Source organism: Scyliorhinus canicula, chromosome 18 (genome assembly GCF_902713615.1).
Source record: "Scyliorhinus canicula chromosome 18, sScyCan1.1, whole genome shotgun sequence".
Lineage (NCBI taxonomy): Eukaryota > Metazoa > Chordata > Chondrichthyes > Carcharhiniformes > Scyliorhinidae > Scyliorhinus > Scyliorhinus canicula.
The window spans coordinates 102,039,959-102,328,316 of NC_052163.1; the positions used below are offsets into that span (position 1 = coordinate 102,039,959).

General features: G+C 47.5%; 2 protein-coding genes across 3 annotated transcripts; both read left to right on the forward strand.

Annotated features, from left to right (window-relative positions):
• Positions 1 to 3,487: 3,487 nt before the first annotated feature.
• On the forward strand, positions 3,488 to 135,316 carry LOC119953658 (tyrosine-protein kinase ZAP-70). Of its 2 annotated transcripts, XM_038778142.1 has the most exons (13): positions 3,488 to 3,692; positions 44,153 to 44,616; positions 95,712 to 95,872; positions 102,109 to 102,247; positions 104,562 to 104,643; positions 111,035 to 111,066; positions 111,387 to 111,447; positions 121,150 to 121,321; positions 122,061 to 122,267; positions 123,632 to 123,824; positions 126,463 to 126,603; positions 127,594 to 127,706; positions 134,789 to 135,316. In XM_038778142.1, the coding sequence occupies exons 2-13, from the start codon at positions 44,215 to 44,217 to the stop codon at positions 134,895 to 134,897; spliced, it is 1,812 nt and encodes a 603-aa protein (XP_038634070.1). In that variant the 5' UTR covers positions 3,488 to 3,692; positions 44,153 to 44,214; the 3' UTR covers positions 134,898 to 135,316. The 2 variants fall into 2 exon arrangements, with proteins under 2 accessions (XP_038634070.1, XP_038634071.1); XM_038778143.1 differs by lacking the exon at positions 3,488 to 3,692 and having other exon boundaries at positions 44,435 to 44,616; positions 95,713 to 95,872.
• A 123,731-nt stretch (positions 135,317 to 259,047) lies between these two features.
• On the forward strand, positions 259,048 to 262,304 carry LOC119952832. Its single transcript, XM_038776346.1, has 2 exons — positions 259,048 to 259,078; positions 260,609 to 262,304. Exon 2 carries the CDS (start codon positions 260,846 to 260,848, stop codon positions 261,854 to 261,856), a length of 1,011 nt encoding a protein of 336 aa, XP_038632274.1. The 5' UTR covers positions 259,048 to 259,078; positions 260,609 to 260,845; the 3' UTR covers positions 261,857 to 262,304.
• Positions 262,305 to 288,358: the final 26,054 nt, after the last annotated feature.

Sequence of the window (288,358 nt, forward strand, 5' to 3'; positions counted from 1 at the left end):
ATATAGAAAATATAGAATATAGATATAGAACAGTACAGCACAGAACAGGCCCTTCGGCCCTCGATGTTGTGCCGAGCAATGATCACCCTACTCAAACCCATGTATCCACCCTATACCTGTAACCCAACAACCCCCCCACACCCTTAACCTTACTTTTAAGGACACTACGGGCAATTTAGCATGGCCAATTCACCTAACCCGCACATCTTTGGACTGTGGGAGGAAATCGGAGCACCCGGGGGAAACCCACGCACACACGGGGAGGACGTGCAGACTCCACACAGACAGTGACCCAGCCGGGAACCGAACCTGGGACCCTGGAGCTGTGAAGCATTTATGCTAACCACAATGCTACCGTGCTGCCCTAATGAGAAGGGTATGAGAAGGAACATCTTACCATTTTGGAACTGCAAGGTTTTCTGACTAAACAGGTACCCCTATAGCACCTTTCCGTATCCTGTAGCCCATATTCTTTTCAACTTAGGTATTTTGGAGATTGATAGTTGCCACATCTCATCGAGGGTTTCTTGATCTGTTGGAGGGGTAAAGGCTCAACAGGTATGTGCTCAGAAAACAATGGCAAGAGATAGTGGAAGAATGGAAGAAGTTGATGGCTGGAGTATAGCTCCAAGAACCTTGGTGCAGTGCAGGAGGAGGTTTAATGATGCCACATGAATGCATTTTCAAATGCCCTATTGTACCAAGCTCACCGCTAGCTTCACATATTACTCAAATGATCGCACCCACAGCACTCAACTACCAAGCGTCTCTGTCAATCAGGACTCATACCTCGCATTCTTAGCTTCACCTTGCCTTCACATGCCTGTTAGTATTACTGCTTAGTATTAAGGCTCAACTCAATAACTCACAGCTTGAACATTCTGGTAGCTATTCAACCATGACAGGCACATCACTCAGCCAGATTGCACCACACTCACTGAAACACTTGCCCCTCTCTTTCAGAACAAGGTGATGCAAAACCAGAGGCAACAGGAACTAATAGGAAGGGAAGATGCAAGTTTACATGTTCTAAACTCCATTCTAAGTGCCGGGAATTATGGGAAAGGAAGGAAAGCAAAATACTGCGGATGCTGGAAATCTGAAATAAAAACAAAAAATGCTGCAAATGTCTCAGCAGGTCTGGCAGCATCTGTGGGGAGAGTATACAGGCTTGAAATGTCTGTTTCTTTCTCCACACAGATTCTGCCCGACCTGCTGAGTTTTTCAGGCACTTTATGTTTTTATTATGGGAACGGACATTACTGAGGCTGTAGTCACTGAAGGGTCCGAAGCCACCGAAGGTGAGGATGCCCACATTCCCAATCCTCCTTCTCTCATCCCACATCTCCATCATCCCACAATCACTTTTAACAGAGAAACTGCTGACAGCATAAGCACACACTTATTACTTTCCCCTCTTTCCTCTCACCACAAACCAACCATTGCCCATTTTTCCTTCCATGTATCCAAGGACTGCAACCTGTCCAGGCAGTGGAGAAAGAACAAGAGGACAGTGAAGATGAAGACTTAGTTCCGCACTGGCATCCACTATCTCAGATATAGGCACTGCATTAATTTAATGGATGTCACGTCCTTGCGGAGCTCATTCTGAATGAGAATCAGATGCCGAGCCTCTATTCAAGGTTATCCCGAAGCTGATGCTAGGCCATGGCCGTGAGATTCAAGAGGGGAAGTCAGTGACATTTCCAGTGAGTGCATAGCCGATTGGAGGAGTCCCAAAGGCTGCGGACGCAGGAGATGAGGCCGACAATGGCGCGGCACCGAGGGCAATGCTGCTAGAGTAGCGACGACAATGAAAATCCTGGAGCATGAGGTCAGCGTCTTGAGTGTTGGTGTCCAAGGCATGGCTCAGCCCGTGATGACATTGGCTGAGGGCCTCGACATAATTTCCCAGTTGATGAGGGACATACCCTAATGCACGTTGGCATTGCCGAGGCACTGCAGATTGTGTCCCAGACACAAGTGTGTTGTAATGATCTATTACAGAACATCTAGTTGTTCAACAAACACATGGAAAGATAACTCTGGTCCGTCCACAAGCAGGACCCAGACCTTCCTGTCGCATGCTATTTCAACTCACCGTCCTGCTGTCACATCCACATGTCCGTCTTGGCCTGCTGCAATGTTCCAGTGAAGCCCAGCACAAACTGGAGGAACAGCACCTCATCTTCCGACTTAACATTGAGTTCAGCAACTTCAGATTATGAACTCTCTCCACCCCATTTTTATTTCTATCAATTTATTTTTATTTTCATTTCTTCCATTGATCTATTTTCCCTCACCATTGTTGCCCCCCCCAACGCCCACTCCACTTGGGTCAACACTTCCTAGTTGCCCTTTAACATACTGATCACCTTAGTTCTGGCATTCACACATGTTAATCTCTTTATGTGCCACTATCAGCACCCTTTTGAGCCTTAATCACTCCCACTTTCATTCCTTTTGTCTTCTGTCCTTGACATTTAAAATTTTTTTTAGAGAACCCAATTCATTTTTTCCAATTAAGGGGCAATTTAGCGTGGCCAATCCACCTACCCTGCACATCTTTGGGTTGTGGGGGGAAAACCCACACAAACACGGGGACAATGTGCCAACTCCACACAGTGACCCAGAGCCGAGATCGAACCTGGAACCTCGGTGCCGTGAGACAGCAGTGCTAACCACTGTGCCACCGTGCTGCCTTGTCCATGACATCTTTGTCTACCTCCACCTGTTGCTGGCCCCCTATCCAGCCCACAGCTCCACACTCCCTCAAATGACCCCATTTCCAGTGCTCACTAGCTCTGATAAAGAGTCACCTGGACTCAAAACATTAGCCACCCTTCTCTCTCCACAAATGCTATCAGACCTGCTGAAATTGTCCAGGGTTATGTGTTTTTGTTTGTGTTAATAACAGCTCTAGTTGCCTCAGTTATGGGTATCCACAAGAATCAAAGATGGTTTGAAAGCCTCACAGATAAAAAAGCCCCTCACTGCCCATCCCACCAGTGAGATTGAAATGAATGCAAATTGGGGTTAATGATATGCTTACCATATTTGGCCAAGATCTGGAACTTGCCGGTTAGATGGCAAACTGAATCGCGCCAGGCACAAATCTCGATTTTGGCGATTCCCACTATTTAACTGGCCCCCAGATCTGTGCCTGGCGCAACATGATGGTTAAATCGCACCCTTAGATTTCACTCCATTCCACTTTGAAGTTAGGTTTTAACATGTTTTACAGTAATGGTGCAAAGCTGAAGTCTCTTTGCACTGATGCTAAATTTCAGTGTAAATGTACTAAAATCTGAGAAAAGTGCTTAATGTTGATAATATGCAAACAAAATTGTGATATTTTGACAATGTGAATAATAAATAAAATGCTCAGCACACTTGGCAGAACTGCAGTAAGGAAGTAGGTCACGGTTCCGAGAAATTGATACTCCTTGAATCTGCCTACAAGTTCCGCCATGTAATCTCTACGCTTGCATATTACAAAAGATTTTACTGATTATGTCAGAATAAAACTACTTTAGTCATTAACTGCTCTTTCTCGCCACAGCTGAAGGAATATTTTTCGCAATATTTATCAGTTTTGGAAAAATTATCGTTCCTTTGCTTAAGAAAGTGGGCAACATTCGGAGAAAATACTTTGACTTTATAAATGACGTAGAATCTAAACGATACAGGAGGTAAGCTTTATTGTATGTTTATAAATAACGTGCATTGATATCTCCAACATTTGTGATGATAAAAAAGCTACTTATATCATTTTAAAGAACCCTGTTATATTGTGTTGTGCAATGGCAGGAAACATAGTGTATGCCATTTGTGAAAATACGATTTTCATATAGTTTTAACTGATGCAGGTAAACAATTTTAAAGCACAGTGTGAGGTTGTTGCATCAATCAACTTCTTTGAACATGCAAATGTTTTCAGACATAAATAGGACACAGCTAGAGAAAATCTATAACATAAGATTGAGAATGATTTAACTGTGTAAATTAAAATTAGTTTGATTTTAAAGTTGTAAGTATAGCAAATGCCATGATGGAATCAAATGCAAGATCTGAAAACCTTTGAAAAGATCAATTTTAGTATTTTGCTTGATAAAAAAATCAAGGTTTGTGTAAGGGATGACCACACATCACACATTATTAAATATTTTTACATATCAGATCCATTTGTTCACCTTACAACATATCTCAGAGAGTGCTTCACCTACCATCTGAGTCAGTTTGGTTTGTTCTAGCTTTATCCCACTGAAATTCTAAAACTGCAAATCACCATTTTGGAAGCACGTTTACTAGATTTCAAAGATAATACTGCATAATTTTATCAGTTAAACTAACAGGACGAATACTCAGATGAGTACAAAGGATCCCTTTTTTGAAAGGAGGGTGACATTTTAACTGATAAATTAACAAGGCCGCAAATGCAACAAACTGGAAAGGAAATGTAACACATTTTGTTTAAAACTCAAGTGTAATTTCAAGTAGCCCTTTCTTGGAGTGTTTAATGTGAAATCAAGGGCACAAATGGATTTGCAAAGAGCAACAAGCAGCACGACTTGAATAGTATAAAGCCTCACACCATAGGCTTTATGCTTTTTGAATTGTAAGAACAGTCTTACTGATGTATGGCCAACATGAATATAAGAACAAAAGAAATGGCAATCGCTGAGTATTAATTTACTTTCTCTTGAGCATGCTGATGACGAAAGGTATCTCACTTCCCACAGTAATTAATGCGACACCATTTGGAATTTGAGCTGCGATGGTAAAACTCCAGTCTAGTGTGAAACTCATTTTTAAAAAGTGACAAAATAGTTTCAAGAATTTCCTGGCAAATGGGTGTTGTGTGTCTTCTCAATGTCAGAAGCAAGGTACATTTTGCCGCTTGGCCCTCTCAAAACATTTAACAATGAACGGTTCTGGACTGGCAGAAGGAAAGAACAGTTCGGACCAATGTTCTTGGCTTCCCAATTTTACTGGTGTTCCATTTTAATGTATACATGACCAGTTGAGACCGGTATTCTTAGTTCCCTGCTTTACTGTTCTTTTTTCCTCATGGGAGGGCTTCACGTAAGTCCTTGTAATTGACAATATAATTTGTGCTCTGGCTCTGCATCACTTCATTCAGATTCCCGTATCCATGACAGAGTTTGTTGGTCCTGAAGTTTTATTCAAGTTGTCCCGATTTCCTCATGTAACTTTGGTGGGGGATCAGCTGAGGCCCTGGAGAAACAGCAGAAACAACCCTTTCAACTGTCGACACTAGTTTTCCGGGGATTCTATTGATGCAGTACCAAAGTTACAGTGAAAACCTGTGAGATACCCTACGGCATTTAATTGCAATTACTTCTTTGTAATGAGTTGCATCGGTTGTTTACCTCTGAAGCCTGGCTTTTTAATGCTGTTATGTATAATCCTGCACTTAAGGGGCAGCAGGGTAGCATGGTGGTTAGCATAAATGCTTCACAGCTCCAGAGTCCCAGGTTTGATTCCCGGCTGGGTCACTGTCTGTGTGGAGTCTGCATGTCCTCCCCCTGTGTGCGTGGGTTTCCTCCGGGTGCTCCGGTTTCCTCCCACAGTCCAAAGATGTGCGGGTTAGGTGGATTGGCCTTGCTAAATTGCCCGTAGTGTCCTAATAAAAGTAAGGTTAAGGAGGGGGGTTGTTGGGTTATGGGTATAGGGTGGATACGTGGGTTTGAGTCGGGTGATCATGGCTCGGCACAACATTGAGGGCCGAAGGGCCTATTCTGTGCTGTACTGTTCTATGTTCTATGAAGTCTGAGAAAATAAAATCTGAAATAAAGAGAGCAAATGCTAGAAATACTCAGCAGTTCCGGAAACATCTGTGGGGAGAGATTTGAATTTAAAATTAAACTAATTTCAATTTATAGGTTAGGGTTAATTTGCCTACGATTAAACAATCCTTACAAGCATCCACAGTATTTTGCTGCTGTTAAACTATAATCTGACAGGCAGCTGACTAGTGTCAACAGTTTGAAAAGATTTGCTAAATTTGTCTGAAACTAATTTTAAATATGCATGAGGCATAATTTATGAATACATAAATAGATACTGACTGAATGTACTGTCACTTGTGGAGAGTATCATTTGAATCAGCAAAGCAAAAAAGTATCCATGTTAGAAACAGAAAGAATTGGTGATGCAGCTACTTTCCCTGCTTCAGGATATCCCAATGTTGTTCAGAGCCAATGACCTAATTTTGAAGTGTAGCCACTGATGTTTGTGGGCACAACTGTCATTCGCAGCAAATCTCCATCCGGCAAATTAAATAAATGACCACTTAATCTTTTTTTTTAGCACTGGCTGAGAGCTAAATGTTGGTCAGGATTCTGGGAGAAATCTTATTTTAATGGTGCCATGGAATCCATGTGAGAAGGTGACCTGAGCATGACCTGATTTCAGAAGCTAGCACTCCCTCAGTAGTGCCGTGAAGTATTAGCCTAGATTATGGACCTATGTCGGAATTTTCCAGCCATTCCCTGGTGGCGGGATTCTCCGGTCCTGCCGGCAGTGCAACCCCGCTTGCGGGTTTCCTGACAGCATGGGGTGGCTCTAATGGGAAATCCCGTTGACAAGCGGCGGGAGGAAAGAATCTAGCTGCCAGCAAACGGCGTACCAAATTCTCTGTCCTTGCTAGCAGCGGTAGCAGGGCAGAGTCGCAACCAGGAATCATGGCCCTGATTTTAATTCTAGAAATTAATGGGTTGAGTGAGCTCAGATTTCGCCCAATGTGTTCATGCGTTATCAGGATAAAAATTAATTTTTATTATTAACTAAACCAGATTAACATAGACATTTCAATAATTTTCTTGTTATCTTCTTGGATGGTAATCAATTCCTCTTCCTAAATCTTAATTAATCCAGAAAGCCTTATTAATCCATTGCCGTTTCACTCACTGTCACAGAGTTTGTAGATGATAAAGGGAGCCAAGAAAAAAATGAGATACTTTTGTGAACATTAAGGAAGGCTGAGAAATAATATTCGCTATAGTCTGCTACCCTTATAAACTTGCACAGGGAGATTTTGAACTGTGTCCATTTATGGGCTTGATATTTTCGTCCATCACTCTCTCCTCCACCTTCATTTATTTTTATTTTTTTCATTGACCATTTTTCTCATTCCCTGCACTCCACTTGGGCCAGTTAACTGTTCTTAGTTGCCCTTTGACTCACTGCTCACGTTAGTTCTGCCATTCACACATTCTAATATCTTTATGTGCCACTATCAACACCCTTCTTAGTCTTAATCACCCCCATTTGCATCCTTTTGTCTTCTGTCCTCGACACCTTTGTCGATCTTGACCTATCGCAGGCCCCTTATCCAGCCCCACCGCTCCACACCCTCCCAGTACAGTATAAATCTGACCACATTTCCAGTTCTCTCTTTGCTTTGACAAAGAGTCATCCAGACTCAAAACGTTAGCTGCCTTCTCTCTCCACAGATGCTGTCAGACCTGCTGAGATTGTCCAGTATTGTTTGCTTTTGTTTCAGATTCCAGCATCCACCGTAATTTGCTTTTATCTGAGATATATCCTCGGCTGCTGTGTGGGACAAGAGAGGCAGGGGTTCTGCTGTTAATTTTCTAATCCACTCGGACCATAGGTGAGATTGCAGAGGACTGCAGCTAATATGGTCCCATTATTCAATAAGGGAAGTAGGGAAGGACAAGGTAATTACAGGCCAGTGAGTCTCACATCAGTGGGAGATAATCATTGAAAAACGTTCTGAGGGACTGAATTAATCTCCACTTGGAGAGACAAAGATTTATCAAGTATAATCAAATGGCTTTGTCAAGGGGAGATCATATCTAATAAATTTAATTGAATTTCACAAGGAGGTGACCAGGTGTCTAGATGAGGGCAGTGCAGCTGATGTAGCCGACATGGACTTCAGTAAGGCTTCTGACACGGTACTGCTTGGGAGTCTGATCAAGAGGATAAGAGCCCATGGGATCCAGGGCAATTTGGCAAATTGGATCCAAAATTGGTTTTGTGGCAGGAGGCAGAGGGTGTTGATCAAAAGTTGTTTTTGTGACTGACAGCCTGTTTCCAGTGCAGGAATCTTTGCTGGGTCCCTTGCTGTTTGTAGTGTACATAATGATCTAGACGGGAATGTGGGTGACATGAGGGAAATAGGGATAACCCTGGGAATTACAGGCCAGTTAGTCTTACTTTGGTGGTAGGCAAAGTAATGGAAAGGGCACTGAGGGATAGGATTTCTGAGCATCTGGAAAAACACTGCTTAACTAGGGATAGTCAGCACGGATTTGTGAGGGATAGGTCTTGCCTTACAAGTCTTATTGAATTATTTGAGGAGGTGACCAAGCATGTGGATGAAGGTAAAGGAGTGGATGTAGTGTACATGGAGTAAGGCATTTGAGAAGGTTCCCCATGGTAGGCTTAAGCAGAAAGTAAGGAGGCATGGAATAGTCAGAAATTTGGCCAGTTGAATAACGAACTGGCTAACCAATAGAAGTCAGAGAATGGTGGTGAATGGCAAATATTCAGCCTGAAGCCCAGTTGCCAGTGGCGTACCGCAGTTCTGGGTCCTCTGCTGTTTGTGATTTTCATCAATGACTTGGATGAGGGAGTTGAAGAGTGGGTCAGTAAATTTGCAGATGATACGAAGATTGGTGGAGTTGTGGATAGTGAGGAGGGCTGTTGTCGGCTGCAAAGAGACATAGATGGGATGCAGAGCTGGGCTGAGAAGTGGCAGATGGAGTTTAACCCTGACAAGTGTGAGGTTGTCCATTTTGGAAGGACAAATATGAATGCGGAATACAGGGTTAACGGTAGGGTTCTTGGCAATGTGGAGGAGCAGAGAGATCTTGGGTTCTATGTTCATAGATCTTTGAAAGTTGCCACTCAAGTGGATAGAGCTGTGAAGAAGGCCTATGGTGTGCTAGCGTTCATTAGCAGAGGGATTGAATTTAAGAGCCGTGAGGTGATGATGCAGCTGTACAAAAACTTGGTAAGGCCACATTTGGAGTACTGTGTGCAGTTCTGGTCACCTCATTTTAGGAAGGATGTGGAAGCTTTGGAAAAGGTGCAAAGGAGATTTACCAGGATGTTGCCTGGAATGGAGAGTAGGTCTTTCGAGGAAAGGTTGAAAATGAAAATGAAATGAAAATCGCTTATTGTCACGAGTAGGCTTCAATGAAGTTACTGTGAAAAGCCCCTAGTCGCCACATTCCGGCGCCTGTCCGGGGAGGCTGGTACGGGTTGAGGGTGCTAGGCTTTTTCTCATTAGAACGGAGAAGGATGAGGGGCGACTTGATAGAGGTTTATAAGATGATCAGGGGAATAGATAGAGTAGACAGAGACTTTTTCCCCGGGTGGAACAAACCATTACAAGGGGATATAAATTTAAGGTGAATGGTGGAAGATATAGGGGGGATGTCAGAGGTAGGTTCTTTACCCAGAGAGTAGTGGGGGCACGGAATGCACTGCCTGTGGAAGTAGTTGAGTCAGAAACATTAGGCACCTTCAAGCGGCTATTGGATAGGTACATGGATTATGGTAGAATAATGGAGTGTAGATTAATTTGTTCTTAAGGGCAGCACGGTAGCATTGTGGTTAGCGCAATTGCTTCACAGCTCCAGGGTCCCAGGTTCTATTCTGGCTTGGGTCACTGTGCGGAGTCTGCACATCCTCCCCGTGTGTGCGTGGGTTTCCTCCGGGTGCTCCGGTTTCCTCCCACAGTCCAAAGATGTGCAGGTTAGGAGGATTGGCCATGATAAATTGCCCTTAGTGTCCAAAATTGCCGTTAGTGTTGGGTGGGGTTACTGGGTTATGGGGATAGGGTGGAGGTGTTGTCCTCGGGTAGGATGCTCTTTCTAAGAGCCGGTGCAGACTCGATGGGCCGAGTGGCCTCCTTCTGCACTGTAAATTCTATGATAATCTATGATTAATCTAGGACAAAGGTTCGGCACAACATCGTGGGTTGAAGGGCCTGTTCTGTGCTGTATTTTTCTATGTTCTATGTTCAATGTTCTATGACTAGGAAGTTTGCAAATGACACAAAAATTGGTGATGCGGTAAATAGCGAGGAGGAAATCCTTCGATTATAGGGTGATATAGATGGGTTGGTCAGATTGACAGAACAGTGGCAAATGGAATTTAACCCTGAAAAGTTTGAGGTGATGCATTTTGGGAGGACTAACAAGGCAAAGGAAACACAATATACTGGGAAATATAGAGGATGAGAGGGACATTGGGGTGCATGCCCATAGATCCCTGAAAGCAGCAGGACAGGTAGATAAGGTGGTTAAGAAGGCATATGGGATACTTGCCTTTACTAGCCAAGGTATAGAATATAAGATCAGGAAGGTTATGAAGGAGCTATATAAAATACTCGGGAAGCCACAAGTAGAGTACGATGTGCAGTTCTGGTCACCACACTATAGGAATTGCACTGGAAAGGGTGCAAAGGACATTTTCCAGGATGTTGCTGGGGATGCAAGACCATACACGCAGTAGCCAACATCTGAACACACAAGGGATGAGACACAGCTCCGGGGACATGTCCACAGCTGGAGTGTGGGTGAGTGCCACGGGGAGGTGGGGGGATGCCTGGAGAGATGGGCAAAGGGTTCAAAGGTCAGCCTGCATTGCGGATGAAAGTGACGGAGGCATCATATTGGTTGTGCAAAAGGTGTTTTACAATTCCCCACTCCCAATGGTGCCATACCCCACCTTCCCAAACCCCCACATGAATGAAATGAAAATCGCTTATTGTCACAAGTAGGCTTCAATGAAGTTACTGTGAAAAGCCCCTAGTCACCACATTCTGGCGCCTGTTCGGGGAACATCCCCGACCTACTCCTCCCTCCCCCAACCCTCCATCTCCCCTGGTGCCATCAGTTATCCTCAATGTGCTTGGCCCTCCTACCACTATGTCGCGGTGTTTAGCCAGGATGCACATGGAAGCGTGGGGTCAGGCAGCTGCTTACCTCATCCCGTGGGCTTTGATGCCCCTGGCGGGGGTCCTCTGGGGGCTATGAGGCCAGTGGCGGCACATGCACAGCCACCTCTCCATGGGACGAGTCTGGGTTTGCATTTGGAGCCCCCTCCTCCCACTAGGTGCCCATAGGGGTTCCCCTTGGGACGGAGGAGCAGCTGGTTGCCACTGCATCATCTGGTTCTACCAGTCCTGGCAGCTCCCCATAGACGGCACCATCGTGTTCACGCCCTCAGTGATGCTCCTCAGTGACTGGGACATGCTCTGCAGCACCTCGGCCATGTCCATCTGAGAGCAGGTCATGTCCCGCAGAACCTCACCAAGATCGACCTGGTACTGGGTGACATCCCCCAGCAAGTCGGACATTCTGCCGAGACCTTCAGCCATGACTGCACTGACTGCACAACGCCTTGGACACATTCACTAATGGTGCTGACACTGTCATCAGGCTCTCCACTACCGTCGCCACCCTAGCGCTTCGGTGCCACGCAATGCCGGCGCCAGCTCCTGCACCCGTAGTCTCTGGTACTTCTTCAATCGGCTATGGATCTGCTGGAGTGACACTGACATCGCACCCTGAATGTCCTGGCTGCTCCCTATCATCTCCATCAGCTCCGAGTACCTCTTTACAGGCTCAGCATCAGGCGCAGTCGCTGCAGTGCCGGTCGGAGGCTGTTGAAAGCGGCCCCCACGGCGATTCTCCGCACTCGACGGGCAGAGTGCCCGCTGAGTTCCCGCCGAGTCCCGCCGGCGTGGTTCACATATGGTCCCACTCGGCGGTACCTCGCTGTTCTGGCTGTGGGGGCTGTCCTGGTGGGGGTGCGGGGGGGGATCCGACTCTGGGGTGGGGAGGCCTTCACGGTGGCCAGGCCCGCGATCATGGGCTATCGATCGGTGGGCGCGCACATTCCGGGGGGGGCTATGTTCCTCTGCGTCAGGCCCCTGTAGGGCTCCACCGTGTTGCGCGGGGGCCGGCGTGGAGACGGCAACCATGCGCAAGTGCTGGCCGTCGTTCACATGCGCGGACCCGCGCCGGCCGTGTAGGGCTGGCTTTCGGTGCTGGAGCATTCGCACAGCACTTCGGCGCCATTCTAGCCCCCTGAAATCCGGAGAATAATTGGGCCAGGAGGCCCATTGACGCTGGTGTACACCACTCCGGTGTTTACTCCGGCATCAACACTTGGCCGGGATTTTGGAGAATCCTGGCCTATGACTCTATAAAGATCACCATTGTATCAGGCAGGTGGCAGATGAAGGGGCGGGATTCTCCTGTACCCAGTGGGATGGGGGCTCCCGGCGGGAGGGAGTAGCTTGAACCACTCCGGCGTCTCCGAAAGGAAACCTCTGCATCTTTCGGGGCTAGGCCCGCCCCAGAGTGGTTGCCGCCCCGCCAGCTGGCATGGAACGCCTTTGGCGCCACGCCATCCGGGGCCGAAAGGACTCCGCCGGCCGCCGTGCGTCCGTGCATGCGCAGGAGCGTTAGCTGCTGCTGACGTCATTCCCGCGCATGCGCGGGTGGGGGGGGGGAGCTCACCTGCGCGTCGGCCATGGCGGAGGCTGATATGTCCGGCGCGTAGGAAAAGAGTGCCCCCATGGCACATGCCCGCCCGCGGATCGGTGGGCCCCGATCGAGGGCCAGGCCACAGTGGGGGCACCCCCCCCCCCCCCCCCCCCCCCCCCCGGGCCAGATCGCCTCGCTCCCCCCCAGGACCCCGGAGCCCACCCGCGCCACAGGTCCCGCCGGTAAGGGACCTAGTCCAATGTACACCGGCGGGACTGGCATAGAATCAGCAGGACTTCGGCCCATCGTGGGCTGGAGAATCACCAGGGAGGAGCCCACCGACCAGCACCGTGCGATTCCCGCCCCCACTGAATCTTCGGTGCTGGAGAATTCGACAGCCGGTGGGGGCGGGATTCACGCCGCCCCCGGCGATTCTCCGGCCAGGCAGGGGTCAGAGAATCCCGCCCAAGATGTGCACAGTTTAGAATCAGATCATTATCAGACAACAGAAGATAAGGCTGTCGAATTATGCTAGTTGCTCAAGTAATATTACTCCAAAAAAGGACAGTGGTCATAGAAACGTAGAAAATAGAAGCAGGAGGAGGCCATTCGGCGCTTCGAGTATGGTCTGCCGGTCATTATGATCATGGCTTATCATCAAGTTCAATACACTGATCCCATATTCCCCCCAATCTCCCTTGATCCCTTTAGCCCAAGTGCTATATCAAATTCCTTCTTGAAATTTCACAATTTGATAAATAAAAGAAAGGCAATATAAGTAACATTAGTTTGTACTCAAGTTTTATCTTTGCTTTTAAAAAATAATGATCTGAATATTGCCTACCCTTGAAAGTGGGAGGCGAGCGACCTATAATTTTCCGACTGTGTTGCTGGAAATCTGAAGTGAGAACAGAAAGTGCTCGAAATACTCAGCAGGTCTGACAGCATCTGTGGAACATTTATATCATTCAATGCAAAATCTGAGAATATGCTACCATATTTGGTTTCGAAATTATTATCTGTGGGCTCATGGAGTACCACCTCGGAGTAAATCCAGGAGAAATCAAATCCGGCCAATTACTGCTTCATCAGCCGAATTGCATTTGTCAGCAAAGTGATAGCAGGTGTCATCGACAATGTTATTGAATGGCACTTATTCAGCAATAACCTTCTTGCTGATGGGTTCTGCGAGGATCACTCAGGCTGGACCTCATCACGGCCTTGGTCCAAATATGGACAAAAGAGCTGAATTCCAGAGGTGAGATGAGACTGACTGCCCACGACATCGAGGCAGCATTTGGCTGGATGTGGTTTCAAGGTAATCCCAGGAAAATTGACGTCAATGTAAACCAGTGACAAAAGTTTCCATTGGTCGGAGTCATGCCTCGCCCAAAGGAAGGTGGTTATGATTATGGGAAGCCAATCATCTCAGCTCTAGGACCTTGCTGCAGGAGTAGTGTCTTAGGCCCAACAAATTTTACCTTGAGGTCAAAGTAGGGATGTTCTATGATGATTACTCCGAGTTCGGTACCATTCAGTATTGTTCACAACACCACAGATGCTGAAGCAGTCTGAGCTGGCATTCAGCAAGAGTTGGTCAATATGGGCTAATAAGGGATAAATAACATTCACGTCACACAACTATCAGGCCATAACCATCTCCAACAAGGGAGAATCTAACATGACCCCTTGACGTTCAATGGCATTACGATCGCTGAATCTCCGACCATGGGGATTGCCAGTGATCAGAAACTGAACAGGAACAATCATATACTGGACCGGATTTTCCAGGCGACCCGCTCTGCGTTTCGCAGTAGTGGAGGAGACATTCTGCTCCCACTGCTGTCAACGGAGGTTCCCATAGTCTGCACCCCACGCCACCGGGAAACCCGCTGTGGGGATTCACCATCAGAGGGACCGGAAGGGAACAGATGGAAAATTCCAGCCAATGGCTACAGAGCTGATCAGAGGCAGGGAATTCTGTGACGAGTAACTTGGCTTCTGACTCCCCAAAGCCTGTCCACCATTTATAAGGCACAAGTCAGGAGTGTGATGGAACACTCTGCATTCCTGAATGCGTGCAGCGCCAGTCAACACTCGAGAAGCTGGACCCTGTCCAGGAAAAAGCAGCCTGCTGCATTAGCTCCCGATCCACTGGCTTAAACTTTCACTCCCTCCACCACTGTCACACAGAGGCAGCAGTCTGTACCTAACCAACTTTCCAAGACTTCTTCACCATCACCTTCCAATCTCGCGACCACTCCCACCTGATGTGACCATCAATTCACTAGACACGTGATAGGAAGTAAACTGTGGTTTTAATAGTCTTACAACTAAGCCAGCCTGCGACCAGAGGAACTGAACGGAGGCTTACGACTGCAGTGCTTTATACTTCCGGTTAGTGGGAGGGGCCATGGGCGGAGCCATGGGCGGAGCCAAGGGTGGAGCCCAGTACAAACTCCTCATCTCCCCCTATGGGCAGAGCCGCGCAACGGCTCACATACAGAGCCCACAAGGACACAATACATGCAAGGCAATACAGTGTGAATTATGATGGCATATAATTCACCACACCATCGAGCAGAACAAGAACAACAGACGCATGGGAACACTCCATCTGCAAGTTCCCTTTCAAGTCTGGGCATGGGGCTGTTTAGCACAGGGCTAAATCATTGGCTTTGAAAGCAGACCAAGGCAAGACCAAGTTAGACTGCCCGAGTTGCCGGTGCCTTGAGCCGGCCCTGCCTATTTGTGACAATAAGAGATTTTCATTTTGTTTCAAGTCATACCCAATCCTGAGTTATATTGCCATGCCTTCTGTCACTGAGTGAAAATCCTGGAACTCACTCACTAACAGCACTGTGGGAGAAACTAGAGATGAATGATTTTGCAAGGTGCAGCAGTCTCCCGACATTGCTAATTATGCATTGTACATTTTTCATGCAGTGTACCCAAGTAAATGCAGTCGACCACAACTACTTTTCAGTCAGGCCTCGGAACGCTACCTAATTATTTTTAAACCGTAAATTGAAAAACACAGCAATGCTGACTATTCTCAGCTCACCAGAAAAGTCAAAATATAGTTCTGAAACACTGAATATTGTGTACGCTGCAGGGAAAGCAGCCACAGAAAGCATCAACATTCGTTGCTATGATTAAATTGAAGATATCCATTCAAAATGTTTGAAAAATAAAAGTGCAGAACAACTGATCTCAAAACATGCTATATTATTAGCATATTATATGTTACCATTGTTCGTGATCATTTTCATGCCACAGAAATATCAGGACTCATGTTTTGAATTTCCATCAATTTGATAGGTCAACTGAGCATTCTGATAGCAATGATCATGACCTTGATATCTTTCCCTTTTGAAATTTAATTTTTTGTCATAAAAATCTGTTAGTTTTACAAAACAATTACAAGCTAACCTTTTTTTGTTTGAAATGTCTCAACACTTAATCACCGTGTGGTCTTCTGGTCCCACCGCTGTTAATGGAATTTCCCATTGAATCCCGCCACGCCCCCCCCCCCCCCCCCACCCCCCCAACCGCCGGGGCACCTGCGGCAGGGGTTCATCGTCGGCGGGAGCGGAATATCCCACTGGCGCGTACGGCAGGAAAATCCACCCATCATAATTCAAGCATGAAGTTAAATAAATGGTGAAGGACTTGCATTTTATTCCCTCATAATGTTCAAAATCGTTTGAGAGATCACTTTTACATAAATGTTAATAACTTTAATTTCCATCCATGCTTACCACCTATTTCTCATTTTAAATAGGGAGTGAGTAGCATGTCAAATTAATTTTGCTGTACTTTATGATATACTTCTTAAATGCTTGAACAAAGTTTCAGCCTTAAACAGGTGCCATGCCTTCAACTATCACTATTACGATTGTGGAAAAACATTTTCCATTCAGTAACATCCTATTTGTGACCACAAAATATCATAAGTATATACTGCGAAGTATAGCCTCAAGAGTTGTGATGTTTGCCTCCAATTACGCAATTTCATATCATTTATTCTGCATGTGATTGTCAGACCTTATTTTCGGTATTTAGGTCATCACATTAACCAGTACAATATATTTCTTGATGTCTCATTATTGCACAAAGGCTAGTCCTACTCCACTTAATCCTCGTAACTCTAGCCATCTCCATTTCCCTCTCCAGTAATTGTCTAAAATTATTCGGAGAAAACAATCATTTAAGGTTAACTGGTTTGAACAAAACATTTCAACATTTACGGGCAGGTTTCTTCAACTGCTCTTCTCTTCCTTCTCTTTTTCATCTCCCAATATTTCTCTGAGTCAGCAAGCGGGTATTCACAAAACGAGCCTGATAGTGACTTTCATGTTGATTTTCTTTCCTTTGCGCAATGGCACAAAGTTAATGTCTTCTGTAAAGTTAGTGAACTTTCAGTAGGAAATTGTCACTCAGCGTTATTGGGAGAGGTTATGATTGAGTGGGCACTCAAAGTATAAATGTTCCGATATGGGGTGATTAAAGTAATCACAGTCTTCGAACATGATGTTCAAAACTTCCCTCAAAAAAAATTAAATAGCATTCAAATGTGTCCTTAAAGACAGCCCCCTTACAGTTAAGCCCACTTACAATTAATCTACTCACCAGACTGTGTACGCTCTTGTTGGTAAGAGAAGCTGATTTCAGATTGTATCGAGGGCCGGAACAGAGGTAGATGAGGCCTAAAAATACCAATGACAACCAGCTTGCTGGTTTCTTGACCCTTTTGGTCGAGGTGGACTTGGATTTGGAAAAAAATTAGATTTGTTTACGAGCCTTGTTGAGAACCCTGAATGGAGGCCAACTGGGATTTTACAGTCAGCCCCCACTTTTACAAGCTGGCAGAGTTTAACTGTCTGAGACTAGGCATCCAGCGTCAAGCCGAATGTCCAGTGATGCAGGCAGGGCAGAGATCACCACTGCCTGCTTAGGGCATTGGTGTAAGATTGGATTGGTTGCCTGGCCACTGTTGCTGCTTTTTATTTAAACTTTTAATAAAAGTTGCTATGAGGCCACTGTGGTAATTAACATTGTTGTATATATTAGGAGATGTGTGGTAAGACCCTGTACTACAGGTACGGGGGTAGTCCCTGCCGGCTGTCTCCACCCAGTAGGCAGGGTATAAATATGCATGCTCCCCATTAGCAGCCATTTCGCCAGCTGCTGTAGGAGGCCACACATCTTAGTGTAATAAAGCCTCAGTTGTATTCAACTCCTGTCTTTGTGCAATTGATCATGCATCAATTTATTACACTAAGATTTTCAGAAGATGGACCTCCGCATCAAGCCGGATCGCCTGCAGCTGGATCCGCAATCAAGCGACTCCAAAAAGGACTTTCAGCATTAGCTTGTTTCGAAGCTTACATCAGGTCTGCACCAGACCCAATTCCGGAAGCTCAGAAGATCCAGATACTCAACTCACGGCTGAGCTCCAACGTCTTTCCTCTTATCCAGGACGCGCCGACTACGATGCAGCCATGGTGCGACTGAAAGAGAATTCTGCCCAGCAGACGAACAAGCTCTTCGCCAGACACGTACTCTCTACTTGTCGTCAACTCCCTCGTGAGTCCGTAGAAGATTTCTGGCGTGCCTTAATTCCCCTGGCCAGAGACTGCAACTGTCAGGCCGTCACGGCCACAGACCATTCGAACCCCCTCATGAGGGATGCTTTCGTTACGGGGATAGGGTCAGACCACATACACAGGCTTTTAGAGGGGGCCACACCTCGCAGAAACCAAAAAGCTGGCGCTTTTGATGATGGTCGCCTCGTGCAATATTCAGGCCTACACCTCCAGCGGCGAGGCCCACCCCTCCTACGCATCGTGGACTCCACAGATGGCTGCCTCACTGGGGGCCTCACCCAGCCAATCCTACGCCTGTTCCACGTGCCAGCCAGCCAATCACGGGAGCCCCCGATGTTGCTTCTGCGGGCAATACAAACACCCTCGCCAATGCTTCCCGGCCCGCAGGGCACTTTGGAAGGCCTGCGGCAAAAAGGGGCACTTTGCAGCAGTGTGCCAGGCCAGCGCATCAGACGCTATTGCCCCAACCCCCCTCGCATACGGACAGTGGGCGCCGCCATCTTCCCCTCCTTAGACCATGTGCGGCCAGTGGGCGCCGCCATCTTCCCTTCCTCGGACCACGTGCGGCCAGTGGGCGCCGCCACCATCCCCTCCTCGGACCACGTGCGGCCCATGGGCGCCGCCATCTTTGTCAACCCCTGACACATGTGGCCCATGGACGCTGCCATCTTATCCACCCCAAGATCATCAGGCACCCCTATATTGTCTCCACCATGGCACATGGGCGCCACCGTCATTCCAGAACCCGTGCCCCCTGGGCACCCCATCGTTCGACACCAGCGAAGACAAGCCGTGACTTGGTTCGGTCACGATTGACCAGTCTCGCCCACATAATCTAGCCACTGCCTCGACAAGCGTGAAGATCGATGGGCACGAGACTTCTTGTCTGCTGGACTCTGGGAGCACTGAAAGCTTCATCCATCCAGATACGGTAAGGCCCTGCTCCCTCGCGGTACACCCCGCCAATCAGAGAATCTCCCTGGCCTCCGTGTCCCACTCCGTGACGATCTGGGGGTACTGTATAGCCACGCTCACGGTCCAGGGCGTAGAATTCAGCGGCTCCCGCCTCTACATCCTCCCCAACCTCTGCGCTGCCCTGCTACTCGGTCTGGACTTCCAGTGTAACCTCCAAAGCCTAACACTAAAATTCGGAAACTCGGCGGGCCCCTATCACCCCTTACTGTGTGCGGCCTCGTGACCCTAAAGGTCACCCCACCTTCCCTATTTGCAAATTTAACTCCGGATTGCAAACCCGTCGCCACCAGGAGCACACTGTGCAGCGCCCAGGACAGGACCTTCATCAGTTCCAAAGTCCAGCGACTGCTTCGGGAAGGCATTATCGAGGCCAGCAACAGCCCCTGGAGAGCCCAAGTGATAGTGGTGAAAACTGGGGAGAAAAACAGAATGGTCATGGACTACAGCCAGACCATCAATCGGTACACTCAGCTCGACGCGAACCCCCTCCCATGCATATCTGGTATGGTCAATCAGATTGCACAGTACTGGGTCTTCTCAACTGTGGACCTGAAATCCGCCTACCACCAGCTCCCCATCCGTAAGGCGGACCGCCCATACACTGCCTTCAAGGCAGATGGCCACCTCTACCACTTTCTCAGGGTTCCCTTCGGCATCACCAACGGGGTCTCGGTCTTCCAAAGGGAGATGGACTGAATGGTCGACCGGTACGGGCTGCGGGCCACTTTCCCGCACCTAGATAATGTCACCATCTGTGGCCACGATCAGCAGGACAACGATGCCAACCCTGCCAAATTTCTCCACACCGCCTCTCTCCTAAACCTCACCTATAACAAGAAGAAGTGCGTATTTAGTACGAACCGCTTAGCCATCCTCGGCTATGTGGTCCAGAACGGAGTTCTGGGGCTTGACCCTGACCGCATGCGCCCCCTCATGGAGCTCCCCCTTCCCCACTACCCCAAGGCCTTCAAGCGCTGCCTGGGGTTCTTTTGTTACTACGCCCAGTGGGTCCCAAACTATGCGGACATGGCCCGCCCACTCATCCAGTCCACCCTTTTTCCCCTGACGGCCGAGGTTCAACAGGCCTTCAACCATATTAGAGCCGACATCGCCAAGGCTGCAATGCACGCAGTCGACGAGAAATTGCCCTTTCAAGTGGAAAGCGGCGCATCAGACGTCTCTCTAGCTGCCATGTTCAATCAGGCAGGCAGGCATGTGGCATTCTTTTCCCGCACCCTTCATGCCCCTGAAATTCGGCACTCCTCCGTTGAGAAGGAGGCCCAAGCCATTGTTAAAGCTGTGCGGCATTGGAGGCATTACCTGGCAGGCAGGAGATTCACTCTCCTCACTGACTAACAGTCGGTAGTCTTTATGTTGAACAACACACAACGGGGCAAGATCAAGAACGGTAAATTCTTGAGGTGGAGGATCGAGCTCTCCACCTACAACTACGAGATTTTGTATCACCCCAGTAAGCTCAACAAGCCCCCTGATGCCCTATCCCGAGGTACATGTGCCAACGCACAAGTACACCGTCTCTGGACCCTGCACGACAACCTTTGTCACCCGGGAGTCACACGGTTGTACCACTTCATCAAGGCCCGCAATCTGCCCTACTCCATCGAGGAAGTCAGGACAATCACCAGGGACTGCCAGGTCTGTGCGGAATACAAACTGCACTTCTACCAACCGGAACATGCGCGCCTGGTGATGGCCACCCGCCCCTTTGAGCGCCTCAGCATGGACTTCAAAGGACCCTTCCCCTGCACCGACCATAACATGTATTTCCTCAGTGTGGTCGATGAGTACTCCAGATTCCCCTTCGCCATCCTGTGCTCCGACATGACGTCTGCCACTGTCATCAAAACCCTCAACACAATCTTCGCTCTGTTCAGCTTCCCCACCTACATCCTCAGTGACAGGGGATTCTCATTCATGAGCGATGAGCTGCGTCAGCTCCTGCTCAGCAGGGGTATTGCCTCCAGCAGGATGACCAGCTACAACCCCCGGGGAAATGGGCAGGTGGAGAGGGAGAACGGGACGGCGTGGAGGGCCGTCCAGCTGGCCCTAGGTCCAGAAATCTCCCGGCCGCTCGCTGGCAGGAGGTCCTCCCCGATGCACTGCACTCCATTCGGTCTCTCCTATGCACTGCGACTAACGACACACCCCATGAACATCTCTTTGTCTTCCCCAGGAAGTCCACATCCGGGGTGTCGTTCCCGACTTGTCTCGCAGCTCCAGGACACGTACTCCTCCGTAAGCACGTACGACTCCACAAGGCAGACCAGTTAGTGAAAAAGGTGCAGTTACTCCACGCTACCCCCCCCCCAGTATGCCTATGTAGCGTACCCCGACGGCTGCCAGGATACTGTCTCCCTCAGGGACCTGGCACCAGCAGGTTCCACACACACACACACACACCCCTCCGGCCCGGCGCCACCTTCCCCTCCCCCCGCGCACCCAGCAGCAGCCCCCCCAGGACCATCCATCCTTCCCCTGCCCACGCCCGAGGATGAAGAGGATTTCGGCATGCTCCCGGAGTCACTGAGGATCAGACTATCACCGGAATCGCCGCCACCACTGTGTCGCTCCCAACGTCACATCAAGGCCCTGGACTGGCTAAACCTGTAATTGGTTTGGGACGGTTAAAGCACCTTGTACTGGACTTCAAAAAAAATTTCTGCCTCTGTACATTAAACTTGCTCTGTCTATAGTTCTCCGCCAGACTCAATTTTAACAGGGGGTGAATGTGGTAATTACCACTTTAGAATTTAGAATTTAGAACAATACAGCACAGAACAGGCCCTTCGGCCCTTGATGTTGTGCCGAGCAATGATCACCCCACTCAAACCCACATATTCACCCCATGCCCTTAACCCAACAACCCCCCCCCCATTCTTTAGGACACTAAGGGCAATTTATCATGGCCAATCCACCTCACCCGCACATCTTTGGACTGTGGGAGGAAACCGGAGCACCCGGAGGAAACCCACGCACACACGGGGAGGACGTGCAGACTCCACACAGACAGTGACCCAGCCGGGAATCGAACCTGGGACCCTGGAGCTGTGAAGCATTTATGCTAACCACCATGCTACCGTGCTGCCCCTGTTGTATATATTAGGAGATGTGTGGTAAGACCGTGTACTACAGGTACGGGGTTAGTCCCTGCCTGCTGGCTCTGCCCGGTGGGCGGAGTATAAATATGTGTGCTCCCCATACAGCAGCCATTTCGCCAGCTGCTGTGGGAGGCCACACATCTTAGTGTAATAAAGCCTCAGTTGTATTCAACTCTCGTCTTTGTGCAATTGATCAAGCATCAGCCGCCTTCATGTTGACTCAGTTACTTACCTTCCACTGCATGCTATTGCTCCTCAAAAACTGGAAGGCCCCTGATAGGCCCTGCAGCTTTGCAAACCTGCCCGGCATCTTTAATTGGACTGCAACATGTCTCCATCCTAATTAAGGAGATTGTCTGGTCAAACTCTGAAGCTTCTCCCTGGACGTGTACTCAGGATCTGGAAACAGTCACCACCACCCCCATATACCACCGCCCCCCGCCCCCCCCCCCACCCCGTCCGATGAGAAATGTAGTCCAGATAATTCTAATTGTAATACAAAATTATTATCTACCTTAGAAGCAAAAAAGACAACATTCCATGTGAAATCTAGTTGTTAATCTAAAGGATATAACTGACTGCCATAATATTCTCACTAGAATTAATGCTGCCTAATTCAGTATGGAGCACATATAAGAACGAATAGGATATTCTAGAGTTTTTGTATTGTTAGTAGAATTGAACCAAAATTACTCAGATCCATTAACTTATCATAGAATCCCTACAGTACAGAAGGATCCTATTCAGCCCATCAAATATGCACCTGCACAACAGTACCCTACCAGGGGCTGGTTTAGCACAGTGGGCTAAATAGCTGGATTGTAATGCAGAACAAGGCAGCAGTGCGGGTTCAATTCCCGTACCGGCCTCCCGAACAGGCGCCGGAATGTGGCGACGAGAGGCTTTTCCCAGTAACTTCACTGAGGCCTACTTGTGACAATACGCGATTATTATTACCATCCAGAAATGCCTATTTAAATGAGCCATTAGGCTCATCTTAATACTCGCCCGTCGAATTTGGCTAGAACTAAATAGCAATGGATTTTGTACCCATGCAATGGGACTGGGCATACATAATGAAACAAAATGCTCCTCATGTTCTACTGAGAAACTTTGGAGGAAATCCTGCTTCTGTGTGTGAACGTTGTTCCTATTCAATTTTGGATGAAGTTAGAGTGGCGGAGCTGGAGAATTCCTGAATTCCTGAAAACGTTGAGAGCCAGGTGTAAATTCCATAACAGAGCTGCCGCAGGTGCTGACAGCACCAAAGACCATTATAGCTTTAAGGGAAACTGGATAAGCGTGTGAAGCCAAATGAGGTAAAGAGTTAAGATTTTAAAAAGACAAGGCACTGGGATTAGGTTTGGGTTCAAGCAAATACCTGTACCGATGTAAGAGGCCATTAAGGTCAATTAATAAAAACAGAAAATGCTGGATAAACTCAGCTTGAGTTTACTCTGGAGAAATAAAGGCTTGCGAACAGAAGCCGGTAAAACCACCACTTGGAACATGGGGTGGGATTCTCTGATCCTGAGGCTAAGTGTTGACGCCATTGTAAACGACATTGCGTTTTACGATGGTGTCAACAGGCCCCCAGGAGCAGCGATGCTGCATCCTACAGGGGGCCAGCATGGCACTGGAGCGACTGACGCAGATCCAGCTGCCGATACCATGTCAAACAGGCACCGCGGATCTGCGCTTGCGCGCTGCAACAGGCGCGAACTCGCGCATGCGCGCTAGTTGCCTTCTCCGTGCTGGCCCCGACGCAACATGGCGTAGAGCTATAGGGCCCTGGCACGGAGAAGCCCCCCACCAGGAGAAGCCGCAATGGCGATCGGTAGACCCTGACGCGGGCCAGGTGGAGGCCCCTCGTGGTTGGACCCCCCCTACCCCTCACCAGGCCGCCCTCCCCTGCAGGATGGACGCTGAGGTCCCCCCAGGTAGGACGCGTGTGAACCCCGCCCCCCCCGGCAATTCCCGGACCGGGGTCATGGAAATCCGCCCATGGTGTTAGGAGTGTGCAGCTGAAACTGAATGTTTTAGCCAGTCAGTTGCTGCAAGGAACTGCAGAGAATAATTAAAACTTCAGTCAGTACACTGCTTGGAAGGAACATCAAGCTAAACAAGCTAAAGAGTCTTTCATGACTCATGACATCTCAGACAGACCATCGATGAAGGTTGGTGTAGACCTCTTCACACTTTGGAGAAATGCCTTATCGCTTGCCATAGTCATGCGACCCTTGATGTCAGTCGTGTTTAAAGGCTTGAGTGAAGAAGCTATTTTAAATACCACTTGGAACACAGGCCATAAGTGACTTCCAGCAAAGTTAGAGGGAAAGGGTCTTGCAAGTGCCACACAGTCCCCAAGAGGGTGAGGTTACACAAGAGTTCTTCTGCGGAAGACTTGAATCAACACTCTGATGGAGTATTGTGCAGAAAAAGGCAGATGGGCATACGTAATAATAATGCTTGGTGCAATAAAGATCTCCCCATCCAGTCTCTAAACTTCTATGCTTCTGTAATGCTCAACCATGACATGTTTTGGATATAAAATAGGTACGAATACTTTTCTTCCTGTCACCAATATTAACTGTGCGACTTGTTCAGCTTTAGTATTTGTCCACACCCAATTCAAATGAATGTGAATTTGCCATTGGCATCCAGCAAATCTGGATTGAAGATTTTGAACTTTTCTGTCCTGACCTTTAATTGGAAAGTTTGCAGAATAAAGCACACAATTGAGTTGAACATTTATTTTGGGAATGTGCAATGTTTAAATAAACTAGCACATGGAATTCTCTAGAACATTTGAGCAGATATATTGCAAATGTTTAGCAACAGACTGATGTTCAGGCAGAAATTGTAAAGAATCAAATTTCAGCTCATCAAAAACTGGCCACACTGAATTCTCATAGTTGAGAAATAGTAGAGTGGTGTGGTCTATTAATATCATTGTAACCAAGCATTTCCAATAGTGAAACTGAAAATTCTAGATTGTAATAGTGCGCAGAAAATTCAGATGAGGGAAACCATTTTGGTCTAATTTAGCTTGTCTATTGGGGGAAGAAAACACAATTAATGTCACACCTCATCTTCCACCTATATCTGGCATATTGGGTTGGTTCCCAGCTACCCAATCCAGGACTAAGATTAAATTGATGAATGAATAATTCATAATGGATGTCAGGAAGAATGTCTACACATCAAAAGAGAGCAACACTTCTACATACTGACTGCTGAATATGTCCTCCACATCAGTTTCAAATTGTCCTTTCAATAGTTTTGGTCTATTGCTTCTTATTCCATTGCATCGAAGTAGCCCCCTACCTCGCAATCTGTGGAATTGCATCCATTGGGATCTTTTTAACAATGCTAATATGAAGAATTTAAAGTGTGTATCTAGCTCATGAAGTGCACATGACAAAATGAAATTGTTGAAACTCAATATTCGGCACATAGTTGTGTTCCATTTTTCTTATTGGGTTGGATTGTGTCTCTGCCTCTCTGCCTTTCTTTTAATCTTCAGAAATCTTCTCAAAGTATATCCGTTCAACCAGACATTCAGCCCCCCCCCCCCCCCCCCCCCCCCCCCGGCCCCGCAAACCCACAAACACTCACTTAACCATATTCCTTCTGGACTTGATGCCTGTTTAACTACACCTGATCAAGAAGCACCTTGGGGCATTATTCCATCTTAAGATGTGTGATGTAAATGCAAGTTGTTACTTTTAGCAACTAAGATCTATTGCCCGAGCTATTTCAAGACTGCAATTGAATCTTATCATAAGCAAAGCAGCATTCAAAGAGATTGAGGAATATAATGAGAAGGTGATGTTGATTCTTGAATAAAGGGCACACTTGCTGGCCGTGTTTCCTACTGGTGTGCTCATGAAGTACTATATTAAACTTTATAAGTATTTAAACGTACTGCTTTGGAAAAGATAATAGTTTGCTAAGCACATGTAAAGAAAAAAAAGTAATGCACTTAAAAGGATTTGTCTTTAATATTGTTTGTTCTCTTAGCAGAGGAATCATAAAACAGAGATAGGGCCCACGTCTCATCATGTCCTGCTCGTTCCTTGTTATTTCCATATTTAATCTCACTACTTTGATCTTTTCCTATAGCCTTGTATCTTTGAAGAATTTTAATATTAATTTTTCCTTAACAGATGCAGTTTAAATCCAGGTCTTCCTCCACATACTTCAGCATATTTCCATTGATTTACACTACTTAAGGCCAATTTTGACTCAAAGAATTTGGTGTTAATGGAGGGCAGGGAGAGACTTCATGGCCTTAAAGTAGGGTCAGTAGACTCAAACCACTCTATTGGCGCTAATGCTGGAGTTCTTGTGGCTCCGTAGATAGTGTCCAATCCTCTGAGCCGGAGGTGCTGTGTTCAGGTCCTAGCCCAGGAATTGGCCATGGAAGAAGTGTTCATGACAAGATTCAGCAGGTTGATAATCAGCCAACTAATACTTCTCTACCATTCCCAAAAGGGACTAAGTGTGTGGAGATATGTAGCAAATACCAATACTCCAGCAACCATCATTTTCAAAGGGATCTCTCATGGAGTGCCCACTTGTTTCTGGTGGTGGGGTGGAAATTGGCATAGTTAGGACCCTAATTGCAATTTTAATGAATGGAGCATGCACCACACATTCTCTGCACATGTGTTTACATTGAACAACCCCAACATCACTGCTTGCTCTAAGACTTCTTATAAGTTAAATATTTATGGAGCCAGAAGTAGCAGAATGATCTGCACCTACACTATGGAATTCATCCATAAACCTAGCTGACTTGTTAAATACTTAACCTGCATTCCATGGTCTTGAGAGCTATCTCTTTAATGATACCCTTCACCAGTATCCCAACACTTTCTTCTTATTTCTGCTCAGGTTTAAGACATCGATTCACCTCCATCTATTGCTGGAATGGGTGGCAAACTGGTTGGCAGGACAATAGAGCAACTGAAACTGAACCGATTCTCTTTTGCCTGAGTTATTAAAGACAAAATCAGACACATAATTATGCTAGATTTAGTGCACATCTATATTAACATATTCTGGTAAGATTAAAGCATTGATATTTTAAGCATTGGGTGGCCTGGTGGCACAGTGGTTAGCATTGCTACCTCTCAGTGCCAGAGACTCGGGTTTGATTTCAACCATGGGTGACTGTGTGGAGTTTGCACTTTCTCCCCATGGGTTTCCTCCGGGTGCTCCAGTTTCCTCCAACATTTCAAAGATGTGCTGGTTAGGTGGATTGATCATGATCTATGCGCAGGGTTATAGGGATAGGGTGGGGGATGGGCCTAGGTAGTGTGCTCTTTCGGAGGCTCGGTGCAGACTTGATGGTTCAAATATCCTTCTTCTGCCCTGTAAGGATTGTATGGATATATGTTTAGCTAATCCCAAGTGTATCTTCTATCTGTGGTATTGGTCACAACTGAGAAATTTTGCTGTTTAATAACAGTGGGAGTTTTGTGTCATGTGGAACAAAACATTAGGTTTACTGATTTACTGTGAAGGCATGTCAAATAACATTTTTATTAAGTAACATTTTGCTGTTTCCTGGTGCTTCGGGAATACAATCAGTTTTTTTCCTTTTCCATTCTTAAAGCTGAGAATAGATAACAAAATGATATGCAATTTGCACCAATTGGAGATATGGGTTAAAATGATAAAGGGCTCACCAGTGTAAATGTGTCAGAACAGACTCTACAACCTGCAAAGTTTACACTTCCATTTCTGCCTTGAATTGATTGCTCAGTTGAACTTGGCTGTTTCTGCTTGCTCTGCCCCACTACGTTTTTCTGACCTGGCTTGACTCTCACTGTATAATTGTCTCTGTTTGCTGTGTAGAAGGATACAAGGCCCTAGTTCTGCTCTTGGCCTGAACTGTGCTTGGCTGAACCGAATGAAGGCAAGAGCTTGCGTTCATGCACAAAGGGACAAAAGATGACCTTTTTATATCTTAAATCTCATAGAGATGATGTTCCTTTCTGGATTTAATGAGTATCAAGAAAGATTAATTGTGTGATGAGAATCCTTTTCAAAGTGACCATCAATTTTAATGAGCATTAGCCAGAAAATATGGATGTTGAATTATGACTTGTTCTGAGAGATGTTCACCTCTTCGTATTTCAATACATTTAAATGTAACTAAAACGATCCTTGCCTTTCATATTTTTCCAATAGCTATTTCTGCTGGTTGCTTAATCAAGGCCCAAACAGTAAACTTCTAGGCAATGATAAGGTATAGACAATTCTTTAATAAGTAAGGTAACAATTTCCCAGCTGAGTGGTTAGTGTTGAACGTTCTTGCCCTCTGGCTTTTTCGTGCGATTGCTCATCTCAAAAATCATTGTTCACCATTCAGGTTTCCCATAGTTAAATACTATGGTCAGGGTGTGCACAAGACTGTAATACCCCCCCCCCCCCCCCCCCCCCCCCCCCGCACCCCGTTCCTCCTCACCTTTCAAAGCTTTGTGAAACCCATCTTGAAACAAAACCAATGGTTACCATTCAAACCCCTGCATGGCTGTGCCCATATTCTTCTGCCCTTTTCCCATTTGCAAAGCATCTTGTATTTTTATACCAAAGGCCCGCTATTAATGCAAGTTATCAAAACCTTGAATATACCTCATTTGACCGTGACAGAAGGAACATTTTTGCCAATGTATTAATATATTTAATTATGGCACTGTGGCTTTGTTATAACTCCCACGAGGATATCCCCTTGGGGCTCATAGAATACAAACTCCCCCGCTGAAGAGTGGAGGCCCAACAGCGGGGCTCATTAATTCCCTAATTAAAAAACGGCCCAGGGAGGCGCTGACATCTCAGGATGGTCCCGGCTGGGACTGGGACTGTTGCTTAGTTGCTGCATTTCCCAACTGTGAGTAGGAAATAAAGTACTTTTGACTTATCTTTTCAGGACTCCTCATTGACTACAATAGGCTTTAAAACAATTTTTTAATTAGATGAAGCCAGGCTCTCAGAATATTTTCAGAATCTGGTTTCAAATAGTGGCAATAACAACTGCACAGCATCTTCTCACTTTACAAAAATATTTTATTCTTCATTCATTGTTTTTCATGGGGTCTTTATCGTGTTTCAAGTGCACACAATTTTGGTAGCACTGAATTCACTCAGTAGGAGTAAGTAAGGATTGCTTGGCCACCCATCCTTCAGGTGAATAAGCCTGGAATGTATGTCCTTTGCCTTTTGTACAAGTCTTAATAGATTTGAATTTCAACAAGGACTGAGGTAGAATCTTTGTTCCTTAAACCTGAAAAATAGCAGGATTAGTATTTTTTAAATTCATTTTTTACGGGATGTGGGCTTCGCTGGTGAGGCCAGCATTTATTGCTCAGCCCTAATTGTCTGTGAAAGCGTGGTGGTGAGCAGCCTTCTTGAACTGCTGCAGGACATGTGATACAGGTACACCCACTGAGTTACTAGGAAGGGAGTTCCAGAATTTTGACCCAGCAACAGTGAAGGAACGACAATATATTTCCAAGTCAGGATGGTGAGTGACTTAAAGGGAACCTCCGGGTGGCGGTGTTCACATGTATCTGCTGCCCTTGTCCTTGATGGTAGTGATCGTGGGGTTGGAAGGTGCTGCCTAAGGAGACTTGCAGTGCACCTTGTAGATGGTACACGGCTGTCACTGTGCGTCGGTTGTGGAAAAATAATGATTATAATAAGGTTGTCAGTGATTCAAACACCCTTTATATGTATTTACCTGTCTTCAGCACTTCCAAAAATGTGCAATCCTGAAATAGCTCTGTTCCTTAAAACAGGAAACAGCACCTGACAATTCCAAGTTTTAAATTACTTTGCTGTTTTTTGCAACATGTCTTTTGTTTCTAGTTACTGTGAAATATAGAATAAAATGAAATTTTAAAAGTTGTCCTGAAGCCAAGCAATTCTACGCAGCTGACTGCGTTGATGTCAATTATAACTTGCATCAATCAGGTAAAACTAAGATTTGACTTGCAGCCTGGCATAAAGTAAAGGACGGGTGCTGGAGTTTGTTGTTGTGAATGTGTGATTTGATGGACAAAATCTGAAATATTCTTTCATGAGCTTGTTAGGGTCTAAGTTATTTTATTCCCTTTCTGTGGGCCTCACATGCCACACAGCATGTGGCAGAATAGATAGACAGTTGGCCTACTTTCAGCCTTCGTTGGTGTATCTGTGAACCGCCTATTAGGAGCTGTGAAAAATAATTCTCTTTCATGTTTCTGACTGCTTGGTACATAGAAAATTGTCGGCACACCCGTTCTTGCTCCATGATGCCTTGGAGCAAATTACCATGTTGATATAGCTTTTAGCTTTAGATCATCCACAGAAAGTTTTAAAGAAAGAAAAGAATTACAGCGCACTGACTGTGGCTTAACAATTCCTGGGGTTAGAGACGATGAACAGGCAGATTTGCCCATGATAAGGCAGGGATATAGGTATGGTAATTGTTCCTCTCTGGGATTGGTTACTTTAACCTGGTAACAGTTTGGAGCCTTCCTGAATGTCTAAAAGACACTCAAATCTGTTGCAAATTGGTGCGGGTTCCGTTCATGTCTACTAAGGGCACAAAGAATAGAATTCCCTTGGGAGATCCGGAAATTCCCTTGGCACAGCAGCTTGATATAAAATATGGGTGTAATATCTATCTATAATCCATGCCCCCACTGAAATTCAAAGGGTCCAAGTGGGCTCCATGAAAGAGAAAGTCAGCTTTCCTGTCCACTTCAGCATCAGGAATTTCACAAATAGTGGCCGGAATTCTCCGGCCTTTGTGATTCTCTCGGTGTGATTTAACAACGAGTCCCCTTTTGGGTGTGTTTAGCAGGGTGTTTCCCAGGGCCTGCAACACTGAGAACAACCCCACTATTAAATAGGGCTCTGGTTTTGTTTTTGGCCCACACTTACATTAATTTCCTACACTGTGGGGCAGCATGGTAGCATTGTGGATAGCACAATCGCTTCACAGCTCCAGGGTCCCAGGTTCAATTCCGACTTGGGTCACTGTCTGTGCGGAGTCTGCACATCCTCCCTGTGTGTGCGTGGGTTTCCTCCGGGTGCTCCGGTTTCCTCCCACAGTCCAAAGATGTGCAGGTTAGGTGGATTGGCCATGTTAAATTGCCCTTAGTGTCCAAAATTGCCCTTAGTGTTGGGTGGGGTTACTGGGTTATGGGGATAGGGTGGAGGTGTTGACCTTGGGTAGGGTGCTCTTTCCAAGAGCTGGTTCAGACTCGATGGGCTGAATGGCCTCCTTCTGCACTGTAAAAATTCTATGAAATCTATAATTGATTGTCACATGTACCAAAGTAGAGTGAAAAGTATTTTTCTGCAGCCAAGGGAACATACACAGAACGTATATAGTAGATCAAAAGAATAATCGACAGAGTACATTGATAAATGGTATATCAACATAGAGTGATTGGTTACAGTGTGGAACAAGAGCCAAACAAAGCAAATACATGAGCAAGAGCAGCACAGGACATCAAGAATTGTGTTCTTACAGGGCACAGATCAAACCAAGGGGCGTCGTTGAGGAGTCTGGTAGCTGTGAGGAAGCTGTTCCTATGTCTGGATGTGCGGGTCTTCAGAATTCTGTACCTTCTGCCTGGTGGAAGGGTCTGGAAGAGAGCAAAGCCTGGGTGGACGGGGTCTCTGATAATGCTGTCTACCTTCCTGAGGCAGCGGGAGGTGTATACAGAATCAATGTGAGGATGGCAAGCTTGTGTGATGCATTGGACTGCGTTCACCACACTGTAGTTTCTTGCGATCTTGGGCTGAGCAGTTGCCATACCAGGTTGTAATGCAGTCAGATAGGATGCTCTCTATGGCACATCTGTAGAAGTTTCTGAGAGTTGATGCAGACATGCCGAAATTCTTTAGCTTCCGTAGGAAGTAGAGACGTTGTTGGGCTCTCTTGACTGATGCATCAACGTGAGTGGACCAGGGCAGACTGTTGGTGATGGTGACCCACAGGAACATAAAGCTATTGACCATCTCCACTTCAGAGCCATTGATATAGATGGGGGGGGGGGAACGGGGGAGGGGGGGGTGGTTGGGTTATGCTTCCTGAAGTCGATCGTACAAATGCAGCCCCCATTGTGGGCAGCATCCAGGTTGCAACATCTAATGAGATCTCGCAAGGCATCTCGAGTGTTGCAAATCTCGCGAGAGGCCTCTCGGAGATTTGCCGGCCTGGTCGCATCATCTAGTCGGGTGCGAAGAGGTTGTACGATCGCGGCCTCTGTTCCCGGAGGCAGCGCACCCCAGCCCGCAGATTTCTCAACGGTGTGGGGTGGTTTCAATGGGAAATACCATTGACAAGAGATGGGACAAGAGAACCCACCACACCAGCGAATGGCACCACCGCTGCTGAGAAAGATGCGGCTGGGGTACGGACAAATCCAGACCAGTGCCTCCACTGCTCTTTCTTAAGAAGAACTTGGAACTCAAACAAGCACAAGGTTGAAATCCAAGTTGCAATTAATAAAAGTTGGAGTTGTTCTCCAATAGTATTAAAAAACATTTTCCAATAAGTGTGCCTGATTAACTGAGGGCATATAAATTGACCACAATGATTCTGCCAAAAAATCCATTAACTACCATATATGCCCCTTTGTATCTCATTATGAATGGAAAAGATTTATTGATTTTTAAGGGTTGATTTCCCTAAATTGAACAGAGGGTAGGTAATGTGTTATAATATATTCAAAAACTTTAATTTGGGTGATTAGATGAGTACTTAAGCCGTAACTTGAACTTAAGTTCAAGAATGCTTTGACATCCAGAGGCAGCATGTAGGGAGAGGTCAAGGGTACTTGCTTTTTGGCCCTTTTTTGCCCGGTTCCTGGGGTGTTTTGGTGGATAAGCTCCATCCATCCGAAGGTGGCTCCTCAGTAGAGAAGATGGTGGCGGCGACTCCGGTGGCTCTGATCGCAGTAAACATGCTAAGTGGGGTACTGGCAACGGAGTTTGATAAGCATTTTGAGAGGCGGTGGAGAGGGATGTCAGAAACCCTTCGAAATTCGATCGAGGAGGCGCTGGGCCCTGTCCGAGAAAATCTTCGGCGACACTAAAGGAGCATGGCGAGATGTCGAAGGGTCTGGAAGCAAATTGCCTCACTGGAGCCTGAGATCTCATTAGTGGCAGAGAAAAATAAGAGTCTGAAGGCGAAGGTGGGCAACCTTGAGAATCAGTTGAGGAGACAAAATCTCAGGGTCGGAGAATCGTCCGGGGGCGCCGATATTCCCACTCCCGCCATGTTCAGAATTCTCCCACCCGCCATAAAACGGCGTTCTTCAAATCCCGCCGCCCGCCTCGGAGAACGGCTGGCGCCGGCGGGATGCCATTGTTTTTTTAGGCTTAATTATTCTCTGGCCCGGATGGGCCGAAGTCCCGCCGACGTGGCCACGGGTCACGTCGGCGAAAATAAAAGTTGGTTTATAACGGCGTCAACCATTGATGATGGTTGACGCCGTTCAGTTACCTACATCAAGTGCCGGGGGGGGGGGGGGGTTGTGAAGAGAGAGTGAAATCACTTACATCGCGTGCCGGGGGTAGGGGGGGCTGTTGGGGGTGGGGGGGTGTGGTGGGGGTAGGGGGTAGGGGTAGGGGGTAGGGGGGGTGGGGGGGTGGGGGTAGGGGGTAGGGGGGTAGGGGGGGTGGGGTAGGGGGGTAGGGGTGGTAGGGATAGGGGGGCTAGGGGTAGGGGTGGGGGGGGTTGTTGGGGGTGGGGGGGGGGTTGCAAAGAGAGAGAGATAAATCACTTACCTCGAGTGCCGGTGGGTTGGGGGGGTGGGGGTGGGGGGTGGTGGGGGTAGGGGGATAGGGGTAGGGGGGTAGGGGGGTGGGGGGGTGGGGGTGTGGGGGTAGGGATAGGGGTAGGGGGTAGGGGTGGGGGGGTAGGGGTGGTTGGGGTAGGGGGGCTAGGGGTAGGGGTAGGGGGGTTGTTGGGGGTGGGGGGGTGTTGGAAAGAGAGAGAGATAAATCACTTACCTCGAGTGCCGGTGGGTTGGGGGGGGGGGTTTGTGAAGAGAGAGTGAAATCACTTACATCGCGTGCCGGGGGTAGGGGGGGCTGTTGGGGGTGGGGGAGTGTGGTGGGGGTAGGGGTAGGGGTAGGGGGGTAGGGGGGTAGGGGGGTGGGGGTGTGGGGGTAGGGGGTAGGGGGGTAGGGGTAGGGGGGGTAGGGGTGGTAGGGATAGGGGGGCTAGGGGTAGGGGTGGGGGGGGTTGTTGGGGGTGGGGGGGGTTGCAAAGAGAGAGAGATAAATCACTTACCTCGAGTGCCGGTGGGTTGGGGGGGGGGTGGGGGTGGGGGGTGGTGGGGGTAGGGGGATAGGGGTAGTGGGGTAGGGGGGTAGGGGGGTGGGGGGGTGGGGGTGTGGGGGTAGGGGTAGGGGTAGGGGGGTAGGGTGGGGGGGTAGGGGTGGTAGGGGTAGGGGGGCTAGGGGTAGGTGTAGGGGGGTTGTTGGGGTGGGGGGGTGTTGGAAAGAGAGAGAGATAATCACTTACCTCGAGTGCCGGTGGGTTGGGGGGGGGGGGGGGGGGTTTGTGAAGAGAGAGAGTGAAATCACTACATCGCGTGCCGGGGGGTCGGGGTAGGGGTGGGTGGTCGGGGTAGGGGTGGGGGTGGGGGGTAGGGGTGGGGGGTCGGGGTAGGGGTGGGTGGTCGGGGTAGGGGTGGGGTGTGGGGGTAGGGGTGGGTGGTCGGGGTAGGGGTGGGGGGTGGGGGGTAGGGTGTGGGGGTAGGGGTAGGGGTGGGGGGTAGGGGTAGGGGTGGGGGGTAGGGGTGGGGGGTGGGGAACTCAAGGTTCTGCAAGATGGCATAATTAAGTTCAAACATTTGGAGTAATAAATAATGAGGATCACCAAGAGTGCAGCAATTTTTTTTCTCTCTCTCAGATAGGCACGTAGCACAATATACTCGCCATTTAAAAAAAAATAAGGCATTCACATCTATTCCAGCCGTGTTGGTTGCGGACTCTGCCACCCCTACCCCCCTACCCCCTACCCCCCAACACCCCCCCGACCCCCCACCCCTCCAACCCCTACCCCCCCCCCCCCCCCCACCCCTACCCCCCCTACCCCCCCCCCAACGCCGGGCGGCGTGATGATGTTGCCCGACGTCAACCGACGCGCCACTTCCGCAGCGGGTGAAACTGACGTGTACAGCGTCACTCCGCTGCTGGCCCTTTCGGGACGGGAGATTTCGGGCTGATAAGCGGGCCCCGACGCCTGAGTCACCAGCGCCGTTTTTGCCCGCCGGTCCAGGGCGTCACGATGGACTTCGGTGAATTTCACCCAAGGTGTGGAGGGCACAAATCCTACTGCCTATTTCTCACAGATGTTTGGTGTTTGTGTACACCCTAAGGATAGTAAGAAGTCTTACAACACCAGGTTAAAGTCCAACAGGTTTGATTCAGACACGAGCTTTCGGAGAGCAGCTCCTGAGGAAGGAGTAGTGCTCCGAAAGCTCGTGTTTGAATCAAACCTGTTGGACTTTAACCTGGTGTTGTAAGACTTCTTACTGTGCTCACCCCAGTCCAACGCCGGCATCTCCACATCATGGCACCCTAAGGATAGGGAGCCAATTCGGGCAGCACTTTAAGCTTGGATACATATTGAGGATGGCCTCTATTTGTGCTTATCGCTTATTTGATCCATCCGCTTTTTGTGATGTTGGCTTTGTGATAAAATCTATTGTAAATGGAAAATCTTTATGAAAAATATTTCAGACAAAGTTCAAAAAAGTTTCTGGTTCACTTCTTGAATGTATAACTAAAGGTAGAATTGCTCAAATTATTGGATTGCGTGAAAAGAAAATCTCAAGTGCATTTTGTAGTGGAGCATGCGATCTCAGACAAACAACCAGCCTTTTAGCAATCTGCAGGAAACCAAAACACAGGAAGTAACTAGAGGCTTCCCTGTTTAATTCAAATGTGGTTGATTCAACATGCTTTGCGAGACGCAGGTGCAGTACAAATAGTTAGGGTTTTAACAGAAATCTTTCACTTCTTAGAAAATGTTCACATATTGTACTAAAACACTGAAATTAGTTTTAAGGAAAGTTTTGATGTTCTAATATTTGTCAAGAAACAAAGGGGATAACATTTCAATTACCTTTGAAATCGGGTGCAAGAATCACAATGTGTGACTAACCCATGCCCATTCAAAAGGAACTTCATGCAGTCTGCTAATTATAATGATAGGGGTGTACAGCCCAGCAGCGGATGGGCTGATCCATGACTACGTGTCTTAACCCGGGGCCCAGGTTTGTGTGAGACTAGCACCAATTAAAACTAGCTTGTACAGTACTATATAAAGTCAGCTTGCACTTCTTAAAGGGCATGTGGCTGTGGGAGGGATGAAAGAAGAGATAATGCACAGGAAGAACCTTTAAGAATGGCACAAAGGTCAGAGACTATCTTCAAGCTTCTCCGATTAGCACTGGAGGCCTTAGTGAGGAACATGCTCAGGAGAAGAGAGGACCTGTTACCTCACGGGACCAGAAAGCCTTCCAGACAGACACTGAGAAGGCATTGACTGCTGGTAGCCCTCACGGTCAGTGCCAGCAGTCTAACCACAAGGATCTAGGTAAGAAGTCTGACAACACCAGGTTAAAGTCCAACAGGTTAGTTTTGAATCACTAGCTTTCGGAGCACTGCTCCTTCCTCAGGTGAATCCTGAGGAAGGAGCTGTGCTCAGTACGCTAGTGAGCCGAAACAAACTGTTGGACTTTAACCTGGTGTTGTCAGACTTCTTACTGTGCTCACCCCGGTCCAACACCAGCATCTCCACATTACAAAGATCTAGATGCAGAGCTGAAAGAACCTCAATGCTTTAATAATAATCTTTATTCGTGTCACAAGTAGTCATACATTAACACTGTAAGAAGTTACTGTGAAAATTCCCTAGTCTCCACATTCCGGCGCCTGTTCGGATACACAGAGGGAGAATTCAGAATGTCCAATTCACCTAAAAGCACGTCTTTCGAGACTTGTGGGAGGAAATCGGAGCACACGGAGGAAACCCACGCAGACACTGGGAGAACGTGCAGACTGCACACAGACAGTGACCCAAGGTGGGAATCGAACTTGGGTCCCTGGCCCTGCAAAGCAACAATGCTAACCACTGTGCTTCCGTGCCGATTTCAGTCAATGTACCTTCAGATTCTGCACCACTAGTCTCACAAATCACCATACACCATTCAGCCACCTACCTACATCTCTGTTAACCATCACTCATACTTTACATTTATAACCTCACCTCACCCACACACACTTAGCACGATTCTGTGCTGGGCACTCACACATCACAGCTTGCACTCTGCCAGATAAACCATCCAAGCATATAGAATCCCACTCACTGACACCATGCCCTCTCTCAAGTCGGACATGGTAACTTGGGGCAGCAGCGCCAAGCTGGCAGGGCCAAGTGTGGCTGCATATCCTCATTTGCAAGGAGGCACCGCTGGCAGTCACTGTTAAGGCCACAACTAAGGCCTTGCCTCTCGGCAGGGCTGAAACCATTGGAAATGGTTTCTTTTTGCATCCCAACTTCACCCTCTTTCCGCAATTTATTATGATTTACAAGCTGTAGAAGCTGTGACTATGCACTTTTTTCTTCTTTCACATTCCTTCACCTCAACACTACCCTTTTACCCTAGTGCTTTCAGTTACCCAAGAATTGTAAAGAAGTGGTGTGGGAGGCTCAAGTACGAGAGGAACACGAGGCTGATGAATAAGAGTCACAGTCAGTGGATCAGATGCTTGCAGCCATCAGCTCAGAAATTGTGTGAACATAGAGTGTAGCTGGATCTTTACCTGTTGAGTCACCAGGCATGGAGGGCTGTGACCAGGAAGGAGGAAAGGATACGTAGGTTCCAGCTCTCCAGAGTGTGAGGTTGCGCACAGCTTTTGCTGCAGAGGACTCAGATGAAGACTTTGATTGAGTGACCTGCAGAAAAAGGCTGATGGACACGCACGTAGAAATGCTTGGCACATTGGGAGATGTGCCAGAAAGCCTGTTGTCACTTTCAAGTGGTCTGAAAGAGCACAACTCCAATTTGACACATAGATCGCTGCAGAGATTCAAGTCCAACTATTTGAGCACGGAGGTGGTGGCCAACCCCACGAGAGTAACTGTGGATCCAACCATGATCCAACCATGATGCAACACCATATGGCCAACATCTCAGCTTCATGCACAACAAGCATAAGTCACTCAATGTCTGAATGCTGCAGTGGAAGTTTAGACTGAGGTCATGAAATCTAAGCTTGACACCATGTAGATTCACACTGCTGCCAACAAATACCAGTGCTCAAAGGGGCTTTCAGTGTCTCACAGCAGTCCAGCATTCTGTCTGCAAGCAAATTGCTAGGATTGCTAAAGGCAGGAGGGGCTGGCAGTGACTCATCGAGTGTGAACCTGCTGTCCTCTCATAGAATGACAGCATTTGTCCTGGCACCATTTCCATTCTGCCAGTTTCCTTGCTCTTGTCTGGCAGCAAGTCTTGTCTCCCAGTCCAGACTACTGCCACCAATGCCAAGGTGGTGCAGTCCGAAGATAGACCATCCACCCCCAGACCTGCTCAAGGGCATCATACAAGTTTATCCGCAGTCTCGTCTCCCTCACTGAAAATCATCAGCCTTCCACAGTCATGCTACAGTGCCTGTGGTGGAGCAATAGGCCAGGCAGAGGCACCCATAAGACAGACACCAAAGACATGCAGAAGGGTGATTAGTTGAGTTTTGTAAGGGACGTAGGATGTTCAACTGGATGAAGTTTGTACATTTATGCCACCTCCTCGACCTTACAATTTGACATGTCCTCTCTCTTCCCATCATGTCAATCGCAGGTAAACCCATCTCTGATCACTTCCGTGTATCCTTCTACACTCATTTCCCCCTTTCACTTCCCAACCTTACTTTCTTCTGTACTGCCCTGGAAATAATTTTCCATCAGATCACTTGCGATGGTATCTCCATGTTGAAGTTCTCTCTCTCACTTACCGCCCACTCTCCTTATTTGTTGTTACAACCTGGCTCCATGCCAATTAAGGGGGCATCCTGATAAAAACAAAATGGATAGAACAGTAGCACTGTTGCTTCACTGCGCCAGGGACCCGGGTTCGATTCCCGGCTTGGGTCACTGCTTGTATGGAGGAAGCAGTCTGAGTCCATCAGTAATATTAAAATTTGGGAATCTTCCCCTCGACCTGAATAGTCCAGGGAGGTCAGCAGCAGGACTGGTGGGGGTGATGCTATCATGCTGGTTAGGTGGGTGGGTGGGGGAGGAGGGGAGGTGATGCTGGTTTGTTCCATCAAGCTGAACATAGCAGTGGTTGTGATCCAAGGACATGGATGATTTTTACACTGCAAGCTTTTTCATTTGCGCAAAGTAATGCCAATACATTTTAAACAAAATCACACCAGGAAAATCTAACGACCGTGAAATCATTTATAAATTAATTTTGAAACTTATTCCTCTCACTGCTTTCAAAATTTTGAGATGATAAGGTCCCAATGTGTTCAAATATATACCTAATTGGCAGGTTTTGCTGAATAAACATTTTTATTGCGTTCTCAATGACAGGCATTCCCAATTTATTGTGTCATTATACATATAGGTATACATTACGGCAAAGTATTTCAAACTTTTTTGCCCTGGACTCATTTTTACCAACCGACCATCGCTCGAAGCCCACGTAGGTCGACCTTCGCGACACACGCTGGCTGACCTTCGCGACCCACGCTGGCCGACCTTCGCGACCCATACCGGCTGAGCTTCGCGACCCACGTTGCCTGACCTTTGTGACCCAAGCTAGTTGACCTTTGCGACCCACACCGGCTGACATTCGCAGCCCAGGCCAGCCGACCTTTGTGACCCACGCTGGCTGACCTTCGCGACCCATACCAGCCGAGGTTCGTGACCCACGCTGTCCGACCTTCGCGTCCCATGCTGCTCAAACTTTGCGACCTACACCGCCCAAACCTCATGGCCCACCATTTTCATTTACCTTTAATATGACAGGTGAGCCTGTTTGATCCTCATGATCTCACTTGCTTTGTCATTCAATAATACATTTCTGCTAAGGACTTCAGCTGATGATTTAAGTTTCCACTGCATCCGTTGAAAAACAGTCAAGAGGTTTGTCCTCGAACTCGCCATGTTTAGTCTTCAAATCCCTTTGAGGTTTTGCAAAGAACAAAGAACAAAGAAAAGTACAGCACAGGAACAGGCCCTTCAGCCCACCAAGCTGTGCCGACCATGCTGCCCATCTAAACTAAAATCTATTACACTTCCTGGGTCCGTATCCCTCTATTCCCATCCTATTCATGTATTTGTCAAGATGTCCCTTGAACGTCACTATCGTCCCTGCTTCCACCACCTCCTCCGGCAGCGAGTTCCAGGCACCCACTACCCTCTGTGTAAAAAGCTTGCCTCGTACATCTCCTCTAAACCTTGCCCCTTGCACCTTAAACATATGCCCCTTATTAATTGACCCCTCTACCTATCCACTCTGTCTATGCGCCTCATAATTTTGTAGACCTCTATCAGGTCGCCCCTCAACCTCCTTCGTTTCAGTGAGAACAAACCAAGTTTATTCAACCTCTCTTCATAGCTAATCTTTTTTTTTCTCCGTAAATTTAGAGTACCCAATTCTTTTTTTCCAATTAAGGGGCAAATTAGCGTCGCCAATTCACCTACCCTGCACATCTTTTAGGGTTGTGGGGGTGAGACCCACGCAGACATGGGGACAGTGACCCAGGGGTGGGATCGAACCTGGGTCCTCAACACCATGAGGCAGCAGTGCTAACCACTGCGTCACCAAGCTACCCAAGTGTTTTAACCTTTCATTTATTCATACTTCCCTGCATATAACACATTTGGACTTTGGATCCTGATTTGCGTTGGCACAATTAATAAACCAATCCCTCAAGAAATCACTTTTATACTGCTTTCTTCTTGATTTCAGCTTCTTCTTCATGGGTTGTTCACCAGAGGCCCCGTAGCTCACTGATGGCAGCTCCAAAATGATGGAATCTGACTTGCGCCCAGAGCACATGATGTCAGTGTGCGAGGAGTGTGACATGCTCTTTGCCGCCGCTTCTGGAGAGAAAACTCCATTGATTTTTTAAAAGAATCTGCTCCTGGGTCAGCGCGCTGACGTCAGGCGGAGGCAGTCTGCCTCAGTGGGCTTTGGGTCTGCGCACTGCTGAGGGGGCATGCGGGTGTGGGACGGCTAGCTGTCTGTTCCCTCGATCGGGATTGCTGTGACCCAGCGACCCTTCCGACATCAGCCCGCGACCCCCCCCGGCAAGTTGCGACCCTTGGTTTGAAAATGACTGCATGATGGCACAGTAGTGGCACTGTGGCACAGTGGTTATCATTGCTACCTCACAGTGCCATGGACCCAGGTTCAATTCCAGCCTTGGGTGACTGTGTGGAGTTTGCACTTTCTCCCCGTGTCTGCCTGGGTTTCCTCTGGGTGCTCCAGTTTCCTCCCACTGTGCAAAAATGTGCAGGTTAGGTGGATTGGCCATGCTAAAATTACCTCTCAGTGTCCAAACATGTGGTGGGGGAGTGGGCCTAGGTGGGGTGCTCTTTCAGAGGATCAGTGCAGGCTCGATGGGCTGAGTGGCCTCCCTCAGCACTGTAGGGATTCAATGGTTACTGTATATTTATCCGAAGGGTACAATCCAAAATATCGTTTTGAGCTCATTGTACAATTAGTTGTATAACTGTAGATATTTTCTGGGTTCACATTGTTGTGCATTGCTCATGAACCTGACCCTAACCATAACCCTCAGCATCCTGATTCTGTGGTAGCTGTGGGAGTAACCTTTCACCCCAGAGAGACATAATGAGGATTTTCTTTGCTGGTGCTTCATCTTTAAAGTGTACCGGGGAGTGCCCTCCAAGTTTAGCACTTCTCCCAAGGCCATCAAGAGAAACAGAATAAATAAGAAATAAACTCATGTAGATTTGGGTTTTTGTGTCAGTCGCAGAGGAATGTGGAACAGGAATAGGCCACTCAGCTCGCTGAGTATGTTGTCTGGTTCAAAAAGACCTCAACTGTTTTGTACCACATCTCCATTTACCCTTGGATATCTCTCAATACCCTTATTGAATAATCGACATCAGTTCAATCTTGAAAATTTTAAGTGACCTAGTATTCACGGCATTTTGGTGAAATTAACTCTATCTTTTCACTGGCATTTGTGTGAAAAAGTGCTTGCTTTTGCTATAAAATGGTTTAGCTCGAATTTTAAGATGTTGCCCTCCTGTCCAGATCTCCCACCAGAGAAAATAGTTTCTCTGGCCAGAATCTTCCCAAAAACACACAGAACGTTGGCTCAGGTGAGAGAGCCAGTGTGAAGCTCGCGGGCTGCAGAGCTGATTTTCCTCGCCTTACTGATCAGCACTCTGTGCAATGTCAGAGGGGAAGTGAGAATCATACAGCGAGCTGGAGGGGTGGGGCCTAAGAAAGCCAGCAACACCAGGAATCCCAAGATTGGGGCACCCTTTTTAAAGGCTGCCCCAGTCTCTGATTTAAATAAAAGGCAGCCACTCCCCCACAGTTACCGAAACTGCCTTACGGACACAGGGAAGACCCTGCCCCCCCCCCCCCCCAATATGTTCCTGCCGACATAGGGTTGATTCAATGAGAAATCTCATTGACAATGGCGGGACAAGAAGTTCCCAACACCAGCAAATTGCGGGCTGCCTCACGCCACCAAGAAACACACCGCGGAGAAGCCAGAGAATCTCACATAAGGGCCTAAAGCTTTAAATTATAAGGATCGGTTGCTGAAAGTTGGTTTGTATCCTCTGAAGACATGTGAGGGGATGATTTAATAAACATAGACCAAAATTTCCCCCTGTGGGGCAAAATAGAATTAGAAGTAATGCATATAGGTTGAGAGGCGGTAGATTTAGAACTGAGATGAGGAGGAACTACTTCTCGCAGAGGGTGGTGAATCTGTGAAACTTGCTGCCCCATAGTGCAGTAGAATCTGAGTCATTAAATGGTTTCAAGAAGGAGATATATATATTTCTGATAAAAGTGAGTGAAAGGGATATGAACAACAGGTGGGAGGTGGATTTGAGACGAGGAACAAATCAGCCATGGTCTGATCGAATGGCAGAGCAGAAATCTAAAACAAGTTAGCTCTGGTGCAGTTTGATTACGAAGTTGATGTTCGGCCATGAGCCCACATCTGCTGAGTTTTGAACATCGGAGTAGAGCAGGTAGCAAGTTCACTGCTGTTCTGAAAAAGCTTGGCTTATTATTTTTCCAGATCCTCCATCGATTTTAGTGGGACTGGAGTTGACATCATTAGTGGCCTTCAGTTGGATTTCTGTCTCTGATTCTGGGCGCCTTTGGGGAATGTTGAGCCAATGGTGATAGCCTGAACCCAATAAGATAGGCAGATTTAGGCCATGCCAAGTGCAGCTTACTTTAGAAACTCTGGCTGACAAACAATAGGCAAAAAGGGAAGCAGGAATGGATGAGAAAAAAAATAGTCTTTTAATTATATTAAATATAAGCTGACAGTAGCATAGCATACTGGGCTAAATCGCTGGCTTTGAAAGCAGACCAAGGCAGGCCAGCAGCACGGTTCAATTCCCGTAGCAGCCTCCCCGAACAGGCGCCAGAATGTGGCGACTAAGGGCTTTTCACAGTAACTTCATTTGAAGCCTACTCGTGACAATAAGCGATTTTCATTTTCATTTCATTTCAATAACCACTTATGACATTTTCTGTGCCTACTTTTGCTTCTTAATTACCTGAAAATTATTCTCGCTGGTCCTCTGGTATGGGGTGATACTGTGATAAGATGTCAAAAGGTATCTACTGGAAATCCTACTTGTGTTACGCTAGACACTTACTCATAATATGCATCCTTCTGTTTTTCTTAGATACCAGAAGGCCATAAGCAAGTACGAAGTGCTGATCGAAAACAAGAAAACCTCAAGCGACCATGCGTGATGTTGCTTACAACCTGCCATTTTTTTATGGCAGTATATCTCGTTCTGAAGCTGATGAATACCTGAAGCTGGGAGGATTGTCAAACGGCCTCTTCCTGCTGCGCCTATGTCTGCGTAACCTCGGGGGTTACGTTCTATCAGTTGTCCTTGATCTCAAGCCCTATCATTATCCAATTGAACGTCAGCTAAATGGAACTTTTGCCATAGCCGGTGGCAAGTCTCACTGTGGACCCGAAGAGCTGTGTGCATATTACTCTAGAGATGCAGATGGACTTTGCTGCGTACTTCTGAAACCCTGCCTTCGACCTGCTGGCATCGAACCCAAGCCTGGAGTGTTTGACAGTATTCGGGAACACATGTTACGAGAGTATGCTCGCCAGACATGGAGCCTTGAGGTAATTATTGAAGTAAAGTAATTATGGATCACTGCAAAGAGTAATTAAGTCAATCCAGCCTCAATTAGATTTGAACTGTTCTTAATTTCAGGCTATGGTTCAGATTAACACTGAGCCGTGCTAATAAATACTCTGAAACTGAGCACCAAAGAAAATAAAATGAGTACGCGAAAATTCACAAATTAATCAAAATGATCACCAGTTTCTGGAAGTGGACTTCAGCTGGGATTGAGAATGAAATATTCGATAAAACATTCAGAGCATTTCTGAATTTAAAAAAATAGGAATTAAAACAATTATTGGTAACCCAGTTTTCATCCCCCATTTTACCAGTGTATGAATGCAACAAGGAAGGTGGTGGGACTAGCATTGAATTCACACAACTGCATGGCGGGATTACAATATCCCAGGACGGATTCCCGCCAGGAGGAATTGACATGAGGGTCAGTTGGCAAATGGGAGCTGGAGTTTCCAGCAGTCAGACTCATAAGGGACAGGGTGAGGGTCTGCAGTTCATTGTAGTTTAAGAGGGGAGCGGTAGGGGGGCGGGGGGGGAGTCCAATATTTGCTAACGGTGTCTCAAGATTTGTCTACTGCTCCAGGTTAAGAAGTAAACCGTAGAAAATGCAATTTTAAAAATCTTCCCATCCTTACTTCTGTTTCCCCTCCGACAGGGTGCAGGTTACCCTGGTAAGACCAACATGGCTGCATGAGTTTTGCATTTCAGTAGGTTTCTTGTCTCCAAGGGCCTCGTACACTGGCCAAAATTCTCCTTCAAAAATGGTGAATAGCATGCAGTTCAAATGGATCGGGTGATATTATAATACTCCAATCTAAATCCCTGTATTCCCTGTTCCTCCCCGATGGTGGTTGTTAAAATCAGGCCTTTAGTGATTTTTACACCCCTAAAATTTATTAGCCACACTTTATAAACATTCATCGGTGGTTGGTTTATTTTGCCATCGTTATCCATTTGCTCAGCCTGTGCAAAGAACAATGTGAAATACCACAAATTCCTTTTTTCACAGTATAATGTTTAATTTGTAAGCTGAGATGCGCAGTGTTGCATCGTGTTTAACTTTTTGCATGATTGCAACAACTGCAAACGTGTGCAGCATCTGTCAAGTATTGTGTGCTTAATGCACAACCTTTTACTTCAAGTGAAAATGGAAGACACTTCATGGTGGGCTGAGGTGAGAGTATTGTCCTTTCAACCCCTCATCGCAGGGTTGGCCTCGCAGCTGTCACACACTCAGTTTCATCCTAGTGAAACTGGATGGCCTTCAGGATTCAGCTATTTATTTTAGTTATTGAATGATTGCCAGCCAGAATCAGTGTGTATTTTAAATGGGGGGAAGGGGGAGGAGGGTGAAGAGGGAAGCAGCACTCTGCTGTGAAGATAAAAGGAAAGGAAACCTCGTGAGGGTTACAACATCCCTCCGCCCCTCCCCCAAGTCTGACTGTTCCCCCTCAATGTCCTGCTATGGGATCTTCTTCGCTGCTTCACATCTTTCCGTGTGTCTGCCGCGCGGTGGTGTCAGGCCTGGGGGTGTAACTGTTGGAAATCGCCTCTTCCAGACAGAGTGTCAAAAGGGCCACTGCTGGGAGCTCCTTTTTGACTGCGACATCCCCTGGGAGTTCTGTCACCTCTGAGCCCATATCAGAGACCAAGTCTAATCGTCCTGTGGTTTGGAGGTTGATCCCTGGTGGGCTGTAGAATGGCATGAAGGATGATGAGGGTACCGATTCACCTGGTGCGTTTCCTCTAAGGGGGACTCCCTGAGCCTGAGGTGGTCCACATGTTTTCGGATGGTATTTTCCCTGATCCTGACCTTGTATGAGACTGGTCCCGTTTTCGCCACCACAACCCCTGGGATCCATTGAGAGCTGTCCCCAAAATTATGGACACATACGACATCTGGCCTAAAAGCTGTCTTGCATCCAGTGCTCGTGATGTTTTTTTATATGTCTTGTTTTGCCTCCACTTTCCCGTTGAGATTTGGAAACGTTAAGCTCAGTGAGTCCTGAGGTGTCAGCCCATGAGTAGTTCCATGAGCGCCACCCCAGTTGTTGTGTGCAGTATTTTCCCACTCAGCAAAACCGTTCGAGGACAGATGGTATGGGGCTATATGGATGTGTTTTACCCCATTGGTACCCATGAATGCCTGGAACACCTCATCGATAAATGGGGACCTCTGGTATTCCGTGGGTACTGAATGACTGGTGCAGTTTTTCCACTATGACTCTTGAGGTAGTGGAGGCCATCCAGTGCACGTCCAACCATTTCAAATGGGCATCTATGAGGATGAGGAACCCCATGAGCGATCCAGCAAAATCAGCATGTACCGCACCAGGCCATTCTGGCCATACCCAGGGGTGGGGCGAGGCCAGCAGCGGGGGTTTTTGGTTCTCTTGGAAAGCCAATCACTGTTTGACCATGTGCTCGATGTCCCCATGTCACTGGGCATAGCTCCTCGCAAGCATTTTCATTTTTGAGATGCCAGGATGTCCGTTATGTAGTCCCTGCAATGTCATACGTTGGCCTGATAATGGAACGGCCACTTGTGTTCCCCATGGAATTATACAATCTTCCACGCTGAGCTCCTGTCTCTTCACAAGGGAGGGCTGTAAGTCTCCCATGTGGGCTCCCTGTAACCTGCCGCTCAGGACGATGTGGCATAATTTCACCAGTGCAGGGTCATTTTGTGTCCATGTGTGGATTTGTTGGGCTGTCATGAGTAGGATATCCATAAAGTTTAAGATCATCACAACTTTGTCTGTTAATGGTGGCGGGGAGCTTGCGACTGCGGTCGCCGACTTAGGGCATCTGCATTCTCTATCTGTGCTCCTCAACAATGCTCGAATGTATACTCATAGGCTGCTAATAGCAGCGGCCAGTGTTGGATCTGGGCCAAGACTGTTGGGGCAGTTGCCTTATCCTCCCTGAAGATGCCCAATGCGGGTTTATGGTCCGTGATAATGGTGAAATGGCGTCCATAGATGTATTCATTGAACGTCTTCACTACATATATAACAGCCAATCCCTCTTTCTTGATGTGGGAGTATCATCTCTCTGTTCCAGCGAGACTCCTTGATGTATACACTGTTGGTCATTCAGTGCCATCGATCCACCAACGGACTGATACTGCTCCAATTCCATAAGACGAGGCTTTGCAGATGAGGATGAACGGTCTTGAGGGTTCATAGAGTGCGAGTATTTAGACAACAGCAATTGCCTTTTTTCTCTGGTGAATGCTTCCTCCTATGGTGTATGCCAAGACTACTTTTGGTCCTTCTTTCACAGTGTGTGTAAGGGTACTAGCAGGGTAACTCGAATTGGTAAGAATTTCCCGTAGTAACTTACAAGTCCCAGAAATGTCTTTAGTTCTGTTGTGTTTTCTGGCGTTGGGGCTACTTTTATGGCCTGTTCTTTTCCTTCTACCGGGTGCAGGCCATCCTTATCAATGTGATATCCGAGGTATGTGACTTCCTTTGCCTGAAACACACACTTGCCTCTCTTTCGGCGGGCGCCTGCATTGGAGAATCTTGTCTGTCCTGCCAAACTCTTCCAGGACAGAGCCACACTGAAGCTTCTCTCCTGAAAGTAAATTTCACCCCATTGACTGTGAGCAGCCTCTAGCTTCACAGCTGAAGTATATTTGAAATGAAATGAAAATTGCTTATTGTCACGAGTAGGCTTCAATGAAGTTACTGTGAAAAGCCCCTAGTCGCCACATTCCGGCGCCTGTCCAGGGAGGCTGGTACGGGAATCGAACCGTGCTGCTGGCCTGCTTGGTCTGCTTTAAAAGCCAGCGATTTAGCCTTGTGAGCTAAACCAGCCCCTTTCAAATGAGCAATTAGCCTTGTTAGTTGTGGGAGCACTTCACACTCATCGACTCTCATGTGCCATCTCGAAGGCAAAGAGGGTCATTAGTGCATGACATGTCCTGCAACCTTTGATGCCTCAACAGTGTACTCTAGGAGTGTTAGAACCATAGAGACAGCTGCCAACAATTAAACACTAAAGAGCAGGGTTTCACCTGCTCAGTGTGTATATGAGCAGAGGGCAGCTAACCTCCATAATGTTCCTGGCAGAGGTCTGGGGTCTAGGGGCTCCTAATGTGGTGTGGCGAGCGTGTACAGCAAAGTTTGCCAACACAATTGACTCGCTGGATGGCACTCTGAGAGAAGGCAGGGCAGTCATGGTAAGGGTGGGGTAGGCTTGGGGGATTTGAGGGCCCCAGGATGGAAGCCCTAACTGATTGTTGGTCTCTATCCTTATCCAATCCCTTCCAGATAAAAATATGTTTGCTGGTATGGATCCCGTGGAAGCTCCCATCGCTGTGCTTATGGCAGCCAAGGCGGGCAGACACAGTAGAAGGCAGCAGCGACAACACAGCCTAGTGGCGGCACCCTGTGTGTCGGTGAACCACTGCACACCCTGAAGACCTGGCCGCCCATCAGGGGAGGCCAGCAAGGGCCCAAGGTGTACAGGAGTCGTTGGTCAATCCATGAGCTTACGGAGCACCATATGCCGCAGAAGACTCCATCTCAGCAGAGAGACAGTGCAGCACCTGTGCCACGTCCTCGCTGAAATGGCACCCCGTGGAAGTGGAGGACACCCGCTCCCGGTGGCCGTGAAGGTCACCACAGCCCTCAACTTCTATGCCACAGGGTCATTCGAGGGCTCGAGCGGGGTCCTGGGTGGCATATCACAATTTCTGCTGACATGTTTTCACTACATCTTCTTTCCTTTGAAGGAATAAATCAATACATTCTCATCAGTTTTTTTTACATGTGATATAATTAGCCTGTGAGTCTACCAGTATTAATTTTTTTCTTTAAAATTTTATAAACTGGTTTATATATATAACAGCAAGCATAGTTTGTACAAATAGTCCAAATCTACAAATTGAGTCAATCAGGCTTCCTTCTGACTCTGGTTGATCTTCTCAAAGTTTGACCTTGCTGCTCAAAACTTATAGATTCTTCTTTTTTATAATAAATTTACAGTACCCAATTATTATTTTTTTTCTAATTAAGGGGCAATTTAGGGTGGCCAATCCACCTAACCAGCACATCTTTGGGTTGTGGGGGTGAAACCCATGCAGCCATGGGGAGAATGTCCAAACTTCACACAGACAGTAACCCAGGGATTCAAACCCAGGTCCTCAGCGCCGCAGTCCCAGTGCTAACCATTGCGCCACATGCCACCCTAGAACTTGTAGATTTAATATTCTCCATGACATTCTCATGCTCAGGGACTGCTGAACTATCTGACACTGCAGCTGACATTGATTTTGACGTAGATTTGTCATCCATCATGTTCTTGTGAAAATCTCTGATTTTCAAGAGCGTGCAATGATTTCTTCTTAAAACCAACCCTTCCTCTGTCTGTACATTTTAGGTATGAGGTGCTACTTCTTCAAGTACAATGACTTTTCTGGACCAATTGCCTGAATCTTCTATTCTCACAATGTCATCAGTACTCAGAGGTGGTAAAGTTCTTGCCACTCTATCATAGAACTGCTTTTGTTTTGCTTTAATGTTTTGCATTTCCTGCTGTACTACTGCATTCTCCTCCTTTTCCAAGTATGGAGCTGTGGTACGCAACCGTCTATTCCTGAGTAATTCTGCTGACGATATATCATTTGACAATGGTAATGCTTTGTAACGTGATTTTGTGAGATATGGATCGGTTTGGCTGGCCATTTCTTTCTGTAATGATTGTTTTACAATATCTACACTTTTTTCATTGAGGTCTTTGGCATCCATGTCTATATGAGCATCACCTTTTTTTGTTTCACATATCCCACGGAATTTACCCCCTTGGTAGGTTCTTCTATCTTCTCGATAACTTATGTTTGTGTATCTTAAATGGCTGGTAGGGTAGAAATGCGATTGGCATGCAGATCTACATCTTCAGCAATATCACTACTGATAGTTTATATCGGTGCTTTAGTTAATATATCTTTTTAAAATTGTATCTCATTGGTGAATGGTTGTGCACTAAAATCAGTTAACACATCGCTGAATTTGTTGATAATGTTCTCAAAATCATTGGCGTGTTGATCCAAAGCTTTGTGGATGCTATGTACCAACTGCACTAGACTTAATTCTTCCCAGGACTGATCATCTAATAATGAATCCAAGCCTTTGGATACAATACAGAATGGAACAGAATAAACTGTGTTCTTCACCACTACATTCAGGTCACAAGCAGCATAACATTTAATGCTTGAAACCTTACAACCTCTCAGATATTTTGTGATTTCTTCTAATCGGCTGAATCTTTAAATTTTTAAAATTAATCTTGTTGATTAAATTGGCTTTGGCACCAGTGTCAAACTTCAATTGGACCACTGTACCGTTCACTCCAAGTGGTAGCAACAATTTGTCCTCATCAACCGCATTTATTTTAAATGGAGCATCAGTTTGCATTCTTTTTAAGTGCTGGAGAATTTATTGATGTCTCTATTACTCTTCCCTGTTATTACGCCAACAAACAATGATGTTTCATCACTGGAGACTGCATTTTCCACTACGTTGACTGGTCTGGGGTTGAGCTTAGAGTAACAATTCTGAGCAAAGTGATTGTTTCCTTTGCATTTGGTACAAATCTTGCCAAACACTTGACACTGCCTTAATTTGTCTTTGACCACATCTTTTACACAGAATTACGTTGTCCTGATCTTTAACTTGTTTGTTGGTGTGCGGGGAGCTGCAGGAACTTTCCATCTTTTTTTGGAAGTTTCCCGCTTTTTGGAAAAAGGGCGGCAACTGGAGTGCTTTCCACCAAGAAGATGCCGCCATTACTGAGAAACATTTTAGAATGCTGTGCTACTAGCTCGTGAGCCTGACAAATCTTAACTGCTTGTTCCAAGAACAGCTCCAATTCCCTCAGCAACCGTTCCCTCAGCTCAGTTTTATTCACACCAAATACAATTTGGTCCCGAATCATGGAAGATTCCACCGCAGAGAAATTACCAGTTTTAACCTTTAACTTTAAATCAGTGATGAAACGGTCTATGGACTCTTCTGTCTTCTGTAACCGTGATCTAAACACATAGCGTTCATAAATTTCACTCCTTTCGGTGGTGCAATATTCATCAAATTCTCAAACTACTTTGTTAAAATTTGTGCTATCTTCATTGCTGGCAAATTGAAACGTAGTAAACACAACAATTGCTTCAGGTCCTGCCGCTGTTCGGAGCATCGCTACCTTACACAAATCTGATTGATCTCCTAAATATGCAGCAGTAAGAGACTGATTAAATTGTTGTTTAAACACACGCCAGTTGCTGTCCATATTACCATGAAATATGAGACTCATTGGTGGTGTCAATGACTCCATATAGTTCATTTATGCAGTCTGAAAAACCTTCAAATCGATGTGGACCTCGTGGCAGGCTTGTTTTTTCTCAGCGTTTAATACCATCTAATTCTGGTACCATGTAATGTTCTTGTTGGATGGCCTGATTTATATTACAAGAACATTTGTCGCTAAAGCTATAAATGATTTGTTAACTTTAACTGTGGGTCAAATATATACAAAACAACAGATGAATAACAGTATGATCATGCACAAGCAACCTCTCTCTTCCAGCTTCCTAATCAGTCTGAGGTCACCTGATTCTAACATTCACTTATATACTAATGAGACTCCTAGTAGTCAGTCGGTGAATTACAACACAACCATGATATCACTATAGCCGACGTGGAGGCCTGAGATCTCAGTGGAGACCCAGTAGAATAAGGTCCACATTGCCAACCATGCTGTTGTTGAGCGGTGCATTGGGCTGCTGAAAATGCGGTTCCAATGCCTTGACCACTTTGTTGGTGCCCTGCAGTACACCCCCCAGAACATCTCCCCTTTTGTGGTAGTCTGCTGCGCCCTCCACAATGTGGCACAGCAGAGGGGTGACACACTGGAAGCAGAGGAGGTGGAGGGACATGCGGCTTCGCCTGAGGGGGAGGAATAGGATTAGAAGTGTCTGGAGGATGGTTTAGAGCTGGAGGATCAAGGACAGGCTGCGGCAAGGGTCCAACCTGCGAGGAGCACCAGAGCGGCCCTCACTGTCTCCAGATTCTCCGAGGACGGGGTTATGTCTGTCAGCTCAACATGCCCTGACCCCCATTTCTTCCCCCCGCCAATCTCCCTCCTCTCCTCCAATCTCCCTCCGCACCTTCACCTGACCCCACCCCCTCCCCGACCACCCGAGTCCCCTCTCCAAAGGTCTGTGTAACATCACTGCAGGGTGTTGGCACTGTCAGAGGGTCAATATACAAGGCAGGAGAGTGATGATCACTCGCTGTGAGGAAAGCTCTGGTGCTCCACAGTTTCTGCAGAAGTCTGATTTATGTCTTTCTGCTGACAGCGCGTTCACACCCATCTTCTAAATGGGGTCTGCATTGGGAGCTTTTGATCTTAGACCACTGTGCCCAGGGGTGAGGGGGAGTCAAGGGCAACAGGGTGTGGAGTGTGGACAGGCCTGCTGTGAAGGTTAACAAGACAAAGGCTTCACATGTATGAGGTGTGACATGTTTTAATAGTGAACATTTCACTGTGACAGTTTTCCATTCCCGCTAGCTACAGTTAGTAACCCCGCCAATGCCCATTCAGTGCTGCTCAATCTTCTTGATCTTTTGTGGTCAAGTGCTATGTCGAGGTGTGTCCCCAGGATGCATATCAGACGTGGAGGAAGTCTGCTGCTTTCCGTGCTCTGTGGCCTTTTATGCCCTTGGTGGACGTCTTCTGGAGCCAGTGTGCACCCCCCCCGGGCGACTTACCGGTGTCATTGGCGTCATCTTGCCACTCTGTTCTGTTCTGCCTGCTTCCCTTCCGATGCGCCTCTGTCATGAGGGGGGAGTCAGAAGAACTGTAGACCGCCATAGTCTCCTTGGTGGCAGGCCCTCGGTTGGCCTCCAGTGCTTCCTCCTTCCTGACTGTGCCCATAGAGCCCTGAGGTCTCCATGGGATGAGGGACAGCTGGAGTGAGTTCCAGAAGTCTCTCAGTTATCTGGCGCTGTCAGCCCTGGAAGTCCCCATTTTCTGCACCTATTACTGTATCTCCAAGGACCTCGTGTGGGTTATCACAGTCAGAAACACTGGGAGGGATTCCCCCTCATGATGGTGTGTTCTGCAGTGGTGGAAGGCGGCTTGCCAGTGGCAGGTGGTGGGATCTTTTCATCCCACTGTTGTCAATGAGGTTTCCCATTGAACACACCCCTCACCTCTTTGAACACCGCGGTTGTTGTGAGCTGTTGGCTGGACCGCAAGATCCCACCAGCGTGAATGGCCATAAAATGCCACCCTCTGTTTTTTGTAATGTTAAGTGATGAATTAATATTGACTAGGAGGCCAGAGATAACTCCCCGACCCTTCTTCAAAATAGCAGCATGAATTCTGTTACATCTAGCAGATGGGCCTCAGTTTACCATCCCCTCTTAAAGACAGCATTGCTGACAGTGCAGTGCTGTCTCAATACTGCACGGGAATGTCAACCTTGACTTTTATGCTCAAGTCCTGAAATGGGACTTAAGCCCAGAAGTTTGTGATTCGGAGCAGGGGTGCTACCCACTAAACCATGGCTGACAAAAATATTAAGTAAAGGCTTTGAATCCCTGTAACAATGGGAATTTAGGCCTTAGCTACTGCCAGAAGTAGAGGTCTTGCAATGCATCGCACAAGGCAGTCCTGATGCAGAGAAGAATAGCAAAATATACTTACTTAACCTGGCATTTCACGTTCCTCCCCCTCCAAAAAATTGGCTTTTAAAATAAAATTTAATTGGCCAAAGTAAAAATATTATAATCCAACCTTAATCATTATCCAGGTTCCAACAGGGGCTGGTTTAGCTCATAGGGGCTGGTTTAGCTCACTCAGCTAAATCGCTGGCTTTTAAAGCAGACCAAGCAGGCCAGCAGCACGGTTCGATTCCCGTACCAGCCTCCCCGGACAGGCGCCGGAATGTGGCGACTAGGGGCTTTTCACAGTAACTTCATTGAAGCCTACTCGTGACAATAAGCGATTTTCAACATGACACTGGAATATTAGTGTACATGGTTATCTGACATTACTTTCTATGCTGTTTGCCCTGTCGAAATTGAATGGATTGAAATAACAGAAGAAGTCAATTCTGATGAATGTTGACACTTTTCTAAATTACAATGCCACATTAGGATAATTACAGATTATTCTTGGCAAGCTCACAATCTAGTGATTTAGTAAAACAAATGTGGTAAGCCAGTCAATCAGTACCAGGGCTCCTTGCGAAGGGTGCAACCTTGCCCTTTTTCCTTAACCCCCAGAAATGCATTTCCAGCATTTATATTTTTTATTTCAGATCTCCAGCATCTGCTGGTCTTAACTATAGTGAGGCAATGACAGGCAATGTTTGAGTCTAATTTTACATCAATGAAAGCTTTCTTGACATCAAATTCAAGTGATTGATTGAGGGCGGTGCTTAAGATGGCAGATACTGTTGGACAAAGCTTTGACATGGTGACAAAGCTGTTTAATATCAATAGAATATTTGAATTGAGTTCCTCCATGTTGACAGCAGTGAAGTGGAACTTTAACCTGTTGTGCACAAGGTAAGATTGAATCAGGGACATTCAGGGAGACTTTCAACTCATGGTTATCTGAAGTTGAGCGGACAGCATCTAAAAACCTCAGCCATTGGAATGGTATCCAGGGCTCATTTGATGTATATTTACTGTTGCCAATAATATGCTCGCTCTTATTGATGCAGACTAGCATCTTCTTGTACATTCATTCGCACTCTCGGCCTCAATGCTTTCTTTTCCCCTTCAAAGGAATTCACCCTGGCATTGAATTTGTCGACACTGAAAAAAAGAGTTTAATTCAGCGTGCTCATTTTGATTGACAGGCCACCATACCAAAGCTCGTTTAAGAACTCCTTTATCTCTCTGTCACTGTTCATTCTGTGCTTCTCAACTCACTAATTATTCCTGAGTACAGCAATGTTTTGTCGACTGACGTAGCCATTAAGATATACCATCTTATATTTACCTTACATCATGGCGCCCCCTGGAGAATTATCCTTGCAACAATTTAGATCTCAGAAGAAAGAGACCATTGTGATAGAATCAAAGCTTAGTTGTCGACTCTTAGCTTTGTGATAGCTGCATTAACAGTTATGGTGCTGTTCTCCAAAGCTTGAGGAAGGAGCCAAGCCACATTCAAATAACTAGACTGAATTATTTGCCCAGCAAGTCTTGGGCTTGGTGGTACTTTTGAACCAGAGACTTACTTTTTCAAATTTGACAGGCTGTGGAGGAAATAGTTAAGGTATATTTAAATGGGTTCAATTGTTCAAATCTTCAGTTTAATTTAAGATGGGTAAATGGAATCTTCAGATGATTAAATGTCATAGACGAGTTAGCTCCAATTGGTGGTAAAAGTAAAGTCGCCTTAGTCCCAGATGACCATTGGTTGCTTTCCCCTTTGAGAGGGAGAGCTGACTGGTGGTGATTTAACCCGAGGATCACCGCAAACTCACTGCTCGACCCAAACATAGCAATGGCGCTGCTACTTTGTCATCCATCAGTAAACTTCGCAACACTTTGTGTTGATCATGCTGAAACTCAAATTTCTTTTCACCTCATCGCCAAAATGATGTGGTAACTTGACCAAAAAAGGTATTCAAAATGGGTTGTGAAAGTTAATCTTCTTTAAAATACAGTATGGACTCAAAAACGGCAGTGGCTACTAAAATGTCAAAATAACAGTAACAGAAAAGAATCAGAACTAATGGAAGTTAAATAGGAGTATACACAGATAACAGCAACAACAGTTAATGACGTTACAGCACTTACTGATGACATCAGCAATGAACTTAAACAAGATGTATAATAATAACACTCTACAACACGTTTATAGTTCAACAAGAAGGGGCATTTAGCAAAGAAGTGTTGGGGTGCTCAGGGAATGTCAAAGGCCGAGCAGGGAACTTCAAATGCAAGGAAGCTCAGACCAGGCTGAGGAGCACTTTAGCGGCATGTGTAATCTGAGTGAGGGGCATGCAGAGCCTATTTATTCTACAGTGGAGGTCTTTGGAAGGAAAGTTAAGATGGAGGTGGACAGGAGTCTCTGCATTGGTAGTCAGTGAGGAGACCGTCAGGAAGATTTGAGGTTCGAAGCAGGCACCAGCCCTTGCTCATGAAGGAACCAACCTTTGGATGTACGGCGGCAAGACTATGCCATTGCTTGGAGCGTTAGAGGTAGATATTGCATGTAACTGCCAAGTAGGAAGAGCATGGCTCCTGGTAGTAAAGGGCATGGGCCTAGTCCACTAGGGTGCAACTAGCTTCGGAAACGTTGGTTGAATTGGGGTGAGATAAAATACACAAAAGTGACAGATGATGTCATTCAGAAATATCCTGAGGTTTTCAAAGTTGAACTGGGTGCATTGCCGAGCACTGCCGGGCAGCATGGTAGCACAGTGGCTAGCACAGTTGTTTCACAGCTCCAGGGTCCCACGTTCGATTCCTGGCTTTGGTCATGTTTGTGCAGAGTCTGCGTGTTCTCCCCGTGTGTGCGTGGGTTTCCTCCTGGTGCTTCGGTTTCCTCCCACAATCCAAAGATGTGCAGGTTAGGTGGATTGGCCATGCTAAATTTCCCTCAGTGTTGAAAAAGGTTAAGTGAGGTTGCAGGGATAGGGTGGAGGCGTAGGCTTGAATAGGTTTCTCTTTCCAAGGGGCGGTGCAGACTCGATGGGCCGAATGGTCTCTTTCTGCACTGTAAATTCTATGAGTCTATAATAGCACTATTACAGTTAGTATGCAGGAACAGTAAGTGAATAGGAAAGCAAGTGGAATGTTGCAGTTTATTGCAAGGGGAATGGAATATAAAAGCAGAGGTATCTTACTGCAACTGCACAGGGCATTGGTGAGACCACATCTGGAGTACTGGGCATTTTATTTGTGGGTTATTCGTTCAGAGTCACCACATACCAAAGCCTTCAGTAATTGTACAACATTTCAAATTCCATCATCATTTTTGTAAGGCCAGACAGTCTGTAGCTAACTTGGTTGTTGAATACTGCCAGCTCTCTGAACATTGCGGGCTTGGGGCAGATTTGGAAGACATGCTTTGGGACAGACTAGGTTGTGGCATTAATGAGGGTAGCATTCAGCGGTGTTTGTTGGGAGAAGCCACAATTAATTTTAGGAAAGCTCTAGAAATTTCCCTGTTTTCATACCCTTATAATGAACTTTATTGAGGTTTAAAACATTAGTTGTAGACCCACACTTCACCCCTTTAAACTGTACATGAAATTCCATCATGTTATGATAACTGTCACCAAAAGGCTCCTTTACCATGAGATTATTGATTCACCCTGTTCATTACTAAGTCTAGAATAACCTGCTCCCTGGTTTATCTGTAGCATGTACTGCTCTGATAAATTGTCCCGCCTACACTCTATGAATTCATTTTCCAAGCTACTGTTGCCATCCAATCTACATGTACATTAACGTCACCCATGATTATTGCAATATGCTTCTCGCACGTCCCATTTATTTCATCCTGCATATTCTGCCCTCAGTGTAACTACTGTTACAGGGTCTACTAGCTACTCTCCCAAATCGCTTCTGGCCTTTCCAATTTGTTATCGCTACCCAAACTGATTCTATGGGACCGATTTAACCAAATGGGAACTATGTCCCATAGCGAACGCGTTTAGCTGCGTGTTTCCCAGCGCTTGCAGCCCCAAGAAGCACAATGCTGTCCAATGTGATTCTGGTTAGATACAGGGCCTCAGGGTGAAAGTCTGGCCGAGGTCGTACTTCATCCTGTTTCCTGCACCGAGGAGACCCCGCTCGCCATACTCCTCAGTACAGGGAGAGATTGGGTCCCAATCATTTTAAACTCCAGCACGACCCCAGAACCTCTGCCCCCCCAACAAAAGTCGCAACTCATTGTTAGGGGGTCCACGGGCCCCCTCACCCTCCCACAGATCTCGCAGGGCACCCCCCCCCCACCTGATCACCACGGCGCAAAAAAGGCCATCTTGGCATGTTGGCAGTGCCAGGCTGCCCAGTGATGTGTTCTGTGATTGGGTCGTTGTAATGAGATACACAGAACATCTAGTTGTTTAACTAGAAAGATAATTTATTGACAAACACGTGGAAAGATAACTAACAGATAACTATATAGACAATAACTTCTAAACGAAGTTGGTGAATTCTACTGGAACTACTCGAAGTACAACTATCCTTTCATACGTCGTACTACTTACGGGCGGGTATCTCAAGTCACATGAAGGATGTCTAGCGCCACCAACTGGTTAGAGGTCGCATCACCAACTATCTACAAAACTGTGCACAGGCATGTCACCACACCCAGGTGGCACCACCCTGCCTAGAATGTAGGCACCTCGGGGCTGGTTTAGCACACTGGGCTAAATAGCTGGCTTTTAAAACAGACCAAGGCAGGCCAGCAGCATGGTTCAATTCCCATACCAGCCTCCCCGAACAGGCGCCGGAATGTGGCGACTAGGGGCTTTTCATAGTAACTTCATTGAAGCCTACTCGTGACAAGCCATTTTAATTTCATTTTCATTTCATTTTTCAATCCCCTGGGAGACCCCCCACGAGTCCCGTTCTGTCTGGTCCCCGTTTGTGGAGACCAGTACTGAACGATGCTCACCTGAGGTCTCCAAGGCAAATGGGATAGATCCCAACACCTTGGTTACCTCAAAGAACTGCATATTAGAGTGAGACTAGCTGTATTGCTCTAAAATGCAGAACTACCAAAATGTAATCCCGCCGACAATGGATGGCTTCACATCGCGACGTCTCGCGAGATCGCATTAGATCTCATCATTTACCGGCCACATTGTGCCACACCATGCTGCTTTTCAGGCACAGCGTGGCCGGTAGATCGCGCCTTACATCAGACTCTTTTGCTCACCATTGTACGAATGTCATTCTTAATTAACAGACCTTAATACATGTACCACCTGTCATTATATGCAGACATGCAGATAATGATATACAGACAGGCAGTTAATGAACACAGAGAACAGCACATGACCAATGAACAGGCAGGACACTCAGGGGTGGTATCTCACTATAAAAGGCACGAGGCACTCACACTCCGCCTCTTTCCACTGATGAACATTCACAGAGTGAGTCAGGGTGTATGTACAGTATCTCACCTCCAGCACATGGCTAAGAGCTAGTCTGGTTCAGTCAGAATGAGTAACCACACTTAGGTTAGCAGAGAGTCGAACTCATAGAGAACTGTGCTAACTGTGCTACTGGTTCAATAAATCAGATTGAACTAACTTCAAGGTTTGGAGTATCTTTTGGTTAAAGCTGCATTCAGTTGCAGCCTGTGTTATCCCAGAGTACATAACACGACATGCTACCAGGAGACTGCTTAACGTAGGTGGTTTACCTCAGTCCGTTCCATGACGACCAGCGAATGTATCCCGGCACCATGGAAAAGATTCAGGCACCTCACCAGCTCAGGACCTCCGGCAATCTCAGTGCTAACTGGCGGACATTCAAGCAAAAGTTTCTGCTGTACATCGAAGCTTCAGACATCGTGGGTGCGTCTGATGCAAGGAAGATCATGCTTCTCCTCTTAACAGCGGGTGATGAAGCCATCAAACTCTTCAACTCTTTTCACTTCACCGAAGGCCAGGACAAGACAAAGTTTTAGACCATCCTGGACAAGTTTGACAGTCACTGTGAAGTGAACACCAATGAAATCTTTGAGTGCTACATATTCAAACAGCGTCTACAAGGTAAAGATGAATCTTTCAACTCCTTCTTAACTAACCTCCGCCTGTTAATGCTGTCCTGCAACTTTGGTGATATTGCTGACTCCATGATCAGAGACCAAATCATTTTTGGAGTTCACTATGATCCTCTGAGAGAGCAGTTACTGAAAACCAAGCATATGACCCTGCCAGTCACGATTGAAACATGCACAGTGCATGAGCACGCCAAACATCGCTATGCCCAGTACAAATGGGCTGAAAATGAGAAACTTGCCTCCCATGAGGCAGAGAGTGTGCAGGCCATCTCCCGGATGCAGTGCCTCAGCATTGATGAAAGCAGACATTTTGACAGCTTTTCCCAGTGCCCCACGCATGCGCGATGTGAATGGGATAACAAAGTGGCCGACACCCGCACTGTGCATGTGCGACGACGCGCGGAGCATCAGGACGCCGACATCATGATGTGCTCAAACTGGGCAATGCCCACTTAAAGAAACACTGCTCTGCAAGAGGCAGGCGATGTTTAAACTGCGGGAAGCCTGGACATTACGCAGCCTTGTGCAGGTCTGCACCACCAGTCAGGGGCCAGCGCTCCCAATTCCGACGACGGCATGTTCAGAGTGTGCAACAACGATTACAGGATTTTGATCCTGGCAGCACAACGGATCCAGATGAAGACTGCCTGGACTCCGCCTACTGTGTGGGCATCATTACCAAATGTGAATATGCCACATCCAACTCATCACAAATTCAAATTCAAATTCAATCCATCCTCGCTGTGGATTCTGCGGACGAATGGCATGTGGTGATGCAGGTCAAAGTTTAAGCTGGACACAGGTGCTTCTGCCAACCTCCTCTCACAGGCAGATTTCAAACGCATCAAGAAGCCCCCCCAAGGTCCTTCCAGCAACCTGCAGGCTCCTGGACTACAACAGAAATGCCATCACGGCATTGGGATTCTGCCATCTACTCGTCTCCAACCAGAGCACCATGCATGGTTACGTTTTGAAATTGTCAAGCTGGACAGGTCATCCCTACTTGGCGCGCATGCCTTCAAGCAGCTGAACCTCTTGCAGAGGGTTTACCCAATGACATCCTCCAATGTGGATCTTCAGGCCAGCATTGACGACATCCTCGCTCAGTATCCGGATGTGTTTGACGGGATGGGCACGCTGTCATGTCGATACACGATTCTGCTACAGCCTGATGCCAAACCAGTGGTCCACGCAGCACGCTGGGTCCCGGCTCCGCTGAGGGAGTGCCTGAAGGCACAGCTCAAGGATCTTCAGCAACAGGGCATCATTTCCAAGGTAACCGAACCGACTGACTGGGTCAGCTCGATGGTATGTGTTAGAAAGCCTTCGGGAGACCTGCGCATCTGCATTGATCCCAAGGATCTCAATAAGAATATAATGCGTGAACACTACTCCATCCCAAAGCGGGAGGAACTCACCAGTGAGATGGCACACACACGTTTTTTCACCAAGTTAAATGCATCATATGGATTTCGGCAAATCCAGCTGGATGAGTCCAGCAGAAGGCTCTGCACCTTCAACACACCGTTTGGCAGATACTGCTATAACCGCATGCCGTTTGCCATTGTCTCGGTATCGGAGATCTTCCATCGCATCATGGAACAGATGATGGAGGGCATTGAATGGGTTTGTGTGTACGTGGACGACATCATCATATGGTCTATGCCCCTGAAGAGCATGTTTCCTGTCTCCAGCAGGTATTCCACCGTGTCCATGCCAATGGCCTGAAGCTGAACAGGTCCAAATGTTGCTTTGGCATGACGACACTCAAGTTCCCAGATGATCAGATCTCTCAGCAGGGCTTGCGCCCGGACACAGACAAGGTCAAGGCCATCAAAGCCATGAAGGTCCCTGAAGACAAGAAGGTGGTGTTGCGCTTCCTGGGCAATTTTCTGGGTAAGTTCATCCCAAACCTGGCCACACACACAACGGCCCTACGAAACCTGGTGAAATAATCCACTGCCTTTGAGTGGAAGGCAGCTCATCAGGCAGAGTGGTTGGAGCTAAAAGCCAAGCTCACCACTGCACCCATCTTGGCATTTTTCGACCCAGACAGGGAGACAAAGATCTCGACAAATGCGAGCCAGGATGGCATCAGTGCGGTGCTGAGTCAACGCGATGACACTTCATCCTGGGCACCAGTAGCCTACACATCGAGGGCCATGATGCCCACTGAAACAAGGTATGTGAAAATAGAGAAGGAATGCCTGGGTCTTCTCACTGGCATTCGCAAGTTTCACGACTATGTCTGCGGCCTGCCGACATTCACTGCCAAGACGGATCATAGGCCTCTGGTCCACATTATCCACAAGGACCTGAACGACATGACGCCTCGGTTGGAGCGCATCCTCTCAAACTCAGAAGGTATGACTTTGACTTAGTGTACACGCCTGGAAAGGAGCTCATCATAGCTGATGCATCACATTGCCTAGTGAACCGCTGGAAATCATCCGGCAGATTGAATCACAGGTGCAGCTGTGTGCTAGCACCCTCCCGGCGTCTGATGAAAAGGCGGTCCGTATCCGCGAGGAGACAACCAAAGACCCCCTCTTGCAGCGTGTCATGCACCACCGCGCCAATGGTTGGCAGAAAGGGAAGTGCCCTCAATTTTACAATGCAAAGGACGACCTGACGGTGATTGGTGGTATCCTCCTCAAGCTGGACCAGATTGTCATTCCACTCAGTCTCCAGAGCTTGGTGCTCTGCCAAATCCATGAGGGACACCTGGGCGTCGAGAAGAGCAGACGCAGAGCCCGGCAGGCTGTCTACTGGCCCGGTATTAGCCGGGACATCTCGAACATGGTCCTCAACTGTGCGACCTGTCTACGCTTCCAGCCAATGCAGAGCAAGGAGACGCACCAGCAGCATGAAATCGAGACCTCCCCATGGTCTAAGGTTGGCATCGTGCAAATGGTCGTGACTACGTGTTGATTATTGACTATTTCTCCAATTACACTGAAGTCGTGAAGCTCTCAGACCTCATATCCCGGACCGTCACCAAGGCCTGTAAGGAGACATTCTCCAGGCATGGTATCTCACTCACTGTCATGAGTGACAATGGCCCGTGCTTCAACAGCTACGAGTGGTCTATGTTTGCCAAGTCATACCATTTCAAACATGTCACTTCCAGCCCACACGATCCGCAGTCCAATGGGAAGGTTGAAAAAGGGGTGCACATTGTGAAACAGTTCATCTGCAAGGCCGCGGATTCTGCTTCTGATATCTACCTTGTGCTGCTTGCGTACAGGGTGACCCCACTGTCCACTGGCATGTCACCGGCTCAACTCCTGATGAACAGGGACCTGCAGACGACACATCCAGCCATACATTTGCCCAACCCTGGATCACCTCTCGGTGCTGCAGAAGTTGCAGCAGCTCTGAAACCAGCAAAAGCAGGGCTATGATGCTCATGCCACAAATTTGCCCGTGTTATCCCCATCAGACACTGTCAGGAAACAGATACCGGATGGTGGCTGGTCTGCTCCAGCTGTTGTTGTTTGACAGGCTGCGCCCCGCTCGTATGTTGTACGTATGGCTGATGGTTCCGTTGTGCGAGGAAACAGATGGGCACTGCGCGAAGTTGCCTGCCCGCAACCGCTTTCTTCTCCGTTTCCGTCCGTTGTTTTGCCACCTCCTGATACCTCGAACTATGAGGTCACCAGTCAGGCTTCCATCCCACCTGTCAAGGCGCCGTCATCCCCACCACCACCTCTCCGGCAGTCGACAAGGATCAGATGCAAGCCCCAGAGACTGGACTTGTGAACATTTATTTTGTTTGCTATGTTCTGTTTTCTCACATTAGACAGCTGTCTTCACATGTAAATATGTTCACATATGCCACCGCTTGTAAATATGTTAATGTATGCCACCACATGTAAGTACATGTAAGTGCGAGGTAGATGCCAACAAAACATAAAAAAGGGGAGATGTCAGGATATGCAGACATGCAGATAATGATATACAGACAGGCAGCTAATGAACACAGAGGACAGGACATGACGAATGAGCAGGCAGGACACTCAGGGGTGGTTTCTCACTGTGAAAGGCACAAGGCGCTCATACTCCGCCTCTTTCCATTGATGAACATCTACAGAGTGAGTCAGGGTATATTTACAGTATCACACCTCCAGCACGTGGCTAAGAGCTAGTCTGGTTCAGTCAGACAGAGTAACCACACTTAGGTTAGCAGAGAGTCGAACTCTTAGAGAACTGTGCTAACTGTGCTACTGGTTCAATAAATCAGATTGAACTAACTTCGAGAACTGGAGTATCTTTTGGTTAAAGCTGCATCCAGCTGCAGCCTGTGTTATCCCAGAGTACATAACACGACACCACCTTTTCCGAGCTTCCTATCTTTTTGAAATGTCTTCATTATTCAAGTCCTACTCTTGGTCACACTGTAACACTGGGCGGGATTCTGCGACCCCGCGCTGGGTCAGAGAATCACTGGGGGGAGGGGCGGGGATTCACGTGACGCCGCTCTGACGCCGCTCTGCCAATTCTCCGGTGACCTCGGCATTCATGTTGCACAGGTCGGCCTGGTGGGGAGGAGGGGGGTTCTGACCCCGGTGGGTCGCCTCCACGGTGGCCTGGCCCCACGATCGGGGCCTACCAATCAGCGGGCGGGCTTATCCTGGGAGGGGCCTATGTTCCTCCGCGCCGAGCCCCTGTCGCTCTCCGCCATGTTGCGCGGGGCAACAGCCCACGCACATGCACTAACTTGCGCCGGCCGTAGCGCGCATGCGCGCACCCACAGCGCCCGTTCTGACACCCATATTGGCAGCGAGAGCAGCGTGAGGCTCTCCAGTGCCTTGCTGGCCCCCTGTGTGGCGCAGCATTGCTGATCCTAGGGGCCAGATGATGCCGTCGTAAACCGCTCTGGTGTTTACGACGGTGTCAACACTTAGCCCCAGGATCCGTGAATCCAGCTCCTTGTCTCTACAATAACTATCAAGTCATATATATTTATTTTTATCTGTGATAACAATTCATCCATTTTGGTATGAATGCTGCATGTACTCTGATAGAGCTTTTAACTCTGGCTGGGATTCTCCCGTACCCGGCGGGGCGGGGGGACCCGGCGTGTTGGAGTGGTGTGAACCACTCCGGCGTCGGGCCGCCCCAAAGGTCTTTGGCACCACGCCAGCCGGGGCTGAATGGACTTCGCTGGCCGGCGTAAGTCCGCACACGCTGATGTCATTCCGGCGCATGTGCAGGGGAGGGGGTCTCTTCCGACTCCACCATGGTGAAGACCATGGCGAAGGCTGAAGAAAAAGAGTGCCCCCACGGCACAGGCCCGCCCGCCGATCGGTGGGCCCCGATCGCGGGCCAGGACACCGTGGGGGCACCCCCAAGGGTCAGATCGCCCCACGCACCCCCCCCCCCCCCCCCCCTCAGGACCCCGGGGCCTGCCCGCACCGCCAGTCCCGCCGGTAAGCTAGGTGGTTTAATATTTGCCGGCGGGAGAGGCTTGTCAGCGGCGGGACTTCCCATCGCGGGCCGAAGAATCGCCGCGGGGGGCCCGCCGACTGGCGCGGCGCGATTCCCGCCCCCGCTGAATCTCTGGTGGCGGAGAATTCGGGACACGGCGGGGGTGGAATTGACGCCGGCCCCGGGCGATTCTCCGACCCGGCGGGGGTCATAGAATCCCACCCCGTGTTTTTTTCCCACTTTTTCAATCTCTGGCCTTATCTGCTGGGGCACTCTCAAGTTTGTACTTTGCCCCTTCCTGTCACCCTCTAGGTATTTACTCAAATTGCTTTCCTGTTTTAGTAACTCATTGTTCCCCCTTGATTTACTTCATCTCATCTCAGAAGACCCTTTTCCCTGCTATTTAGTTTAAAGTCCTCTCTACAACCCTAGTTACATGATTCGCCAGAAAACCAGTCCCATTACAGTTCAGGTGAAGACTGTCCCAACGCATAGCTCCCACTTTCCCCAGTACTGGCACCAGTGCCCCATGAATCGAAATCCATTTCGCCCACACCAATCTTTGAACCACACATTCATCTCTCTAATGCTATTTACCCATTACCTTTGAGGTTCTGCTTTTTAATTTAGCCCCTTGCTGCTCATAATCTTTAAGCAGAAACTCTAGTCCTACTATGTCAGTTGTATCAATGTGACTGCAGCAACTGGTTTCTCATCCTTGTGTTGCAACTTTCTCTCCAGGCAGATGACCTGAACCCTATCACCGGGTGGGAAACACAGCTGTCTGGACTCACACTCCCGGTTGCAGAGATCGCTGTCAATCCTCCTGATTGTACTGTCCCCTACTATCACCGCATTCCTATTAACTCACCCACTTGAATAACTTCCTGTAACATCGTGCATGTTCAGTTCGCTCACCCAGATCCACCCTGCAGGCTCCACTTTTGTCTCCATAAGCTGCAAGAATCTCAAACCTGTGAGAACATTACAAGGGCTGAGGCTCCTTCATTTTTACCTTCTTGATTCCCATATCTTTTTAAAAATAAATTTAGAGTACCCGATTCATTCTTTCCAATTAAGGGGCAATTTAGCATGACGAATCCACCTACCCTGCACATCTTTGGGTTGTGGGGGGCGAATCCCACGCAAACACAGGAGAATGTGCAAACTCCACATGGACAGTGAGCCAGAGCCGGGATTGAACCTGGGACCTCGGCACCGTGAGGCAGTAATGCTAACCACTGCACCACCGTGCCGCTTTCAATTCTCATATTGACTAGCTCGCAGTTATTGCTTCCTGCTCCTGACCACTGACAAAATCAGAAGAGTCTAACCGAAGGGGTGTGACAGTCTCCAGGAATAAAGTGTCCAGGCAATTCTCCCCCTCCCTGATGCATAGCAGTGCCTGTAGCTCGTGCTCTAGCTGAATGACTCTGAGCCAAAGATCCTCCCAGAGTTCTTTGAACTGTGGGAGGAAACCAGAGGACCCGGAATAAACCCATGCAGACATGAAGAGAACGTGCAAACTCCAAACAGACAGTCACCCAAGGCTGGAATTGAACCTGTATCCTTGGCGCTGTGACGCAGTAGTGCTAATCACTGTGCCACCATGCCACCTAGTACTCTCCTGATTCAAGTATTATTTAACTTGGGAGACTTGTATCTAGATTTCTCTCACTCTCTTTTCTCAGCTTGGCCAGCCCAGAAGTACAACTCACTGTTAAAAGTCGGGAAAAATGAATTGGGTACTCTAAATTGAAAAAAAAGTCCTTCAAGAAGTGTTCACTCTTTTAGCCAGGCCACACGGCATTTCATCTGAACTCCGCTTGAAAGACATATTCCTTCTAGCCATTTGTTCTAAACTAAAAAATAACTTAAATCCCCGCTTGATAACAGAGCCACACCCGCAATCTATAATTAACTTCTTGTTGACCTTTTGCTATTCTACTGTTTATCTCCCAGGGGCTGGTTTAGCACACTGGGCTAAATCGCTGGCTTTGAAAGCAGACCAAGGCAGGCCAGCCACATGGTTCAATTCCCGTAACAGCCTCCCCGAACAGGTGCCGGAATGTGGCGACTAGGGGCTTTTCACAGTAACTTCATTTGAAGTCTACTTGTGACAATAAGTGATTTTCATGGTCATATGATCAGTTACTGGGAGCGAGCTGATTTACCAGAAATCTTCTCCAAGAGAAAGCTGGTTCTTAAAGGGATCTTTACACCAACATAAGATATGGTATTTCTAACCTCCATCAATAGCACATGGACCATCACAACATGTTTAGGTCATGGACCAGGGAGCTACTCATTGCCAAGATTAACTAAGGGTCGCCTTAATGGGAGATAGGAGAGAAAGATACAAGTTCAGCATGTGCGCTTGAGGGCGGGTGTTTGTTGATGTAGGGAGTCTTACAGCATCAATACTCACTGGTTTCCATGAGGGATTCACTCTGTAGCAGACTGAAATTACCTGGAGGATCTATAACAGACAGAGTGGGTACTTCAGGCAATTCTCTGTCTCATAGTTTTGTCTTATTTTGGACCGCAAATTTAAAGTATTGAAGCTAGAAAATCAGGAGGAACAGGAATGGCGATCTTGTTTTTCCAAGCATTGTCAACTCCCCCAGCTAATAAATTTATTGCCCCCAGATATTGACACTAATGAATATTTTTCCAACTGTTTCCCTACTGATGCCCCAAACAAATGTTGAAAACTGTCTCTGCCATTTCCAATAAATGAACACATTCACACATGCAGCTGTCATTTCCAGATGCATTTTCTCCTGTTAAAAAAATTAAACAAACTTACCCTAGAATGCTGAGGTAATGTTACTTTAATTGGATGAATAGAAAATACATTTTTCTTTGGCTGAGCAGTCAGTAACAATACTTCATAGATTAAAAATTGTCACAAAGGCACTAAGTGAGGTTCGGCAATTTTATTTTTGTTAAGAGTATGGAATTTTAGCGACATGGACCAACTGAGGTAGAGGCCATTAAGATATACTCTTGAAGCTGAGGAAGATACAGAACTCTGAGGCGAGTGTGTGGCAGTGGATTAGACTTACAACGGGTACACTTACAATGGGCTGCATTAGTTCTTTCTAGACGATAATTGCATCACCTTAGCCATCTCGATTTCCAACCATGAGAGGGAGCCATTGTTTTCTCTGAGAATCTGCAGGAAGTCACATTCAACGAGGTTCAGCTTTTATTATTTCTTCACTGAACCCCATGAGGGAGTCGTCAATCCAGCAAGAAAGACATCCTGAAAGAAAAATGAAAAAAAAACAATGTTCATATTGAACCACAAATCTCAAAATAGTAGTGGTAAATGTTGATGAGTAATTTTCCTGTTCGACGGTAGTGACTGTAGGAACAAATGGACATTTGTGTTCAAATATATTTCTGTCACACTCTACTCCCCATCTTGATTTATTATAATTGTTCTCAAAATGTTTGCATAAGTATTCAGAGATTCCCCAGTATCATAGAATCATAGAATTTACAGTGCAGAAGGAGGCCATTCAGCCCATCGAGTCTGCATCGGCCCTTGGAAAGAGCGCCCTACTTAAGCCCCACACCTTCACCCTTTATCCCCGTAACCCCACCTAATCTTTTTGGACACTAAGGCAATTTAGAATGGCCAATCCACCCAACCTGCACATCTTTGGACTGTGGGAGGAAACCGGAGCACCCGCAGGAAACCCACGCATACATGGGGAGAACGAGCAGATTCCACACAGACAGTGACCCAAGCCGTGAATCGAACTTGGGACCCTGGAGCTGTGAAGAAACTGTGCTAACCACTATGCTACCGTGCTGCCCGTGGAGAAGATTTGCAATGGTAATGATAGAATCAGAGAAACCTTTGGCTCTCTGTGGAATGTCAATGAACACACTTGTTCTCGACAGGTTATGGTACCCAGTGTGAGGTTATCCTGTGCGCACCAGTTCCCTCTTGAAAATGAAATGAAAATCGCTTATTGTCACGAGTAGGCTTCAATGAAGTTACTGTGAAAAGCCCCTAGTCGCCACATTCCGGTGCCTGTTTGGGGAGGCTGGTACGGGAATCGAACCGTGCTGCTGGCCTGCTTGGTCTGCCTTAAAAGCCAGCGATTTAGCTCAGTGAGCTAAACCAGCCCCTTGACGTGAAGAGAAAAAATGAACAAATCTTCCGTACTTTCAGTCCCACATCTTGAAGTCAGCCTTGTAATTTGTATGTTTCCTAGTCCCTGGAAGAACTAGGAAATAACTTACCCACCGTCTAAGCTTACCACACATGTCCAGGTCTATTTGGCATTTGGGCAACTGAGTGACAGAACGTGCTGGCTGGCTGCCTATTTCAGTGATAGCAGCCCCCATGATTTTGAAGCCCCAGCCTCACTTAAATCTGTCCTGTGGGGCTGCAGGAGGAACAAAATAGGCCTGCTGGACCAGCTTCTTAAGTTTGGGTTGGTGAGATCACCCAGGGGGGAGGTTGTGGGGCCCACCACTACCAATGTATGCCTGTTACTACCCTGCCTACACCTGATGAAGTCAATCAAAATCAGCCCCGCACGGCTTATTCTTTCCGGGTTGGCAGGGATTTTCCGCACGGGAAAATAAAAGAAAATGTGTGAGACGATGAGTTTGCAGTAAATCAAAACAACTGAGGTGACTTGTCAGCTGTCAACCTGCAACCTTTCCAACAATTCATCCTTCAATGTGTTAAAGATATAGCAGAACAGATTTGACAACAGCAGGATTCCGGCTGCCACTTGAATTAAAGAAATGGGGAATCATTGGTGTTTTGTTCAAAAAAATTCAAGGTAATCTAATCGGAATCATCTAATTTTGCGAAGGTGGATAGCTTTCTGTAAATCAAGATCTACAGTAAATCCTGAAAGCAGAAGCAAATTAGGTTATTCTGTGGTCAGATGGAAATTTTCCATTATCGTTTTCAATAATGTCAATTTTTGAATTTCCACTTCTAGTTGCACCATGCGGTTGGATCCCATACTTGTTACAGACCTCAGTTCCACCAAATTGCATATTTGCCTAAATTAGTTCTGAGGTAAATAGTCAATTGTTTTGAAATATCTCGCCAGGGCTTGAAATTCGCAGTGATGAGGAGAGATTGGATGGGCTGGGGTTGTTTTTCTTGGAACAGACGAGGTCAAGGGGTGACCTAATTGAGGTGTACAAAACTATGAGTTGTCGAGATAGGGTAGATATGAAAGACTTGTTTTCCCTAACTGAGGGGTCAATTACTGAAGAGGTCGTGTGTGTGTGTGTGTGTGTGTGGGGGGGGGGTTAAGGTGATTGGTAATAGGATTAGAGGGGGCATTGGAAAATCTTTTTCACCCAGAAAATGGTGGGCACTTGGAATTCACTGCCTAAGTTTGTGGTTGGGGCTGAAACACTCAAAAGGCACTCTGAAGTGCTGTAACCTAACCAGGTGCTGGAAAATGGGATTAAGATGAGTGGATAGATTCTTTGTCTGGCCGGCACAGACACAATGGGCTGAATGGCCTCTTTCTGCACCATCATCTTTCAATGGATCAAAAAAAAAGGCAATTCAAGCAGAATTAATCCCTCCTGTCTGTTTGCTGCCTGGTGAAGTGGAGAGGAGAGGATGGTGGTGTCCCTGTCCACGCTAGTCGCACAGTGGGCTGAGACAGCTGGCTTGTAATGCAGAACAAGACCAGCAGCGCGGGTTCAATTCCTGTACCGGCCTCCCCGAACAGGCGACTAGGAGCTTTTCACTGTAACTTCATTGAAGCCTATTTGTGACAATAAGCGATTATTACTATTATTATTAATCCTGTGGACCACATTGATTACAGGAGAAGATACAGCACAGGTTCGCGGGTAAGATACCAGGGTTCAAAGCTTAGAGTTCAGTTATGAGCGGCATTAACACAAAAGCAAAATACTGTGGCTGCTGGAAATCTGAAGTATAAACAGAAAATGCTGGAAATGCTCAGGCAGATGCTGCCTGTCCTGCTGGGTATTTCCAATGTTTTCTATTTATACTTCAGTTAAATTATGAGGACAGGTTATAGACGTTGCTTGCATTTCCCTTGAATTTGGAGCACTCTGGGCTGATCTAATTGAGGTATTTAGGGCGATCCGGGGATCCAAAAGGGGAGGTTCAGTTCCTCTGCTGGGGGGAACCCAGGGCAAGAAGACGTGAGGTGGGGGATTTTCCATGGCCTCCCGCGGCGTGTTTCTTGGCAGTCCACCATTCTCCGGTGGCGGGATCTTCTGATCCCACTGCTGTCAGTGGGATTTCCCATTGAATCCATCCCCCCACCAGCAGGAAATGCACAGCTGGTATATGCTGTAAGTGGGACTGGAAGTTCCTTCTGATGAGACCAGCCAAACCCCCCCCACCCCCATCCCCCATAATCTAAAAGTAAGGCTTGAGTATTTAGGAGTGAAATCAGGAAATATATTTTCACATAAAGTGTAGTGGAAACATGAAACTCCCTCCCTCAAAAGGCGAAACTTTCAAGACAGATCAATGTATTTTTGTTACAACTCACAGGCTCTCTCTGCCTACACAAATGCCAGTCCGCAAAGGAACTTTGTCCTTCTGCTTGTATTTGCAGGAGCACTCTCTCCCCTACTCCTCACAATGCACAGAAACTTTCTCCAACTCAGTTGAGAGCTATTTTTCTGCTTCACCCCCCCAGTTTAGAGGCGCCATCCCTCATCGAAACTTCTCCTTCTCCAATTCACAGTAACAATGAACTTTCTTAGTGACCTTTTCACTGCTTAATCCCAGCTTCAGCTTCAACCCAACACTGGATGTGGCCTTCGGGGGGTGTGGGGGGGGGGGGGGGGGGGTGGGTTTGCAGGTTCAGGATCTAGCAAGAGATCTAGGAATTGCAGCATGAAGCTTGTCCCCGTTCCATCTTTGAGACACTCTGGTGCAGGTAATGACATAATGTCAGGGATCAGAGTGTTGACAATCTCCCAGTCACATCCCTCACTCCAGCTACAAACCTGGAATTAAAAGTCTAATGGTGATCATGAAACCATTGTCAATTGTTTGAAACCCCCATCTGGTTCACTTATGTCCCTTAGGGAAGGAAATCTGCCGTCCTTATCTGGTCTGGCCTGTGGTGATCACAAGTTAACCAGATGCAACACAACTGAGCGACCACTAGAGGGAGCACGGGAGAGCCATATAAATACATCAGGACAGGAAGTGAGGACACTCTTCACAGCAGGCGGGCTGGTAAGCACACACAGCAAGCATAGCTGGTAGTTAGCACTGGAAGGTAGTTCTAGGTCGAGCTCTGGAAACTGAACGAACCCACAATAAAGCATCTTCTCCACACTTGAGACTGCGAGCTTTATTAAGATACGAAGAACAACACATGGTACCTAGGAGTGATTTCAGACGCTTACGACAGGACAACTCAGCTGCAGATACAGAAAGCACAAAATGGCATGGAAATCTCAACCAAGAATGGCATGGAAATCTCCTACTGGACATTTGACTGGGGAAGACATCGCTAATTCGAGGATGTGGCATGGATACCCACCTCAGCTGGACACGACTGGTAATGTAATAAATGTCTGGAAAAGGTTCAAACAAATGTTCGATTTTTATCTCATAGCTAATGATGTAGCAGACGCCTCAGACAAAATTAAAATAGCAATTCTCATCGAAGGGCCTGTCAATAAGAAAGTGTATAATGGATTTAAACACTCAAAAGGTGAAGACAGGAACAGCTTACAAACGTTACTAAACAAATTTGAAGAGTACTGTGAGAAATTTGAACAGCAAGGCATGCTCACAGTCCAACCTGCACAGAGACTGAGTGATGCAAGACTTAAAAAAAATCACAAAAAGATCAGGAAATCGCGAATGCACAGTACAGATCAAAAAGAAGAAATAACATGAATTTTTCACAAAGCCAAAACGCTGAAATCCAGTCCAGATCGGAAAGAAAAGGTAACTTACAACTTTTAGAAAAAAAAAACGCTGAAATCCGCGATAAAATGGCGTCGGAGCACATTTTGCAGTCTCTGGTAAGCAAAGAACTACAAATCGCGTCTGCGCATGCGCCGGAACCGGAAGTTGCGCATGCGCCGGAACCGGAAGTCGCACATGCGCCGGAACCGGAAGTCGCGCATGCGCAGTTTACAAAATATCGCGGTGCCGATCGTTATGCGCATGCGCAAGCCGCGCATGCGCAGTCAAAAAAAGTTTTCGTCGCGGACCGTCATGCGCATGCGCAAGCCGCGCATGCGCAATGGACACCGAACCGCACAAGGAAAGAAAGCCGATTTGCGCATGTGCAAGTCGTTCCTACGCGTGACGTCATGACGTCTGAGAATCCTGACCACGCCCACTTAAAAGGGAAATGCCCGAAAATTGAAAACAAGACACTTAAAGTGGTAAAACCAAATTTTCTTGCCTCAGAACACAAAAAAACGCCTGAACTTAAACCAACAGTGAAAAACAACTTGCACAAAACCTTGGAAAAAGCTGCCTTCACCACACACAGTGAAGCAAACAAAAAGAATTCCGAAACAACAAAAGATGATTTGTTTTTCGACGATTACCTCTCAGACCTGACTGGGTCAGTCGGATATGCTTATCACAGCATCAGCGACACGGTCGCAAAGCACAACACGAATCAACTCGTGGTAGAAGAATCCAACCAGGATGATTTGGTTTTCGGAGAATACTACTCAGACACAGCTGAGTCAGTCGGATATGCTTATCACAGCATCAGCGACACGGTCGCAAAGTTCAACACGAATCAACTCGTGGTAGAAGAATCCAACCAGGATGATTTGGTTTTCGGAGAATACTACTCAGACACAGCTGAGTCAGTCGGATATGCTTATCACAGCATCAGCGACACGGTCGCAAAGTTCAACACGAATCAACTCGTGGTAGAAGAAGCCAACGAAGATGAAATGGGTTTCAAAGAACACTACTCAGACATGGAGGAGTTATTTGGACATGCTGATCACAGCATCAGCGACACCGTTGCAAAGCTCAACACGACTCTACTCATGGTGGATGAATCCAACACCATGGTGCCATGGCAGCTCGTCGATACATTGGATGACAGCAATACCCAAGACGAAGACGACGCCACACAGAGAGCACAGGAAGACTCCACGGAGCGAGCGATGACAGGCTCCACAGTGCGAGTGATGAAAGACGCCAACAGGGATGCAAGCAAACACTCCCGGGCGGACACCAAGCATGAACAAGACCATGAAGGTAAACCCGCTGTACCTGAGCAACCGCAAGCAGACTATGAAAGCCTACCAAGCTCACAGGAACAAGAAGAAAGAGCGGACTATGAAAGTCCAACACGCTCACAGGAACAAGAAGAAAGAGCCGACTATGAAAGTCCAACACGCTCACAGGAACAAGAAGAAAGAGCGGACTATGAAAGGCCAACACGCTCACAGGAACAAGAAGAAGACAATGCACCTCTGCCCACTGCATGCGAAGACAGTGACAAGGTGATCACACTCAACGTACAGGATCACAGTGAGACTGACAGTTCTCAGCTTGTCTGTACCGAAGCACAGAGCGAAAACAGTGACAAGGTGCTCGCACTCGACGTACAGGATCACAGTGAGACTGACAGTTCTCAGCTTGTCTGTACCGAAGCACAGAGCGAAAACAGTGACAAGGTGCTCGCACTCGACGTACAGGATCACAGTGAGACTGACAGTTCTCAGCTTGTCTGTACAGAAGCACAGAGTCGGGCCACCCAACAGTCCAGAGAGACGATGCCGAAAGAAAACATGCAGATTTTGACTCCAGAAGAGGAGCTCCTGGAGTCCACAGAGACAATGCCGAAAGAAACTATGCAGATTCTGACTCCAGAAGAGGAGCACCTGGAGTCCAGAGACATCACACAGAAAGAAAACATGCAGATTTTGACTCCAGAAGAGGAGCACCTGGAGTCCAGTGAGATAACATCAACAGAAATCATGAAGATTTTAACTCCAGAAGCGGAGCACCAAGAGTCTAGAGAAACCACGTCAACTGAAATCATGCAGATTTGGACTCCAGAAGAGGAGCGCCGAGAGTCCACAGACACCGCGTCAAATGTAATCGAGAAGACTTTGACTCCGGAAGACGAGCACCAAGAAAGCAAAGATGCGGAATCCAATTCTCCACAACTGATTGATGTCACCTGCACCTGCACATCAGATCATTCGCACCACTCGCGAGACGGAATGCTCAATGACTCAAATTATCCACTCGGGACACTCATAGAGTATAACAAGAAAAACAAAAGTCAAAAGAAACACAGCAAGAACAAAAACAACATGAAGCGCGACAAGACCAACAACAATAGCAAGAAGCACAGCAGAAACGAGAACGACAACAGCAAGAAGAAAAGCAACATGAAGCGCGACAAGACCAACAACAATAGCAAGAAGCACAGCAGAAACGAGAACGACAACAGCAAGAAGAAAAGCAACATGAAGCGCGACAAGACAAACAACAATAGCAAGAAGCACAGCAGAAACGAGAACGACAACAGCAAGAATAAAAGCAACATGAAGCGCAACAAGACAAACAACAACGTCAGGCACAAAGATAGCGACAACGACAGAGGCAGAAACAACAAGAATGGCAACAAACACAACAAAGTCAGGAACAAAGATAGCGACAACGACAGAGACAGAAACAACAAGAATGGCAACAAACACAACAAAGTCAGGAGCAAAGATAGCGACAACAACAAAGACGGAAACGACAAAAACAGCGACAAGTACGGCAACGGAAACAACAAAAACAGGAACGACAGAAACAACAGCAATGAAACAACGACTTGTACACAATGGCAAAGCACACCAGCATCCAAGGCGGATGAGACAATAAATCAACACCACAAGCACAGAAAAAAGTCCATGCCAGTCAACATCAGTGATGTGACCATGCAAACACCTCGGGATGACGCATTGGGTACTTAAGATAACAAGGAACACCAACAACATTCACAGCGGACTTGCAATATCAATCTCACCACGTCATCAACAACAAACAGAAAAAAAAAAGCTCTGAACAAATTCATCAAGTTTGGACTCATAAATGTGTTTATTAAGTTTGGACATATAAATACATTGGCTTTGTTAACTAAGGCAATAGCATCATCACTTGTATAGATACGCATATCATAAGTTACTGTTTTGTATAATTTTCCTTAATGATGTACAGAAACTATGTAATGAGAAAGAGGGGGATGTGGTGATCGTAGATTGACCAGATACAAAAAAACAACAGAGCAAACACGAGCGGGAGAGCTATAAATACACTGGGACAGGATATACAATTTTCTTTAACGATGTTCAGAAAATATGTTAAGAGAAAAAGGGGGATGTGGTGATCACAAGTTAACCAGATGCAACACAACTGAGCGACCACTAGAGGGAGCACGGGAGAGCCATATAAATACATCAGGACAGGAAGTGAGGACACTCTTCACAGCAGGCGGGCTGGTAAGCACACACAGCAAGCATAGCTGGTAGTTAGCACTGGAAGGTAGTTCTAGGTCGAGCTCTGGAAACTGAACGAACCCACAATAAAGCATCTTCTCCACACTTGAGACTGCGAGCTTTATTAAGATACGAAGAACAACACATGGCCGACATGTGAATCCAGACCTAGAGCAATGTGGCTGACTCTTAACTGCCCTCTAAAATGGCAAGGACAATTAGGGATGGGCAACAAATACCGGCCTTGCCAGCGATGCCCACATCCGATGAAAGAATTTTTAAAAAGCAATTCAAAGATGACTGACTACACTTCTGATCCTGGACACATTATTCCTGGACAAGGTTTCCAAAACTTACAGAGAGTTTAATAAGGTCACGGGGAGTCCACACTGAGTAAAATAAAGGGGCGGGATTCTCCGTTCCGCCAGCCTCATTTTCTGGTGGGGCGCACGCCCACCAGCAGTGAGATCCTCCGTTCCAGCAGCGGGCCAATGATTGTGGCCATCCCACGCCATCGGGAAACCCACGGGCGTGGGTATGCTGCCGGCGAAGTGGAGGATCCCGCCGACGGAGAGTCCTGCAGAAGAACTTTAATTTATTTACAATTGTGGTATATACAGTTCCTGGTACATCCTATCCGGTCTCTTTCAGGTTGGTACCTTACTGGGCGATCCTTTTATACAGCTAAGTGGTGTTCTCCACCTCACAACGGGGGAGCTCGCATTCTGCTAGAACCATGGGGAAGCCGAGCATTCCCACCCCGTAGAGCCAGGAATACCATCCAATTCACATTGCCTAAAAGGTAGGAGCCCAACAGAGCTCTAAAATTGAATTTTGGTTAAATTTAATAAATTAAGGAGCCCTCAGTTCATTAGTAATTTCCTTTCGGGCCTGTTCCAACGAGGATGAGTTTTCAATTTTAAGTTGATGTACAGGCAGATTTCAGTGCGGAAATATTTACTGGCTGCCAGAGCAGCCTACAGTTGTTCCATTGGTCTCTCATTCTAACTCCATGAGGTGCCCATCTTAAAGCTCGGGCCGTATGTCAGGTCCTTAATCTGACTTGGGAATTCGTACTTGGAAACAGCCTGGGTGTTTGTCGGTGGCCTATATTGATATATTTTAAGTTTCAGCATCAGCTCCATGACACAGGAGTCTAATGGGGCTATAAATAATTGTAAAGGGTATTCTCCAACCAACAGTTGGCAGGCTGTGGAGTTTAATGCAGTGTGGGACTGGTGGATGTCCAAATGTGCCAGCCTGCATCATGTACATTCCCTTCCCCTCTCCCTGTCTGGCAGTCACAATAATGACCTACTACTGGGATTGACCCATGAACTTTCAGTTCACAGATGTTTTGCGGTGAACTTGGGCGGGATTCTCTGATCCCGCACCGGATCGGAGAATCGCTGGGGGGGGCGGGTGCGAATTACGCGACGCCGTTCTAATGCCGGTCCGCTGATTCTCCAGCACGTTTGGTGCTCCGCTGGTCGGGGGAAGCTCAATGCGGCCCCCCACCCTCCCCCAGTGATTCTCCCCGAGTTCGGCCAAGTCCCGTCAGCGTCGTTCTCGTGTGGTCCTACTCGGTGAGACCTCGGCGTTCATGCTGCGGGGGCGGTCTGGTGGGGGGAAGGGGGGGATCCGACCCTGGGAGGGGGCCTGCACGGTGGCCTGGCCCGCGATTGGACCCCTATCGGCAGCTGGAGGCTCTCCAGTGGCGTGCTGGCCCCCTGTGCTGCGCAGGATCGCTGCTCCTTAGGGGCCAGATGACGCCATCGTAAAAAGATCCGGCGTTTACAACGGCGTCAACACTTAGCCCTAGGATCGGAGAATCCCACCCCTTATTTTTGGCTTCATGAAAGAACCATGGGTGGGGTTTCCCCCTACCTGGCGAGGTGGGCGGTCCCGGCGCGGAGGAGTAGCATGAACCATCCGGCGTCGGGCTGCCCAGAAGGTGCGGAATCCTCTGCACCTTCAGGGACTAGGCCGGCGCCGACGGGATTGGTGCTGCGCCAACTGGCGCCGAAGGGCCTCCGCCAGCTGGCGCAAGTTTGCGCAAGCGTGGGAGTTCCAGCACGTGCTGGCAGCACCCCAGCGCATGCGAGGGGGGGGGAGGTTCTTCTCCGCACCGGCCATGGCGGAGGTCCACAGCAGCCGGTGTGGAGGGAAAGAGTGCCCTCACGGCACAGGCCCGCCCGCAGATCAGTTGGCCCCAATCGCGGACCAGGCCACTGTGGGGGCACCCCCGGGGCCAGATCCCCCCGCACCCCTTTGAGGACCCTGGAGCCTGCCCACAGGGCCGGTAAGTACCAGGTCTAATTTACGACGTTGGGACCGGCTTAAAACGGGCTGCAGCCCGGCACATTGCGGGCCGGAGAATCACCGGGGGGCCCGCTGCCAGCGGCCGCAGACTGGTCGGGCGTGATTCCCGCCCCCACCAAAACCCCGGCACCGGAGAATTCGGCAGCCAGCGGGGGCGGGAGTCACGGCAATTCGCCAACCCGATGGGGGGTCGGAGAATCCCGCCCCATGTATCGTTCACAACCAAACGCAGAGATTTTCCAGTATTCTGCACTGTGGTAACGCTCAAAAACCCCATTGACAATGAAATTGGTTTCAATGATTTTAATAAAGGAAGTGGGGCTAATCGTTTTATTCAGCACAAAGTTGACGTTACCTGCGGCTGTTTAATCCTACCAATGGCTCCCCATTTTGTTTGGTGGGTTTTGATGTCCATGTAAAACTCACCTCTGCAGCATGAAGGAAGCCAGGTTTTTTGTAAATTCCTGGGCCTTATTTAAATGTCACCGCAGTCAACTGCCCACCAGTTCAGTGCAAGGAGCCAGTCGGTAGTGATGCAGATTGACATGACCCCAAGGCCACCCATTAAGAGCAGGTAAGTCAGACTCCAGAAGGAAATTTTTAAAAATGAATGAACTTACCTTTTGGGGAAAAAAGCAAAATACTGTGGGTGCTGGAAATCTGGGGCGGTATTCTCCAACCACCCACAGGGTCGGAGAATCGCCCGGGGCCTGCGTAGATCCCGCCCCCGCCGTGGCCGGAATTCTCCGTCACCCGGAAATCAGCGGGGGCGGTCCTGCCCACCGGTCGGCGTGCCCCCTGCGGCGATTCTCCAGCCCGCGATTGGCTGAAGTCCCGCCACTGACAGGCCTCTCCCGCCAGCGTGAATTGGAGCACCTCTGGTGCCGGTGGGAGTAGGCGGCGCGAGCAGGCCCCGGGGTCCTGGGGGGGCGCGGGGCGATAGGACCTCGGGGGGTGCCCCCACTGTGGCCTGGCCCGTGATCGGGGCCCAGCGATCGGCGGGCGGGCCTGTGCTGTGGGTGCACTCTTTTTCTTCCGCCGCCGCCACGGCCTCCACCATGGCAGAGGCAGAAGAGACCCCCCTACCGCGCATGCGCCGGGATGACGTCAGCGGCCGCTGACGCTCCGGCGCATGCGCGGCCTCACGCCGGCCGGCAAATGCCTTTCAGCCAGCCTTTCGCGCCGGCTGGTGGGGAGCCAAAGACCGCTCGCGCTGGTCGGCTGGGCGCCAACCCCTCCGGCGCGGGCCTAGCTCCTAAAGGTGCGGAGGATTCCGCATCTTTGGGGAGGCCTGATGCCGGAGTGGCTGGCGACACTCCAGTACGCCGGGACCCCCTGCCCCGCCGGGTAGGGGAGAATACCGCCCCTGAAATTAAAAATATAAAGTACTGGAAAAACCCGGCTGGTTTGGCAACATCTGTGGAGAGACAAACAAGAGTTGGTGTTTTGCGGCTGTATGACTCTCTTTAGAGTTAAAGCAAAGGAGAAATGTGACTGTTTAAACGGGATGGAGCAGGTGGAGGAAAGTGGAAGGTCTCGGTGATCAATGAGTGATTTGAAAAGGTGATTAGGGCGCAAGACATAGGAAATATTATGGCAGTGTTAAGGACTAAAGAAGGTGTGATAGTGGCACAAAGGTAAAATAGCAGAATGTGTTAACAGCAGAACAAAGGCCAACACTCTGTGAAACAAAACATAAGGACAAGTGACAATGGGGGACATCATTTCAAGCCCCATTCTGGTTTCCGTGTGGATGGATCTGGCAGGAAACTCAGTTGTTATTTTCCCATTCAGGGCTGCGAGCATGAAATGGCAATATCATCTTCAGAAACCAACATGCATAGCCCCCCAGTGGGTCCAGGGCAAGTCTGCGAACTGGCGGATTTTAATTGCCCAATACCATCAAGGAGTTAAAAACTTCTGCAATAGATTAATTCTAAAGTAGAAGTCAATCATAATTGTGATCTACGACTGATCAAATATGAGGCTTTCATGTGTCATTGCGCCTCGTTTCTTATCTATACTCAATTCTGCCACTACTTATCTTAAAACTAATCACACTGATGTGTAAATCACCCCCCGAAAGAACTGTCATAAAGAACAAGCACGTGGCTTATACAACAGATTTTTTAGTATTATCATTGAATTCTTGATCTTATATTTAACAAAAAACTCATTCTTTGATATTGGAACATGCTTTCACTTCTTGTGTACATTCTCTCACTGGTAGAGTTAATACTCCGGACGTAAACTTAAAATCAGGGAGGACTAAAATCGGAGCTGATGACTTTCTAGTTAAAGCATGCTTGGGGTTTGATTCTGTCTGCCTGATGCAAGAGCCTGGATTTTAGCCCAGAGGTGAGTTTGGGCCTGAGTTATGGGTGGAGAGTGGTGGCCATTACGAGGTTGGGAAACCAGGAAAAATACATTCTTCAAATGCCCTGCAGTTTTTAAAAAATAAATTTAAAGTACCCAATTATTTATTTTTTTCCCAATTAAGGAGAGGCCAATCCACCTACCCTGCACATCTTTTTGGGTTGTGGGGGTGAGACCCACGCAGGCATGGGGAGAATGTGCAAACTCCACAAGGGCAGTGACTGGGATCGGGATTGAATGCCAACCGCTGTGCCACCGTGCTGCCCCTGTTGTGCAGCTATTAACTGAAGAGGTCCTTTAAATGTTTTCTACCAGTTTCTCAATCACAGGCAACCTGATTGATGGACTGGAGACCGCACATGCGAAAGGCATGTTTAACAAGGGGGTAGCCCACAAGAGATGTTAAGCGTAATGCTGAAACCAGACTAAAAGGATTTCCCAATTTCCCAATAATAGTTGGATGGAGTGGAGGTTCATGGTTCTTGGGCGTTGCTCGCAAGGCAGCATTTGCTTCCCATCCCAAATTGCTCTTGAACTGAATGACTGGTCAGGCCATTTCAGAAGAACGTTCAGAGTCAACCATATTTCTGTGGGCCTGGAGTCACATGTAGGCCAGGCCAGGTAAGGATGGTAGATTTCCTTCCCTAAAGGACACTACTGAACCAGATGGGTTTTTATGACAATTGATTTATGGTCACCATTACTAAGACTAGTTTTCAATTCTAGATTTCGCCCCCCTACCCCACACTTTTTATTAATTAATTTTATTCAGGAGATCTTTGGACCTGTGCCCCCAGACATTAGCCTAGGACTCAGGATTACTTTTCCAGCCATAACATTACCACTTCGCCACCGTCTCCCACTCACGAGGGGAATGTGGGTGGAGATAGGAGGAGGAGGATTGCCCTGATGAGAAGAAGATAGAGTCGCGATTGCATAAGGGGCTAGTCCCAACGGTGGTGGGTTGATCAGATTCTGGCGGCAAGGGTACATTAATGATCAGGGTCTTCCGATTTTGAGGGGAAGGGGTTATTCTGATAGTGAGCTGATGGAGAAAAGATGGAGATCAGGGAGGGTTGGCTCAATGGAGGACAGGAAGGGCGGCATGTATTAGATGTTGCTTGAGGGTTTCAGTGGTAGTCATGGAGATTTACTCGGCAGCCTGCTGAGAGTGGAGGACCAGTCCACCTTCTGACCCACAAGCAGTGCTATAATGGCACAATCACATGGATTCAGCCCCTCTTACCTGGTTTCTTGTGCAGCATTTTGCAACACCTGGTCGACATGAAGTTAAAGTAGAAGTACCATTAAAATGAAGGCTGGCTGTCTTATTATAACATTTAGATGATCAATCAATTCCCAGGAGCAGGTTAAGCACCCAGCTCTTGCTCTATCTCCATTAAAAGTGTAAATTGGCAGGCTTTGGGGTTGGGCAGATTGGGCTCCTGTTTAAGATTGAAACCTCTGGCATATCCGAGGCCGCTCTTTTTGGGAGTTCCAATTCTGCCTGAGAACTTTATGTGTGCCTGTCTTACTGTCCTCCTCATCAGGACCTCTGTGTTAATTCCTGCAGCCTTTGCCTTCTTCTTGCATAATTAGGTTTGGCCATTATTCCTTAACTTTTAATTCTTGATTTGTTTCCTCTTCAGTCCTATTCTTTCCCTCTATAGTTGCACTTTAATGGTCTGGGGCCTAGTCCTTTATCCATGTTTCTTAAAGAGGTGGGGGCGAAGGGAATGTAATTTTTTACTTTAAGTGATCATATGCAAGATTCTCCATTTCATAGAACCATAGAATCCCTACAGGGCAGAAGGAGGCCATTCAGCCTATCGTGGCCGCACTGACCCTTCAAAGGAACACTCTACCCATGTCCACTCCCCCGTCCAGCTTGCCCTATCCCTGTAATCCCATACCCTTGATGCACTATCAATTACGACGAGACGAGAGTAGAATGTAATCGAGGCTTTATTACACGCAGCTGACGAAATGGCTGCTGTACGGAGAGCACACGCATTTATACTCTGCCTACTGGGTGGAGCCAGCAGGCAGGGATCTACTCCCTTACCTGTAGTACAGGGGCCTTACCGTAAAACCCATATATACAATATTATATAACAGTGGTGACTACCACATTCACTCCCTGTTAAAAATGAGTCCAGCAGGGGTGGTGGAAAGGTGCCAGGTCCCTGAGGGAGACTGTGTCTTGGTGGCCGTCGGGGTACGCTACGTAAGCGTGGAGTAGCTGTACCCTCTCAACCAACGGGTCCGCCTTGTGGAGTCGCACGTGTTTACGGAGGAGAACGGGTCCTGGAGCTGCCAACCATGTTGGGAGCGAAACCCCAGAGGTGGACTTCCTGGGGAAGGCAAAGAGACGTTCATGGGGGGTTTCGTTAGTCATGGTGCACAAGAGCGACCGAATGGAGTGAATTACGTCTGGGAGGACCTCCTGCCAGCGGGAAGCTGGGAGAATTCTGGACCGTAGGGCCAGCTGGACGGCCCTCTAGACCGTCCCATTCTCCCGTTCTACCTGCCCGTTTCCCCTGGGGTTGTAGCTGGTCGTCCTGCTCGAGGTAATGCCCCTGTTGAGCAGTGAATGGCGCAGCTCATCGCTCATAAATGAGGATCCCCGGTCGGTGTGGACGTAGGCGGGGAAACCGAACAGAGCGAAGATGGTGTTGAGGGCTTTGATGACAGTGGCAGACGTCATTTCAGGGCATGGGACGGCAAAGGGGAATCAGGAATATTCGTCGGCCACACTGAGAAAGTACGTGTTTCGGTCGGTGGAGGGGAGGGGCCCTTTGAAGTCCACACTGAGGCGCTCATGGTCTGGCCGGTAGAAGTGAGGTTTACACTCCGCGCTTACCTGGCAGTCTCTGGTGATAGCCCTGTCTTCCTCGATGGAGTAGGGCAGGTTGCGGGCCTTAATGAAGTAGTAAAAACGGGTGACTCCTGGGTGATAGAGATTGTCATGCAGGATCCGTAGTCGGTCCACTTGTGCGCTGGCACATGTCCCTCGGGACAGAGCATCGGGACAGGCTGGTTGAGCTTACCGGGGTGATACAAAATCTCGTAATTGTAGGTGGAGAGCTCAATCCTCCACCTCAAGATTTTATCATTTTTGATCTTGCCCGCTGTGTGTTGTTAAACATGAAGGCAACAGACCGTTGGTCAGTGAGGAGAGTGAATCTCCTGCCGGCCATGTAATGCCTCCAATGTCGCACAGCTTCAACGATAGCTTGGGCCTCCTTTTCAATGGAAGAGTGCTGAATTTCGGAGGCATGGAGGGTGTGGGATAAGAATGCCACAGGCCTGCCTGCCTGGTTGAGGGTGGCGGCCAGAGCGACGTCTGATGCATCACTCTCGACTTGGGAGGGGAGTGTCTCGTCGACCGCGTGCATCGCGGCCTTGGCGATGTCGGCCTTGATACGGTTGAAGGCCTGATGAGCCTTTGCTGTCAGTCGGAAAGCGGTGGATTGTATGAGTGGGCGGGCCTCGTCCGCATAGTTTGGGACCCACTGGGCGTAATACGAAAAGAATCCCAGGCATCGTTTGAGAGCCTTGGGACAGTGGGGGAGGGGGAGTTCCATGAGGGGGCGCATGCGGTCGGGGTCGGGCCCTAGAACTCCGTCCTGAACCATATAGCCGAGGATGGCTAATCGGTTCGTACTGAACACACATTTCGCCTTGTTGTAAGTTAGGTTGAGGAGAGTGGCGGTGTGGAGAATTTGGAACAGTTAGCGTCGTGGTCCTGCTGGTCGTGGCCGCAGATGGTGATGTTGTCCAGGTACGGGAAAGTGGCGGCAGTCCGTACCGGTCAACCATTTGGTCCATCTCCCGTTAGAAGACCGAGATCCCGTTGGTGACGCCGAAGGGAACCCTAAGGAAATGGCAAAGGCGGCCGTCTGTTTCGAACGCAGAGTTTGGGCTGTCCACCTTACGGATCGAGTCCAGAAGGCAGGATATCTCGTGCCTGTCGACCTTCATCTTTGTCGAAGCGGTCGCGAGGTTGTGCGGTCGAACCTGATCAATCGCGACCAAGGCGAGACGTGGCTGCTCGGCGGCGGTTGATGAGGTGCCCGATGGGCAGTGGTCCGGAGGTGGGTAAGATGGCGGCGCCCACGGGCCACCCGTGTCCTGGGGCAGGCAAGATAGCGGCGCCCTCGGGCCGCATGTGTGGCAAAATGGCGGCGCCCATTGGTTCTGAGGCAGGCAAGATGACAGCGCCCACGGGCCGAACATGTTGTGAGTAGAGAAAGATGGCGGCGCCCACGGGCCACACGTTGTCTGAGGAGAGGAAGATGGCGGCGCCCACTGGCCGCCCGCACATAGCGGGTGCCAGGACAATAGCGGCGATTGAGTGGGCCTGACACACTGCAGCAAAATGTCCCTTCTTGCCACAGACCTTGCAGAGCGCGCTCCGCGCCGGGCAGCGCTGCCGGGGGTGTTTTGTCTGTCTACAGAAGTAGCATTTGGGTCCCCCGGGGTTGGTGGGCTGCCGCACGGCGCAGGCATGGGGTTGGCTGGGGGCGGTCGCTGATGGGGTCCACGATGGGGTGGCCGCCAGCAGGGTTCATGATGCACAGGCGGGGGGGTGCTGTGCGGTCGGGGGCATAAGTCTGTACGTTGCGTGAGGCAACCGTAAGCGAGAGCGCTGGTTTCTTGGTCGCCGCGAGGTCAAGCGTGGCCCCTTCTAAGAGGCGCTGGCAGATGTAGTCAGACCCTATGTCCGTAACGAACGCGCCTCTCATCAGCAGGTTCGAATGTTCAGTGGCCGAAACGGCCTGGCAGCCACAGTCTCTCACCAGGGCGAGCAGGGCACACCAGAAATCTTCCACAGACTCACCGGGAAGTTGGTGCCGCGTGGACAGGAGGTGCCTGGCGTAGATCTTGTTGGTCCACTGAACGTAATTCTCCTTCAGTAGCGCCGTGGCCTCTGTGTAGGTAGGCACCTCCTGGACGAGGGGAAAAATGTTAGAGCTCAGCCGCGTGTACAGAATCTGGAGCTTCTGTGCTTCTGGGATTGGGTCTGGTGCAGATCCGATGTACGCTTCAAAGCAGGCTAGCCAATGTTCAAAGTCTTTTTTGGCGTTGTCTGCTTGAGGATGCAGCTGCAGGCGATTCGGCTTGATGCTGAGGTCCATCTCTGAAAAATCTCTGTGTAATATATTGATGCACTATCAATTACGACGAGACGAGAGTAGAATGTAATCGAGGCTTTATTACACAGAGATGTGTGGCCTCCTACAGCAGCTGGTGAAATGGCTGCTGTACGGGGAGCCCACATATTTATACTCTGCCTACTGGGCGGAGCCAGCAGGCAGGGATCTACTCCCTTACCTGTAGTTCAGGGGCCTTACCGTAAAACCCATATATACAATATTATACAACAGTGGTGATTACCACAACCCTAACCTGCAGATCCATGGATACTAAGAGGCAATTTAACATGGCCATTCCACCGAACCCATATATCTTTGGTCTGTGGGAGGAAACTGGAGCACTCGGAGCAAACCAATGCCGACGTGGGGAGAATGTGCAAACTCTACACAGTCGCCAGAATTGATGCCTGGCACTGAGGCAGCAGTGCGAACCACGAACCACTGAGCCACCCCAACATATTTGGTAGTTTGAGAGACTATGGCCGGGATTCTCCCCTAACTGGCGAGGCGGGCCGTACCAGCGCCGAGGAGTGGCGTGAACCACTCCAACGCCAGACCGCCCGGAAGGTGCGGAATCCACTGCACCTTTAGGGGCTAGGCCGGCGCTGGTGGGGTTGGCGCCACGCCAACCGGCACCGAAGGGCCTCCGCCGGTCGGCACGAGTTCTTCTCTGCGCCGGCCATGGCGGACCGTTACAGCGGATGGCGCAGAGGGAAAGTATGCCGCCATGGCACAGGCCAGCCCGCGGATCGGTAGGCCCCGATCACGGGCCAGGCCACAGTGGGGGCACCCCCCGAGGTCCTATCGCCCCGCGCCCCCCCAGGACCCCGGGGCCTGATCCCCCCCCCCCCCCCGAGGACTCCGTAGGCCACCCGCAAAGCCAGGTCCCGCCGGTCAGGACATTTTTTGGGTTTACGCCGGCGGGATTGTCCGAAAACGGGCGGCCACTTGGTCCATCGTGGATCGGAGGATTGCCGGAGGGCCACTGCCAACGGCCGCTGACCGACGCGACGTGATTCCTGTTCCCGCCGAGAATCCAGCAGCCGGCCTTGGGGTGGCGGGGCAGGATTCACGCCACCCCCCCCCCCCCCCCCCCCCGGCGATTCTCCGAACCGGCATGGGGTCGGAGAATCCTGCCCTATGTTCTCCAGGCTGAATTGGATCTGATTTCGAGGATTGCGAGTAATTCCCAAGGAAATCCCACTATCGGGTCGCCATTTGAGCGGGCGGCCTGAGAGCAGGCCCCGCGGCTGGGACCCCCTCCCTGCATTACAATTCAGCCCTCCCCGCCCTTGGGACTTTCAGGGTCACCACCCTCCAATTCAGCCCCCCCTCCGCAAGATTTTCTGGGTCACCACCACCATCCCCTCCCCCACCCAAGTATGGGATTGACCCAGGCCCCCCCATCAGAAACCCCCTAAATAAAGAGACCCCCCACAGAGGGCAGCAGGGTAGCATGGTGGTTAGCATAAATGCTTCACAGCTCCAGGGTCCCAGGTTCGATTCCCGGCTGGGTCACTGTCTGTGTGGAGTCTGCACGTCCTCCCCCTGTGTGCGTGGGTTTTCTCCGGGTGCTCCGGTTTCCTCCCACAGTCCAAAGATGTGCGGGTTAGGTGGATTGGCCATGCTAAATTGCCCGTAGTGGCCTAATAAAAAAGTAAGGTTAAGGGGGGGTTTTTGGGTTACGGGTATAGGGTGGATACGTGGGTTTGAGTAGGGTGATCATGACTCGGCACAACATTGAGGGCCGAAGGGCCTGTTCTGTGCTGTACTGTTCTATGTTCTAGAGGCCCCCTAAATTAAGAGACCCCTCCACAGACCCCTAAAAAAGAGACTAAAACAAATTAAATTAGCTCGACCACCCAATAAACACTGGTTCCAATTTTAATTCTCAGTAGAAATGGAAATCAGAACAGGTGGCTAATGTGTGACTGAGCCATAATTATATGTTTTATAGTATCACCAAAGGTATATTCTTTAAATTTAGGCAGTGAATAACAGGCCTCAATGAAAAATCCCAGTGTGCTCTATTGGAGAAGATTGACTGATTCTGTTTTCTGATGACGTTTTATTTGCTTGCCTCATCACTTTCACTTTGCACAGTGCCAAGTGAAAAACATTCCTCCCTGAGTCAAAATTGAAGTTTAGTATTGAGAGAATTTAGTTTCAGAATGCTTCTCTGCTTCTGCGGAAAACTGCATATTCTTCCAAATCTGATGATACTCCCACTTACTTTGCATTCATTTGGGACAGGGGCGTGTGGGTGAGGAAATTACAGGTGTAACAAGGCTGTACGAGCTACTATCTGGAGTGTAAGTATAAAGCTTAATAATAGAAAAGCTTTGATAAAAATTTCGGAGGGAATTTCAATATGTCAAGGTGGGTGAGAATCTGTGGGGGGAGGAGGGGCAGATTAAAATGGCTGAAACTGAGAGCGTGTTGGGAAACGGGCAGTATGCATCGGCCAGGGTTTCCAGAACGATAGTTGTTTGTTGCATCTTGCACAACAGTTATCATGAAGCTCTGCCCTTTATTTTTGAAAACATGACTTTACAACTTTGAACCGACTGGAAATTTTACAGTTTGCATGAGACAGAAGGCAATCTTCCAAGGTGAAGGTGAAAGAAGCAAACGATGCATCCTCAGTGGAAAGAGAGAGATATTTCCTTTAATTCAAGGATCCATCAAAACCCGTCACTGTCCAAGGAAGAGGCATCAAAATGCAACCTGCTGGATATTGACTGCCACAGACAGAACCACTCAATACCGCTTGGAAATACACAATGGGTGAAGTATAACAGGCCAGGCTGCAACCACTGCAAGAAGATTGCAAGTGACACAGGAAGTGTCAGGAAAATGTTCAGCAGAGGAAGCAATTGGACAAGCTCTACTCTCTCCTTCTCTATCTTTTGGAACAAATGTATTAACTGGTTCTGTAGTCAATTTTATGAGAAATCCACCAGCACGGTAGCACAGTGGTTAGCACAGTTGCTTCACAGCTCCAGGGTCTGTGGTTTGATTCCCAGCTTGGGTCACTGACAGTGCAGAATCTGCACGTTCTCCCCGTGTGTGCGTGGGTTTCCTCCGGGTGCTGCGGTTTCCTCTCACAGTCCAAAGATGTGCAGGTTAGGTGGATTGGCCATGATAAATTGTCTTTAGTGTCCAAAAAAGGTTGGTGGGGTTACCATTGGGGTTGGGATAGGCTTCAATGGGGTGCTCTTTCCAAGTGCCGGTGTAGACCCGATGGGCCAAAGGGCCTCCTTCTGCACTGTAAATTCGACAAAACTGAGATCTCATTCAATTCCCGGCTTGGGTCACTGTCTGTTCGGAGTCTGTACTTTCTGCCTGTGTCGGCGGGTATTTCCTCCAGGTGCTCCGGTTTCCCTCCATAAGTCCAGAAAGACGTGCTTGTTAGGTGAATTGGGCATTCTAAATTCTCCCATCCCGCGGCAGAGTGGCCACGCCATTGTAAATGCCTTCGCGTTTTACGACGGCATGAACAGGCCGCTGCCATGACTACTTCTGGCCCCTACAGGGGGCCAGCAGGGCGCTGGAGTGGTTCCCGCTGCTCCAGCTGCCAATCCCGGCATGAACTGGGCGCCGTGGGATCCGCACATGCGCAGTGGCACCAGTGCAAACACACGCATGCACAGTGGCCTCCTTCAATGCGCCGGCCCCAACGCAACGTAGCGCAGGACTACAGGGGCTGGCGCGTAGGAAAGGAGGCCCCCAGCCAGAGAGGCCGGCCCGCCGATCGGTGGGCCCCGATCATGGGCCAGGCTGCATCGGAGGCCCCCCCTGGGGTCGGCGCCCCCCTCCCGCCCCACAGGCCACCACCCGACCCTTCCACGCTGAGATCCCGCCGGCTGAGAGCAGGTTAGAATGGTGCCGGCGGGACTCAGCGTTTCCACGACAGCCACTCGGCCCATCCTGGCCCGAGAATCATTGGGCCAGCCGTGTAGAGTGGCCCGCGACGCGCCAAACACACCGGCGCCAATGGCTCTGCGAAGAACCGCGTGCTGGCATCGGGGCCGCGTGGCTCGGTCACAGGGATTCTCCGGCCCGACTCCGGGCTGAGAGAATCCCGCCTCTGACCTCATCCACGAAACCAACCAATCCAAATCAGCTGCAGCATTGAAAATCTGCCCCTCAAGAACAATCAAAGGACACTTACTTTTTTTTAATTGGCTCTAACGCCCCTCATTTCTGATAGCTGTGGTGTGTGACATTTGTGTTTTTCTTATTTTATCTTGGTTGAGGTTTAATTAATTTGCTCCTTCTTTAACTCAAGAAAGATTGGCTCCTTAATGCTCACTGCATAAATTGTGAAATAAATTCTGATTTGGAAAAGGCACACCCTTGTGAAAAAACCCAGAAACCTTTGTAGTTCCGAGGACATTGAATAAAGGGGAGCCAGTTCACTCTTTCTCATCTGGTAATGACACATTGCACAGGAGCGACGACTGGTGCTCCAGAAGGAGGAATCTGCTGAGTGCTCTGCATCTTCGGAGGAGAAGAAGAACAACAGGAGGGGTTGGGGGGTGAGGAGGAAGAAGAGTGTGATATGGAAATAACACCAGCCACTTAGCCGCCAGGGATGCCCAAGACAATCCTGATTCAGGTATGCTTCAGGAATACTGAGGTAGGGCAGCTGATTGACATGCAGGACCAGGAACCACTGTGCCTCAACCACAGCCACCACGTCCCCGCACAGTCATCAGGCCATCCTTTTCACAGAAACCCATCTTCAACTGGGGTCTGGATTATGCATGGAGGGCAGTCTCTGTCCACTCCATGAGTCATTGGGCTCATTTAAATATGTCTACGCCGGATTCTACCGAGGCCTGGGAGCTAAAGGCCTCACCTGGGAGACAGCGCCAGGGCATTGTTTAACACTGGTCCAAACAAACATGGACCAGTGTAACAGCATCTGGGAGGGGGTCTCCCAGGCCATTGGAGGCCACCGGGTGGTTGGGCTCTGGGCAGGGTGGTAACTTGGGACCTCCACTGGTACCCAGGTACCTTGACACTATCAGCTTGGCACCTTAGCTCTGCCACATTGACACTGCCACCTAGGCACCCTGGCAATGCCGTCCTGGTTTCATGTCAGCCAAGAATCCAGAATCGAAAGCCCAATGATGTATTCCTTCAGAGGTTATTTGGCTGAACCTGTTACAGGGTGATCCGTCTTTCCAGAAACGAGGACCTCACTGATGGAAGAAGGCACACAGAGATTAATTAGCCTGGTAGGCATCAATTCAAGCGTTCTGGTTCCAATATTACACAGTGTGGATGAGGGCCAGGCAATTTACCTGGACAGAGCTCTCTGCTGCTACCTGTTGGCAGGTAAAATGATTGTCTGCCTGAGGTCAGTTCCACATGGCAATACGACAAGTTCTAGCAACTTCGAGGAGGAATGTAACATACAACCCACCTCTTCTCCTGGGTGTTGGACAAAGGATGTATTTTGGCAGGTCTGGAATCTTAAGAGATTTAATAGAGCAGTCAGGGTCTCTTTTTTTAACCTTGCAGACATACCACCATCTCTGTTGGCCAGAGCTCTGCCGTAGAAATGTAAAGGATGTTGGTGCGTTTCTGTGGAATTTGATTTTCTGCACTCAGGGGACATTAGCGCTTCTTTAAAGATAACAAGGTCTTGCTGCTTCCTGGAGGCCAGAAAGTCTTCTGCTATGAGTCATGACTAGTCAGCATGTCAGGGTAAAGCCCTTGTCCATTTTGAAATGAATGAATAATTTTAGAAAGTAGCTAGGTTGATGTAGAAATATATTTTCCTTTCTGTCCACTTGGCAGACAGACAACATTGGGTTAGAGGCGACAATGTGAAATAAATTTGATGATGGATAAACATGAATCACAAATGTGACAATACAACACTGCTAAACACTCCTTGTACAATTATAAATTCTTCCTTGATCCACCTGTCCCATGTGGTGCTTCAGCACAGTTGGAAGCAGGCTCCTCAAATTCCTCCTCTGACTGCTCAAAATGCTCATGGCCGATGTCCTCTGTGTATTGGAGACTGGAAAGTCTATTCCATTTGCACTTGAGGAGTTTAACTATCAGGGGGTGGAGCATGCAAGGAGTTGAAGCGTTTCCAGCAAATTTGCCAATTCCATGTTCCCTTTCTCTCTGGCTCAACAGCTCGTCTTTACTCACTAAGTGCTGGAGATCAGTCTGCTGCACTTCAGTGAGGCTCGGAACAGCTGAGGAGAGGTTTTCCTCACTGAGGTGGCATTCTGAGGCATGCTGAAGACCAACATGCACTCAGTTTGCTGCCACATCTGATTCTCCATGCAGCTGACCATTCTTTCCATGGAGGTAGACATTAGCGGGGTTGACACATGTGCCTCTAATCTCCCTCCTTAATCATACACAATGGATAGGATAACAGAACCTCACACATTTTCTGCTGCTGCTCCTGAATGGCCTCTTCCTCGACAACCGTTGACTCTCAGTATCTGCGTCCAACTGAACAGAGCTTTGAGGATCCAGCATCCTCTACCAGTAACCCTTCCTGTTCCACTTGTCTCCAAACTGGTCCCTGTTCACACATGGGTCTGAATTATGCATGAAGGGCAGGCTACACACACTCCAGCATAAATTGTGGGACTGGGGAGGGGGGGAGCCTGTCGCCACTTAGCCGGCTTTCCTTGCTTTAATATTTTTGGGCGGCAGCCCTTTAATTAGCATGACATGGAATTTCTGGCCACATCTAGGAGGCCGGTGAATCAGAGGCCGGTGCTCTGTACACCAGCAGCTCCAAGTAGGAGCGGTGGCTGCTGCTGGTACTGCAGGTAAGCCGAGGAGGCCGTGTTCAGTTATGGGCCCGGACATTCAGACATAGAACATAGAACATAGAACAGTACAGCACAGAACAGGCCCTTCAGCCCTCGATGTTGTGGCGAGCAATGATCACCCTACTCAAACCCACGTATCCACCCTATACCCGTAACCCAACAACCCCCCCCCCCCCCCCCCCCCCCAACCTTACTTTTTTAGGACACTACGGGCAATTTAGCATGGCCAATCCACCTAACCTGCACATAACATGTCTGAGATTTAGTGGGCGCCAGGCTGACAGGCCCCAGCAATGGAGGGGGTGTTGGGGGGTGGGGTGGGGGGGGAGGGGGGGAGGGGGGGGGGGAGGGGGGGTAGTCATGTTGGACAGTGTAGAGGGTAAGAATTATGGGGGTGAGGGAGTGCGTATGATTGATACAGAGGATGTGGGAAGGAGGTACCCCCCATTTCACTGACCAGAGGTCTACAGGATGAAACCTGCTAGGCTACAAGTTGAGCAGAGGCCTCTCCTGCCATATGTTAAATCGGAGTAACAGCTGGATGAGGCCGCTAAATGAGCATCAATTGCCGCTTAGGGGCCTCAATTGGTCCACTGGTGGACGATCCACGCATTTCCTTCCCTGCCACCTGTAAATTTGTGGCAGCATGGGGTGGGAGGACTGGTAATGGGTATGTCACTGATCGCACCACGTCTCAACTTACAGGTCCACCTACTTGTTTTCCTGCCTGCAGGTGGCCTGTAAAATCCAGCCCATTGTGTATGATTTGCGAAGTTGACAAACCAACTACCTGTCTCGGCAGCCCCTGTGAGATGTGTGCACATGAGCTGCTGGAGTCTTGTGATGATGCTGTCTCAGAGACAGTGACCTCCTCTGTGGAGTTGCTGCCCTCCTCCAGCATACAATCATGTAGGAGCAAGCAGAGGCCATTTGGCAACCTGAGCTTGCTTCGCCGTTCAACAGGACCATGTTTGATCAGACTGTAACCTCCCACCTACCACTGATAACCTTTCACCCCCTTGCTTATCAAGAATTTATCTACCTCTGACTTTAAAATATTCAAATATTCTGGTTCAATCACCTTTTGAGGAAGAGAGTTCCAAAGACTCAGAACCTTCTGAAAGAGAACATATCTCCTCATCTCTGTCTTAAAGGAATGGCCCCTTATTTTAAACAGTGGCTCCTCGCTCTATATTCTCCCACAAGAGGCATCCTCTCCATATCTATCCTGTCAAGATCCCTCAGCGTCTTAACGGTTTCAATCAAGTTGCCTCTTACTCATCAAAAATCTACAAACTGCCCGAAATTTCCTCAAAAGACAAGTCGCCAATTCCTGTATTCGTCTAGGAGTATCACATCCTGAAGGCCACTTGTGGAACCAATGGGAGATGATAGATGTGAATCGGAACTGATGGAGTGAGAGGTCTCAGTCTCCAAGTCCTCATTTTGGAAGTAATAATTTCTTATTGTCTGCTCACATCAAATCAACATGAGTGAATGTTTTCTGCCATGTTACTACATGATACTTAATTCTCTCGTCAGGTAGCTGGGAGGCTGTCATCTTTCCATTTTCAAAGGCCAGGCATGCCAAGAGCCATCTTATTTCCAACGCCTGTTCCCAATGGGTTTAACAAGCTTTATCCACGAATTAACATTTTTAAGTGTTTGTTTATGTGGGATTGAATTTTAATGCAGTTGAATTTTTTTTTCTCCCCTTTTCAGGGCGATGCACTGGAACAAGCAATTATCAGTCAAGCTCCACAGTTACAGAAGTTGATTGCAAGCACTGCACATGAGAAGATGGCCTGGTACCATGGTCTCATACAGCGTGAGGAAGCGGAGCGTCGACTGTACTCTGGTGCACAGCCGGATGGGAAATATCTGTAAGCTTGGGCTTTTTCTCCTCATGAGAAATGTATATCTGCTTTAAATGGTGTCAGTAGATATTCAGGGGTACGGGGGTGGGGGGTGGGGGTGCTTGGTGAGGGCAGTGCTATATCTCTGCTGCTGCTATATCTCAGGACCCCTTTACCCCACCTCAAACATCAGAATGGAGAAAGCATATTCTTCCATCAAAGCCTCATCAACCATAGAATTGGCAGGCTGATCAGAACTGAACTTCTGGGGGTGGATTCTCTGCCACGGGCCGGCGGTAGCACTGTTCATATCTGGCGGAGAATTGAGTGTCGGGCAAATAACAGGATCAGTGTCGGATGCCAATCCATATCCAATGTTCTAGTCACCCACTGGTGGGAAGATGCAAATGGATCATTTGCACGCATTTCCACCTGATCAAAAGGCTGGAAGTCCAACTCTCCAGACCCCATGATGCGCTAGGCCTCTCCGCTGGGATTGATTTGGGTGTGGATTGATGCAGGTGTTTTCAAACGTGGCCCTGGCACGGTAAATGCCGTGGTGGGCCAAGGGGTTCAGTGCGTAACAGAGGTTCCCGCAAAGTTCATCGGAGGGGCCTCCTCCCACAATGCAAATCCAGGCACCATGCCTGGCTGCTTCCCCCAGCCTCCCCCCATCAAGTCCCCTCACCAGACCCCCCCATCAGACCCCCAACAAAGACCCCAACAGAGACTCCATCAGACCCCCCAAAAGAAACCCCCTACAGAACCCCTATCAGAACCCCCAACAGACACCCAGTCCCTACATCAGATGCCCTCAATCAGACCCCCAACAGAGACCCCTATCAGAGACTCCAACAGAGACCCATCAAACCCCTCCCAACAGACACCCCATCAGATCCCACCCAGTCCCCACATCAGATGCCTTCAATCTGGCCCCAACAGAGCCTCCCCCATCAGAGATCCCAACAGAGACCCCATCAGACACTCCCCAGCAGACACCCCCTCAGAACGCACCCAGCCCCCACATCAGACTCCGCCCATCAGAGACCCCTGCCTGAAAGCTGAAGAGCAGTCCAGACAGTACAAAGAACAAAGAACAAAGAAAATTACAGCACAGGAACAGGCCGTTCGGCCCTCCCAGCCTGCTCCGATCCAGATCCTTTATCTAAACCTGTCTCCTATTTTCCAAGGTCTACTTCCCTCTGTTCCCGCCCGTTCATATACCTGTCTAAATGCCTCTTAAATGATGCTATCGTGCCCGCCTAAGTTGAAATATCTCTGCATTTTCACTTACCCTTTCCTAACATCTGCTGCCTCAGACAGAAGTGTTCAAAGCAGATATCAGAGGCTTCTTCGAAAGCTCTGTAGAATTCAAATGGCTTGAATTCCCTTGACAGCCTTTGAAATGCAGATTTTCCATTCAATTTTACACAGCAATAGATTGCATTAGCCAGTGATTGACAGTTTTATTACTCCAGTGACAGCTGCTTGGTGGACTGTTTATTTATCTTTCCCTTCACGTTTGAACGCATCTCCATTACTCTGCCTGTGCTAACGGCAATGTTTATAAACACTCTTGACAGATTCCCGCCACATCAAAAGCAGCTAAGTGCTTTGACTTCCTCTCTTTCACAGCAGTCTGATGGGCAGCACGGTAGCATTGTGGATAGCACAAATGCTTCACAGCTCCAGGGTCCCAGGTTCGAATCCCGGCTTGGGTCACTGTCTGTATGGAGTTTGCACGTTCTCCCCGTGTGAGCGTGGGTTTCCTCCGGGTGCTCCGGTTTCCTCTCACAGTCCAAAGACATGCAGGTTAGGTGGATTGGCCATGCTAAATTGCCCTTAGGGTCCAAATTGCCCTTAATGTTGGGTGGGGTTACTGGGTTATTGGGTAGGGTGGAGGTATGGGCTTGGTTAGGGTGCTCTTTCCAAGAGCCGGTGCAGACTCGATGCGCTGAATGGCCTCCTTCTGCACTGTAAGGTCCTGAGGGAGGTCTTTTGGGTCTTAATGGGGGATGGGGAAGGCTGAGAGGGTCACCCTCATGCATTTGTGCTGTGGGGGAGGGTGACCTGCAATTCCTGTGCTCGTGGGGGTTGGGTCAGGGAAGGATGCCCCTACTCGTTAGGGGGGGGGGAGGGTAACCTGTAATTCCTGTGGGGGTTGGGTCGGGGAAGGATGCCTGTGGGGAGTTGGGGCGTGGGGCGGGGGGGGGGGGGGGGGGGGGGGGGGGGGAGCTGCTGGACTTTGGTATCGCGCTGCCCAATACTGGAATTATGTTGAAATCCCCTCCATGCATAGATTTGCATGGAAAAGAGTGGGAATCACTCCTGAGCATCACTCCTAGAGCCAGCAGAGACCAAGAGCGAATCTACTCCAGTGAGAGCACTTAATCTCCAGAATGGAGGATCCAGCCTCTGAAGTCTGGGCATCAGCATAGCATACAGGGCTCCAGACCAAGTGGTGGAAAATGGGATTCGAATAAATAAGTGCTTGGTGGCCGGTGCAGACACGATGGGCCAAAGGGCCTCTTTTCTGTGCTGTAAAACTCTGTGACTCCACGGACATAATGGATGGAATTGCGATCTCGCAACATATCAGAGTCTCTTGCATCATTGCCATGTGCTACATGTTGGAACTACATCAGCAAGAGTCCACAGATGACAAAACGGAGGAGTGCCAAGAAAAGCCAAAGAGATGGCACGACCGCCACATGTTGCAAGTTGCCTAATACTGTCAATGTACCTTGACATTGGGGCTGTTTAGCACAGGGCTAAATCGCTGGCTTTGAAAGCAGACCAAGCAGGCCAGCAGCACGGTTCGATTCCCGTAACAACCTCCCCGAATAGGCACCGGAATGTGGCGACTAGGGGCTTTTCACAGTAACTTAATTTTTAGAGGCTGTTTAGCACGGGGCTAAATCGCTGGCTTTGAAAGCAGACCAAGCAGGCCAGTAGCACGGTTCGATTCCCGTAACAGCCTCCCCGAACAGGCGCCGTAATGTGGCGACTAGGGGCTTTTCACAGTAACTTCATTTGAAGCCTACTCGTGACAATAAGTGATTTTCATTTTCATTTTTCACATTGCTACAAAATCCTTTAAACTTTAAGATTCCTTAACAGGTCATTATAGAGTTAGATATAGAGAAATACAGCACAGAACAGGCCCTTCGGCCCACGATGTTGCGCCAAACTTTTGTCCTAGGTTAATCATAGAATTTTGGACAATTTTTCATGGCCAATCCACCCAACCTCATTGGTCCTTAACACCAGCATACGTGAGTCTCTTTTCTCCTCAAAGAGGTTCTGTATCCAGGAGAAGGCACAGATCATGCTGAGTTCACAGCCCCTGTGTTGAAATGTGGTTGCAAATGAAAAACGGACGCTGACAGGCACTTCTGGTATATGGCTTGCCATTAGTGCGTGGATTCTAACATGCAGAATATTGGGGCCACTATTTACAAACCTTGTCAGGTCAGATGGCAAAATAAGAAGAAAACCAGGAGGGAACTTAGTGACATTTAGCTTAAAGAATGGGGAAGATTGCAGTAAATATTCCAACATTCTTCCTCATTCACTGAATTTCCAATAATAGAACTATACTGAAATCTAAAAATTGCCAGTAAGGTTGTCAGCTTTGGTTTATGATGGTGAATCAACACAAAGTCAGCAGAGATGCAATGACAGGACGCTCCAGGAGAAGCTTTGAGATGGTGTAGTTTTTCAAAGAGCAGTGTTGCCAGCAAGGGAAAAGCTGCGAGAAAAGTCCCCTGAATGTGTTCGACATGGTAATGGAGAATTTACTGCTGTCTTTGTCTAATAATCCAATAATAATCTTTATTGTCACAAATAGGCTTACATTAACACTGCAATGAAGTTACTGTGAAAAGCCCCTAGTCGCCACACTCCGGAACCTGTTAGGGAGAATTCAGAATGTCCAATTCACCTAACAGCACGTCTTTTGGGACTTGTGGGAGGAAACCGGAGTACCCGCAGAAAACCCACGCAGACACGGGGAGAACGTGCAGACTCTGCACAGACAGCGACCCAAGTAGGGAATCAAACCTGGGACCCTGGAGCTGTGAAGCAACAGTGCTAACCACTATGGTACCGTGCCATGTGGAGCGTGTGTCAACAAAAATGGAAAAATGAAAAGGGGAAAGAAGTTAGAAAGGGGGGTGGGGGGGTCAGCAGAAAAAAGGAAGTTGAGAAAACTGCCCTACTCCATAGGAGGAAAGATTCCAAGCTAGGAATATCTGAAGAGCAGATTCTAAGGGCGCGATTCTCCACCCCCCACGAAGGGTCGGAGAATAGTGGGAGGGCCTTCCCGACATTTTTCCCGCCCTCCCGCTATTCTCCCCCCCCCCCTCCCCCACCCCCCCGCCCAACTCCCGACACGAATCGCTGCCGCCGTTTTTTTACGGCCGGCAGCGATTCACAGCTGATAGATGGGCCGAAGTCCCAGCCCTTTACGCTGTTTTTACGAACGGCAAACACACCTGGTCTGGCCGTTCGTAAAAACGGCGGGAACAACTTGCTTTTTATAACCATGGCACCGATTGGCACGGCAGTACCACGGCCGTGCCAAGGGTGCCATGGGCCCGCGATCGCTGGGCACCGATCGCGGGCAGCGGGCCCGATGCCCGCGCACTATTTCTCCTTCCGCCGCCCCGCAGTATCCATTCGCGGGGCGGCTGAGGGGCATCCCGGCCCGCGCATGCGCGGGTTTCGTGCAAATACGCGATGACATCATCCGCCCATGCGCAGGTTGGAGTCTTCCAATCCGCGCATGCGCGGCTGACGTCATATGACGCGTCAGCTGGCGCTAACTCCGGCAAGCGGGCTTAATGAAATTCGTTAAGCCCGTGATGCCGGAGTTTACGGCGTCGGGCTGCTAGCCCCGACTGGGGACCAGAATCGGTTCCCGGTCGGGAAGGGGTGCGCTGGAGTCAAACCCGCCCTTGTTTGACGCCAGCCTTACGATTTCTCCCGTTTTGGGAGAATCGCGCCCTAAATGTTTGAGAGAAGAAATTCAAGTTTAAAACCAAAGCATTGAGAATTTAAATGAGATTAGTATGCTGTTACCCAGATATTGAAGGATCCTGGCCTGATTGATGTAACTCAGTGTACGCTCTTTTATACTTTTGCACATCATCTGGACACAAGGCTGATAGCTAGCATCCTAGAAAGTTTGAGACAAGTCAGAGAAAAAACAGTCGCGATTCTGAGCGTAATTTCTGAATCATTTTCAGGACAGAAATTGGTCGGAATTCTCCGACCGTTGCAATTCACTTTTCCCGCCGGCAGAGCAACTCCGGCCCGCAGATTTCCCGGCAGCGTGGAGTAGTTTCAGCAGGAAAACCCATTGACAAGCGACTGGAAGATTGAATGCTGCTCCCAGCGAATGGTGTGCCGGAGAGAAACACACGGCTGGGGAAACGGAGAATCCAGCCCATTGTCTTTTAAGACAAGCGTGTTTCTAATGCAGCAGCTTTGCTCAAAATATAAGCAAGTGCTTAGAGTCCAGTGAGCCTCACTTCAGTTTCTAGAAGCTGTGATATGAGTTAAAAACTTCCATAGACAGAGACCAGTAAAGGACAGCCAACAAGAATTTGTAAAAGGTGAACAAATTCAGCAGTTATTCGGGGAGTAATGAAGTTCATAGGGAAAATAAATTGTGTGGGAATTGACTGTACAGATTTTCATTAAGTATTGAATAAAGTTATGCATCTAAGATTTTCTAATAAAATTAAGACGATGAATAGCCCCCATCTCCAAACAATCAGCCTGACCAACATTAGTCCAGGTTAAAGACAAGGGAAATTTAAGGAGTGACCGAATATTAAGGCCTCCTGATGCTTGTTAGGAAACAGAGTTAAGACTCACCTTATTTTTCACTAGTGGTCACAGATCAGTTGATCATTCAGGGATTGAGCACCTTCCCATTATAAAACATGACTAGTTTTTGAAGGGAATAATATAAGGATACGTTTGTGCAGTCAGTTACACATATGGAAATCCAACGATATAGAAAACTCTGGGTACTCTCTCTCCTCACGGGCAGCAGCTTGTATTGAGGAGGGCATGTAATTCAGAAGGTCAGGTATGATTTAGAGCCCTTTAAGTTCCAACACGAGATTCAGCAACCAGACTTCTAATGCCCAATTATATCATTGGCCAGTTTTTCTGGTCTGTTTTGGTCCTTTGTAATAACTGTGTTTTAAATAATTGCTTTCTGATTCTGATGTTTTCTTTTTATGTTTTAGGCTCAGACAGCGCAAAGAAGTAGGAGCATACGCTCTCTCGATGCTCTATGGAAAATCAGCCTTCCATTACAGAATAGACTTGGACAAATCTGGAAAGTTCTCCATTCCTGATGGATCAAAGTTTGATACACTTTGGCAGGTGCATTAATTGCTCTGAATTCATTGGCCGTGAAATTCCCTTGCATAGCATGGTGTCCTTGAGGTGCCCTGTATCACTGGCGACTTCCTGCTTGGCCCCACAGTGCCCCCTGTATGCGCCAGAAAGCTTTGAATCAATGCTATCCTCAAGTCACACCGCCCAACTGACTATATAGGTCCAGGCAGTGAAACCGTAGGGCATGCAACAAGCATTGTGTTGCTAGATGCACATTGCACTGGCTCGATTTAAAGGACCAGGCAACCAAGTTGCAGTTAAGATAATTTCAAGAACTTCTGCTGTTGCAATGTGTCACTGTGTTCCCTGGAGTGTTTTTGAAGGTGCCATGGTGTTTTTTTTAGATCTGCAGGAGTGTTGGTGCATTCGTACAGGGAGGGAAGAGAAGGGGTGCCCTGTCCACACCTATACTGTGACCTGAAGAAGGAGCCGTGCTCCGAAAGCTCGTGTTTGAAACAAACCTGTTGGACTTTAACCTGGTGTTGTAAGACTTCTTACTGTGCACACCTATACTGGAATCGCTATGGTAGCAACAGTGGCAGGGCCTCTGGGTAAGCTACACAGTGGAGCAGAGGCTGCAGAGAGGCCAAGTTCTGCATAGTGCCCTCTACCAACCTGGAGTCGGACTCGTCCTTACTCCAGCAATGAAGATCTCGATGTGTCTGCCCATCGGAGCTCTCCTGTAAGCTACCCCATTGAGTTCCTTATCTGAGTCCTCTGAGTTCACAGGTGAACGCCTGTGTCCTCACTTTCCAGTGGGCTGGCAAATGAACTGTTTGTTTACCCTGCCCATTTGCAGCCACTCAAGCCCACTTTACTTTTAATGTGCTGATCCCAACTCTCTACTTGCCACCAAAGTATGTGCAGTGCCAACTATCTGAGCTGGTGGTTACGAGTGTCAGATCAAGTGGAGGAGTCTTTTCATGAGTGCTGCGCTGTCTTCTCTCTCTTCCTCTTGGGGTTGCTGTGAGTGGACAAGAGGCAACTCCTGAGTTTTTGACTGCAGGAATCCAGAAGGGGGACATTAGGTTAAGAGGAGGGGAAAATTGCCCAGCTACATCCTGCCCACCAAAAGCCAGCAAATCTAACCTGGCCAAGAACCATCCCAGACCGCGTGTGGCATTCAGGAGTCCCAGCAAAAGTGGGTCAAAAGGAATCAGGATGAAAACTCTCCACTTGGAGCCATACCTCGCACAACGGATGTTGGTTATGGCTGTTGGAGATTAATCGTCTTAGATTTAGTACATCACTGAAGTTGTTCCTTGGGGCAAAAGGCTGAACCACCTTCAGCTGCTTCATCAAATGGCCTTCCCTTCACCATAAGGCCAAAATTGGCACTATTCCCTGATGATTGCACAATGTTCAGCACAATTCATGACTATTTGGATACTGTAGCAGTCTGTGCCCATACACAGCAAGATCTGGACAATATTCAGGTTCGGACTGATGAGTGTCAAATAACATTTGTGCCACACAAGCGCCAGGCATTGACCATCCCCAACAAGGGAGATTCTAACCATCTCTCCTTGACAATAAATGGCATTGCCATCACTGAGTCTCTCACTAATAGTATCCTGGGAGGGGTTAACATTGACCAGAAACTGAACTGGACCAGCCATATAAATGATGTGGTCAGAGCAGGTCAGATGTTGAGAATTCTGCAGCACGTAACGTACCTCCTGACTCCCCAAAGCCTGTCCACTATTCACAAGATGCAAGTTTGGAGTTTGATGGAACATTCTCCACTTTCCTGGATGAATTGAGCTCTAACAACACTCGAGAAGCTCAACACCATCCAAGAAAATGCAGCCCACCACCGCTCCAACATGTATTCCTTCCACCACTGATGCACAGTGGCAGCAGTGTGTATCAACTGCAAGACACACTGCAGCTACTGTCAAGGTTCCTTCGACAGCACCTTCCAAACCCAACACCACTACCACCTAGAAGGCCAAGGGCAGCAGACGCATTGGAGAATCACCAGCTACAAATTCTCCTCCAAGCCATCACCATCCTGACTTGGATCTATATCGCTGTTCCTTCACTGTCTCTGGGTTAAAATCCTGGAACCTCCTTCCTGAAAGGTCCCTGGATGTACCCACATCACATTGTGTAGCAGCTCAAGAAGGCACACACCACCAACTTCTCAAGGGCAGCTAAGGATGGGCACCAAATGCTGGCCCAGGAAGTGATGCCCACATCATGTGAATGAATACATTCGAAAAATATCAATTTGTAACTTTGATTTACTTGTGCATACTTGTTCAAAGCCATCCTGATGTGCATATCTATTTTTAAGCTGGTTGAATATTTAAAGTTGAAGTCTGATGGGGTGATACATATACTACGCGAAGTCTGCAATAATCCTAGCCAACCTGCTGGTAAGTGAACTTTAGCATTACATATTATAGTAAGTGTGTGCTGAGCAAGCAACCTCACTTCTCCTCTACTGAATAGAATTCCTACTAAGTAAATTAGGTAGCACTGTAGCAAAGGTGACCCAAAACCAAGAACAACATCTGTTTTTATTCAGAGCCATAGAGGAAAAGAAAGGCCTCAGGTCTGATCCTTGTTCATTGCTGAGGTAACTCGGCTGAGCGGGGACAGTGATTGTTTGACTCAATTGGTTCCAGAATCTCTGTCATAGAAGGAAGAACATTTGTGATGGAATGAGGGGGATGAATATTGGTGTAATATATAGAGGGAAGCGGTCTGCTACCCCTGCATATTCTCTTGTCTTTTACTATTTGAAAGACTTTCTTAGATGAAATAACTGGAGACTTGCACAATAATATATTACTCTTTGCGTTCAATTTGATTATTTTACATAAGCTGTGGAATGTTAAGTGTATTTATCTCGGGCGGAATTCTCCAGTCCCTCAGCCGTGTATCTCTCAGTGGCGCGCCGTTTGCTGGTGGCGGAATTCCCTCTTCCCGCCGCTTGTCAATGGGATTTCCCATTGAAGCTGTCCCATACCAATGGGAAACCCATGGGCGGGGGTGCGCTGTCGGCAGGAAAAGAGAATCCCAACGGCTGAAGAATTCCAGCCCTTTTCTTTACAAATGTTGGGGTTTTTTGTATTAAAGCAGGATAATTAAATTATAACATTCTTATTGTTCTTCAGCTTTATGACAATAATATAGTATGTGGAAACTGTGGTGTACGGTCAGAGTTATGAGGATAACAGTAATTAACATGTAATATTCCAGTAGTTTATTCTTTAAATACTCGGGATAAATTGTGACTTCTTGGGTGGTAATGCGGCAAATTAGAACTCATCAGTTTTCACTCTGTTGGAAAAATATGTAGCAATCAACAGTAAACTTAGTCCATAATTTCCACAGTCCTTAATAATTGGAAAGTAAAAATGCAGTGGAGGGTCATAAAGATGAATGTCATGTGCTGTTAAACCAACCTAACAGGCTGGACTTTCTTATGAATACTGAAATATTTTTTGTCAGACAGTTCAATATAATAGAACATAGAACAGTACAACACAGAACAGGCCCTTCGGCCCTCGATGTTGTGCCGAGCCATGATCACCCTACTCAAACCCACGTATCCACCCTATACCCGTAACCCAACAACCCCCCCCCCAACCTTACTTTTTAGGACACTACGGGCAATTTAGCATGGCCAATCCACCTAACCCGCACATCTTTGGACTGTGGGAGGAAACCGGAGCACCCGGAGGAAACCCACGCATACACGGGGAGGACGTGCAGACTCCGCACAGACAGTGACCCAGCCGGGAATCGAACCTGGGACCCTGGAGCTGTGAAGCATTTATGCTAACCACCATGCTACCATGCTGCCCACTAATGCACTCTTTGAAATTGTAACTTCCTCCTGTGACCCTTTCTGAATTGGCAAGGTCATTAAACATCTTCCTGTGCTGAATGACTATGCTTAGAATGGTTCAGTTGATACCCTACTGCATTGAACATCTTCAATGAGTTCAGGGCTTCTCACCTTCTCATCTAAAGAAAGCCTTCCTCCACACGAAGGAGCACTTCCGTATTAAAATCTGCAAAGTGGGAGGATAGCAAGCCTTTTCTACAAACTTACAGGGAAAAATTGTGCCAGTGTATCTGAAAATACCTACCTCATGTACATTTTTGCGGGTTCTGAGGTATCAAATCCTCCTTATTAAAATCTACAAGTTCCAAATTCTTAATTTATGACAATGTGGTCCTCAGTTTCACTTGACCTAACAAGGCACGGACAACTAGTATTTTCGAATTAAGTAAAATTAATTATGTAAGATGTTAGATACACCAAACAAAAAGTAGAATAGACAGTGAAGATGTTTCTTATCCTTCATGGGCCTAGAATTTCTTTTTTTTTTTATAAATTTAGATTACCCAATTTTTTTTCCAATTAAGGGGCAATTTAGCGTGGCCAATCCACCTACTCTGCACATTTTTGGGTTGTGGGGGCGAAACCCACGCAGACATGGGGAGAATGTGCAAACTCCACACAGACAGTGACCCAGAGCCGGGATCGAACCTGGGACCTCAGCGCCGTGAGGCGGTTGTGCTAACCACTAGGCCACCGTGCTGCCCGGCCTAGAATTTCTTAAGTGTTGACAACGCAGTCGAAGTTCATATTCTTTCGCCTCGGAACTGATGTCAAACTCTGTCTCAGAAGAATTAGAGCACAAAATCAATGGTGAGACTGTGTCATGGAAGACTCCAAGTTTTCAACGTTTATTCCTAATTCTGACTGTTCCTTGTCCCTTATTTGGAAATAGTCCGAGTTAACATTTTTCATTGGCTATGGGTGGGGTTCATCTGGTGTTACACCACCTTTGTAGCGTTGCCTTGTGGGTTGTACGTTGAGACAAGTGTGTATTTCTTAGTTCCTATACCCCCCCCCCCCCCCCAGAGGTTTATATTCCGTAGAGAACAAGTGAAATATTCAGGATGCAGGTATACAAACAGCTTACATCTTCTATACAATAATACAAGTTGTCTTAAACAATGAACGTGCTAACCTATTCCCTTGAATACTGAGGCAATTAAAAGCAGATGCTAATAATAGTTCCTAGCATAATGCTTTTTAAAATATAGGTATTCTGTCCTACAGCTATTGTTCATAGATAAAAACTGTTAGTAAGCTAAAGCCTAATTCAAATACATGTTTGTTTGAAGGGTATGGGTGGAATTTAGCTTTTTTTCTATTAGGTGGTGGCTCAGGCGAATAAGTTGCATGCAGCTTGCTGGCTGCACAGCCATACTGTCCAGTACTGAAGAAGAAAGAAAACCTGGAGGTGTGGGTTGAGAGTGGGGGTGGAAGTTCCCGATGCGAGAGTCAGCAGTGAAGCTTGCTAATGAGCTGGAAATACACTTAAATAAAGTTTCCAACCTTCCTGTGTAGAAAGCTTGTCACGTCAAAGGCGGCGCAGCGGGAACAATCACTTCCCGAGATCTCGCCAGCGAGATTCTACGTTTTGGCCTGGGATTTTGCGCCCACGCCGTCATTTGCCCCGTGGCGAACATGGCAGAAAATCGCAGCCAAAGTGAGATGAAATGAAATGAAATGAAAATTGCTTATTGTCACAAGTAGGCTTCAAATTAAATTACTGTGAAAAGCCCCTTGTCACCACATTCCGGCACCTGTTCGGGGAGGCTGTTACGGGAATTGAACCGTGCTGCTGGCCTGCCTTGGTCTGCTTTCAAAGACAGCGATTTAGCCCTGTGCTAAACAGCTCCTGCTGTGTCATGCTCAGTCCAATCTGCTGAGTTCAAACCTTCTGCTTGTTTTTTTTTCTAAATTTAGATTAGCCAATTATTTTTTTCCGATTAAGGGGCAATTTAGCGTGGCCAATCCACCTACTTTGCACATTTTTGGGTTGTGGGGGCGAAACCCACGCAGACACGGGGAGAATGTGCAAACTCCACACGGACAGTGACCCAGAGCCGGGATCGAACCTGGGACCTCAGCGCCGTGAGGCGGTTGTGCTAACCACTAGGCCACCGTGCTGCCCCTGCTTGTTTCTTTAAAGTTGACCAAGAGGCCCTCTATTGAGCGGAGTGCAATTGACAAATACAACTGCTTGAACCCAGGATTCTTGGCTCTCTTAAAGTTATTTAGTTCATCAAGTGCAGTCTCTCGCAGGTAGCCGGCTTCCTGTTTCCAGACTGCCTTAGCTGTTAATTGTCTCACTAGCAGACGTTAAAATTGATCTATTTGAAAGGTGGGTAAGATAAAATTAAATACATGTGAGCTCAAACCAATACAAAAACGGCAAAATATTTAATATTACCAAAATCCTATACTCATTAGCACCTGTAGCAACTTAAACCCTGCAGCATCATTTTCCACTAATTTCGACCCCAAGCTGGCACACTAACAGTGAGAACCATTCGGAACTACAGGAGATCAAACCAGTGTGCAGCTGCAGCTGATATGGAAATTAAATGTATCGGGTAACGCTTGACATTGAGTAGGTGGAAGACTTGTTCCGTCACACCTTCAATGCAATTGCACCACTGATAAAACTGCTGGGTGAGAAATCCTAGCCCCTGGTGCTAACTAACCATGGTCATTGTTATTCAGAAATGACAGGTAATATATCACCTTCCAATCATTTTTCAAATGGGGGGCAAAAACCAATGTCTATAACAACCAGAGAAGAAAAATTGAAACCAAAAATCTCTAGGCCTGTTGTTCCATAGGGTTGATCTGAGGTAAATGTGACAAGAATTTTTTCCTCCCTTCTCAGGGTGATAATCTTCTTTGGCAATCTTCTGAGGCCATCAACTTGAATAAATCATCGGGCTGTCTGCCATTTTGACATTGCTCTCTTGTTATTGGTTTCAAAAGCATTATCACAACCCATTTGCTTCAGACTAATATTCCTGGAAGCATCTTTTCCACTTGGTGGCTTAAACATTTGCTTCAACACGAGGTTGACAACCCCATTTCTACAAACAAACATGTCAAATAAATTTACAACAATTTATATTGTTCCTTTATTCCACCAACCCCCCTCCCTCCTACCCCCCAGCACCAGTAAACCTGTGATGGAAGGTGTAGACAATAGGGAACCCCGTTGACAGTGGTGGGAGTGGAAGATTTTGCCGCCAGCCAATGGCAGGCTACCTCCACCATCGTGAAATATCACGGGGATGGGTGGGGATGGAAAATAATGCCCATTAGTTCACTGCCCCTTCTATTCCAGGAATAAGTACTCCCAGTGATGAATGTTATCAGTAGCTGCTGTAACGGTACCTTACCTTTAATGCATTGGCCCTTTAAGACCGGGCTTGGAACCCTGGGGGACTCCGCCTCTGGCTCCGCTCCCAGGAAACGTTATATAAGATGAGGCTCACTCGGCAGCATGTGATGAGCACACTTCTCGGCTGCTGTTCAGTTCTCAGATGATTAAAGCCTTTGAATTACCTGTCTTCTCTCCTGTGTCGTAATTGAGGGTATCTTACTCCTCTTGTCTCCAATCGGATTTCCATTTGTCTCTTTTATCATGCAAGCTTTCATTGCTTTCCATTTTCCTCCTGCTGTTTCACAACAGCCAATTTTATGTATTCCATTGCCAATTTTCCAAAAGAGAAGTAACCCAGTTCTAAACTTTCTTATTTCGGATTGTTTTCTTGAAGCCACCTCTGCATATACCTGAGATAAAAGCAAATTACTGCTAGAATCTGAAAGATATACCTTATTTGGCTTGCCTCAAAGAGGATACCGACTAGTCGTTGTTGACTAACGTACTTCTCCACAATATAATCATGTTCCAGGCAAATAACCCTGGTACTTGTCCCTGGAGGCCAGATAACGCCATCACACAGCTGACATCTTCAGTCACAGAGGTTTCTCACTGCTATGTGAAGTGCATGTACCTTCATTGCGATGCAGGACAGTTAATGATCTATATCAGGCGTCCATGTTGGAAAGTGCTCTATGCACAGTCAAAAAGTTAAAGCAGCAACTCTAGCTTACAAAAGATTCATATTAAAGAGGATTTGTAGAACATCCTTGATGACTTGGCTATGTGTCCAATCGAGTGAAATAACCTATTCACACAGCTGTCAAGGGTCAGTTGTGAACAGCAGTCACATGACTGAGGCTTCAGAGAATTCCTTACAATTATACTCCATTAAGGGGTTGTCGTTTTTTAAAGAGGAGTGTGTGTGTGTGTGTGTGTGGAGGGGGGGGGGCATTCGGCCCATCAGGTCTGCTTCGCCATTCGATCATGTTTCTCATCCCCATTCTCCTGTCTTTTCCCCATAACTTCTGATCCCCTTATTAATCAAGAATCTATCTATTTCTGTCTTAATGACACTCAGTGATTTGGCCGCCACAGCCTTCTGCGGCAAAGAGTTCACAGATTCATCACCCTCTGGCTGAAGAAATTCCTTCTCATCTCAGTTTTAAAGGATCGTTACTTCAGTCTGAGCCTGTGCCCTCGGGTTCTTGTTTCTCTCCTAGTGGAAACATCCTCTCCATGTCCATTCTTTCTAGGTCTCTCAGCATCCTGTAAGTTTCAATAAGTTCCCCCTCATCCTTCTAAACTCCAACGAATACAGACCCAGAGTCCTCAACCGCACCTCATATGACAGGCTCTTTATTCCAGGGATCATTCTTGTGAACCTCCTCTGCACCTTTTCCAAGGTCTGCACATCCTTCCTTAGATATGGGTCCCAAACTGCACACAATACTCCAAATGGGATCTGACCAGAGCCTTATGCAGCCTCAGAATGACACATAGAACATCAGAAGTCAGATTTATTCATTTCAATTTTATTTCACAGAACCAGCAAGACCACCTTCACTTCCTCCCAACGTAAGTATGTCTTTCATATTATAGTTCCATGTTTAGCTTTACTGTGTTTTGAAACCATAAAACTCGATAGACCTGATGACTCATTGCATGACTGTTGATTCTCTGAAAGGAACGCTTCATAGATAATCTGTACTCCAGACAACCTGTGCAAAAGACCACAGGAGCTCTCCTAGACCTTCATAAGTAGTAATGATACCTTTGTGTCCTTCACTGGAAAATAAATTATGTGGGAATAACCAATATGTAAGCACTAAGCTTTGCCTATATTGTTTGTATATTGTTGGTTAAACTTGTTGATAATATCAGTCTTTGATTTTCAGAGACTAAGTGCTATCAGTCTTGTCTGCAATCCTGATGGATATACGCCAGAACCAATAGGAGGTGAGTTTTTAGTAGCAGAGTGTTAAACTTGACGATGAAATTAAATGACAGGGAGCATGGTTGGCAAATTTTTGATAGCGCTGTTTGTGGTCACACCCAGGACATGAGCAATGAAAGGATGGGTGATGGGTTTAGCTCAGTTGGCTGGACAGCTGCTTTGTGATGCAGGGAAAGGCCAACAGCGTGGGTTCAATTCCCGTACCAGCTCAGGTTATTCATGAAGGCAACCTTGACCCTCGCCTGAGGTGTGATGATCCTCAGGTTAAATCGCCACCAGTCAGCTCTCCACCTCAAAGGGGTAAAGCAGTCTATTGTCATCTGGGACTATGGTGACGTTACCTGCCCTGCATGAATGAGTAGTCTTAGAAAACTAGCCCCTTTGCACAAGCAAGGAGCTTTCAGTATTTGGTGGGAAATGATTTGTGCATCTGTGCACATTTTTACCAGGATTAATTAGTAACCATAATGGATATAGAAACAATTAAGGATGAAATGGTGTGGCAAGATGCTGATTCATTTTGTCACGTTTTTTATACATCAATTTTTTTTTGTCAATTATCTTCCCATGGTTCCTCTTATTGTTCTGTTGGTTCTTATTTCCCTGGGGAATGGTTCCTGGTCTGTACGGATCAAACCTAGAGTATGCTAGCTAACAGTCCACAGCAGAACTGAGTCCAATTTTGCACTCAACCAACACTTAATTAGTAACCAGATGAAAGAGGAAGAATGCCTGCAGAAACTAGCAAAGTGAAATGAAATTTAAATTTAGAAAGAAAACCTTTCCTTGAGCCTGTCCAGAAGCTTTCCTAGAAAACTGATCAGCATAAAGAAATCTGGGAAAGTTGGACGGCATGGTAGCATAGTGGTTGCGTCACAGCTCCAGGGTCCCAGGTTTGATTCCCAGCTTGGGTCACTGTCTGTGTGGAGTCTGCACGTTCTCCCCTAGCCTGCATGGGTTTTCTCCAGGTGCTCCGGTTTCCTCCCACAGTCCAAAGATGTGCAGGTTAGGTGGATTGGCCATGATAAATTGCCCTCAGTATCCAAAAAGGTTAGGTTGGGTTATGGGGATAGGGTGGAGGTGTCGGTTTGGGTGGGCTGCTCTTTCCAAGGGCCAGTGCAAACTCAATGAACCGATTCTGCACTGTAGATTCTAGAACACTATGAGTTATACATATGAGGTATTAGCTCGTTGATCTTTCACCTCAGACACTTAAGCCTGGCTTTGGCCCCAGAATGCTTTCTTTATCTTGTAGCTGGAAGGCGATGATTTTCAAGTTGGAGACGCAAGATTCATCAGTTTTCTGTCTCTTAGCCTTTAGCTTTCTGAATTTTCTCAGAATACTTTTTTACTTGCTATCTGTAAATACATGAAAAAAGGGAACAATCTTTCTTTTCAGTTTGGTATCTGACATTATCTTTCAGAAGTCCTTAAGTGTTTGTCAATACTTGCAGGCGGTCTTTGGAGCGAGATCAAATGAAATAGGGTCAAGTGTGCGCCATTCAGCCCATCGAGCCTGTTCTACAATTCTAAAAGATCATGGCTGATCTGTTTGTGGTTTTTACCCCACTCTTCTGCCTGCCCTCTGCAACCCTTCATTCCTTTGTGAACCCATTTGCTAAACAGCCTTTGAAAAAAGACCGTGCCTCCACTTCTCTCCGTGGAAGAAAATTCCAAAGACTAATAACCTTTGAGAGAAGAGGTTCCTCCTCAACTCCATCTTAAATGGGACACCCGTTCTGCTGGATTCTCCAGTTTGGGGCTAAGTCCCCACGTCGTCGGGAAAACCCTTGGGCGGATTTTGTGGGAATTGGCAGGGTGCGGCAACTCCGGTGCCGAGGAGAGGCGTGAACCACTCCAGCGTTGGGCCGGCCCGAAGGTGCGGAATCCTCTGCACCTTCAGGGGCTAGGCTGGTGCCGGGGTGGTTTTCTCCATGCCGGCTGGCGGGGAAGGGGCTTGGCGCCATACCAACCGATGCCGAAGGGCCTCCGCCGGCCGGCGCGAGTTGGTGCATGCGCGGGAGCGCCAGCATGTGCTAGCATCATCCCAGCGCATGCGCAGGGGGGGTTCTTCTCCACATCGGCCATAGCAGAAGACCACAGCGGCCGACGCGGAAGAATAGAGTGCCACCACGCACAGGCACGCCCGCGGAACTGTGGGCCCCGATCGCTGGCCAGGCCATGTGGGGGCATCTCCCGGGACCAGACTCCCCTGCGCCTCCCCGAGAACCCCGGAGGCCACCCGCGCAGCCAGGTCTCGCCGGAAAGTACCTACTCTAATTCACGCCGGTAGGACCGGCCGAAAATGGGCGGTCACGCGGCCCATCGCAGGCTGGAGAATCGCCCATAGGGGCTGCTGCCAGCGGCCGCCGACTGGCGGGGCGCGATTCCCACCCCCGCCAAATCCCCAGCTCCGGAGAATTCAGCAGCCAGCGGGGGCGGGATTCACGCCACCCCCCACCCCTCCCCCCCACCCCCGGCAATTCTCCGACCCAGTGGGGGGGGTCAGAGAATCCCGCCTCGTCTTTTACGCCAGTAAAACTGCTGACAAAAGGCCACCGATTCCCTGTTTTGCTGGGGACTAGCAGGCAGCCGTTGTAGAGCTCGCAACTCTAGCTGCTCTACGGCCCTCAACTTCCAGATCAGAGGCCGCGCATGCGCACGGCGTTGGCCTCCTGCGCCCACGCCGTGCTGCATGGCGGACTCAGCCCGCAGACCTGGACCGGCAAAATAGTGCGCTGCATCGGCCACTCACGCGTCCCGGTCCACCCGCACACATTGCACCCAGCCCCGAATGAAGCCCCCACCCTCCCTACCAGCCAATCGGCCCTCCCCTGACTGTGGCGGCCCCGGACTGAGTCCGCAGCCACCATGCGAGGATCACCGCCGTTGCGACCATGAGAGGTTCACGCTGCCGGGAATCTGACCAGTTGGGGCTGGAGCATCATGGGGCGGGCCTCAGGCAATGGCCTGAGGTGGTGGATACTCGGCGCGACATACTCCACGAGTATGCCGATTTTCGGGGAGGCGGAGAATTGAAGAACCACTGCCGCTTCCGATTTTGTATGGCAAAACGGATTCTACGCCCCATCGCCGAATGCGATTTGAGTATGGGGAGCGGACAATCCAACCCCTTATTTTTAGACTGGCTTCCGGTTACAGATTCTCCCATCCTCTTAGCATCTACCCTGTCAAGCCCCCTCAGAGCTTTACTACTTCAATAAGATCACCTTACATTCTTCTAAACGCTAATGAAGGTAAGCACAACCTGCTCAACGTTTTCTCATAAGACAACTATTTCATCCCGGAGTAAACCTTCTGCAATCTCGCCATAAGAACATAAGAACCAGGAGCAGGAGTAGGCCATCTGGCTCCTCGAGCCTGCTCCGCCATTCAATTAGATCATGGCTGATCTTTTGTGGACTCAGCTCCACTTTCCGGCCCGAACACCATAACCGTTAATCCCTTTATTCTTCAAAAAACTATCTATCTTTACCTTAAAAACATGTAATGAAGGAGCCTCAACTGCTTCACTGGGCAAGGAATTCCATAGATTCACAACCCTTTGGGTGAAGAAGTTCCTCCTAAACTCAGTCCTAAATCTACTTCCCCTTATTTTGAGGCTATGTCCCCTAGTTCTGCTGTCACCCGCCAGTGGAAACAACCTGCCCGCATCTATCCTATCTATTCCCTTCATAATTTTAAATGTTTCTATAAGATCCCCCCTCATCCTTCTAAATTCCAACGAGTACAGTCCCAGTCTACTCAACCTCTCCTCATAATCCAACCCCTTCAGCTCTGGGATTAACCTAGTGAATCTCCTCTACACACCCTCCAGCGCCAGTACGTCCTTTCTCAAGTAAGGAGACCAAAACTGAACACAATACTCCAGGTGTGGCCGCACTAACACCTTATACAATTGCAACATAACCTCCCTAGTCTTAAACTCCATCCCTCTAGCAATGAAGGACAAAATTCCATTTGCCTTCTTAATCACCTGTTGCACTTGTAAACCAACCTTCTGTGACTCATGCACTAGCACACCCAAGTCTCTCTGAACAGCGGCATGCTTTAATATTTGATCGTTTAAATAATAATCCCGTTTGCTGTTATTCCTACCAAAATGGATAACCTCACATTTGTCAACATTGTATTCCATCTGCCAGACCCGAGCCCATTCACTTAACCTATCCAAATCCCTCTGCAGACTTCCAGTATCCTCTGCACTTTTCGCTTTACCACTCACCTTAGTGTCATCTGCAAACTTGGACACATTGCCCTTGGTCCCCAACTCCAAATCATCTATGTAAATTGTGAACAATTGTGGGCCCAACACGGATCCCTGAGGGACACCACTAGCTACTGATTGCCAACCAGAGAAACACCCATTTATCCCAACTCTTTGCTTTCTATTAATTAACCAATCCTCTATCCATGCTACTACTTTACCCTTAATGCCATGCATCTTTACCTTATGCAGCAACCTTTTGTGTGGCATCTTGTCAAAGGCTTTCTGGAAATCCAGATATACCACATCCATCAGCTCCCCGTTATCTACTGCACTGGTAATGACCTCAAAAAATTCCACTAAATTAGTTAGGCATGACCTGCCTTTTACGAACCCATGCTGCGTCTGCCCAATGGGACAATTTGTATCCAGATGCCTCGCAAATTCTTCCTTGATGATAGATTCCAGCATCTTCCCTACTACCGAAGTTAAGCTCATTGGCCTATAATTTCCTCCTTTCTGCCTACCTCCTTTTTTAAACAGTGGCGTCACGTTTGCTAATTTCCAATCCACCGGGACCACCCCAGAGTCTAGTGAATTTCGGTAAATTATCACTAGTGCATCTGCAATTTCCCTAGCCATCTCTTTTAGCACTCTGGGATGCATTCCATCAGGGCCAGGAGACTTGTCTACCTTTAGCCCCATTAGCTTGCCCATCACTCCCTCCTTAGTGATAACAATCCTCTCAAGGTCCTCACCTGTCATAGCCTCATTTCTATCAGTCGCTGGCATGTTATTTGTGTCTTCCACTGTGAAGACCGACCCAAAAAACCTGTTCAATTCCTCAGCCATTTCCTCATTTCCCATTATTAAAACTCCCTTCTCATCCTCTAAAGGACCAATATTTACCTTAGTCACTCTTTTTTGTCTTATATATTTGTAAAAACTTTTACTGTCTGTTTTTATATTCTGAGCAAGTTTACTCTCATACTCTATCTTACTCTTCTTTATAGCTTTTTTAGTAGCTTTCTGTTGCCTCCTAAAGATTTCCCAGTCCTCTAATCTCCCAGCAATCTTTGCCACTTTATATGCTTTTTCCTTCAATTTGATACTCTCCCTTATTTCCTTAGATATCCACGGTCGATTTTCCCTCTTTCTTCCGTCCTTCCTTTTTGTTGGTATAAACCTTTGCTGAGCACTGTGAAAAATCGCTTGGAAGGTTCTCCACTGTTCCTCAACTGTTCCACCATAAAGTCGTAGCTCCCAGTCTACCTTAGCTAGTTCTTCTCTCATCCCCTTGTAATCTCCTTTGTTTAAACACAAAACACTAGTATTTGATTTTACTTTCTCACCCTCCATCTGTATTTTAAATTCCACCATATTGTGATCGCTCCTTCCGAGAGGATCCCTAACTATGAGATCATGAATCAATCCTGTCTCATTACACAGGACAAGATCTAGGACCGTTTGTTCCCTCGTAGGTTCCATTACATACTGTTCTAGGAAACTATCGCGGATACATTCTATAAACTCCTCCTCAAGGTTGCCTTGACTGACCTGGTTAAACCAATCGACATGTAGATTAAAATCCCCCATGATAACTGCTGTACCATTTCTACATGCATCAGTTATTTCTTTGTTTATTGCCTGCCCCACCATATCATTACTATTTGGTGGCCGATAGACTACTCCTATCAGTGACTTTTTCGCCTTACTATTCCTGATTTCCACCCAAATGGATTCAACCTTATCCTCCATAACACCGATGTCATCCCTTACTATTGCCCGGATGTCATCCTTAAATAACAGAGCAACACCACCTCCCTTACCATCCACTCTGTCCTTCCGAATAGTTTGATACCCTCGGATATTTAACTCCCAGTCGTGACCATCCTTTAACCATGTTTCAGTAATGGCCAATAAATCATAGTCATTTACGATGATTTGTGCCATCAACTCATTTACTTTATTCCGAATACTACGAGCATTCAGGTAAACTACACTTATGTTGGTTTTTTTACCTCTGTTTTGAATCTTAACATCTCCAGTTTTATTCCTTTTGTTATTACTGGGCCTATTCACTGTGCTCCCCTCAGTCACTGTACCTTGTACTGTCGCCCTTTTTAGATTTTTGACATATTTAAGTAATACAGGACTGTTTTTCTATTCTTCCTCACAAATTAGCAAGAAAAAGCAATAGACCTGAGGATGGGAACAGTTTAAAATTCAGCATAGGCAGACCAAGAGATTGATTGAGAAGGGGAAAATACAATTTGAAAATAAACTAGCGGGGAACATAAAAAGTAACTGTAACATTTGAGATATGTATAGTATGAGAAAAAGATTAATAAAAATTAATGTAGGCCTGACAGTCAGAAACGGGGGAATTCATAACAGGGAACAAAGAAATGGCTGAGGAACTAAATTTGTTCTTTGCTTCTGTCTTCAAAAAGGAAGGCATGAATAATGTATCGGACGTTCTGAGAAGCACCAGTTTTAGTGAGGAGCTGAAGAAAATTAGTATGAGTAAAGAAATGGTTTTGGGGAAATTAATGGATTTGAAGGTGGACAAATCTTCATCTCAGAGTACTTAAGGAAGTGGCCCTCAAAATAGTAGATCCATTGGTGGCCATTTTCCGAAATTCTTTGCACTCTGAAATGGTTCCTACAGATTGGAGGGTAGCGAATGTAACCCCACTATTCAAAAAGGGAGATAGAGAGAAAAACAAGGAACTATAAACCAGTGAGCCTAACGTCAGTAGTAGGGAAGTTGCTGGAGTCAATTATCAAGGATTTCAGAACACAGCATTTGGAAAGCAGTGGTGTAATCAGACAAAGTCAGCATGGATTTACAAAAGGAAAACCATGCTTGACAAATCTACTGGAATTCTTTGAAGATGTAACTAGTAAAGTTGACCAGGGAGAACCGGTGGATGTGGTTTATTTAGACTTTCAGAAGGTTTTCGACAAGGTCTCACATAGTAGATTAATATGTAAAGTTAAAGCGCATGGGATTACAGGCAGTGTCTTGAGAGGGATAGAAAGCTGGTTAGCAGACAGGAAGCAAAAAGTTGGAACAAATGGGTCTTTCTCTGATTGGCAGGCAGTGACTAGTGAGGTACCGCAGGGATCTGTGCTTGGACATGAATTGTTCACATTATATATTAATGATTTGGACGAGGGAACTAAATGTATTATCTCCAAATTTGCAGATGATACAAAGTTGGGTGGGAGGGTGAGCTTTGAGGAGGATGCAGATATTCTTCAGCGGGATTTGGACAGGCTGAGTGAGTGGACTCATGCATGGCAGATGCTGTATAATGTGGATAAATGTAAGGTTATCTGCTTCGGTAGCAAAAATAGGAAGGCGGATTATTATTTGAATGGGTGTAAATTGAGAGAGGTGGATACTCAACGAGCCCTTGGATACTCCAGGCATCAGGTGCTGAAGGTAAGCATGCAGGTATAGCAGGCAGTAAAGAAGGAAAATGGTATGTTGGCCTTCACAGCGAGAGGATTTGAGTATAGGACTAGAGATGCTTTCCTGCAATTGAATAGGGCATTGGTGAGGCCACACCTGGAGTATTGTGTTCAGTTTTGGTACCTTTATCTGAGAAGGGGCCTGGAGAATTGCTGGGGGGATCGTTGCCAACGGCCCCGACCGACGTGGCATGATTCCCACCCCCGCCTACAAATCGGCACCAGAGAATAAGACAGCTGGCGTCGGGATGGTGGGGCAGGATGCCCCCTGCCGATTCTCCGACCCGGCGGAGCGTCAGAGAATCATGCCCCAGGGTCATAGTTTGAGGATAATTTCTTCAATCAGAGAGTGGTGAATCCGTGAAATTCACTCCCACAAAAAGTAGCTGAGGCCAAAACATTGTGTAATTTCAAGAAGGGATTAGATATAGCTCTTGGGACTAAAGGGATCAAGGGATATGGGGGTAAGGCGGGATTGTCTTGTTATGCTCTAGGCGTAGCATAAGCGGCTTCCTTGTGGTGCACTTGACAAAGGAAGGTTCAGACATGGAGATAACTTCAACACGTTTATTAGACTATTTACACTTCTCCTACTCGGGTTCACCACTACTGTTAATCCTTCTATAGCTACTCAGACTGACTAACCAGTCTGCTACAATCCACGTGGTGGGAGTGATATTGAATCAACCCTGTGTCTCTACTCACTGACTGTCTCCACTGGAAAGAGGAAGATCATGTGTGTTGTGTTCTTTATATATAGGTTGGTGTAATGCCCTCCAGTGGTCGTGTCACCTCTATGTGTATAGTGAATGCCCATTGGTCGTGTCCTATCTAACTGTTCTATTGGTTGAGTGTCTGTGTGTCATGTCTCTGGTGCTCCCTCTAGTGTCTAGCTAGTCTACATGTATTTAAATTAACCCCTTGTGTATTTACAGTGATGCATATCACCACACAGGGTATTGAACTGGATGATCAGCCATGATCATAATGAATGGCGGAGCAGACTCGAAGGGCCAAATGGCCTCCTCCTGCTTCTATTTCCCATGTTTCTGTTTCTAACATTAAATTCCATCTGCAATTATTTTGCCCACTCACTGAACTGACCTCTAACCCTTTACTGATGCTTTTTATCCTTCTCACTACTTGCTTTCCTACATGTCTTCGACCGTGTCGCACCCGATCAGGCTTCTCCCGGGATTTACCCGGTTTGCCACATCTCGCAACGTCGGATAGGATTTCGCAAGATGTCACGATCCGTATTTGGCAAATCTGCACATTAAAGTGAGCTGCTCGTCTCACTTTAATATGCATTTGCCTGATCTACCCAAGGCAGTGGGATCAAATCCCTTTGCCTTGGAGAGTCCAGCCGAGCGCAGGTAAGTACTGGTTTCCACACATGGGGACCAAGTGCACTGGCACAAGGTTCTCCCAAGGGATCAGGTTCACCTTGGCAGGGCCCAATGCCAATTGGACACTCTGCCACTGCCACCTGGGCATTCTGGCAGTGCCACCTGGGCTGCTGTTAGTGCCACCTGGGTGCTAACCTGGAATTTCAGGGTCCCCGGGTGGCACTGGCAGGGGCTGGGTGGCCATTTTGCCCATGCTGGGGATAAGGCCTGGGGTGCCCTTTCTTTATTAGGTGGGGTATGGGGGGGCTCGATGACCCCCTTATAGGTGAGTTGGGGCATTGGGGCTTCGGGGGCTTGGTTGGGGACGTCTCGAGATCAGGGCGCCATTTAAAAATGATACCCAAATCTCTCTTGCAGTGAGCTCGTCAGTCCAGGAAACAAGTGCGACCTCGGCGGGTCGTTCCCCGCTGAGGACCTGAAACCATTAGATAGTCGGGTCTTTCTCGCTGCTACCAATGCTCGACACAGGACTCTGTTTCATCTCTGTTACATCACGCCCCATGTCTCTCTTTTCAGCAATAGTCAAGTTCTGTACTACCAAGCGACTGTTCACGTATTTAATTAATCTGGAAACTCTTCATGTGTAGGACGTCGGATTCTTCCTATGGATGCAGAATCATATGTAAGCCCCTACAGTGATCCTGAAGAGTTAAAGGACAAGACATTATACCTGAAGCGCGAATGCCTGCTAATAGATGAAGTGGAGCTAGGATCTGGCAACTTTGGATGTGTGAAGAAAGGGGTGTACAGGATGAGAAAGTAAGTAACTCAAATGCAGATTTATCACATTTCATAATATCATTCTGGAAAAGTACCCTGTGAGTGTGGCCATTGACAGCATGGCCTTCAAGACAGATGGGAGCACTCAGCAGAAAAATAAATTATCAAAGAGGTGAAAGACCGTATACTAAACAACAGAGCAGCAGATCAGAGTAGACTTGAAGTAAATTATGAAAGAGAAATGTGAAAGTGGAATGATATTTGAACATGGTAGAAATTCGGTTGACCAATAGAAAATGAAACAACAATCTTATTAGGATAGACAAATTGCGAAAGTCAATACAAGGCGACCTGGTGGCACAGTGGTTAGCACTGCTACCTCACAGCACCAGGGACCCAGGTTCAATTCCAGCCTTGGCTGACTGTCTGTGGAGTTTGCACTTTCTCCCCGGTATTTCAGTTCCTCCCACAGTCCAAAGATGTGCAGGGTAGATGGACTGTCCATGCTAAATTGCCCCCTAGTGTCCAAAGATGTGTAGGGTAGGTTGGGTTGTGGGGGTGGGTCTGCGTAAGGGGTTCTTTCAGAGGGTCGGTGCAGACCCGATGGGCCGAATGGCCTCCTTCTGCACTGTAGGAATTCCGTAGTTCTAATACAGTTAGAAGTTTTCAAAAAATCAGATGGGACTGCCTGGCATAATAAAGGAACGTGAATTTTATATACATGTACATTACTGTGAGATGAAACAACTTCAAGTTAGTGTCCTTACTTTTCATCCAGGAAACAGATTGATGTTGCTATCAAAGTACTGAAAAATGATAATGAAAAATCATTAAAGGACGAATTAATGAAAGAAGCAGAATTTATGCAGAAACTGGACAATCCCTACATAGTGCGAATGATCGGAGTGTGTCAAGCAGAGAATCTTATGCTGGTGATGGAGATGGCTTCCGGAGGTCCACTCAACAAATTTCTGTCTTCCAAAAAGTAAGCATTTGAGCAAATAGCATATTCCCAGTGTTAAGTATACACTCTCCTCATTGCAGCACATCCAGTTACCTAAGAATTGAGAGCACAGATAAATAAGACCGGCAAGTGGAAAAACCTCGTCCAAGTTGTACCATAAGGATAGGTTTAGCAGACATAAATCTTCTCATTTCTCGACACACTGTTGGTGTTTACCAGATGAGCAAGCTCGCCCTTGAGACTGGGGGAGGCGGGGGAAAGACTTGTCACCGTGATTAATACTCTGGCCAATTGGGTCCATATATCTCTGTATGTTTGTCTAAAATGAGCTGAGCTCCCTAGTAATAACAACAACTACGCGGAATACTGCAGAGTTTCCAAGGCGGTCATCCAATCTGCTTTTAGCCTCCTGATGTAGAGAAGAGACTGAATTGTGAGCAGTCAGCCATTAAATCTTTTTGGAGGAAGGTCAGTTTCAAGAACTTACAGTTTTAAGTAAATTATGCTTAAAAATGTGAAGCTTCCACAGTATTCTTTTATGTAATGGAAGCAACCATTTATAATCAGTCTCAACCTTGTCGCATATACCAGCATTAGTTGACCAATATCTTTCTGTACTGGAGGATGACCACATATTTTGGAAAGGCCCATTACAGAGATATGAGTGTTTCTGAGTAGTATTCGCATCTTACGCCAAAGTTGAATGTATGATTGTCACTGATCAGTAAACCAACTTTCAACACGTAGTAAAACTAACAAATGAGTCAGTTTCAGTGGTTTACTGAAAATCAAACCACAAATGATGTGTACAACAACTGGCTTGCCGTTTTCTTTCACGAATTACACATCTCATTTAAAAAAAAATCTTTTTCAAACAACTTGTGCAGCTTGAAGCTGGTTCAAATATTTTTTGGGTGCTGTCATTTTATTGTTCTTTTTCCTGAAAACATATAAAATATAATATACGAATATCTCCATATTGCTGTAACCAGGTTCATGTGGTAATGTTGCACATCAAAATGGAAGTTTCCAATGGTAAGCCAACCCATCAGATTGCCACATTATGACAAAACGCAGATTAACATAGAAATCACAATCATTGGCAGGGTTAATTTTCTTTGAAGAGCAGCGTTTTGTAATAAAAGATAATTCGTACATTTCTGCAAATATTAGATAGATGTCTTTATTTTGCTCATGTCTTTTCATGACTTTACAAAAGATGTTCATTTTTGTGTACAGTTCTATTCTCAATTTAGTATCACTATTGGATAAAAAGAAGTAAATAGCGTTTCGTCTAAGATGCGTTTCGAGTATCTATTATTGACGGAAAATACCGCGAGCAAATTATCCAAAAATAAATCTTTCCTGACACATTTTCTCGCCAGAGATCAAATAACCATAGACAACGTTGTTGAATTACTCCACCAAGTTTCTATCGGAATGAAGTACCTGGAGGAAAATCACTTTGTGCACAGGGATCTTGCTGCCAGGAATGTTCTGCTGGTCAATCAGCATTATGCCAAGATTAGTGATTTTGGATTGTCCAAAGCAATTGGTGCTGATGACAGCTACTACAAGGTAAACCTCATGATAATCCAGTTAAAATATTCAGAGTACTTGGAGCTGAATAATCAGATAGTATTCTACTGAATTTAACTCAGAAAAGGTCACACAGCACAATGTAGCATGGTTGCTGGCTAGGGCGCACACTGGACCCTAATGTGTGAACATGCACAAAAATAAAATGCTGTATATTGTATCTTATTAGCTGAGGACGATTTGATCTGTTTGATCAAAAGTCACAGAACTTCCTTTCTGTGTGCAGTTATCTCAAGATAAAGACGAGTTGACAGAGAGCTTTTAGACCAATTTTCGCCGCTCCTCTCTCAAAGCTTTTTGTAGGTGTACCTACACCGCATGGATTGCAGTACCTCAGGAATTGGGCACGCCAGCACCCTTCTCAAGGGTAATTAGGTATGGGCAAGATATGCTGGCCTGGCCAGCGATGCCCATATCCCGTGAAGGGATAAAAAAAATGATCTCAACTTTGATTCTCCCTTGGTTCACGGCGACAGGATTCTCCGGCCCGCTGCAGTGAATGGAGATTTGGCTGAGCCCCAAATTTCCCACCCTCGCTGGCAGCGGGAGTAAGGTGGACTGGCGACGGAGAATCCTGCCCCCTGTTGGGGTATAGTTCCTTGGACATTGGTTGTTTAAATGCCAATACAACCATTTGTTCATATATGAATATAGTGCTGAGTGTCAGCACTCATCAACCATAAAAGCATAGCAACTGAGCCAATTTCTATCATCATCTGCCATGAGTACACATTCACACGAGCTGGGATCGAGTGAGTGCCAAGCCCATTTACAGTATCCCTAATGTGGCAGCTTGCATATAGATAATGCCTTTAATATAGATAAAGGTTCACTGTAGAGGATGGGAAGAAAACATTGTGCCTTGACGGAGGGGTTGAGAGAGGTGCTGCTCTACCAAAGAACAGAATTTCCAAGAGGCTTTTAAGGTAAATGGACAATTAAGCAAAGAAGTAGCGTGGAGTATCAGTGAAGATGTCCAAGGCAGTTGAAAGCTTTTTTACCGATGGTGCTGGGCATAAAGGCTAGAGTCAGTAGGTACAGGAAATGATGTAAGGCTTGAGGAAGTACATATCGAAGCAGAGTGGACTGAAACGCTGGAAACATTCAGCAGCATCTCTGGCGAGTGAAAACAATGTTTAGGCCCAGAAGTTAAACCTTTGGAGAGAGGCTGGGAGGTAATAGGCTGCCAAAGTGGCAAGGTAAAGAATTATCTGGCATGCCTGATGTCTTCCTGCTGCTCTGCCATTTTGCCTGGACAGGGAAAATGGCAGACGAGCCATAAACTGGAGTCCAAGTGAGTTACTTGTAACCAATTAGGAACTACCTCCCATGTATGCAGGCATTTCACCAATGCTGGGGCCTCGGCTACATGATAGAACATACAGTTAAAGCCAGTGGACTCTCGGGTGTAGGGCGGGTGATCTCGTTTTGGGCACTTTATGGACCTCAAGGGTTCCCCCCCCCCACCCCATCTTAGCTGCCCCTGTGTCAATGGTGCCGCTAGTCACTGAGACCCCCCCCCCCCCACCCCCAAGACCAGTGCCTGCCTGCATACCCCAGTATCCCCAGACCCCACTTAACTAATCTCCATGCAGCTGAAGCCTCATCGTTGGTTACTGCTTGTGGTGGTGCTGATGATCCTCTCTATCGTTCCATTGCACTGTAAGCTCTGGCAATGGGGCCTTAGTTCCCTAGGTAAAATTCAGCCCAATGTTTTAGGTCCATGACCTTTCAATAGATTTTTGTCCTGCTATTTCTGTTACACTCTCCACAGATGCTGCCAGAACTGCTGAGTGTTTCCAATATTCTTTACTCTTATTTTGAATTTCCAGTATTTGCACAGTATTGTGCAGAGTGCACAAAAGATTTACTAGGATGCTACCGGGACTTGGTGGTTTGAGTTATAAGGAGAGGCTGGATAGACTGAGACTTTTTTCCCTGGAGTGTAGGAGACTTAGGGGTGATTTTATACAGGTCCATAAAATAATGGGGGGCATAGATTTTTTTTTCGAAATTTAGAGTACCCAATTATTTTTTTCCAATTAAGGGGCAATTTTAGTGTGGCCAATCCACCTAGCCTGCACATCTTTGGGTCGTGGAGGCAAAACCCATGCAAGTACGGGGAGAATGTGCAAACTCCACACGGACAGTGACCCAGAGCTGGGATCGAACCTGAGACCTCAGTGCCACAAGGTGGCAGTGCTAACCACTGCACCACCGTTCTGCCCCATGGGGAGGCATAGATAAGATAGATAGTCAACATCTTTTCCCAAAGGTAGAGGAATCTAAAACTAGAGGGCGCGGGTTTAAGGTGAGGGGGGAGAGATACAAAAGGGTCCAGAGGGGCAATTTTGTCGCACAGAGGGTGGCGAGTGTGGAACGAGCTGCCAGAGACAGTAGTAGAGGCAGCTACAATTTTGTCTTTTAAAAAGCATTTAGACAGTTATATGGGAAAGATGGGTTCAGAGGGATATGGGCCAAATTTGGGCAATTAGGACTGGCTTAGTGGTAAAAAAACTGGGCGGCATGGACATGTTGGGCCGAAGGCCAGTTTTCATGCTGTAAACGTCTATGACTCTGTGACTCTTGTGAAAATGTTACTCTTGCTTGGTCTCAGGCTCGAACTGCTGGGAAATGGCCAGTCAAGTGGTACGCACCAGAGTGTATAAACTTCCGGAAGTTTTCGAGCAAGGCTGATGTCTGGAGCTTTGGTATTACCATGTGGGAAGCGTTGACCTATGGGCAAAAACCTTATAAGGTAAGCTCCTGTCATGTTTATGTGCTATTGTGGGCGGCAGTGAACATAGCCACTCCTACTTCACCTTAGATCATATTTAAATCTACTCTTCAGAGTAGTTTAATGCCTTTTCAAGATTAATACAGTTCGGACAAACTGAACAAGATTTATCTTTAAATGCATAACCAGAAAATGATTATCTAATGTTAATTCTGGGGTGCTAGAAACCTCCCTAGGAAACTGAGGTCGTCGTCTGGTGATGTCATCACATATCCCTCTAAATCTTTGTTCTTCCTGTCCCAGAAGCAGTTGCTTATACTGGGGTGTGGGTTATGTCGGTGACAGCAGCCTACCAGTGCCTTTCTAAATTGGCCATTCATCACCTGTGAACCCGCTGAGCAAGTGATAGATGTCTGTGGAAAGCAATTGTGTGGATGTCTGTTTACATTAATTATATATTGTACAGCACCTTTCACGATCAAATCCTTGAACATTTTTCATGGATTGGCCAGTCTAAATTGCCACCTAGTGTCCAAAGAGTAGGTGGAGTGACAGGGATAGGGTGGGGCCGTGGGCCTAGGTAGGGTGCTCTTTCCGAGAGTCAGTGCAGACTCGATGGGCTGAATGGCCTCCTTCTGCATTGTAGGGATTCTATGATTCTAGTAGGGGAATTAAGGGTTACGGAGGTAAAGCAGTAAAGTGGGTTTAGTGTTAGGTCAGAGAACATCTTATTAAAGTGGCGGATAAGGCTTGGTTAGTTGAATGGCCTATTCCTGTTCCTATCTCTTATGGTCTTATCAGATGTTTCAGAGCACTCTGCAGCCAGTACAGTGAAGTATCGTTACTGTTGTAATGTAGCGGGGGTGAGAGCGGTGGGGGTAAATGACCGACAAGTCTAATTAGTCTGAAAATAATCTAGAATGCAACATTAATCTCCCGGCTGCACAAACAGTTACCATACTTTTTAGTCAGTCCTGCAAGTAATAGAAGTGAATCTGTTTTATTTTACAGAAAATGAAAGGCCCAGAAGTTGTTAGTTTTATTGAGCAAAAAGGTCGATTGGACCGTCCAGCTGAATGTCCGGATGAAATGTATGAACTGATGAAAAAGTGTTGGACTTACAAGTGAGTTGACATATATTTCTAGATATTCAGTATTCAGCCTTGAATCAACAAGTGCCCTTCCTGTCTGAACTCAGACTATAACCATGGGAATACACAAAATGCACCACTATCTCTTAGTATCTTAGCATATAACAGAAAGTACATCTTTATTTCACTGGTCAGAGGTATCAGCAACAAATCTCTTTTATGCTCAGCACATGAGATACGGCAAGTTGCAAATTGCACAGCAAAACCATCGCCTTCTATTCATGCTACTCCACAAATGAAACCAATGTTGCACTCCTCACTTGAATAAAAGTGTCCCGAGATTCCAGTTTCTTACTAAGTCCAGCGGAAACTGGAGCCTGCGGAGCCATGATATCAGAAGACATTTCAGGCAGTGTCAAGAAGCTCCAAGTTATGTCCTCTCTTAAACTTTGAACAATCCGCAACTATATCAGTAAACAATGGAGGAATTGTGAAAAAATATTTATTATGTGTTTGAATATAAATTTAGAGTACCCAATTCTTCTTTTCCAATTAAGGAGCAATTTAGCATGGCCAATTTGCCTAGCCTGCACATCTTTTCAGGTTGTGGGGGTGAGACCCAGACGCAGGGAGAACGTGCAAGCTTCACACGGACAGTGACCCAGGGCCAGGATTCGAACCCGGGTCCTCGGCACCAGGAGCAGAAATGCTAACCACTGCGCCACCCATGCTGCCCCCGAAAAATATATTGATTTTGCCTCACTATGTCATCGGGCCATTCTCCAGTCCTGATTTAGTTTTTTTTTTAAAGAAAGTAAATCCTTACATTTCTGTGCGTGTGATTTTTATGTGTTCACATGCAAGATCACAGTTAGACTTTTCAATGTTTCTCATCCAAATGAAGTGTCAGTAAATGTGCGACAGTGGACTATGTTGGTGTGGAATGTGGCTAAATGCATGCATACACTCAAGAATCACATGGCAGTGCCTCTCGTGTTTCTTGATAATTATTTTTAGAAGTGGTTTTGTGGTGGCAGAAATACTAAGCTTGTAATATCTTAATAAATTTTCAAAAGAGAAGTTTCAAAAAGCATGTTTAAATTCTGTATCAAACTTATAATCTTCTGGTATAAGTTGCTTGATTATCAAATATTCTTACATTTGTCTAAAAAAAAATACAAAATATCAGTTGGTATGGTGATTGGTTTCCCTGTGCCTCTGTTGCCCTGCCTGACACCGCCATCAATGCAGCTCAAACAGGAAACAACACAATCTGTAATAACTGTACTCAGTTAACAGCTTTGACTGTTCATATCAATTACAGTGCAGTCAGCTCATTGAGCTAGATGGCCAACCATGTGGCCTAGCATAGGGCCAAAAGCCCAGGTTTGAATCCCATTCCAGCTGAGGTGGTCTTGGGACCTGCCTCCTCGCTCTGCCCCTGAGACTGGAAGGCGATGGGAAACCACTACTGACAGCAACAGCTCAGAATGAAGCATCAAAGTGCTTCCCCTGACTTCCCCTGGATTTATTTTACAAACATTTGGCACCATCAGCAGAGGTCCGACAGGAGCTCTCGAGCCCATTTACGTTTGACTACGACTGGAAGTGGAGGCCATGCAGGATTATGCGTCTGAAGACTTGCATCCCACCTCTTGTAGTTTACTAATACTAAGGGGCAGAATTCATTGTAAAATTCGGTTTTCAGGCGTTTGGGACAGGGGTAAGTGGTGCATATTTGGAGTTTGTGGAGTAAGTTGTGTTCCTCAGTGAACTCTCAATAGCCTGAAAATGGGCACGTGTTTTTGGTATACTGCACCCTCAGTGCTGGCTTCACTCACATGAAATCGGCACATATCAATAAGACCATATTTGGCTGCTCAAACCTGCTCTGCCGTTCAACAGGATCATGGCTGATCCGACATTTCTCACGTCCACTTTGCTGCCCTTTCCCCATAACCCTTGATTCCCTCACTGATCAAGAATCCAACTCAGCCTTAAATATGCACAAGGACTCTGCCCCCACAGCTTTCTGTGGCACGGTGTTCCAAAGACTCACAACTATCTGATTGAAGAAATTCCTTCTCATGTCAGTCTTACATTGGCATCCCTTTATTCTGAGACTATGCCCTCTGGTCCGAGACTCTCCAATGAGGGGAAACATCCTCTCAACATTTACCCTGTCAAGCCCCTTAAGAATCCTGGGTGGGGTTCTCTGATCCTGAGGCTAAGTGTTGACGCCGTCATAAACGCTGTCGCGTTTCCCGACAAGGTCGACATGGCCTCAGGATCAGCAATTCTGGCACCTACAGGGGGCCAGCACAACACTGGAGCGGTTCATGCCGCTCCAGCTGCTGATCCTGGCATCAACTGGGCGGCGCGGGGTCCACGCATGCACAGTGGCATCAGTGCCAACGCGTGCACGCACAGTGGCACCGGCATCAATACACGCAAGCGCAGTGGCACCGGTGCCAATGTGAACATGTGCAGTGGCACCGCCACCAATACTCGCATGCGCAGTGGCTTCCTTCTCCACGCCGGCCCTGACACAATATTGTGTAGGGCTACAGGGGCCGGCGCGAAGAAAGGAGGCTCCCAGCCCGAGAGGCCGGCCCGCCGATCAATGGGCTCCGATCGCGTGCCAGGCCAGAGCGGAGGCCCCCCTCGGGGTCGGACACCCCCCCCCCCCCCCCCCCCACAGGCCGCCCCCAGAGCCTTCTACGCCGAGGTCCAGCCGGGTAAGACCACACGTGATGGCGCCGGCGGGACTTGGGTTTTTTGTTGCGGCTGCTCGGCGCCAATGGCGCCAATTCTCCACTCTGGGGAGAATCACGCCCCGGCGTCGAGGTGGCATGGCGCAATTCGGGGCGGCCCGGCGCCGGGCTGAGAGAATCCCGCCCCCTATATGTCTCAATGAGATCACCTCTCATTCTTCTAAAATCCAATGAGTAGAGCCCCAACCTGTTTAACCTTTGCTCACGAGACAATTCCTCCATACCAGGCATTATTCCAGTCAACCTTCTCTGAACCACCTCCAATGAAATAATAGGCGGGGTTCTCCCATACCTGGCGGGGCGGTGGGTCCGGCGGGACGGAGTGGCGTGAACCATTCTGCTGTCGGGCCGCCCCAATGGTGCGGAATCCTCCGCACTTTCAGTGGCTAGGCCCACCGCAGAGTCGTTGGTGCTCTGCCGGCTGGCGGGATAGGGGCTTGGCGCCATGCCAACCGGCGGCGAATGGCCTCCGCCGGCCAGAGTGAGTCGGCGCATGCACGGGAGCGCCAACGCATGCTGTAGTCATCCCCGCACATGCGCACAGGGATTCACTTCCGCAGCGGCCATCGCGGAGGACCACAACGGCCAATGCGGAAGGAATAGAGTGCCCCCACGGCACAGGCCTGCCCGTGGATTTGTGGGCCCCGACCGTGGGCCAGGCCTCCCTGGGGGCACTTCCCGGGGCAAGATCCCCCGGCGACCCGCCAGGAACACCGGAGCCCTCCTGCGCCGCCAGGTCCCGCCAGTAAGGGACCTACTCTGATTTACGCCGGGACCAGCTACAGGCGGGCGGTGCTTCAGCCCATCGTAGGCCGGAGAATTCGGGAAGCCCAGTGCACACTGAGTCGCGCCGGACCCCGCCATTCTCCAAGGTGGGCGGTGCGACTCACGCTGAGCCTGTTCTTCGGGGGCGGGAAAATTGGGAGGACGACGAGGGCGGGATTCATGCCGACCCCCAGCGATTCTCCCACCCGGCGGGGGGTTGGAGAATCCCGCCCAATGTATTTCCTTAAAGAAGGGGACTAAAATGCTCACAGTACTCCAGATGTGGTCTCACCATTACCTTGTCCAGTTCCAGCACACCTTGCCTACTCTTAAACTCCATAGCCCTTGAAATAAGGGCCAACATTCCATTAGCTTTCCTGAATGCCTGCTGCACATGTGGGCTAGCTTTCTGTGTTTCGTGGACAAGTATCACCAAGTCTCTCTGTGTTGCAGTTTTTCTCCAGTCCTTTGTTCAGACCAGCTGCATTGAGATTGTTACATCAAGCTAACTTACAAAATCTGATTGCAAACTTCTTTTACTTTTGCATTGATATTTGGCAATATTTTGTTCCTTATAGTAGCTAATGGCACTGATTCTCCGCTCTCCGGAGAATCGGCGGACCAACTTTGGGGTGGCGTCGCGCGATTCGCGCCCAGCCCACCGATTGTCAGGCCGCCTGGGCTGAGAGAATCCCACCAATTAAATTAAAAACACTTAAAACTATATCTTAATCTAATTTCTTCAAAACTACCTTTGTTTTCCTCACATGGCCAATGAAGTTGTAGTGTAGAAAATGCAGTGCTGCACAATACAAATAAGCTAGGCCACACCAGAAGCTATGCTTACATGCAAGACTACACCTATCTGAGCATATCAAAGGAGACCTGCCTTCACTGTCTCTTCTTCACCAGACAGCCTGTCACAGAGTTACAGAGATAGCAGCCAAAATGCTTTTATTGTGTAGCAATCCTTCACTATTCAAAAGCTGATAATGAATAGGTGGATAGCGCGCTGGCAGAAAATGCCCTTTTCTATCATGTCTGCTGTCACTTTATAGAACCCCTGAACATAACAGTGATACAGTGGGCAGGTTTCTTTACCTTTGGAGAACAGTTGTAGAGCAGCCTTCCACATACCCCTCCAACCCTGCCATGATTCTTATTTTCCTTTTTATTCTTTCAAGGGATGTGTCATCGTTGGCAATGTTAACATTTACTGCCCATTTCAAATTGCCTTTGAAAAGACTACCTTGATAAACCATTTCAGAGGGCAGTTAGAGTCAATCACATTACTGTGGGTCGGGGTTGCTTCACACAGGAACATATGAATTAGGAGCAGAAGTAGGCAATTCAGCCCTTCGAGCCTGCTCCATCATTCAATCAGATCATGGCTGATCTCTTCCCGATCTCACCTCCATATCTATTCCCCATATACCTTTAAACCATTTTTAAAAATCAGAAATGTACCTATCTCCTTCTTGGAAACCATTTAATGACTCAGATAACACACAGGGCAGGACTAACTGTGCCGGTGTTACCATGTCCTAGACATTAGAAGTCTATAGAGACACTCGGAACCATCCCTGTGGCTGGCCTTTACCTCACTTTGCAAGTGGGAAATACAATGTAACATGTTTATCTCTGGTCATGGTTCTTGTTATCAGCACACCTTTTAGGTGTCTACAGTGCTATTTTTGGCTGCCACTAAAAGTGCGTTGTGCAGCTTTGACTGAATGAAAGGCTATTTACAAAAGGGGATTTGTCTGAACTCATGGTTTGAATAGACCATTCCTGAATATGCTGTGGTTTATGCCATGCATGGTTTTATACAATACCCTATAAAGATATGTACAAAAATACATTTAACTGTCTTCACTCTTCTCCTGTTACCAAAACTGGAGCATGCGGGACGTTATTAATTTCATGGGCAACAATCTTTTGAGAATCATCTGAAGCAGCCATGTCGAAGGTAAACAGAGGCCGCGGGGATGTTTGTGAAGAATAGCACGTGAAATGCAGCTTTCCAACTGTCGCGATTCACGTGAGGTGGCACAAATTTTATTTAGCAGCAGCCACGGTTTAAAATGCAACGAGTATTTTAATGTGGCTTTTCGAGAAATCAGAGTTTAACAGCAAAAGCAACCCTTGAACACAATTGCAACCTTTGAAAATCTACAACAATACTCAAATTTATATTTGGGGCTGTTGGGCTGTTATTAAAGGTGCTGCTGCTTATGGAATCCTTTACCTCCTCTGCAGGTACAAGGTTCATAAATACTCATGATTACTTTGCGCTATCAAAGTCCTGGTTGGAAATAAACAACAAGCAGTTGCACAACCTCCAGAATGGCAAATGCTTTTTCTGCTGATCTTGTGAGGAAAGACTGACAAGGATCTTTTGTCTCTCTCTCGCTCTCTGTTAGGAACTTACAGATACGGATTGTTCCGTATGTCTCCAGATTCTTGTTCTGGGAAATCACTATGCTGTTCAATCGCCCTCGGGAAGGTTTTACCTCAGCTGTCAAGTTCAGCAAATATTTTCATTTGACTGCCCCCACTGCGACTCTTGGCAATGGCAAAGGAAAACTAGAAAGTCAATCCTACGTCTACATTGGCAAGCTTGCTCCAGGCAATGAGAACAAGACGCATTGTAATATCTGTAAATTCCTGTCTCTGGTTTTTCTCAACATGATCCCTGAGCTTGTTGAAATCAGACAAGCCAAGGTTTCCAGGGCAGCAGTGCGCACTTTCATGAGCAATATTCCAGTCATGCTGGAGGGGGGGGGGGGGGGGGGGGGGGGGGGGCGGCGGTTATGCCACAGGGACCTCCCTGTGAGTTGCTCTTGGAATTGCTATGTACCACATGGTGGACTGTAAACTAGCAAACCAATTCTTACATTTATTAAATACTAGTGACCAGTAGATTATTTCATGATTCCCCCCTCTCTCCCTCCTCCCCCCCCCCCCCCCCCCCCATTTCACCCACCCACCCCACACAACCTGAGTAGTCCAAATCCCTGATCAACACACCTGAGAAAGGAATATTGGCCCTCTAATCAACGGGCTCCTGCTGATTCACTGCCATTGCCACATTCTCTCCCTAACTCGGCACCGTGAGTTACTCAGTACTTAAGTGTGTCTGCCTGCAAGTGCTAAAGTGGGTGAGGGTTGAATGAACCAGTGAGTGAGTTGGGGAGATGACATTATGGGATAACTCCGTCATCTCGCTTAGACCCAATGAAACAATTTTTGCAGACAGGCAACGATTATTCACAATGCTTGAAACAGAATCTAGGCTTATGTTATTTTTATGGGCTCCACATAGATGTGTGACAAGTTAATGGTCCTGAGTTTGGTGGAGGTCATCGGTTTCACCTTTTCTCCTGCACTCTATGCTCCTACGGCTAATCAGATTTCATTGTATCCTCTTTAAGTTTTTGACATTTCTGGGATCTCTTCCAATTTGCATCTGTTCTCTCAATGATTCCCAGTTTTGGAATATCTATGTGCACATCCAAGTTTTAACCATTGCAATTGAAAAATCAACTATAAATTCCACTTTCTTTTCTTTTCCAGGTGGGAAGATCGGCCTGGATTTGAAGAGGTTGAGACCACCATGCGGAATTACTACCATCAGATATCTCAGAAGGTGTTAACTGATGACAAAGTTTCAGAAAATACCTAGGATTATATCATACCTGACAAGCAATGGCATTACGTTCATAAGTCAATATATTACTGTTTCTGCTATCATTGGGAGCTCTTGTGGGAAGTGGCTATGAAAGCTTACAGTAACTATAAACCTTGATCTTTAGCATAATTTTTGTTAATCACTTAGTATAACGGGACAAAATTGTTTTGCTTTTTAAATGGTTGATCTAATTTTAAACTGTTATCAAACTGAAATGATAAAAATCTGCTAACGTGATGCATTTGATGTTACTGATATTCAGGAAGCTCGCTTGGTCGTCTCGAAGTAGTGCTGCAAAACATCACGTTTGGAAATGTTAAAATTGTAATGTGTTGTGCTGATAGATTTATTTGATGATATTGTATATTAAATTAGAAATGATACAAATAAATGATGTACAAGATCAATTACAATTTGCCCTGTTACAACATCGTCCACCTATGATGAAAAGTTCCTAGCTTCCAATCACAATATTTTCACTCAAAATTAAAATGATAAATAAAGGCGTGCTAAAACCTTTGAAAAGAAAATGGTGAATTGGAGCCTTCAAAAGAGGATTCTCTCAAATAATTCCTGTCATAAAGTGTAATAATAGACTTTTGTCCATACTGCACCATGGAAACATTTTGTTCATTCTAGAGGCAGTTAGACTGTTGTAAATAGGTGTAAACTCTGACCTCATAGTAAATTGTCAGATTATTAGGCACTTTGTCCACCTAGTGGAAGAAAGGAAGATTTTCTCGGGATTCCAGTTCAGTTACCACCTTTCCCCAATTGGCTGATGACAAAATGCTGCTGGTGAAGACCATAGAGTTGTCCTGAACAACCCAATTTTCTTAGCCAGAATCTAATTTGCAAAGGTTGCTGAGGTAAGGAAATAAATAATTACCAAATCTTTATTATCTGTAATAAAGCCCATCGATCCGTCCTTCCTCCAGGTGGAGCCCCAGCAGAGGCCACTGCTCAGTGGGGTTCCGCTGCCTGCCACTGATAAATGAGGCCCTAGTTTCCCACTGGCTGCTCCACCAGAAGTTGAAACTTCCCAGGCACTCCCCATGTAGGTCAGTGTGTCAGGACCTCCACAGTGCCCTGACATGCATCTTGGACGATATGTCCTGCCTCCAACGATGTAAGGATCAGAAGATCTGGGCTGTTAAATTAAGAAGAGATATTAATACATTAGGCTGTATTTAGTCGCAGTAATGGGTGCCCCACTGCTGGTATTAATGCGCGAAATTCTCCCCTACCCGGCGGGACGGGGGATCCCAGCGTAGCAGAGTGGCGCCAACCACTCCGGCGTCGGGCCTCCCCAAAGGTACGGAGAATTCACCTTTAGGGGCTAGGCACGCGCCGGACTGGCTCCCACTCCGCCGATTGGTGCCAACGGCCTTTGGCGCCACGCCGCCTGGCATCGGGGCTGGCTGAAAGGCCTTCGCCGGTCGGCGTGAGTCTGCGCTTGCGCCGGAGCATCAGCGGCCGCTGACGTCACCACCGGTGCATGCGCGGTGGAGGGGGTCTCTTCCGCCTCCGCCATGGTGGAGGCCGTGGCGGCGCGGAAGAAAAAGAGTATCCCCACAGCACAGGCCCGCCCGCTGATCGGTGGGCCCCGATCGTGGGCCAGGCCACCATGGGGGCACCCCCTGGGGTCCGATCGCCCTGTGCTCCCCCAGGATCCCGGGGCCTTCTCGCGCGCCTGCTCCTGCCGGCACAGAGGTGGTTTAAACCACGTCAGTGGGAGAGGCCTGACAGCGGCGGGACTTTGGCCCATCGCGGGCCGAAGAATCGCCGCGGGGGGCCCGCGATCAGTGCGGCGTGATTCCTGCCCCCGCCGATTCCCGGGTGGCGGAGAATTCCGGCCACGGCTGGGGCGGGATTTACGCCGGCCCCGGGCGATTCCCCGACCCTGTGGGGGGTCGGAGAATTCCGCCCAATACCTCTTTGCAATTTAATGGCCCAGATATTCTACCCTCCAGGCTGTCGCAGGCCAGAAGTACAACACAAGATTCCCATCTGGACCCCACGGCAGTCCTGACAGGCTGTCCTCTGTGGGAATTTCCCGGGAAGTTTCAAGCTCTGCTCCCCAGGACCCTCTGTCAATATCTCCAACTCTGATCGAGAGTCAGAGATTTCAGACAGCTCCACGTTACTCATCAGAATCGATACGCAGGAAATGTTAGACAGAAGAAAATCTAGTCCAACATCTGGGTAACTACAAAACAGACAACCCTCCCAGTGTCTGCGTGGGTTTCACCCCCACAACCCAAAGATTTGCAAGTTAGGTGGATTGGCCATGCTAAATTGCCCCTTAATTGGAAAAAATAATTGAGTATTCTAAATTTATAAAAAAAAACAGACAACCCAATCACGCACATAATCCCCCACTGACTCCACCCCCCTCCCACCCCGAATACCCCACTGGTTCTTTGACTATGCCCGTGATCCCCAAGAGAGTTCTCGGATTTTCAACCAGCGACAGTGAAGGAATGCTGATATCGTTCTACGTCAGGATGATGTATGGCTTGGGGGGGGTGGAATTTGCAAGTGGTGATGTTCCTTTGCATCTGCTGCCCTTGGCCTTCTAGCTGTTAGAGGTCATGGGTTTGGAAGATGCTGTTGAAAGTTGGTGAACCGGTAAGTGACTGAGTGGATGAATGAGTTAATGGGCAGGGTTGGCTTCAAAAGAAGCTATTTCACTGAAGTGAGTCATTAAACTTAGTGGTGTTAAATGAATCACTTGTGCTGTAGATTCTTGTAAAGTAAATTAATCTGCTAAATAACACAACATGGCGCATTTAATATTCTAAATAACTAATATTTCGCCCAAAAAACTGTCATTCTAAAATGAACTAAAATAAAAGCAAAAAATCCCAGAATGATCATATTAAGCAGTTTGCAAAGACACTGGAAATATATGCTACATACCTGGGAGCTTATTGCACCTATCTTTCCACCCCCTCACCCCCGCCCCCACCCCACACCCCCCTCAACATCCAGGAGACAAAAATCTAAGCCTCCTGTAGCTTATTCGGGAACCCTGCCAGTATTCTTCCCTGGATTCTCAAAAGCAATGAAGCAGGCCCCAAGATAGCTGCCCCCCCCCCCCCCCCCCCACTTTGACAAGGTGCCTCATGGCAGTTACACTGTGTACCTCGTACTGCACTATTACATATTTTCTTTTATTTCCTTTTCTTTTCATGTACTTAATGATCTGTTGAGCTGCTCGCAGAAAAATAGATTTCACTGTACCGTGGTACACGTGAGAATAAACAAAATCCAATCCAATCCAAAAGGTGAAGTCACACGTGATCAAAGGTGAGGTGGGAAGATGGATGCAGAACTGGCTTGGTCATCGAACGCAAAGGGTAGCAGTAGAAGGGTATTTTTCTGAATAAAGGTTGTAACTACTGGGGCGGGTTTCTCTAGTAATGGGGCTGTGTCCCCACACCGGCATGAAAACCGACGGCAAAGACGCCGACGTCGACGGCCCCCGAAAGTGATGAATTCTTTCCTTTCTAGGGGGCTAGGTTGCCGCCGGAGTGGTCCCCGCAGGTCTAGCCGGCAGGGAACGGCCCACACGAGTCTGCGCATGCGTGAAATGGCCAGCCTATTTCCGCGCATGCGCGGAAAGTCCGCCATATTTCCGTGGGAGGTCAGATCCCCCTGTCCCCCCCTCCAGGACGGCCCCACACACTCACCTTCCAGGTCTCGCCGTGTGGGAGGTGAGTAATCCACGTTGGCGGGACTCGGCCAAATTCGTTGACTGCTCAGCCCATCAGGGCCCGGAGAATCGCTGTGGGGGCCACTGTCAATGGCCCCCGACCGGCGTGGCGGCGATCCCGCGGGCGCCCGAAAAACAGCGGCGGAGAATGGGGAAGCTGGTGCAAGGGCGGCGGGGTGGGATTCTCGCGCCCCCCCCCCCCCCCCCCCCCCCCCCCGGAAATTCTCCGACCTGGTGCTGGGTCAGAAAATCACGGCCGTGGTGGTCCACATGGATCTGTGCTGGGGCCTCTGTTGTTTGTGGTGTACATAAGCGATCTGGAGGAAAATGTAGCTAGTCTGATTAATAAGTTCGCGGATGACACCAAGGTGGTGGAGTGGCTGATAGTGTTGAGGATTGTCAGAGGATACAGCAGGACATAGATAGGTTGGAGACTTGGGCAGAGAAATGGCAAATGGAGTTTAATCCAGACAAATGTGAGGTAATGCATTTTGGTAGGTCAAACAGGGGGAAATATATCACAAATGGCAAAATTCGTAGGAATATAGAAAGTCAGAGAGAACTAGGTGTGCAGGTCCACAGATCTTTCAAAGTGGCAACACAAGTGGATAAGATTGCCAAGAAAGCATACGGAATGCTTGCCTTCATTGGGTGGGGCATCGAGTATAAAAACTGGCAAGTCATGCTACAGTTGTATAGACCCTTGGTATGGCCGCACTTGGAATATTGCGCACAATTCTGGCCGCCACACTACCATCAGGATGTGGAGGCTTTGGAGAGGGTGCAGAGGAGGTTTACCAGGATGTTGCCTGGTCTGGAGGGTATTAACTATGCGGAGAGGCTGCAAAGATTCGGACTGTTTTCATTAGAATGACGGAATTTGAGGGGTGACTTGATAGAGGTCTACAAGATTATGGGTGGGCAGCCACTCTTTCCCAGGGTGGAGGGGTCAGTCACCAGGGGGCATAGGTTTAAGGTCCATGGAGCAACGTTTAGAGGAGATGTGCGAGGCAGTTTTTTTACACAGAGGGTGGTGAGTGCCTAGAACGCATAGCCAGGGAGGTTGTGGAAGCAGATAGATTAACGGCATTCAAAAGTCATCTCGACAAATATATGGATAGGATGGGTATAGAGGGACACGGCACAAGGAAGTGCTGGGGGTTTGGCCAAGGGTGGTATCATGACCAGTACAGACTTGGAGGGCCGAAGGGCCTGTTCCTGTGCTGTATTGTTCTTTGTTCTTTATTTGCAGCACTCTTACATGCAGTACATACTGATATTCAAGTATACCAAGATCAAAAACACTTCATTAATTGTACTTAGTTATGTAAACTTGCTGCTCCCTTGTTTCAGGCTTGAAGAAAATGCCTCAGGTGGAAAGAATTAATTTCCTTGGCCGTGACTTATCTTGGTTGTGCAGCAGTGTGGTGACTGTAGGGTGTGCGCGGTGTATGATTGGAATACCAGAATTGGTAGAACACTCCTCTTTCTGGCTCCATAGCAACAATGTAAAAAACGTTGGACGGGATTTTCCAGGGCCCCGTTGGCATCGGGATCAAGGTTCACGCCAATGTGCTAGGGGAGGATGCAAATGGCACTTGGCCGGCCGGGCATTATATTCTCCGGGCCTACATGATTTTCTGATCCTCTGGACCGGGAGTCACGTGGGCGAGAATTACTACAGGTATGGACAAGCGTGGCCGTTACATGGTAGACGTCGCGCTGGGGCAAGGAGGTAACTCCTTAAGGGGTTGCTCACAAAATCTATCCGAGGGCTACCCTCCCTCTGCTCAAAATGGAAGACCTGCCACCTCACTCCTACCAGATCTCCCTCCCCAGAGATCCCCTAAATAAAGAGACCCTGCAGAGACCACCTAAAGAAAGAGACCCCCCAGAGACCCCTAAATAAAGAGATCTCCCCCCACAGAGCCCCCTTAAATAAGGACACACCCCCACATACCCCCAGAAAAGAGACCTCTGGCAGGAGTCCCCCCAGAATAAAGACCCCTGTCTGAATGCTAGAGAGCAGTGACTGAATGGCTTGCTACTCAAGGATCTGAGGGATTTAAATGCAGCTACTGGTTTCTCTTTCCAGGAATTGACATGTGGTGCTTCCTGTGTCTGAGCCAGCAGGTGTATATCCCAACTGAGTGTTACAACAATAATTTGTTTCGCTCATTCTATCAGAACTGCTCTCCAGCTTCCACAGGGGTCTCTTTTCTGGGGGTCTTTCTGACAGGGATCCCATTTTTGGGGGTCTTCCTGACATGGATCCCATTTCTGGGGTCTTTCTGACAGGGATTACATTTCTGGGGGTCTTTCTGACAGGGGTCTCTTTCCTGAGGGACTTTCTGATGGGGGTCTCTTTTCTGGGGGTCTTTCTGACAGGATCCCTTTTCTCGGGGACTGGGTGGAGCATCGGTGCCTGGGCGCCGCTGACTTTTTGTTCGTAAAATTAGGCACATGCTCCGGATATAGCCTCAAAACCGGAGAATCCAGTCCGTAAGATCATGAACAGACTTGAAAACGTAGATACTGGGAGGATGTTGCCACTTGTGGAAGAGACGAGAACCAGGGGTCATGGGGCGTGGTTCAGCGGGTTTGAGTTAAAAACTGTTGAATGGTGCGTTTAGCAGGATGTTTTTCGGCACTTGCAGCACCAAGAAACGCCCAGCTATTCAACGGCACTTTGCCATTTGTTTTGGTCTCAGGGAGGTTCTCTATCCTGGGACCTGATGGCCGCACCTGGGAGATCTTGCCAGGCACTGTCTGTAATGTTTTTCACAAACATGAACAAGTCGATATGGCACCTGGGCGCGGGGGGACGGGGGCCGGGGGCCGGGGGCCGGGGGGGGGGGGGGGGGGGGGGGGGTAAACCAAAACTCCGAACACAATGCTCCTCTTTCTACTTTAAATTTTGACCGTGGGCTCCTTTTTACATTGCAGTTTGTTGCGTGTCCATTCACATCTCCTGGAACCAAACCACTACGCATTTCAGTTTTCAGTGGTTCTCCTTAGTTTGGACTTATCATTTGGATTATGGGCCCCACTCGCAATCCCTGCTGAGCATCCCACAGAAACACTCCCAGTTTTTATTCCTCTTGTACCCAGCTTCTGGTGGATGCATACTGCCTTCTCATAGACTGCTCCATGGGCTGTGAGATGTATTAATACTGAGACAGTCAAAAGGAAACATTTGTCTCTCAACCCTTCACCTTGGCAATGCGACACACAATGAGTGTCTTCAGATAGAAATGCAAATTACTTATCGCAAACTTTAAACCTCTCCTTTGATCTGAAAAGTATATGTATACTTTAAGGCCGTTCTTTGTTTCCCAGTGGCCTTCAAACCACTGGTCTGGGAAAGGCATACGGATAATTTAAATTCTCCCAGTTTACACTTTAATTTCAAATTCTCTGCCGAGGTTACAACAGACTGTCTCCTCAAGAGTTATTCAGAGAAGCTGCTATGACCCCCACTGTGAACTCTGCTCAGCACCAGCCCAGCAACACAATAGGACTTCCCTTTGGATCGGCAACTCCAGCCTCTCAGATAAGGCCTTCATACTGGGCGTTCTTTCATATAGCCTACTTTAAAAATTACAATTTACAAACTAAAAATAATGTTATAACGACATGTTCGCCGCCTTCGTTGTCATTTAAATTAACCTTTCTTTGGATCTGTAGGAGGTTAGTGGTGGGCAGTAACTTCACCAGAGCATCTTCTAGCAGTGCAGTATCACTGGAGGCTCAGCATGTTACAATTTATACAATGAATGCAAAAGCTGCCAACACAAAAATAATAATAATCTTTATCAGTGACACAAGTAGGCTTTCATCAACACTGCACTGAAGTTACTGCGAAAATCCCCTAGTGGCCACACTCCGGCGCCTGTTTGGGTACACTGAGGGAGAATTCAGAATGGCCAATTCACCTCACAAGCACGTCTTTCGGGACTTGTGGGAGAAAACCAGAGCACCCGGAGGAAACCCGCGCAGACAGGGGAGAACGCACAGACAGTGACGCAAGCCGGAAATCGAACCTGGGACCCTGGTGCTGTGAAGCAACAATGCCAACCATTGTGCTACCATGGCGCCATGAGCATTTTGCCACCATTGTTACTTTTTCCTTTTGTCAATTGCACCATTCAAAAATGGTGATGTCAATACAGGTGTAGAGGTACTGGGAGTAGCAGTCTTGTGATTGTAAATTCCCTACGCTGCAATGCAATTCTGAAGATTTTTTACACTTCAGGGGCGGGATTCTCCGACCCACCGCCGGGGGCTGGCGTCAATCCTGCCCCCGCCGTGTCCTGAATACTCCGCCACCCGAGATTCGGCGGGGGCGGGAATCGCACCACGCCGGTCGGTGGCCCCCCCGCGGCAATTCTCCGACCCGCGATGGGCCGAAGTCCCGCCGCTGACAAGCCTCCCCCGCCGGCATGGATTAAACCACCTACTTTACCGGTGGGATTGGCGGTGCGGGCGGGCGCCGGGGTCCTGGGGTTGGGGCGCGGGCGATCTGACCCCAGGGGGTGCCCCCACGGTGGCCTGGCTCGTGATCGGGGCCCACCGATCGGCGGGTGGGCCTGTGCCGTGGGGGCATTCTTTTTCTTCAGCCTTCGCCATGGTCTTCACCATGGCGGAGGTGGAAGAGACCCCCTCCCCTGCGCATGCGCCGGTATGACGTCATCAGCAGCTGACGCTCCGGCGCATGCGCGGACTTTTGCCGGCCGGTGAAGTCCTTTCGGCCTGGCTGGCGTGGCGCCAAAGGCCGTTCACGCCAGCCGGCGGAGCGGGAACCACTCCGGTATGGGCCTAGCCCCTCAATGTGAGGGCTTGGCCCCTAAAGGTGCAGAGACTTCCGCACCTTTGGGGTGGCCCGACGCCGGAGTGGTTCACGCCACTCCAACATGCCGGGACCCCCCGCCTCGCCGGGTAGGGGAGAATCCCGGCCCAGATTCTGAATTTAAAAATGCACTTGAATTACAGAATCATAGAATTTTACAGCATAGAACAGGATAATTGGCCCATTGTATTTGTGCCAGCTCTTTGAAAGAACTAAAAACAAGAAATGCTGGAAAAACACAGCAGATCTGGCAGTATGGGTTGAGAGAGAAACAGTTAACTTGGTAAATTCTACAATCCTGCCCACTACAGGAAGCGTCGCAAACAGGGCAGACAAGTTAATGGACCATTAAAAGGGATTGGATTCTCCAGCGTCCCAGCCGCGTGTGTCTTGGCGGTGCACTGTTCGCTGGCAGCAGGAGACTCTCTTCCCGCCGCTTGTCAATGGAAATTCCAATTGAAGCCACCCAACTGTCGAGAATCCAGCAGGAAAAGAGAATCTCAATGGCTGGAAATTCTGGCCAAAATCTGTTGATGTCAGGCGGGAATTTCTGGTCCCTGGACGGGTATAACAGGAAAACCCCCGAATTATTCCAAGTCCGTGTGACTCTTCTTCAGAGCTCTGAAAAAAATGATCCGTTTAGTAATATTTCTTCACTATTCCTAAGATATTTATTTTCTCAAGCATCCTCTTCAGAGCTTTCATGGCAGACTCTGTTGTTTCGAGTAGGGCATTCAATCTGTTAACAAAGTTCAGCTACATAAAAAATTGATGTCTTATCTTTTGCCTTCATTTCATTGATGATAATCTTAAATTTGTGCATCAATAATGACTCAGTGGGAATAGTATTTCCATATTTACCTCATTAAAACCACGCAGAATTTCGAGTATTGCTATCAGATCTCTTTTAATCTTCCCTGTTCAGTCTGCACAATTAAACGTCTGTCTGAAATGGAGAAACCAACATTTTGAAACATTATTTTTCTCCAAATTCCTGATAAATGTTTGTATAGGGCATGTGCTCCTATAAAACCTACTTTTAAAATTTATCTAACGGAAACTTTCATGATGAAATGTCAACACTTACCCAGTCCCTTTAAGTAAGAGTAGGGATCATGCCACTAGATGGTGCTGAAAATGAACATTCAACTATTAAGAGGCAACATCAGCTGTCATAATGGTTTGCTGCACCATTAGATTGCACGATATCATCTCTGTAACAGCCCACATGGGACCTATGGGATGGGAACGATTATCTTCCCTGTGGTCCTTGCGAAGCACAGGCCCCCCTGCTAGGGGCAGGGATCTTTATTGATCTCTGTATTAAAGATCGGCCAGTAAGGCCCTGACGGGACCAGGAACCCGGTCGGGATCTACCGGGCAGTGTCTATATCATATTGTAAATAAAACTATGTTTCTTTATTTTGCACATGTGGGCTCCTCGTGTCTCGTTTCAAATCTCAGTTTTGCGCACCATTTTATTTCACAGTAAGTCAACTTTACAGCATCAGAAGCAGAGTTAACGGGTGGAATCTTCCGCTCCCACTGGCATCAGGAATTATGGCGTTGAGGCACTAAATTTGGCATGATGGGTAAAGTCAGTTTGCCGCTGGTTGGGAAATTAATTTGGAATTTTTTTCTCCCGACTTCATTGGCAGTTGAGTTCTCGCTGATCTATGGCGGGAACCACATTTGTGGTCGTTTGCATCTCATGAATGCTCACTAAAAGGCTAACTCAACAGAATGATGATCTCCCTCCAAATTAAGTACCCCACCAGTAGATAATTGGGACAGTCTGTTCTCCAACTGTTCATAAGTCATATGAATCTCCCAAGCTTCACTTTACCAACAACTTTGAGGTAAGTAGATGCTACTCCCGCCTACATTAAGAGCTGCTGGTGGTTAAGCAGTGGAATAGAGAAAGACTATCCTGGGACAAGACTGTCCAAGGAGCTGTCAGAGACTGTCATGGAGCTGAGGCCATGCTGTTGGGAGCATATTGATGAGACAGTCCTGACCTCTGCAGGCTATGTTAGATGGTTCCGCATGACGCGCATGTAATGGCCACCGGTCCTGGGATCACTGGGCAGCGGTGCCCATCCATGCACAGCATGCACAATGAAAGGGTTTGGCTACTTTTCTAATGCTGTGCATTCAGGGGACAATCCATTAGTTTTAGGTGCTTCGGTGCATATGGTCTTGACTGGAATCTGATCCTGACAAAGGCATATCAGAATGGATGCAAGCTCCAAGAATCAATGGCCATATCAGCTGTACTGAAGCTGAATGGACCTCCATCTTCCTAGTACATTGGTCATTGCATTCAAGGTACCGTGCCTGTAGTCAGGACAGTGCAAAGGCTGTCTATCCATACTGGTTATAAAGACCATTGGAAGACATCCAACACAAGGTTGACTGTTGCTTCTAGGATTGGGTCTTTTGACCCTAATGAACACCCTTATTGTGAACGTATATGGAGAAAGGCAATTCAACAGGAACTAACATCGATTCCTCAACTGTACCTGTTCAAAGAATCAAGGAAGGGTGGAGAATGCAAACTTCAGGCAATGCCAGCTTCCTGATAGCTTTGACTAGAATGAGGAGAAGAAGGGCCAGACACTCATTGGCACAGCTCAGGGAAGACCGTCACCCTCAGGAACAAGGCCTTGAGAGTTCCTTGGCAGTAGCCAGTGAGTTTCATTAATAATAAAGGATTTCTCTCTCTAAATTTTCAGATAATTTGTGATCACATGAGTTGATCATGCATGTTTGTGCTAGGTGCCCAGGAATCTCAGACAAAATGCATATTTTCTTTTAATAAACATTTCATTGAGATTTTTTTGGTATTATAACAACACAATAAAAAATGTACATGAAACTAGTAACATAGTGCAAAAGCCATCTCCCTCTCATACAGGTCCCACCTTTATTAACCCCCTACTCTAAGTTAAACTACCCCCCCCCCCCCCCTTCTGCTGATGCTTAATTTTCCGCGAAGAAGTCGACGAATGATTGCCACCTCCGGGCGAACCCTAACAGTGATCCTCTCAAGTCAAATTCGATTTTATCCAAACAGAGAAAGCTATCCATGTCCGATAGCCAGGTTTCTGACTTTGGGGGCTTTGAGTCCCTCCAAGCTGATAGAATCCGTCTCCGGGCTACCAGGGAAGGAAAGGCCAGAACGTCTGCCTCTTTCTCCTCCTGGATTCCCGGGTCTTCTGACACCCTGAAAATTGCCACCTCGGGACTCAGCGCCACCCTTGTTTTTAACACTGTGGACATGACATCCGCAAACCCCTGCCAAAATTCCTTAAGCTTCAGACATGCCCAGAACATGTGGACATGGTTCGCACACTTTGCACACCTCCCTTCAACCCCAAAGAATCTGCTCATCCGGGCCACTGTCATTTGAGCCCGGTGAACGACCTTAAATTGTATCAGGCTGAGCCTGGCACACGTTGCGGACGCGTTGACTCTACTCAACGCGGCCACCCATAGACCATCCTCTATCTCTCCTCCCAGCTCCTCCTCCCATTTGCGCTTCAGCTTCTCGGTCTGCATCTCCTCTGACCCCATAAGTTCCTTGCACATGTCCGAGACGCTCCCTTCTCCTACCCACCCTTTGGAAACTACCCTGTCCTGAATCTCCCTCAGCGGTAGGAGCGGGAAGGTTGACATCTGTTTACGTACGAAGTTCCGCACCTGCAGATACCTGAATTTGTTTCCCCTCGCCAACCCAAACTTCTCTTCCAGCGTCCTCATATTCGGAAAGCTCTCTTCTATAAACATATCCCCCCATCCTCTCAATCCCTGCTCTCCGCCATATACGGAACCCCCATCCATACATCCCGGGAAAACCGGTGATTATTACAGATTGGGGACCAGACCGATGCTCCATCTGCTCCCACATGTCTCCTCCATTGCCCCCAGACTCTCAGTGCCACCACCACCACGGGGCTGGTGGAGTACCGTGCTGGCGCGAACGGCAGAGGCGCAGTTAACAATGCCCTCAAACTAGTGCCCTTGCATGAAGCCGCCTCCATACGCTCCCATGCCGACACTCTCCCCACCACCCACTCCCTGATCATGGCTATATTCGCCACCCAGTAATAGTTACTAAAATTTGACAGCGCCAGCCCACCCTCTCCCCGACTCCGCTCAAGCATCACCTTCCTTACCCACGGGGTCTTGCCCACCCAAACAAAGCCAGAGATCACTTTGTTGACCCGTTTAAAAAAGTAAGAAGTCTTACAACACCAGGTTAAAGTCCAACAGGTTTGTTTCAAACACGAGCTTTCGGAGCACGGCTCCTTCTTCAGGTGAATGGAAAGGCTTGTTCCAGAAATGTTTATATAGGCACAGTCAGAGATGCCCCGGAATGCGAGCACCTGCAGGCAATCAAATCATCAAAGATGCAGAGAGAGAGGTAACTCCAGGTTAAAGAGGTGTGAATTGTCCCAAGCCAGTTCAGTCGGTAGGCCTCTGCAAGTCCAGGCTTGTTGGTGGGGGCCGAATGTAATGCGACATGAATCCCAGATCCCAGATCTGGGATTCATGTCGCATTACATTCGGCCCCCACCAACAAGCCTGGACTTGCAGAGGCCTACCGACTGAACTGGCTTGGGACAATTCACACCTCTTTAACCTGGAGTTACCTCTCTCTCTGCATCTTTGATGATTTGATTGCCTGCAGGTGCTCGCATTCCGGGGCATCTCTGACTGTGCCTATATAAACATTTCTGGAACAAGCCTTTCCATTCACCTGAAGAAGGAGCCGTGCTCCGAAAGCTCGTGTTTGAAACAAACCTGTTGGACTTTAACCTGGTGTTGTAAGACTTCTTACTGTGCTCACCCCAGTCCAACGCCGGCATCTCCACATCACGTTTAAAAAAGGACCGCGGAATAAAGATGGGGAGACATTGAAACACGAACAGGAATTTTGGGAGGACCGTCACCTTCGCCGTCTATATCCTCCCAGCTAATGACAACGGGAACGCGTCCCATCTCCGAAAATCGTCCTTCATTTGATCTACTGGTCCGGCCAGATTTAATTTATGCAGCCAGTCCCATTCCCGCGCCACTTGAATGCCTCAGTACCTAAAGCTTCTCCCTACTAATCTGAACGGCAGCTCCCCCAATTGCCTCTCCTTCCCCTCGCCTGGACCACAAACATCTCACTTTTCCCCATATTTAGCTTATACCCCGAAAACCGGCCAAATTCCCCTAGAATCCTCTTGATTTCTTCCATCCCCTCTAATGGGTCTGATACATACTGAAGCAGGTCGTCTGCATAGAGCGAGACTCATGAATACATTTCCTAAGCTGCTCGCACACCCCTTCGTTAGCCAAAAGTACCACATCTAACCTGTCTTTACTAACCTGCAGGTCAACCCAGTGCGGAGCATGGCCTGAGATTGTGATCGGCGAGTACCCCGTGTCCACCACCCCTGCCAGTAAGGTCCTGCTCAAAATGAAGAAATCGATCCGTGAGTACACTTTATGAACGTGTGAGTAGAAGGAGAACTCCTTCACCCTCAGCTGCCCAAATCTCCATGGATCCACCTACCTACCCCCCCCCCCCCCCCCCCCCATCTGCTCCATGAACCCTTTTAGTTCCTTTGCCATTGCTGGCACACTGCCCATTTTCGAGCTTGACCGGCCCAAGCCAGGGTCAATAAGTGTGTTGAAGTTCCCTCCCATGACCAACCTGTGCGAGTCCATTTCCGGCATCTTCCCCAGCATCCTCTTTATAAACTCCACATCATCCCAATTTGGCGCATACACATTTATTAATACCACCTGCACCCCCTCTAGTTTCCCACTGATCATAATGTACCGACCTCCCACATCCAAAACTATTCTACCCGCCTCAAACACCACCCGCTTATTGATCAGGATCACAACCCCTCTAGTCTTTGAATCCAGTCCCGAGGGAAAGATCTGACTGACCCAGCCGTTCCTCAATCTAACCTGGTCAGTTACTCTAAGGTGCGTTTCCGGCAACATTACCACGTCCGCCTTCAGTCCCCTAAAATGCGCGAACACACGTGCCCTCTTGACCGACCCATTTAACCCTCGAACATTCCAGGTGATCAGCCTAGTTGGGGGGCTCATTGCACTCCCCCTTCGCCGATCAGCCATCCCCCTTTTTGGGCTCGCCTCCAGCCCATACTCCGCGCCTCCACCGGCCTGCCCCCAGGCAGCCTCCGCCCCCGACCTCCTCTCTGTCGCTTGGCCCAAGTCTCTCCCTCGTCAGCAGAACATTTTCCCCCCATCACCCCCCAGTAACAACACTCTGTAACCCAACCCTTTTGATAAACTGAACATATGCACACCCCCCACTGCACTTCCGTGAGCTAGCCCACCCAGCTAGCTTGCTGGCGTCCATCCCTGGCGCCGTATAGTCTCCCACAAATTGTTCCCTCCCCACCCTCCCCCCCACTCATGCAAACATACACCAACATCAAATAATCCCCACACAATTGCCCGACAGAAAAACACCAAAATCTAAACAAGCACACCTCCATCCCCCAACAGTGCAAATGAAAACCTTAACTCACTCAGCTCTGCCACTGGTCTCAAATCAATACAAAAGGCATTACAAACAGCTTCCACAAAACGAAAAATGAGAAGAACAGTGGAACAAAAAGAAAAAAAAAACTATGAAAGTTGCAGCAAAGTTCAAAAGTTCTCAGCCCACCATCAGTCCTTTCCTTTTGACGAAGTCCAGCGCGTCCTCAGGCGACTCGAACTAAAAGTGTTGTTCCTCGTATGTGACCCAGTGACGGGCCGGATACAACAGTTCGAACTTCACTTTTTTCTTAAAAAGGATCGACCTAATCTGGTTGAAGCCTGCTCTTCTCCTGGCCACTCCACACTCAGGTCTTGGTAGATCCGCAGGATACAATTGTCCCTTGTCTGCTTGGCCCACTGTCGAATACGCTCCTTATCCAAGTACCTGTGGAATCTCACCACCATTGCCCTTGGGGGGGGGGGGGGGGGGGGGGCTCCCGTTCACGGCTTCCTTGCGAGTGTTCTGTGAGCCCTGTCCACATCCAAGGGTCGGGAGAATGCCCCACCCCCAGCAGCTTCTCAAACATAATCTGCGATGTATGCCCCAGCGTCCGCTCCTTCGGACCCCTCCGGGAGAGCGACGATTCTCAAGTTCTGCCGGCGGGACCCATTCTCTAGGTCCTCCATCTTCTCCAGGAGCTTCTTCTTCTGGTCTCTCAGCATCCCCACCTCCAACTCCACCGCAATTTGATGTTCCTCCTGCTCAGCCGGCGCCTTCTCCACCTTCTGGATCGCCCGATCTTGGGTGTCCAATCTAAGCTCCAGCCGCTCAATCAACTCTTTTATCGGGTCCAAGCATCCCCGTTTCTGCCTAGCAAAGCCTTCCTGAATAACTTACATCAGCTGCTCCATTGACCACTGGGTCGACAAACCAGAGGCCTGGTCCTCCGCCATGCTGCCTCCAGCTGCAGCTTCAGCCCAAGCCTTCTCTGTCTTTCTGTTTCTGACTTTACGAGCACTTGTAGTCCTTCTCTCCATGCACTGATGTGGGAATTCAGTGCACAGTTGCCTCTGTCTTCGGTTTTACAGTTCAGGTCCTGTAGAAAATCGGGGGAAAAGGTCCAAAAGTCCGACCCGAGCGGGAGCCACCAAATGTGTGACTTACTCCTTCATAGCCACCACCGGAAGTCCGACAATATGTATATTTTGAGTCACCCCTGGTTTCAGGGCACTTAGAGGGTTTGCCCAGTGGTGATAAGGGGTACCTGCCAAAAATATAGCTATTGATGTCCATTTTTCATCCATTGCATGTGAGGAGAGATATAATGCTGTACATTCAGCCACAAGTTCCTTAACAGAGGTGACTATTGGCCTTTTAAAGATGTGTTTTAGAAGCTTGGAGTGAACAAGCAGGGCTCTCCAATACTCACTGCAGAGAGTGTACCACATCATTGTTGCTTACTGTGCCCTGAACAATCTCACACTGCAAAGGGAGCGTTTTGCCAAACGGAGACATGGACGAGCTACACCTCGAACGTGGAGGGCATTGAAAGGGATGAACTGGAAGAGGGTGAGGATTCAGATTAGCCACATGAGGAAGCCATACAGGCACATAAGATTCCAGGAGGGACAATTTGTTACGAGTGCAGTTCTCCTCACACTTTGATCGAGGGGAGACACAAGACCTTTTTGTCTTCAACGTATCACAAAAAGTCCTTAATCTCACTTTGATCACGGAGGAAGCATAAATCACCTTCAACCTTAATAATGGGCTTATCCTTGGAGGGCACAGTAGTCTCGGGACCATGTGGCCACTATGAAACGGATAAGCACACCATTTTTAAAAAAAAATTTAGATTACCCAATTATTTTTTCCAATTAAGGGGCAATTTAGCGTGGCCAATCCACCTACTCTGCACATTTTTAGGTTGTGGGGGTGAAACCCACGCAGACACGGGGAGAATGTGCAAACTCCACACGGACAGTGACCCAGAGCCGGGATCGAACCTGGGACCTCAGTGCCGTGAGGCGGTTGTGCTGACCACTAGGCCACCGTGCTGCCCCTGATAAGCACACTATTAGCGCACATCCTGAAGCAACACATCCTGATCTCTTAATGTGCCACTATCAGCACCCTTCTTGGTCATTATCACCACCAGTTATATTCCACCATATCTTTGTCAATCTCTACCTATCCACCTATATCTGGCCCTATGTCCCTATATCCAGCCCCCTGCTGCATGTGTCCACCCTCCCCTCTACTCCACAACTATATAAATCTCATCCAATTTCTAGTACTCTCTAACTTTGATAAAAAGTCAACCTGCCAGATGCTGTCAGACCTGCTGAGATTGTCCAGTGTTTTCTCTTTTTGTTTCAGATTCCAGCATCCACAGTAATTTACTTTTATTTTTATTATACATAGTGCAGTCCTTTCAAACATGGCACCGATATTTCAGTGGCCAAGGCATCCTTTAAGCGGCTGAAATGCCATTGCACACATAGATGCGTACTGCCAGGGTGACATCAACTTCACTGGCTTGAAGAGGAAAAATACTTGTCAGTGATTCGCGCTGGACCGTCTCCAGAGGGTGGGACAGCGGGCAGCAACGTCTCTCCAAACACAGTTTTCATGCATGATTAATGCAGAGGCCATATCTTGACGCTGAGCCCGAAGATGCCATTGGGCACAGGATGCAGTGATCTGTTGCACAATGGCATGGGCACAAACCTTGGTGTTATGCTAGCATTGGACTCACAGAGCATGGTTCAGCAGGAGTATTATGCGATTATTGACAAACATTCATTATTCTGAATTTATCGGAAGCCTGCCATGTTTATATCCTGCATTACCATAGCATCTGGGATAGATGTAACCTAGTCAGTTTTGACACAGCAGTCAATGATTACGTATTCCCTTCATAGGTATTGATGAACACTCAAGAGATGTGCTGGAACATCGCTTTTTAGCACTGCAGTCTTCGACATTGTCCATCTCATAAAGTTCTATCCTCACTGTGAAACCTAAGTCACTGAGTGCACAATCGTGCCATGAATTCCGTATCAATTGACGTTCTGTGACTCATAAGGAAATTCCATGAAGCAATTCTCGGAGCAAAGTAACTGTACTCGAGGAACCTCGGGGCCCGATCTTATCGTGAACATGCCCCCCCCCCCCCCACCACCACCACCAACCTGCCCCCTCCCAGAGACTACAAAATCTTAACCAGAGCCCAGGGGTCGTCCAGACCCAACTACTTATCTTCCACAAAGTCAAACTTCTCTCATTGGATTCAAGGATCATCCAAAAGCAGCCAAAGAACATGTTTTGGGGTTGCGAAAAATTAGGAAGATTCTGGGCAGGAGTTTTCGCGGTCTTAGTCAGGATAGTGGAGGAGGAGGTGGACCAGGAACCTTTGGTGGCGATATGTGGGGTCTCAGAGAAACCGGAGCTCATAGAGAGGAGGAAGGCCGATGTCTTGGCCTTCGCCTCTCTGATTGCACGGCGGCGAATTTTGCTGGAGTGGCGGTCGGCATCGCCACCGGGGGTAACGGCTTGGTTGGGTGACCTGTATGACTTCCTGCGATTAGAGAAGATAAAGTATGAGTTAAGGGGCTCTTCACGGGGGTTTGAGGAAAGGTGGGGGATGCTTGTGACTGTGTTTGAGGGGATTTTCATCATGGGGGAGGGGGCATGAAAAAGGGGAAAAATCTGTACAGACTGTATAGTTGATTGTTGGGAAGCATGTTTCCCGAGGTGTTTGTTCACTGTAACCTGTTTTGATACATGTTTGTAATAATATACATTTTTTTAAAAAAGCAGCCAAGGAAGTGAATGAAACGTTGCGATCTGCAGGTGAGACTAAAACAAAAAGGTTTCAAGTTCCAGCATACACCTGGCAAATATCTAAGCAATCGAAAACAAGCTGAACGAGCTTAACGCTAGACTTACCTCTCAGAGGGAAGTCAGAGACTGTTGTGAACTCTGTTTCACAGAGACGTAGCTCAACCCTGCCTCACCAGACTGTTCCATACAATCTGACGGCTTCTATTTCATAGAATTTACAGAGCAGAAGGAGGCCATTCGGCCCATCGAGTCTGCACCATCTCCTGGAAAGGGCACCCCACCCAAGGTTAACACCTCCACCCTATCCCCATAACCCAGTAACCCCACCCAACACTAAGGGCAATTTATCATGGCCAATCCAACCTGCACATCTTTGGACTGTGGGAGGAAACCGGAGCACCCGGAGGAAACCCACGCACACACGGGGAGGATGTGTAGACTCCGCACAGACAGTGACCCAAGACGGAATCGAACCTGGGACCCTGGAGCTGTGAAGTGATTGTGCTATCCACAATGCTACCGTGTTGCCTCTAAACACCAGATGGACGTCAAGGCATCATCGGGCAAAGCGAAGGGTGGAGGGGTTTGCCTCCTCACAACTCCTCCTGGTGCTATGACATAGCGAACCTGGCGAACTATTGCTCCCTGAATCTGGAATACCTGACTGTGAAGTGCTGCCCATACTATCTTCCACGCGAGTTCACTTCTGCCATTATCACAGTGGTCTACATCCCACCCCAGGCAGAAGTGAACAAGGCACTTGATGAATTGTACACCGCTCTAAATAATAGTGAAACAGAATACCCAGAGGCCTTGTTCATCGTGGCTGGGGACTTCAACCAACCTCAAGAGTGTACTGTCAAAATTCCACCAACACATCTCCTGTATCACCAGTGATGCCAACATCCTTGACCACTACTACACAAATATCAGGGATGCCTACCGATCCATTACCCGACCGCACTTCAGAAAGTCAGACCATAAGATGGCATAAAAGCAGAAATTTAAGCTGGCGAATCCGGTTAAGAAGGCCGTGCAAAGCTAGTCCAAGGCAACAGAAGAGCTTCTACGCGACTGCTTGGAGTCAGTGGTCTGGTCCATATTCAAGAACTCAGCGGCCAACCTAAACAGTTATGCCACCACCGTCACAGACTTCATCATCAAGTGTGTAGAAGATTGCATGCCAAAGAAGGTTATACGTACGTTCTCCAACCGGTAACCATGGTTTAATCGAGAGATTCACTTACTACTGAAGGCCAGGCCTGAGGTGTTCAAGACAGGTGATCCTGACCTATACAAGAAATCCAGGTATGACCTCCACAAAGTCATCAGGGATGGCAAGGGACAATACCAGACTAAGCTAGAGTAACGGACTAACGACTTGGATCTTGTCGGTTGTGGCAAGGCTTAAAAAATGGGCTACAAAGCAAAGGTGAGTAGAATCTCCAGCAGCAGCACACCCCTCCCTGATGACCTTACTGCATTCTATGCTAGGTTCAAGCAGGAAACCATCAAACCGCTGTGAACTGCCCCAGCAGCTTCGGACACATCTTAAAACCTCCTTTTTCTCTCCTTCCCTTTCAACGTACCTTTTAAGCATATTCACATGACACACTCACTGAGTCTTCCTTCTATCTGGTGTTTTTACCACGTAATTCACCTCACTTAACTTCCTTTCAATCAGATATGGTCCACAAAACCTAGCTTTTGAAGGCTCCCCTACCACTGGTAACAACACTAAAATTTTATCTCCACTTGCAAAACTACAAACTGTAGATTTCTTGTCCGCTACCCGTTTCATCACATTTTGTGCAACTTTCAAATGTTGTCTTGCCAATTCACCTGCTCTATTTAATCGTTCCCTAAAATTTGACACGTAATCCAATAGTGTAATTTCCGATTTCTCACCCACCAATTTTTCTTTGATCAATTTAAGTGGTCCTCTTACCTCATGACCAAAAATTAGTTCAAAAGAACTAAATTTGGTTGACTCATTAGGTCCATCCCTCATTGCAAACAGTTCGAATGGAATTCCTTTATCCCAATCCTCTGGATAATCTTGACAATAAGCCCTCAACATTGTCTTTAATGTCTGATGCCACCTTTCCAACGTTCCCTGCGATACTGGATTGTACACAGTTGATTTAAATTGTTTTATTCCTAAGCTATCCATAACTTCTTTGAATAACTTTGAGGTAAAATTTGATCCTTGATCCGATTGTATTTCTGTGGGTAGTCCATATCTAGTAAAGCATTTAAGTAACTCCTCCACAATCTTTTTAGCTGTAATATTACGTACTGGAATGGCCTCTGAAAACCATGTAGACACATACATTATAGTCAAAAGATATTGATTCCCACGTTTGGTTTTAGGAAGCGGTCCTACACAATCAATTAGGACCCTCATAAAAGGTTCCTCAAATGCTGGAATGGGTATTAAGGGCGCTGGTTTTATCACTGCTTGAGGTTTCCCTATCACTTGACATGTGTGACACAATCCAGAAAAATCCCAGGATATTTGTCCGTCAACACTTCAGTTGTCTGATTTTCCACTGGCTTATCAACCACAGTAGGCATCACTCCCACCTGCGATCCAGCTATATCATTACCCAAGATAAACTGTATTCCTGGACAAGATAGTTTATCTATTACTCCTACTACCACTTCACCACTCTTCACTGGACTTTCCAACCTTACCTTATATAATGGAACACTACTCCTCTCACCCTGAATTCCACATACCACCACCTTTTCTGGTGACATTCTTCCCAAACTACATAATTCCTCATCTCTTACTATTAAAGATTGACTAGCCCCTGTATCTCTTAAAATTGTGACTTCTTTACCTGCTCCTCCTGATACACATGAGTAAACTTTACCCACACAAGTAAATTATTTAAAGACATCTGGCACCTTCTTAACAATGACTTCTTGAATAGGCTGTACAATCGTTTGCACCTCCTTTGCTTCCCTTGGGCTTTCCTTTACCACTGCAACAGATCTTATCCTGTTTTCCCACATCAGCCTTTCCAGTGCTTTTCTTCAACCACCAACACTGTGACTTTACATGGCCTAGTTTATTAAAGTGAAAACATTTGAAACTTTTCATTTCTTTTCCACCCTCCTGGATTTCATTTTTAATCTGAGGTACACTCTCTTTATTGTCTCCCATCAGATCACCTTTACCTTTACCACTCGAGTATTTCCCATGTCCCCAGTTTCTATCCTTCACCGGCTGAAACTAATGTCGGAAACCAATCTTTGATTTATGAACTAATTCATAATCATCTGCCATTTCTGCTGCTAATCTTGCAGTTTTAACCCTCTGTTCTTCCACATGAGTTCTCACTACGTCAGGAATTGAATTTTAAACTCCTCCAAAAGTATAATTTATCTGAGAGCCTCATACGTTTGGTCTATTTTCAAAGCCCTTATTAACCTATCAAAATTACTCTGTTTGAGCCTTTCAAACTCCATGTATGTTTGACCAAATTCTTTCCTTAAATTTCTAAACCTTTGTCTGTAAGCTTCAGGCACTAGCTCATATGCACTTAAGAGGATTTCTTCACTTCCTCATACCTTCCAGATACCTCCTCCGGTAGTGATGCAAACACTTCACAAGCTCTACCTACCAGCTTTGTTTGAATTAGTAACACCCACATGTCCTGTGGCCATTTCATTTGTTTAGCTACCTTCTCAAATGAAATGAAAAAGGCTTCCACTTCCTTCTCGTCAAACCTTGGCAATGCTTGGACATATTTAAATAGATCCCTGCCACGCCTTCGACTTTGATGCTCTTTCTGACTATCCTCATCATTATCATCCAACTGTACATTTCCCTTTACATCTGCCAATTTTAACTGACTGTCTTGTTTCATGGCCATTTTCTGAAGATCAAACTCTCTCTCTATTTATCTTTTTCCCTGATCTGTATCTCCCTTTCTCTTTCTTTTTGTTCTGCTCGGGCTAATCTTTCTTCTCTCTCCTTTTCTTTTTTCTCTTTCTTTTTCCGCTCTCTCTCTTTCCATTTGTTTAATTTGCAACTGAATTTTTGCCATTTCCAATGAGTCAAACTGTATCTCAGGCAACTTTAAATGCTTAGCCACCGCCATAATTACCTCATCTTTTCGCATTCTGTCAGGTAACGTTAACTGCAATGTTTTTGCCAAATCTAACAGTCTGCTTTTAGTCTCTGTCCGTAAGGTACTGCGTGTGACAGTCTTCAGCCCCAAAAACTTCTGAGCCTGTGAAAGAGCCATTGTCCACAACACACTTAAACTAAAATACCACACCGGAAAAGCAACAATCCTTCACTATCTTTAAGTTCACAAAAGCCAATTCAATAGATAGACTTTTATCCCGAACGAGCCCCCAATTGTTATGGGAGAGGTGTTTTCAGAACTCCAAAATGTACCATGGGGTTCAACCAACCCCTACCTTTAATGGATTGTTGCTTTTGAAGCACACGGCTTGTTCCCCAGGTGTAGTATTACAATTATGGACATGTGGTTTTTAAAACAGCCACCCCTCCCCTCCCCGTGACGTCTCTTCAGTAATATGATCAGCTTCATTTCTTAAAGGTACATTTATTAAACATCCAATTCTTAAAGGCACTCTCACATGACACAGTGCAATTCATATCCGGTCCACAGCAGACACCATTTCCCTGGCCCTACATTTATCCCTGGGTCATCTCTACAACAAGCACTCCTACGTCAGCCTCCTATTCATTGACTACACCTCCGCCTTCAATACCATAATCCCAGCCAAGCTCATGTCAAACATCCAAAACATAGTACTTGGCTCTTTCCTCTGCAACTGGATCCTCAACGTCCTGACCCATAGAGTCAGTAAGGATAAATAACAATACCTCCTCTACGATAGTCCTCAGTATCGAGGTCCCGCAAGGCTGCGTACTTAGCCCTCTACTATACTCCCAAACACACACGACTGTATGGCAAAATATGGCTCCAACTCCATCTGCAAGTTTGCTGATAACACGATCGTAGTAGGTCAGATCTCAAACAACGATGAGTCAGAGTACAAGAGGGAGACAGAGAACCGAGTGGCATGGTGTAATGACAACAATCTTTCCCTCAATGTCAGCAAAATGAAGGAGCTGGTCATCGACTTCAGGAAGCAAAGTATCGTACATGTTTGCATCAATGATACTGAGGTGGCGATGGTTAACAGCTTCAAATTTCTAGGTGTGCGCATCACCAACAATCTGTTCTGGTCCACCCACATCAACGCTATGACTAAGAAAGCACAACAGAGCATACAGTTCCTTAGGAAACTAAGGAAATTTGGCATGTCCACATTGACTCCTACCAATTTTTACAGATGCACCATAGAAGGCATCCTATCTTGCTGCATCACAGCCTGGTATGGCAACTGCTTGGCCCAAGACCATAAGAAACTACAGAGAGTCATGAACACTGCCCAGCCCATCACATCACTTCCTATATGAAAATGATGGCTGGACAATGCAATCCTTGCACCTGAGGCACATATTATCACATTATGTGACTTCAAGAGAATTGTTCATTTAGGTTAATGCTTATCCTGGAGGTGACATACTGCAGTCTGTAATTTGAGGATGTTATAAGTATTTATCATGACCCAGGTTAGGGTCTTTCACCCAAGTGCTCTTTGCGATGGCCTTCATTTAATGACTGAGGTTTGGGTAAAAGTATTCATTGTTGAACACCAAGGACTTTCATTCTCCCTGTAATGTTATTTTGCCTCCGTTTTTAATGCTGAACATTTTTCCTTCATTAGTTCCCACTCCCCATGCATGATGCTAAGCGATGCAAGTTGGTTCCACTCAGTGACATTTGAAATATCTGCCAGAGAGCAATGAGTGCTGTCAGTGGTATTGATAAAGCTCACCAATTACCTGTGAGGTAATTTATTTCGCTCAACATCCACATAGTCTGGGACAATTGCCATTTAATTATGCAGGCAGATGATGCCAGCTATCCTGATAGCAGCATTGGATCCTTTGTTCTACACCAAACAACAGTACCAGCACTGTTTCAGGGATGGGTAGTGCTCAATTTGGTGCATCCTGTGTATAGCTCAGCAGAGATTGGAGATTGTTGTGCCTTCAGATACAGATCGACACATCTGTCCCTGTTACCACCATCCTTTTTTGTATTAATTCATGACATGCGGTTGTCGCTGGCAAAGCCAGCATTGATTGACCACTCCTAATTATCCTTAAGAAGGTTATGGTGTGCTGCCTTCTTGAATCATTGCAGTCCATATGGTGTACCTACACCTACAGTGCTGTTGGAGCGGAGGTTGACCCAGAGACAGGGAAGGAAGGGCGATATGGTTCCAAGTCTTCATAGTGTAAGTGGCTTGTAGAGAAAATTGCAAGTAGTGGTGGTGTTCCCTTGCATCTTCTTTCTGCCTTTGTCCTTCGAATTGGTAAAAGTTAGGAGTTTGGAAGGTACTGTTGAATTGTTGCACTGGATTGCTTGTAGATGGATATACACTGCATGCCAATCAAGCGGGCTGCTTTTCTTGGACACTATCAAACTTCTTGAGTGTCGTTGGAGCTGTACTTATCCAAGAAAGTAGGGAATGTTCCATCACACTTCTGACTTGTGCCTTGTTGATGGTGGACAGAATTTAAGGAGTCAGGTGGTGAGTTACTCACCACAGGATTCCTGGACTCTGACTTCCTTTTGTAGGCACAGTATTTATATTACTCGTCCAGGATATTGATACTAAGGGGATTCAGTGGTGGCAATGCGATTGAAAGTCAAGATGAGATTGTTGGATTCGCTCTTGTTGGAGATGGTCGTTGCTTGACACTTGTCTGGCATATAGATATGTCGCAAATAATGCTGAATGTTGAGCAGTCATCTGTGAATATCCCCATTGCTGGACATATGATGGAGCAAGGGTCATTAATGAAACAGATGAAGATCGTTGGGCCATGGGCACTAACCTGAGGAACTCCTGCAGAGAGGTTCCAGGGCGGCATGGTGGCACAGTAGTTAGCACTGCTGCCTCACTACTCGAGGGACTCGGGTTCAATTCGAGCCTTGGGTGACTGTCTGTGTGGAGTTTGCACTTTCTGCCCATGTCTGCGTGGGATTCCGCCGAGTGCTCCGGTTTCCTCCCACAGTCCAAAGATGTGCAGATTAGGTGAATTGGCCATGCTAAATTGCCCCTTAGGGATCAGAAGTTTAGGTGGGGTTACTGAGTTATGGGGATAGGGAGGAGACGTGGGCTTAAGTAGGGTGCTCTTTCCAAGGGCCAGTGCAGACTAGATGGGCCAAATATCCTCCTTCTGCACTGTAAATTCTATAATTCTATGATGGAGATGATTGGCATTCAACAGCTACAACCATTTTTCTTTGTGCAAGGTATGACTCCAACCAATGGAGAGTTTTCATCCGGATTTCTATTGATTCCAGCTTTGCTGGGGCTCCTTGATGCCACATTCAGGCAAATGCTGCCTAACATTAAGAACAGGTACTTTCACCTTTTGTCCATGTTTGGACTAAGGCTGTAATGAGGTAAGGAGTTGAGTGGCCCTGGCAGATCCCAAACAGAATGCCAGTGAGTAGGTTATTGCTGAGTAAGTGGCACTAGATAGCACTGTCGATGACACTTTCCTCCACTTTGCTTACGATCGAGAGGAGACTGATGGGGTGGTAATTGGCCAGTTTATATTTGTGCTTCTATTGTGGACAGGTCATACCTGAGCAATTGGCTAAAGACAGGCATCTGTAATGCTGAGGACCTCAGGAGGAGGCTGAGATGGATCATCCATGTGGCACCTCTGGCTGAATGTGGCTGCAAATGTCTTTTGCACAGATATCCCATCATTGAGGAAAGAGATATTTGTACAGTCTCCTCCTCCTGTGAGTTGATTAATTGTCCACCACCATTCATGACTGGGTGTGGCAGGACTGCAGAATTTGGATCTGATCTTCTGAGATTACTTAGCTCCGTCTATCACATGTTTCTTCCACTATTTGGCATACAAGTAGTCCTGTGTTGCAGCTTCACCTGGTGACACCTCATTGTTTGGGTATTCCTGGTGTTGCTCCTGGCATGCTCTCCTGCAATCTTCGTTGAAGCAGGGTTGATCCCCGGCTGATGGTAATGACAGAGTGACGGATATGTCAGGTCATGAGCTTATAGATTGTAGCTGTGTAGAATTCTGCTGCTGCTGATGGCCCACAGCACCTCACGGAAGCCCAGTTTTGAGTTGCTAGATATGTTCAAAATCTATTCCATTTAGCTTGGTTGGTCATGCCACACAACACAATGGAGGGTTTCCTCGTTGTGAAGAAAGGACTTTGTTGCCACAATGGCTGTGCTCTAATCATTCCTACCAATGCTATAATTGACAGATGGATCATAGGTTGGTGAAGATGAGGTCAAGTAGGCTTTTCCTTCTTGTTGGTTCCTTCACCACTTGCCACAGACCCAGTCTAGGAGCTATGCTCTTCAGGGCTTAACCAGCTTGGTCAGTTGGGATACTACCGGGCCACACTTGGTGATAGATATTGAAGTCCCCACCCAGTGTACATTCTGTGTACTTGCCACCCTCAATGCTTTCTCCAAATACTGTTTCAACAGCTGAGGGTGGAATGATACATGGTAATCAGCAGGAGGTTTCCTTGCCCATGTTTGACCTGATGGCATGAGATTTCATGGAGTCCAAAGTTAATGTTTAAGATGCCCAGGGACACTCACACCCAACTGTATACCACTGTACCACCACCACCAGTGGGTTTTTTCTATCAGTGGGACAGAAATGCCCAGAGATGGTGATGGTGGTGTCTGTAAGATATGATTCTGTGAGTATGACTATATCAGGCTGTTGCTTGACTAGTCTGTGAGACAGCTCTCCCAATTTTGGCACAAGCCTCCAAATGGTAATAAGGTGTGCTTTACAGGGTCAACAGGGCTGGATTTACCATTGTCGTTTCAGGTGTCTAGGACGATGCCGGGTGTTTTGTTCGGTTTCATTACTTTTAGATTTCGTAGCAGTTTAATACAACTGAGTAGTTTACGAGGCTATGTCAGAGGGCATTTAAGAGCCAACTACATTGCTGTGGGTCCATTTAGGCCAGACCAGATAAGGACAGCAGATTTCCTTCCCTAAGGTGCATTATTGAACAAGCTTTTTTTCTACGACAATTGACAATGTTTCGTGGTCATCATTAGACTAGCCTTGATTCCAGATGTATTAACCAAATTTAAATTCTGCCAGCTGCCTTTATCGGATCCAAATCCATGACCCTTGAGCATTAGCCTGGACCTCTGAATTACGAGTCTCGTGACATTACCACTACGTCACTGCCTCCCACCCACCCCCACCAAAGAAATCTGCCCTTCCTCACTTTCAAACTGTAAGTCACTGGGTGAAAACCTAACCCACTGACCTGGTCCCAGTGAGGCACAAGTGTCTGAACTGGTGCATGGTGAGTCCTGTGATGGCACCCCCACAGAAGGAATCAGTTCCTCTAAATTCCTCCATGAGATCCAGGGGCCTCTTGCTGCACATGTTAAAATCAGAGGTAAAAGAAGCAACATGAACTAGTACTGAAAAGGTAAGTGAGTTGCAGATATTTAATTGGATCACCAATCCCTATCTCCGGGGATGTACCTCGAGACAATACCCTGGAGACTTCCAGTAACAACCAAACAGGGTTTCTTAACAGTATCAAAGCAACTGTATACAGGCACAGAGCAATGCTGCATATATCTTGGCTCTCCAGCTCCAGGGTCCACACTGTCCGGACCCTGCTCCCAGCACCCCGTGCATTCTTTCAATTGTTTGGGATTCACACGCTCCAATGCAATTGGTCCATAACCAGTCATGTGGACCACAAAGCCCGCCCCTTAAAGAAGCCGTGCTGTCAGTTTGGACTGGGGAAATGCCATTTATCCTCATTCAGCATTCCCTCCTCTGCAGTTGCTCGCTGGGAAATCTGGAGAAGATCTCCTCTGTTTCTCTCCTTCTCTCTCGTGTTTGTGCTCGCTACCCTGTGACAGGGGAAAGAACAGGCCTATAAATGACTGCAATAATGTGCGTTCGCCCAATGTTTGCAGTACGTTTGCTGAAAGTGGCAATCAGGGAGAGACATGATAAGACTGAAGGTTGGTGGCATGTGTATTGATAGGAATGTGGGATGGATGATATTGCAAGGCAAATGGGTGTGAGGAATGATGTGATGGAGTTGGTTCTGAGAAGGCAGAGTAAGGCATTGTGATGATGTGCACAGATGTAGCCGAATGTGCAACTGCTTTGACTTTCCTGACTTGGTTTTGGCCATTGTATGGCTGCTGGTAAAATTCCACTTCAGATAACCCATTCTTTTGGGATTTGGATTTGGATTTGTTCATTGTCACGTGCCAAGGTACAGTGAAAGGTATTGTTCTGCATGCAGCTCGGGCAGATCATTCCGTATATGAAAAGAAAATACATAATAGGGCAAACACACAATGTAAACACATAGACACTGGCATTGGGTGTAGTACTACTCGGTAGAGAAGATGTGTGAAGAGATCAGATCAGTCCATCAGAGGGTCGTTTAGGAGTCTGGTAACAGTGGAGAAGAAGCTCTTTTTGAATCTGTTCCTGTGTTCTCAGACTTTTGTATCTCCTGCTCAATGAAAGAAGTTGGAAAAGTAATCTGGGTGGGAGGGGTCTTTGGTTATGCTGCCTGCTTCCCCAAACCAGCGGGAGGTATAGACAGAGTCAATGGATGGGAGGCGGGTTTGTGTGATGGATTGGGCGGTGTTCACGACTCTGTAGTTTCTTACGGTCTTGGGCCGAGCAGTTGCTATACCAGGCTGTGATGCAGCCAGATAGGCTGCTTTCTACAATGCACCAGTAAAAGTTGGTAAGAGTCAATGTGGACATGCCGAATTTCCTGAGGAAGTCTAGGCGCAGTTGTGCTTTCTTGGTCATAGTGCCGACGTGGGTGACCAGGACAGATTGTTGGTGATGTGCACAGCTAGGAATTTGAAGCTGTCAACCATCTCCACCTCGGCACCATTGACGCAGACAGGGGTCTGTACAATACTTTGCTTCCTGAAGTAAATTACCAGCTCTTTAGTTTTCCTGGCATTGAGGAAGAGATTGTTGTTGTAACACCACTCCACTATATCCCTATATCCTTCCTGTGTTCTGACTGATTGTTGTTCGATGCCTGACCCACTACGGTCGTGTCATCAGCAAACTTGTAGAAGGAGTTGGAGCTAAATTTTGCCACACAGTTGTGTTTGTGCATAGCGAGTGTAGTAGGAGGCTACGTACGCAGCCTTGTGGGCCTCGGTATTGAAGACAATCGTGGAGGAGGTGTTGTTTATCCTTACCGATTGTGGTCTATGGGTCAGAAAGTTGAGGGTCCAGTTGCAGAGTGAGGAACCAAGTACTGGGTTTTGGAGTTTTGATATGAGGTTGGGATTATGGTGTTGAAGACGGAACTACAGTCAATAAATAGGAGGCTGAAGTAGCAGTCCTTGTTGTCAAGATGCTCCAGAGATGAGTGTAATGCCAGGGAGATGGGGTCTGCTGTCGACCGGGTGCGGCGGTTTGAAAATTGTAGGCATTTTGGGACTATGGAGTTGCTGTGCCTCATGACCAACCTCTTGAAGCACTTCATTGCGATCGATGGCAAGGCCACCGGACAATAGTCATTGAGGCATGTTGCCTGGTTCTTCTTTGGCACCGGTATAATGGTGGCCTTTTTGAAGCAGAAGGGGACCTCGGAGTGGAGTAGGGACAGATTAAAGATGTCCGCGAACGCATCTGCCAGCTATCTGCGCAGGATCCGAATGCACGACCAGGGACCCCGTCTGGACCCATCACCTTCCAAGGGTTCACTTTCAAGAAGGCCGATCTGACTTCGGAAGCTGTGATGATGGGTATGGGTTTGTCCGGGGCTCCTGGGGCAGTCGACAGCGGTTTGAAGGTTTCCTGCTCAAACCGAGCATAGAATGCATTATGTTCATTGTGGAGAGGTGCGCTGCTGCCAGAGTTCCTGCTCGGCTTCGCTTTGTAACCCGTTATGTTGTTTGGCCTTGCCATAATCGACGAGAGTCTGGAATGCTAGTCTGCGACTAATGTGACTCTAGCTTGGTCTGATATTGTCTCTTGGCATCCCGGATGGCTTTGTGGAGGTCGTACCTGGATTTCATGTGTAGGTCAGGGTCGCCTGACTTGAACGCCTCTGGTAGGGATTCAATCTCCTGATTGAGCCATGGTTTCCGGTTGGGGAACGTACGTACTACTTTCTTTGGCATGCAATCATCTACACATTTGCTGATAAAGTCTGTGACGGTGGTGGCATACTCGTTTAGGTTGGTCTCTCAGTTGATCAATATGGACCAGTCCACTGACTCCAAGCAGTCATGTAGGAGCTCTTCTGTTGCCTCGGACCAGCACTACATGACCTTCTTAACTGGTTTCTCCCGCTCAAGTTCCTGCTTGTATGCCAGGAAAAGGAGCACCGTCTTATGGTCCAATTTTCTGAAGTGCAATTGGGGGATGGATGAGTAGGCGTCCTTGATTTGTGTGTAGCAGTGGTCGAGAGTGTTGTCACCCCTGGTGGGACAGGAGACGTGGTGGTGGAATTTTGGCAGGACACTCTTGAGGTTGGCCTTGTTGAAGTCCCTGACAACGATGAACAAGGCCTCTGGGTGTTCTGTGTGTTCTGTTTCATTGTTATAACTTATTGTTATAAGTGTTGGGATAATTTCCACTCATCTCAGAATTTGCCCTAACTGCTTCAGGAGTCTGAAGTCTTCCCCTTGGTCTTGCGAAGCATGCTTAGGAGAGATAGTGTAGTACCTATCTGAACAAACCTAAAGAGACAATTATCCAGTTAATTTTGTAACTGTACAAATATCCATCATCCAGCATTGCACCTCTGGAATTCAACTTGTGTGGAGAAAACCCGGTTTACTTCCCAGAAATGCTGGAGACAAGGACGACCAATCTTTCAAAAATGCTTTGACGCATATTTGTTTACAAAGTATATGAAGTACATGAACTTGCACATTGAAATTTGTTGAGTGCAGTTTGCGTATCATTCGAATGAATCCCCGGACACATAATGAGGGGAAATTCTATTTCCATTGAGGTGAGCGGCTAGACATCTGTTACAAGGCAAGAACATTTTTGTTCCATGGGCACTTGATTTTCAAAACAGCATTAGTGCCCACACCTCAGGCACAGGTTCTGTGACGCCAGCATTGCTCAAACTCTGATGTTTATGATCAATTGGGGGCTCATTTGAAATGAAATGTCCATGTGATTGCATTGTGAATCTTGATGTCCTTTGATTTTATTCATATTTGTCCGTTCAAGGTAGCTGGGATGATAATGTAGACGGTAAAAATTGAGGCTGAGCATTTACACATCCAATGGAAACTTTACGAATAAAAATCATAATGCAACTTGGAGACAACATTGTGGAGGCCCGCTGAACTAAAATGACGCAAACTACTAGGAATATCAAGAGGCAACATCTCCCACTCTGTCTCAAACCACATCCCCCAAATTCAGGCAAAAAGAACCCAACAAAGATATGAACAGTCTAAGTTGCAAAAGCAAACCCACAAGAAAGCTAATGCAAACCAAGAAGAGGCGTGTGATTAAAAAAAACATAGGACAACTTGCCGACTTCTCAGCCCACAGTACAATATGGACTTATATAAACAATTTTTGTCTGAACTTTGTGTGATAAAAAAATGATCATTGATTCTCTGAATCACACATCTTCCGCGTCGTCGAATGGCCAAAATTAATCATGGCAATACGCCATTGCTTTTACGTCAAATAAACTGCAGCCACAATCAAACAATTATGAATAAGCTACCACAATGTTGCCTACACAGTTCCTGACAACAAATAAGTGTGTCTCACACTTGGCACATGAACTAAAATCCTATTGTTTTGATGTGTTTTGAATCTTATGCTACAATATTGTTAAAAACAAATAGATTTTGAAAGGCTTTCGGGTTTGTTGCATTTTACCAACTGCACACAATTACCAGATAGGAATTTCTTCTTTAGTCAGCACTGCTGTTATATTACAAATGGTTCCATTTCCTCAGCTACGTCTCATTTTCTTTCAAAACTTAGTTCTTCCTCAAAATATTCACCCTTGACTTCACTGTCTGCGTAATCTACTGTCCCATCTCCAACATAAAAGGAAAATACGGCAGATGCTGGAAATCCAACATAAAAATAGAAAATGTTGGAAATACTCAGCAGGTGAGGCAGCATCTGCAGAAAGACAAGAGGACTTAAAGTTTCAGCTCGTTGATGTTCTGATGAAAGGTTATCAGCTTGAAACGCTGATTTTCCATGCCCCACCTGCAGCGTGTTTTGTGGCGGCAAAGGTGGTCGTCATTGGCCGAAGGCGGGATCTAATGGTTCCGCCGCTTTCAATGGGAGTACCCAATTCTTTTTTTTCCCAAATAAGGAGCAATTTAGCATGGCCAATCCACCAACCCTGCACATCTTTTTGGGTTGTGGGGGGTGAGACCCATCGGACATGGGGAGAATGTGCAAACTTCACATGACCGGTGACGGATAAAACCCGAGTCCTCAGTGCCTTGAGGCAGCAGTGCTATCCACTGCACCACCATCCTGCCCTAACATCTTATATTTTTATATCATTGCATCTATAATTTACCTTTACGAACCAAAGTTTCTGATGTGTTTTCATCTTCCGGTCCCATGATCATCGTCATTGTAACTTTGTGGTTGTATCTCTCCAATCAGGTTTCTGCCTCTGCTACAGCACTGAAAAAGTGCTAATCCAATGCAAAAATGGCACCTCGGTAGCTAACTGTGGTCCATATGCTTTTTTAATTCTTTCATGGAATATGGGTGTCCCTGACAAGACCATCACTTATTTCACATCGTTAATTTCTTGTACTTTCTTGAACCAGTGCAATGGATTGCACTGCAATTAGGAAGGGAGTTCCAGGTTTTTGACCCAGTAACAGTAAAAGAACAGCAACATACTTTCAAGTATCATGGACCCCGGAGAGGAAATGCCACCTACCGAGAGCTACCGGCCGATCAGAGGCTGTCAGCTCTACTGAATGGCAGCACCACTCCAGGGAGGCAGTGGCTGCTGCTGGTATGACAACCATCCAGGGCCTAGTATTGTCGCTGGATCCCAGTCAACAGGTAAGTGATAGTGAGAGGTGGGTCTTGGGGTGGGGATCATGGGGGAAGGGTGGGTATAGGGGCTGCCAGCAAGGGCAAGGATGTGGCTCTCAGTGGGTCCCTCACCTTTACGCTGCTGGGTTCTTCGATCAGGCACTGAGAACCTTTAAATGAAGGACCACTCACTTGGCGCCTGCAAGCGTCTCCTCCAATTTTGCCTGTTATATGCTCCCTGTGTGTCGCGGCCCCATTTGTCACTGGGTTACTACCTGTGGCATGTGGCCCTTAAGCAAGCATGCCACTTAAGGAGGGCTGTCCTTAGGTCTTCCTGCATTGGATGTAATTGGTGTGGAGGCAGAAAGAGGTGGGGTCCCCATCTGCCCCGGTACCTGCCTGATTTAATGCCCCCATCAACAAACTCGCCACAGAGCAGGGCATTAAATTTCACCCTTTGGTGAGTTAGTCTGATATTGGCTTTAGAAAAAGTACTAAAACCTATTATAAGGAACATAGTAATATAACACTTTGAAAACCATAAGATAGTAAGGGAGAATCAGTCGGGTTTTATGAATAATACTAATCTTTATTGTCACATGTAGGCTTACATTAACACTGCAATGAAATTATTGTGAAAGCAGCGTTGCTACATTTTAGACCAATAGATTAAAGTTTTTTGAGGATGTAACTAGCAAGGTAGATAAGGGGGAACCAGTGGATGTAAGATATTTGGATTTTCAAAAGGCATGTAATAAGGTGTCACACAAGAAGTTCTGCACAAGAATAGAGGCTGAGGGATAATATATTAGTTTAGATTAAGATTGGTTAACAAATAGAAAGCAGAGGATAGGGTTTGTTTAATTTTCCTTCTACCTTAAACCTTGGAGTCCAGGTATAAATCTATGCTGCTCTCCTTCCAAGGCAAATCTATCCTTCTGAAGATGTGGTGGCCAGAACCACTCACAGTATCCGGGTGTGCTCCAACTGAATAGCTTTGTATACCTGAAGCATAACTTGTACCCCCTTGAATTCTAGTCATCTAGATACAAAGGCCAGTATTCTATTACTCTTATTTTCTGTGTCTGTTCATGATATTTTAATGGTCTGTGTACTTGGACCCTAATTCTCTTACGACCTTCACTGTTTCTAGCTTATCACAAAAAAAGGTACCTTGTTCTATCCTTTTTAGGCCCAAAATGGCTGGTCTCTCAATCTCCTACATTGAAGTCCAGTTGCCAGTGTTTGCCTATTCATTTAATCTATCAATTCCAATATTATATATCCATCTAAATTGATTCTAATATTGCTGATCTATGTGAAAAAAATCAGCTAATTTGGATTTGCAACTTTCTACCTATTATCTAAGTAATTAATAAATGAGTAGGATTTACCAGTCGCGTCCTGCGCCTATCTTGACACCAAGCACCCTGTACATACAAGCTTTTTCTGCAAAATCATGGAGGCGAGCATCTTCCATTTTCTAGCTGCTAGAAGCAAGGCAAGAGGACTGCAAAGATAGACCATTTTGTTCCAAGAACGAGGCAGCCAGAGACACAAATAGGCAGTGAACCTATTAGCCAGGATCTCACATTGGAATTGCTGGATAGAACTGCGCAGGAGAGTCCATGACAGGATAGAAGCAGTGCTAGTGTTAGCTCTGTGAGTGTACAAAGTTCTAGGGCCTCTGGTGAACAGCCTGCAAAGAAGTTTAGCAAGCGCGATTATAAAACCAAAATTACAACATATTCCCTACACTGCTATGGAATATCCATAGATATTATCCTTATAATGAAGAAAATAATGTTAGTAAGGAAACTGTCAATAGACTGGCAAGCCTTATTCAGTCGTATCTGGTTGCACTGATCAATAGTTCTGTCACTACTTTCCAGAGGAGAAATTTCAGATTTTGAAAGAGAAGAAGTGGGTGAAAAGTCCCTTGCATTAGAGACCCCAGAGTCAGTTAGTAACGTACAGCTTACTCCACCTGACTGGGCTGCTGCACCTGACCTGTGGCAGCACATTAAGACCACAACTCCATGCGGTTGTCAGAATTGTGGAGTAGCATCTCTCAGGAGAATCTAGTGCTTAGTGAATCAAGCATTTTGTTGCTATTGTCCTTCACGACGACCTACATGTGCGAGGTTGGATTTTCTGTTCTCACAAAGGAATCGACTGTACTCTGCACCTGATATGCGAATTGCCTTCTCCTCCTGTGAACCTGATTGGAGTGAGATCATGACGACCAAGAAACCTCTCCATTTGTGTTAAAGGTAAGCTAAAGTGGTGTGTGTCGCATAGGCCGGCCAGCACATGTCCTGAAGGTCAGCCGGTTGGCAAAAATGGGTCCTCGGAAAAGAAGTTTGAAAAACATTGAATTAGAGTGCTTATCTTTCACTTACAGAATAGCAAAGTTGCTTTTTGCTTTACTTCTCTTTTTTTAAAAAATTGTACGTTTTAAACAATAAAATTAAATACATGAATAATAACATAGCTAAACTCACCAGCAAACTGAACCTTTACAACTCATTAGCCTAGGAAACCCACTCGTCCAATATTAAACAAAACTTTGTTGAAATATCACTCCAGTTGATTGCCCATAATTAATGGGCAATCGTCCTCTTCTGAGTGGGTTGCATGCACCCAGCTTAACACTTTCAAGTTAAATGTAGAAGTTGGCTTCTGGGTTTTTTGCTCCTTTTAACCTCTCACCTAAACACATAGATTCCTCTCAGTTAAAATTTCCTCATTAAGTTCAACATGAATTGGGATTCAAATGATCAAATACCAGGAGCCAGGTAAATGACTAATGTATACGTTGGTGCAGGAGAAGTGGCCCTGCTTCTGCTTGAAGTAGGAAAGTATTCATTTTTCTAGCCACACTTTGCACACATTAATCTAACTAGTGGCTGTTAATGGAATAAAAACAGTTCTGGAAAAACTCAACAGGTCAAGCAGCATCTGTGAAAAGAGACACATTTTACGTTGATTACTTTTCATCAGAACTGGGAAAAGTTAGAAATGTGATCAGTTTTAAGCGAGTGAAATGGGAGGAAGGTGGGAAAAGGAACAAAAGAAAAAGTCGCGATAGGGTGGAGCGAGGAGAGATTGAATGACAAAAGAGTTTGGTGGCCAAAGGGACTGCTAACAGGACAAGTACAAGTGAAGAGACAAAATATGTGTCTAGGCGGAGTGGGAATGGCAGAATGATGAATCGTTGCTGTCCGAAAGCAGAAATTTGAATTTGGGAGGTATGATTAGTTAATTAGCAGATGACAGGAAAATTGGTGGGAATACAAATAGACAGGAGGGAAGCCTTGGGATGATATGGACCAGCTGGTCAGACAGGCAGAACAGTGGCAAATAGAATTTAACCCTGAAAAGTGTGAGGTGATGCATTTTGCGAGGACTAACAAGACAAAGGAATGGACAAGGGCTGGTTGAGACAAAGGAAAGGATAGGGGCTGATTTAGCACAGTGGGGTAAATAGCTGGCTTGCAATGTAGAACAATGCCAGCAGCGCGGGTTCAATTCCTGTATCGGCCTCCCCGAACAGGCGCCGGAATGTGGCGACTAGGGGCTTTCCACATAACTTCATTGAAGCCTACTTGTGACAATAAGAGATTGTGAATACACAGTGAATAGTGAACACTAGAGATTACAGAGAACCAGAGGGACCTTGGGGTACATGTCCATAGCTCTTTAAAGGCAACAGGACCGATAGATAAGGTGGCTAAGAAGGCATATGGGTGTGGTAGCATGGCTCCATTAAGGGCGTGGCCCTGCGGTCCACATGATCGACTTGGGGCCTATCGCCTGAGAGTATGCGAACCCAGATCAAAAGGGAAGAAGCACGGGGCCACGGGAGCGGGGTCCTGGGCAGAATGGACCCTGGAGCCAGAGAGTGAAGACCTGTTTAGTGACCCTCTGCCTGCATATGGTTACCATAGAACCATAAAATTCCTACAGCACAAAAGGAGGCTAGTCAGCCCATCATGTCTGTGCCCACCTCTGAAAGAACGCCCTACGAAGGCCCACTCCCCCACCCAATCCCTGTAACCCCACTTAGCCTGCACATCGTTGAACACTAAGAGGCAATTTAGCATGGCCAATCCACCTAACCTGCACAACTCGGACTGTGGGGGAAACTGGAGTACCCGGAGGAAATCCACGCAGACACGGGGAGAACGTGCAACTGCCACATGGACAGTGTGGTGAATTATAAACCTAGTAATTCACACTGTGTACCATTATATGTATTGTGTCCTTGTGGGCTCTGTATACGAGCCGTTGCGCGGCTGTACCCATAAGGGGAGATGAGGAGTTTGTACTGGGCTCCACCCTTGGCTCCACCCATGGCTCCTCCCACTAACCGGAAGTATAAAGCTCTGCAGTCGTGAGCCTGCTGTCAGTTCATCTCGTCGCAGGCAGGCTCTGTTGTAAGATTATTAAAACCACTGTTCACTTCCAATCACGTGTCTTGTGAATTGATGGTCACATCAGACAGGAAGTCCGGAATTGAACCCAGGTCCCCGGCACTGGGAAGCAGCAGTGCTAACCACTGTGCCACAGTGTCACCCCAAAGTAGCTTTACTTGTCATCAATAAAGCCTTGTTCAGTTGTACTGGAAGTCTCCCCAGTATTGCCTCAAGCCACCATATTGGTGACGAGTGTAAACCGGATCGATCACAACTCCTCAGAAGTTCAAAATTTGAGGGGTAAGGGAGAAACCTCCAAAACAAACAGAGAAATCAAAAAGTGTCGATGGCATCATAAAACAGTGAGGCTGCAAGGTGTGTAACCAAGTTGACAGGCACAGAAGAAGTTCAGCCATGATCCCAGACCCTGGCAGTGGGGTCCCAGGCAGAGTGGACCCTGGAGCCAGAGAGTGAAGACCTGTTTAATGAATCGGTGCCTGTGCATAGTTACCTTTACTTGTTATCAATAAACCCTTGATCAGTTTTACTGGAAGTCTCCCTAATAATACTTTGAGCCACCACAATGGGATACTTGCCTTTATTAGCCGAGCTAAAGAATATAAAAGCAGGGGGATTATGATGGAACTGTAAAAAACACTTGTTCGGCCACAGCTAGAGTACTGTGTACAGTTCTATAAGAAGGATATGATTGCACTAGAAAGGATGCAGAGGAGATTCACCAGGATGCTGCCTGGGCTGCAGTGTTTCAGCTCTGAAGAGAGGCTGGTTAGGCAGGAGTTATTTTCCTTAGAGCAGAGAAGGTTGAGGCGGGACCTGAACGAAAATGAGGAGGAACATAGATAGGGTAGATAGGAAGAAGCATTTCCCCTCAGAAGAGTGGTCAGTAACCAGGGGGAAAAGATCTATGTTAAGTGGCAAGAGATTTAGAGGGGATTTTCGGAAAAACATTTTCACTCAGAGGGTGGTGGGAATCTGGGGCAGGATTCTCCCGCAATCGACGGGCTGGCCTGCGCCGGCGCCAAGAATGGCACGAACCACTCCAGCGTCGGGCCACCTGGAAGTTGCAGAACCCTCCGCACTTCTGGGGGCTAAGCCGGCGGCAGAGGGGTTGCCGCCGCGCCAACGGGCGCTGAAGGGCCGCCGTGGACCCGCGCATGCATAGAACCGCCGGCGTGTTCTGGCGCATGCAGAGAACTGTTGCCGTGTTCCTGCGGCAGGGGGGTTCTTCTCAGTGCCGGCCATGGCGGAGCCCTACAGAGGCCGGCGTGGAGGGAAAGAGTGCCCCCATGGCACAGACCCGCTTGCAGATCAGTGGGCCCCGGTCTCGGGACAGGCCACTGTGGCCCCCCCACCCCCCCGGGGCCGGATCCCCCTGCGCCCCACCCCCTAGGACCCCAATAGATGGCTGACAAGCCAGGTCCCGGCGTTTGGGACCATGTCCATTTCACGCCGGCGGGACTGGCCGAAAATGGACGGCCCATAGGGGCCTGGAGAATTACCAGGGGGTCCGCTACCAACACCCCCTGATTGGCGCAGCTTAAACCCCGCCCCTGCCCACAAACCGGCGCCGGAGAATACGGCAGCCAGCGGTGGGGCGGGATTCACGCCTCCCCCCCCCCCCCCCCCCCGGATTCTCCGGCCCGGCGGGGGGGGTCGGAGAATCCCGCCCAAGGAACTCACTGCCTGAAATGATGGGATCCCTCACAACATTTAAGAAACATTTAGGTAAGCGCTTAAAACACTATAGCATACAAGGCCACGGACCAAGTGCTGGAAAATGGCCTTCGCATAAATAGGTGCTTGATGGCTGCCGCTGTCACGATGGGCTGCAAAGCCTCTTTCTGTGCTGTAAAAGTCAATGGCTGGGATTCTCTGTTAGCTGCCGCTGAAATCAGGAAAGGCAATTGGGTGGAGAATTGGTTTTGACGCCGAAATCCTGGAAGGCGCCAATTTAACGTCGTTTCGCAATGCTCCAGCACCTCGACAGCTGCACCAATTCGTTCCGCGAAGTATGTACAGTAGACACCATTTGCATATCATTAGCGGACCCGACCTGGTATTCTCCGCGATTAATCCGCCTCCGATAGGCCGAGTTCCCAACGGCGGGTTCACTTGTGCATTTAAGAATCGTGAAACCGTATGGCGGCTGCTGAGGGACAGAGAGGGGTATGGAAAGTGTCCAACATCGCCATAGCTTGCTGACAGTTGTGCTGCTGGCTGGGGGGGCTTCTGCCAGGGCCACGGGAATAATGGGGGTGGCCAGGAGCTGGGTTGTGGGTTCAGGGCGGACGAGCATGGAACAATATTGCCGCAGTCGGCAAGGCAGCCATGCAGCTGCGCACACCGCCAACAGCCCACTTTGAACTTAGTGCCATGGGTCATATAAGTCCCCCCTAGGTCACCCCACTATATGCCCTCTGGCCCCAGCAGACCCATCAGCTGTATCGGCGCTCTCCAGCACAACCAGTGCCATCTTGTTGACTGAGGTAAGTGTGAGGGGATTATAATGTGTATGTGCGGCTGCAGCTTGTCAGCCTCCCGAGTGTCAATCACGGACCCGGCGAATTCCGCACCGATTGCAACTGGAATCGATTGTGTGCCACGCGGCATTGGTGCTAGCCCCTCAATAGTAGCGGAGTTGGTCCAGGTGTGGCGCCAGTTTGTTTGCCGTGAAAGGTCACGAATTCTGTGTTGGTGTCAACATTTAGGGCTGGATTCTCCGATTTTGAGGCTATGTCCGGAGGAAGTGTCTAGTTTTACAATGAAAATGTTAGCGGCGCCCCCTGCACCGATGCTCCGCACCGTGGGGGGCTAGCAGCCACGCCACGTTATCTGCAGGTACGGACTAAGACTGGCTGGATCCATGGTCGTGCATGCTTACAGTGGCAACCTCATAGAATTTACAATGCAGGAGGAGGCCATTTGGCCCATCGAGTCTGTACCGGCCCTCGGAAACGGCACTCTACTTAAGCCCATGTCTCCACCCTGTCCCTGTAACCCACCCAACCTTTTCTGGACACTAAGGGCAATTTATCATGGCTGATCCACCTAACCTGCACAACTTTGGACTGTGGGAGGAAACTGGAGCACCCGCAGGAAACCTGCGCAGACACAGGGAGAACATCCTGAGGCCGTCCCAAAAGTGTGCAGCGTACTCGCCGATCACGCCGATTTTGAGGAGGGGGGAACGACCGAAAAACAGCACCGCCTCGATTTCGGCCAATCGGCAAACACGGTTTTGACGTTGGCAATCGGAAAATCCCGCCCTTAGTCTCAGAAATGGAGAGTCCCGCCCTATGACTCTATAAGAAAGAGTAAAGTGTGCAAAGAGGAACTAAACTAAATGTGGGCAGAAGTTACCATCAGAGATTGTTGAATTCAATGTTGCTGTAAATCGAAAGAGGCGCTATTCTTCAAGCTTTTGTTGTGCTTTACTGGAACACTGCAGAAGACTGAGGACAAAGAGGTCAGCGTGAGAACCAGTTGGAGAATTAAAGTGAGAGGTGAAGTGTTTATAGTGGTTTGTATAAGAGGTTTCTGCAAAGCGTAAACCTTGCCCAGGGAATCTGTCTAATCCTACTTGCACTGATGGTGAGTTTCACACTTCTCAAAGTGCTAATAATAAACTGACCAGTAGCGAAACAATACAGAGGAAAAAGTAGTGTCCTGCAAAAAAAGTTAAATGTTTATTTGCCCAATTGACGTACAGAATGAACACTTTGCACATGTCGATCAAACAATGCTTCAATATTGCTAATGATGGTCATTTCGACTTCAACACAAATAATATACATTACTATCTTTCACTTTATTTCTACAAGTAGCTGGGTTAGATCAGATCAGTTCTAACAAAAGACATGCAGGTTGGATTCAACATCAGGTCTGACGGTAGGGAAACAGTTTGCAAATAGGATCTGAAATGCTGAAAATTCTTGCAATTTGAAATTAAACAAACAGAAAATGCTGGAAATACTCAAAGTCAGGTGACATCTGTGGAGCGAGATAGAGATTCTCCCGTGATTTAACGGGAGAAAAAGAGCCCCATTTTGGGCATTACAGGGGGTGTTTCTCAGAACCTGCAGCGCTGAGAACAACCCTGCCATCAAACAGGACTTTGATTTTTGCGGGGGGGGGGGGGGTCTCTGCGAGGAATGCCCAAGTGAGGCCGCTACACTTACCTCACTTCCTCCAACTTACCGATTAGGGTGTCCTCGAGTTCCCCCACACCGCACAAGAGCAGGGCACCCCGGGCGAGATCCCTGACACAGGCAACCTGGCCCTTGAGCACCTTGGCACTGCCAGCCTGGCAGTGCCACCTGGGCACTTAGGCATTGTCCAATGGCACTGTCAGGGTGCCTGGGTGTCATTGCCATGGTGCTTAGGTGACAATGCCAAGGCGCGGTGCCTGGGTATCATCAGGGTACCACCCTTCCCAGAGCCCGATCACCTGGTAGACCCCTCCAGGTGCCATTACGCCTGGTCTACATTTGTGGAAACCATTGCTAAACGGTGCCACGGCGAGAGCTCCGAGGAGATAAATAGCTCTTAAACAAATGAAAGGCCAGGGGCAAAGGTACAGGGTGAGAGTGGGCCGGAGGCGGGAGGGCACGTTGAGGGTGGTCATGGTGGTGGGGGATCATGAAAAGAACAAAATAAAAAGGCAAATATTTGGGTAAAGAACAGGAATAATTAAATATTAAAAGTTATGATGGTGAAAGGCAAAGAGGTGGCAAGTACAGCACAAAGTATGGGCCTAGAGGAGAGATAAATGGCAGCGTTTATATATGAACAGCTCCCATTTCTCTCTGACAGCAGGTGCTGTACGAGGCATACTCAAAATGGGAGAGGTATGGGCTGGCATAGGAAAATGCAGCTTGGCATTGGTTTGGGATGCAGGAATGATGATAGCCTCATGCTGGAATTTGCTTGCATCCTATTGATGTGATTATCTGAATTTGAATTTGTGTCCATATGGTCATTGGCCAGAACAAAATAGCAGGATGTTAGCTACGTCACACATGAAGTGTGAATATTGGGTATTCGCCAGAACAATATGAGCACCCAAGTGGTGTCACATAACTACTTACGATTGCCTGGATCATCTTGGTTCTTGTACGATTTTTACTGTTTAATAGTTAAGCCATCAAGACGGCCATTATGCCAAGCCTGAAGGCTGGACAAGGACAAACCCACTTCAGTATACATTCTGGGTATTATGCGGCATAGCTCACAAAAAAAGATCGCATCATATATCAGAAAACAGCTGTATAAGGTCAGAACTCCGAAGAAATTTGGAGGGATAACATCTACAGAGGCCAAGTTTGATCACCTTGGATCTACAAGAAACCAGGTCATGTGAATCAATTGCATAAATGTATAATATCATATAATAGATATATTATTGATGTCTGAGTAATAAACTTGCATCTGGACAACACACTCGAGCCTGAATCACAAGGAATTATTTATTTGTGGTTAAAAGATTTCCTAACACCCTTCCTATGTGTTTTTTAAAGTCTTCCACTATTGTACTACCCAATTTAAAGCAGAATAAAGCTGCAGTGAAAATTCAGCCCCAAATGCCAATAACTGACTGCATTCTCCAATAGTCTTCTCCTATTTGGAACATCACCTCCAACATTAATTGTGAGGACTTTCTGGACAGCAATGCTCATGGCGTTGGGAGTCTCAGCTGCCAGCCAGAGAGTCAATGAGGTCCTGACATTGTCTCTTATAGGGAAGGCCCAGTGCATCCTGTGCCACTCACTCAGGCATTTGACGGGCCAGCAGTGTGCCCTCCTCCAGCATCAAGGACCAAGGGATGGACGTCCCGCCCACTGAGAGCTGCCGACCGATCAGAAACCAACAGCTCTTTGCACTCAGCCAGAGGAAGTGGTGGCTGCTGCTGGTATGAGACCCACCTGAGGTGTCGGATTGAGATGGGGCACAGGCACAAATGAGCCTTCCTGATCCCCAGCAGAATAAAATCTCTGTCCTTCTCCAATTCCTCTTGCTGATGATCCACATCCACAGGATCATCCTGATTTGGTTTTGCTCCTCCTGTCCTGCCACGGCCGGAAGTGCTCCAGCAATGGTTTATTTTCCTGTCTCAGCATGCTCATCTTTCAAGAAGCCTCATGACTAATACTTGGGTCTCCCTTTTCTCCTTATTTGTATTTAGCCCCCTTGGCATCACAACACCTAAACATGGCTTCAGGTATACACGCTGACATCTTTTCATTACCTTTGACTGCATGACCACATGTACTTCAACTGACTGATTAACCGGCAACAAATCATTGGTCATAGAACCATAGAAACATGCAGCAAAAAAAAAGGAGGCCTTTCAGCCCATCGTGCGTGCTCTGGCATTTTGGGAAACCAGTTGTTTCACTGTCTTTGACTGTTATCCTAAAAGTTTCTCATTCTCGGCACCTATCCAATTCCCATTTTAAATTTATTTATAGCTGCAGTTGTGACATCATAATAGTAAAGGTCATAATTCCTAATGGGATGGGCTGGTAATAAACCCACATCCCGCTATTTAATGGCATATTCTGTACTAAAATTGTTTAATCCAGAGTAATTGTACAAATCTTTTTTTTAAAGTATTTTTATTCCAAACGTAGCAAAACAGAGAACAAGTACAACTCATATAAACCAACAGAACAATCAAATGTAGTGGAAACAGTTTGTCATTTTCCATTTTAACAAAGCTAAAAGTAATACCCCACCAAAAAATAAACTCAATCCCTTGCGAAGAAAGTCCCATATCGACAAGTATCTAAACATGTTCCCTCTCGGGAGTTGACATTTCTCCATCAACTCCTCCAGTCCCGCAAACCTACTATCCACATACAGGCTCCTGGACCTCTTGGCCTCCTTCCTCCTCCACATTTTGAATGTTGCATCCATCTTTGACAGGATGAATCTGTTGCTACTGCATATTAGCGCCAAGATGGACATGCCCCCCAGTCTGAAATGTGGCCTGAATTGGTTCCAGATTCTAAACGATGCCGCCACCACTGGGCTTGTCACAAACCTGGCTGGCAAGAATGGAAGATGTATCTCTTGCATGCAAGGATGACCTTACACATCAGGTCTCTTCCATCTTTATCCACTCTGTCCCCGATTCCCCAAGCCGTCCCCGCACCCTTTCAATGTACAGCACCTACTAATAGAATGGTAATGCTCGACCTTCCAATTGCCGTCGCCTCTGCAGGACGGCTCTATGAATCCCAGGCATCTTCCTCCCCGTACAAAGGCCAAAATTAATTGATCCACTTTGTCAAAGAAGGACCTGGGGAGAAATATTGGAAGCGATCAAAACACAAATAGGCATCCTGGCAGGATGGTCATATTAATCATCTGTCCTCTCCCTTCCAGGGAGAGCGGGAGTGCATCCCATATCCTCAGATTCTCCCTCCCCACCCCGCACCAAGTTCAATTTGTGTAGCTGGGCACAACCATGTACCATCTGGATCCCTAGGTATCTAAAATCTGCGCCAGCTTAAACAGCAGTGCCCCTAATTCCACCAGAACCTTGGCAGCATCTTTGCATTGGTGTTCAGTGCGGAGATGGATCGGTATGACCCACACTCCACCGGGTCTTTGTCTTTCTTTGGGATTAGTGAAATTAATACCTGCACCAACGTGGGTGGCAAAGTTGGTTCACTGCCTTCCAGTTTGAAACTAGCTCGTATTCCATTTGTAGTCTTTTTGTTTCCGCTAAGTGTTTCGTCATCAAGTTTGCGGAATACTGCCTGTCCACCTCCAGAATAGAATCAATCAACCTAGGTCTGTCCGCTCCCTCCCCGCTATCCCTTTTGGTCTTGCATGAAATTGCCTCCCCTCTGATTACTGCATTCAGTGCCTCCCAGATAATTTGGCACATGATCTAAAACTACAATCGCTAAATATTCATCCCCCACTCTGCGAAGCGGCGATTTCTCTGCCACAAAGACGTCTATTCGGGAGCACACCCAATGGACATGAGAGAAGAAGGAGGACTCCTCTCTCGGATGACTGAACCTCCAGGGGTCATACGTCTCTCCAACTTTTCCATGAATACTGCCAATTCTCTCGTCATTCCCAACTTAACAAACGTTCTGGGATTCGACCTGTCCAACCCTGTGTCCAGCACACAGTTGAAGTCACCCCATGATCAGAGAGTCGTGGTCGGGGATCGCTGCCAGTGATTTCTTGATGAAGTCTATATCACCCTAATGTGGGGTGTACAAGTTCACTAGCATCACCAGTGTACTCTCCAAAACTCCACTCACCATCACATATCATTCCCTCGGGTCCATTACCTTGTTGGCAGCTGTGAAGACTACCCTCTTATTGAACAGCATTGCCACCCCTCTCACCCTCGTGTCAAAATCCGATTGGTATGTTTGCCCCAACCAGCTCTTCCTTCACCTTGCCTGGTCCATGGTCCTCAAACGCGTTCCTTGTAGAAAGACTACGTCAGATTTCAGGCTTTTCAGGTAAGCAAACACCCGAGATCTCTTGAGCGGGCCATTTAGACCCCTCACGTTCCAGGTGATAATCCTGACAGGGGTATCTGAAATCCCCCCCCCCCCCCTTCCTATTAGTTTCAGAAACATCCACCTTGCGGATAGGCCTCTGCACGCTCAGGCCCATCTCTCTTTCCTAGCCCATCTAATATGGCCACCACCCTCATTCAACTCCTCAAACACAAAGACTTGCATGGCTAGCATTCTGCCCTCTCTCCCCATCCCCCGAGACTATCCACCCTCCCCTCCTAAACCCCTCTTCCCCTCTTCAATCCATCAGCCGACGCCCCTTACTCCCAGGTACCCCCCCCCCCCCCCCCATCCCCCAACAGCCACATGAGCCCAACAGACTTCGACCTGTTCACTTACCCACCACCCTGCCACACACCGCCTCCCATTCCGGGGCACAACGTGACCCCCTCCCTTCACTTTGCTCTCATTTACTAGCATAGCTGCTAGCATAGTGGCCCCCATATGAAAGAAAAGTGTAAGAACTGGACCTGAAAGAGCCCTAACAGCCTCTAACCCTGTCTCCCCATCCAAATACGCCCATGCCAGAGTAAAAAAAAGAGAAAAAGGAAAAAAACAAAGATGAACCTGCACCCCTCCTTCAACCAGATGGACTAGCCCAAGCACCTATATGGTTCAACCCTAGAACCACAAACAGCAAACCTGCAAGCACGATGTAACAACAAAATGCACATGTAACAGATCAATAAGACAGCATTTCCATAACTTTGTGCACTCAGTTCACTCCCGGCCCATTCTTTTGTATAAAATTGTTTGCCTCCTCCAGCGTATTAAAGAAATGCTCTCTGTCTTTGCCTGTAACCCAAAGTTTTGCCGGGTATACCATTCCGAACCAGATTTTACCCTTAAACAACAGTATCTTGGCCTTGTTGAATTCTGCACGGCGTTTTGCCAGACCATGATACATTCAGATAAAGTGTCCTCCCAGTTACAGGACCGCGTGGTCTTCGCCCATTTCAAAATGTGCTCTTTGTCCTGGAATTTGTGCAGTCAGACAATTACTGCTCACAGGTAGTGGTAAATCTTTGGAATTCTTTACACTAGAGTGGTATGGAGGCTCAGTCATTGAAGATCTTCAAGACAGAAATCAATAGATTTCTACATGATATAATCATGCAATATGGGGATAGTACGAGAAAATGTCACTGAGGTAAAAGATAAGTCATGATCTAATTAAATGGTGGAGTAAGGCCAAATGGCCTACCCACCCTCCTATTTCCTATGATCCTATGTCACCTCCTTAGAAACGAAGATTTCCCTTTGGGACTTTAACAGGCCAATTTTATTATCTTAACTAAGCTTGTAAACTTAGTAAGGGAGAAACTGGGCTCTGTAACATGTGATTTTGTTTTTTGGAACTATGCAACCTCTTAATACTCAATGGGATCTTCCAAAGGGAAGTGTGTCAAACACCTAGGGCGGGATGTTCCGTGCAACACGGTGCGAGGTTGCCCGTCATTGGAAGGTGGCGGGATCTTCTGATCTTGCCAATGCCAAGGGGTTTCCTGTTGAATGCACTCCTCGCTGCCGGGAAACCCTTGGCGAGGATGCACCGTCAGTAGGACCGGAGGATCTCGCTGGCGAGAACGGCAGGAAAGTTCCAGCCCGAGTGACTGCTGGCAGCAGGACAGTTTCAAATGCCACACTTTAGCCTACACTGTGAATGTACTTGGTACAGCTGAATATAATAATAATATAATAATCTTTTTATTGTCACAAGTAGGCTTGCCTTAAAACTGCAATGAAGTTACTGTGAAAATCCCCTAGTCGCCACATTCCGGCACCTGTTCAGATACACTGAAGGAGAATTCAGAATGTCCAATTCACCTAACAAGCACGTATTTCGGCACTTGTGGGATGAAACCTGAGCACACGGAGGAAACCCACGCAGTCACGGGGAGAACGTGCAGACTCCGCACAGACAGTGACCCAAACCAGGAACCGAACCTGGGACCCTGGAGTTGTGAAGCAACAATGCTAACCACTGTGCTACCGCGCATGATGTTGAACAGAATGATGAACGTCTCCAGTGCTTTTAAAAGGGATCATGAAGTAATTGCAAATGAGTTGCTGGATTATTTCTTCTGGTTGCTGATGCAAATCTATGTATTTATGGAGCTTTCCTGTACTTCCAAGACAAATTCCTAAAGATTTTGAAGAGTCTACAGGGAGCTGTCTGACTGGTGTTGACGTATATTTGAATTAAGAGCTTCACTGAAATAAGTTTCTTGTTGGCATAGGTGACCTTGTAAGGCCAAGAATGGTCAGCAAGCACAGGATGGAAGGATTAATGTGAGTTAGACCAAGTAGGGGTAAAGGGAATACTCTCTAATTGGCGAGATGTGACAAACACTCTTCTCTAGGAATCTGTATGGAGTTTCTATTTTTTTATATATATGAATTACTCTGATAAAAAGAATAGAGAGCTATCTCCCCATATTTACATATGATACTAATTTAAAGGCACATTCAGTACTGCAATTGGAGTTAGAATAGTAGAAAGGAACAGAGACAGCTTAAGTGAGTAGTCAAAACTGTCACAGATAGAGTTTAATGTGGGGAGCTATGGGCTTTTGTACTTTAGATCCAAATATGAAAATTGGACTCTTTTCTAAATGGCGAGAGACAACAAAGAAACAAATTGTTGAGGTACATAAATCATTAAATGTTTATGCACAGGTACAAAAATAAATCAAAAGGCTATTGGAATGTTAAGGGAGGTCTTGGCATTCCTACCAGTGGTCCAGAAACTCTGGGTTCAAGTCCCACTTCAGCAACTGATGGCCATGGATGAGTCATGCATAACGTGCTAAACATGTTCATTAACACTCTGTAAATACCAAACATCATCATGACCAATCCAATGGAAGTTCATGGTCGCCAATGCCCTCATGGGCATGATACCTAAAGGAGGAATGGAGAGTTGTATTTAATCACAAGACTGTTGGGGTAAAAAGGACAGGCAATCATGCTCCAGTTGTATGGAGCTTTGGTCAGGTTCCATAGAATTAAACAATGGTTACTGCACATTGGTCCATTGTGCTCATGCCATTTTCCTGCAACAAGAACTCAGCTCGCCCCCCACACCCACCTTTTGCCCACAGTCCTGCAATTTCTTTCTCTTCAGATAATGATCCAATTCTCTTTTAAAGGCCTCGATTGAATCTGCCTCGACCACCCTCTCAGATAGTACATTCCAGATCCTAACCACTCGCTGTGTGAAAGGCTTTTCTTCAGGTCACTGTTGCTTCTTCTGTCAATCACATTAAATTGGCATTCTCTGGTTCTTCACCCTCCTGCCAATGGGGACAGTTTCTCCCTGTCTATTCTACACAGACCTCTCATGATTTTGAACACCGCTATCAAATCTCCTCTTCATTTTCCCTTCTCCAAGGAGAACCATCAGCAGCTTCTCCACACTATCCAGGTAACTGACGTTCCTCATCCCGGGAACTATTCATGTGCCTCTTTTCTGCTCGTTGTCAGCCTGCTTCTCACTGTGTCAGCCTGATATCTCTAATGCACACCCTGTTTTCTGCTTCATCTTACTCTCATCTCTTTTATCATCAGCTAACTTTGGTTGTCTTGCCTTTGCCCCACATGGTAATGTATCACAACTACCAAAAATATGCTAATCTTTCAAAAGTTGCTGTTCTTTTACAGTATGACTACCAGTCTTTAATTTCAATTTATCAGATCCATTCTCACCCATTGAAATCAGTCCTCCAATTATTCATGTTTACTTTGGACAACTCCTTGCTCTTTTCTGTTCCTAATCTAAACCATATCATATTATTCCATTACATTTTCTCTTGACCCACCTTGTTCCTGAGAACCAGATGCAACATTGACTCATTCTCTGTTGAGTTGCAAACATACTGATCCAATAAATTCTGCTGAACACATTTCAGAAACTCTTCCCCTTCTCTGCACTTCACATTATTACTATCCTTATCTATATTAGGATAGTTACAGTCTATCATTATCACTGTTCAATAGTTAGTATTATAATTTCCTTGCAAATTTTCTCCTCTACATCTTTCCCACTGTTTGGCAGTTTAAGGAATATACCCAATAGTGTAATGTTTCTTAACCCCGATTAAATAGATTAACCACTCTGTGGTTTCCCAGCTCCTTTCTTTCCTTCCCTATGTCAGAGGAAAGAAAGGGATTGATTTAAACAGCCCTGATTTCACATCTATTCGTCCTTAAACAGAAAGGTGTTTTTGATTTTTGATTTCACCCTTTATAAATGGTGGCTTATTTTCCCCAACCCCCAAATTAGGAGTGTTGTAATCCTATAACTTGCACAGCAAACTCGAGATAAGATAAAATAAGGGGTTGGTTTACTTCACACATGTACAACACGTGTTCACAATGCCTGTCCTTTTTACACTCGGAGCATAAAAGAGGGATAAGGGAAAGAAAGAGGTGCCTCACCAATGCACAATGAAATATATGGGTCTGCGCGGGTCACGTGATGCGAGTGTGGGAACAGCTGTGAGCCCTGGCGCTAATCTGCTAGATATCCTTTAATTTATTGTGATCATCCAGCTCACACTCAGTTAACCCGGAGTGAAAACTCCGGATTATATCCATGGAAGATTTTATGTTGCATCCTACTGCTAGAATGCCGAGAAGTGCAAAGAAAATCGCTGATAAGAAAGATCAGCTGGGGGTGGCATGATGGCGCAGTGGTTAGCACTGCTGCCTCATGGCGCCGAGGACCCAGGTTCGATCCCGGCCCCGGGTCACTTTCTATGTGGATTTTGTCTGGTGATATGCATCGCTGTAGATACACAAAGGGTTAATGCAAGTACATGTAGATTAGCTGGACACTAGAGGGAGCACCAGAGACATGACACACAGACATTCAACCAATAGGACAGTAAGATAGGACATGACCAATGGGCATTCACGATACACACCGAGGTGACACTACCACAGGAGGGCACTACACCAACCTACATATAAAGGACACAGCACACATGATCTTCCTCTTTCCAGTGGAGACACTCAGTGACAACAGACACAGGGTTGATTGAACATCACACCTACCACGTGGATTGTTGCAGACTGGTTAATCAATCTGAGTAGCTATAGAAGGATTAACAGTAGAGTCGAATCCAAGTAGGAGAATTGTTAATAGCTCAATAAACAGGTTGAAGCTATCTCCACGTCTGAACCTTCCTTTGTCAGAGTGCACATCAAGAAAGCAGCTTATGCTACGCCAAGATCTTAACAAGACATGGTACCAGAGTGACTGTTTCAATCCATATAGTTACAACTGAGCAAACAGTGACAACCAGCAACAACACCCAGCCTTTAACACTGTACAGAAAATCTGTAACATGAGAAAAAGGGAGATGTGGTGATATGCATCACTGTAGACACACAAGGGGTTAATGTAAATACACGTAGACTAGCTAGACACTTGAGGGAGCACCAGAGACATGACACACAGACATTCAACCAATAGGTCAGTATGATAGGACACGACCAATGGGCATTCACGATACACACAGAGGTGACACTACCACAGGAGGGCACTACACCAACCTACATATAAAGGACACAGCACACATGATCTTCCTCTTTCCAGTGGAGACACTCAGTGAGTACAGACACAGGGTTGATTGAACATCACACCCACTACATGGATTGTAGCAGACTGGTTCATCAGTCTGAGTAGCTATAGAAGGATTAACAGTAGAGTCGAATCCAACTAGGAGAATTGTTAATAGTTTAATAAATGTGATGAAGCTATCTCCACGTCTGAACCTACTTTTGTCAGAGTGCACATCAAAGAAGCAGTCTATGCTACGTCAAGAGCATAACAAGACAGTTTGCACATTCTCCCCGTCGCTGCGTGGATCTCATGCCCAGAACCCAAAGATGTGCAGGGTAGGTGGATTGGCCATACTAAAGTGCCCCTTAATTGGAATTTTTTAAAAAAAAAGAAAGACCAGCTGGAGGGAGCTAGAGAGGAATCAGTTCTTCAACATGGCAACTCAGAGACTAGGTCAGCTCTTGACCCAACACTTTCACAGGCATTACAACTGATGACTACTAATATTATCAAAATCATTGATGAGAAACTTAGTCTATTCGCGCAAAGTATCAGTGCTCATGCTGTGGAACTGCAGAATATTGGTGATGGAACCATCAATTCACCAGACACGTGCTTTCCGATATGAACAGTGGTTTTAATCAACTTACTGCGGAGCCAGCCTGTTACCCGTTGATGAACTCTTGGTGAACTGCAGGCTGACTCTGGACAAGGGTATTTATACAGCAGCACAAGGTGGCGGAGTCATGGGCGGAGTCAAGGGTGGAGCCCCATACAAACTCCTGAGCATTCCCAGAGCTACTCCCCCTCGTGGTCGGATAAGGCTACTGTGCTTCCAAAGATACAGTGTGAATTACCAAGTTACATTCACCACATTCACCCCCTGCAAAAAAAATCAAGTCTGGCGGGGGTGGCGGTCTACAAAGTCAGTCTGTCCGGTGGTCGAACTGTCCGCTGTGATCTGCGGAGCACCGGGGTTGCAGCCTCTTGCGTTGGCTGGATGGGTGTTGTGTGCTGGGGTACGATGGCGGACTCCAGGGAGGGTTGTATCTGAGCTTCATACTCTCCTAGTTCGACTGGGGGCGCTGGGGGATGGCCGGCGCGGGTGTGCTGAACTGGTGGAGCGAGCTCGTGGGCTCGGGAGCGCAAGTGGGCGGCAGCATGGGGTGTAGGATGAGGGGTCCTTCTGTGGGGGTTGGGGGGCGCTGGATCCGGCGGGTGCCAGATCCTGGAGGGGTACAGTGTCCTGACGGCCGTCAGGGAACTCGACGAATGCGTACTGGTGTTTGGTGTGGAGCAGGCGCACCTCTTCAACAAGGGGGTCAGTTTTGTGTGCCCTGACGTGTTTCATCAGAAGTACGGGGCCCGGTGTCCTCAGCCATGCCAGAAGTGAGACCCCCGTGGTAGTGCCCCTGGAAAAATGAAGAGCCTCTCCTGAGGGGTCTGATTGGTTGCTGTGCACAAAAGGGACCTAATAGCGTGGAGCTCGTCTGGGAGGACTTCCTGCCACTGGGAGACTTGGAGCTTTCCAGACCGGAGGGTCAGCAGGATGGTCTTCCAGACCGTCGCATTCTCCCTCTCCACCTGCCCGTTCCCCCTGGGGTTGTAGCTGGTAGTTCTGCTTGAGGCAATGCCCTTGTCGAGCAGGTACTGACGCAGCTCGTCGCTCATGAAGGACGGACTCCGGTCACTGTGTACGTAGCTGGGGAAACCAAACAGGGTGAAGATGCTATGCAGGGCCCTAATAACCGTGTGGGAGGTCATGTTGGGGCACGGGATCGCGACGCGTTCAAAGTGCCTAGAAGCCTTGACCAGGCGGGCCCTGTCTGGTCTATAGAAGTGCGGTTTTCACTCTACACAGATCGGGCAGTCCCTGGTGACCGCTTTTACCTCCTCATTGGAGAAAGGCAGGTTTCGGGCTCTGATGTAGTGGGCGAGCCGGGTGATCCACGGGTGGCAGAGGTCATTGCGGATGACTTTCAAGCGGTCAATATGCGCGCTGGCGCATGTCCCGCGGGATAGGGCATCCGGAGCCTCGTTGAGCTTCCAGGGTCGATACTTAATATCGTAATTGTAGGTGGAGAGTTCGATCCTCCACCTCAGAATTTTGTTGTTTTTAATTTTGCCCCTTTGCGAGTTGCCAAACATGAAGGCAACCGATCTTTGGTCGGTGATGAGGGTGAACCTCCTACCTGCGAGGTAGTGCCTCCAGTAACAAATAGCCTCCACAATGGCTTATGCTTCTTTCTCGACTGAGGAGTGTCGGAGTTCTGAAGCGGAGAGGGTACGGGAGAAAAATGCGACTTGTCTCCCTGCCTGATTTAGTGTGGCTGCTAGAGCTACCTCTGAGGCGTCGCTCTCTACCTGGAATGGAGTGGATTCATCCACCGCCCGCATGACCGCTTTGGCGATGTCCTCATTGATGCAGTCGAAGGCCTGGCGTGCCTCAGCTGACAGGGGAAATCGCGTGGCCCTAAAGAGTAGGCGGGCTTTGTCCGCATATTGAGGGACCCACTGGGGGCGTAGTAGGAAAAGAGGCCCAAGCACCGTTTGAGGGCCTTGGGGCAATGGGGGAGGGGGAGTTTTAAGAGGGGGCGCATACGGTCTGGGTCTGGGCCCAGGACTCCGTTTTCCACGACATAGCCGAGGATGGCTAGTCTGGTTGTGCGGAAAACGTATTTCTCCTTGTTATACGTGAGATTCAGTTTCTGTGCCGTCTGGAGAAAACGGTGGAGGTTGGCGTCATGGTCCTGCTGGTCATAGCCGCAGATGGTGACATTGTCCAAGTACGGAAATGTGGCCCGCAGCCTGTACTGGTCCACCATTCGGTCCATTGCTCGTTAGAACACCAAGACCCCATTAGTGATGCCGAAAGGGACCCGGAGGAAATGGAAGAGGCGGCCATCGACCTCGAATGCCGTATAGTGGCGGTCCTCTGGGCAGATTGGGAGCTGGTGGTATGCAAACTTCAGATCCACCGTGGAAAAGAGCCGGTACTGGGCGATCTGGTTTACCATGTCTGCAATCCTGGGGAGGGGATACGCGTCAAGGAGCGTAAATCTATTTATGGTCTGACTATAGTCGACAACCATGCGGAATTTTTCCCCGGTCTTAACGACCACCACCTGAGCTCTCCAGGGACTATTGCTGGCCTCTATAATCCCCTCACTGAGCAGCCGTCGGACCTCTGCTCTGATAAATACCCTATCCTGCAGGCTGTATCGCCTGCTACGAGTGGCTATGGGTTTACAGTCCTTTGTGAGATTGGCGAAGAGAGGGGGGGGGGGGTGGATTCGTAGCATAGCGAGTCTTCAGATAGTGAGTGGGGGCAGGGGCCCGCCGAAGCTGAAGGTGAGGCTCTTAAGGTTACATTGAAAGTCTAGGCCTAATAAGAATGGCGCGCAGAGGTCGGGCAAAACGTAGAGTTGGAATTTTGAGTAGCTAGCGCCTCGGATTGTGAGTGTCGCGGCGGTGCGCCCCTGGATCTGGACCGAATGGGAGCCTGAAGCGAGCGAGATAGTTTGCCGCACGGGGAAAACGGGGAGCGAACAGCGTCTTACCAGGTCTGGATGTATGAAGCTCTCAGTGCTCCCAGAGTCAAAGAGGCATGGCGTTTTGTACCCGTTGATTTGGACCACTGCATCGAATTTCGCAGATGCTTCGGGCGTGATTGGTCCAGAGTGACTGCGCTGAGTTGCGGGTAGTCGGCAGCTCGATCAGCTGTGCTGGAGTGGCCCCGTGATGACTGCCCTCTGAGTTCGTAGTCGTACTCTTCCGATGAGTTGTCCGAGCGTGGAGATGCAGGTCGGGCCCATGGATCGCACGTGGTGGGCGGCGCGGAAGGTGGCATCCAAGATGGCGGCCCCCATGAGTCGCACGTGGCCGGCCGCGTGGTGGAGGTTTGCCAAGATGGCGGCCCCCATGGATCGCACGTGGCGGGAGGGGGCGGAGTCGGGGCATAGGCCGCAGCGTTTCGGGCCCCGTGGGCCTGCGGGTGTGGGGAGCAATTACTTCATGCCGCTGGGGAGTTGGAAGCTGGGGCCCTTTTTGCGAGGCACACTCTTGCGCGTGGACTTTCCACCCGCAGCTGCTGCAGGTCGCGTTGCGGGCTGGGCAGTGCTGCCGCGGGTGTTGGTTCTGGCCGCAGAAATGGCAGACTGGAGCAGCATAGTGGCTGGCTGGAGCAGCATAGTGGCTGGCTGGGGCAGCATGGTGGCTGGCTGGGGCAGCATGGTGGCTGGGCGGCCACGTCGCACAGGCCTGGAGGAGTCGCTGGTCGGGGGCCCATGATTGGGTCGCGGGGTCCGCGGGGAACGAGTTAAGGCTGCGGAAGGAGACCTCCATCGTGGTAGCAGCTTCCACAGTTGTTTCTAAGTCTTGGGCCCCCTTTTCCAGCAGTCGTTGGCGCACATAATTAGACCTGAGGCCCGCTACAAAAACATCGCGTACAGCAAGTTCCCTGTGTTCAGCCGCGGTAACCGCTTGATAATTACAGTCATTGGACAAATTATTGAATTAACTTTAAAATTCGGCGAGTGATTCTGTAGGCCGCTGGCGGCGAGTCGTGAACACATGGCGTGCGTAAACTTCGTTAATGGGCCTTACATATATCTTATCGAGTACCGCTAGCGCTGCAGTATATGAACCGGCTGCGTTTAGTTGCGTAGAGATTCTGTGGCTCACCCTCACGTGCAGTAGCCTTAACTTCTGTTCCTCTGTCATTTCGGCTGTGCTCGCTTCTGCCAGGTAGGCCTTAAAGCACCGCAGCCAGTGGGAGAAGATTTCTTTTGCCTCTGCATCCTGTGGGTCGAGTTCCAGGCGTCCAGGCTTGAGGGCCGATTCCATGATCGATCTTGACTGTTCTTAAGTAGATTAAATTGATGGAACCATCAATTCACCAGACACGTGCTTTCCGATATGAACAGTGGTTTTAATCTACTTACTACAGAGCCAGCCTGTTACCCGTTGATGAACTCTCGGTGAACTGCTGGCTGACTCTGGACAAGGGTATTTATACAGCAGCACAAGGGGGAGGAGTCGTGGGCAGAGCCAAGGGTGGAGCCCATACAAACTCCTGAGCATTCCCAGAGCTACTCCCCCTAGTGGTCGGATAACGCTACTGCGCTTACAAAGATACAGTGTGAATTACCAAGTTACATTCACCACAATTGGTAAAAGGATTGCTGAAGCTGAGGCGAGATTTCTTACTGTGGAAAATGCAACCTCCTCGGTAGAGGCCCGTTTACAATCTATCGAAAAGCAGATGCTCACAAGCTGATGTTAACCCTTCAATCCCGATGGGCCTAGTTCCCGACAGTGTGGTTCACTTGTGCTTTTAAAAATCATGAAACCGCCAGAGTGGCTGCAGAGAGAGAGAGAGGGGTGTACGGAAAGTGTCCAACATCATCATAGTGTGCTGACAGTTGTGCTGCTGGCCGGGGGCTTCCTCCAGCGTCGGGGGGAGTAGCGGGGTTGGCCAGGAGATGGGCCGTGGGGCCGGGGTGAATGGGTATGGAACATCATTGCCATAGCCAGGAAGGCAGCCATGCAGCTGTTCATACCGCCAACAGCCCACACCGCCAACAGCCCACTGTGAACTTATTGCCATGGGTCGTGTAGGTGTCCCCCAGGACACCCCCCTAAGTACCCTCTGGCCCCAGCCAACCCATCACCTGTATGGGCGCACTCCAGCACACTCAGTGCCATCTTGTTGGCTGGGATGAGTGTGTGTGGGGATTGTAATGTGTATGTGTGGCTGCAGCTTGTCAGGTTCCTGAGTGTCAATCACGTACCTGGTGAATCCCGCACTGATTTTCATTGGAATTGATTGTGTTCCACATGGCCCCGGTGCTAGACCCTTAATAGTAGCGGAATCAGTCGAGGTGTGGCGCCAGATTTTCTGTCTTGAAAGTGCACAAATTCTGTGTTGGCACCAACACTTAGGGCTGCATTGTCCGCCGTCGGGATGCTCCGTTTTGCCAGCAGCCTGGGGGTTTCCTGACGGCGTCGGGCTGCCTCACAATGGGAAACTCCATTGACCAGAAATGTGGTGCAACAGGACAGAGAAACCCGCCTGCAGTCTCGTAAACAGAGAATCCCACCCCATAGTTCATGTAACTGTGGTGAATGTAATATAGATGTATATATGTTAATTCACACTGTCTTTGTAAGCGCAGTAGCGCTATCCTACCACTAGGGGGAGTAGTGCTGGGAGCACTCAGGAACTTGTACTGGGCTCCACCCTTGGCTCCGCCCACGACTCCTCCCCCTAGTGCAGCTGTATAAATACCCGTGTCCAGAGTCAGCCTGAGTCACTACGAGTTCATCGACAGGTAACAGGCTGGCTCTGAAGTAAGTCGATTAAAGCCTAGATTCACATCGGAAACACGTGTCTGGTGAATTGATGGTTCCATCAGTAACCTTGTTTAAAAAGGCTTCCTTGTCATCTTTTGAGCAACTGTGTCAACAATGCAATGTCCCCTGACTTTTTTTAGATACTTACAACTTAGAGGTTTTATTTTTACTGAAACCACTTTGCATCTGAATGCCAGTGTCTCCCCTAAAGAAAACATTTTACTGCTCATGGAACTAAAGTGATTAATTACTAAGCTGTATGACATGTTGGGCGGAATGGTAAAGTGTTGGGTTCTGACTGAAAACCAAACAAGCTGATCTGCCTTGGTCAAAACAAAGTGGGGGCAAACTTTGCGGCATTATTCTTGAGGGGAGTGGCTTAACGACACCAGCACGATCTCCATGTGCCCCCTCTCTCCACGTCCCATCCCACCACCATCACCGGCATCGGGACTTCAGTGTCCCCGCCCACCACCATCGGCAGATGTAATGGTGCCAGCCATGTCCCTGATCACCCGCCACCTAAATCCCATTATGGCCTTCTCACACGAGTTAGCGGCCACAATGGGATTTGCACCTGCGGCAAACAGGACTGGAAAATCCTTCCCATTATGTTCTAGATCCAATACGAATATGCAAGTGGTACCGTGGATTTGGGAAAAGGATCTTATGGTGAATATTGATGAAGAGATCGGGGGGGATTATTTGGCAAATGCAAATAAAGTTTCTGTCTGTAATAGAGCCATGGAGATTCAACTAAAAATTCTACATCGTTTGCTCATTACACCACGTTTCAGACATAAGCTGGACCATTAGGAGCTCTGCTGGGGTAGGGGCTCTGTTATGCAGGCGTTTCTGGTGGGGTCTCTCTTAAGGGGGTCTCTCTCATAGGGGTCTCTGGTGGGGATCTCTCTCATGGGGGTCTCTGGTGGGGTCTTTGATAGGGGGCTCTGTTATAGGATCTCTTGTGGGGGTTCTCTTATGGGGGTCTCTGGTGGGGTCCATCTTATGGGGAGTCTCTGTTTGGGGGCTCTGCTGTGGGGGCCTGTTATAGGGGTCTGTTGTGGGTGTATCTGGTAGGGGTTTCTGGTGGGGTGGGCAGGATATGTATTATCCCATATGTATTATATCCCATTAGCTTTGGGGTCATCTATCTTAAAGACTTACCCCCTTGGCCCACCGCGAGGTCCAGAGCGCCAGGGCCACACTGACAAATACCTGCACCAATTCATGCCCATGTGAATCCTGACCAAGAGGGCTGGAGAATCACACAGCGTGGAGAATCCGATGCCCAGCAGCCTCCCGCTGGTACACGGCATGAACCTCGATGCTGACGCCAGCGGGGAACCGGAACATCAGAACGGGATCGGATTTTTTGAAGGAATTGGATTCTCCTCCTGATTACAGATCTTTCTGCCAGCCAGCGTCGAGCAGCAGAGAATCCAGCCCATCGTCTCAAGGACTGGAATTCTGCCACGGAAATGCAAAAAAGGCCGATGTATTTCTCTGGAGTCTGATTGTCAGTGGTCGCAGAGGACATCAGCACCTTCATACACATATTGAGTCCCTGATGGTTTGAAATTCCTCTACTATGAGTCATGACTATGACTCAGAATCCCTACAGTGCAAAATGAAAACAAAACAAAAATTGCTTATTGTCACAAGTAGGCTTCAAATGAAGTTACTGTGAAAATGCCCCTAGCCGCCACATTCCGGAGCCTGTTCGGGGAGGCTGATACAGGAATTGAACCCGCGCTGCTGGCCTGCCTTGGCTGCTTTAAAAGCCAGCTATTTAGCCCACTGTGCTAAACCAGCCCCAAAAGGGCACCATTCAGCCCATCAAGTTGGCACCCACTCTTCGAAAGGGAACCCTACTTTGGCACAATCCCCCGCTCTATCCCCGTAACCCCACCTAACTTGCACATCTTTGGATATCAAGGGACAATTTAGCATGGCCAATCCACCTAATCTGCATATCTTTGGACTGTGGAAGGAAACCATAGCACCCGGAGTAAACCCACGCAGACCACGGGGAGATTGTGCAAACTTCACAAAGACAGTCACCCAATGCCAGTATTGAACCCGGTTCCCAGTAATGCAGCAGTGCTAACCACTGTGCCACCATGCACCCCCTTTTTCATGGAAAACTTTGTTCATTTAACAAAAACAAAAATTATATTTTTTTGAAGAACAGTCCGGGTAATGTAGATATGTTATTTTCCATCCCGTCTCAACAGGGACACCTGTCTTTCCTGAACACCTTGTCTCCAGGTTAGAGGAAATCTGGGGGTCTCTCCTGAAAAAGACTATGCATGCAGGCTCAATTGAAATTTATAAGACCGAGATTGACAAATTCGGTAAAGACATCAATGGATATGGATCAAAGGCAGGTAAATAAATTTAAGGTATAGATCAGTCACCATCTAATAGAATGACAGTTTGAGAGACAGAATGGCCGACGACCGTTGTTAAGTGATGACATTGTCTTCAAACACGGAAATAAAAATATAAAAATCATCTGGGGATTACTGTAAATGAAAATTGCGAAATCTTTAACAACAGATTTTATAAGTTTTATTTATTCTTACCTTGAGGATCAAACATTAGCAGGACACTGTAATGTGCCTGCCTTCTGTGTTAAGGTGAGGATTGCAATTCAATGTCTTTATGAAAGAACATTTCAAATTTTACAGTTAAAAATGTATAACCCGGTCACTGTAAATCTACTTTTCAGTTGAAATCAACTTCACAAAAAACTGCATGAGGTTTAAGTTGTTTAGTGTTTTATTTTTATCGAAATGCTAAGAGTGTTGCACGTTGCTCACCGGGAAATGGGTGGTTTTACCAGCTACTGTCAAAAGTAATGTTTAGTGGGTTTGTGGGCAGTGTGTTGAGATCTGGTCAGTCACACATGCATTTTACTGCAGTACACAGTACCATGAGTTTCCACTCAATACCATACTTTTAAATATAAGCAGGCATAACACTAAAGTTTGCAAGACAATAATACATATTTTTTGTACTTCTAATTTTGTTCTCCAAAATAACTCTCGTTAAGTGCCAAATTAAACTGAAGTGTACTTGTGTCCAACCAATTGTGCAGATGAATATTGTCTGAGATGACATTTTCATCAAAAGGCATATTTAACCATTTAGGGGCAGCATGGTGGTGCAGTGGATAGCACTGCTGCCTCACGACGCCGAGGTCCCAGGTTCGATCCCGGCTCTGGGTCACTGTCCGTGTGGAGTTTGCACATTCTCCCCGTGTTTGCGTGGGTTTTGCCCCCACAACCCGAAGATGTGCAGGATAGGTGGATTGGCTACGCTAAATTGCCCCTTAATTTGGAAAAATGAATTGGACACTCAATTCATCAAAAAAAAGAAAATATTTAACCATTTAGAATGATAGTATTTTATTGGAATTTAACGTTAAAAAAAGCTAATAAGCGGTTGAGCTTTTCCCACCATCCTCTCCTGGCCCCTGCCCCAACACAAACACACACGCAACTATTCCAGTCTCCAAATGCAATGCTGTTCAGGTTAAGCCCAGGTCACCCTTTCATTTTGACTTGCTTTGCTTATTTGGGTTGACTTTATCGGTTTATGACTAGACTTACAAACTTATTCCAATGGAAAAGGAAAAAAAACAAACATCTGAGATCATCTTAACTAACCCACCCCCATTGAATAATGTTCCGAGGTGGTGGTCACAGCAAATGTTACAGTCCAGTCTGATTGGAAGAAGATACGCTAGCATCCTTCATTCGGGGGCAAAAACAGCACAGACAGAAAGTACAATGTTCAAAAAGCTGAACTTCATCGTCTCATACTTGTATAAGTCTAGCTTCTCTTCTGATTTTCTCATGCCAACCAAATGGCTTTTCTTTTTCAGTTCCAAAGCTATATCAGCATGTTTCTGATGTATTTGCGACTCGTCACACTCTCTTGGGGGTGAGCTTTAAGTCCCAATGGCGTGGAGGAGTGATCAGTAAGTGGTTAAATCGACAAGTTTGCAATAACTAATTCCAATTCATCACGCAATGCGGTGTTTCGATTTTAACTGTGGTGGTTATCAGGGCCTCCAAGTAACCCATTCTGAAGATGTGGGCTCATCAGTATAATATTGTTGATATTTTGGCAGGGTTTTGAAATTAGTGTGTCCTGCCGGGCTTTCCATCAGATTCAAAAACCCAGCAGGTAAGGGGGGGGGGGGGTGCGAAAAAGAGTGACTAAGGTCAACATTGGTCCTTTAGAGGGTGAGAAGGGAGATTTAATCATGGGAAATAAAGAAATGACTGAGGCATTGAACAGGAACTTTGTGTCGGTCATAGTTATCTACTTTTTATAGCAATGCCGTAGGGCTAGTAGGAGTCGTTGTCACATAGCAATTTTTCACAGTGTTCAGCAAAAGTACCAGTGAAAAGGAAGGTGTAGGAAAAGGGACAATCAGCCATGGATAGCTAAGGAAATAAAGGTATCAAATTGGAAGAAAATGCATACAAAGTGACAAAGATTAGTGGGAAACTAGAGGATTGGGAAATCTTTAAAAGTCAACAGAAAGCCATGAAAAAAGCGATAAAGAAAAGTAAGATAGATTATGAGAGTAAACGAGCTCAGAATATAAAAACAAACAGCAAAAGTTTCTACAAATGTATAAAGCGAAAAAGAGTGACTGAGGTCAACATTGGTCCTTTCGAGAGTGAGAAGGGAGATTTAATCATGGGAAATGAGGAAATGACTGAGGCATTCAACAGGTACTTTGTGTCGGTCTTCACAGTGGAAGACACAACATGCCAATAATTGGTGGCAAGGAGGCTACGGCAGGTGAGGACCTAGAAACGATCATTGTCACGAAGGAGGTCATGTTGGGCACTAATGGGGCTAAAGGTAGACAAGTCTCCTGGTTCTGATGGAATGCTTCCCAGGGTACTAAAAGAGATGGCAGGGGAAATAGCAAATGCGCATGTAGTAATTTACCAAAATTCACTGGACTCTGGGGTGGTTCCGGCAGATTAGTAAACAGCAAATGTGACACCACTGTTTAAAAAAGGAAATAGACAAAGGGTGGATAACTATAGACGGTTAGATTAACTTCTGTAGTGCAGAAAATGCTTCATCAAGGAAGAAATAGCAAGGCATCTGGATAGAAATTGTCCTATTGGGCAGATGGAACATGGGTTCAAAAAAGGCAGATCACGTTTAACTAATTTATTGGAATTCTTTGAGGACATTATAAGTGTGATGGACAATGGAGAACCGCTGGACGTGTTGTATCTGGATTTCCAGGAGGCATTCAACAAGGTGTCACACAAAAGGCTGCTGCATAAGATAAAGGCGCACAGCATTACGCACAATGTATTAGCATGATAGTTTAAGTGAGTGGGCCAGGGTCTGGCAGATGGAGTATAATGTTGGTAAATGTGAGGTCTTCCACTTTGGTAGGAACACCAGCAAAATGGACTATTATTTAAATGGTAAAAAATTGCAGCATGCTGCTGTGCAGAGGGACCTGGGTGTCCTTGTGCATGAATTACAAAAAGTTGGTTCACAGGTGCAGCAGGTAATTAAGAAGGCAAATGGAATTTTGCCCCTCATTGCGAGACGGATGGAGTTTAAAAACTGGGAGGTTATGTTGTAGCTGGCTAGGGTGCTGGTGAGGCCACACCTAGAGTACTATGTACAATTTTGGTCTCTTTACTTGAGAAAGGATGTACTGGCACTGGAGGAGTGCAGAGGAGATTCACGAGGTTGATTCCAGAGTTGAGAGGATTGGCTTGTGAGGAGAGACTGAGTAGGCTGGGGTCTATACTCATTGGAATTTAGAAGAATGAGGTGGGATCTAATGGAAACATAAAATTATGAAGGGAATAGATAAGATAAAAGCAAGACAGCACGGTGATGCAATGGTTAGTTTGGCTGGCTCATGGCGCCGAGGTCCCAGGTTCGATTCCGGCTCTGGGTCACTGTCTGTATGGAGTTTGCACATTCTCCCCGTGTTTGTGTGGGTTTCGCCCCCACATCCCAAAGATGTGCAGGGTAGGTGGATTGGCCATGCTGAATTGCCCCTTAATTGGAAAAAATAAATTGGATACTTTAAATTTATTTTTTTAAAAGATAAGATAGGCGGGTGAAACTAGAACTAGGAGGCATAGTTTTAAAATAAGGGGGGAGAAGATTTAGGACTGAGTTGAGGAGGATTGAGGAGTTGAGGGTTATGAATCTGTGGAATTCCCTACCCAGTGAAGCAGTTGAGGCTACCTCGTTAAATGTTTTTAAGGCAATGTAGACAAATTTTTGAACAGTAAAGGACTTAAGGGTTATGATATGTGGAGATGAGTCCACAAAAAGATCGGCCACGATCTTACTGAATAGTGGAACATGTTCAAGGGGCTAGATGGCCTATTTCTGTTTCTAGTTCTTATTGCAGCACAGAAGGAGGCCATTCAGCCCTTTGAGTCCATGCCAGCTTTCTGCAGAGAAATCTTGCCAGTCCCATTCTTCTGCCCTATCCCCATAGTCCTGCATGTTTATTTTCCTCAAGTGCCTATCCAAGCAACCCCATATGCATGCCTTCTGCTATTATTAGCCAACAGGGTCCACTCAAAATCTGCAATCTCAACTTGTCCTGCCCCCTCCAATTGTTGGCCCAATCCCACATCCCCACCAATCCCTTGACCTCACTCAGTCTCCAACCCTCCTGAGAGACATCCTGACAATCCCCGACCAAACTTGGAACTCAACCTTCCCAATTGCCAGTCTTCACCCCCTCCCAATCCCCAACAGCCATGATCACTCCTGGATACTCCCATTCCCAATTGCGGGTCTGATTCCACCCTCTTCGGATCTCAACTCCATGACCCTCGAATGACCCCCTCTGCAGCCTTGCAACACTGGCTATCCTACCCCGCAGGCTGACGGCATGTTGATCAGGCTGGCTTCTGATAGCAAGGTTCTGTCATCAAATTGCAGGTTGCCCCCACTTAACCTGGGTACTATTGGGGAAAAACGATAATTCCCCCCGATTTAGAAGGGAAAGCAGCAACAATATGTCTTTCCTGTCATGGTGACCTTTCTCAAGATGCTTATCTACAGTAGGAGGGGAATCTTATATTTCAGCATATTTTGGTGCAGACCCTGGGCAATATTTGGAAATTCCTCTCCCTGGTTGTAGAATGAATTCCCTTATTTTTGCACTGTGAAGGGAAGGTTCCGCTGGATGCCATAAAGGCGCGACATTGGCAGGGACAAAAGTTTACTGCTGATGATCAAGGCTATTTCCACCCCATGATAAACATGGCTGTTCTTTGAGCCTGGAGGGGTCAAGAGCATCTTGTTATATCTTCTTGCCTCTGGAATCCTTGATGTATTCTTGTTGTTTCTGAAATCCTTGCTGCATGAGAAACATCTTGGACCTGGAGAAGTAGCAACAAGATTGCTCAGAAGACAAATTGAAGGATTGACATGAGGAGTTGGACAAGGACCACCACCAGCGCTCTCGCTGTACATTGTTTGAGCCATTTGGCACACTTTACGTTCTCCTAGAAAGATCCTTGCTTGTCAACATCATCATTCCATTCTCGTACCATATTCTCTGACCTCTGACATTAAATTTTCCTCAGACTCATGGAAGTGTGTGCCATTTTTGAGCAGTGAACTGTTGTATCGCTGCATCTGTTGACAACTGGCCACAGCCTGCTTTCCTTCCGGGCTTGCACTTCATGTGATGCTCATGACTGGGCTCTGGTGATAGCGAAGTTGTGGAACATGCAGCAAGTGTCGACAAACCTGGATCTCTGTACAAGTGTGTATTGTCACTTGTGGCTCAGTTGGTACATCTCCCACTGCTGAGTCTCTCGGTTGAAGTCCCATTCTGAGTCTTGACCTTAAAAATCAAGGTTGATGTTCCAGCGCATTAGTCAGGGAGTGCTGCATTTTGGATGAGATGTTAATGGAAGACTCTATCTGCCCCCTCAGGTGGATGGAAAAATAATGGCACTATTTTGAAGATCAGGAGAGTAATCTCTGGTGTACAGCTCAATATATTTATATATATATATATATAAAAGCTTCAATCAACATCATAAATACAGAATAGCTGGTCATTTTTATATTACTGTCCGTGTGAGCTTCCTGTGTGCAAAATGTTTCCAACATTACAACAGTGACTACACTTTTAAAGTATTTCATTGCCTGTGAAGCATTTTGAAGTATCCAGTGGTTGTGAAAAGTGTTATTATGTGCAATTGTTTCTTTTTCTCCCTATTGCGAAGTTACTCCAGGCAGCAGAAGTGTTGTTGGCATGCCGATCGTTTGCTGGGTGACATTCTTTGTGGCAGCTAGGGGCATCTACTCAGCAGCTGTGTATGGATACTAAGCTGAAAGCACATAAATAAGCAGACTTTTAAATAAAATTATGGGACTGCTGATACACATTGCCTGAAATTCCTGTGTCAAGTGGGAACGCCAAAACACTTCATGTGTCCTGGATAATCATTTGTGCCAGAAGTCTCTCAAGTTATTTAACTCAAGCTTTGGGCTACTGAGATTGAGGAGTGGCTGGAAAATGAGGGCAGGGCATACAGGAAACTGAGAATTTCCTGGAGCAAACATTTAAAGAGGTGGTCACCCTGCAACTACAGAGTGAAATCAGGAGAGTGAGTGAGTGAGTGAGTGAACGAGTGAGTGAGTGAATGAGTGAGTGAGTGAGTGAGCATCTGGCAGTGTGAGAAGAAATAGGCGGTGCAGGAATCCTCTGGAAGTGTGGACTCCCAAACTGGTTCTAAGTGCTCTGTATTGGTGAGGGTGATGACATTTCACCAGACTGCAGTTACAAACAGGTCCAGGACAGCAGGGACTGCACTGGGCAGCACACCAACGTATAACAATGCAATGGTCATTGAGGATTCAACAATCGGGCGATGGACCGGCATTTCTGAAAACTCTTGCATGAGTCCCACGTGGTACGATGCCGCATTTGGTGCCAGGGTATAGAACATCCCAGAAAGAAGTGCAGTACACTCTGAGAGGAGAAGGCGAACAACCAAAAGTCATGGCCCATGTCGGAACCAATGATATGGGAAGGAGAAAGGTTGAGATTCTGCAGTCAGAGTTCCAGGGAAAATTACAGAGCAATACCTCAGAAGTAGTAATCTCGGGATTACTTCAAGTACCACGCACCAGTGAATTTAGGAATAGTAGGATAAAAAGATTGGCAGTTGGCTGATAAAATGGTTCAAGAAGGAGCATTTCAGATTCCTGAAGCATTGGGACCAGCTCTGGGTCAGGAAAACTCTGAGGTGGACAGGCTGTGCCTCTAAAATTTGGGATCAATGTCCTCATCGGAAAGGATAATGGGGGATGGGGAGGGGGGAGAGAAGATTGCAAATAAATTGGCTGGCTAGGCAGAAACATCAGAGGGGAGGAACAAGGTTCACACACATCTGGCAAAAAAAGAATAATAGAGTACAAAATCAGAACTGAGTGAGATCAGATAGAGAAAATATGCGCACCTATCTGAAGAAGTCACATGGACTCAAAACATTAACTGTTTCGCTTTCTACAGAAGCTGCCAGAACTGCTGAGTTTTCTCAGAATCTTTTGCTTTTATTTTAGATTTCTAGTATCCGTAGTATTTTTTTTACTTTAGTCCAAGATGGACAGCGGGGCAGCAGGGTAGCATGGTGGTTAGCATCAATGCTTCACAGCTCCAGGGTCCCAGGTTCGATTCCCGGCTGGGTCACTGTCTGTGTGGAGTCTGCACGTCCTCCCCCTGTGTGCGTGGGTTTCCTCCGGGTGCTCCGGTTTCCTCCCACAGTCCAAAGATGTGCGGGTTAGGTGGATTGGCCATGCTAAATTGCCTGTAGTGTCCTAAAAAGTAAGGTTAAGGGGGGGGTTGTTGGGTTACGGGTATAGGGTGGATACGTGGGTTTGAGTAGGGTGATCATGGCTCGGCACAACATCGAGGGCCGAAGGGCCTGTTCTGTGCTGTACTGTTCTATGTTCTATGGGTTCAGATTGCATATATGTAAATGCATGTAGTATAGTAAATAACGCTGGTGAGTGCAGACACCACATGGGACATGATTCACCAACAATAACAGAGGTCTGGTTGAAGAAAAGGAAGGATTGAAACTTTAACGTTAATGTTGCGGGTTGTGACTTTTCATCAGAATTGGGAAATGTTTGAAATTTAGCTTTGGTGTAAGGTAAATGGGGCTTGGTGGAAAAAGAACGAAAGGGAAGGTCTGTGATGGGGGAAGAAGACAGGAGACATTAAGTGACAAAAGAGTTGGTCTGACAGATCCAAACAGAATGGTGATGGGACAAGTAAAAATATAGACTTGCGTGCCGAAGAGGTGTGAATGGCAGAACAATGATCAGCTCCAATCTAAAAGCAAAGTGAAGAAAACAAAATTACAGAAGATTAATTGTCCCATTACCTACGATGCATCTTAAGTTACTGAGGAGCGTAAGGGTTTAAATTGAGGACATTCTGCCACATTAACCCGCCTAACAATAATAATAATCTTTATTATGGTCACAAGTAGGCTTACATTAACACCGCAATGAAGTTACTGTGAAATTTCCCTAGTCGCCACATTCCGCCGTCTGTTCGGGTACACGGAGGGAGAATTCTGAATGTCCAATTTACCTAACAAGGACATCTTTCGAGATTTGTCGGATGAAACTGAAGCACCCGGGGGAAACCCCGTGCAGACTCCGCACAGTGACCCAAGTGGGAATCAAATCTGGGCCCCTGGCGTTGTGAAGCAACAGTGCTAACCACTGTGCTACCGTGCCGTCCTTAGATACATGCAGTCAATTCGTTGATATCATCATTTAGAAATCAACTAGGATTGACTCCACCAGTATAATGGAAATGTGGAGTTTAATCAGTCTCAGATGGTATATTAGGGCAGCACAGTAGCATAGTGGTTAGCACTATGGCTTCACAGCACCAGATCCCAGGTTCGATTCCCGCTTAGGTGACTGTATGTGCGGAGTTTGCATGTTCTCCCCGTGTCTGCGTGGGTTTCCTCCAGGTGCTCCGGTTTCCTCCCACAGTCCAAAGATGTGCAGGCTAGGTGGATTGGCCATGCTAAATTGCCCTTCGGTTAGGTGGGGTTACTGGGTTACGGGGATAGGGTGGAGGTGTGGGCTTAAGTGGGGTGCTCTTTCGATGGGCCAAATGGCCTCCTTCTGCACTGTAAATTCTATGATTCTATGATAAACGTCTGTTAAACAGCAAAATCTTGCCACTGTGACAAGGTGCATCAGTCCAGAGTTGAGCAGGGCAGCTGGCATGCACAGCCAACAATTTATTTCTTTTTTCTTTTTATTTTCTTCTCATGTCTCAGGTCTTCATGACTTGTCAATCTACTCAAGAACGTTTGCATGGATTTACCCTCAGGAGTGCATGAACAGAGAGACCTTGGAGAACAGGTTGATATGGTTGTTAAAAATATACACAGTGCCCTTTACACGATTAATAGAACTGTAGAGTACAAAAGCACGAAGGCTATGCTGAACCTTAATACAACACTGGTTAAGCTTCCGCTGGACAATTGCAGCTGGGCAATATGATTAAGATGAAGGTCAAGGCCTCAGGACGGGTGCAGGGGAGATTTACTGGACTGTTACCAGGGATGAAGAACTTATCAGAGAATTTACAGTGCAGAAGGAGGCCATTCGGCCCATCAAGTCTGCACCGCCCCTTGGAAAGAGCACCCTACCCAAGCCCACACCTCCACCCTATCCCCATAACCCAGTAACCCCACCCAACTGTTTTTGGACACTAAGGGCAATTTAGCATGGCCAATCCACCTAACCCGCATATCTTTGGACTGTGGGAGGAAACTGGAGCACCCGGAGGAAACCCACGCAGACACAGGGAGAATGTGCAGACTCCGCACAGACAGTGACCCAAGCTGGGAACTGAACCTGGGACTCTGGAGCTGTGAAGCAACTGTGCGAACCACTGTGATACCGTGCTGCCCTTATGTGGACTTCATTATGTGGAGACATTGGAAAATCTAACGTTTTATTTAGAGCACAGAATGTTAAGAGGGGATTTGATAGAAGCATTCAAAGTCATGAAGAGTTTTAATAGAGTAAATAAAGAGAAATAGTTTCCAGTGGAAAGTGGGATTTGTAACCAGAGGACAGAATAGTTTAAAAATAAATTTAGGGTACACAATTAATTTTTTCCAATTAAGGGGCAATTTAGCGTGGCCAATCCACCTAGTCTGCACATAGATACATAGAATTTACAGTGCGGAAGGAGGCCATTCGGCCCATCGAGTCTGCACCGGCTCTTAGAAAGAGCACGTCCACCCTATCCCCATAACCCAGTAACCCCACCCAACACGAAGGACAATTTTGGACACTAAGGGCAATTTAGCATGGCCAATCCACCTAACCTGCACATCTTTGGACTGTGGGAGGAAACCGGAGTACCCGGAGGAAACCCACGCACACACGGGGAGGATGTGCAGACTCCGCACAGACAGTGACCCAAGCCGGAATCGAACCTGGGACCCTGGAGCTGTGAAGCGATTGTGCTATCCACAATGCTACCGTGCTGCACATCTTTGGGTTGTGGGAGCGAAACCCACACAAACACGGGGAGAATGTGCAAACTCCACACGGACAGTGACCCAGAGCCGGGATAGAACCTGGAACCTTTGCGCTGTGAGGCAGCAGTGGTAACCACTGTGCCACCGTTTTGCATTTGAGGACAGAAATTTAAGGAGAATGACAAAATAACCAGAGGCAAAATGAGAAACATTTTTCTTTGACCGAGTGAGTTGTTATGATCTAAAATGCAAAGCATTAAAGGGTGGTGAAGCAGATTCAATTGTAACTTTCAAAAGGGAATTGGAAATGATGTGGAAGGAAAGAAATTGCAAGGCAATGGGGAATAGGATGGGGGATATTGTAGCCATTTAAGATGGTCACCTGCAAAGGACCATGGGAATTATGGCCAACCCAAGACTCAGACAGACACAGAGATTATGTGTATCTGAAACACAGGTAACCAGACCTGATCAAAACCCCCCGCTCGTTTGCATTTTAATGGCCCATTTCCCAAGGACAATAGAACTCCAAGCAAGAAACCGGTATAGCCACAGACTGATCGGCGCCACTCCCTTTACTCAGAAAGCTACCAAGGCACCCGTCCCTTTATTGGCCAAAATCGAAGGCAGTGATCAGAGCCCTGTCGAACTATTGGGTCCAAGGTTAAGGACTGCTCCAAAGAGCGCGAAATCCCTGAGGGATAAAAGAGGACGCAGCCATGTGTTCTGTCTCTTTTGGATCCGTCCTGTGCCAGCCAACTGTAGCAGGAACAGCCAGCCAAATTCAAGACCAACAATCGCTACCTGACGGATAAGCCCAGCAGAGACAGAGCCACTTTCTTCAAACCAGCCACGTGAAATCCAGATAAAGGCCTTATCCATTTGCACAGTGTCGGTCGCCCTGAAGTTAAGTATAGGTTATTGAAGCTGATAGGTGTAGTTTAACTCGTTGTAGATATTGTGTTTGCACGTCGAGGTAACTCTTGTGTATGTAAATAAACCATCTTTTGAACTAACTAACTGGTTGTGTGGTCATTTGATCGATATAAGCGAAGGCTTGTAGTTCACCAACATTATCATTAATATTAGCAACAGTATTGGCGACGCTGTTGGGATCAAAACGGGCAACAATGGGTATTGGAACTACTTGGAAAACCGGACCCAAAAAGCTTGCATGGGCAGCAGCCTAGTGTCCTCCTTCTGTACTGTATTGTTCGATAGTTTTCTGATAAAGAGGTCAGGCAGGACAAGGGAGTTTGTTCAAAATGCAGTGTTGAGCTTCACACATACCCATGGGAAGGTGAAGTGAAATGGAAAGAATCGTGGGTATGAGGTAATGCTATTACCAGTTGGCAGATGGCAGAAATAGAGCTGAGGTTGCTCCATTCTGTCCTGGCAAGGTTATGACTTAATCTCCCCCACACAACAGTTGTGTCCCTTGAACTTTACTGGAGATATTTACCCTGTCTGCAAACTCCTACCAAACTCTTTGAGCAACAGTTTTGCATATTTTCTGGCCACGAAACGAGAAGCAGACTAACCTTCTTCATTTCAATTCTTGAAGCAGCTTCTCCACCGGCATACTTACCGCATTCTTTCTGCAACCATGTAGACTGTTTACAACTTCCCCTGGTCTAGGGCAGAAATTTGGAGTAGGAACAGCAAAGGGGATTCAAACGGGAGCAATCTCCTCTCTTCAATCAATCCCGCGCGTGCACCCATGTCAAATCTATTGGGGCAGGTGGCCTGTGGGGTAGAAAGTAAAAGACAGACATTTTTGCAATTAGATCCCCATGAGCGAACTGAGAACGTGGCTGAGAGCATTCCAGACTCCCTGTTAATCCTGTTGGATCCATTCTCAAAAGACCCAGAGAGCAGATGTTTGTACTGTCCTGGAAAACAAATGGAACCCCCCCTTCCGAAAAGAAACTGAATGATTAATTCTGGATCTACCAGTGAGAGAACAACGGCAAGTGATTATCAGGATTTAGTCAGTCTTTGGCCTGACAAATCTATGCAACTCTGCCCTCCAAGATTTTCAATGAATGAAGCACTGCTGGTCTCCCCATGATAAGGTCCCTTACCCAATGTTTGGGATGGGGTCGTGACAGGACCAAAGTATTAACTTTGACAAAGAGTCATCCAGACTCACGATCCCTTCTCTCTCCACAGATGCTGTCAGACCTGCGGAGAGTGTCCAATATTTTCTGTTTGTGTTTCAGATTCCAGCATCCGCAGTAATTTGCTTTCACCAAAGTATTAGGTGTAAGTTCCTCCTTGCTGGACCTCTGTAGAAGTTTCCGCGAAGGGCAGGCAGGAGAGGATTATTAACTTAATTTTCTTCTTTTCCCCCATTGAAACTTAACTACTGTTCCCCCCCTGATCAAACTGTTTACACATTGGCAGCATAGATTTCTGTTCTCTTTGGAAAGTATCACACAGCGATTTGTGGGGTTGATATGTGATTTCCCTTCAATGTGACAGTGACGTATTGCAGTTTCACCAAATGGTTTGCAGACAACCACCAGTGGTTATTTTTGTCTCTGCGAATTAGCTGACCTGAAGGGTCATGCTAAAATGCTGGAAAATTGGTTTATTATATCGCTACAGACTCATAATTCTCTGAGGTTCACCAACTGATGTTATAGAGGGTGGGGGTGGTGTAGGAATCATGAGTCACCGGCTAAATAATATGGGGGAGGTGGAGGGGGGAGTACAATATGCACTCCTGGAAACCACAACGACGTGAAACCAACATGCTCCAAGCCGACCCTCCAGCCATAAAGCGCTGCAGGGCAGGCTAATGAGGGCCCAGTGCACCTTACCCCCATTCCCCCTTCACTGGGGTGGAAGTGCCGCTCTTTGGAACTGGCAACAAATCTGACGGACCATCAGAACCATCGGTCCAGGAAGTATCAGGAAGGCATCAGTAGCCACTGTCAGGACTGCTGGAGAAGTAACAACCCCAAGATCTTGGATGCCCAGAGCAGGTAATAATAATCTTTATTAGTGTCACAAGTATGTTTACATTAACACTGCAATGAAGTTACTGTGAAAATCCCCTAGTCACCACATTCCGCCGTCTGCTCGGGTACACTGAGGTAGAATTCAGAATGCCCAATTCACCTAACAAGCATGTCTTCCGGGGCTTGTGGGAAGAAACTGGAGTGCCCAGAGGAAACCCACGCAGACACGGGGAGAACATGCAGACTCCACACTACAGGTCAGTCTGAGGTTTTCAGCTGGCAGGGTTTGGGTAGGTGTAGTAATCCACGGGAGGCAGGAGTTCCGTCACCACACCAATATTTATTTACAATAACGATATTACAGGAGCAGCTACAAACAGTACTGCTAGCAGTCCAGTCAACTTAAGACTGGCTCACAAAGCCTACACAGGTGATTATATGGGCCCCCTCAATGAGCTATCATTGAGGGAGCTCATACTCCAATTGGCCAACTAATAAAGCCAATTGGAGTTCATTACAGTAGGGTAGGGAGATAGACAGTGGGGGTAGGGGAGAATGAGAGTGAGTTTAAGGGAGGGAGCAGGTAGGAAGAAAGGGGTGAGGGGGTACTCAACCTAAGTGGATGGCCACCGTGTGATTAAGAAACGGCAGCCCCTGAAGAGTGATCCCTCCCTACTTCCCTCTAGTCCTGTAAGCTTTTACAGTAAAATCTCAACCTTCCCAAACGTTTTGTGGCATTGGCAGTGTATTAGCAGGGTCTATTAGCTTGATAATAAGCTTAATTGATCCTTAATTTTTTGTGTAAATATGGAGGGCGGACAGCTGATTTTGCCACTGCCTGCTCCCCGTGCTATGGGGGAGAGTTTGGGGTGGGCAGAAAGGTGGTGGTATGGGCATTCACCCAATCCTACGTTACCCCACTGCAAAAAACATGTCTGCCAGGGGCACGGAAAATTCAGCCTCTTGATTGCAAAACTCACCATGCCGAGCAAAAGCAGTTTGATACCTAATAAGTCATTGTTACAACTGGTGGTCTCCGTTTGACCACAAGTTTTTGTTTTGCTTTAGAAGGATATATTTGCCAATTCTGTGAATACTTCAGTGATACTTCAGCATTTATACGTTGTGATCAGAGCCAACAGGACAGGTTTGTTTGAGTTCGACAAAGGAAGAGGTTAGCTCTAAACCTTAAACTGCACGAACATGCACAAGAAATTCACGCAAACACATGTCCAGAGTGGGGAATGATAGATTGGCCAAATTAGCAACCTTAAAAACAGAGAAAGAATATACAGTCTGTAGTTTGGTGACTTTCCTGTCTTCATGCTGAACTTGATGGTCTTGATTTTTCCAACGGCCAAAGTGTGGATTCTTTGAAGAAATCTTTGTCTCCAGCAGGACATCTCTGGATAATCACAGTCAGAAATTGGGGGCTTGAAGTTTACTAGATGGTTTAAAGAAAAGGGAGGCAGGAGGGACCCATCTTAGATCTTCGCCCAAAGCCTCTTGCTCTCAGTTCTGCGGAAGAAACATGTGCTTAAAGCATACAAGGGTTAGCTCTTCATGTGACCTTCCTTCGCCAATGGCCGGGGAATTTTAAAAATACACATGTTGTCCATGTGCTCCAAAGGTGACTTGATTAGCTCATGTCTGGAGGCAAACTTAGCTAGCGTCCCAAGCAATTAGTCTTAATGACCAGCCTCCAACAGTTGAATACCTCAGTTGATTGCCATAGATTGGCCCAGGGCACGGACGTCACATCCCACCTCTACCATCTTCCCCCACAGTCACCTCCCTTATCCCCACCTGCAACCCCTCAGTGACACATACCTTGCACTACAAAGTGCAGACCCTGAATTGGCAGTAACACACTGTGACCCATGGCTGAAGCCTTCGCCACCACGGCCTCCACCAAGGACACCACCCTTGCGGCACAATTTCTTGCACCTGCATGTGATTGGACTCCTGCAGGTGCTGGATGCTCATCGACAACCCCTCATGTAGTCCCTGGCTCTGTGACGGCATTTCCACAACCAATGGGTACATCCAGTTCCAGAAGCCCAAAACCTGTCTGGACAGCAGCTAGTCCCTGGGGTCGGTCCGCCCTCCAACCTTCAGCTTTGGTCCATGGGATGGCGGATAATTCAAAAAATAATTTTTAAAAATAAATTTAGTGTACCCAATTAATTTTTCCAATTAAGGGGCAATTTAGTGTAGCTAACCCACCAACCCTGCACATTTTTGCGGTGTTCTGGCACCTCCCCTGGGCGAGTCACCGGCATCACCTCCTCCTTCCCAATGGCCCCCGGGCTACTCCATGGGATGGGGTGCGAGCGGAGCTAACCCCTGAGGCTCCCTCGCAACCTGGCGCTGCCAGTCCTGGAGGCCTGCTGCCATCTTCACCAGGGTCTGCATGCTCATGGCCATGGAGCACATGGAGTGGCCCACCTCCGTCTGGGACTGCGCCACATCACGCTGCAACAGCACCACCACCTTCTGGGTATGTGCCACATCAGCCAACGACTGTGCCATGTCTCTCTGGGACTGGGCCACCTCCCTCTGTGTCTGTGCCACCTCGGCCAGCAGCTGGGCAATGCTGCCGACTCTCATAGGCATGGCCTGTTGTGACTGGGCAATGCTCTGGAGCGCCACTGCAATGTCTAGTTGGCTCTGTAAGAAGTCTTACAACACCAGGTTAAAGTCCAACAGGTTTGTTTCAAACACGAGCTTTCGGAGCACGGCTCCTTCTTCAGGTCTCTGTGACATGGCTGCCTGTGATAGGGCATCCCTGCTCTGGGCCTCGACCACTGCCTGCACAGATTGCCCTGGGCATTGGACATCTTGACCCATGGCCGAAACCTTCGCCACCAAGGCCTCCACCAAGGACACCACCCTTGCGGCACAATTTCCTGCACCTGAATGTGGTTGGACTCCTGCAGGTGCTAGATGCTCGTTGACAATCACTCATGTAGTCCCTGGCTCTGCTACTGCATTTCCACAACCAATGGGAACATCCTGTTCCAGAAGCCCAAAACCTGTCTGGACAGCAGCTAGTCCCTGGGGTCTGCCCACCCTCCGACCTTCTGCCAATTACACAATTGCCATGGAGAACCAAACTCAGCAAGGTCTCACCTCCTCGCCCTATGCCAACCTCCACCCTGGTGACTGCCCTTTCTTCAGACCCGCCAATCAAATCCAGGGCCTTCTGCTCAGCTGTGGTGAGGGGCCGCAGATCCAGCGGTCCCCCTCCAGTCTTCTTCTCCTCCCACTGGTTATGAGTAGCCTTCTCCTGTGAGGGAATGATTGGGGGGGGGGGGTTGTCAGAGAGAAAACAGAAAACAGCGTTACACAGTCCAATGCATGCAGCTCAAGGTGCGGGTAGCTGGTGGCCAGGGTACCTGTATGTGTGCCAGCATGTGGGGCAGGGTGGCAGTTCGGCCACTCTCCGGATTGTGGGGCGAGGGGGGTAGGGTAATATGTGTGTGGGGCGGGGGTTGGTGCCATGGGCACAGTGCTGCCTACTCACCCTGGCTGCCCTGAGGAGGTCATGCAGCTGATTCCGGCACTGCAGGCCGTTCCGGATGGTGTTGCCCACGCCGCTTAGCACCTCTGCTCAGCTGGCATCCGGCAGCCTCCTTCCTGCCCTGGGGTTTAGGGTTGCCCACCTCTTCTCCACAGCGTTTAGCAGGATGTCCAGTTCCGCGCTGCTATCTTGTTGGCTGAGATGAGTGTCAATCCCGAAGCCAGCGGATCCAGCCCCATTCGCCATTGGAATCGATTGTGTTCCACGTGGAAGCAGTGCTAGCCGGTAACGGTTGTTGAATAGGTCAAGGTGCGGTGCCAGTATTGCTGTCGTAGAAGCCCACTGATGAGACCATCAATTCACGCGACACGTGGTCAGAAGCGAACAGTGGTTTTAATCGTCTTACAACAGAGCCTGCCTGTGACGAGATGAACTCTAGATGAACTGGCAGGCAGGCTCACGACAGCAACCTTTATACGTACTTCCGGTTAGGGGGAGGAGCCATGGGCGGAGCCAAGGGTGGAGCCGAGTACAAGCTCCTCATCTCCCCCTATGGGTAGAGCCGTGCAACTACACATGATCTAGTACAAGGTAAAGGCTCAACACATGTTGTACAATACAGTGTGGATTATTAGTGTTTATAATTCACCACATTCACCCTCTGTGAAAAAATCAAGTCCGCCGGGGGTGATGGCTTACAAATTGAGTCTGTCCGGTGGTCGAGTTGTCTGTTGTGATCGGCAGAGCACCGGGGTTGCAGCCTCTTCTGGTGGCTGGTCGATCACGGTTGGTTGGGGTACGATGGCGGACTCCGGGGGTGATTCTGTCCGAGCTTCGTACCCGTCTGATTCGACTGGGGACTGGGGGCGCTGGAAGCTTGTGGATGCGGGTGCACGGAACATGTGTAGTGACCCGGTAGGTGCGGGGCATGGGGCGCGACGAGTTGGGAGGGGTACCTCGGCGGTGGTAGTGGTGGGATTCGATCCTGTCAGCGCTAGGTCCCGGAGGGATACAGTGTCCTGACGGCCGTCAGGGTACTCTATGAAGGCGTATTGGGGGTTTGAGTGTAGTAGAAGCACTTTCTCTACGAGTGGGTCAGTTTTGTGGGCCCTGACGTGCTTCCGGAGGAGTACCGGGCCCGGTGTCTTCAACCATGCCAGGAGCGAAGCCCCCGTGGTAGTGCCCCTGGAAAAAACAAAGAGCCGCTCGTGTGGGGTCTGGTTGGTGGCGTTACATAGGAGGGACCTAATAGCATGGAGCACGTCGGGGAGGACTTCCTGCCAATGGGAAACCAGGAGATTCCTGGACCGGAGGGTCAGTAGGACGGTCTTCCAGACTGTCGTATTCTCCCTCTCCACCTGCCCGTTGCCCCTGGGGTTATAGCTGGTAGTCCTGCTCGAGGCAATGCCCTTGTCGAGCAGGTACTGACGCAGTTCGTCGCTCATGAAGGACGAACCCCGGTCGCTGTGTACGCAGCTGGGGAAACTGAACAGGGTGAGGATAGCATGCAGGGCCCTAATGACTGTGTGGGAGGTTATATCGGGGCACGGGATAGCAGAAGGGAAGCTGGAGAACTCGTCAATGACATTCAGGAAGTACACATTCCGATTATTCGAGGGAAGTGGCCCTTTGAAATCGATGGCGAGGCGTTCAAAGGGCCGAGAAGGCTTGACCAGGTGGGCCCTGTCTGGTCTATAGAAGTGCGGTTTGCACTCCGCACAGATTGGGCAGACCCTGGTGATGGCTTTTACCTCCTCAGTGGAGAAAGGTAGATTTCGGGCTTTGACGTAGTGGGCGAGCCGGGTGACCCCCGGGTGGCAGAGGTTATTGTGGATGGCTTTCAGGCGGTTGCTCTGCGTGCTGGCGCGCGTGCCGCGGGACAGGGCATCTGGGGGCTCGTTGAGCTTCCCCGGTCGATACATGCTATCATATTTGTAGGTGGAGAGTTTGATCCTCCACCTTAGGATTTTATCATTTTTAATTTTGCCCCTTTGTGAGTTGTCAAACATGAAGGCAACCGATCTTTGGTCGGTGATGAGGGTGAACCTTCTACCTGCGAGGTAGTGCCTCCAGTAACGTACAGCCTCCACAATGGCTTGTGCTTCCTTTTCGACCGAGGAGTGTCGAAGCTCTGAAGCGGAGAGGGTTCGGGAAAAAAATGCGACTGGTCTCCCTGCCTGATTCATCGCCTGAGGGGACTACATGAGGGGATGCCTGAGGCATCGCTCTCAACCTGAAAAGGGACGGACTCATCCACCGCCCGCATGGCCGCTTTGGCGATGTCCTCCTTGACGCAGTTGAAGGTCTGGCGAGCCTCAGCCGACAGGGAGAAAAGTGTGGCCTTAAATAGTGGGCGGGCTTTGTCCGCATATTGAGGGACCCACTTGGCATAGTATGAAAAGAATCCCAGACACCGTTTGAGGGCCCTAGGACAATGGGGGAGGGGGAGTTCTTAGAGAGGGTCATATGGTCCGGGTCGGGGCCCAGGACTCCTTTTACCACGACATAGCCGAGGATGGCTAGTCTGGTCGTGCGGAAAATGCATTTCTCCATGTTGTAAGTGAGGTTGAGTTTCTGAGCCGTCTGGAGAAATCGCTGGAGGTTGGCATCGTGGTCCTGCTGGTCATAGCCGCTGATAGTGACGTTATCCAAGTACGGAAAAGTGGCCCGCAGCCCGTACTGGTCCACCATTTTGTCCATTGCTCGTTGGAACAGCGAGACCCCGTTCGTGACGCCAAAGGGAACCCGGAGGAAATGGAAGAGGCGGCCATCGGCCTCGAACGCCGTGTAGTGGCGGTCCTCCGGGCGGATTGGGAGCTGGTGGTATGCAGACTTCAGATCCACCGTGGTGAAAATACGATACTGGGCGATCTGATTCACCATGTCTGCAATCCTGGGGAGGGAGTACGCATCGAGGAGCGTAAACCGATTAATGGGCTGACTATAGTTCATGACCATGTGGAATTTTTCCCCGGTCTTGACGACCACCACCTGAGCTCTCCAAGGGCTGTTACTGGCCTCTATGACCCCCTCACGTAAGAGCCTATGGACCTCGGTTCTGATAAACACCCTGTCCTGTAGGCTGTACCGCCTGCTGCGAGTGGCTACGGATTTACAGTCCGGAATGAGATTGGCAAAGAGTGGAGGGGGGGGGAGATTCGCAGTGTGGCTAGGCTGCAGATGGTGAGTCGGGGTAGGGGTCCGCCGAAGCTGAGGGTGAGACTTTTGTGGTTACACTGGAAGTCGAGTCCCAGTAAGAGTGGGGCGCAGAGTTCGGCAGGACGTATAGTTGGAAATTAGAGTAGCTAGCGCCTTGGATCGTTAGGGTCGCGACGGTGCGCCCTTGGAGGTGAACAGAGTGGGAGCCCGAAGCGAGGGAGATAGTTTGCCGTGCAGGAAAAACAGGGAGCGAACAGCGTCTTACCAGATCTGGGTGTATGAAGCTCTCGGTGCTCCCGGAGTTGAAGAGGCACGGTGTACTGTACCCGTTGATTTTAACAGTCATCATGGAGTTGCGGAGGTGTTTTGGAGGCGACTGGTCCAACGTGACCGCGCTGAGTGATGGGTAGTCGGCGGCTCGATCCTGGAGTGGCCCCGTGATGAATGCCCGCTGAGGTCGCAGTCTTCGATCTGGGTTGCTGAGTATGGAGAGGATGGAACCCAAGATGGCCGCCCCCGTGGATGGCACGTGGTGGGCGGCGAGGAAGATGGTGTCCAAGATGGCGGCCCCCATGAGTTGCACGTGGCCGGCCGCTTGGTGGGGGTTTGCCAAGATGGCGGCCCCCATGGGTCGCACGTGGTGGGTGGGGTTGGAGTACAGGGGGCGTTACGGGGCCTGCGGGCCTGCGAATTCAGGGAGCGAGTGCTCTGGGCTGCGGGAGGGTTTGAGGCTGGAGCTCTCTTCGCCAGACATACTCTGGAATAGTGTCCTTTGCGACCGCAGCTGCTGCAGGTCGCATTGCGGGCTGGGCAGTGCTACCGCGGGTGTTGGGTCTGGCCACAAAAGTGGCAGGCTGGAGTAGCATAGTGGTGGGTGGCCGCGCGGCGCAGGCCTGGGGTAGTTGCTGGGGTAGGCCGGGGGCCAATGACGGGGTCGCAGAGTCCATGGGGAACGAGGTGAGGCTGCGGAACAAGACCTCCATAGTAGTGGCGAGTTCTGCAGTGTCCTCTAAGTTTTCGGCCCCCTTCTCAAGCAGCCGCTGGCGCACGTAATTGGATCTGAGGCTTGCAACAAATACATCGCGGACAGCGAGTTCCCTATGTTCTGCAGCATTTAAAGCTTGGTAATTACAGTCCGGGATAAGGTTTTTAAGTCTCTTAGGAATTTGTCTAGTGATTCTGTGGGGCGCTGGCGGCGAGTAGTAAAAACGTGGCGCGCATAGACCTCATTGACGGGCCTCATACATTCTGTCGAGTAGGGCCAGGGCCTCTGTATATCAGCTGGTACAATTAAGTTGAGTAGATATACGATGGCTCACCCTTGCGTGCAGTAGGCTGAGTTTCTGCTCCTCCGTAGTTTCTGTAGTGCTTGCTTCAGCCAGGTAGGCCTTAAAACATCGGAGCCAGTGTGAAAAGATTACTTTCGCCTCTGCATCCTGTGGGTCGAGTTCCAGTCAATCAGGTTTGAGGGCTGATTCCATGGTCATTCCTTACTGTTTCTTAAGATGATTAAATTGATGAGACCATCAATTCACGCGACACGTGGTTAGAAGCGAACAGTGGTTTTAATCGTCTTACAACAGAGCCTGCCTGTGACGAGATGAACTCTAGATGATCTGGTAGGCAGGCTCACAACAGCAATCTTTATACTTCCGGTTAGGGGGAGGAGCCATGGGCAGAGCCAAGGGTGGAGCCCAGTACAAGTTCCTCATCTCCCCCTCTGGGTAAAGCCGCGCAACTACACATGATCTAGTACAAGGTACAGGCTCAACACATGTACAATACAGTGTGGATTATTAGTGTTTATAATTCACCACACCCACGAATCCTGCCCCAGCGTCAACACTTAGACTCAGGAACGGAGAATCTGGCCCACAGTCTTTAATGGCTTTTGCGGGCAGACTGACTCCACTCCAATTAATTAGAATGTGAAATGTATAGAAATGCAAACTGGGATAAGCCATCTTGGGCTGTGAGTTCAAATCACTTAAGTCGCTGTGCTTTTTTTGAACTCTATTTTTAAAAGTTCCATTCAGATTCCCAGTCAATTGTTTAAAAACCATGATTTGGCATAATGCTCATCTTCATGACAGCCATAAACATGTCAGCATTAATAAGTGTTTCCTCCTATTATTAAGTGCAACCTGCTCCATACAGCAGCCGTTTCATTATGAGGAAATGCAGTTTTAGGCTATCCGGGATGGCTGTGTGATCACATTTCCTTCAGTAACTAGTTCTTCCCATTCTCTGCCCTTCCTCTACTCCTGACAATGGCTGGAATTCTCCAGCCGTTACGATTCACTTTTCCCGCTGGTGCGGGGTGGCTTCAATAGGAAATCCCAATGCCAAGTAGCGGGAAAATAGAATACCGCCATTAGCGAATGGTGCACCACCGAGAAAAACGCAGCTGGGGTAACGGAAAATCCAGCCCAGTCTTTATGCTTTGCTGGGGAACAATTCTGTGAGTGACAGTTGCCCTCTAGTGCATTGCTACCTGGCCATTATTCAGATATAATCATTGATTTTGAGTGTTGACACACTAGTTGATTGAAAGAATCATCAACGTTGAGGTTGATTTTATTGTCATCTGATATCCATAATAGCAGCAAAAATCATTGGAAACAGGTAACGCAACTAACCTTTCCGCTCATTAAACTGCCGATATCGAGAACGATTTTAGTGCCTTCATTATAGCCTCAGCTGAATCAGCTGACTCATTCAATTAGTTGCTTTGCAGTATGGAACTTAGCATTAGTGAAAAAAGAGACATGAAGTTGTAATTGAAGCTGTTTCGGAATTCGCAAAGGAACACCAAGTTACACTATGTGAGAAAAGGGTGCTGATTGGTTACCAAGTTAGCTCTGATTGGTTGAGGTATTACGCTGGAGAATGTTCCAGGGAACTGTTATTCCCTCATTTTTGTCTAATTCACACAAAAAAACACCCATTTTTTGCTTGCAAAACTCTGAAATTAATGTCCAATGTGATTTTGCGATCAGAATAGAGTTCCTACAGTGCAGGAGGAGACCATTCGGCCCACCGAGTCTGCATCAACCCTCTAAAAGAGCATCCTATCTAGGCCCACTTCCCCATTCTATCCCCGTAACCCCACCTAACCCACACATTAGGGGCAGCACAGTAGCATTGTGGATAGCACAATTGCTTCACAGCTCCAGGGTCCCAGGTTTGATTCCGGCTTGGGTCACTGTCTGTGCGGAGTCTGCACATCCTCCCCGTGTGTGCGTGGGTTTCCACCGGGTGCTCCGGTTTCCTCCCACAGTCCAAAGATGTGCAGGTTAGGTGGACCCTTAGTGTCCAAAATTGCTGTTAGTGTTGGGTGGGGTTACTGGGTTATGGGGATAGGGTGGAGGTGTTGACCTCGGGTAGGGTGCTCTTTCCAAGAGCCGGTACAGACTCGATGGGCCGAGTGGCCTCCTTCTGCACTGTAAATTCTATGATAATCCTTGGACACTCTGGAGCAAATTAGCATGGCCAATCCACCTAATCTGCACATCCTTGGACTGTGGGACGAAACCAGAGCACTCGGAGGAAACCCACGCAGACATGGGGAGAAAATGCAAACTCATCCAAGGCCGGAATTGAACTCCATCATCCACCCTTTCCAATTTGTCATGCTGTAACAACGTATCAGTTTTAAAATAGTCTTTCATTCAAAATGGGCGGGCGGACACTGTCAGGGCCAGAATCTGTTGCCCATTCTTAATTGCCCTTGAATTGAGTGGCACACTGGGCCATTTCAAAGCCAGTCATGACCCTCAGTGTTACATACCGCAAGCCGCCATGTGCGTTTCTGAGCGAGGCACAAGCAAAAAGGTTTTGAAAAAAAAAATTTCAGAATAATTTAGTGCAAGGAAATTGAGAACATTTTATCTTCAATCCCTAAAGGCATCAAAACAAGATGCAGGAAACCACGAGACACATAATCACATTCCACCTGATGTTTGTATGCAGCAAAATTAGTCTTATCGAGGAACTTGTCTACTTCCCTTTTGAATGCTTGCTGTGCATCCACACTCATGGCAGAAACTGGTAACCAGCCCATAATGAATGGTCACTCACTGGGAGAATGAATTGTATGGCATTGATCTATACCAGGGGTGGGCAAACTACGGCCCGCCAAAGGTCTTTATGCGGCCCACCAAGATCAAGTCATAAAAAAAAAATTTATTTTTAAAATTTTTAAATTTTTTATAAGGTTAATGGGGGGGGGGGGGGGGGGGGGGGGGCTGTTGGGTTACTGGTATAGGGTGGATACGTTGACTTGAGTAGGGTGATCATTGCTCAGCACAACATCGAGGGCCGAAGGGCCTGTTCTGTGCTGTACTGTTCTATGTTCTATGTTCTATATGAGGCGCCCAGAATCATAACCGGGTGAAGCGCCATTTTTGAAAAGTAGAGAAAAAGAGGGCTAAAGGCAGGATGCCGCCGGGGGAAGCGCTGAGGTATATGCCGCACGCTAATTGGTTACAACCGGGACTATTAATTAATATACTATGCAGCCCTTTAAAATTGTGAATTTCTGAATGTGGCCCTTGCACGGAAAAGTTTGCCCACCCCTGATCTATACAAGCCACAGAAGCCTGTGTGATCTCAACACTCAATCCCATTAAAATTCACTTTTCTGCAATCTCCAGCTTGTTGGTTGATCTATTTGTGTTATGCATTTTAATGAAAACATTAACCCATTTGTTAAATAGTACACACAGGGGTTTGACATGATGTGCTAATCGGTGGTCTGAAGATAGCAGAGTTGCCTCGGATCCCTTATGAAGACTGGCCATTTAGTTAACATTGCAAGGAATCACCCGAAACACAGAAATAGGCCATTCAACCCAATTGGTCTACAATAGGATTTATATTTCTCTCTGATCATCTCTCCCACCCTTCCCACACATTCCTTTCTTGCTCGTGTATGTATCATCTCTCCTTAAATTCAAATCTGTCGTCCTTACCTGGTCTGGCCTACATGTGACTTCAGATCCACATCAATGTGGTTGACTCTTAAATGCCGTCGGGAATGGGCAATAAATGCTGGTCCAGTTAGCGACGCCCACATCCCGTGAACGAATAATAAAAACCAATGAGCCTCCCTTCACTGCAACCTGGTGTCAGTTGCTACTTTCAGAAGTCAAAGGTCAAAGGAATAAAATTGACAGGCGGGGGATCAAAATCGACAGAAAAATGGGAGAACATGCGTTCTTAAACAAACAGTGGAAAGTCTGTGAGTGTTTTACTATAACTGGAGCAGAGCTAGGACAGGAGGTCAGCAGAACACTTGTTCGTCCCTACTGTCTTGAACATTACTTTAAAAAATTTTTAATTTTTCTAATTAAGGGGCAATTTAGCATAGCCAATCCACCTACCCTGCAGATCTTTGGGTTGTAGGGGTGAAACCCACATAGACACGGGGAGAATTTGCAAACTCCCAGGGCCGGGATCAAACCCTGGTTTTGACGCAGTGAGGCAGCCCTGTCTGGGACATTACTTTCAAAATATGATTATGGTTTGATCATTGCTTTTTTCTTTTTATAAAGCTTTAACTGACAGATGAGATATGAAGTTGCAAAAAAACACTGCAATAACAACCAAATAATCTACATTTTTTGTGAGGTTGTGTGCAGGATAAATGTTGGCCAGAACACTGATTAGATCTCTGAAGTAAAAGCAAAATCCTGCTGATGCTGGAAATCAAAAATAAAAAGAAAAGAATGCTGAAACAAAACTCTGGCAGCATCTGTGGAGCGAGAAACAGAGTTAAAGTGAGGAGGTGAATGACACATTTTCATGACTCATTGCAGCCGAGCCTTTCCAGCACTTTCCTGCTCCCTTGCCCTTCCTTCAATCGTGCCGTGGGAGCTGTGAGATCCACCTGTCAGTTCAGCATCTCATCCAAAAGCTAAAATCATTTTTTAACCCCACCTAAGGTGAGTGTCAGCAGCACTGTAAAGGGTCCTAGTGCCCACTGCTCAGGAAATGGGTGAGATCAATGCCAGGCAAGGAGTGGGCTGAAATTGTGCCTGACTGGACACCGTTACTATTGAGAAAAGTGCAAAATGCAACCCAAACCCTTCAGTGGGATTTATGTTCCAGTTTCAAAAGCCTGCTATGACTGTTTCGTTGCATTACTGATTCCATCAATCTTGCCCTCTGCTAAATTCCATTGAAATATTCCAGTCATTGTTTACATTTAATTGGAGCGGGAGTTAAATTCATCAAAGCTTAGAAAATGGTGAATGTTTTGGAACTGGATAGCATTGTCAGCATTTCTCCATCCTGCCTGGACACAGCAAGCATTAAGGTGAAATGGGGCAAAGCCCTCAATATTCCCTGGTAAAACCTTGAACCGCATTCCACTTGGAGGATCCAAATCCGCCCTTGCGTAGGCTGGTACACAACCATGCACTTGGCATACCTGCCTTTCATAATCTGCTAAACCCAGCTGGAGCCCGAGCAGCTGGAACCTCCAACATCAGAAGCCCCTAGCTCTGATTCTGTCCTGAACCAAAATTCAGCCAGGGAACCCCCCGGAAACAGTGCAGTCCTGGTTCAACTTGATATCTGCCATTGTCAGTGATGTTCTGCTGATCTCCCACCTTGTGAGAAGAGGACAGCAAAATCACGAAGGAATTTTGATTCAGTGTTCTGAGATTGTTAAAGATGACATACTAGAATCGTAATAACCATAGCCGTTCCAAGTTGGTATGGCAATCAACAGATGATAAAGACTGATGTTAGCAATTATAATTGCTGAGAAATGATATCAGATGAAAGATAAAGAAAGTGATTACCAGTTTCCTTTATATGTTAGGTGGTTAGCAGTGAGTAATTTCTGCATAGAGAGTGGAAAGATTCCAGAATGATTGCAGTTGAGGTACTACATTTTCCCAGCTGTCCTGATCTGTGATAGGTGAGAAATGAGTACGGGTCCCTGTCAGAGAAAGGCCTGAAGTAATGTTTGTGTCCTATTGATCCTTGTAAAGAAGCACCTTCATATTGACTGTATAACCTCCAAAATGAATTCAGGATTGCAACCTGGTGTATTTCATGGTCTTTCTTTGTGATTGAGCAGAGCATACGGAAAATGGAGAATACAGGAAATGAGGGCAGGAGTAGGGCATTCAGCCCCTCAAGCCAGCTCTGTCATTCAATTGAATCATGGTTGACCTTCTACCTTAATGCCATTTTCCCATACTAACCCCATATATCTTTCTACCTTTATACCATCTGGAAGTCTACTGATCTCTGTCTTGAACCTATTCAATGACTGAGTCTCTACAGTCTGCTGGGGAAAAGAATGGCAAATGGTTATCACCGTCCGAGTGAAGGAATTCCTGTTAATCACAGTCCTAAGTGGCCTGTCCCTTATTCTGAGTCTGTGGCCCCTAATTCTAGATCCCCCACTCCTCGCCCCAGGTTTGGGGAAACATTCTTCCTGCATCTACCTTGTTGAGCCCTGTAAGAATTTTTTACATTTCAATGTGATGACCTCTCATTCTTCTAAACTCCAGAAAATACAGGCCCTGTCACCTCAATCTCTCCTCATAGGACAATCCCACCATGCCAGGAAACAGTCTGGTCAACTGTCGTAGCACTCCCTCCATGGCAAGTATGTCCTTCCTTAAGTCCAAAGAAGTGCAGGTTAGGTGGATTGGCCATGCTAAATTGCCCCTTAGTCTCCATAGATGCTCAGGTTACGTGGGGCATGGGGTTGTGGGGATAGGGTGCTCTTTCAGAGGATCGTGCAGACTCGATAGGCCAAATGGTCTCCTTCTAGACTGTAGGGATTTCCATCTTTACCAAAGGGACTGAAAGTTGCCATAAAGTTTTCATTCAATGCGTTATTTTATAGGGTACTCCTGAAATTACATAATTACCTTTCCATCTAATTGATGCTCATTAGCTTGTTATACATTTTTTCCAGCATTTTCCATTCTGGGTTTTCTTCATTTAATCTGCTTGGTACAAATTCTAAGAATGCTTGATGGAACCATCAATTCTATGGACACGTGCTTGTAGGATTAGAATAGCGGTTTTAATATACTTACAACAGAGCCAGCCTGTTAGCCTTTGAACTTTCGGTGAACTGGCTGGCTGACTCTGTGGCACGGATCTTTATACAGCAGCTCCAGGGGGAGGAGTTCTGGGCGGAGCCAAGGGGGGAGCCCAGTACAAACTCTCGAGTACCCCCAGAGCTACTCCCCCTGATGTTCAGGTAGTGCAACTGCACTTACAATATTGATACATGTATATACTTGGAACAGAGTGACATTGGTAACTATAATGCCGTGTGAATCTCATTCACCACATTCACCCCCTGTGAAAAATAATCGAATCCGGCGGGAGTGGTGGCTCACAGAGTTAGTCTGTCCGGTGGATGAATTGTTCGTTTCAATCTGCGGAGCACCGGGGTTGCAGCCTCTTGCGGTGGCTGGGTGGGTGTTGAGAGCTGGGGTACGATGGCAGACTCCGGGGCGGGTCTCGTCCAAATTTCATACACCTCTGGCTCGACCAGAGACTGGGGGCGTTGGGAGCGGGCTGGTGCTGGCGCGTGGAACAGGTGGGGCGAGCTTGCGGAATCGGGGGCACAAGGCGGCGGCAGCATAGGGAACGGGGTAAGGGGTTCCTCAGTGGGGGTGGGGGGGGGGCTGGATCCAGCGGGTGTCAGGTCCCGAAGGGATACTGTGTCCTGGCGACCGTCCGGGAACTCCACGAATGCGTACTGGGGGTTGGAATGGAGGAGGCGCACCTTTTCGACAAGGGGGTCAGTTTTGTGCCCCCTGAAGTGCTTCCTCAGGAGGACCGGGCCTGGTGTCCTCAGCCACGCCGGAAGTGAGACCCCCGTGGTAGTGCCCCTAGAAAAAATAAAGAGCCGCTCGTGAGGGGTTTGATTTGTCGCTGTACAGAGGAGGGATCTAATTGCATGTAGCGCGTCTGGGAGGACTTCTTGCCATTGGGAGACTTAGAGTTTTCCAGACCGGAGGGTCAGTAGGACGGTCTTCCAGACCGTCGCGTTCTCCCTCTCCACCTGCCCGTTCCCCCTGGGTTTGTAGCTGGTAGTCCTGCTCGAGCAGGTACTGACGCAGCTCGTCACTCATAAAGGACGAACCCCGGTCGCTGTGCACGTAGCTGGGGAAACCGAACAGGGTGAAGACACTATGCAGGGCCCTAATGACTGTGTGGGAGGTCATGTCGGGACACGGAATGGCAAAAGGGAATTAGGAGAACTCATCGATAATGTTGAGGAAATAAATGTTCTTGTTAGTGGAGGGGAGTGGCCCTTTGAAATCGATCGCAAGGCGTTCAAAGGGCCTAGAAGCCTTGACCAGGTGGGCCCTGTCTGGTCTATAGAAGTGCGGTTTGCACTTCACACAGATCGGGCAGTCCCTGGTGACCACTTTTACCTCCTCTTTGGAGAAAGGCAGGTTTCGGGCTCTGATGTAGTGGGCGAGCCGGGTGACCCCTGGATGGCAGAGATCAACGTGGATGGCTTTCAGATGGCTGATCTGCGCGCTGGCGCATGTCCCGCGGGATAGGGCATCCGAGGGCTCGTTGAGCTTACCTGGTCGATATTTAATATCGTAACTATAGGTGGAGAGTTCGATCCTCCACTGAAGGATTTTATCATTTTTTATTTTGCCTGTTTGCGAGTTGTCAAACATAAAGGCAACCGATCGTTGGTCGGTGATGAGGGTGAACCTCCTACCTGCGAGGTAATGCCTCCAGTGACGAACAGCCTCCACGATGGCTTGTGCTTCCTTCTCGACAGAGGAGTGTCGGAGTTCTGAAGCGGATAGGGTACGGGAGAAAAATGCAACGGGTCACCCTGCCTGATTTAAAGTGGCTGGTCGAGCTACCTCTGAGGCGTCGCTCTCAACCTGAAAGGGAGTGGTTTCATCCACCGCCCGCATGGCTGCTTTGGCGATGTCCTCCTTGATGCAGCTGAAGGTCTGGCGCGCCTCAGCTGACAGGGGAAATCGTGTGGCCTTAAAGAGTGGGCGGGCTTTGTCCGCATATTGAGGGACCCATTGGGCGTAGTATGAAAAGAACCCCAAGTACCGTTTGAGGGCCTTGGGGCAATGAGGGAGGGGGAGTTCTAAGCATGCGGTCCGGGTCTGGGCCCAGGACTCCGTTCTCCATGACATAGCCGAGGGTGGCCAGTCTGTTTGTGCGGAAAATGCATTTCCCCTTGTTATAAGTGAGGTTTAATTTCTGTGCCGTCTGGAGAAAACGGTGGAGGTTGGCGTCGTGGTCCTGCTGGTCATAGCCGCAGATGGTAACATTGTCCAGATACGGAAACGTGGCCCGCAGCCCGTACTGGTCTACCATTCGGTCCATTGCTCGTTGGAACACCGAAACCCCGTTAGAGACACCGAAGGGATCCCGGAGGAAATGGAAGAGGCGGCCATCGGCCTCGAACGCCGTGTAGTGGCGGTCATCCGGGCGAATTGGGAGCTGGTGGTCTGCAGACTTCAGATCCACCGTGGAAAATAGCCAATATTGGGCGATCTGGTTAACCATGTCTGCAGTTCTGGGGAGGGGATACGGGCCTAGGAGCGTAAAGCGATTTATGGTCTGGCTATAGTCGCCGACTATGCAAAATTTTTCCCCGGTCTTGACGACCACCACCTGAGCTCTCCAGGAACTATTACTGGCCTCTATGTTCCCCTCACTGAGCAGCTGTCGGACCTCCGATCGGATAAAGACCCTATCCTGTAGGCTGTATCGCCTGCTGCGAGTAGCTACTGGTTTGAAATCTGGAGTGAGATTGGCGAAGAGAGGAGGGGGGGCGATGCGCAGCATGGCTAGGCTGCAGATAGTGAGTTGGGGCAGGGGCCCGCCGAAGCTGAGGGTGAGGCTCTTGAGGTTGCACTGGAAATCCAGGCTTAATAAGAGTGGCGTGCAGAGGTCAGGCAGGACATAAAGTTTAAATTTTGAATAACTAGCGCCTCAAATTGTGAGCGTAGCGACGATGCGTCCTTGGATTTGGACTGAGTGGGAGCCCGAAGCGAGGGCGATAGTTTGGCTCACAGGAAAAGTAGGAAGCGAACAGCGTCTTACCAGCTCTGGGTGTATAAAGCTCTCGGTGCTCCCGGAGTCAAAGAGGCATGGCGTGCTGTACCCGTTGATCTGCACCTCCGCCATCGAACTTCGTAGGTGCTTGGGGCTGGATTGATCTAGGGTGACCGCGTTGAGTTGCGGGCTGCGTGTTGAGTGCCCGGGAAGGTCGTAGTCTTCCGAGTGGGCGTCTGGTCGAGTAGATGCCGGTACGTTCTGGCGAGCTTGATGCAAGATCGCTGCACTGAGTTGCGGGCCGCGTGATGAGTGCCCGGGGAAGTCATAGTCTTCAGATGAGCTTTCTGAACGTGCCGATGCAGATGGGGCCCGTGGATCGCACGTGGTGAGCGGCGAGGAAGATGGCGGCCCCCATGAGTCGCACGTGGCCAGCCGCATGGTGGGGGTTTGCCAAGATGGCGGCCCCCATGGATCGCACGTGGCGGGAGGGGGCGGAGTCAGGACGTAGGCTGCAGCGTTTCGGGCCCCGCGGGCCCGCTGGTGTTGGGAGCGATTTGTTCTCTCTACTGGGGAGTTAAAAACTGGGGCCCTTTTCGCGAGGCACACTCTGGCATAGTGGCCTTTCTGCCCGCAGCTGCTGCAGGTCGCGGATCGGGCTGGGCAGTGCTTCCGCGGGTGCTGGCTTTGGCCACAGAAATGGCAGGCTGGGGCAGCTGAGTAGCTGGCTGGGGCAGCTGAGTAGCTCGCTGGAGCAGCTGAGTAGCTGGCTGGGGCAGCAGAGTAACTGGCTTTGGCAGCGCGGTAGCTGGGGGGCCGTGCGGCACAGGCCTGGGGGGATTGTTAGTCGGGGGTCCACGATGAGGTTGCGGGGTCCGCGGGAAACGACGTGAGGCTGCGGAAGGAGACTTCCATAGTGGAAGCAGCCTCCACAGTAGTATCTAAGTCCTGGGCCCCCTTTTCTAGCAGTCTTTGGCGCACATAGTTTGATCTAAGGCCCGCTACGAAAACGTCCCGCACAGCAAGCTCCCTATGTTCAGCCGCGGTAATGGCTTGATAATTACAGTCATTAGAAAGATTGTTCAGTTCCCGTACAAACTCGGCTAGCGTTTCTGTAGGCTGCTGATGGCGAGTCGTAAACACGTGGTGTGCATAAACCTCGTTAATGGGCCTAATGTACATTTTGTCCAATATCGCCAGTGCTGCGGTGTAAGAACCGGCCGGATTTAGCTGTGTGGAGATTCTGTGGCTTACCCTCGCGTGCAGTAGGCTGAGTTTTTGTTCCTCCGTTGTTCCAGCGGTGCTGGCTTCTGCCAGGTAGGCCTTAAAACATCTCAGCCAGTGGGAAAAAATTTCCTTAGCCTCTGCATCCTGCTGGTCGAGTTCTAGGCGTCCGGGCTTGAGGGCTGCTTCCATGATTTACTTTGACTGTTTTGTAAGTATATTAAATTGATGGAACCATCAATTCTACGGACATGTGCTTGTAGGATTAGAATAGCGGTTTTAATATACTTACAACAGAGCCAGCCTGTTAGCCGTTGAACTTTCAGTGAACTGGCTGGCTGACTCTGTGGCACGGATCTTTATACAGCAGCTCCAGGGGGAGGGGTTCTGGGTGGAGCCAAGGGGGGGGAGCCCAGTACAAACTCTCGAGTACTCCCAGAGCTACTCCCCCTGGTGGTCAGGTAGTGCAACTGCACTTACAATATTGATAGATGTATATACTTGGAACAGAGTGACATTGGTAACTATTGTGCCATGTGAATCATTCACCACAATGCTCAAAATTAAAAAGAAAATTCAGAGATATGTATTTCAGGTTGTATAATTAATTTTCACTTTAAGACGTAATGCTTTTGAAATAAAATGATTATTTACATCCAGCTTGCCTCAGATGTGTTGACAGAATGTGCAAATTACAGTGAATTAGCTGATGCTCTCCATGGGCGCGGCCGATGGGCCGAGCGGCCGGGCCTTCAAGCCCATTTCAACACGGCAGCAAACACACCTGCTCGCTGCCGTCGTGAAACGGGCGCCAGATGCCCGTTTGGGGCATCTGGGGGCACGATTGGCACGGCAGTACCATGGCCGTGATGGACGCACTCTTTTCCCTCCGCCGCCCCGCAAGATCAAGCCGCCACGTCTTGCGGGGCGACTGAGGGAAAAGACGCCAACTGCGCATGTGCGGGTTGGCGTTGTCCAACCTGCGCATGCGCGGCCGACATCATCGACTGCATCAGCCGGCGTGACGCTTAATGTGCGTCCTTGACGACCGTCGTCAAGGCCGCGCCGCCGTGACGCACGGGGCCGCGCTCCTAGCCCCGCCCGGGGGGGAGAATCGGCCCCGGAAGTGGGCGGAAGGCTGCCGTGGGTCACGGCCTGTCCCACGGCAGCCTTTACAATTCTCCGCATTTGCGGAGAATCTCGCCCCATAATTTGGATAGTGGCCCATATTCAGATCGAACTTTCAGAAATTTTAACGTTATAACGCTCTCAAAAAAGCGTCCTGTGATCTTATCTTCTGGTGAACCTGAGGAAGGAGCAGTGCTCCGAAAGCTAGCAATTCGAAACAAACCTGTTGGGCTTTAACCTGGTGTTGTAAGATTTCTTACTGTGCTCACCCCAGTCCAATGCTGGCATTTCCACATCATCTCTCTCAAGTGGCAGGGCAGCCTTGCTTTCAAATATTTTGCCCATTGTGTATTCCCAAGAGGTTTTAGGCAGGTCTGTTTGAAAAAAAAAATTGTGGCCGCCATTATTGCAATATCCAGTACTTTGCATTTTTAATGTCTCATCCAGGGCCAGTTACAAGTTTTGATGGGTGTCCGGATTACAGAAAATGTCTTCTTTTCAGACAACCCCGAGGGTGATTTTATTTGCTTCTCACCTCCATCTTGAAATGTGGCCTTTTTAAAGTGGTTTCCTCCATCTCAGTTTAAATTGCAAATGTTCCAGTCAGTTGAAAAATCATATTTTTTAAAATAAAGAGGCATAACGCCAAAACACCTCCGATCCCATCACAAAGAAATGAGATGATATTCAAAACAAAAAAAAACACTTTCACTTCCATTCACTCTCTCAGCCTCGGCCTAGATTATCCCATTCGTTCTGTAAGCTCTATTTTAGGGTTTTGTTTCCCACTGTGGGGTCCCGTATCTGATGTCTGTTCAGTTTATTTTTGAGAAGTAGATGGTTAGTCTCTCTCTGTTCTTGGTTTGTCCTCCTGGAGGAGGAAAACCGCTACCCCAAGTTCACTAGCATTAATAGCGACTTTAAGTGATTGGGTAAAGTCTGGAGCTGCAAGCACTGGTTCATAGAATCCATAGAATCCCAACAGTGCAGAAGGAGACCTTTCATCCCATTGAGTCTGCACCAACTTCTGAATGAGCACCCCACCAAGGCCCACTCATCCACACGATCCCCACGATCCTACCTAACCTGCACATGTTCGGACACTAGGGGGCAATTTCGCCAGGCCAATCCACCTAATCTGCATATTTTTGGTTCATTCATTAAAAGAGCTTTCAGTTTATCGAAAGCTGTCTGGCATTTCTCGGTTCATACACCTTTTGTTCTTGTACTGGTCTGTCAGCAAGGCAGCTACAATGCTGGCGTTTGGGATAAACTTGAAGTCGAACCCACACATCTCTAAAAATTTCCTGACTTCCCATTTCGATGTGGAAATGAGAAACTGTACGACTGCCGATACCTTTTGCAACTCTGGCCAATACATGTCCTTGACCCACCACATTCTAGGTAGGTCACTTGTTGACCAGTCTTTGCAAGATTGATCACTAGGTCAGCTGGAAGAGTAAGCTTTTAGTAAGTTTTCTAGATATACTACACAGTTGGATAAGCCCGCCACTGCCTTTGAAAGGTAGGTGGGGAATTTCTGATTTTAAATGGCACGACTCAACACTGGTATAACCCATTCGGTTTCCGAAGGTGAGATTTACTTTGCAAGGGCAGTCAAGGGAAAATGCCGGTATCTCTTGAGTAAATCTTCCGAGGTGATATAAACTGCATTACTTACCCTATCTATGCAGTCTTCCAGGGTGGGGGTTGGGTAGGAGTCGCTTCTGATTGCTGTATCAACCTTTGGAGATCAACACAGAATGTTGTAGAGCCGTCCAGGTTGGTCACGAGCACAACTGGGGAGCTCCAGCAACTGCTGCCATGCTCTATTAGTTGATGCTCCAGCGCCTGTTGGGGGAGGCTGGTACGGGAATTGAACTGTGCTGCTGGCCTGCCTTGCTCTGCTTTAAAAGTCAGCGATTTAGCCCTGTGCTAAACCAGATCCTGTTGGCGCCCTGATCCCACTGGATCTCGGAGGGCAGTCCATTCTAGATAAAGAATGGTGTTAATTCCCCCTCCACCATTTTAGCCAATGAGGTTCTCAGGAGAACAGTCTCTGCAAAGCCCCATTCATGATGATAAGGCTATATTGGTAGGCACCTTTTGTTTTGGCCACGACTCCCACAGGGTCCTCCAGCACCCTGCTGAACGATTCTTCAAAAGCTAGCCCGAGAACCGTATGTGCTGGTTTTATTGCAGACTGTGCTTTTCTCAAACCTTTTTTAAAAATAAATTTAGTGTACCCAATTATTTTTCCAATTAAGGGGCAATTTAGCGTGGCCAATCCACCTATCCTTCACATCTTTGGGTTGTGGGGGTGAAACCCACGCAGACACGGGGAGAATGTGCAAACTCCTCAAGGACAGTGACCCAGGGCCGGGATTCGAACCCGGGTCCTCAGCGCCGTAGGCAGCAATGCTATCCACTGTGCCGCTGTGCTGCCCCTGCTTTTCTCAAACCTGGCAGGTTTTGCAAATCATCATTGCATCCCTGTTAGTGGTGCGGCCAGTCAAAATGATTGCTGCTGTGTGCTTGGCTTTTTTCATTTGCCAACATGCCCAGCCATCAGGATTCTGCGTGCTCGCATTAATACCACAAGGTACCTCGGCACACCACTACTGGTGGATCGCTGTTTACTCCTCGTTTGCAGGTCGGTGAAGGGTCTCCATTTCCTCACAAGCAGCCCACTTTTGAGATAGCAGCATTCAGGGATTGCCTCTGCCTCAGCTTCAGATTGGAGAGTCTGAGCTAACTTTTTAAATGACGGGTTGGCTTGCTAAGCCACAACCAAGGAAGACCTACTTATTACCTCCTTAGGATCCACTAGACACCCGAGAATGGTGTCAGATAACCAAACAGTCGGGTCATCTGTCTGCTGTGCCACTTCAGCCTCCTCTGACACAGTTTAGCTGGCCATAAACTGGTTTACCGCATAGTCAGGGAAAATTCCAGGCACATTCTCCTGCTGCTGTCTGTCCCCCTGATCTTCGTCAGCTTCTCTCAGACTCCTGGAGATGCGGTCACCTTTGATCCCTCAAGGTCGTGGCCAGATGCAGATTAACACCACCCACAGACAAACTGAGCATGACTCCCGTGGTCACTGGTCCACAGGCAAGGTTGCAGTCCAGATGCACCCAGTATAAGGAGGCAAGGAGGAAAGCAGGGTGCCCTCCTTCAGTTCCCTTCACCAATACCGTGGCACTAACTGCACTCTCAGATGGAAAGGTCATGCCGTTTCCCAGCAGTACAGTTTGGCAGGCCCCTGTATCCTTCTGCATCACTACAGGGTCACTTGCTTCACTCTGGGGAAATGTGGCCACTCATTCTTTTGACACAAAATCCTTGTGAACTGTCCGGGAGGCTTTTAAACTCACCCACAGTCACAGTAGTGCTCCTATTGGGTTTTGCTTCTGCAGTTAGTGCCATAGCCTCGTTTGTTATGCTCTCTGTCTGACTCCCACGTTCTGCACTGTGTTTGAGTGCCCCAAAAAAATCCCACAGGGTTTTCCCCACAGCCTCCAGCAGTCAGCACGGAGGTGTTCTGTCTTGTGGCATTTAAAACACAGACGTCTTGGCCTCTCTCCTTTTCTCAGCACCTTGCATCCCTGCTGGCTTGTGTTTACAGCTGTTATTTCTCTCGCATGGGTGCTCATTTTCCCATCGCTCTCCCACTTTCTATCCTCGGTTGGTTGCAGGTGACTAGGGACGGGTTTCCTTTGGGATGAGGGTTTGTGGACCAACTCACAGTCACAGCCAGGGTTGCTGCCTACCTGGCCCCGTTTGTGGTGAGATAACCACTGTAGTTATGCAGTAGGGGGATGTATGCCTGTACCTGTAATACAGGTTCCTCCGGTCAGCCCCTGCCGGCTAGCTCCGCCCACAGGGAGCTTATGTATAAATGTATGAGAGCTGCTCAGACCCTTAGTCTACTGTTGCAGATGGAGGGACAACATCGTACAGCAATAGAGCCTCTATTGTACTAGTCTCTTGGCTTTGAGTATAATTGTTAGCGCCACAATTTATTGCTGTACGATTTCCCAGTCACCATGGACATCAGAGTCAAGCCTGACCGTCTGCAGCTGGATCCGCATTCGCCTCACGCCAGAAAAGACTTTGATCACTGGCTCGCAGTCTTCGAGGCCTACATCTCTTCAGCAGACCCTCCCCCGACGGAGGCTCAGAAAAAGCAACTCCTGTACTCCAGACTTAGCTCCAGCGTCTTTCCGCTCATTCGCGATGCGACCGACTACACCGCAGCTATGGAACTGCTCAAGGAGAACTATGCACCATCGGCGAACACCCTGTTTGCGAGGCATCAACTTTCTACTCGCGTCCAGCAGCCGGGTGAGTCGATTGAGGACTTCTGGAGGGCCCTTATACCTCTGGTACGAGACTGCGACTGCCGGGCCCTCACAGCCACGGAACATTCTGATTTACTCATGCGCGATGCCTTCGTTACAGGCATTGCATCGGACCCCATCCGGCAACGACTGCTGGAAGGGGTCGCCCCCGACCTCGCGGCCGCAAAGGCCCTGGCGCTCTCCATGACGGCCGCCTCCCGTAGTGCGCACACTTACTCCGCTAGCCACTCGGCCCACCCATCCTACCCCTCGTGGACCCCGCAAACGGCTCCCCAGGCCCATCCGTCCTACCCCTCGTGGACCCCGCAAACGGCCCCCCCAGCAGCCGCCCCCGCGCACTATGCCTGCGCTGCCCGCCGCACCGCACCCCCTGGGGGTCCCCACTGTTACTTCTGCGGCCAACAGAAACACCCTCGCCAACGCTGCCCGGCCCGCACAGCGACCTGCAAAGCTTGTGGCAAGAAAGGCCACTTTGCAGCAGTGTGTCAGTCCCGGACGGTCGCCGCTATCGCGCCGCCGGTCCCCACACCTCAGCCGCTCCCTCAATGGGCCCCGCCGTCCGCTTCCCCCGACCCCACGTGCGATCAGTGGGCGCCGCCATCTTTTGCCGCCCCCGCCACGTGCGCCTCATGGGCGCCACCATCTTCATCCACCACAGCCATGTGCGTTCCATGGGCGCCGCCATTTTGTTCCGACCCCATAACGTGCGCTCCATGGACGCCGCCATTTTACCCACAGGTACTGCGGATGCCGCCATCTCGTCTCCAGGGGCCGCCATCACGGGACACGGGTCGCTACCGCTCCTCGTCGGACTCATCTGACTCAACCGCCGACCAACCACTGCTCGCCTCCGTTACGCTCGACCAGTCCCGTCCTCGCAACCTGGCACCCTCTTCCACATCGGTGCTGGTCAACGGCCATGTGACCTCCTGCCTCATCGACTCCGGGAGCACCGAGAGCTTTGTCCACCCGGACACGGTAAGGAGCTATTCCCTTGCGATCCATCCCGCCGACCGGCAGATCTCCCTTGCCTCCGGTTCCCACTCTGTCCCGATCCGGGGTTTCTGCCTGGTTAAACTCACTGTACAGGGTGTGGAATTCGACCGTTTCCGTCTGTACATTCTCCCCGACCTCTGCACTTCACTCTTACTAGGCCTGTATTTCCAGTGCAATCTCCAGAGCCTCACCCTCAAATTCGGTGGACCCCTACCTCCCCTCACCGTTTGCGGCCTCGCGACCCTCAAGGTCGAGCCTCCCTCCCTCTTTGCCAATCTGACTGTGGATTGCAAGCCCGTCGCCACCAGGAGCAGACGGTACAGCACCCAGGACAAGGCCTTCATCAGGTCCGAAGTCCAGCGGCTGCTTCGGGAGGGTATCATCGAGGCCAGCAACAGCCCTTGGAGAGCCCAGGTGGTAGTGGTTAAGACCGGGGAGAAGCACAGGATGGTCGTGGACTACAGCCAGACCATCAACCGGTACACGCAGCTCGACGCGTACCCCCTCCCCCGCATTTCTGATATGGTCAATCAGATTGCACAGTACCGGGTCTTCTCTACTATTGACCTGAAATCCGCCTACCACCAGCTCCCTATCCGTAAATCGGACCGTCCCTACACTGCCTTCGAGGCGGACGGTCGTCTGTACCAATTTCTGAGGGTTCCCTTCGGCGTCACGAATGGGGTCTCGGTCTTTCAGCGAGAAATGGACCGAATGGTTGACCGGTACGGATTGCAGGCCACCTTCCCGTACCTCGACAATGTCACCATCTGCGGCCATGACCAGCAGGACCATGATGCCAACCTTTATAAATTCCTCCACACCGTATCTCTCCTTAATCTCACGTACAACAAGGAGAAATGCGTGTTCCGCACAGACCGCTTAGCCATCCTTGGCTACGTAGTCCAAAACGGACTACTGGGGCCCGATCCCGACCGCATGCGCCCCCTCATGGAGCTCCCAATTCCCCACTGCCCCAAGGCCCTCAAACGCTGCCTTGGGTTTTTCTCTTATTACGCCCAGTGGGTCCCGCAATACGCAGACAAGGCCCGGCCACTTATCCAGTCCACATATTTTCCCCTCTCGGCCGAGGCACAACAGGCCTTCGCCTGCATTCGATCTGACATAGCCAGGGCGGGGATGCACGCCGTAGACGAGACTCTGCCTTTCCAAGTAGAGAGCGACGCTTCAGATGTCGCCCTTGCCGCCATGCTGAATCAGGCCGGCAGACCCGTGGCATTCTTTTCACGCACCCTCCACGCCTCCGAAATTCGGCATTCCTCTGTCGAAAAGGAAGCCCAGGCAATCGTTGAAGCGGTGCGGCACTGGAGGCATTACCTGGCCGGCAGGAGATTCACTCTCCTCACTGACCAACGGTCGGTAGCCTTCATGTTCAACAACACGCAGCGGGGCAAGATCAAGAATGACAAAATCTTGCGGTGGAGAATCGAGCTCTCCACCTTTAACTACGAGATCTTGTATCGCCCCGGCAAGCTCAACGAGCCCCCAGACGCCCTCTCCCGAGGTACATGTGCCAGTGCACAAGTGAACCAGCTCCGTGCCTTGCACGACAGCCTTTGCCATCCGGGGGTCACTCGCTTGTACCATCTGATCAAAGTCCGCAATCTGCCCTACTCCGTCGAGGAAGTACGGACAGTCACCAGAGACTGCCAGATCTGTGCGGAGTGCAAGCCGCACTTCTACCGGCCAGATCGCGCGCGCCTGGTGAAAGCATCCCGCCCCTTTGAACGCCTCAGCGTGGACTTCAAAGGGCCCCTCCCCTCCACCGACCGCAACACCTACATCCTTAGTGTGGTCGATGAATTTTCTAGGTTCCCCTTTGCCATCCCATGCCCAGATATGACGTCTGCCACCGTCATCAAGGCCCTGGATTCCATTTTCGCCCTGTTCGGTTTCCCCGACTATATCCACAGTGACAGGGGATCCTCATTCATGAGCGATGAGCTGCGTCAATTCCTGCTCAGCAGGGGTATCGCCTCCAGCAGGACGACCAGCTACAACCCCCGGGGTAACGGGCAGGTAGAGAGGGAGAACGGGACGGTTTGGAGGGCCGTCCAGCTGGCCCTACGGTCCAGAAACCTCCCAGCCGCTCGCTGGCAGCAGGTCCTCCCTGACGCGCTCCATTCCATTCGATCACTACTGTGCACCGCAACTAACAGTACACCCCATGAACGGGTTTTTGCCTTCCCTAGGAAGTCCACATCCGGAGTGTCGCTCCCGACTTGGCTCACGACTCCGGGCCCAGTCCTTCTCCTTAGGCATGTACGGCACCACAAGGCGGAACCCCTGGTGGACAAAGTACGCCTTCTCCACGCCAACCCTCAGTATGCCTACGTGGAGTTCCCCGACGGCCGCCAGGACACAGTCTCGCTCCGGGACCTGGCTCCCTCAGGTGCCGATCCCATGCCCACACCCCTTCCTGCGCCAACCCCAGCGCCCCCCTATTCGTCCCCATCAGGTCCATCCCTCATCCCCCTGCCCACCCTGGAGGACATGGAAGATTTCGGCTTGCTCTCGGAGTCATCCCGCCAGCAGCCAGCACCAACACCGCCAGCACCTGCACCATCGGGGCCATCACCGCCTGTGCCGACGTCACCACCACAGCTCCGCCGATCACAGCGGAACGTCCGACCACCGATTCGGCTCAACCTGTAACCTGCTAACCGGATGGACTCTTGATTTTCCTTGTTGGACCCTCTTGTAAATAGCATCCTTTGTATTAGAGTTACATGTCACCCCCGCCGGACTCATTTTTTACAGGGGGTGAATGTGGTGAGATAACCACTGTAGTTATGTGTACTGCAGTAGGGGGATGTATGCCTGTACCTGTAATACAGGTTCCTCCGGTCAGCCCCTGCCGGCTAGCTCCGCCCACAGGGAGCTTATGTATAAATGTATGAGAGCTGCTCAGACCCTTAGTCTACTGTTGCAGATGGAGGGACAACATCGTACAGCAATAGAGCCTCTATTGTACTAGTCTCTCGGCTTTGAGTATAATTGTTAGCGCCACACCGTTACTCTCTGTTCCTCCATGGGAGCTCTTACTGGGAAAGGTTTGGAGGTTTTGAACTCCTCGAGGAGAATAATTTAACAAAGATTTAACAAAGGTGGCCTCAAGTCTAAGCACTCCTACCCATTGGACAAAGCTGTTTGGATTCCAAATATGCTTGATCAGACTATTTCCTGAGAGTACTGAATTTCTGACAGTACGCCTCAGGCAGCAACTGGAACACATTTAAAATAGCCCTTTTTGCTGTCTCATAGCAAGTTGCACTTTCTTCAGGCAAAAGGGAGTAAACCTTGTGAGCTTTTCTTGTCAGTTTACTATGTAACAGCAGGGACCAGTGTTGGGCTGGCTACTTTAACTGCAGTGTTTTATTCCAAGAGTTGAAGAAGGCATTCACCCCTTCTTCATCAAATTTAGGGATTAATTGGACAAATTTGAATACCTCAGCCCTTAAATCTGAGCTGGTGTTGATTCCCTCACCCGGCATATCTTCAATGGTTGCAGTGCGATCCTTCCCACTTAGCTGGAGCTGTTTAACTTAAATTTTGTTTCTGTTTCTGTTTCCCTTTCCTGGAATTCTTTCTTTTCAACCCTGCCCCTCCTTTTCTTTTTCTCATTCCTGCCTCTCTCTCTCTCTTTTTTTTATCTTTCCTCAAACTCCATTTACAATTTCCACTGATCCAATCTTGATTTCTCTGCCGCTAATTTATCTGTTTCAGTGTCTTCAATTTCCACCTCCAGGTATTTCTCCATCTATTTTAAAATTTCTGCTTTTCTGGCTTTTGGACAGAACTCTTAAATGCCTAGCTGCACAATTTAGCTGGACCAAGAACAGTGTCTTTAACTTCCCGACAGTCATCTCATCCTGTTCTATGAAAGTATTGACATCAAATGTGGACATTTATTTTAGTAGTCCAGGCGCAAGAAATTTTTTTGTATTTGAATAGAGTGTCAGGATTATCGGAAATGTCTCTCACTTCACACTCCCCTGAGGGTGATTTGTTTATTTCTCACCATAACCTTGGAATGTGGCCTTCCGCCTTTAGCAGTTTACCCTACCATAGTTCAAATTGCAAAATTTCCAGTCAGTTGAAAGCCTGGACTACTAAAATAAATAAAATAAATGTCCACATTTGATGTCAATACTTTCATAGAAAAATCATCTTTCCAGAAACAAAAGGGATAAAACGTCATGACGACAATAATATATTTCTTAAATCATCCAATATCAAGAGGCTATACTTTTTTAAATTTGAAAATGTGATTTTCAAATTTTCAGCTGACTGGATATTTTGCGGTTTGAAATGGGGAAAGGACAAACTATCTAAAAATGCAGGGCCACCTTTCAAAGTGTAGGTGAAAAACAAACAAGGCATCATGAGGGGTGTGAAAAGAGAGACTTTCCTATAATTCAAAGATTTATCGAAACTCATCACTGTCTAAGCAATAGACATTAAAGTGCAAAGTGTTGGATGTTGAAAGAATGGCTGACACAGACAGACTTTGCCCAAAAACCACTTGGAAATACACAATGGGTGAAGTAAAACAAGACAGGCGACAGTCCTTGCTAAGGAATTTCACAAAAGAAGACTTCAGCAAAAGAAACAGACTGACAGCTCTCTCTCCCTCTCTTGAAATCAGTGCATTACCTGGTTCAGAATCCCATGTTGCTAGGCATCTACCAGTAAATCGAGATCTCGCAATAATTTAAACATCTTCTATATCTGATTGAATCCATGAAAGAAACAAATCTAAATTGGCTACAATCTTTAAAAATCTATGCCTCAAGGACAATCAATTTCAGAAAACTAACATGCAAGTACAGAAGGTAACAATGGAGGCAAATGGAATTTTGGTCTTTATAGCTGAAGGGATAGAGTATAAAAGTAGGGAAGTGTTGCTGCAACTGTATAAGGCATTGGTGAGAGCGCAACTGGAGTACTGTGTATAGTTTTCATCCCCTTATTTGAGGAGGAATGTAGTTGCATTCGAGGAAGTTCAGACAAGGTTCGCTGGATTGATTCCAGAGATGAATCTTATTAACACAGATTGAGCAGTTAAGGCCTGTACTCTCTTGAGTTTAGAAGAATGGGAGGAGATTAATTGAGGTGTACAAGATGATAAAAGGTATTGACAAAGTAGGTGTAGAGCGGATGCTTCCTCTTGTGGGGCAATCTAGAATGAGAGGCCATTGTTTTAGGATAAGGGGTAGCAGATTTAAAACAGAGATGAGGAGAAATTACTTCTCTCAAAGAGTCGTGAATCTGTGGAACTCACCACCCCAGAGTGTGGCGGATATTTGAGGAGATAGAAGAACTTTTTATTAGTAATTGGTTGACGGGTTAAGGAGAATGGCAGGAAAGTGGAATTGAGGCTGAGAGGAGATCAGTATTGAATGGCAGAGCAGGCTCGAGGGGCTGAATTGCTGTCTCCTGCTCCTAGTTGTTTGGTTCTTATATAAAAGACACTTAACAATATTCTTTTAACTTTTCTTTTAGGTGACTTGAACTTCCTTTATTTCTGATACTTGTGTGTGCAACGTCACATTTTTCTTATTTTTTTCACTTGGCTTAGTGGTTAATAAATTAGCTTTCTTTAACCCGAGGAAACTTTGTTTAATTGTCTCCATATTGATCACAACATCAATAATTAAATGCATTTGGATTTGGAAGCGGTATATCCTCGTGAAAGAGAAACTTAAACCTTTGTTGCGGCCAAGCAAAGAGATCGAATAGTGGGGAGCCAGTTTACTCTTTCTCAGTTGGTCATAATAAAGGTCACACCAGAATATGATTTGTGCCCATCTAAGGTCCTGCATGTGCAATTTTAAAAAACACTACTCATGTCAAAAGCAAAGCAATGGATTATAAGGCAACACAGGGAAAATACACTTTCAATGGATTGAAACTTTGCTTGAAAGCATTAAAAAGTTGAAAATTCTTTATAAATGCGTGGGACTACCACACACAAATCTTCCCTTTTCTGCTGAGTATTAAGTTTGCATGTCTGTTGAACCGAACTACAGCTCGGAAACTTTTCTGCTCACTAGTGGAACATGACATCTGCCATATCATTGAAGCCAGACTGTACTGCTAATCGGCCATTTACTGAAGCTTTGTACAAGGTCTTTGTTTACCAGAAATTTCTGACTATACTTCTCTTTCATCCCTTTCATCAGAAGACATTGATAAATACCAATTTTAACAGTAATTTCCAAGTAGTAACAAAATTGCAAAATGCATGCTGCAAAAATCTACGAGACCTGAGGATGCAATTTTATTTTCCACTTTTGATAATGATCCTTTCACACCTCTCAAACGATCAAAGTAAGTTAGTCTATATATATAGCAGGCTTTTTGTTTATCCAACTCTGAAGCATGAAAAGACTTGCAGCTGAATTGTGCTTTTCACGACCCCCAGACATCCCAAAGTGCTTTGCAGACAAGAAGGTAGCTTCGAAGTGTGGCCTCTGCAGGAAACATGGCAGCTAATGGCATGTAAGAAATGTTTGGGTGAGCACTTGAAATGCAATGGCATACAAAGCTACAGACCAAGTGCTGGAAAAAGGGATTAGAATAGCTAGGTGGTTGATGGCTGGTGCAGACACGATGGGCTGAAGGGTCTATTTTTGTGTTGTAAAACTCTTATGACTTTAACTTGCACTTAGCGAAGTCTCACAAATAGCAATCTGTTGATGACCAGATCATTTGTTTTTAAGTGCTGTTGATCGAGGGATAAATACTTGTACCACTTGACATCAGCCCGTGCCTCTTACAAGGGAATTAAACCTTTGTTGCGGCCAAGCGAAGAGACCAAATAGAGGGGAGCCAGTTCACTCTTTCTCAGTTGGTCATAATAAAGGTCACACCAGAATATGATTTGTACCCATCTAAGGTCCTGCATGTGCAATTAGAAGTGCATTCTGTCTGGAAAAGGTGCTGGATCTGGTCGCAGAAGACAGTGAGGAAGAAAAACCCTGAATTACGCAGCAACAGGGCAGAGAGCATGCTCCAAGGTTCTCAAATGTTGCATTGGATGCCTTGGTGGAGGAGGGAGACTGGAGGAGAGAGGTTCTCTATCCACATGGGGCCAGGAAGCCCTCAAGACAAACTGTGAAAAGTGGAAGCAGATATTCAGATCAATACCACCAGCAACCTAGCCACAAGGGCCACGGTCTGTTGCCGCAAGATGTTTAATGATCCTACACAAAAGGTCAAACGCCAAGTCTCAGTAATTGCACCAGTAGCCTCACACACTATTCAATGCCCAACACTCCATCACTCATCTACTAACACCTCATGTACCGCTGCAAGTCTCACTCCTACATCTCACAGCCTGCACATGTTGGCAGTTAATCAACCATGACAGCCACATCACCCAAACACATTGCACCACACCTGCCCCTTGCTTGCAAGATAAGTTGGCGCATGACCAACGTAAGCAGCAGCTAACAATTAGTGGACAGACTTGGCTGTCTGTCCTCACCTTGCTGGAGGAGACTATGCTCTCCATCATTGGAATCACCATGGATGAGGCTGTAGCCAGCAGTGGGCTTGAACCTAATCTTTCTTCTCATATCTTAGCTCGACCTCATCCCACGATCGTTACTGATATACAGGTTGCAGAAGATGTAAGCATGCCTGTCTTTTTATCACCTGCCTGCCTCACAACAACCCTAACTTTGTTCCTTTTTCTTTTTAGATACCCTAGTATTGCAACCTGCCCAGGCAATGGTGAAAAATGAAAGAGGTGAAAGAGCAGGAGATCAGTGATGAAGAAGAAATACATGGCGATATTTAATGCCCTCCCTTGAGGTGAATTTGGTGCCTGGAGGTCCAGTTAACCAAGTGGGTAGGGACCCTGGCACCTTCTCATTTCTCTCTGATTAGGTCGAGCACAAGAAGGTTTGTGCATGACTTCCCGCCCTGTTGCCAATTAAGGGTTTCACCCTGCTACTCCTGGTATTCGGTCAATGGCGGGTGGGGAACTCCCCATGCAGGAAGCTTGAAAAACAAATTGGGAAGGCTGGAGCCAGATGAAAGCCACCAACCCCTCCCCCTACCCTTGTTACTGCCTACCAACCCCCCCCCCCCCCCCCCCCCCCACCCTGTGACGCCCACACGCTATCACTCACCTGTGGCCAGAGTCATTCTACAGTCCTGGGCTCAGGCGGGTATATTATCGGTAGCAACCATTGCTCTCCCCTCTGCCCCCTGCCACCTCAACATCACCCCCACCCCTCAAAAAAAATAACAGCACTGCCAAACAATGCATAATTGCCGGCCTCTGATTGGCTGACAGCTTTGAGGGGGCAGGATTTCCATTTCCCTCCCACCACTGCCACTTTAGCAGCGCCCCTTGTTGAATGTGAGCCAACCAGCCCAGTTTGCTGCTGCCCATGCCAAGATGGTGCAGTCTGAAGTCAGACCTTCAAGGGTCAGGCCTGCTCAAAGTCATCCTGCAAGGCCATATGCAGTCTCTTCCATCTGACATGCTGTAGCCACAGCAGTAGCACTGTATAGGAGCACTGGGACAGACAAAGACATACAGAAACAGGCACAAAGAAAATGTACAAGGGTGAATCAATGGTTGACCTACACATGCATTAGAGTATGGTTTTGATTTAAAAATTTGGTTTGGAGTATTTCTTTTGTGGTGGCTTTTATTTTAACATTGCAGCAAAAAGAAAGCTGTTCATATTTTTTCCCATTAAGCTCAATCTAATATCTAACTGCCCAGTCGATTAGTGTATTTATTTTCTTCTGAAATCATTTGCTCTTTGTCGTTGTCTATGCTCCCGATATTTGTGTTATCTCCAAATTTTAAAAATGTACCTGTAGCGATTGTGGTGACTGTCTCTTTAAGACAGTACGGTCGAAAAGTGTCACCTGACATGAGGGACCAATGGGAACCGAGAGTGAGTGATCACCCCAGAGGGTGGAGTCCGAGCATTTTAGTGCTGCAAACCTCCTGTATCAGATTACTCTTTTTTGATAAATACCTTCTTGTTCCTTACAAAGTCTGAAGTCTCTTCACAATGCCAGAAATGTGCCACAATACTTAACAATACCCAAGTGTAGACCTTACAGGTGTACATTCAAAAGGGCAGTGGTCCCAACATTAGCCCCTTGGGGGTACTACTGTAGACAACCCCTCATGTGAAAACAGACACCAATTAATTATGTGTCTAGTTTAACCCTTGACCAACTTCTTATCCATTACCTTGAATGTTATGTGCCTGAAATTTTATTAATAATTTTCTTATAATGTATCTTATCAAGAGTAGTTGAGGTGTGGCACGGTGGCACCATGCCACCCTTTTACTGTACCATATCATCCCGGGTGACTAATGGTGATACATGTGCAATCAAACAAATGACAGGAGTGCTGTTTTCAGGGGGATCTTTCAACACTTTCGCTATGGACGGGGAACTTTGTGACAGGGCACATCAATTTTACAAGCACAGGATGCAGCACAAATGGCTCCAACTATCAACGTGCTAGCAAACACGAACAGAACAGGGAAATTCCTATTTCTTTCAATTATTCTGTGGGTGGCCATGGACTGTGTAAACTAAATAACACAAGTGAGTTTCTGATGCTCTATGCAGCAGTCAATCCATGTTCAATTTGACGAACATAGGTTAAAGGGAAGGGAAATTGAACATATGGCTTCGCGCAGGGCCTGGGATAGGGGGTGCAAACAATGTCAACATAGGGCCCAGACTGCAGACCTAAAAAACTGACTTTAAATAAAACCGGAAACTTCAGATTGAGCTCCAATTCTATTATATAAAGCTGCTCTGTCAGTGCCAGGTCAATTTCCCTGAAGTTTTGCACTGCAGCTTCCAAACTGCAGACAGTTTCACCACTCCAATTATTATTTTTTAAAATCCCACCTGAAAAGTCACTGAACTGGCCGAATGTCAACACCTGCAGTCTTCCTGATTGAAAAATGGTAAGTGAAACTGGTATTTTACAGCCAATTGTGGATGAGAGGTGGGGAGGGGAGTGTGACGGTGGGAGGAGAGAAATGATTGGGGTAGGTTGGGGGGTGTTGGGAGGGGTGGAGGTGACAAAGGGTGACATAGGGATGTAGAGGAGGTCAGGCGGCTGTTGGAGGGATGGGGAGTGTAATGAACTCCAATTGGCTTTATTGGTTGGCCAATTGGAGTATGAACTCCCTCAATGATAGCTCATTGAGGGGACCCATATAATCACCTATGTAGGCTTTGTGATGAGTCTTAAGTTGACTGGACTGTTAGCAGCACTGTTTGTAGCTGCTTCTGTAATATCGTTATTGTAAATAAATATTGGTGTGGTGATGGAACTCCTGCCTCCCGTGGATTACTACAGGGAGGTTAGGGGCATGTTGGATGGGTAGGGCGGAGTTTGGGGTAGTTTAAGGGGTGGGGTAGGTTGGGGGTGTTGGAGCGGTGAAGGTAGGAGGGGATTAAGGGCGGTTGCTGTTTGCTGTGGGAATTTCGTATTTATTAATTATATTTTTACAGTTTATGCTGTAAATTCACAACGTACACCGTTTTTATAACTGTTTCTTGGGGAAGGGGAAGAAATCCAATTCTTGTGTTAAGGCCATGTTGAATTTATGTACTTTGTGTAATTCTTCTCTGAAAAATTCAGATCAACAATTCAACCTACTGTACAATTTTCCTGAACTGCTGTTAGATGTCTGATTGGCAAATCGTGGGGTAGTGTAAAAAGAACAGGCACACAATTTAATGGGACAGAAACAGAGTCCCATTTCGGGTGTGTTTAACGGGGTGTTTCTCAACGCCTGTAGGTTGAGAAATACCCGGCTGTTTAATGGCACTTTGCCAGGTTTCTGGCCTCGGCGGGGAATATCCTGACAGGGCCACACTTACATAAAATGACTTGCGGATCAGGGTGCCATTTTTAAACGCCGCCACATTCTTTCAAACCCACCCCCTACTGCACCCACCATCCTTCTTATGGGGTCCTCGAGCCCCACCCCTCACCCCACCTCTTAAGAGCATGGTACCCCCAGGCCTGATCCCTGGCATGGGCAACCTGGCACCTGGGCACTGCCAGCCTGGCAGTGCCAAGACGTCAGCAGGATGTCGAGGGTACAATAGCGCCCGAAGCCCAATCTCACAGGGTTCTCTAATGGCCTGGAAGATCCCCCCCCCCCCCAGGTGCTGTTACACCTTGTGGAAACCAGTGCTAAATGGCACCTGGCGAGATCGCCCAAGCATGGCTGTTAGTTCCTGGGCTCCAGGAGAATACAGCAGACATATTTAAATGAACCTAGTGACTCACTTGAACATGTTAATCTGAATCTGATTTGAGGTTTTGAAATATTGTGATAAAGTTGTCTTACATATTCAATATTGAAAATACATTGTAGGGAGAAGCAGCAACATGCAGAGGCTTCAGACTTGCCGATTAAGAAACCACACACAATTGTGAACCATTCAGTCTCTGTCTTCGGGCCTATTGAAAGGTGTATTGCACAGAGACATCGGAGAACTCCAGTGCTTCTCACTGACAGTGAAGACCTATGTTGTTCAATCATTTCACTTTGTTGCTCGGGAGTCGTTTGATCTTTCTGCCCTCTGAGATTACTGATAAAGTTAAATCTAATTACACCCATTCTATGAAATAATTATATTGAATAATATCATGCACCCAAGCAGGGGAAAGTAATTTACTTCTTCTACAGAATGGAAAAGATTTTGTGCAAAGATTTCAAATATTGAATCTTTCCCCAGATATTAATTTTCTGTCATATTAACGTTCATATGGGGAAATGTGCAAAACATGTTAATAAGGGCTGAAGCAGTCAGCAAAACCACTGCTATCACCTGCACAGTGTTATAAGTAACCATTGAGAAAAGTCCTGCTAAGTAAACAATATTGCATGATGCTGATGAAGTAAAGTTTTTACTCACTGGTTTGTTTAATAGCTGTGGTGGGATCACCTATAGTGTGCACACAAACAAACATTGCCTTATATTGTTGCTCCTCTTACTATTAAGTGCACATGCTGCATATATATCAGATGATATTTGTAACCAGATGTCAATGATTTTCATTTTACTCGTACATTTCTATTATTGGTGAATTGATTGGTGAATCTAGAAAGGGGAAAAATATCATCCATGATTAAGGGGGAGGGTTAAATTGGGGAACGTGGGGAATAAGGGACCCAGAAAGACGATGAGCAACAGGGCCCATGATTTTTTTCCCCTGGCTCTAACTCCTTGAAGACTAAGGTGGTAGCTTTTGTAAGCAAGAGCAGAATTCAACATGCGTTGCGGAGATGGGGGCGAAGGCCTGGCTGGGGTGCACTTTCAGAGAGTCGGTACGGACTTGATGTGCTGGGCGGCCTCCTTCTGCACTTTTGGGTTTCTATAATTCAATGATTCTCAAAATACTGCATGAAACACATCTGCCGATTAATAAGTTCAACCTTACATTGAGCCCTTGTAAATTACAGGTGTGTTGGCCGACAGCAGCTGCCAGTTGTATGTAACATTCTCTTTACCTTGTTGCTATTTGACTGCTATTGCCTTCATTTGTTTCCCTGCACCCAGGTTCGATTCACGGCTTTAGTCACTGTCTGTGTGAGGTCTACACAATCCCCCCTGAGGACCTCCCCCCCCCCCGACCTCCGATCGTCCCGACCATGACGGCTGCGGACTCTCGGTTTCCCGAATGACTGGGACCATGTTAGGAATACGCCGTCAGGACTTCGTCAGCCAGTCAGCATTGGAGAATAGCAGGGCGAACCTCAAGCAATGGCCGCAGGTGGGGGATACGTGGCACGGCGTACTTCCCGGGTATGCCACTTTCTGGGGGCCGGAGAATCGAGGAAATGGCGCTGGTCCCAATTCCATGCTTGGAAATGGATTCTCCGCCTCAGCGCCGGATGCGATTGCGGCGTCAGGATGCGGAGGATCAAGCCCAAAGACTGATGTTCGTATTAGCTCTACCCAACTGGCTTGGCTCTTTATCCATTTAAACCTTTGCTCAACAAAAATCTATCTCAGATTTCAAATGATTTATTGATAGATCATGGAAACATATAGTATGGAAGAAGGCCTTTTGGTACATTGTGCATGTGCAGGCTTTTTGAAAGGGTTTAATCCTGCATCTCAGGTTCTTGCTTGTAACCCTGTACGTTGCTTATCGTTCAGTACTTATCCAACATCCTTCAACGCTATTCACAAAATCAGCTTCCACTATCTTTTCAGGCAGTTTTCCCTGTCCCAATAACTGTCTGGATGAAAATAAAAACTTTCTCCTCATCTCCTCGCTAATTCCTTTGCTAATGATTTTGAATCCAAGACTTCTGGTTCTTGACTCTCTGACCAGATCAAATATTTTCTTCATCTGTTCCATCAAAATCCCTTGAAAGCCATTATTTGTTCACCTACTAAACATCGTTTTTCCAAGAATAGTCCAAACTTTCCGACCTCTCCTTCAAACTGAGGTTTCTCATCCTGGTAACATCTTGGCATCCTAAAATGTTATGCCCAGAATTATCCACAATACTCCAGTTGAGTCCTAATCAGTAACTTGTAAAGTTCTAGCCTACTCTCTTTGTTCTTATATTCTATGCCTCCATTTATGAACCCAAATAACCCTTATGTTTTTCAAACCAACTTCTCAAATTATCATGCTGTCTTTAAAGATTTGTGTATAAGGATGCTAAGATCTGTCCATTCATCTGCACTCTTCAAAATCATAGCGTACTGTTCTACCCTATTTGTCCTTACAATGTGCATCAATTTCTACTTCTCCACAGTGAACAAATCCTGCCATGTTTCATCATCCTTTCTATGTTATGCTAAGTCTAAAACTATTCTCATTACAGTGCATTAAGTTGTCAAGTTTTTGCATCTTCCTGCAAACTTTATGACATTGCATCCGACATCCAAGTCTAGATCTTATATAAATATTGAAATGAGTAAAATATCCAAAATACATTGATCAGGAACACCATTGGGACCTACCTCCTGGTCTGAAAAACATTTATCCACCACATGAGTATTGAAAAATTGTGATCAATGCCTCTATTATTTCTACCTTTGCATCTTTCAGAAACCTAGGATACATTCTATCTGGATCAGGTGACTTCCCAATATTCGTAATGCCAATCATTTTAGTCTATGTCCTCTATCTATTCCTGTCCATAACTCTCCACTCCTCGTTTAGTGTAATTGTGCCACCATTGTTTGCTTTTTGTGGAAGAAGCTTCCAAGCATCCAACACACTTTGGAATTCGCTCCTCAATGGCCTGGCTTGGATTTTATGTCCCCTCATCCAAGACTCTTTCATTGGCAGCAAAGATTCTGGGCTGGATTCTCCACTATCGGGGTTCTCCGTTATGCCGGCAGCGCACCCACGCAGGGGATTTCCCAATGGCGTGAAGCTGCCCACAATGGGAAAACCCATTGGCCGGCTGGCGGGATGGAGAATCTACTCCATCAATTTCTTTCACAATCCTAGAAACCTCAATCAAATCACCACATAACCTTTCACATTTCAAGGAATACAAATTTATGTAATCTCTACTCAGAACCCAGCTCTGCGAGATATGGCAATGCTCTGGTGAATCTGCACAGCTTTCCTTCCAAAACCAATGCATCCTTTCTATGGTGCATTGACTGGAACTGTTGGGCAGTGCTCCAGATGTGGCCAAACTAGAGCTTTGTATAGCTGAAGCAAAACGTCCACCTTTTTATATTCAAGTCCTCTAGTATTAAAGGCTAACATTGCTTGAGATTTTTGATTATGTTTTGCACCTGACGATTGTACTTTAGTAATCTAAGCATACAGACCCTCTTTGGGCTTCCAATCTTTCAATTTTTCACCATTTAAATAATGTCCAGGCCTATTCTTTACTGGTCTAAAATGGATTGCCTCACATTTACCATTCTTTTGCCACTCTTTCACCCACACAAACTGTCAATTTTCTTTTTGTAATTTGATGCTTCTGTTTACATGACTTACTGTGCTGCCCAATGTTTGTGTTATCAACAATTGTTGCAGTACACCACTACTCACTGACTTCTGTTCGGAAAGCAAAGGTAGTTTTAAGGGATTTATGTTTGTATTGATAAACATTGGAAATGGTGGGTGAAATTCTGCGACCCACCGCCGGGTTGGAGAATCGCCGGCGGAGAATCGGCGCCACTGGGGCCGGCGTGGTCTGTGCCGCGCCAGTCAGGGTATGGGCTGACTCTCCGGCCCAGGTCGGCGTGCCTATTCTCCGGCCCGGATGAGCCAGGCGGCCGTCAACAAAAAGCCAAGTCCCGCCGGCGCCGTTCTAACATCCTCTGACCCGCTGGGAACTCGGCGTTGAAGGGTCCTGGGGTGGTCTGTGTGGGGATAGGGCTGGTCAGACCCCGGGGGGGGGCCTCCGTAGTGGCCTGGCCCGCGATCGGGGCCCACTGATCGGCGGGCCGGCATCTCTGTTGGGGGGCCTCCTTTCTTCTGCTCCGGCTCGTGTAGCCCTGTGCCATTTGGCGTCAGGGCCAGCGCGGGAAAGAAGGCCACTGCGCATGCGCTAGTTGGTGCCAGGCCAACTGCGCATGTGCGGACCCCGCAGCACTGGGTTCACACTGGGATCGGCAGCTGGAGCGGCGTGGGCCTCTCTAGCTCCATGCTATCCCACTGTGGCCCAGAGAATCGGGTCTCAGAACGGGTGCCGCGCCGGCGTAAAACACTCCCGTTTTTATGCCGGCGTCGGCACTTAGCCGCCCGATGGGAGAATCATGTCCAAGTTATAAATTTAAGTATGTTTAATTTCATATTTCTGTGCCTGGAAGGTTTAAACTCGTAGTTAGTTTAATGTTGGACAAAGATGTTTGTATGTATTAGAGTTGGTTCAATTCCAGCTGGGCTTCTATTGTGCTTAGAGAGGGCTATGGCATGAAGAATAATTCATCCAGCAGAAGTATGCAGGCATTGCTTAGCAACTGGAGACCGCTTTGAGGGAAAAGAGCTCTTTTGTTCTTAGTTTAGCTGAATTTGCGGGCAGTTGAAGAAAGACACCAGGGAGTGTACACCTATCAACTCTGCCAGGAGAAAGACAGGACAGGACAAGAGCTGCAAAGAGGCAGTTACTGTCCAGATAACCAGGGATTTGGGACAGAAAGAATGTCATAGGACAATTGAAGTTAAGAGAACAGGGACCAAGGCATTGTTCAGAAGAATGTAATGAAGAGCAAAGAAAGTGTTCTGAGTTATCAAAACAATTGTAGTAACCATGTTTGAAGTAGGAGAAGCAGACTTCAGAGGTAAATCAAAAGTTTGATGTTATTTTGATAGAATTTGATCCACATCCACAAGGCTCAGCCTGACGCAACTGAAAGTGGTACATAGAGCCCACTTAACAAGAACTCGTATGAGTAGGTTCTTCTCGGAGGTGGAGGATAGATGTGAACGGTGCCAAGGAGGCCCGGCCAACCATGTCCACATGTTCTGGTCTTGCCCCAGACTTGCGGGGTACTGGACAGCCTTCTTTGAGGCAATGTCCAAAGTAGTGGGGATGAGGGTGGAGCAATGCCTGAAAGTGGTGGTCTTCGGGGTATCAGACCAGCCAGATCTATTCCTGGGGAGGAGGGCAGACGCCCTTGCCTTTGCCTCCCTGATCGCCCGCCATAGAATCCTGTTCAGCTGGCGGTCAGTAGCACCGTCCAGAGCTGCAGACTGGCTGTCCGACCTCTCAGAATCTCTCCAAATGGAGAAAATCAAATTCGCCATCAGAGAGTCAGACGACAGCTTCCACAGAACGTGGGAGCCATTCACCCAATTGTTCCGGGACCTGTTTGTGGCCAACGAACAAGCAGAAGAATAGCCAGGTAGCCAAGAATCAGGGGAAAGTAGTCGAAGCGGGGTGGGGGGGGGATAGACCGGGGGCAGGGGGGTGGGGGGGGGGGGGGCTGGATAGCAGCTAAACCTAAGAGAAAAGAAAGGCGAACCACAGGAGAAGGGGAGGGGGTGGAGGGGATGGAATAGGGAGGAGACAGGGAATAATAGAGGGGAACCAGTGAGGTGGGGGAGAGGCAAAGGAATGGCAGCCGGAGGAGGGCAGCTACAGGAGCAGAGAACAAGGAAAATCCGAGTGAAAGACGGGACGAACGGCTGAAGCGGAGGTGATCGCGAGCCGACAAAGGCAGTGAAAACCGTCCGGGAGAAGCAAGCGACAACATCAACACCAGATCCATTTGCGTATTGCCCTCTGTAATTGTTCTGGATCTGTTTCCCCGGCGCCCAAATGTATATGTACCTCCCCCCACCCCCACAAACAGATGCCTACTTATGTGCTAAAAACAATACTGTCAATTGTACAGAGCAGCTGTGTTGAGCTAGCACAATACCCTGCCAGTTAGTTTATTCTAACTTTTTTTGTTTTTGTTTTGTTTTTTGTGCATGTTCCCTTCTCTTCTACGTGTATACATGTATTCTATTTTGTGTACATAACGGTAAATATACTTTATTCAAAAACCCAATAAAAAACATGTATAAAAAGAAAAATTGTAATAGAATTTGGGAATCGAGATCTAAAACAATCGTGAAAGGTTTTTGGCGGATTCACCCGGCTGCTGGGACTCAATGGCCATGCCTGCGAAAACTCGCTCGGGAGCCATTTAGAACTGGTCCACACAAAGGCACCTTGGGTTGGCAGGGGGTTCAGGGCACTAGAGATCCCTGGGTGATCAGGGACAGGTCAGGGTGGCACCCTGGCATTCCTCCAGTGCCCGGGAACTGCCAGTCTGGTACCCTGGCAGTGCCACCTGAGCACCCTGCCAATGCCACCCTGGAACTCCGGGTGCCTGGTTGGCACTGCCAGGCCTGGGCCCGGGCCTGGGGGGGGTCACACAAGGTTGCGGGTAAGGGGTCCAGAAAGCAAGGGGGGAGGAAGAAAAATTGGAACTGTCAATCAAAATGACACTCCGATCTGTGAACAGCCATTCCTTAGGAAATCTCTCTAAGTGTGGCCTCAGGGGGAGAGAAACTCCCCAAGGCCAATAAAAATGGCAAAGTGCTATTGAATAGCAGGGTGATTCTCAGCACTTTGGCAGCAAATAATAGTCAGAGTGAAGTGATTCCACAACAAACACATCAGATACTGGGTCTGCAGTCCTGCCCCATCCAGCCGTGAACCGTGGCGAGCAATTAGAACAATGAAACAATTCACTGGAGGAGGAGACTCCACAAATACCCCCATCCTAAATGATGGAGGAGTCCAAAACATCTATGCAAAAGACAAGGCTGAATCATTCGCAATAATCTTCAGCCAGAAGTGCTCAGTGGATGATCCATCTCGGTCTCCTCCAGAGTTGCCAGCATCACAGATGCCAGTCTTCAGCCAATACAATTCACTCCACGTGATATCAAGAAACGGCTGGATACTGCAGAGGCTGTGGGCCCTGACAATATTCAGGTGAAAGTAGTGAAGACTAGTGCTCAGAACTTGCCGCACCCGTGGTCAAGCTGTTCCAGTACAGCTACAACACTGGCATCTACCTGGCAAGGTGGAAAATTGGCCAGGTGTGTCCTGTAAACAAGAAAAAGCACAAATCCAAACCAGCCAAATACCGCCCATTCACTCTACTCTCCATCATCAGCAAAGTGATGGAAGGAGTCATCAACAGTGCTATCAAGTGGCAATTACTCAGCAATTACCTGATCATGGATACTCCGTTTGGGTTCCGCCAGGGTCACTCAGCTCCTGACTTCATTACAGTCTTCATTCAAAAATGGGTGAAAGAGCTGAATATCAGAGGTGAGCTGAGACTGTCTGCCATTGACATCAAGGCAGCATTTGACTGAGTATGGCATCAAGGAGCCATAGCAAAACTGGAGTCAATGGGAATCAGGGGGAAATCCCTCCACTGGTTGGAGTCATACCTGGCACAAAGGAAGATGGCTGTGGTGGTTAGAGGTCAATCAGCTTATCCCCAGGACATCACTGCAGGATGCCCAAACATCTTCAGCTGCTTCATCAATGACCTTCCATCCATCATAAGATCAGAAGTGAGGATGTTTTCAGATGACTTCTCAGATATTGAATATGTTCATGTCAAAATACGGCAAATACATCTAAGCTTGGGCTGACATGTGACAAGTAACATTCATGCCACACAAGTGCCAGACAATAACCATCTCCAACAAGAGAAAATCTAACCATCAGCCCTTGATGTTCAATGGCAATACTATCACTGAATCCCCCACTATCAATATCCTGGTGGTTACCATTGATCAGAAACTGAACTGGAATAGCCATATTAATACTGTGGCTATCAGAGCAGGTCAAAGGTGATGGCGAGTAACTCATCTCCTGTCCCATCAAAGCCTGTCCACCATCTACGAGGCACAAGTCTGGAGTGTAATGGAATACTCTCTACTTACCTGGATGAGTGAAGCTCTAACACTCAAGCGCAATACCATCCAAGACAAAGCTGTCCACTTAATTACTACCCATCTACAAACATTCAATCGTTCCTGCGACCAGTGAGGGGTTAGCAGCAGCGCTGAGTAAAACACCTGGCTCCCACAATAAAAACAGCTGGAGAATAGCCGGGTCCGTGCCCGCGCATACGCATGACGACGGCCTACAGCGGTCGCACTGTAAAACATGGTGCCGGCTGTGCGTGGACCCGACCTGCCTGATAGTGCCTCCCTGGCCAACCCCTCGCCACCTCCTGGCCACCCCCCAACAGTCCCCCCAGCCCTCAAAGAAGCCCCCCGGCCAATAGCATGCTCCCACCTGACTGTGGGGACGCTGGGCGCAGTCCGCAGCCGGCACGCCAGGTTCCCAACTGCTGAGGCCACACATCAGGAACCTGGCCCATTGGGTGTGGAGCATCGTGGTAGGGCCTTCAGGTGACATGCTCATGCCGTCCCAATGGCGTGCGGCACGTGATGCAATCTCACCAATTCGGAGGGGGGAGGAACATACGAAACCTCCGTAAAACAGGCGCCACCCCCGATTTTGGCGTCAAAAGGGATTCTCCATCGGAATGGTGAATCCAGCCCAATAGATTGAGAGATGAAAGGGAAAACATATTTAAAGAGATTGAAGGCTGTGTTGGTGTGTGCTCATGAGATCCTGAAGCGCTTGTGTGCTGAAACAGACCTGTGAAGGAAGCACTCTGCAGCCAAACTCAGAGAAGACAAATGTTGTGTCTGCATGGTTTTCTTTGTTTTCTCCAGTATCAAGTAAGAGAGCTAGAAGCCTGTGAAATACTTGCCCTGTTGCAACAGTGGATGTTTGTGGTAACCTTATAGACAAAATCTATGAGTACTGTTCGCTAAAAGGTGGTCTGAGTTTAACTAAGTGGAAATCTTTTGGGAACTGTTGGCTGTGTAAATGTAATCTTAGTTTTCTTTTTTCAAATAAATGTTTAAATTTAATATTTGAAAGTGTTTTGAAATAGTTGTTCCTGACTTCAGTGCAGATACCTTCTCACAATAAAATGCAAATTGTTGTGATAGCTTGTCCAAGTTTCCCAATGGGATTTGGACAGCCTATCAGTTAATACCTGCCATATCATAATACTGTACTTCTTGCTGTGAAACACAATATTCCATTAACTTTTTTTCATGTCCTTATCCTGTTACAGTGCGATTCTTAATATCTTCTGAACCTGAACTTCCAAATCTCTTTTATCTTCCAAATCGACTAGTTTTCCCCAAAAATATGATGACACTATTTTAAAAATCGAAATCTACTACCTCAATTTTACTGAAACATAGTTCCATCTCCAACTTTTTAAATGTATTCCACCAGCACACCAATATTCACTTTGGTCCTCAAAATTATGTATTATGCCTTCCATATTAGCAGAGTCTGTAAGTTTGGACAGCATTTCCTCTAACTCTTATCCAAACCAGCAATGTACACACAGAATCAAAGCAATCCAAACAGCAAGAATATTCACTTCCAACCCTTGTGAGAAACTTGAGCTCTACTGTTTGCTTCCTCTCTTCTAACCATTTTTCAATCAAACTTGAAATGAAAATGAAAATCACTTATTGTCACAAGTTGGCTTCAAATGAAGTTACTGTGAAAAGCCCCTAGTTGCCACATTCCAGCGCCTGTTCGGGGAGGCTGGTACAGGAATTGAACCATGCTGCCTTGGTCTGCTTTCAAAGCCAGCGATTTAGCCCTAAGCTAAACCAGCCAACTTGTTCCCCTTCTCTGAATTCCATATTCCCTTATCTTCTCCGATAATGGTGTCTCCATGTGGTTTTTTGTCAAAGATTTTCTGGAAATCCCTGTACACCACATCTACACATGCACCATATCAGTCACTTTCTTAAAGGACGCTATCCTGTCAAAAATTCAATTTCTTATTGAAAACAGTATTGGCTAACTAATTATTCAGTCTTCTTCCAGACATTTCATTGAAGAAAATGGCAAGAAAGGATGTATATTATTTCTCTGACAAGTTGGCGGCAAAATAAAAACTTCAATTGGATCATTTCATAGGCTATTTGAATTTCTGAGGCCACATTTGCCGCAAGATTGAATATGGACAGAATCACATTCAATCCCATGAAAGATAGTAAGATTGAAAGAGCTTGTCTATCGGACACTGAGGAGGTATATATATTTATCTGTTTATTGTAGACCCATAACAACTTACTGTAAGATTTTTTAAACCTATAAACATAAAATATACCATAACACACTACATTAATAAACCCAGATTCTTTATGCCATCATTTTCACAGTCCATGGCGAAAATCAGTCGGAACTGTTTGAACGGTGAATATAATTTCCCACGTGAGAAAGCCTTGCAGCTGCTGGTGAACTGGAATTTTAGGTGCTGATGTAAAGTTGCTGACTGTTTTTGCAAAAGACAAAGAGATCCATCTGCATACTCATGCCTTCCGAAGATTAAGCAGACCAATGTATCTTGCTGAGTCAAGCTGTAGAGATGTGTTGCAAAAATCCAACAGAGATCGCCAATATCTACCAATTGAGATAGGAACAAGGGTAGGCCATGCAATCCTTTGTGTGTTTGACCATTCTGTTATATGTACACTTCAACTCCATTTACTCACCTTTTTTCAATATTGTTTGCTACCTTAGCTAACATAATTCCATTGATCTCAGTTTGGAAATTTCAATTGACTCAGAATCTAGTGTTTTTTTATTAGGGGATCAGAGTTTTAGATTTCCACGATTCAACTGTGTGAAAAACTTTCTGGTTCCACTCCTAAATAGCTTAGCTCACATTTTCAACCAGAGCTTCTCTGATCTTCGTAGATCATAGAAGGAGGCCACCTGGCCCATCGAGTCTGCACCAGCCCTTAAGGCCACACCTCCACCCCATCACCGTCACCCAATAACCACACCTAACCTTTTTTGGACACTAAGGGCAAGTTAGCATGGTCAATCCACTTAACCTGCACATCTTTGGACTGTGGGAGGTAATTGTAGCACCCATAGGAAATGCATGCAGACACAGGGAGAACAAGCAGACTCTGCACAGCCAGTGACCCAAGCCGGGAATCGAACCTGGGACGCTGGAGCTGTGAAGCAACAGTGCTGACCACTGTGGTACTGTGCCGCCCACATCTGGATCCCCCAATGGAAGGAAATCTTTTTTTGTGTGTGCTTATGATGAAAGGGTACACACCTCAAACATGAACTATTTGTGTCCCCATAGATGCTGCCAGACCTGCTGAGTATTTCCAGCACTTTTTGCTTTTAATTCAGATTTCCAGCATCTGCTCTATCTTGCTTTTCTTCACGAAAACAAATTTGTCTGGTTGTCATCACATTGCTGTTTGTGGGACCTGAAATCAGTGTTGGCTGGCTCTAATTATTTTCTCTCCCTCTGGGTATTTAATTGTGACATCAGTAATGAATGAAAACTTGAGAAAGACTTGAGCAAGAAATAACCTGTATGCAAATTGATGCTGCATTTCCCGTAGTAGAACAGTGACATCATTGCCTGTAACACATTTTGAGACGTCCTAAGTTTATGAAAAGCACTATAGAAATACAAGTCGTTGTTCCTTTGTGCACCTTATCCCACGAAGACAAAGGGTTTTTTTTTCCTCCTTTTATCTTTCTTTCAACCCAACATTGTAATTTTTCTCCACGACTGGACTAACTGTGGCTGGGAATGTACTGTTGTGACCATTCTGAACCCCAAACCAGATACACACTTGGACTTCACTGAAGAACTTTAGTGGTGCTTGATCACATTCATTAAGATGCACCAAATAAATTACTCTGAAATAGAGTAACTAGGGTAAATTAGACAAATGCAGCAGTATTTTGTCATAAGCAACATGGGGTGGCTGGAGGAAGGAAATGTGCGGTGGGGCCCATCCTTTCTCCTGTCAATTGATGACTAAAAAATACACAAAGAAAACCTCTGTTTAACATCTTGATTTTAAAAGATTGCACCTCCAAAAGTACAATATTGAAGTGTCAACTGCTTGAGCTCTGGCCTAATGTTTGAACCCCAGCCTCGCTATTTCAGAAATAACAGTGCAAAGTAAAAACTGAAGCTTCTAATTGGTCACCAGATAAGGAAATTGTGACAACGTGAAGACAAAGCGAAAATGACAACATATAAGGGGACCAAATGTAATTAAAACTTCAACAAACGAGAACATTGTAAAATTGGGTTCCACATATGTAATGACTTGAACCAAAAGGAAACTTTGCTTGAAGTGCATCATTATTTTGTTTAAGCCGCAAAAGGCTACAAATGTAATGTTTCATCCTTGAAAATGTGATGTAAAAGTTTTGCTTGGAGATCATTGATATTTGGGAATGGGGTGCATTACTCTGTGAAAAAAAACCAACAGAATGGGATTTATATATATTTGATGAAACTATAAAGAAGCATGCCCAATTTAATTGAGGGAATTTACTGAGAAAACGGGAAAGAAAGCATCTATCACCAGGGTCGTTAGATTAATCAGTCGATGGGTGCACAAGAGGAGAGGTTAGATGTAATAGCGCTGGTCAAAAATCGACCTGGGTGAAAGGGTCCATGAGACTCGCCGAGCACTTTAAATTCTTGGACCCTTTCATCTCGATTGTTATTTCCGGGTTTATTTTGGTTGTTAGTCGAAAGCTGACACCGCCCTCGCTTCAAGCGGGCAGTTGTTTATTGATTTGTTCTTTACCACTTCATTGCCCATTTCATTGCCGACCAGGTAAGGCTAAATTTAAACAAGTGCATTTTTACTTTCAGAGCGTTTAGTACAAGAGAATGGAAGCCGTTTAGATTGTAGTCTATTTGCTTTCATATCGCTGGAGGTCATCAATTTTCTAAAAACAAAAATTCGCTCTGAAATAGAGCAAACGTCTCGATCCGAGAAGGCGACCTGGCCACTTTTCTATTCTGAGTTAAAGGGGCAGCATTTTGCCCCATGTCTCGGAATATGCCTCAGACATTTTGATTGACAGAAGATCCTGCAATGTGGCATCCTAATGAATAGACAACGAAACATAACTGAATGATGTCCTATAGCTCTGAAGAAGTAGTGTTGGAATCGAAACACTGATCCTATTTCTCTCTCCACAGATGCTGCCAGACCCGCTGAGTTTTCCCAACATTTTCTGTTTTGATGTTGCAGTTTAGTTTGCTCTACCCAAATGAATGGGCTTGTGCAATATCCTGTCATGCACTGCAGCACCAAACAGAATTACAGCCAATATCCTGCAATGCACTAACCAGAGGAATTATTTTACCCAATATTATGTAACGCAGTAACCAGAGGATTTGCTTTACCCAATATCCTGCAATACGTTAACCAAAGGCACTGCAGTGTCAAAGGGAATGGATGCAACTAATATCCTGGTACCTAAATGAATTGACTTATTGGTAACGCACCCCTCAAATTAATTACCCCATTTCAAATCCTGCAAAAAAGTATTTTCACCAGAGTAACGAAAATGACCTACCAAGCCCTCTGTTTTAAATTGTTCAATGGCTCAGTAGCCGGAGGTGGCGAACAGCCCACCCATCGATTGAGTATTGGATATTGTAAATGGATGCTCTGTGGAAAAATGAGTGTATTACAAACGAATGTGATCTTAAAAACAGGTTTGACTCAAGCTAAGGGCAGATCGGTAGCATAGTGGTCAGCACAATTGCTTCACAGCTCCATGGTCCCAGGTTCGATTCCCGGCTTGGGTCACTGTATTTGCGGTATCTGCACGCTCTCCCCTGTGCGTGTGTTTCCTCCTGGTGCTCCGGTTTCCTCCTACAATCCAAAGATGTGCAGGTTAGGTGGATTGGTCTTGCTAAATTGCCCTTAGTGTCCAAAATTGCCCTTAGTGTTGGGTGGGGTTACTGGGTTATGGGGATCGGGTGGAGGTGTGGGCTTGGGTAGGGTGCTCTTTCAAAAGAGCCGGTGCAGACTCGATGGGCCGAATGGCCTCCATCTGCACTGTAAATTCTATGATGATAATCAGAAACACAAAATTTTAATTGTCCATTTATACAACTGCTGAACTTCGGAAACCGTTTGAGACAACTTGTTTTTGTAAAGGCTGTGTTTTGTTCTGAATCATTAAGGTTTTGGAAACTAACCATGCCATATCTTAAATATACCAGACGGTTCATTTAACATTGCAGGGTCCTTCTTTCCTATTTGACAATTTTGCGACACGACAACCAGACGGGCTTGCAATGGATGTGATTTGGCCGATTTACATCAATATATTTTTTTTTCCTATAGATGTCCAAGAATTGTAAAGACTAGAGGATTTCACGACGAGAAAAAGGTGTTCGTTCCCATCCTTATTTTGGGGGCAAACATCCTCAAAAGTTAAAAACTGGTGTTCGATAAACCAGGCTTTTCGTCAATACTGTGGGGGGCGATGCCTTATTTAAAACCAGCGTGGGTGCCTGTGTTTCTCCCTGTCTGCAACAGAAATCAGTCCTGTTGAAGTGAACTTCTCTGTGTGCTGGTAAAATGAGAACTCCAGCCACTCCCAGCGGTGGCCTGGGGCAAAACAAGCGGGGCACTCGATTGCAGAAGCGAAACCTGTCTTCAATTCCCCGGCAGAGTAGAGAATTCGTGCCAGCAGAAAAGAAGGATTTCAATTATTGGACGAAGAGGGGGAAAAACAACGTCGCGGCCAAGAAGTCGCGCGAGAGACGGCGCCTCCAGGACATGGAGCTGGAGAAGAGAGTTGTGGCCCTGATGGGGGACAATGAACGTCTCAGGGCAGAACTTCTGACTCTCAGGTACCGGCTGGGACTCACTGGCGTCCCTCCCCAGTCTCAAACATTGCGTCGAGGCGACCTCGCTAATTTGCTGCCTGATTTGAGGACACTGAGACGTGCGCCCACTCTGAATGTCCCCAGTGGCGGAGCGCCACTGTTTGAGCTCGGTTACAGGGGGGCTGCACTGCCAGCTTTCGTGGCTCGCCCTGGACCTTCTAGAGAAGATGCCCTGTGTCCAGTCCCTGTCTTCCGGCAGCCCTTCTCCAAAGATGGACCAATATGCCCCAGAGAGAAATTGCACTGTGTGAAGTGTAATGTCGAAAGCTCTGCTTCCTCACACCTATCTAAACCACAAGATCGCCAGCTGCTGAGTTCAGTCTTAGGTTCTGCAGTCACCTTCAATGGTTTACAAATCTCAGCCGCGCAAAGGGGTTGCCCTCGGAGATTGGGGTTTAAAATGAGCGAGGATGGAGAGTCCGGCCAAGTGCAGCACAGGCAAAGCTGCTTGAATATAGCCTCCAGTCAAGGTGGATTAGTTGAAATTTTTGTTGACCCCCATAAGACCTACTTTGCAGCCGATCTATACCATCACTGCAGCGCTCTCAACAGCGAGCCCCAGCTCAGCCCCAACGTGGACAGGCTGTTGCGGAGAAGATTCCTGTTTCCATGGGGGCTTCCAAACGACACCCTCAGCGAAACTGGGTTCAGCACTTACTTACCAATAAACAAGAGCAACGCTCAGAAGCCAGACGTGTAGCCCATCTGTGGTCGCGATGGTAACTGTAATGGGGAAGAAACTGCCCAACGCAGACTCAACATTTGCTCCGTCGAAATTGACCAACGTAAACGTTTGCTTATCCCAAGCTTTGTTTAGACAGCTGTGTTTGTTGAAGGGACACATAGCCAGTGTTAACTGTTCAGCCTCCTGGACAAAACTGTTTGGCCAAGTGTGCCAAATTCGAGTTGTCACCCTAAACTTCGATAGCACAACTTTCACACCGTGCATTACTCCAGTGCAAATGCCGAAGCAATCCAGAATAACCACAACAGGCAGTTTTGTCAATAACATAGTGAATACAGAGCACGGTGGAAAGTTACAAAGTGGTGTACACTCAGTTATTGGTTTAACAAAAACAAGTGCAGCTGTCTGTACACACACTGCAATGTGTATATTCCAACTTTCAATAAAATCTTCTCCATACCCACCTGGCGTTATTCATTTCTGGAAACAGGTAGTTCTAGTTAAAATTAACACGCGAATCGTCACCAAGTGTCAAAAATATCGGTATTAAAATCGTCCTCTGGTGGGTAATTATCACCTCGACGCCAAGTCACGAGTTTGCCAGCAAAGGGTTAACATTTGCTGTCGTTTTAAACAAATTGAAACAGCTTTTGTTTTGTTTTGATTTGTAGCGCCACTTTAACTGATTGTATCTTGATGAAAGCGTCAATGTATTGGGGCACTGTCGGTTTCATTACTAAAATGCATTGCTGCGTGCCCATGTGTATCGATAGCTGCGCAAATATGTTCATGTTTGCGTTGGTCTATTCAATCAGTTTGTATTTGTCATTCAAACTTAGTAATGGACTGTCAAAATATTCATTTGAGTCATTCCAAAAGCATTTAATCAGTAATACAGTATATAAGTTGTTCTTGGCGAAAAACTTGTGGAGAAAATGGAAACAATTATGTTGTCGCTCTTTTGAAGTTCGTACCGCAAATGGCAAGAATGTATTTGGTGCATAGATATGCAATCCACGACTAATATTTCATCTTTTTATTTGAGGTTGTCTATTCTTAATTCGTGTGTTAACGAAGTTGCATTTGACACAATAAGGAGTATTTTCCTCCCGAATTTACGAGTCCATACTTAGTTTATAATTTCCAACCTTTAATGATTGGACATGTAGATATTGACTTCAGTATGTCAGCTGGGGGAATTGTTCAACGAAAGCTTACATGAGATCAAAGGTTATACCTGTAAATCAAGGGTGAGCCATTTTTTCAGTCACGACTCCGGCTAGTATTCTATACGGTGCATTGTTTTCTCAAATACTTTAATCATAACATGTTATACTTTATTAACATTGTCATCGCCCAGATTTTTTCCACTGTGCAATAAAAATGGCTGTGAGGTTTATTATAGGCAAAACAAATACATTGCTGAGACTGGTCAGTCCCGTGCATGGGGCACGGCGCTGGACTGGGGTGAGCACAGTAAGATGTCTTACAACGCCAGGTTAAAGTCCAACAGGTTTGTTTCAAACACGAGCTTTCTGAGCGCAGCTCCTTCCTCAGGTGAATCTGTTTTGTTTTAAAAATAACCAAGCCATATTTCTTCGCGCCATCAATCCTGGAGCGAATCAGTCTTTCAAATAAACTAAAATATTGGGGTTTCGGTTCAGTATCCTAGCCACTGTTGGTGTCTGGTTCGGGATTGTAAGAGTGGATTCTCCCCCTCCCGCCGGCAGTAGCGGAGTTTCAGATGTGGTGGATTATCGTGGTGGGGCATAAACAGGATTGGCGCCTACGGATTCTCCAGTCTCCCGCCGGCAGCGGTAGAGAGCTACACACCCCATGCCAGTGGGAAGGTGCAAATTGGTCCTTTGAACCCATTTGTATCTGTTTAACAGACTGGACACCCAATTCTCCACTTTCAAAGAGAAATAGCTTTCACTCGGCTGTAATTGGCAGGGTAATAGCTTCCAGACAGTCAGGAGTCTGGAATGTTTATTTTTATGCTTAAATGCATCTCATGTACCCTGCTATGCAGCTAACCACAATATTTATAAACATCTACGAGATAAGTGCTTTCACTTTTTCTCAGCAGAAAGCACTTAACTGCTTTTGATGTGGTGATGACATGGCAATCATAGTTAGATGTTCATAAACATTGTGGTTAGGTTCACAGGCCAGACTAAAACCAGGACAAGCACCATGCGCACCCAGGCGAGAGAACAAATAAGAGACCAGCAGGGAGGGAACACAAACCATTTCATGGAAACCAACACCATACAAAGGATACCCAGAGCCATCCTCCCCCCCCCCCCCCCCTCAGCGCACGCTGCCATCATCAACCAAATATAGCGATTTCACTTCCGTCTGCTGAAATAACAGACAAGGCTCCCAGAATACTGAAACTAGTTAAAGAGAGAGGCCCATTGAAGGAAAAAAGACAATCTTGACCTAAAGGAAGAGTCAGGCCTAATCCAGACCATCCCAGAATAGCAAAAAGTCTGCCCGGGCTGATGAAGAATAAAAACCTGGATTGATAAATTCAAATCAACAAAGCTGCTGCTTTCAACATTTCTATCTGAAACAGCAGGTGGAAGGCACAGGTAAGTGAAAAAGCAGTGAATTATCACTTTCTGTCTGGACTGTTCTTTAGCTTCCAGAGGCCAACGGAGAATCTGTGGACTTTGACGACAGAAAGACCATTGCCGCACCTGGATTGATTCCGCTACTGTTGAGGGCCTAGCACGGGTGCCGCGTGGAACACAATCAATTCCAATGAAAAACAGTGCGGGATTCGCCGGGTCCATGATTGATACTTGGGAGGCTGACAAGCTGCAGCCGCACATATACTTAACATTCCGTACACACACTTATCCCAGCCAAAAAGATGGCACTGGTTGTGATGGAGCGCGCCCATACAACTGATGGGTCGTCTGGGGCCAGAGAGCACCCAGGGGGGGTGCTCTGGGGTGGGACACCTAGACGACCTGTGGCACCAGGTTCAAAGTGGGCTGTTAGCGGTGTGCGCAGCTGCATGGCTGACTTGCCTGCTGTGGTAATGGTGCTCCGTGCCCGTCTACCCTGACCCCATAACCCACCTCCTGGCCACCCCCCACTACTCCCCCCAGCCCTGGCAGAAGCCCCCCCACTCACTGGCCAGCAGCACAACTGTCAGCAAACTATAGCGTTATTGGGCACCTTCCGTACCCCCTCTCTCTCCCTCAGCAGCTGCCACGCTGGTTTCATGATTTTTAAAAGTTCAAATGAACCACGCCATCGGAAAATCAGGCCACTGGAGGACCTGGAGAGTACCGAGTGAGGCCAGCTAATGATATGCAAACAGGGTCTACTGTACGTGCGGAGTGAAACGCATTGATGCTGTTTTTGACGTGATGGAAAATCACGATTATGCATCAAATCGGGGCTTACCGCGATTTTGCCGTTGGAAGTTATTCCCCGCCCAACCACATTACCTGATCATGGCGGCGGCTAACGGAGAATCGTGTCATTAGCTCTAACTGGGTGGGGGGGGAGGGGCTATCATCAATCACAGCGACTATGAACAAACCCTACCAACTCCAACCTTCCACCCCTCTCCCCGCTCTGGCTTACTTCATCTTCCCACTAAATGAGAGAAGGGAGTGAAGACAAAGAACCCTCCTCGTGCACCTCCAATGGCTCCATAAAAGTACCCTGCACTTCTGCGAAGTGAGCCTGCACCACTCAGAGCCGAGACTATCAGCCAGGATGACATCCTGTTGGCTACCATCAGCCGGTGCACACAACACCACGAGGGCGGGTATCTTCTCAATAGCAACTGTGCCACTGAAAGCAGGACCCCACCCCAGCCCACTCTCGTTGCTGCAGACAAATGAGGATTTTTTTCCTTTTAAAAAAATGTATTTTATTCCAAACTTATTCAATTACAGACAAACGAGGATTTTAACATTTTATCCTGACCAAACACTTCTTGAGACATAGCATAGGTCACGCAACTCAAGAAAAGATAAATATGAAATGCATAACAAGACGAAAAGACGGATTAAAAGATGAGCAGAGATGGAGCTCGTGGAAACGCAGCTGCTCCCACGCTCAGATCACGTGATCTTTCTAAATACACCTTTTAATCTATAAGATTTATAAACCAAAAAATCAATTAACCTTTGAGCTATTTTGTGAGGTTTTCATTTGTTTCTTAAACATACCTATTGAATAAATGAACAAACTCAATTGTGCATTGAAAAGTAAATCTTCTACTTCTGCAGATAGGCAGCGATAGCAGCACACATTAGGAAATTTGCACAACCCCAATCCTAACTTGCGTCCATTTAGTTGGGAAATCACAGCCTTGGAATAAGCAATGTCTCAGTATGTGCTTGAAGCATGTATTGGTAATACAGAAGCAGAAAAATACATTTAAATGTATTACAGCAGGAAAATAAAGATGAACTCGACTAACTATTGAAGAAGTTATGGGATTGGGTGGCGTAGTGGTATTATCACGAGACTAGTAATCCAATGGCCAGGTTAATACGCTGGGGACATGGGTTTAAATCCCACCATGGCAGCTAGTGGAATTTAAATTCAATTAAGAAAAGCCAGAATTGAAAGCTAGTCTCAGTAACGATGACCATGAAATTATCATTGATGTCATCCAAACCTATCTGGTTCCCCAATGTTCTTTCGGGAAAGAAATCTGCCATCCTTACCCGGTTTGGCCGAAAAGTGACTTCAGACCCACAGCAACATGGTTGATTCTCATTGCCCCACTACAATGGCCTAGCAAGCCACTCAGTTAAAGGGCAATTAGGGATCAGTGACAAAAATGTTGGCCCAGCCAGTGAAACCCACATCCCATGAAAGAATTAATTTAAAACAGCGGTGACAAAAAAATGATGTGAAAGGGGCCACGGTGAGTAATGTAACTGACAGAATTTAAAATAAAAAAGAATTCTGAGACAATGCAAAGTGTCATAACCACAACGGGCGAATAAAAATATTCAAATAATCAGTTCTGCTCACTCAAACACAAGAGTGACAACCAAGCTTTGAAAACATTGCTGCCTATAGTTATTTAATTGATCTTGAGCTTTAGGGGGCTGAGTTCTGAGGACCCTTTCCAGAAACCTGGGCTTTTAGCATTGAAAAGAGTGACTGAGCGATGACCATATATAAATAACCAGTATATAAAACTTATCTTGGAACATTACTTCAAAGTAAAGTACAGGAGGAAAAGGGATGCACGTCCAAATAAATAAAGACCAATTCAGGACACCGGAGAGTGTCAGGAAATTCTTCTCATGAAGTGATCAACTGTCCCATAAAAAATGCCTAGGTCATGTACAAGAGAGGTTAGGTGTAGAGTAAAGCTCCATCTTCAGTGGACCATCAAGCAATTTTGAGGAAAATTTGGGGCAACATGCTGTGTTTGTACCAACAGTATAGTTACAGTACAAATGAAGCTTGAATCCAATATCAGAATTCCCATGAAACTAAAAAGACTGTCCCTCGAGGAGGAAGTGCCACATTAGTCAGGCCTTGACATCAGACTCTTGGCAAAGAAGATAAATATCATGTGCATGTAACCCATGCACAGTAGCACAGTGGTTAGCACTGTTGCTTCACATGCCAGGGCCCCAGGTTCGATTCCCGCTTGGGTCACTGCCTATGCGGAGTCTGCACGTTCTTCCCGTGTCTGCGAGGGTTTCCTCCGGGTGCTCCGGCTTCCTCACACAAGTCCTGAAAGACGTGCTTGTTAGGTGAATTGGGCATTCTGAATTCCCCTCTGTGTACCTGAACATGCGCCGGAATGTGGCGACTAGGGGATTTTCATAGTAACTTCATTGCAGTGTTAATGTAAGCCTAAAGGTGACAATAATAAAGATTATGATTATTATTATGCTATGTTTGACTTCGAGTAGTGGCGTCAGCCAGAGTTTTGTAGAGTTGTTTTGCAAGTGCACAGATAATGTGGAACTCGCTACTACAAGGCAGTCTTTGAGGCGATTGGTATGAATGTATTGAAAGGGAATCTAGATAGGGCAGCATTGTAGCACAGTGGTTAGAACTGTTTTCACAGCGCCAGGGCCCAGGTTAGTTTCCTGGCTTGGGTAACTGTCTGTGCGGAGTCTGCACGTTCTCCCCGTGTCTGCATGAGTTTCCTCCAGGTGTTTCAGTTCCACCCATAAATCTGAAAGGTGTGCTGTTAGGTCAATTGGACATTCTGAATTCTCCCTCTGTGTACCCGAACGGACGCCGGAATGAGGCGACTAGAGGCTTTTCACAGTATCTTCATTGCAGGGTTCATGTTCATTGCAGTGTTAATGTAAGCCTACTTGTGACAATAAAGATTATTATTCCTATTAATATAAGCATATAAGGGGAAAGGGATTTTAGGATTATTCTGATGGAGTTCCATGAGGAAGGATGGGTGGATGTTTGAATGGAGCACACGTTGGGTGGGCCGAATGGCCTGTTTCTGAGCTGCACATGTAACTGTAATTACACCCTAGTCATAGAGTCAACTAGCTCAGAAAAGGCTCTTCAGCCCATTGAGTCTGCATCAACAATAACTACCCCTAATCTCGTGTTAATCCCACTTACCAGCACTTGTCCCATATCTTTAAATGTGATGGTGTTTCAAGTGCTCACCCAAGTGCTTTTCAAAGGTTTTGAGGTTTCCAGCCCCCACTACATTCCCAAGTAGTTAATTCCAGATTCTCACTATCCTCTGAGTGACAAAACTTTTTCTCAAATCCCCTAATCAACCCATGCCTTTCCAAGTGGAAATTAATTCTCTCCTTTAGAGTTTTCTCCAATACTTTCCCAACTACTGACGTAAGACTCACTGGCCTGTAATTCCCTGGTTTAACTCCACCACCCTTTTGAAAAACGGAACTACATTAGCTGTTCTCCAGTCCTCTGGCACTCTCCCCATGGCCAGAGGGGAATATAAACTTGCGTCAGAGCCCTTGCAATTTCCTGCTTCGCCTCCCACCGCAGCCTAGGATACAATTCAACCGGGCCTGGGGATTTGTCCATTTTAAGTCCGTCAAACCCTCCAATACCTCCTGACTTCCTATGTGAAGCTGCTCAGGGTCTTCAGAGTCCCATTTCCTGAATTCTGTACCTATGTCCTCATTCTCCTGAGTGAAGACTGATGAGAAGCATTCATTTAACATTTAAATCTAGCAACTTCACACACAGATTGCCTCCTTGATCTCTAACGAGCCCTACTCTTTCCCTTGTTAACCTCTTGTCCTTATTGTATTTATAAAATATCTGAGGGCTCTCCCTAATTTTATTCACAAGTCCTTTTTCATGTCCCCTTTTTGCTCTTCTAATTGTTTTCCTAAATTCCCTCTTGCACTTCCAATATTTCACCAGTTGAATTTCTCCTTTTGGACTTGCTAAAAGCTTTTCTCTTCCCCCTTATCCAGTCCTGGGTTGTTGCAGACATCCAAGTTCCCTGAAATTATTGCTCCTACATTTCCCCCTGTAGGGAACATGTTGGACCTGTGCTCTCCCCATTTTATTTTTGAATGCCCTCCACTGCTCTGCTATAGAGTGTCCTGCAGGAAGCTGTTCCCAGTCAACTTTGGCCAGGTCCAGCCTTATTTTACCTGCCTTGCCCTAGTCCAAAACCGTCTTTTTGCAGGTCATCTTTTTCCTTGTCTGTAAAATACTTGAACCGTACCGTGTTGTGGTCGCTATCACTAAAATGCTCCCCCACTGCCACACTTTACACTTGTCCGACTTTGTTCCCCAGAACCAGAACCAGCACTGCCCTATCTCTTGTTGGGCTTCTACATATTGATACAAAACACTCCCCTGAGTACATTTCTTGAAATTCGCCCACTCTAAATCTTTTACATTATCACTATCCCAATTTATGTTGCGGAAGTTGAAATCCCCCAGTATAATTACCAGGTTATTATTCTTATAAGATGTTCTGCTCCTCTATTTCCCACTGACTATTTGGGGGTCCTAAAGTACACTTCCAGTAATATGCCTGCCCCCTTTGTATTCCTAATTTCTACTCATAAAGCCTTGTTTGAAGACCCTTCCAAGATATTGGGCGGGATTCTCCGTTTGGGAGATTATGTTCTCCCGTCAGAGAAATTCAACCGAATTACGTTCCCCTAGGAGCGCAAATTGGGAAGCAATTCCATAACCCTTGCCATGCAAATTTATGCATGGGAGGAATATGAGGGATTCCCGAGAATCCCGGCATCGGGCCACCATTCCGAGCAGGTGGCCCAATAATGAAGTCCTGGAGCCGACCATCGCCCTCCTCTCACCACAAGTCAGCCCCCCACCTCCCCTCCACACCATACCCACTCCCAGATTGCCTGGGTGCCTTACCCTTCCCCCAACAATGGGGGTGACTCACCCCTACCCACAGGACGCCCAAAATAGGGAGACTCCCTGAGTGTCCCCATGAATTGGGAGACCCCCAGGCTTCCTAACTGCAGGAACCCCCCCCCACAGAGACCCCAAACTAAATGGATCCCTCAGAGAGACGCCTGACTGAAGGAACCCCCCCCCCCCCCCACAGAGACTCCCTAACTAAATGGAACCCTCAACAGAGACACACTAACTAAAGGGACCCCCTAACAAAAGGGACCCCACAGACTCCCCCACCCCCACCGCATCACCAGAAAAGCAGCCACTCTCTGGAAACTAGAGAGCAGTCCAGAGAGGGGCAGTGGAAAATATTACAGCTGTAACACTTACCTGGAAGCTCCACGTGCCCATTCCTGGAAGGAGAACAACTGTGACCTGTGTTTCAACCCCTCAGATCTATAATCTGCAAGTAATTCATTCCTTTCTAGTAGCTGTGACTGACAGCTTTCAAAAACCAGCTGCAGCCTTGATTCATTCATCTTTCTTCATGGATGAGTGACTCAGTGTCTCTAAGTGCTGGAACCCCTATGCTTACAAACATCAACCACATCAAAGTGCATTTGAATAAATTCATTCCAATTATTCAAGGGTGTGATTGAAATGTATTTAAAACTCTTTGATGTGGTTAATGTTTGTAATCATTGGATTACACCACTTAGAGTCACTGATCCATGAGGGGAGATGAATGCATCATGGCTGCAGATGGTTTGTGAAAGCTGTCAATCATTACTAGAAAGATTGAATGGCTTGCGGGTCAAGCATCTGAGGGATCTAGATGCAGGCCACCACAGTTCTTCTGCCTGGAATGGACATGTGTAGCTTCAAGGTAAGTGATACAGCTGTCATTTTTTTCACTGCTCCTGTCTAGATTGCTTTCGAGCTTCCAGACAGAGGTCTGTTTTCCGGGGGTCCCTTTAGTAAGGGGGTCTGTGGGGGGTCACTTTAGCCAGGGTGTCTTTGTGGGGGTCCCTTTAGTCAGGGGGCCTCTCTTTTTGTGAGGGTCTTCCTATTACTGGGGTCCCGGGGGGAATCTTCCTGTTATTGGTGCCCCTGGGGGTTCTCCCTATTACATGGATCCTGGGGGGGGGGGTCTCCCTATTACAGGTGTTCTTGGGGTGTACCCCTACTAAAGAGATTCCTCGGGGGGAGGGGGGGTGGTCTGGTAGAGGGGTGGGCAGATAGTGCATTGTGGGTGGGGAGGCTGCCCTCAGATGGACTTTAGGGGCAGCTCCCTTAAGGAGTTCCCCACTTGGCCCGAAAGAGAAAATGCTGGACAATCTCAGTAGGTCTGGCAGCATCTGTGGGAAGAGAAAAGAGCTAACGTTTCGAGTCCGATGACTCTTTGTCAAAGCTTTTACCCACTTGGCCCACCGAGAGGCCCACCACAAAAGGCTCACGTTTGGTGAAACCATCTGTGATCCCCGCCCACATTATTCCCAGCCCTGGGGACCAAAGAATCATGATGGGCCAGAGAATAGGACACTGCGCCTGCTAAATGGATACACATGGGTCATTAAGACCCAGTTTCATTCATTTACACCCCCTCACTGGCGCGCAGACGCGCTCCTCAATCCCACTGTCAGCAAAGGGATTGAAGCATCGCGTTTGGATCCATGCCTGCCCCCGCCCAGCACTAATCCCAATTTTGTGATTTCCCATCACATTGGGGACCCCGATACTGGCAGCGGGGAACAGAGAATCCCCCTGATCAACTCTCCTCATTGATTCCTTATTTAATAGTGCAACATCGCTTTGCACCGAAAATCAGCTTTTTAAACCCTCTTCTGTCTCGCCTAAAGATCCTACAACCGGAAGGCCGGTCCTGCCCTTCCCCTAACCATGGCTGGGATTCTCCCCTACCCGGCGGGGCGGGGGGTCCTGGCATGATGGAATGGCGTGAACCACTCTGGCGTCGGGCCATCCCAAAGGTGCGGAAGTCTCCGCACCTTTAGGGGCCAAGCCCGTGCCTGAGTGGTTCCTACTCCACTGGCTGGTGTGGACGGCCTTTGGCGCCAAGCCAGCTGAGGCCGAAAGTACTTTGCTGGCCGGCGTAAGTCCGCGCATGCGCCGGAGAGTCAGCAGCTGCTGACATCATCCCTGCGCATGCGCAGGGGAGGGGGTCACTTCCGCCTCCGCCATGGTGAAGACCATGGTGAAGGCGGAAGGAAAAGAGTGCCCCCACGGCACAGGCCCGCCCGCCGATCGGTGGGCCCCGATCCTCATTTCTCCTGCTCAACTAAAAGGGATGTCGCCATTAAACATCCACGGACCAAAAATGATAACAACAAAATAAAAGCAAAAGGAAATAAGGGAATCAACAGGAAGGATGCTTACAGTAACCAATGGAATGAATTTCAATGCAGGCTAACAGAAATGAAAACCTGGAATGCGTTGAAAAAGAAAACAGTGGAATGCTGTGATATATGGAACTATTAGACTTTGCATTGATGAGCTAATACAAGCTTAATATATTCCTTATATGTCTGTATTTGTGATCTTACCACATGTAAAATATTTACATGAAATATCAGTTATTCATATAATTAGTATTTGTTGGTGTATAAATAAAATAAGTTAATCAAATCTGAGACAATGTTAAATAATGTAAAAATGCTGACTTTTCACAGCTTCAATTTGATTTATTTTTCATTATTATTTTGTTTTTAAATTCAATCAATGAATCTGGAGTTAAAAGCTAGTCTTAGTAATGGTGACCATGAAATCATTGTTGATTAAACACATTGAATTGTCCTTTATAAGAATGAAACATTTTGTCCTTACCTTGCTTGTCTGTCTGGCCTACATGAATGGGGTTGAATCTGAAATGTCCCAGCAAGCCACTCAGTTGTATCAAACTGATACAGAAAAGTCAAGAAGGAACAAAGCCCTGATGGGCTATCTGCCATTGACCTAGACACCGGTAAAAATGATGGCACACCCAGCCCTATTGACGTTGCAAAATGCTCCTTACTAACATCTAGCAGCTGTCCCACAGACGAGTCATGGAACAGTCTGACCTAGTCACCTTCATGGGATCGCACCTTGCAGGCAATTTCAAGACACTACCAGAGAATTTGGCACAGTTGTGTGGCCATCTAAAATGGCTGCCCGTAAAGGATAATGGGAATTGTGGTCAAGTTGGGACACAGACAGTGTCCCTGTGTATTGGGCAAAGGAAAACCAGACCGAACTGAAACTTGCACCTGTTAAAGGTCAATCATCGATTTCCCCAGGACAATAGACTCAAATTAAGGAATAGCAACAGTAGCAGATTCACCGGCGCTGCTTCCCCTTATTTGGAAAGGCATACGTACTTGGGACAATGGTAACTAGGACCCGCCCAGCCATCGAGGTACCCGCCCCTAATTGGCCAGAATCGATTAGAATGATCGAGACCCTAGCGATCCATTGGATCCTGAGTTAGCACCGCCCAAAAGGGCGCGAAAAAGGAGAAGGATAAGAGGCACTGTGCCACTAAGGATCAGTGTCTTTTGGAACCGGCCTGTGCCCACACCAACTGCAGCATAGCGACCAGCCAAGTTCAAGACCCGCGATCGCTACCTGAGAGAGACAAGCCACAGCCGAGACGAACCTGACGATTTCCAGCCGACACAAGTGGGGATTCAGATAAAGGCTTCTTGTGTTTAATAATAAACTGTCTTTTGAACTAACATACTGGCTGTGTGGTCATTTGGTCAATACAAGAAACATACTCACAGCTTGTGGTTTGTTAATAAAGATAGCAACAGTTGGAAGGGAGTTGCCTGGAGGCCTCAACATTGATTCCAGACCCCATGACGTCTCATGGCATCAGGTCAAACATGGGCAAGGAAACATCCTGATAGTCACCGCTTACAGTCCCCCTCAACTAATGAATCAATACTCTCCTGTTGAATACCACTTGGAGGGAATACTGAGGGTGGAAAGGACACAGAATGTACTCTAAGTGGGATACTTTAATGTCCATTACGAAGAGTAGCTCAGTAACAACGCTACTGACCGAGCTGGCCAAAAAGAAAGTCTAGCTGCTAGGTGGCAGGTGCTGAGGGAACCAAAGGGGAAACATCCACTTGAGCTCATCCCCAACCAATCTACCTATTGCAGATGCAGCTGACTGTATATTTGTTGGAGTAACCATTGCACAGTCCTTGTGGAGACAAAGTCCTGTCTTCACATTGAGGTTACTCTCCATTGTGTTGTGTGGTACTACCACTTTGCTAAATGGTATAGATTTCAAACAGACCTAGCAACTCAAAACTGGCATCAATGCAGTGCAATGGGCCATCAACAGCAGCCGAATTATGAAAGAATGTTTAAGGTGGTGGATGGCATGCCAATCAAGCAGGCTGCTTTATTTTGGATGAGGTTGATATTCTTGATTGTTAGAGCTGGACTCATCCAGGTAAGTGCCAAGTACTCCATCACACTCCTGACTTGTGCCTTGTAGATGGTGGACAGGTTTTGGGGACTTAAGCACAATAGCAGCAGTTCGTATCATCTACGAGATGCTCTGTGGCAATTCACCAATGCTCCTTTGACAGCACTTTCCAAACCCCATTATTTCTACCACCTAGGAGAATAAGGGCAGTAGATGGGTGTGAACACCACCACAATCTGCAGGTTCCTGTCCAAACCACCCACCAATAACATCCTCTGACTTGAAACCATATCACTGTTCCTTCTCTGTGGGTGGGTCAAAGTCCTGAAACTCCATTGCAATAGCACTGTAGATGTGCCTACACGGCATGGACCACAGTGGTTTAAGAAGGCAACTCACCAACACTATCTTGAGGGAAATTAGGGGTGGGAAATAAATGCTGGCATAGCCAGTGATGTTCACATCCGGTGAAAGAGCAAAAAACTCATTGTTTACCCGTTATTCCTTATTTCGATGTATAATACTTTGCAATTATCCATGTTGGATTTTATTTTCTATTGTTCAGTATGCTTACAAATTTTATTTCAATTCTTCTTATAATTTCTTAGTTACCTCATCAGACTTGACTGTCAATTGCAATGAAGGTGATGTTCAGGTGGAAATGAAAGATTCCTTATATTATTCAAGATGGATGCTTGGTTTAATATTGTGCCTGAAAGATTTGACACTGCAACATTCTTATGCTGCTGCACGAATGGTCATCTAATTTATCTGCCTGAGTTCTGAGGTGAGGTGTGAGGCCACACAAGGCAGGAATTTTGTGCTGGTGTTAGAATCTAGACATTGGGACAGCGTTTGAGGCTCAATGCAATTTTTGTTCAGTTGGCTGATTTTGCCATGCTGTGTGTTTGTTATTAAATTAAAGACGATGGGCAGGTTTCCATTGCTGGAAAGCCAATAGGAGGCCCCTCAGCCCTGAGAGATCAGACATTCCAGTCAGAGATAGGAGTTTCCAAAGTGTGTATGAGAGAGTGAATTTGGATTGGTACCAACTGATCTAACATTGCAACTAACTGAGCAACATTGCAATGCTGAAACAGTCAGGGCCCCAGCGGCAGTACCCGGGCACCCCATTCAGCACATCTATCTACTCTGACGTTACCCCTCTATTTATTTTCTTTTAGTTTATTCCTTATTCACCTCCAGGTTTGAGAAAGGATATCCAAATTATGAAGTTTATGCAGCACCATTTGATTCCGAAGTTTATCAATAACTTTCTGCAAGTCTAGATACACAACATCAGAGGGCTCCCCATTGTAAACGCGGCATGTCACCTTCTGAAATAAGTTAACATTCATCCCAAGAACATTTCGACAGTCACAATGTTGTTTTCATGCAGGCACTCCATTCGTTTGTCATTCATTTATTCTATTATTTTGTTAGCTTGCATGGACAAATGTAGGTTTATAGTATGCTTTACTCCATGAAGTCAGGTGATGAAAGATAGAGCTGGAGCCTAATCCTGGCATTCTTTTACAAGGTTTCATTATCAGGAATACACACGACAATCATGCAACTCCAAGCAATGGTTTCAATCTGTGCCTTTTGTTGGAGTGCATGAGAATTTCCTAGTTAACCTCATGCCTGCTTACAATTAAACATACCAAAATGTATTTTCTTTTATTTCCTTTTCTCTTCATGTACTTAATGATCTGTTGAGCTGCTCGCAGAAAAATACTTTTCACTGTACCTCGGTGCACGTGACAATAAACAAAATTCAATCCAAATCCCAAAATAGCCACTTAACAGATTTCTTCCTCTCTTTCCAAATTTAATTCAGACCTTCAGTGGGAACACCACCACCTGGAGGTTCCCCTCCAAGTCACTCACCATCCTGACTTTAAATTATATCGCCGTTCCTTCACTTCCGCACTGTGGGTGTACCTAAACCTCAGGGGCTGCTGTAGTTCAAGAAGGCAGCTCACTACCAACTTCACCAGGATGACTAGGGATGGGCAATAAATGCTTGTCCAGCCAGCGATGCCCACGTCCCGTAAACAAATTGTTAAAATGCTCTGGACGTACAGGTTTAAATCTCACCATAGCAGCTGGTGGATGCTAAATTCAAATAATAAAATCTGAAATTGAAAATTTAGTCTCAGTAATGATGACCACAAAGCCATCATAAACCCCATCTGGCTCGTTCATGCCCTTTAGGAACATCTGCTATCCTTACCGGGTTTGAACTACATGTGACTCTTAACTGCCCTCTGAAGAGGCCTGGAAGCCACATTGGCCTTGCCAGTGATGCCCAGGTCCTCTGAGAAAAATAAAATCTTAGTTTCCTTCTATTCAGGGATATTTAAAGTTAATATTTCAACTTGCCAGTAGGGTTTCTTGCAGGTATCGCATTTGTTAAGTCTCTCCATTCTCTAGATCCTTCTGGAACATATGTTAAGTGGGTACCCACTCTGGGCAACTGGCCTGTGGATGTTACAGCTCTGTCATGATGCATAGAGTCATAGAGGTCGACAGCACAGAAAAGGCCCTTTGGCTCATCATGCCTGCGCCGGTAAAAACAACCACAAAGTATTCTAATCCCATTTTCCAGCACTTGGCCCAGAGCCTTGAATGCCTTGGCATTGTAAGTGCTCATCTAAATACTTGTTAAAAGTTATGAGAGTGCCTGCCTCCACCACCCTTTCAGGCAGTGAGTTCCAAACTCCCACCACCCTTTGGGTGGAAACGTTTTTCCTCACATCTCCTCTAACCCTCCTGTCCCTTATCTTAAATCTATGCCACCCCCTGGTCATTAATCCCTCCACTAAGGGGCCTGTCTACTCTATCTGTGCCCGTCATTGTTTTATACATCTCAATCATTAAAAAAAATATATAATTTTTATTGAGGGGCAGTTTAGTGTGGCCAGTCCACCTACCCTGCACATCTTTGGGTTGTGGGGTGATACTCAAGCAGACACAGGGAGAATGTGCAAACTCCACACGGACAGTGACCTGGAGCTGGGATCGACCTCCGGTAGTCGGTGCCGTGAGGCAACACTGCTAACCACTGGGCTACCTTGCCACCCATATACATCTCAATCATGCCCTCCTCAGTCTCCTCTAGTCCAAGGAAAACAATCCCAGTCCATCCAATCTCTCTTCATAGCTAAAAGTCTCCAGCAACATCCTGGTAAATCTCCTCTGCATCCTTTCTAGTGCCATCACATCCCTCCTATAATGTGGATTCTAGAACTGCACAAAATTCTCTCGCTATGATCATGAGTGGCATGATCACTCACATTACAACAATCAAGCATTTAATCTACAGTGTTCTTTTCCTCAGGACTTTCATCACAAAACACACTAGCATTTAAGGTACACAGTGCCTGTTGCTTCTAATTTTGCAAATAATTCCAAACACTCCTTAGGAATGAACTTAACAGTGTGGGAGCAATTTTGAGCCCGGGTCAGCCATGCACGGGATCGGTGACGCAGGAGCAAAGCCTGGTGGGAATCAAAAAACCTTACTCGTTTGCCTTACCTTCCCTTCATTTCGGGGCTCCCCTTGGTTTAAAAGGGTCTGGCGGCTGGTAATCAGGCAGTACCTCCATATCCGTGCGGTAGAACAGTGGCTAGCACTGTTGCTACACAGCACCAGGGTCTCAAGTTCCCGGCTGGATCACTGTCTGTGCGGAATCTGCACGTTCTCCCCGTGTCTGCGTGGGTTTCCTCCGGGTTCTCCGGTTTCCTCCCATAGTCCAAAGATGTGCAGGTTAGGTGGATTGGCCATGCTAAATTGCCCTTAGTCACCAAAAAGGTTAGGCAGGGTTACTGGGTTACGGGGATAGGGTGGAATGTGGGCTTGGGTGGTGTGCTCTTTCCAAGGGCTGGTGCAGACTCAATGGACCAAATGGCAGGCATTCAAAGAACAAATAGGTGTACTCCAAAAGTTGTTTATTCCTATTTGGCGCAAGAGTGAAAAGAGAACTGTGGCCAAAACATGGCTACAAGGGAAATTAGAGATAATAATACTAATATGAGAATTTAATAGTATTAGATTCAAAGAAGAGCATACAAATTAGCAAGAAAAGGCAATTGGGAACAGTTTAGAACTCAGCAAAGGCAGACCAAGGGATTGATTAAGAAGGGGAAAATACAATTTGAAAGTAAACTAGCGGGGAACATAAAGCTGACTGTAAAAGTTTCTATAGGTATGTACAGTCAGAAACGGGGAATTCATAACAGGGAACAAAGAAATGGCTGAGGAACTAAATTTGTACTTTGCTTCTGTCTTCGCAATAATGAATAATGTACCAGAAGTTCTGAGAAGCACAAGTTTTAGTGAGGAGTTGAAGGAAATTAGTATTCGTAAATAAATCGTTTTGGGGAAGTTAATGGAATTGAAGGTGGGCAAATTTCCAGGGCTTATCTTCATTCCAGAGTATTTAAGGAAGTGGCTTTTGAAATAGTAAATACATTGTTGGTAATTTTTGAAAATTCCTTGGACTCTGAATGATTCCGACAGATTAGAAGGTGGCGAATGGAACCCCGCTATTCAAAAACGTTGGTAGAGAGAAAACAAGGAACTATAGATCAGTGAGGCTAACATCAGGGAAGTTGCTGGAGTCAATCATCAAGGATTTCATAGCACAGCATTTGGAAAGCAGTGGTGTAATCAGACAAAGTCAGCATGGATTTACAAAAGGAAAACCATGCTTGACAAATCTACTAGAATTCTTTGAAGACGCAATTAGTAAAGTTGACGAGGGAGAACCAGTTGATGTGGTTAATTTAGACTTTAAGAAGGCTTTCAACAAGGTCTCGCATAGCAGATTAATATATAAAGTTAAAGCTCATGGGATTACAGTTGGTGTTTTGATATGGATAGAAAGTTGATTAGCAGACAGGCTGCAAAATGTTGGAATAAATGGATCTTTTTCTGATTGGCAGGCAGTGACAAGTGGAGTACCGCAGGGATCTGTGCTAGGACCCCAATTGTTCACATTATATATTAATGATTTTATGTGGGAACTAAATATATTATCTCCAAATTTGCAGATGATATAAAGTTAGGTGGGAGGGTGAGCTGTGAGGAGGTTGCAGGGCAGCAGGGTAGCATGGTGGTTAGCATAAATGCTTCACAGCTCCAGGGTCCCAGGTTCGATTCCTGGCTGGGTCACTGTCTGTGTGGAGTCTGCACGTCCTCCCCCTGTGTGCGTGGGTTTCCTCCGGGTGCTCCGGTTTCCTCCCACAGTCCAAAGATGTGCGGGTTAGGTGGATTGGCCATGCTAAATTGCCCGTAGTGTCCTAATAAAAGTAAGGTTAAGGGTGGGGGGGGGGGGTTGGGTTACGGGTATAGGGTGGATATGTGAGTTTGAGTAGGGTGATCATGGCTCGGCACAACATTGAGGGCCGAAGAGCCTGTTCTGTGCTGTACTGTTCTATGTTCTATGTTCTATGTTCTAGATGCTTCAGCAGGATTTGGACAGGCTGACTGAGTGGGCATATGCATGGTAGATGCGGTATAATGTTTTCCACTTTGGTTGCAAAAATCGGAAGCCAGATTATATTTAAATGGGTGTAAATTGAGAGAGGTAGGTACTCAACAAGACCTTGGTGTCCTCGTGCATCAGTTGCTGAAAGTAAGTGCACAGATACAGCAGGCAATAACAAAGGCAAATGGTATGTTGGTCTTCAAAGTCAGAGGATTTGAGTACAGGAATTGGGATGTTTTACTGCAATTATATAGGACATTGGTGAGGTCACACCTGGAGTACTGTGTGCAGTTTTGGTGTCCTTATCTGAGGAAGGATGTTGTTGCTATAGAAGCTGTACAGCGAAGGTTTACCAAGCTGATTCCTGGGATGGCGGGACTCTCATATGACGAGAGACTAAATCGGTTAGGATTATATTCATTCGAGTTCAGGTTAGTGAGAGGGGATCTTGTAGAAACTTACAAAATTCTAACAGGATTAGACAGGGTAGATTCAGAAAGAATGTCCCTGATGGTCGGGGAGTCCAGAACTAGGAGTGATAGTTTGAGGACTTTTAGGACAGAGCAGAGGACAAATTTCTTCATCCAGAGAGCGGAGTGGAATTCACTGCTACAGAAAGTAATTATGCAATTTCAAGAAGGAATTAGGTATGGTTCTTGGGGCTAAAAGGATCAAGAGATATGGGGGTAAGGCAGGATCAGGGTATTGAACTCAATGATCAGCCAGGATCATAATGAATGGTGGAGCAGACTCGAAGGCCGAACAACCTCTTCCTGCTTCTATTTTCTATGTTTCTATGTTTCTAACACTTGGGCTGGGGGCAATTGTCACGGGTTAGGTACCACTGAGGCTCTCTCAGATCGAAGCTCTTCATCCAGGTAGAGTTGAGAGGAACAACTGTGAGGAAGTGGCTTACGTGTTAAAGGGGAGGAAGTGAGGTTTGTCATGATATGCACTCATGCACATAATGAGATACAGACAGGCAGTGACAGACACCCAGTACAGCCAATCAACACACTGACAGAACACAACCAATCACCAGGCAGAACACTAGAGGGTGGTCTCCCACTATAAAACACACGAGGCATCAACACTCTGCCTATTTCCACTGGTGACAACTGTAGTGATAGTCAGGGTGTATATATCAGTTAGCACCTTCTACACGTGGCTCAGAACTAGTCTGGTCTAGTTAGTTATAGCAAGCACACTTAGATTAGTAGAGTGTCAAACTCACAGCAAACTGTGTGCACTGCTTCACAAGTTTAACAAATCATATTGAACTAACTTCACAGTTTGGAGTCTACTTTCAAGTACAACTGCATCCAGTTGCAGTCCATGTTACCCCAGGGTGAATAACACAACATGGTATCAGTAGTCTACTTTCTCAAAGTGGTTTACCTTGACTGATTCCGTGACGACGTGCAAGTGCCTTCCAGCGGCATGGAGAAGATCCAGGCCCCTCCACAGCTACGGATCTCCGGTACTCTCGGCTCCAACTGGCGGGCCTTCAAGCAAAGGTTCCTTCTTTACATTGAGGCCTCAGGCCTCGAGGATACGTCCGATGCCAGAAGAATCGCGCTGCTCCTATCAACTGCGATCCAGCCATCCAGATTTTCAACTCGCTTAATTTTACCGACACCCAGGACAAGACCAAACTCAAGACCGTTTTGGAGAAGTTCGACAGTCACTGTGAAGTCAAAACAAACAAGAGCTTTGAGCACTATATCTTCCAGCAACGTCTTCAGGATAAGGATGAAACTTTCCAATCCTTTCTAACTCATCTCCGTATATTAGCGCAGTCCTGCAATTATGGTGACACCGCTGATTCCATCATCAGGGATCAGATCGTGTTTGAGGTGCACTCCGATTCCTTGCAACTCCTCAAAATTAAGCACATGACCCTGCCAGTTGCAATCGAGACATGTATAGTGCATGAGCATGCGAGGAATCAGTACTCCCGTCTTAAATCGGCAGAATACAAAAAGCTTGCCTCCCACGAGGCAGAGAGTGTACAGGCCATCGCCCGGATGCAGCGCCTCAGTATCGATGAAAGATGCCAATTTGCACGCTTTTCCTGGGGCACCATGCATGCGCAACACGAACGGGAGAACGAAGAGGCTGAAAACCAAACTGCGCAGGTGCGAACGTCAGCTGACTGCACTGCGCATGTGCGACGACGCACAGAGCGTAACGACGTCAACGTCATGATGTGCCCGAACTGCGGCACCGCCCACTTTAAGCGACAATGCCCTGCAAAAGGAAGACGATGTTTAAATTCCGGGAAGCCATGACATTATGTAGCCTTGTGCAGGTCTGCACCACCAGTCAAGGGCCAGCGATCCCAATTCCAACGCAAGCGTGTCCGATGTGTACAGCAAGGTTTACTGGATTCTGATCATGGTAGCACTACGGATCCAGAGGACGACTGCCTGGAGTTCCTCTATCATGTGGGCATCATCACTACATGTGAGTATGCCTCCTCAAATTCAGCAAGACGCCTATCTATCCTCAATGTGGTTTCCGCGGACGAATGGCGTGCTGTCAAACACATCAATCAATGCAGCATACTGTTCAAGCTGGACATTGGTGCATCTGCCAATCTCATCTCTCAAGCTGATTTTGACCGCGTTAAAAAGCAACCCAAGATTCTCCGCCAGCCTACCAGCTCCTCGATTATAATGGCAATGCCATAACTGCACGAGGATCTTGTCATCTATTCGTCTCCAACAAGACTATCAATGCCACACTGCGATTCAAATTCATCAAGCCTGATAAGGCATCCCTGCTTTGTGCCCATGCATGCAAGCTACTCAACCTCGTACAGCGAGTCCATTCCATGTCTTGATCATAGAATTTACAGTGCAGAAGGAGGCCAATCGATCCATCGAGTCTGCACCGGCTCTTGGAAAGAGCACCCTACCCAAGGTCAACACCTCCACCCTATCCCCATAACCCAGTAACCCCACCCAACACTAAGGGCAATTTTGGACACTAAGGGCAATTTATCATGGCCAATCCACCTAACCTGCACATCTTTGGACTGTGGGAGGAAACCGGAGCACCCGGAGGAAACCCACGCACACACGGGGAGGATGTGCAGACTCCGCACAGACAGTGACCCAAGCCGGAATCAAACCTGGGACCCTGGAGCTGGGTAGCCATTGTGCTATCCACAATGCTACCGTGCTGCCCCTATTCTTCTTCTTTGGTCTTTACGCTTTGGTCTTTGGTCTTCTTCCAATGTGGATCTTCACGCTGACATTGATGACATCCTTGCTCAATATCCGGATGTGTTTGATGGAATGGGTACATTGCCATACTGCTACAAGATCCTACTCAGGCCTGATGCCACGCCTGAAATCCATGCACCACGCCGAGTGCCGGCTCCTCTGAAGGAACGTTTAAAGGCACAGCTACAGGAGCTCCAAGACCAGGGCATCATCTCCAAAGTGATGGAACTTACTGACTAGGTCAGCTCAATGGTCTGTGTGAAGAAGCCCTCAGGAGAGTTGCGGATATGCATAGATCCCAAAGATCTTAACCGGAACATAATGCGGGAACACTACCCGATCCCGAAGTGGGAGGAACTGACCAGTGAGATGGCACACGCCAAATTCTTCACTAAGCTGGATGCATCGCGTGGTTTCTGGCAGATACAACTGGACAAGTCCAGCAGGAAGCTCTGCACGTTCAACACACCATTTGGCAGGTACTGTTATAACCGTATGCCGTTCGGCATTGTCTCAGCCTCTGAAATCTTCCACCGGATCATGGAGCAAATGATGGCGAGCATTGACGGTGTGCGTGTCTACGTAGATGATGTAATCATATGGTCCACGAGGATCACATATCTCGCCTCAAACAAGTCTTTCGACGTGTCCATGCAAATGGCCTCAAGCATGCCCAAGTGCTCCTTTGGCATGTCATCCATCAAGTTCTTGGGCGACCAGATATCCCAGCAAGGTGTGCGACCAGATTCGGAGAAGGTCAAGGCCACTAACACCATTAAGACCCCAGAAGACAAGAACGCGGTACTACGCTTCCTCGGAATGGTGAACTTCTTGGGAAAATTCATTCCCAACATGGCCTCACACACCACGGCTCTCAGGCATCTGGTGAAGACGGCCACTGAATTCTAGTGGCTGCCCACACACCAAGCAGAGTGGCTCGAGCTCAAAGCCAAGCTCACCACTGTTCCGGTACTAGCATTTTTTGACCCGGACAGGGAAACAAAAATCTCCACGGATGCAAGCCAGGACGGCACAGGTGCAGTGCTCTTCCAGAGGGATGACTCCTCATCCTGGGCTCCAGTTGCTGATGCGTCAAGGGCTATGACTCCTACTGAACAGAGGTACGCCCAGATAGAAAAAGAGTGCCTGAGCCTCCTAACCGGCATTGTAAAGTTCCATGACTACGTCTACGGTCTACCAACGTTCACAGTGGAGACTGACCACAGACCCTTGGTCCATATCATTCATAAGGACTTGAATGACATAACGCCCAGGCTTCAGCACATTCTCCTTCAACTCCGAAGGTACGATTTTGAGTTATTATACACACCAGGCAAGGAGCTGATAATTGCGGATGCCCTGTCTCGCTCCATCACCTCGCCCTGTGAACAGGTTGACTTCATCAGCCAGATTGAGGCACAGGTGCAGCTGTGTGCCAGCAACCTCCCGGCCTCAGATGAAAGAGTGAACTGAAAGAAGAGACTGCCAAGGACCCTCTCCTGCAGCGTGTATTGCACCACCTTGCAAATGGCTGGCAAAAAGGGCAATGCCCTCAGTTCTTTAATGTGAAGAACGACCTGACAGTCATCGAGGGGATCCTCCTCAAGCTAGATCGTATCGTTATTCATCACAGTCTGCAGAGCTTAGTGCTCAAACAAATCCACGATGGACACCTTGGTGCCGAAAAGTGTAGGCGCAGGGCCCAGCAGGCTGTCTAATGGCCTGGAATCAGCCAGGACATATACAACATGGTCCTCAATTGTGCGACCTGCCAGCGTTTCCAGCCTGCTCAAACAAAAGGCACACTCCAGCAACACGGGATCGTGACTTCTCCGCGGTCCAAGGTGGGAATCGACCTTTTTCACGCCAATGGGCGTGACTATGTGCTCATCATAGATTACTTCACAAATTACCCGGAAGTTGTGAAGCTGTCGAAACTCACATCAAGGACAGTCATCAAGGCCTGCAAGGAGACATTTGCCAGGCATGGTATTCCACTCACAGTCATGAGTGACAATGGTCACTGCTTTCACAGCCAAGAGGTCCAATTTCGTCAAGTCATACCAATTCAACCACATTACCTCAAGCCCAGACTACCCACAGTCCAATGGGAAGGTTTAGAAAGGGGTCCATATAGTGAAGCAACTGCTCTGCAAGACTGCGGACTCTGCTTCTGACTTCAACCTTACGCTGTTGGCGTACAGGGCAACCCCTCTGTCCACCGGTATGTCCCCGGCTCAACTCCTCATGAATAGAGACCTGCGAACGACTGTTTCAGCCATACACTTACCAGACCTGGATCACCTCCCAGTGCTGCAAAAGGTGCAGCAACTCAAGAACCGGCAAAAGCTGACGTACAATGCTCATGCTACCAATTTGCCTGTGCTATCTCCAGAAGATGCTGTTCGGATCAAGCTACCTGATGGAGGCTGGTCAGCTCCAGCTGTTGTTGTTCGAGAGGCTGCTCCCAGATCGTTTGTAGTTCGTATGGTTGATGGCTCCATTGTCAGGCGCAACAGAAGGGTACTACGCAAAGTTGCCTGCCCACCACCAGATCCTACATTTCCATATGTTGTTATGCCTCCTCCAGGCAACACGCACCACGAGGCCACCAATCTGGCAGCAATCCCGCCTGTCAAGGCGCCGTCGTCCCCACCTCTACCTCTCAGGCGGTCGACAAGGATCAGACGCAAGCCCCAAAGATTGGACTTATAGATATTTATCTTGTAAATTTTGTTCTGCAGCTGCATGCTAGACATCTCTTATGTATATATTCATCCACTACCATTTAATGTAAATAGCTACACATGTAAATACAGTCACATATGCTCCAAGCAACCAACATTTTTTTTAAAAAGGGGAGATGTCATGATATGCACTCATGCACATAATGACATACAGATAGGCAGTGACAGACACCCAGTACAGCCAATCAACACACAGGACAGAACACAACCAATCATCAGGCAGAACACTAGAGGGTGGTCTCCCACTATAAAACACACGAGGCATCAACACTCTACCTCTTTCCACTGGTAACACCTGTAGTGACAGTCAAGGTGTATATATCAGGTAGCACCTTCTACACGTGGCTTAGAGCTAGTCTGGTCTAGTTAGTTATAGCAAACACGCTTAGATTAGTAGAGTGTCAAACCCACAGCAAACTGTGTGCACTGCTTAACAAGTTCAATAAATCGGTGCTATGTCTTTTCGTCCGACGTCATTTCGTCCAACGACACTTTGTCCACGTCTTTTGGTCCAACGTCTTTTTGTCCACCCGTCTTTTGGTCCAACGTCACTTCGTCCAATTATCCAATTACAAATAGTTTAATTTAGTTTTTCAATGTTACTGCTCAAGGATCCTCTCCACCTATTTCGCCTCTTGAGGTTGAGTTCTGCATTTGTGCTGCTTGATCTCCAGACATTTTTAAGATAAGCTGCAGCATATTCGCCCATGTATGCTCCAGCGTGATGAGAGCCATTGTATCTGATGGAATATTTGATCATTTCAGACCTGTAATGTCAGAACCCACTGCCAACCAGAGGTTTTAATCACTCGACGAAAATCGAGTTTAAATCTGCTTCTTTCAGAACTGCACTCATTGTCTAAATCCAATTAGACTCCCACTTATATCTGTGTCTGTCGGAATTGTAGAATATCAAATCATCTTGTCCTCTCCCCATTATTCTCTCTCGGGTACAGTTCTGGAAATCTAACTTTTAGGGAATTTCGGGAATTTACAATTTACATCAATTTTAAGTAATTTCGGGAATTTTAAGTAATTAGTAAACTTTTAGATTTGTTAACTGCATTTTTAGATTTTTTAACTTTTTAACTGCATTTTTCAACTTGCATTTTACTTGCATTTTATCAATTACTTGCGTTTTAGCAATTAAATTCACTTGCTGTATTGTACTTGCATTTTGCTGTATTGTACTTGCATTTTATCAATTAAATGGTTTTATACGGAATTAATTTGTAATTGGATAATTGGACGAAGTGACGTTGGACCAAAAGACGGGCGGACAAAAAGACGTTGGACCAAAAGACGGGCGGACAAAAAGACGTTGGACCAAAAGACGTGGACGAAGTGTCGTTGGACGAAGTGACGTCGGACGAAAAGACGCGACACGCAATAAATCGTATTGAACTAACATCACAGTTTGGAGTCTACTTTCAAGTACAACTGCATCCAGTTGCAGTCCGTGTTACCCCAGGGTGAATAACACGACAAGGTTTGGAGGAGAGGTGCTCACTGAGGGACAAGCACATGGATGGATAGCCCGGAAGCGTAGAGGGATGAGTGTCAGGGCAATGTCAGAGCACTGTCAAGAATACTCATCGCTCACTTTGATGTTCTCTTCCTTTCAGTTTATTATTCTGACGAATCATGGAGCTAGTCGAGTTGGCTATTCTGACTGCGATTGACCAGCAGCAGTGACATCGATGTGCTGCTACAAGCGGCCAGGACCAGCATCCTGCAGATGAGGGGGAGGCAGGGCTTGTTGCTCTCCGTGAGCAGGACCAATGATGACAGAGCCTCGGAGGAGGCATTACCGGCCAAGGGCATTCTGACATAGGACATCCTACCTCCAGATGTCAGACCTGCAGTCCCGAAGAAGACTGCGCCTGTCGCAAGGTTCGGCGGACCACCTTTGCCAGATTATGTAAGAGCTGGCACCACATGGACTGGGAGGTCATCCATTGGCTATGGCCTTTAAAGACAAAGTGCTCTGAACTTCAATGCCTGCAGCTCATTTCAGGGTAGCGTGGGTGACCTGTGTGGCATTTACCAGTCTGCCACACACACATAAGGAAGGTTCCACATGCACTATTCGCAAGGGTTCACATGTACATCAACTTGGACGGGACCAGGTGAGCCATGGCCATGGGATTCGCCCGCTCAGCAGGCATGCCTCAGGTGCAGGGAGTTGTCGACAGCACCCTTGGGGCTCTGCTAACTCCATAGCAGCATGCAGCTCCATTCATAAACTGCAAGGTACACCACTACCT

Bases quoted from the DNA above. Each gene is read 5' to 3' on its own strand.
- LOC119953658 (XM_038778142.1), top strand. From the start codon at position 44,215: ATGCGTGATGTTGCTTACAACCTGCCATTTTTTTATGGCAGTATATCT. The intron at 121,322-122,060 runs GTAAGTAACTCA...CTTTTCATCCAG, and splicing joins GGGGTGTACAGGATGAGAAA to GAAACAGATTGATGTTGCTA. The intron at 123,825-126,462 runs GTAAACCTCATG...GCTTGGTCTCAG, and splicing joins CTGATGACAGCTACTACAAG to GCTCGAACTGCTGGGAAATG.
- LOC119952832 (XM_038776346.1), top strand. From the start codon at position 260,846: ATGAGAACTCCAGCCACTCCCAGCGGTGGCCTGGGGCAAAACAAGCGG.